Source organism: Labeo rohita, chromosome 12, assembly GCF_022985175.1.
Source record: "Labeo rohita strain BAU-BD-2019 chromosome 12, IGBB_LRoh.1.0, whole genome shotgun sequence".
Taxonomy (NCBI): domain Eukaryota; kingdom Metazoa; phylum Chordata; class Actinopteri; order Cypriniformes; family Cyprinidae; genus Labeo; species Labeo rohita.
The window spans coordinates 24,271,239-24,559,596 of NC_066880.1; the positions used below are offsets into that span (position 1 = coordinate 24,271,239).

Genomic DNA, 288,358 nt, shown 5'->3' on the forward strand with positions numbered 1-288,358 from the left:
AACTTGCCTCAACAATGCTAATATGTTTTGAGTTCTCTTTTAAGAGCTGTTGCTAAGTAGCTAGATATTATAGAAATGCAAAAAATGTACTTTCAAAAAACAAATTGAAAAAACAAATTGAAAAAACAGCAACACAACTGAAACCTTCAAGGCCCAGAAATGTAGTAAGAACATCATTAAAATAGTCCATGTGACATCAGTGATTCAACCATAATGTTGTGAAGCTACTAGAATGCCTTCTGTGCGCAAAGAAAACAAAAATGATTTTATTCAACAATAATGCAATGTCAATCCTGTTACCGTTTTTAAAATGTAAATTGAAACAATTATTTCTTACATTTAATATTAACAATATCTACATGTAAAATATTTTCAAAGTGTGCAATATGTGATTTTGTGAACTTGACTATTAGCTAGCAATTAGCAAATTAGTTCGAAATCGTCAAACCTGTTACTTTTTGAGTAACAGGTTTTGAAGTGGGTAACAGGGATGACATTGATTAGGTTTGACCCTGTTTTTAAAGATCGTCTGTGTAAAGTTGAAACAATTGTATGCTTTCATCAATATTACATTAAAAAAGTAAATTAAATATTATTTTGAATAACTTAAATAGCATTTATGCTGGTAAGGGTAAGGTTTTTGGCCTGTCCCTTATTATGATTTTTCTTTTTTAGCAGGACTTTTAATTTGCTAAATGAAGGCAAAATAATCTAAAATCACATTTGCATATTGTTCTAATTATAGTCTCATTGTTAAGCAGTGTTTTTGCCATAAGTATGCATTTTTTTCTATAAAATATAAATCATTGTATTAGTATCCCCTGATTTCATGTCAGCCCTGTTACCCTCATCAAAAAAAACCCATCTAAAATAATGTACATTCAAGTGAAATAATTTCTAGGATGTTACATCACCTCTCAACCAGGATTCCAACACTTAAAACACAAGCATGTTTCTCTCACTCCTCTATAATGTTCTATTTTTTGATGATTTATGAGGCTTAACGGAGATCATGCATTTTCAATCCTGTTACCATTTTTAAAATGTACATTTAAACAATTAATTCTTACATTTAATATAAACAATATCTACATGTGTAATATTTTTTAAGGTGTGCAATATGTGCTTTTGTGAACTTGACTATTAGCAAACTTTTTTTGAAATTGTCAAACCTGTTACTCTCAACCTGTTACTTTTTAGAGTAACAGGTTTTAACATATGGGTAACAGGCAGACATTGATTATATTTGACACTGTTTTTAAGGACTGTCTGTGTAAAGTTCAAATGTTTTAAAGGTCACCCTTGGTATATTATTGAGCTAGTAACGCTTGTGTTGGTAACAGGGTTGACCAAAATACCAAAACATTAGGTAGAAAAATACTCATAAAATAAGAAAATGCATAGCCTGAGATGGCACAATACAATTTATTGTCATTTTAAGCTGTCTTCATTTTATGGATATTTATGAAGTATTGATTAAAAATTTGATTGTTGACTTTTTTCCAAGTGGGAAAGGCACAGATTTCATGGAATGACCCTCTTATAGCTTCACAAAATGAACCACTGATGTCACATGGACTGTTTTAAAAATGTCCTTACTACCTTTCTGGGCCTTGAATGTGTCAGTTGCACTGATGTCTATGCAGGGTGAGAAAGCTCTCAGATTTTAACAAAAATATATTAATTTGTGTTCCAAAGATGAATGCTCTTACAGGTTTGGAATGCCATGAGGGTGAGTAATTAATGACAGAATTTTTGACATTCTGGTTATATGTCTCATGATGCCACTTCAAGTATAGAGATTTTATACTTTATTGCTCATCAGGCAAAAATCACAAACTTTGAGATAAACCCAAACCCAAAATAGACTTCTTTGTATCTTTTCTCTACTCATGTCTCGGTTAAATTTTCAAAGAGAAATAGCTAAAAAAGTGGGATAAATAGAAGAATGGCTCTGTATGAAAAGAGTGTCGTTTACGGCACTTGGCACAGGACCGTCTGAAGAGGTACCTGCTAAGTGCCGTCATTAAGCTGGAGTCAAAGTGTCTACAGGACTTGCATTGTGCACCAGGGCCCTTGTTTCCTGTCAGACCTGGAGATGTGAATTGTCCTGGGGCCCTTCAGGTTGAACCGGGGCTGGGGGTAGAGATGGGACAGAAGGACACAAAGGAACAAGAGAGGTGACGGTCCGAGTCTAGTCATCCGGTCTGTCCCCTCCCACCCGGCCCTCTCTTATCTTGTTTTGTGACTGGCATTAGGTCTACAGTAGCAAGCCGCGAAGCCGCATTTCACACTTTCAGTTAGGGATGTATTATGTCGCGTGACACCTCAACTGCTTGTGAAAAGCGGAGCCACATTATCAGGACAGGTCCCTGTTTCTTTGAACTGAAGCCCCCCACCCCGCTGAGTTAGTTTGCATTTTATGTCTGCGTCAAAGCAGTCTGATACGTGGCGACGTCGTAATGACGCTCTGAACGTGGTGTGAGACGCCGTCCTCAGATCTTCAGGAGCCTCGGGGACTATTTAGGTGGTGCAATCAAAGACGCTGTCCTCCATAAATCGGCTTTCATACTCAACTTTATAGGCCCTGATTTGTCAGAACGAGGAGTGAAAGGAGCCGTGGTCAGGGGTTAACTACAGTCCAACTTGGGGAAGTGATACAGAGGCACAGTTTCAGACAGCTCACATATGTATGTGATTGCATTACTCTCATTCAGACCGCAGCCCATACATCATCTCGGCTTTATTGTTTGACTGGCACCTCTTTGAACTCTGAATAACAGCGGGTCACGGACCAGAAAGGTTTGGTCGTCATATTTGATCTTACCTGATCTCAAATGAAATGGGCTCATTACACATGCATTCATTTTTATAGCTACATTCTGAGTCACATGGTCTATATGCAGTGTTCACACTATGAATAAGGTTTTTTTTATTTATTTGAAATGCATTTTTAAACACAGGAAACATGTAATGCAGGTTGAGTATGATAGTTGTGAAAAAAATAAAAATAATAATATTACTTAAATATTTTCATACACTGTGTAAAACATCCATGTCAATATATAAATAATAAATAAATACTGAAATAATAAATTGAAATATATAATATATATTTTATGTAAATTCACATGGATGTATAATATGCAGTATATGTAATTTATATATATATATATACATATAAATAGTATTAAAAGTATTATAAATGATTAATATAATTGAATTAAAAAAATCAATAAACATATTAATGTTATATTAACATTATATAAATCATATAAAATTATATATTTAATATATATAGATTTTTTTAAACTATACTTTCAACCAAATAAATAAAAAAATTAACAGACTTTAATTTACTGTATATTATACATCCATGTGAACTTATATAAATATATATATATATATATATATATATATACATTTTATTATTTGTTATATATTAAATACATTGAAAGTATTTAATTATTAGAAATTATTCATATAATTGCACTAAATATAAATTAGCATACTTTCATATACATGATATTATACATTCATTTGAAATCATATATTATTATATATTTAAATTATATATATATATATATATATATATATATACTTTTTTTCCAAACAAATTAATAAAAAAGTTATTAACAGACTTTAATTTACTATAATTCATTAGAATTTATATAAACTATAATAAATAGTTACTTAAATGTAATTATATAAACCTATAAATATGCATTAAATATTAAAGCACTATAAATTATTAACATAATTTGCAAATAAAAAATAAATTAACATTCTTTATCCATGCGTGTTTATATAAAATATATATTATAAAATATATATATATTTTTATATATATTATTATTCTGAAAACCCATACATTTAGTGATAAATGCCTGTTGCAGTGTTTATTATGACAATAAATGTATGTTATAATATGTATATTATTTATTTTCTTATTTACCATTCCTGAGGTGAATTCTTTCGGATAAACCCCCTTTTCACCACTTTTATTTAGCCAAATTTTAGATTCTTGTGAGGTCTACTTTTCAGAGCACTATCATGATTGGATTATTCCCCAGAACTGCACGGCCACAAAGCAGTTCTAAGTTTGTTGCCATCACTACAGTTTAGTATTTCTCCATGTGCTCATAACAACAGCTTTGACTTTTTCTAAGCAATTTCTGCACCGATACCATCAACAAACAGAAGTGCAAAAACAATACTTGTTTCAAACAGATTTCCTGAAGACTGAACCAGTCTGCCATTGGTCAACAAACAGATAGTCCCTCCCCAAACTGAAATTATTGGTGAATGGGTTGCAATGATGCCTAAAGCTGCAATCAAAACATTTTTTTTCTCTGTATTGTGACATACATCTGAGTATATTGGATTTTTTTTATTGAAGAAACAACTTGTGAATAGGTAGTGGTCACTGTATATTAAAACGGGACAGCAGACAGTACCTAAAAAATAAAAAAAATTACACACTTCTTCTTTAATTAGTGACATAAGGATACAGTTTAGATAAACTTGTGGCCTAATGTGCAGTACATTTTCAGTAATCTAACAGTTCATTATCCATTGTTGTCACTTGCATATTGTCTCGGCGCATGTTTAATGATCCTTTCAGGCTGGCACACGTCTGTCCAGCACCAGTCTGAGATGCTTTCACAAACACATTGCTTCAATACTTCCATTAGCTTCTTCTTTTCACGTGTCCTCCCACCCCCGTGTGCTTGCTGGTGCATTTATCATCCATTTTCACTTTTGTTGAGGCCATGCATCAAATGATCAATCATAGCAGAGTGTTTTCCTTAGCATCGGCCATCTTTCATTGTCACCATCAAAGGACTGTCTCGTCTCCTTTGTGGGAGTGAGAAAGAAAGAGAGGGGGTTAAAGGACAGGAGCGCCAAGTCTCATCCTTAGACCGCACCGTCACCGAAGCCGAGGTGTACGGTCGGTAGCAGCGAAATATCACTCTCTGTTCTTGGTGTGGGCGCTTGGATTTTCACCGGCCTGCCCTCCGATTCACCTTGAGCTGTTGCCGAGACCTCCATCCCTCTCCATCTGTCACCAGCAGAGAAGCTCTGTTTTACTGCGGCTGGAACCGCGAACAGCAGATCTGGGTTCAGCCAAGATTCACCAGGAATGCGTTTTAACCACACACACTGCATGTGACCCTCTCACACTTATGAGCTTTTATTTATAGACTAGTCAATCAGAGAGAGAGAGAGTTCAGGGGTTTATAACATTGATGGTGAGCACTGGAACAGTCCCACTCTGTGGTAGATCAGCCATCATGCCATTACAGCTGACCTCTGGAGCTTTTACCGTGTGTACCGTGTGTGTTTCAGAAACTACATAATTATGGATGCTTAGCAGATCTGCTTCAACCAAACCTTTTTCTTTCAGTGTCTCAATGGAAAACTGTATTGACAGTGAAGGTTTTAAATAATTTGAAATGTGGTAGAAAAAATTTTGGGGAAAAAAATCTCATTTTGAATGTTCTGATTTGATATACACTGCCGTTCAAAAGTTTGTGATTAGTAAGATTTTCAGTGTTTTTAAAGAAGTTTCTTATGCTCAACAAGGCTGCATTTATGTCATCAGAAATACAGAAAAAATGTAATATTTTCTGTTTTAATTTTCTATTTTAATATACATTAAAATCAAATTTATTCCTGTGATCAAAGCTGAATTTTCAGCATCATTACTCCAGTCTTCAGTGTCACATGATCCTTCAGATATCATTCTAATATGCTGATTTATCAGTGCTGGAATCTTTGATACTTTTTTCTCAGGATTCTTTGATGAATGAAAAGTTAAAAATAGAATAAAGAGAATTTTTGTAACAATATTCACTACTGTTTAAAAGTTCGGGGTCAGTCTTTCTTTTTTTTTAAAGATATTAATACTTTTATTTAGCAAGGATGTGTTAAATTGATAGAAGGTGATAGCAAATAATTTTATTGTTGGAAAAGATTTATATTTTGAATAAATGCTGTTCTTTTTAACTTTTTATTCATCAAAGAATCCTGAAAAATATATCACAGGTTCCAAAAAAATAATAAGCAGCACAACTGTTGCCAGCATTGATAATTCTAATAATAAATAAGCATTTTAGAATGGTTTCTTAAGACTGGAATAATGGCTGATAACAGTTCAGCTTTGCATCACAGGAATAAATAATATTTTAAAGTACATTAAAATAGAACACATTATTTTATATTGTAATAACATTTTCCAATATTACTGTTATTTTCTGTATATTTGATCAAATAAATGCAGCCTTGATGAGCATAAAAGAAATAAAAAAACATTAAAGTTCTTACTGATCCCAAACTTTTGAACATCAGTGTATATATATATGTATATATATATATATATATATATATATCATGTATTAAAACAAGATGTGTTATTTTTACTTAATAAAAAATCACTAAATAAAAACAAACAAAAAAAATAGTATTGTAATATTTCTGTACTGTATAAATAAAGAGTATTTCTAATAATAATAATAATTTTATTTTTACATTACAAGTTTAAAATGACAGTACTAATATTTATGGCCATCTTAATTTCCACTAAGCCATATCACAATTTTGGTTAAAATGTCATTGTAGAGTGTTTATTGTTACATCATTGTGTTTATTATTTATGCATAACAACCATAATAAACCGTATAAATTTAAAAATGCTCCTGATTAAAATGTCCCAGATATGAACAGTATGTGCACGTTTTATATTATTCAGGAATTCTTCATTCACAGCTCAAGTGCATAATTATGAAATGAATAATAGTGCAAAGTTGTAAGTGGAAAACTCATTCTAGATGATAAACAAGTTGCTGAATTGCAACTGAAAGAGCAAACTGATATGGAACACTGCAGAAACACTTATCTATAAAATCATATAATCTTAAAATCACTTGACTATAAAATCATATAACCTATATACAGAGATCACTGAGCACTAGTATAAGTCTGTAGTGAATTATAAGTACTAATGCTGTATTTCATTTATTTAGTAGAAGTATTTTGTTTTTGTTTAGGCTACATCTATGTTATGTATCTGACCTGAATGTGCAATATGCCATAATTACGAATGCCCAAGTTTCACAGATAAAGTTTAAAGTAGTTCTCAATAATGTTGCATGTAATTTTCATCAAATAATTTGATGAAAAAAAGTTTGGAGTTTTCTGACTTTTGTTTTTGGGAAATTTCCTCTGAAACTCAAAGGAACACACATGTGAGAATACTAGGATCTTTAATCTCCCCACTGAGAGAGACAACTGAGATATTAAAAAGACTCAATTTGTGGCAATACACCTATCATGCTCTCATAATCTGAAAGAATGTGAGTCCAAGAATGTATTTTGTGTTAAAGTGTCTGTATATTATTTCCAAGAGACCCGTAAATGTTTTTGAGACGGCTTAAATAGGTTATCTTCTGAGAATCAGCTGTTATCTGCAATTGCTTTGTTTTTTACCTTTCAAAGAGAGGCATTTCCCTGACCCAAGTCGAGCCAGTCAAGCGGCAATGACTGCACCTCAGTGTCAAAGCTAATTGGTAGCTGATCAAAATAAAGGCTTGAATGGGAGTTGTCTCTGCACCCAGAATTACCCTGAACTGTGGGTGAACCCAGCGCTCCCATCAAAGAGTTCACTGGAATTGTCCATGTGCCTGAAATCATCTCACGCCGACCTCAAATTAAACAGGGAAGTGCAACTGCCCGTTCAGCAAAGGAGATGAGGAGATGATTGCATGAGGGATTGTAAAATCTGCCTTAATGGTGCTGTGATTAACAGTTCTTTAAAGAGAGCTAAGTCCAAAAGACAGCTGACGTGAGAGTCGAATAAAAGACTGTCTTGACATTGCGAACATGCAATGGTGTATCCTAGGGCTGGGCGATAATTATCGCGATATAATTTTCCGAACACAAATGACTCTGTGATTCAAACTAGTTTACAGCTGTGTGCAACGAGACAGTCAGAAGGCTTTTCAATCTACACATCGCCATCATTTACCATGGATGTACTGTAGTAACACTCACTGCACCATGGTATTGTGGCAGCAATGTGGGATATTCACACTGAATTTTATCACAGGAGCAATGGTATATAATTATAGTATGTATGGATTTGTGATTAAGCTTTAGCATGTGTGCATTTGTATGAAAAACAACTGTTTTTTATACAAATAGGCTACCTATAAAACCATGTAGTTATATTTTTACCATGGTATTGTGGTACCATTATGTGTGGTTTATCATGATTTAAAATGTGTGCTTGCTACTATAGGAGACCAATGCTTAACTTTAAAAAAAAAAAACAGATGTTACTGATTAATAATGAACAAAAAATTGACCTCTGCATCCTCAAACTACTATCAAATGTGCATTTCTAAGAGACAAAATTGATATTATTATTATTATTATTATCAGACAACTCAAACCTGTTTCTTGATTTGATACAATACAACTCATTAGAACCTGCAGAAATATTTTTTTTCTATTTAGATATTTATTTTGTTATGGAAAATTAATGGTCTGGTTTCTACAACTCTCACTTTGGAGCAAAAATCTGACTTTAAACTTGAAAGAAATAAAGATTTGACATTTATCGTGATATTTATCAATATCGACTGATATGAAAACAATTACTGTGTATCCACAAAAATAGTGTATCCACAAAAATATTTATTCAGAAATGCAAACTGACACAGTTATGAACACAAAAATAAAGTGCTACTTCACTTGTGTGAGTTTTTTATACAATATTTGTGAAAATATTGCCTCGATCTGTGTAGGATTACATCATCAGTTACAGCCACATACAGGTACTTTAAAAGCAGCACCATCTGCGTCCTTTGTTTTTAAACACGAATGATGAGGTGTTGATTTCAGTTGGCTGACTGGGAGCCAACAGGAAACTGAGGAGTCATAGATAATAGATCACAAATTCTACTGTAATGAATTTCATAAGTCTGAACTGGGACATACTGAGCTTATTGTGACAAATGTATCTTTGGTTCCTGCTATAAAGTATACTGTGGAAAAAAGTCACAAAGTCAGCAACAAATATTGCAGTCAACTTTTTAGTGCTTTATGTTAAGGCAGCTGTCACTTACTATTGCTCATAGACCCAAATTCCACCTGGCATTCAGATGCATTTTCAATTTCATTACAAATGGTCAGTATCTGTGAAATACTGTCTAGTGCAAATCGTTCAAAAGTAATATAATCGGATTGGATCAAATCTTGAAAATGGGTTGCTCAAAAGACAAAAAGAAAAAAAAATCCAGTCTTGGTTTTGATCTGGATCAAATTGTCAGGGGCCAGTTGTTTAAAAGTAATCTGATTGGATTTTGGCCATCGGATTGGATCAAATCCTGAAAATGGGTTGTTAAAACATAAAAAAAGTATTCTGAATTCAGATCACAAAATCCAATCTTGGTTTTAATCTGGATTAAATCTTCAGTTTGTGTTGTTCAAAATGTTTTAGTAAAATTGGGATACTTTTGATTAAAAAAAAAAAAAGGATTATTCTGATCCCAACAGAAGGGTGTATTTCAGGAACAAAAATGTAATAAACTTTAAAACTGTTCCAAAAAACATTTTAACATGTAATATATCCCCAAATTTTCAAACAGCTGTCAATATCAATTAAAAATATTATATTTAATTTAAAGTTTTTTTTTTTTTTAAGCTGTTCAAAAAGTTTAAACTGGAGCATTTGGAAACCCTATGTTTTCCTATCCAGGATCAGGTAACCTGTCTTACTTTTGTGCCGGTTTTTCAAAGCAAAATTGGATTGGTTCACCCTGATCCAGTTTTACACTTTTTCAGATTTCCAAATCTGGATTACCGGTGCTCCTAAAGGGACATGGTGATAGGGGAAAAAATGCCAACGTTTTACACTCTACACTTTAAAAAATGCAAATGCATAGTTTTCAGTTTACAAAACACAGTTGTCCCAACTAGTCAAACACAAATGTCTGAACAAAGAATTTCATACTGTTGAAATGTCCTCTTAGTCTTGTAAGATGTTTTACAAACAAAGACAATGTTGTCTATTTTAGACTAAGTTATCCATTAAGGTTTCTATAACAATTCACTGTTTGTCATTTGTAAATAATCGAATTATTGTTTCATTTGCTGTTACAAGACTTTTTCTTTTTCTAGCAACATAAGACAATCAGCATTGCATGAACAAATTTATGTTGGCTAAACAAAGTTTCTTTACTGAGAAAAACTAAAAAACTATTGTTGAGAGAATTCAAAAGTCTTACTGCATCAAGTTGCCTTACTTTTTAAGTTTTCCCAACTATTAATTTTTACAGTGTAATTTTGCATTGTATTTACACAAATAACTACTTCTGACTGGTCCATCTCTGATGATTGTGCCAATGTAGTTTACAATCAGTGAAAAAAACCCTTTAAATTACACTTAAATTAAATATAATATTTTTGTTCAATATTCGAGCTGTTTGGGCATTTGGGGATATATTACATGTTACAAATGTTGTATTTTTTGGACCAGATTTAAAAGTTTTATTACATTTTTGCTCCTGAAATCCACCCTTCTGCTGGGATCAGAATAATCCAGTTTTTTTTTTAAATCAAAAGTACCCCAATCTTACTAAAAGCCTTTGAACAACACAAACTGAGGATTTGATCCAGATCAAATGATATGATCCAAGATTTTGTGATCTAATCCAAATTCAGATCCTTTTTTCTTTTGAACAACCTATTTTCAAGATTTGATCCAAGATTTGGCCAAAACTTGGGTCTATCTGAATCACTGTGACCCAATCCAATTTTGCAGAAAAATAAGATGGATTACCTGATCCTGGATAGCAAAACATAGGATTTCCAAATCCAGAGAATTCTGATCCAGATTAATCTTTTTGAACAACTGGCCCTATAATGATAACCCCACTGTGGTGACCTCTCACGTGAGTAATTAAAAAAGAGTGAGAAGGATTATATTAAAATACTTTAAGACTTTTTAAAACTTAATACTTTTGGATATTTTGTTGTTTTTGTATATATATATATATAGAGAGAGAGAGAGAGAGAAAAAAAAATTTTAGTTTTTTAAAATTGTCTATGATGTTTTCATTTCATTTTTAATTAATTTAGTATAACTTGAAGGAGAAGTCCACTTCCAAAACAAAGATTCACATATAATGTACTCACCTACTTGTCATCCAAGATGACCGATCGTTTTGCTAGATAAGACCCTTTGTCCTCAGCTGGGATAGTTTGAAGCCGCATTTAAACTGTATTTTGGAAGTTCAAAATCGGGGCACCATATCAGTCCATTATAACGAGAAAAAAAATGTTTTCCTCAAAAAAAAAACCCATAATTTCTTTACATCTAAAGAAAGAAAATAAATGCATTACCATTTCCACATGGTATTAAAAAATATTACAAAGGCATCACCTTTGTTCACTTCTGTTGAGACGCTCCCCTCTTATTTCACGTCACGTTCATGAGAGCAACAAGTGTGGTGCATAAATACTATTGCAATTAGTATTGTAATTGCTATTACTGTTGAATGAACGCATGTAAGACAGTTAATAAATGAGAGGGAAAAGAAGCTATTAAAAGGGTAAGGAGGGCAAATGCGCTTTCCCACCGTAGTCTGCATGTTTTGGGACAATGCAGTGAAATTTGAATCATTTGTTTTAGTTCACATCCTAAAATGAACACATGCTAAGTGAGTGGCAATGAATAGGCGGCGTTTCACTGCTAATTAAAACAGACATTAATGGCCACTATAACAGTTCAAATGGCATCGTAACGATTTTGTAGGAATTGTAATCAGACACTAGAAAGAATACCCATTAAAAGTTCTCTGAGCCAATGGGATTAATAGAATATCCCGTTTCTCACAACAACAGGCATTTCCTCTACTGACTACTCCGATATGTGTTTGCAGTGTTTTGATCACAAAAGTCCTTTTTTTCTAACTTTTTTTTAAACACTAACCGCTTGTGATTGGATCACCGAAAACTTATCTTAATAACACCTGGAATCAGAACACATACTTAGGATTTGTGACTGAACAAATTTTAAAGTCATCTCATCCTAGTCTTACTTCTAACATTAGAACACAATACCTAAAATCATGCAATCTGTGAGCTTTTAGTTTTCTAAGAACCCGATCTTATGACATTTGCTTGGCAGAACATAAAAACCAAACCTTATTGAAAAACAACTAGGATATCATTCACGCTGAGGTGAAATATGGACAAACCCAGCTGTTGTTTTGACCCAGCCATTGGGTCAAATATTGCTTAATAATGTTTCTTATATTATTATATATTATAAAGTATTCCTTGTTTAAAATGAATCCAAATAGTTTGGAAATTAACATTAATTAATATGTTCAATAAATGAACATTTATTAATAAGTTGAATAAATAATAATTAAATAATAAACATTTTTAAAATTGCAATTAATAAATGTTCACCTTTTAATTATTGCTGATGCCTCCAGTAATTATGTGTCTGATTTTAAATCAACAACCTATTTTGGCTTTATTTTAAGGCAGCCATATAGGCATTTTCAAACAATAATTGAGCTAAACCAAAACAGAATGTTGGGTTTAACATTTAACCCAACTGCTGGATCAAAACAACCCAGTCGTTGGGTCTGTCCATATTTCACCCAGCATTTTTTAAAGTGTAAGTTGAAGGTGGGCTCTTTTGACTTCCAGTAAGCAAGCACCTAGCAATGGCTGAAAATGTCCTAGAAGACACCCAGAACTTATTAACTATAGCGACACTGTACAAATCACCCAGAACACCCTAGCATTGTGGTTTACTTGGTTGCTACATAATACTAATACTAATGTTCTCATCTGAACAATTAAAAAAATTGTTCTTGCACCTGCAGCAGCGGGGCAAAACGCCACCTGCCAAATAGGCGACATGCAGAGCAGTTGTCTGGCTGCCTCTCTCTCTGCGCAACTGTCCTGGCAGATCTCTTTCGTGAGCCCCGGCAGATGCTTAGCCAGGGAGATAAGGGCCCAGCGGCGTTTGAGACGCGCTGACAGGATGCTCCATTACACGGTGTAATTACAACCAGAAGCGGCACCAAGTGTGAAAGCGACTGATAACATCAGGTCAACCAGTGAGCTGGGAGTTCAGCGGGAGGTGGAGGGGAAAGATGCATCCCTGACGTGTTATGTTTCCATGGCCCTCAATTCTGAGAGCGCATGCCTGACAACCCGCTTTCACACCTCCTCGTGTGTCCAGCAGTGCTGTTGACTCTAACTGTGCTGACACACTAAATAGGTACGTGCAAAAGAATATTCCAATATTAATCAGAATTTGATCATATTCTGATTATGCAAGAATTGCATGTTACATTAACCAGATTGTCACAATTAACCTGTAAAAACAAATTAGAAAACAGAATAAAATAGATAAGACCGAAATCACCTTAATCAGAATATGTTCAATGTATTGATAAACATTTAAAACAAATGTAATTCGTAAACATTTTCCAAACATCAAATAAAACAACCCACTCTCACACCTCTCAGTGATTCCAGCATTGCTGTTGACACTAACAGTACCGACACGCTGAACTGTATGTGCAAAAGAATATTCCAATATAAATCAGAATTTGTTCATATTTTGATTATGTAAGAATTGTATGTTACATTAACCAGATTGTCACAATTAACCTGTAAAACAAATTAGACATCAGAATAAAATAGATACAACTGAAATCACCTCATTCAGCATATGTTCAATGTATTGATGAGCTTTTAAAACACATGTAATTCGTAAACATTTTCCAAATATCAAATAATGATGTGTTTTACAGGGACTTGCACTCAAGCGCTCTACATTACAGGTGTAATACTACCAGGTGAGCTACTGAGCAAGTTTGCTTCATCAGAAAAGTCATACATTTGAAGGTGATTATGGGATGCAAACAACAAAATGCATTAGTTTAAAAATCATGCAATGCTAATATTGTGCAAGGAACTGTGTGAACGTTTTTAATTGATAATCTGCCAGGGTGATCATAATTTGTGTGAAAACGAATAAATGTTTTTGGCCTTGTACTGCCTCTAGTGTCCATTTCAGCTGGAAAATGCTGTAAATTGTTTAACTGTTTTTTTTTAGCTTTGCAAAAAAGTAAGAATAGAAGCACCATGATTTAATTCAGCATAGGCTCACAGGAAATATGTGCCTCTATATACATTTCTGCAAAACTGAAAAAAAAATACCTATATGTACGAATCACTGCAGTTACCAGTTAAAATGAACACTAGAGGCAGTAAACTTTAATAAGTTTTATTCCTTTTAATCCCAAATGTTTGATTAATAAAGACAAATTTTCAGAATTACTTGCAGAATATTATGTTATGACTTCAAAACAATTTTAACATCCTGCACAATTTGAAAACTGATACATCTGAATGTTGTTGTCACATACAGCTTCATATGCATGAGTTTTCTAACTTAGGTAGGTTTGTTCGGTCACTCACACGATATGGCGTTGCACTTGAGTGATGTGGAGCTCCAGTACAAACCCTGTGAAACTATGGCTTAACAAAACAGCTCAAATATGCATAAGGAAGTGAAAATAGCACAGCTGCATCAACAAATGTCAACACCCGCAATACGTACCTGAAGCAGCGTAATAAAAGTGAAGCAATAAGTGCCAGTACCAACACAATAAAAACATGCCACCACCACCGAACGCATGTTTTGGTGCCACTCTCTGGACATTTCATTTTGAAACTGCCGTGAAATGTACAGGTAAGTAAGAAATGTATATAAAGGCATGCATTTTCATGAGTCTGGGTTGATTTAATCAATGAGCTTAAGATGATTCCAGAATAGAACAGCAAGGACAAATGTGCACATTTATGCACATAATATTTGTATTATTCTGATTGCTGCATAGGACTATAGCAATATTCTGATAGAACATAATCAGAATATGGGCCTTAAAGGAACACTCCCCTAGAGTTAAACAGTTGAGTTTTACTGTTTTCGAATCCATTCAGCCGATTTCCGGGTCTGGCGGTAGCACTTTTAGCATAGCTTAGCATAGATCATTGAATCCGATTAGACCGTTAGCATCTCGCTCAAAAATGACCAAAGAGTTTTGATATTTTTCCTATTTAACTTGACTCTTCTGTAGTTACATTGTGTACTAAGACTGACGGAAAAAGAAAAGTTGCAATTTCCTAGGCAGATATGGCTAGGAACTATACCAGGGGTGGCAAACGTCAGTCCTGGAGAGCCGCAGCCCTGCAGAGTTTTGCTTCAACCCTAATCAATCACACCTGAACAAGCTAATCAAGGGTTACTAGAAAGTTACAGGCAGGCGAGTTTTAATTAGGGTTGGAGCTAAACTCTGCAGGGCTGCGGCTCTCCAGGACTAGAGTTCGCCACCACCGAACTATACTCTCATTCCGGCGAAATAATGAAGGAACTTTGCTGCCGTACCATGGGTACAGGCGCAATGACATTACGCAGCACCTGAAAGTGCCCGGCACTAAGTTTGTATAGATGCACAGTTGCAGCCGGCAGAGTTGACGGCTGTGTAATATCATTGTGCCTGCTGCACCCATGGTACGGCAGCAAAGTTCCTTGATTATTACCCCGAAATGAGAGTATAGTTCCTAGCCATATCGACCTAGAAAATTTTCATATTTTTGTCCATCTTTGTACATGATGTAACTACAGAAAAGAGTTTTAAATAGGAAAAATATCGAAACTCTTTGGTCAATTTTGGGCGAGATGCTAACGGTCTAATCGGATTCAATGATCTATGCTAAGCTATGCTAAAAGTGCTACTGCCAGACCCGGAGATCAGCTGAATGGATTCGAAAACGGTAAAACTCAACTGTTTATCTCTAGGGGGAGTTGGAAAATGAGCCTATTGTTTAAAAAAGTGGAGTGTTCCTTTAATAGGAAATGTGCTCTCAAGACATGAGCACTTTCTGTACCGCAGTGTATAGATGTGAGAAAACACACCACAGGTGAAGCAGCACAGCGTCACAAGGTCGGCGAGGGGACAACCACAGGAAAGCTCTCATAAACTCAAACACAGAGGGCAGCAGTATTGCCCTCTCTCTCTCTGTCCTCGACTTACCCTCACCCCCCCTCCAACCCCGGCCTGGCGACACGTGCTGATTCCACAATCAGATTTGTCCGTTTTATTTTGAGGTCCTGACCCCGCCGCCTTTGGGAATGTGAACTTTTCTTGTTTATTGGTGGCCATCAGGCCAAGAACAGCTGTGTGTGTGTGTGCACGTGTGTTAGAAAGAGGGAATGAGAAAGGGAAGTGTGCAAAATGCCTCCATTTGGCTAGACGTGGATTGCTCCCGTTAAGTAACAAAACCAGTCCAGATTTCACGCTTGCCGCGGGACGTGTAGCATCCTACAATTTGCCACCTTCTCAGCATCTAAAACGCTGGGTTTATAATCATTTGAATGGCTGGAATGAATCCCAGAGAAAATAATGAATCAGGAATCAAGGGTATGCTTGGATCCTTCACCTGTGCTCAGGCCTGCAGGGATATTAGTTAGGCTACTGCTGCTGGGCTGCTTGTATGGAGAATGGGCAAGGCGGAGCAGCGGTTTGCAGGAGCTGAGGAGGTACACCGTCTCCTGTCGCCAGGCTGGATTTATGATGCTTCCTCTTACTTTGAAGGGCAGCTCTGTTTGCTTAGTCCCCGCTAACTACTTTGCATGGCCTGCCCCAGTGCATGTTCATTCACAATAACGCTCCAGTGCCGCCAACCCCCAGGAATAAGGCTGACGTGCTTGAAAAAAGCATCACTGGTCCTTCACTTGTTTGTTTTTAATCTCCATAATTTTAAATGCTTTAAGGCAAATCCTTACAAAACCCATCAGGAATAAGTCCAGGTCATACTTCATGCCAAAAACTAAATATGAAAATATATTTTGCATAAAGAAAATGATGGTTGAAAATGATGGGTTTTTTTTTAATTTCATGACAGTTTACTCCCTAAAATGATCACTACTGAAATGTCATTACAATGATTTAATTTGACCAAAAATGTAGATGTTATTTATTATATTACTAGTGCTGTCAAATTGATTAATCACGATTAATCGCATCCAATATTTTAATTTTTATCCAATATTTAGTTTGTGTTTACATATGTGCATGTGCTGTGTACACACATACAAGTATATATTTAAGAAGTAAATATAATATATATTTATATATAATATAAATCATATATAAATATGAATATGTATATGTGTAAATATTTATTAAATATATACATGTACGTTTGTGCATTTATATATACATATAAATATACATAGCACATGCACATATATTATTTAAACACAAACTCTTATTTTGGATGTGATTAATCACGATTAATCAATTTGACAGCATTATGTATTACATATTTAGATTTTTAATTATAATTTTTTTTAATTATAACTTTAATTTGAACTTATTTAAAATTCTAAATAACTGCACAATATTCATGTTTTACCTTTGCATTGTCAACACTGAATTGCATTCAATGTTTTAAAATGACTTCTTACATGTACGGTAATAAAAGATATGAAGTGTGTGTGTGTGTGTGTGTGTGTGTGCACAAATATAAATATGACAAGCACATGATTTAATGAGACAAATTTTTTTGTGCCAGTGAAACTAATATTGCACAAATAAAAGGGTTTGAATGAAAATCTGAAGTCACAACACATCCTGACTGTTCACAGCACTGACATATTCACCCCAAACAAATAAGTGCAAAACCAGGGGGTGACAATAACAGTAAATCTGATAATGCGGAGCCAACTAATGGAGGTTCAAAGCGAGGGAATGGGAGAATGGAAGGATAGATCGTGCCATCTGCACCTCTCCACGGCACAACACACTCTGTCTACAGCAGCAACAGGAAATCTCTGCAAAGTTCAGCCATGGGTCAGTGTAGACATCGCTCCTCCCCTCCGCCCTCCCTCCACCACACACACACACACACACACACACACACACACACACATCCACCTGAGCGGCCTTTGAGGGGTCATGAGGATTAGCGACGGGGCGGGGGCAGGGGAAAAGGGACACAACTACCATATAATTCAAACAATTAAGGAAACATTTAGTTAATGGTGCAGTGTGTGTTAAGAGTGCGACTGACCTTTTCCTGAACCCATTTATGAACTTCTGTTTTGGTGTGCGTGGATGAGCGTCACACGGACGTGCAATCGCCCGCAGAGAACAGATAGCTGGAAACTTTTGCCACATATTGTTTGTCTTATGTAACCGCGAGGCACACATCTTCCACCTCAGATAACCGCTGATGGGAGGTAAACTAATGTCAGCTTGCTGAACACTCTTTGCTGATATGCCAGCAAAGCTGCCAACAATCACTAATGTCTCTCTTGTGTGATATTAGTAATCGTGGAGCGGTTTAGTGTGCAGACCCATGCTGGGGGGTTATGATTATGACTGAACTGGGATGCACGATTCCTGCTCTTATCTCTATAGAGCAGCACTGTATGATTCCATAGCAGAACATGAAGAGCCAGCAGGGGCTGCCTGACCTCTCTCTAATTGTGGAGTCAAATCCTGGTCAAACCCTGAGGGACAGCCGTGACGGAGGAGGCCGGCCTGACTCCATACATGTGTTTGGAGACGTGATTAAGCATTCCAAGAATGTGGTATGAAAATAAGCAGCTTTGATTGAAAACAAACAAACAAACAAAAGATTATTCACGTAATCTGACTCAGGCTCAGCCAGGACGTTCGGTCACATGGTAAACATTCATGTGTCTTTAATAGCGTCAAGAAGCTGTGAATATGAGCACTTTTTTATAGAGTGCTGCAGGACATATTTTGGTAGGCCGAAACCTAGAAAGAGTCAGAATTTTAGTACTTCCGATTCCATCATCTGGGTTTTGATTTCAAGATGTTTTCACAATTTATAAAATACATCAGTTATACACCCTTGCAATTTTTAAAGCTTTTACTTGTTCTGAAAAAGGCAGTTGCTAACAAGTGGCTAAATGGGACTATGGAGGTTTTCTGGGACATTTATGAACCTAGACCACAAAACCAGTCAAAGGTTCAATTTTGTGAAACTGAGATTTATACATAAACTGAAAGCTTATAAATAAGCTTTCCATTGATGTATGGTTTGTTAGGATAGGATAATATCTGGAAACTGAGGGTGCAAAAAAAAAAAAAAATCAAAATATTGAGAAAACTGCCTTTTAATTTGTCCAAATGAAGTTCTTAGCAATGCATATTACTAATCAAAAATTAAGTTTTGATATATTTACAGCAGGAAATTTACAAAATATCTTCATGGAACATGATCTTTACTTAATATCCCCATGATTTTTGGCATAAAAGAAAAATCAATCATTTCGACCCATACAAAGTATTTTTGGCTATTGCTACAGATATATCCGCGCTACTTAAGACTGGTATTGTGGTCCAGGGTCTCATTTAAATGTCATCATGTTGAACAGGTAAACTCATCTAATCATCAGTCCACTTTTACAGCCTCATTATGTTCATAATAACTCCTTCGCAAACTATTCTAACCCAAATTTTCAGAGAAAATGTTTTAAATAAAGTTGCTGGAAGCTTAATGATGGTGACATTTAAATCAAGTGATGTAGTCTGTTAATTGCAAACGTTTAGCTTTTTACTTCATTCGTGTTTAGGCTTCAAAATTGATAGTAGCTGTATTCATTTGTGATGATTACGATGAACAAAACGAACACAAATCAGACTTTTATTGGTCACACAGCTTATTTTCTGCAATAATACCAAAGAAAATGGAAAAACCCTCTTGGGGTTTAATCAAGGTGATGCTATTTTCCAGTTTGGCCTAGAGAAATACATACTGCAGCACTCTGTTGGCCCTACAAGGGAGATCACAACATCGTTGCAAATCCACTGAACACAAAAGATGATTTAAAAACATTTAGTCAGTAGCCATATGAGTCTTCTATAGTCATGTGACTGAAATTTCAGCTGTTAATCAGTGAAAATCTCTTTTTTAGTTCTAAGGAAGGACACGGGAGCAGTGTTGCCAAGTCTTGGGCTACTTTAACACTGTTGCTGCAGGTTGTTTTTCATGTCTGCAGGTTAAAGCAACCCCAATAATGTGATATTTAGCCCCTGGAATGTGAATTTTACCACCAAAAAAAGTGTATTTTACCCCCCCAGAACACTATTTTTACCAGTGGACCCCTCTCAAAACTCGATTGGGCTAGTTTTGAGTAGCAATTGGGTGGGTTTTGTTGTAAAAATCCTGGCAACCCTGCACAAGAGAACCACCTTTTTCTTCAATGTGGAATTATTAGCTTATGGTTTATGGTTTATTAGCTGCTATAGGGAAATAGCAAGAATAATAATAACAACGTGCAGTAAATGGTTTGCACTACAAACCAAGCAGCAAAACAAGATTTTTTGTACAGCTTAAAATAGCTGGACGTGAATGAGACCGGAAGCCACACCCATAAAATTTACAAATGGCTGCGCCCACTCTTACAGGAAGAAAAAGGTGAATAGACGTCAAAAAAAAAATCTATCTGCATACGGGGTATTTGAACATTTAAAAACATCAGTGGGATTCAAAAGCTGCAAAAGCTTCAAAAACTCTCCTTTTGTGTTTCACAGACGTAAGAAAGTCATATTTACATTAGAACGACTTGAGGGTCAGTAAATGTTGACCAAACGTACATTTTTGGGGGCTAAGCAGCCCTCTCACTGAGGCAAGCACATTAAATACGTACTGTTATAGCTCCCCCCTAGTGGACATCTAATACAGTGCAAATCTCGCTGTAAATATATTGAGTAACGGACAACATTTGACTCTTGTAGAGCAACTGTAAACTGATGACAAGCATGGCCAACAGAGCTGGGTAGTAATCAGATTCACATAGACTAGTTATTAGTCAGGTGGCGACAGGAATTGATCTACAAAAAGTATTTCAGGTTTAAGAAGTGTGTCAACATTGCATCAACTACTGATGAACACACATTATTTTTTTAAATGATCACTCAGTAAGTTATTTAACCATGTATTATTATGTATTATTAAAAGGCTTTTGTCTTTCAAACTCATTCAAATGTACAAATTCTCGTTATTTCTTATTTGCAGACATTCTCAAACGTTTTGTCATCTGAACTTCTTTCACCTAATATATTTACTTTGAAGGGGTGGTCAATCAGCAGCTCTGTGAAAGACAATATCTCCCTTTGCATTGAACTTTGAGCATCGTAACTTTGCAGATGTTGCTCAAACAGCAACATTACACACTAACTAAAGTTAAAAAAAAGTGAAATTATAATCAATTAGCCCTTTAAGTACCCCTGAGGTTTTAAAATAAATGTTTTAATAATAGTATCACATTTGCACAGTTCTCTTACATTAATGGTCATATGGCTTGCAGATAAACGTAAAATATTTAATCTTTTTTTTAAAGTGTTTATATATACAGTCATGTGAAAAAGTTAGGACACCCTATTGAATTCCATGGTTTTCCGTATCAGGACATCATTAAAAAAAACTGGTTCTTGGCTGGTCTTGAAATTTTGAAAATAATACCTCAGATGAACAACAACACATGACAAATTGCACCGTGTCATTATGTACTGAACAAAAATAAAGCCAAAATGGAAAAGCCATGTGTGACAAAGTTAGGACACCCTTACTGTTGACATTGGAATTAAGAGGGTAAATAACAGTTAAGCACTGCTAATCAAATACCGTTGATTAACTGATTATCAGCAAGTCTGAGCACCTCTATAAAAGCATAAGCTTTGGCAGTTTTTTGGGTGTGTGTTAACACAATGCCAAGGAGGTAAGACATCAGCAATCATTTTAGAGAAACAATTGTTGCTGCCATCAATCTGAGAGGAGTAATACGGCCATTTCCAAAGAATTTGAAGTTTATTCACAAGAGGAAGACATTTAAAACAGACACCTCTCCTTCCAGGAGTGGACGTCCCAGAAAATTCACCTCAAGATCAGACCGTGTAAAGCTCAGAGAAATGGCGGACAACCCCAAGAACTACACCTCAGACTCTACAGGCCTCAGTTAACATGTTAAATGATAAAGTTCATGACAATACCATTAGAAAAATATGGGACAAAAATGGTATGTTTGGAAGGCTTGGCAGTTTAGGTCTGCAAAGTTGCATCTGAACAAAACACAAGTCTTCTAGAATAATGTCCTTTGAACAGACGAGACCGAAGTGGAGACGTTTGGCCATAATGCACATCGCCAAGTTTGGTGAAAACCTAAAGAGCATATCAGCACAAAAAACCTCATACAAAAAAGACAAGCATGCTGGAGGAGGGCTGATCATTTTGGGCTTGTTTTGTAGCCACAGGACCTGGGCACCTCACAGTCATTGAGTTGGCCATGAGCTCCTCTGTATATCAAAGTATTCTAGAGTCAAATGCGAGGGCATCTGTCCGACATCTAAAGTTGGGCCAAAATTGGGTCATGCAACAGGACAATGATCTCAAGCACACCAGCAAATCTACAACAGAATGGCTGAAAAGAATCAAGGTTGCAATAGCCCAGTCCAAGTCCAGAGCTCATCCTGACTCAAATGCTGTGGTGAGAGCTGTGCATAAGCAAATGTCCACAAACCTCAATAAACTGGAACAACGTTGAAAAGAAGAGTGGTCCAAATTCCTCCAGAACAATGTGAGAGACTGATAAAGTCACACAGAAAATGAATGCTTCAAATTATTGCTGCTAAAAGTGGATCTGCAGGCAACTGACTCATAGGATGTCCTAACTTTGTCACACATGGCCTTTCTCTCTTGGCTGTATTTTTGTTAAATAAATAATGACACTGTATGATATGTCATATGATGATGTTTATCTGAGGATTAATTTTCCAAATTTTAAGACCTGCCATTTTTTATTATGTCCTGATACAGAAAACCATGAAATTCAATAGGGTGTCCTAAATTTTTCACATGACTGTATATGTATATATGCATATATAATATTTTATTTAATTTTACATTTTTATAAATTAAATACTTGACTTTTATTAAACTCAGAAACCTCAGTTTGGAAAACTCTGATGTAATATAATGTTTAATGCACTTAATGTTTTTAATTACAGTGAAAGGAATCTTCTCACTCCTTGTATTTTATGTCATTATGGTACAAGATTATCCTGTTTAAATCAATGCGATAGGTTAAAAGTAATCTCATTACATTACCTAAAATGTGTAAATGTAATGGATTATGTTACTCTGACTACAATTTTTGTCATGTAATTTAAAATCAGTAACAAATTACAATTTGTAAGTAATCTACCCAGTTTCTGGTGGCCAATAAGGTCAAAATATCCCAAATAACTGCACTAAATTTGCTCCTGGTGCTCTTGACTGCTCTTTACTTAACTGTAGTTAGCCATAATGATTTATATTAATTTTTTAAGAGCATCACTTTTTAGACAAAACTCACTACTCCCTCAGCATTCTCTAAACGCATCTTTAGTATTTATCACTTTAACTCTCAATTTAAATATCTAAATTCAATAAAACTTGGTAGTTAGGGCCTAGTTTTCATAAATTGCATAAACGGTATATTTTTATTTATTAAATGCCACGTCTTAGCATTTTGCAACAGTTTTATTTGTTTCTTTACTAACTGAAATTGAGAAAAATCACATGAGTCAATTATACTTTGTTAATTAAAATTAGTTAATAATTACTGATAATTATGTAGCATGTCTAACAGCTTTCACAAATCTACAAAAATACACTTTTGTGCCTAAAGCTTTGAAAAAGCACTATTGGTGGAAAGTTTTAAACATCCCTTAACAAAGTCTGTCCTCTAGTGGACGATGCGTGTATTAACATTCTTCAGATCTCGTAGGTAAGCAAGCTTAAGTCTCAAAGAGTGTTTTAAGCTTACCCTTTAAAATCTGATTATTGTATTTTATTTATTAGCCTAAATCAGAGTCTGAATTCTTAGGAACTTAAAGCATTAAGTACATGAGTGCTCCTAGATGAAAGAAATGTTAGAAGATTATACTTTAATGATGTGTGTCTGAAGGGAGTTTCAGACATCTTCACTCCTCTGCTGTCTCACGCTGAGTGAAACTCAAAGCGCAGGTTCTGCGTTGGATCGCAAGACGCTTCATTAAATCGTGAGAACTCTTTGCACAAAAACAGCCCAACATCTGTCCTAAAGTAACGCCAGTGCTCGAGGATGTATGAGTCAAATGTCTCCACACACCTACTCGATTATAATTACACTGTAGTGATGTCATCAATCAGCATTATCTAAAGCAAATGTGTGTTTTTTAAATTAATCGACAACATGAGGTCATGGATGTCAAAATATACACATATTGTAATTCTAAAAGAAATTGCTCAAACTGACAATTTGAATTTGAATTCATATTCATTCAACTGCCTATACCCAGAATAAATCATATTTGGTTATATAACAGAGTATAAAACAATAACAAATAATTGCATTACAACATTCCGACTTTATTCTTATTATTGCATTCATTTTGAATGACACATTCAGCCACACCACAGCACAGAATTACCTGCACACAGACACACACACAGCAGAGATGTTACATGAGTGTGGACTTTCTCCCAGATAAAGAACATTCTGCATGAAGACCAGAAGTGAAGGATTTAAATCGAGGATTTAAAGAATGTGCAAAAGGGGTTTCCTTTAAACCCACGTACCATCAATAATAAAGAAAACAACAGCTGACTTTTGTTTTTTTTAACATTTGAAAATTGTATTATAAACATTAACAAAACACTGCCCTTTGTTCTCTTTGGTATTTTCTCTATTACTGATAAGACACACTTTTGGTCTGATGCTGACGAATCATTTTCAAGTTTTTAAGAATCAGAATTCTTACCTAAACTACAATTGTAAAAACTATTTAAAACATCACCTAAAAGGCAGCAAAAGTATGAAAACAGAAATATAAAACCCACATCCAAAGAGGACACACTTCAAAAAACAAATACTGAAGCCAAAGACATCTGAATGTCAAATTCAGACTAATAAAGCCATGCGGTACACATACACCCATCAGTCAAACCCCATCCGTTTCATAAACTACTCTAACTCATGACACTCACTGTATGTACACACTTGCTGGTAGAAGTAATAAATATATCTGCTGGTATATCAGTGAAAAAAGTTGAAAGTCCAAAGCCCTTATGGAAAGAGAAGAATATGAACACACTGGTTGTCTGATAAAGTGGACACATCTTCCCACGCATCAGTAGTCAGCTTAGTTATCCACGCTGGAGTAAGTCATGGCATTGAGTGCTGGTCTTTTCCTCCCTTTGATCTTCAGAGATCCATATCGTGGCTGTGACCAATGAATGGCAAGCATTAGTTATCAGTTATCATAATTAAACTCATGCACAGAGCAAGTCAAGAGGGTAGCGTAATCAATTATAACCTCAAAATAATATGATTTGAATTGCAACAACTAAATTATAAAAATGGCACAGCAAACTTCCATCAGCAACAAAACAATGCTTTTAAATAATGCATGTTCCTACAATGCATAACTTACATTTTACAGTATACTCTTGCTTGTAAATTGTTTCATATTCATGTAAATATTGCAAATATAAGTGAGATGCTACTAAACTTTAAATGTTACATGAATAATGCACCCAAAAAGAACAAAAACTATTTGGAAAAGCATTACACCACTTGCTCACCAATGGATCCTCTGCACTTAATGGGTGCCATCAGAATGAGAGTCCAAACAGCTAATAAAAACACCACAAGGCATTTTAACTTTAAATTGTCACTAAATGAAGTCCATAATCTATAATAATGCTTTCTTTAGTTATGGACTTGTATTTTAGCCAGAAGCAACAGTTTGAAGTTAAAGGAGAAGTCAACTTCCAAAACAAAGATTCACATATAATGTACTCACCCCCTTGTCATCTAGGATGTTCATGTCTTTCTTTCTTCAGTCGTAAAGAAATTATGTTTTTTGAGGAAAACATTTCAGCTTTTTCCTCCATATAATGGACTGATATGGTGCCCCGATTTTAAACTTCCAAAATGCAGTTTAAATGCGGTTTCAAACGATCCCAAATGTGGTTACAAACAAACCCAAGCCGAGAAAGAAGGGTCTTATCTAGAGCAATGATCGGTTATTTTCATAAAAAAAAATAAAATTTAAATACTTTTTAATCTCAAATGCTCGTCTTGCCTTTCTCTCCCTGAACTCCCTGTGTATTCTGGCTCAAGACAGTTAGGGTATATCGAAACACTCCAAACGTATTTTCTCCCTCAACTTCAAAAATCATTTCAAAATCATCCTACATCGCTGCAGAAGTACCGACCCAGTCTTTGCAAAGTGAACATGCAAAGAAGATCAAACATCCTTAACAATAAAGGTAAAACAGCAATATAGGATGATTTTTAAGTTGAGGGAGAACATGTGATGGGAGTTTTTCGACATACTCTAACTGTCATGAACCGGAAAAAAGTCCAGGCAGAGTAAGACAAGACGAATGTTTGACATTAAAAAGTATATAAACTCTATTATTTTTATGAAAATAACCGGTCGCTGCACTAGATAAGACCCTTCTGTCTCGGGGGATCGTTTACAACCACATTTGGGATCGTTTGAAGCTGCATTTAAACTGCATTTTGGAAGTTCAAAATCGGGGCACCATATCAGTCCATTATATGGACAAAAATCCTGAAATGTTTTCCTCAAAAAACAATTTCTTCACGACTGAAGAAATAAAAACATTAACATGTTGGATGACAAGGGGGTGAGTACATTATATGCGAATCTTTGTTTTGGAAGTGGACTGCTCCTTCAAAAACTTCTTAGTGATGAAACTGTTTATTACAAACATGCAGCTTTTCCCTCTACAAGATGTTAATTGATGGACTGGAGTTACATGTGGATTATTGTGACGTTTTTATCAGCAGTTTGGACTCTCATTCTGACGGCACCCATTCACTGCAAAGGATCTGTAAGGTGAGCAAGTGATGCAATGCTAAATTTCTCCAAAACTGTCCTGATGAACAAACATACTCATCTACATCTTGGATGGCCTGAGGACATTTTCAACAATTTTTTGGGTGAACTATTTCTTTAAATGTAGGTTTTAAGCTGAAATGCTACATGTAGGACAGTATTTTTAGTATTTTTTATACACTAACTGTAATGCAATTTTAATGACATAATTGTCCTTTACATTTACAGAAAATTGCAATGAGTTGCTATGTTCTGTTTTTATTTTTGTTAGTATATCTGACCCTGGATCACAAAATCAGTCATAAGGGTACATTTTTTGAAACTGAGATTTATACATCACCTGAAAGCTTAAAGAATAAGCTTTTCATTGATGTATAGGACAATACTTGGCTGAGATACAACTATATGAATATCTGGAATCTGAAAATTTAGAAAATCGCCTTTAAAGTTCCAAATGAAATTCTTAGCAATGCATATTAATAATCCAAAACTAAGTTTTGATATATTTACGAAATATCTTCATGGAACATGATCTTTACTTAATATCCTCATGATTTTTGGCATAAACGAAAAATCGATAATTTTGGCTATTGCTACAAATATACCCATGCTACTTTGGTTTTGTGGTCCAGGGTCACATATGTAGTTTCTATTCATAAAATAATGATCAAAACCTGCTGCATAAAAAAGAAAACTGTGAACCTATTTTTTTAAATAAAATAAAGTAAATTAAAAGTGGCTTTTAAAAATCTTATGCTAAAAAATGCTATTTGTATGTGTAATCTAATGTTTATTAAATTAGTGAGTTTTGAAAGAACAAAATAGAGATGTGCTATTAGGTTTTGTTGGACTTACATCTTTGCGCAGTTTTGAGCGGGTGATTTTTACGGTTTGAGACCGCCTGAGCCCATGATGAGACACGGCTTCATCTTCAGAGTATACAGGTTTACCGTCATCATCACTCCCGTCATCGTCATCACGATAATACTCTACAAAACAAAGAAGTTGAGAGTTAAGAAAATAAGATGTTGATCAGATAGAACAGCAGGCATGATCGAGATCAGATTATGCTGGATAGGAAAACTTTTAAAAGGATAGCTTACCCAAAAATGAAAATTCTGTTATTAATTACTCACCCTCATGTCGTTCCAAACCTGTAAGACCTTTGTCTTTGGAACATAAATTAAGATATTTCTGATGAAATCTGAGAGCTCCATAGACAGCAAGGGTCCTACCATGTTTAAGGTCCAGAAAGGTACCAAGAACATTGACAAAATAGTTAATGTGACATCAGTGGTTCAACCGTAATTTTATGAAGCTACGAGGACCCTTGTTGTCTATGGAGGGTCAGAGAGCTCTCGGATTTAAAAAAAAAAAATATATATCATAATTTGTGCTCCAAAGACAAACAAAGGTCAGGTTTGGAACGACATCAAGGTGAGTAATTAATGACATTTTCATTTTTAGGTGTACTCTCCCTTTATGGACACAGATGAACACGTGACAAATGAATCTGTGACAAAATATGACTGGATGTCAACAGGAAGAAGCAATTTAAGCCTATTTATTTTACTATTTATCTATCCAGCTGTGCACGATTATTTGTTTACCATTTATTTTCCCATCCACGGCCTTATCAGAACTCATTTTTGGGTTGAGTTGAGAATCACCAATCCAGTTTATCGTAAAGGGTGGGAATGTGATTTCAGCCGTGGAGAAAGGGCAAGTGGGGGAAGAGAGAAAGAGAAAGAGCAGCTGCCGGGTTCAGGCCGCTCCTGGCACCATCACCTCTGGGCTCCCCGGGTAGCGCTGGGAGCTAGGCAGAGCCAGGCTGTGCCACGACGCCTAACGGCAATCCAGCCAGAGCAGACTCACCACACACTCCATCACCCAAAAGACAGGCCATAACAAGACCATACTGCACTGCATAGAACTGTAGGAGTGTGCAGTTCTCCATTCCACCATAAGGGGGCAGAAGAAACACAGAAAAATCGATGATCCTGAAAAGCTTTCCTTTGTTTGTTTCCACACCCACCGCTGTTTTCAATTACTGAAATATAACAACTTCCTTGGGATTTAGAAAAGTATGCGATTAATTTTCCAGAACTATTCTAGTTCTGTTAAGACCTTGTGCAAGCTAAGCAGAAAGAGCTTTGAAAGAGGACAAATACAAAGACGCAGCAGACAGGTCTTTGTTATTTTCTGCAGCTCTGATGGCGAGTCCAACACACAACCTGGAGAGATATAACTCTCTCTCACACACACAGACAGTACATATATTAAAAATATATCAAGACATGTTTTCCAACTCAAGCGTCAACAGCACCACACGCATGCGTCGTGGTTTTCTTTGCTCACAAAAATTAAGGTTGAACCACTGATGTCACATGGATTTTTAAATGATGTCCTTACTACCTTTCTGGGCCTTGAACGTGGTAGTTGTGTTGCTGTCTATGCAGGGTCAGAGAGCTCTCGGATTTCATCAAAAATACCTTAGTTTGTATTTCGAAGATGAACAAAGGTCTGACAGGTTTGAGGGTGAGTACTTAATGACAATTTTCATTTTTGGGTAAAATATCCCTTTAAAGGGCAAATAATAAGCACTAGGAAATTGCCAGTGAAACTATTGTAAACATATGCATTCATATACGAGTTATATTTCAGGGCTCTACAGTGTGACTGAAAACTACTGCGTGCGACTATGAAAAAATATTTAGAAGCACCAGTGCGACTGACCCGATCAGCATATTTGTGTTTGCGCTGAGGGGAGCTTCAAAGGTTTTTATGTGTTTTTGCAACACTGAGTAAAGTATCACAGACATATCTCACAAATTCCTATCATAAACAAATTGTAACACTTTGTTTCTCTCTTTACATAAATAAAGAGAGAGTGTAAATAAGAGATTCATCGTGCATTGTGAGAGCTTCGATGATTACAATGGAACTTTGTGAGATCGCAATGAACTAAGATGTGTGACAGCTTTTAATGATTTTAAGGGAGTTTGTAAATGAGATATTGATTTAATACAACAGTTAAATAAACAAGAAGTTAATATTAAGTAAATCACATTGTCGGACTATAACACTATTGCCTGATTTTGCTCTATTTCTTCTTCATAAATAGTTTGAAACAAAAGACAACTGAGCCGCAGCACACTTCATAAAGACTTGCTTTATTCCTGAATGAATCAGTCTTTCGAATGAATCAAACGAATTAATGATTTAGTAATTAAATCAGTGAATTGCCGCCACCTACAGTCAGTTTCATTTTTAAAATATCTTTTCAGTTATTTAAATCATTTAATATTTCTATATTCAAAATTTTATATTTAAAACATTAATCTCAACATGAATTTATGAATTTGATTGCACTCATGCCACCTCTGAGCCTCATTAAACATGAAAATACACCTACAAGCCACTTCTGTGTTCTTTTGGTAACTTATTCTACTTGTTCTTATTCTGTTGTTTTAATTAAAAAAAATTTAAAAAGCTTACAAAATATATATATTTTCTAAAACATCTGACATAAAAGATGACATTTAACAATGTTAGAAAAATGCCACAGTACAAAGGTATAAACAAAATTCCCCTGTAAATCACGTTAAGGAGTCAAATATCACCTCGTAATGGAAAGGTTAATTTTTGATCAGATTTTTGATTATTGATTAGAAGGTGCTTTTAATTTTTTTAAGTATGGAGCATAAGTGCTCCTAAAAAGAAAACTAAGCGTAGAGCTCTGTATTCTCTAATATCAGTGTGAACATGATTGACAGGAGAGCCTAAAAAAAATATATACAGGTATGTTTTATGTCATGCCTGTCATTCAAAGCTGACCTCTGCTCGTTTAGAAAAAGCAAAACCCCAAATTAAAGCACAAGCGTATAAATAACACACTTGAGCCTCTCTCTTTATAGGCTACCTCCCATTTTAAAATTCAAACCGCAATTAGCAGCTCGTTTGATCAGTCGGGATCTTTCACCCTGGCTTTGAGCCTCTGAAAAGGAATGCCATTTTGGAGGAGCTGGCTTTCTGATGGCTTCATTGCAGACGAGATGAAAATGACCTGGATGCCAGCGGAATTTCAAACACGGCGGACGCATTAGCATACCGAGATAGAAGCACATTAGGTATTCCGCTCAGAGCCTCCCTGAGCTGTTTTTTCCTCTTCTTCATCTTCTCACAAAGCAGCACTAGACCTTTCATGCTAGGAACGTGCCGCTATTACTTATTACCCTGTCGTGCTTGAGACAAATACCGAATCCATTCCATTTGCTCCAAAACCAGTTAACACGGCAGTGATTTCCAGAAGCGTGTGAGATTTAGTTGAGATATCATTATGAAAGCTTGATGGCTTTACTTGCGCTACTGAACATCTTTACAGACAATTTCCCGCTAGCTGTGTCACACAAAAGCTGCGTTTGAAACCTCAAAAATGCTCAAATCAAAGCACATCCGAATTCAATGTTTGCGTAACATCCTGTCTACTACGATGGTTTCATCTGGTTTATGAGGACAGCGTGTGGCTATATGCCACAATCGTGTGCGGCAGATGGTGGAAAGAATAAACATGGCGTCTGGTAAAACAGTCGGAAGATATCCATTTCATAACTGTCTATTGTTTTCATCTTATTGATACTAAAAAAACAAGCATTGCCGATTAAATATTTGCATGATCACCTCTTCTGAAACCAAGTCGCTTCTGTCTGTTAAGGCAGAGCAAGGCATCTGTCTTTTGTTGTGGACACAGCTTAGAAACACCAGTGTGAAAGGAAACAAAGGATGGCGTGTTAATAATTAATCTGAGAGGTAAGACGTACCAGCTCCGTCGGGCTGGTCCATGATGGCTCTTCTAGCTGGGTTGGAGCTGTATGATGAATACGCATCATCTTGAGAGATCTGGGTAAGGTCGTGCATGCTGAAGCTCCTAAGCTTCTCTGTGATGGCACCTTGACCCTGTAGAGACAAAACAGCACAGAGTTAGGATAAACAAGTCAGTGCTGACGACACACAGAACAGCTTTAACAGAGCATAACAAGACATCCACGATGACATCATTACAACATGGAAGTATGTATGAATGAACGCTGATAAGATTTGGGCTCTGTTCCAAGTGACCTGTTACCTAGTGAGCTGCCCTGTTGTCAACTGAACAAACAGCACTCCTCACTTTTAGTTTGTTTATCTAAAAAGGGCTTGCATTAGCATGTCAGCAGTGAAATCAAATTTGAAGCCTATGTTATTTTTAAAGGGATAGTTCACCCAAAAACAAAAATTCTGTCATTAATTACTCACCCTCATGTCGTTCTAAATCTGTTAAAGCTTTGTTCATTATCAGAACACAATAGTGCATGTAAGAACAGTGGTTCAACCGTAATGTTATGAATAGGGCTGGGCGATATGGGCAAAAAAATTATAACCATATTTTTTTTCATATCAGTCGATATCGATAATTATCACGATAAATGTCAAATCTTTATTTTTTTCAAGTTTAAAGTCAGATTTTTGCTCCAAAGTGAAAGTTGTAGAAACCAGACCATTAATTTTCCTTAACAAAATATCTAAATAGAAAAATGTATTTCTGCATGTTCTAATGAGTTATATTGTTTCAAATCAAGAAACAGGTTTGGATTGTCTGATAATAATAATAATAATAATAATAATAATAATAATAATAATAATAACAACAACAATGATAATATCACTTTCTGTCTCTTAGAAATGCACATTTGATAGTAGCTTGAGGATGCAGAGGTAAATTTGTTCATTATTAATCAGTAACATCTGTAAAAATTGTAGCAACCTCAGTTTTATATGGTTAAATTTATTGACCCAGTTTTTAGTTTTTTTAATTAAGCATTGGTCTCCCATAGTAGCAAGCATACATTTTAAATTATGATAAACACAGTTAAAACCACACATAATGGTACCTCAATACCATGGTAAAAATATAACTACGTGGTTTTATAGGTAGCCTATTTGTATGAAAAACGGAAGTCTAAAAACATTCAGTATAAATGCACAAATGCTATAGCTTAAATCACAAATACATACATACTATAATTATATGCTATTACTCCTGTAATAAAATTCAATGTGAATATCCCACATTGCTGCCACAATACCATGGTGCAGTGAGTGTTACTACAGTAAATCCATAGTAAATGATGGCGATGTGTAGATTGAAAAGCCTTCTGTCTCGCTGCACACAGCTTTAAACTAGTCTGAATCACAGAGTCATTTGTGTTCATCGCCAAATTCAAGTGTTTCACACTGGATCTCACAGCGCTGTTTAGTGCTTGTGTGATGGAGCCGTTCACATACCGCGCCTTTTGCACGCTCAAGTTCGTTATTTCAAATGTAGACGTGCGGCAGCTGCACTCATAACAGAAGCGATAGGCATACGGTGCGACGCACTCTGCGATAATAAACGCGATAATAAACGCATCTTCTCTAGTGAGCGCGCACTTATATCAAACACTTATCGAACACTTCATATTGTTTTATCAAGGAAAATTATATTGCGATAATTATCGTTAACAAATTATCGCCCAGCCCTAGTTATGAAGCTACCAGAAAACTTTTTGTGTGCAAAGAAAAAAAAAAAAAAAAAAAAAAGACTTTATTCAAGAATTTATATGGGACTTTCACTCATAGTGGGGTCAATTTTGCCAATTGTTGATGACATAAGATGGTTGATTTAAGATCTGAGGGTGGTATGAAACACCTTTCAGTATCTGTGGAAAGTGCTTTTTTAGCACCCAGTGAAACTGAAAAAAAAATAAATAAAAAATATTGTGCTCATGTGACCACACTATGCTAGAATTATGCCTTAAAATGTCGCTTACATATGCAGCGCACTTGGTTTTGGAAGAGAGCTTAACTGAACAAAGAACATGAGACAAAAAAATAAAAACATTTGGACAGGGACATTTTAGGCTTCATAACATGAATGTTTTAAACTGATGCAATGATACTATTAGTGCTTAACACCATGTTTGAGTCTGCAAAAATATAGAAAAACAATGAAATAAATGGAAAGAAAGGAAAGCATGAGCTAAAAGCTGTTAAAATGATGCTTTTCCACATGCCGTAGACACTCTATAACATTACCTGCACTGGAAAGAGCAGGGCTGCAGTATTCCTGTATGTCAGTACAAGGTAACAAAAAAAAAAGATCATTGCCAAAGAGAGGATTTCACAAACAAAACCAAAACAACATGCCAGAAAGAGGGTAAAAGCAAAGACGGGAAAAAATATGGCAACGTTCAATAATAAAGATTGACACAAGCCTTTTACAAGCTCATTGGCTCCACTTTAGAGAGGTTTTTCAATAACAGCATCTTTTCAGAGAGAGTCTAGGCAGGACGGTGGCCAAATAAAAACTGTTGAGCAGCCTTGTGTTCTGCTTCTGATTAGGATATCAGCATGATTACATTTACTACTGCACTTATACTAATGGCCTTGGGTTGGTTTCACAAAGGAACAGTGACCTTTGCTTGCAAATGAAAGTCATTAGTGTGTCATTTATTGCTGGTGTTGCAGGTTTTTGCCAGTGCACTTGTGCTCTTTGTCGCACAGGGAATAGGGGCAGGAAAAGAGGTTAAGGTGTCATTTGCAACCTGTTTATTCGTTCTGTTTGTCTATCTTCAACATACAAACACACTTGCCTTAACAGCAGCAGACACAGCAGCAGTTGCAGCAATGGTCAGACCCTGCTTGCCGAAGTTCACCATGGTCTCATAACTTCGCTCTTTCGCCTGGACTATGTAGTCATCGATTTCCTTCAAGAACATTACAGCAAGATTGAACACTTTCTAGTCACCAAGCACATAACCAAACAATGAAATATGCAAATTATGGTATTGCAAATGAGTAAAAGAAGAACTAGATCAGTTGCTCTTAACTGGTGGTCTGTTCTCATAGGGTTGCAGAACAGCAGGGAAAAACAAACAATGCTAATTGCAAATACTAATTTAAAAAGGAGGAGCACAAGCCCTCCACGTGTTTCATAGCTAACAAAGTCTGTGCAAACAATGCATAAACTCCTAGAGAAAGATATTAGTAGAATATTTGCTCAAATGAAGTGTAGATTCACCCTTTCTTTGGAGGTCAGCAGAGGATGAAGGGCTTTTCTGTAGATGAGACTAGCTCCTCTTGTGTAAGGAGACAGAAGCCAGATCACAAATGCAATCTTGATCTCGTAATAGAGGGGAAACCTTCAGATCAGAGGGGAGAAAGAGCGATATGAGGGACCCACGTTACATCTGATTAATCAGCTAACATAATTACACTCATTAAAGCTGTATTCCAACAAATTAATTTGTGCTACTCTAAATTAAAACAGCAACTTCGTTTCATTAAACCCTGATTGCTTCCCCGCATTCCTTGGTCTAGGGAAACAACAACAAGATCTTAAATGAAACGGCTTGCTTCTTTAGCCTGACATGAATCACTTGTAATCAGGTAAATGCGTTACGGGTGTGAAGGAACACTCAAGCTTCAGACTCACCAGGCTATGGTTAGATCTGTGACAGTCTCCACTACTGTAAACAGGGCAAAAACAATCCAATACATCATCCATCGCACCTGAAAAAGGAACAAAACAAATGTGATTTTTACGGAGGAATGCATAACACACACATTCATGGCTAATAGCTCTTTAGCAAAGACTCTGTAGGCATATTTCTACATATTTCAAGAACCAAGGCCAATGAAAAAGTGGGCAGGAACTGTTGCTCTTTATGACAGAGTGATGATCAGCTGTTCAGTTGAGGTACAAGAATAAGCTGTCTCAGCCTCTAACAGTTTGACGGCAATTACAACAAACAAAAAAAAAAAACCTCAAATTGGATAATATATGTGTGTGTACTGTGTGTAATTATTATGTATATACAAATACACACAAATTAAAATGTATATATTTTAGAGAAATATGTTATGAATGTACAAAATATTTTTATTTATATATAATATAAGTTATATAAAAATTATAATACATATACTTGCGAATATTTCTTAAATATATACATGAATGTGTTTGTATTTATATATACACAATTATTATACACAGTACATACATATATTACGCAAACTCAAACTTTTATTTTGTATGCGATTAATCATTTGACAGCCCTAGTCCACAAGTAAAAATAATAGCTGACTTTATTAAAATTAGCCCGTTCAAAAGTTTACATACACTTGATTCTTTACCTGAATAAACCACACCTATGTTTTTGGTTTAGTAATAGTTGTTCATGAGTCCCTTGTTTGTCCTGAACAGTTAAACTGGCTGCTGTTCTTCAGAAAAATATTTCAGGTCCCACAAATTCTTTGGTTTTCTTCAGCATTTCCGTGTATTTGAACCCTTTCCAACAATGACTGTATGATTTTGAGATCCATCTTTTCACAACTGAGGGGCTCAAATGCAACTATTACAAAAGGTTCAAACACTCACTGATGCTTCAGAAGGAAACACAATGCATTAAGAGCCAGGAGTGTAAACATTTGAACAGAATGAGAATGTGTACAATTTCTTATTTTGCCTAAATATCATATTTTTTCATTTAGTGCTGCCCTTCAGAAGCTCTTTATCTTTGCCATTCATGATCCCCAGGAGACAAAATACGTTAAATTTACCCTGATCTTCAAATTCAAAAAGCTTTGACCCCCCTGGCTCTTAATGCACTCTCTTTTCGAGAGTCAATGAGTGTTTGAAACTTCTGTAATATGAGCCCCTAAGATGTCCTCAGTGTGAAAAGATGGATCTCAAAGTCATACATCATTGTTGGAAAGGGTTCAAATACACATAAATGCTGACAAACCACAGAATTTGTGGGACCTGAAGGATTTTTCTGAAGAACAGCAGGCAGTTTAACTGTTCCCTCAAAACAAGGGACTCATGAACATCACAAAAAAAAAAAAAAAAAAAAAAAGTGCAAGTAATCCAGCGTATATAAACTTTTGACTGGGTAATTTTTATAAATTCAACTATTATTTTCTCTTGTGGACTATATGTAATTTATTCTGTATGGTCCCTCTTATTTTGATTAAATAATTAACATTTTGCAGATTATGCAAGGTATATGTAAACTTTGCACTTTTTGCAAGCGTTACTTTTAACGCACTACTGATCACCTACTGCCAACGGCAGTAGATGTGCCACACTCCGTCGTAAAACAGCTGGTACCACGCTAAAGAAAATTAAAATAAAATCCATGCATTTTTTTCTGTTCGGTAGAGACAGCGCCTAATCTTTCGGCACATAGTGGCTTGCTAACACAAATCCAAGTGCACCTCTTTTCCTAGGAGGAGACGGAAACACAGTCGAGTGTAACAAAAAATCATTATGGCCGTGACATTAATTTCCATCGTGGCTCTCTGTGTGTCTCTCTCTGCAGCAGGACCTGTTTGGTATGCTCTACCTCTCCTCTGCTCTCAACCACAGCGAGCTTTCAGCCAGCTTCTTAGCATTTCAATTTCAAACGCCCGTGCAGACAGTCATGTGATCCCCAGCCTTGAGCTGCAGCTCTCGGAGGTATTAGGTGATATTTTCAGCCTCACTGAACAAAGTCAAATGAATCCATGCAGAGGCAGCATTACCAGCCTGACAGGAGGCGTCAGATTTAATTGGTGTCCTCCCAATGAACCTTCAGCTGTCTGAGAGAGATCAATGCGTTGCATCAGCCGCAGGAAAGCTGCCGCTCCGTGACAAACCGTCAATCGAAATCCACCAGCGGTGATCTTTTCTCGTAGCGTGGAACGCTTTGGTTGCTGACTGCATCGATATGAGAAATCTAATCAGATGTAGAATCCTTCCTCACGTAATCCTTCAGACAATCCTATTTATTACAAGTCTGCAATTACCTGGCTTCAATTAGACAAGTATGTGAGATGTAAGCAGAATTTCCACCGCTTTGTTCTATCTCCTTTAAAGAACTGATTTGAAGGCGATTCAAGAATGGGCCGGCACCCAAGACAAGCATGCCTTTCCTGTTCAGTGCTGTGTGTGGATAAGTAGTTGTGTAGCCTGGATTTCCAACGGAAAGAAAACCCTTTGAAGTATCCTGATCATGAATGGACGTATTCCTTTCCTGCTCCACGTGTGTACCGTGGAGAGGTTTCTTTGTTCAACGTTTCTAACTGAGCAGTGACACATATGAGCTGACCCACTCTGTTTATCTACTTTATCTACAAACAAGAGTTGTAGGCACTGTACAGAATTGCTCCAAGTAAAAAAAAACCACAGTGCGGTTTCTAAGAGCATCTAGTCTCTATGCTAGTAAACACAAGCTTTGTCAGGCTGCCTTTAAACTTTATTTTAAGTCCAACATAAACCAGCAACTCCAGTCCACTGGCCCTATAAAAAGGCCTGCAACACAAAGCATCATTTGTCCAGTCCTATTTTGAAAATGGTTTGAAAGTGGTTTTTCAATTACCCGTCTGCACTCAAAGGCAAACACAGAAATGGTTATGACATGTTTTTTAAAAAGCAGCTTTTGTGGTCGATTGAGCTTTCTTCTTTTTTCCAAGGGTTTGCTCTGACTTTCCACTCAAACATTCAACATTCTAGCAAAGCACATAAACATCCGTGATGTTGGGTTGCCAGTGTATGTCCTCCTGAGCTCTCACTACTGCTGTTACATTGTAATGCATCTCTATACAGCTCAAATATATCATGGGCTTGACAAAAAGGTTGGCCTGAAGGTTGGCTTCAGAGCAATTCAGGTAAGTATATATTAAATATTAGGGCTAGGAACAAAAATAGATTTACCTAACTATCACTTTTTTATTCCTTAATGAACAAAAAAACTACAGGTAAAGTCAAAAGCAGAATCCTTGCAGAATCTGCAAAATTAACCAAAATAATTATTTAGTACTGACCTGAATAAGATATTTCACATAAAAGACGTTTACATATAGTCCACAAGAGAAAACAATAGTTGAATTTATACAAAAAAAAAAAAAAGTGATAGTTGTTCAGTTGAGTCCCTTGTTTGTCCTGAACAGTTGAACTGCCAGCTGTTCTTCAAAAAAATCCTTCAGGTCCCACTAATTCTTTGGTTTTTCAGCATTTTTGTGCATTTGAACCCTTTTCAACAATGACTGTATGATTTTGAGATCATCTTTTCACACCGAGGACAACTGAGGGACTCAAATGCAACTATTACAGAAGGTTCAAACACTCACTGATGCTCCAGAAGGAAAATTTCCATTTAGTACTGCCCTTCAGAAGCTACAGATGATACTTACATGTTCCTGAAACCAGTTAAAGTTAAATTTACCATAATCTTCAGTTTCAAAAAGTTAATTTTTTGAAAAGGTAATTTTTAAAAATTCAACTATTATTTTCTCTTGTGGACTACATGTAAACGTCTTTTATGTGAAATATTTTATTCAGGTCAGTACGAAATAATAATAATAAAAAAAAAAAACATGCATTTTGTATGATCCCTCTTATTTTGGTAAAATAATCTAGCAGATTCTGGAAGGCATGTAAACTTTTGTCCTTAACTGTATTTTTTAAATTCCAAAATCAACATTAATTCATATAAATTTGATTTCTTTTCCAGACTCCACAAACTACATTGCAATCATTTCCCAAAATGATTCCCAAACAGAGAAACACTGAAAACGGAGAACAGACACACCAGCAGAAAAACAAAATACTGTAGCAAACAGAGCAGCTAACTGTTCAAGATGTGCAAAATATTGAATTAGGGGGTTTATATGAATGCACAGGGGTTGGACAATGAAACTGAAACACTGGCCAATATAGCGTGGGAAGTTTTATGGCTATATTTGTGCAGCCTGGTGGCCAATCTTCACTGACTTCACTGCACATTCCACCAGTAAGAGCAGAGTGTGAAGGTTGACTATGTGCACTCAACAGTTCAAATATTTTACCCTGAAGTTGGTGCAGTGTATCAGGATCATAATGCATCAATACACACAGCAAGACAGTGACAGAGTGGTTTGATGAACATCTCCACTGGCCTGCTCAGCCACCAGATCTGAATATTACTGAGCCACTTCGGGGTGTTTTGGAGGAGCGAGTCAGTAAAACGTTTTCCTACATCAGCATCAAGTAGTGACCTAGCCACTGTTCTGCAAGACGAATGGCTCAAAATCCCTCTGGCTACTGTGCAGGACTTGATGAAATGACGCTGTATTGGCCGCAAAAGGAGGCCCAACACCACACTAATTGTGGTCTAAAACCAGGTGTTTCAGGGTGTTTTCACACCTGTCTCATTTAATTCGGTTGAATCGCACTAGAGTTCGTTTTCCCTCTTTGTGCGGTTCGTTTGGGCAGGTGTGAATGTAGCAATCGCACTCGAGTGCGCACCAAAAACGGACCAAAGAAGCTTTCAAACGAACACTGGAGCGGTTCGGTTGTAGTGAGAAGGCAATCCGATCCAATGGACCTACGAACCAGGCTTTATCACACTGTATAATGCGTTATTTTTGCTTCAAATTTTTAAATTATACAATCTAATTTACAATTTAAATGAGAAACAGTTCATGCTACATGCCTGCATCATGATTAAATTGAAGTGGTAAGCTCCAATTTGAAATGCATGCATAGTTCTGCCTGTATAGCATATAAACATCTTGTTCATGTACTCATTTTTATTCTTTCTTGTCTCTTGCTTAAAAAAATTACATAAAAAATAAAAAATCTAGATGTCTAAGGCAGTGTGCAAAATCTGTCATATATTGTCTAGCTCTGCCATGGGCATGCGTATTTTGCGCACTCCCTTTCAAGACAGTTAGGGTATGTCGAAAAACTCCCATCTCATTTTCTCCTCCAACTCCAAAATCATCCTACATCGCTGTTTTACCTTTTTTTGGCAAAGGCTGACCTTCTTTGCATGTTCACTTTGTGAACACTGGGTCGGTATTTCTGCAGCGATGTAGGATGATTTTGAAGTTGGAGGAGAAAATTAGATGGGAGTTTTTCGACATACCCTAACTGTACATGCAGAGCTAGACAGGACAAGCATTTGAGGTTAAGAAGTATACACATTTTAGTTTTTTAAGAAAATGGCTGAATGTTTCACTAGATAAGACCCTTATTCCTCGGCTGGGATCATTTAGAGCCCTTTGAAGCTGCATTGAAACTGCATTTTGGAGGTTCAAACTCGAACTTCAAAGTTGACTTAAAACTATATGGAGATATTCCTGAAATGTTTTCCTCAAAAAAATAATTTCTTTACGACTGAAGAAAGAAAGACATAAAACGTCTTGGATGACAACTGGGGGGGTACATTATCTGTAAATTTTTGTTCTGGAAGTTAACTACTCCTTTAATGCTCGGAAAATCATTACTGTTGATGCCCTGTGTATATTGATTTAGTGATATTTATATATGCTTACTGACCACAATTAATGTAAAACAAACAGAACACCTTTGTTGATACACCACTGTTGGCTGCAGGCTGTTACAGCAATGTTAAGAAGAAAATGTACTTATTCTTTACTGCTTCATTTTGGAAATTGGGATTTGGTTTGGTTTAATTAAAGTGTGCATTCTGCAAGAAAACAGAACATAATATAGCTGAGTGTGGTATTAACAAATCCACAAAAGTTCATGGTGTATTTTCTAAACTTTCCGAAATACTGTGATAAATGACACATAAAACAGTCCTGTTTAAGAGAGGTAGCACTTCCGTAGCTTTTACAAGTTAAGAAAAGGGAATGCATTTCACAGTAGAAGTAGCTCAATTCACTGCAATGCAGCACTGATACAAACAGACTCTAAGGTTACTCTGGTACTGAAATACCACCAGTATAACCACTAAAGAAACCTAAAATTAGCCATCTGAAGTAGACAAAGGCATGACAGCCAAGTAAGAGGAATGTTTAAAGGGATAGTTAACCACAAAATAAAACGTATAAATAAAAACACACTATTTTAATTTTAAAATTAAAAACCATTCCAACCATTTCACAAGAACAAAGGGAATGTTGACAGAAGATTACGGTTTGGCCTCAATGGGGCAAAACCACATTCTGCATATTTTTCGTTCATTATATCCTGCTTTGCAGGTTCACCACAAAGTTGCGTAAAGGTGTCACTGACTATAAAAGACACTGATTCTGGCTGGACCTGAAATAGCATTTCAGCGTAACACCTGCACTGATCTTTTTCCTGAGGATGTAGGATTGGCTCTCACAGGGCGGGTCCTTTACAACAAGTAAGTGCAGAAAGAACGTGTCACCTGATCCAGACACACAAGCCAACACACACTCCCTCCCAACACGCCCGAACATGCACTGAAACAACAATCTGCTGGGCTGCTCACATCTTATTTAAAGGAGTGCTGTGACTTAGCAGCTAAAAATCTGGGCAAGTAACCCAAAAGTTGTAGAAGTGTTGATTAATGATAACAACTGAGCAATTGAGCAGGACACTTAGCCTCAGGTTATTTGAGAGTGGACTGAGCCTGTAACAATCAAACTGTAAGCTGGTCTGGAAAACCAAAAGCCTGCTAAATGAAAAACAACCAAAATGCATGAATGTTTATACTTACATATTCTTTAACATTTTTGGTTTTCACTGCTTTGTAGGAGTAGTACGCTGGGTACAGATTTCCAAAAACCAGCCTGTGTAAAGAAACAGAGGGTAAAACAAATAAATAAAAGGAACATAACTGTAACTCTCTGGATATTCTTCAAAAGCAGGACGATTAATGGATACTCCCATCTGTGTGTCTAGCTCTATTAAAAGCCACTCACTTCCTCCGTCTGATTGTGTTTACAAGGTAAACAATGATTTCCTTTTCTTCCGTTCCGAAAGAAAAAATAAAGAACACTGAGGGAACAAAAATGCAGGAGACACCTAATGTAAAACATGCCCTAATAGAGTCCATGTGGACTGCAGTCCATATAGAGAACAGGGCTGTTAAAAAACTAGCACTAGCTCTTTTGGGTTGAAGACCAAAGCACTACACCATATCAAGGACAAAAATAGATCTTAATGTTATTTTATACAACAAATTTATGAAGCATTACAATGATGCATCTCCTTGACACATCAACAAAAAATCTATCGCAACTGTACGATTACCAACATTGTTCAAAATATCTTCTTTTGTGTTCAACATAAGAAATAAAAACTCATACAGGTTTGTAAAAAAGTGGAGGGTGAGTAAAAGATGACGGAATATAATTTTTGGGTGAATTACCCTTTGAATGGTTTAACAGATCAGTATACAGAAACTTTGAACAATGACCTAATTGGAAAATTATTCAGTTTAATTATCCAGTTGAAGGTGGAAATGACGTCATACTGATATGTTCGTTTCAGCGAATCGTTAAAGGGGTCATGACATGAGAAATCAAATTTGCCTTGATCTTTGAGCATATAAGAGGTCTTTGTACCATTAAAACACCCTGCAAGTTTCATAGCTTAAAACATCCTTCTCATTATAAACAAAGCATTTGTTTAATCAAGCTGCAAAAACGGCTCATTTGAGATGACATCAACTGGGTACAAACATTCGCATAAACACTGCCTCCAGAGCAAGATATTGACGAATAGTCATCTTTTTACCATAGGCCCCGCCCACTGGCATACAGTCGTTTAACGGCTGACATGCTGAATTGCGTGTGTCATGGAAAAAGCAAATGTAAATTGCAATTACTGCCGCTATCTTGTCTACACTGGAAACAGTATACAGATGCGCATTCCCTTTCTGACACAGTTCATGCAATTCAGTTTGTCGTCAATAGGACAAATGGAGTGAAAGAACGTTCGCTTTGACGTGGTTTAAACAGCTCGTTCGCGTCTTTGTACAGGTATCAGAAGGATCCCAGAGTAAAGTGGATAGCTTATATTTAATGCCATCCCGGATCGTGTTTGAGGATTGATTGGAGCATTTTGTTTGGTAAAGGAGGCACAGTGTCATGGAGAGTTCACAAAGAAATATTTGTTGAAAGATGAAGCTCTACTAGATCTGACTACAGCTGCATCACAAATGGTAAGTAAATTATTTCACAATGCTTTGTCTGGATATGACTGTTGTCAAAATACTTGCAATGGTGAGGGGGCGTTGATACTGTTTCCCATGCAATGACAATAGCCAATCATAACGTTGGCTGATTATTGACAAGCTTTAAAGGACATGTCCCTTAAAACAGCTCGTTTTAGACAGAGGGTGAGAATTAGGGTTGAAAATAATCATTTTTTCCACATATTTGTTCTTTTTGTGCAATAAAACCTGAGAATGACCTTATACTAGCCAATGAACTGGCAGATGGGCCCAGTGCCAACCCTTCATCTGGAGCCTGTGGCTCTCACACGAGCCCCATTTATTATGTTCCGCTAGACTAAATATGTTAGGAAACTAGCAGAAGATACTAGAACCGACCGATGATAGTGATCCTTCTCCTTGTGCAAGACTTCCACTGGCACAGAGCAATTAGTGCACAATCAGAGCCTGTGCCTGTGGCCCAAACAGCATGTGATAACAGACAAAAGCTTCTGCTAGCATTGGTTTTGACATGCCACGCAGACTTTTCCAAGGTTTCACAGGCAGGAACTAGCCTTGATGTTTCCCAGATGATAATACTGCTCTCTGCAACCAGTGTTTCACTTTCATACTAAGGTTGTGCCTTGAAAAATGGCTTTTCCCCGAGGGCTAAAAGAGCCATTCAAAGTAGCTTTTTGGTGTACTGTCTCGGGTTGAAACGTTACCTCTGCACTGGGATGATTTAGAGGTATGGTGTCTCTGCAGGCAGACAGACAGGCTTCTTGACTCAGCAGTGCAGCTAAATTTGGGGACAGTTTGTATCGTTTCCTCTGCCAATTATAGACACTGTGTGACCCAGAAATTCAGCCTACTCCAATATCAGCCTGAAAACTTGGCTCCAGTGCAGTTTTGAAAAAACACAATCTTTTAAGACAGCAACGAAATTGTAATTTCTTTCTATTTCTTCAACTATGACCATCTGTTTGGACACTGGACAGGCTTGTGTTATTTTCCTTTACTCAGCATCAGTCTATAGGTTTAATACAGGGCTGCAACCTCTAATCGATAATGAAAATACATTAGCACACTATGCGTGAAAAACATGTATATTAATTTCTGGATTTTCACCCAATTAACCTAAAAAGTTGACAGGTTAATCGATTGTCTAATGACAACAGTTCCAACACCTAAAGGGAAAAGGGCACTTATGCACCCAAAAATACACAAGAATCCTAACATTTGTGTAGTGGATGTGCACAGCACACATGTTCACAAAGTTCTCCCTGTTGCATGGTCCTCATCCAAAGATCCACCTTGGCAGCAGTTTATTTTCCTGTTGCCATAGAAACAGCAGAGGCACCAGGCTGTAACAATGGTGTTCGGCTCCACACATCTCTCAACCCCTCCCCCCTCCGCTCTCCCTCGAGCACTGTAATTTACAGATCTGTTCCTCGCATTCATGTGGCTCTGTGTGCCTAATAACCAGTATTTTTCTTTCATTGGACGATTGTTTTAATCAGCAGCAAATGAGGAAATTCACCTACAACGGTGCTCAGTAATTTACGAAGAGCTGGCTAGACTGACAGCAGACACTGGACAACAATTTTCCCACAATTCAGTCCTAGTCTGTGAACATGAAGAAACCTCAAATAAACAGACAGCGATTCTCTGTGTTCTAAACAAGCGGCATGTATTCAGAGGCAAGACATTCATCTGTCTACACTGAAAGAGAAAAGGCCATGTGACGTCACAATCAGCCAATCAGAATGCTGTGGAGTGGGATTTTCAACCTATGAAATATCACTGTGGTTGACAGAAACCAAGAGACTGAATAATTGGGGCAAAACCTCAAAAACCTTCACTTTCAACTTTGACTTCAATGAATCTCTTAAGAAAATTTTTTTTTCAATGCACTGTGTATAAAAGAACCACCCAATCTGTCTGATTGACAAAACAAATAAAACGCTGTGAAAAATGATAAACTGTAAACTGAATTGTAAAAAACCTGTTCTCCCACTATATACAGTGTAAAACAAAATCTGTAAAATTTAAGGTAAAAAAAAAAAAACCCTGGCAACTGTGGTTGCAGAATTTTACTGTTAAAAATACAGTAGCAACATTTTGTGTTTTACGGATTTAACTTTAAATGTACATTTAAAACAGTAATTTCTTTAACTGATATAATGTTAATATACCAACCTATGGAAGTACTGAAATCTTTGTAATACATGGATAACAGGTGGTGATAAGAAAGTTACATGATGAATCAAAGCCCATCACAAGCAGCTTTTAAATAACACACACAAAATTGAAATAATGCAATAAACATTCATTTAACAACATTAGATGTAACATACAATGCTGATGTACGCAATTGACAAGAAAAAAAAAAAAAAACTAAGAAGAATTTTTTAGTTATTTCAATGAAAAAACATCAAATGTGAAATGTAACGTAGGGAATTCTGGGAATGTCAATTTATGGTTCCAATTTATGTGCACTTCCAATGTAATGTCCAATACAGTTTTTGACCGTATATAGTAGGGGAACTTAACATTAACAAATTAATAGGTTTTTACTGTAGCATTTTTACAGTCTTTTAGCATTAAAATCATGCCCATTTTTTTTTTTACAGTGTACAGTCAAAAACCATAATAGATTTAACAAGCCTTTTTACAATACAATATTATTAATGTATTTTTTTTGTCTTTGAATGTGAGAAATAAAAAGTAGTTTTATAATTTACAGTAAAAAAACAAACTAATCATGAGTTAATAACATTTTCTTGTTACTGTCAATTTAAATTTAATCTGTAAAGGTTCTGTGAAACTTAAAATTGCACTACCATATTTTTACTGTGAATCTCTCTCTCTCTCTTTTTTTTTTTTTTAACAGTTTCCCTTGTTGCATTTTCATGTAATTACTTTCGGCGTATGTTATCAGGGATAATACTAATAATGAAAGTGTTACTGAAACAAAAACTAAAGTAGTCATTTATCAAAGTATAAAATGAATACATCACTATCATAAAAAAGCATGCCAAAAATAATCAAATAATACTAGACAACTAAAACTAGACTGAAACAGCTCAAAAATACAGAACAAAAATGGGGAAATTTTCAAAATCATAGCCAATGGCATTAGTTTGAGTGCTTAAGTGACTTGTGAGGAATTATTATACATTAAATGTATGGTTTTATAAATGAAACAACTGTCCTTTAAAATAGTCTACGTCACTATTACTCAACCAAGCAAAACATGTCGTTCTGTGTTATCACCAACATGCCAACAGTTCTGCACATCTTTAGATATCAGTAATGTAAGTTACTGCCGACTCATTTGTCATTCAGTTTACATGCAAACCCACTATATTTCTCAGAACAGACTATAAAAACATGTCCGGTGCCATGAATAATTAATAAGTATGCAGGAGAGAATATATAAAAGAATAATCTCTCAAAAACATTTCTTTACCAGTATGGAAAAAAAGCTGATCAGAGCGTTTTGTCAGACTTATTTTATATATAATATAAAATAATGCCCTTTTTACCCAACATAGAGAATTTTACAAAGGTCAGTCTTTCACATTTGAATACTTTAATTTGATATTTTATTTTTATTTCAAAAAAAAAAAAAAAAAAAACTGGTTGCAAATTAAAAGAAAAGACGAATTAAAAACTGAACCTGTCTGACAATATGTATTACTTAAGTTAAAAACAAAAGCACATTATAAAAAATATTAAAGTTAATGTAAACATAAAATGAATTATTAACACGCCAAGCTATTGCTTGGCAACCATTACCTAAACTCTGCTTTGTGCTGTATCTAACAAACACCCCTTAATAACAGGTTCTGCACCTTCTTCATTTGCTTGAGACACATCCCGCTCTACCTGTTAAGAGGTTTCTATCGTTACAGGGTATATACTGTCAGAACGCCTAGCCCTAACAGTGTGCAATAAAGCCATAAACTCTGTTAAACTTGTTGGTTTAGCAATCAGTTCGCTGGAAGGCTTTGATTCCCCTCACTGTCTGCCTGAGGCCTCTCCTCCCACAACAGAACCTGCACGGCCCCTATGAAACACAAATAAATGTGCTGCACATCAGTCTTTCATTGTTTTCGCAACAAGGAGTTGGTCTTCCTCCAGTGGGCCCCCGAAGGAAACGGGACCTGCACTGAGTGGTCTTGAAAGTATTTTTGTGAAGCGGGGTATCACTCTCAGGGTGTGCAGCTGAAAAAATAAAACCATCAGACGGGCCTTGACACTCAGGTTTAGGTCAACTTTGAGTTTCCTGCTAAGGAACGGAAAAGGAGTGCTCACTCTGATGATGCCGTGGATTGGCTATTACTTGGAGCCAGATGCTGAGAGCCTTCAAAACCACATATGGTTCAGCTCTCAAGACTAAATGTGCAAAAGTCTGACAAGGTGTTCAGCCTTTAGGTCTTTGAACTGTATTGTATTCCAACAAATTTTGAAAAGAAAATGTAAAAGATGTAGCCTCTGCAGTTTGCATACTGTAATGGAATAAAACGTGTCACGTTCTAGTCCACTAATTTGACTGAACAAGGACGTTTCAATAGGGCTGATATTTAACAACTGATTCTGCTTTAGATTCATAACCATTTTCAATAGGTGGAGCAAAAAATAAAAAGTTGAAAAATTAAATAAATGGCCATATTGTTAAAGATGTCAGTGACTTTATTTGTTTGTATGTCCTTATTTTATTACTGATTTTAAAGTGTTTGAAATGTATATTAGGCTACATTAGGTTATTGCTGTGGTATCAAAATTAGTGAAATGAAATAAAATTTCACATAATATGTGACCCTGGACCACAAAACCAGTCTTAAGCAGGATCGGTATATTTGTAGTAATAGCCAAAAATACACTGAATGGATCAAAATGATTGATTTTTCTTTTATGCCAAAAATCATTAGGATATCAAGTACACATAATGTTCCATGAAATTATTTTGTAAATTTCCTACTGAAAATATATCAAAACTTAATTACTGATTAGTAATATGCATTTCTAAGAACTTCATTTGAACAAGATTAAAGGTGATTTTCTCAATATTTATATTTTTTGCACCCTCAGATTCCAGATTTTCAAACGGTTGTATCTCTGTCAAATATTGTCCTATCCTAACAATATCATACACCAATGGAATGCTTATTTATTTAGCTTTCAGATGACGTTTAAATCTCAATTAAAAAAAAAAAAAAAAAAAAAAAAAAATTTTGCTGTGATAACCTTATTTATGAGAACAAATAAATTAGTTTACTCATTTATTAGCTACTTTTTTGTGCTGGGGCCAGTGTAATTTTTGGAAGAACAAGTAAAAATTTTAACCTCTAGCCCGACTGGGTTAGTAGAAAAAAATCATTTGTGTTAAGCCCTGTTATTACATCTTCATAAAATCATCAAAAGCAACTAAAATTAGCAATCAGAAAACCAGCCCTGTAGTTGATACATAAACACCGCCATGACCCCGACCAAACAAAATGAGGACAAACCTGTTCTCACAGACCAGCTTATAAAGCTAACAAAGTTAGACATTTCTATATTTCATTTTCAACGTTAACATTTAACTGCTTTTAACACTATACAGCTAACTTGAAATCTTAGGGTCATTCTATACATAGATAGTGCTTTAAATCTTCAAACAAAAAACGTCCACGCAGCATATAAGCCCACAGCAGCATCTGTGATCTTGATTTCTCATCATCTTGCCATAAGCGTAGTTATTGTCCTATATTTGAACTTCTACATGGTATATGTTGTAAAATCCTAACCACGGAATTATAACCCTAAACTAGCAAGGTGGACAGTAATTGATGCTTGCTGGTTCCTATGACTGACTATGTCTCTTCTTAACTGCTCGCCAGTGACTTTTGAACGCTGTAAGGCGACCACGTTGCAAAATGTGTCTTGCCCACAAAATAAACCAAAATGATAATCTTCCTTCTGTTTGCAAATGAGCTACCAAACAAAAACAGACACATCATCATTCATTCAAATCTTTCCAACCCTAAAGCCAAATGCGTTCTATTTGTAGTAGAGATCAACTGACTGAGGTTTGATACTGATCATTTTTCATTAATTAATATGATTTTCTGTTTCATTTCTACTTAAGTTACGATACAACAGAATATGATGGCGCAATGAACATGACATAGAACAATAATTATTATTAATTAAATTGATTATTATTATTAATCATGTCATAATGATTTTTTTTATCTAAATGGGTGCAAATATTAATTATGATTACTATTATTGATTACATGATACTTTTATCATCAATTAATGATGATGATGATCACTCATGTCATTATACTTGTGCAAAACTAAAAGGGTGCAAGTGTATTGTACTTTGGTTTAGTGTACAACTAACTTATGTTTAAAGGCTACACACTTAAGAACTAATGGATAATATATATAAATATATTATATATATATATATATATATATATATATATATACACATGCAAACATTGCATAACATGTTACCTAACCTCCAAACACTGCTGTTTCCTGTTGAACAGCATTGTTAGGTCTTTATGGACTTACCAATTTAATTTTGATTCCATGCAGTGACAGACATGATATAAAAGCGCTAAAGTACGGATGAAGTTAAAAACTGTAAACATGTAGTGTAATTTATATGAGAAGATATATAACTGAAATAAGTTTGATGTTAGACGTTCGTTTTGATTCCCTGGGGTGAAATATTTCTTTCTGTACGTGTTCAGGTCTCTCCCTCTCCCTTATGTAGTAAGTTCAGAGAGATGAGTCAGAACCTTATGACAGCTCCACCTAACCCAAAAGCCCCAATAAAACCTTTGTACAAGTTGTCAACACAAAAACATCTAATTGACACGTCCACTGCCATATTAATAATTCCACTACTGGCAGAAAAACCTCTAACACAGCAATACTACCTTGTTGGCAAACGGGACACAGCATATGAAAACACTAGCTTGCTGCTTCTGGTTTTTATTTTCCAAATAACATGGATACTTCCCACATGTCATGTTTACAAAAGTAAAGCGCTTTGATTAAACAATCTGAACAGATATGGGGTTGAGAAGATCATAAATCTACAATGTGCAGTCTTCGGTATTGATGCTAATAGGCTAACCAGTAAAATAAAGAGCTAATGTAACCCGAGCTTAAAAAAATAAACTACATATATGGAAGAAATGGAGATTAAACTCACACGACAGATCTTGATATTATCCAGGACACCATATTTTCCTCAGGATTGAGCCGAGCAGAGAGAGATGCTAGCTAAGCTAGCTTTACTTCAACTTCAGTGTTCAACTTCAGACGAGAACAAACATTAACGGTCTCCTGAGAGCCTCCGCTCGCTCATTACGCAGTATTACACACAAACATCTCGTATAAAACTAACTATGGAGTTAATATGAGTTAAAATAATGGCACTCTTGTTGTGCCCATCTTCTTCGTGCTCTCGCCCAAACCGATGCCGTTTCTGTAAAAGGTGCGCTTGCACGTTGACGTCAGAAATAATTTGATTCAAGGGCCCGCTTTTCCTGTTACGTGATTGGCTAATGTGATTTATTTACATGAAACTCGGGCGTTGGTTGGCTAGATGGAATGTTTGTTAAGTGACGTCGTTTCGAAGAAGCAAACATTACACTCTCAACGCATTCGATGCTGATTCGTGGAGAGTCTCCGGGAAGAGGTACAAACCAATCAAACATTAAAACGTTGAAAATAAAAACTCCTAATAGATTATCTTGTTGCCATTGTGTTACAAAAACAAACTGAGGAAATGTTATGTGTTCCTTTGCTGTTTTTTAAACAAATTTAGCTTTTAAACACGTAGATTCAAGATTTTTTCTGAAATATTATTTCCTTTACCATATTATATAAATATAGATAGACAGACAGGTAAGGTTCAAAGCCCGTTAAGGTTTATTAACACAGCAAATGGATGAACAACATAAAAACAAAGTACAATTATAAATTATACATTTTTTATCATAGAACTAGCTACTTACATAATTTCTACTGTATATAGTAGGCTGTCTTAAAAATGTAATTTTAAATTCCACCTTAAGAACAGATTTGAACCTTGGACCAAACCTGTTCAAATGTAAGCCTGTACCACAAAACTATAAGTGTCATAAGGGGCAATTTTTTGAAACTGACATTTATACCTAATCTGAAATCTGAATAAATAAGCTTTCCATTGATGTATGGTTTGTTAGGTTATAATATTTATAAAAAATATATGAAATATTGAAAACATTGGCTTTAAAGTTGTCGAAATGAAGCTCTTAGTAATGCATGTTACTTATCGAATTTTTTTGATATATTTATGGTAGGAAATGTACAAAATATTTTCATGTAACATGACCTTTACTTAATATCCTAGTGATTTTTGGCATAAAAGAAAAATCGATCATTTTGACACATACAATGTATGGTTGGCTATTGCTACAAATATGTGACCCTGGACCACAAAACCAGTCTTAAGTCGCTGGGGTATATTTTTAGCAATAGCCAAAAATACATTGTATGGGTCAAAATTATAGATTTTTCTTTTATGCCAAAAATCATTAGGAAATTAAGTAAAGATCATGTTCCATGGAGATATTTTGTAAATTTCCTACTGTAAATTTATAAAAACTTAATTTTTGATTAGTAATATGCATTGCAAAGAACTTAATTTGGACAACTTTAAAGGCGATTTTCTCAATATTTTGATTTTTTTGCACCCTCAGATTCCATATACTGAAATAGTTGTATCTCGGCCAAATATTGTTCTATCCTAACAAACCATATATCAATGGAGAGCTTATTTATTCAGCTTTCAGATGATGTATTAAGCTCAGTTTTGGAAAATTGACACTTATGACTGGTTTTGTGGTCCATGGTCACATATACCCGTGCTACTTATGACTGGTTTTGTGGTCCAGGGTAACAAATATATTATGTAAAGCGTAACTGAAAATGTTCTTTTTAGACTATAGTGGGGAAATGCAAATAATTCTTGAATTACAGTTGTAAGAAACTGTAATTTCCCTTATTTATATTTCCCTTTTTCATATTAAGCAATACATGTGCTATTATTACAACAATATATCTGTTGTGAATACATGATAGCAATCTCTCTCTTTCAGAGGAAGGATGGTGGTTATGCTTTCTAACTGATTGAAATAGTACATCAAGCATAGCCATCCTGGGTAGTGGAAAACATCCGGCAACAGATGACATCTGTGAATTGTGGTCTCTCTAGATAATCTTGTTGAAACTCATGAATATTCCTATAAGAGAGCTATTCTGTGTCTTGCAGCTTCATGTAATTAAACATCTGAGGTGTTAAGCATCTAATTTTCTCTTTGTGTACTAAGTACATATTGGGGTAATATAATGGCACTTGGCAGAAGGTAATTATTTCTTTCAACTATATCCTTTCTTTCATCTGTAATATGTTTAATGTTCACATAATAATACGTCTCTGTTACAGTGAAGCTCTATTATACAATAAAATTCAACTATGTAGTCATAGTACATACTGTAATGACATATTACATACACACTGCAAGTGAAGAAAGAGAACAATGAAATACTGTTGTGTGTATTTTGTGGTATTCTCTCCATTGTTGCTTATAATCACTGATGTTCAAGAAGCTGTAAATTGGAATCATGTTGCATTTGACATTTTAGTCAGGCACAGATTAGCCATCCTGCTTTCAGCAGTGTGTCTGCAGGACCAACAATCTCAGCAGCACTCTATGATTTGTGATTCTATCAGCCATGAGATATCTGTCTCCATCTTCTGCTCTGACCTTAAGGTGACACAGACTGATTGTATCCAGTGGATATGCTTCCCATATATCAGCGCTCCTCTTGTGCTCATCAACGAACAGCCCACAGGTCAGCTACTGGAGTAGCTATACACTCGCAAAAGCGTGAAACACAATTGGACACAAGGTAAAAAGATTTTTATCTGTATGGTTGTATGGCAGAATGGGAAGAAATAACATTATTATGCTGTGTATTTTTATAGAATTATTAATATGAAAAAAAAAACAAAAAAAAAAAAAACTATATATATATATATATATATATATAATTTACGATTTATTTTATAGACATAATTTATATTTATATATTTATATGTAGTTTATTATTTTATTAATTTATAATTTACAGAAGTACAATGATTGTCTCATACATAGAAAAATAAAAAATGATAGATGATAGATAGGTAGATCAATATAGATAGATTTATTAATTATTGTTTTATTTCTACTTACAACAGTCTGAATATGATGATGCAATGAACATATATATAGAATAATAATTATTATTAAATATAAAATGTGAATATTCATGATTTTAATTAATTATTCATGTAACTATAAAAAAAATCTAAATGGGTGAACATATTAATTATTGTTCCATTAAAAAAAATACAACAATGATTTTGATATACAATAATAGTTATTAATTATGCAATAGTTTTATTATTAATTAGTGATGATTATTACTCATGTCATTACTCAATCTAAATAGGTGCAAATGCATTGTACTTTGGTTTAGGCTATAATTAACCAACTGTTATAGAAATAAAATTATTATAATTGTTTTATGTTCTTCATTCCTGCGTTGCGTGTTAATGAACCAAAATACAACAACAACAACTAAGCACTACTTTCCTCACACTGGCGTATAGTGTGAAAGCAGCTAGTCTCCCATTGAGAATCTGTCTGGCGGACGTAGAAATTTCCCTGCTGCGGTTTTGCAAGGACTTGTGAGTTGTGTGGCGTAGGGATACCAGTTTTACGTTCGCAGTGATCCGGTCCAGTGTTCAGTTTCACGGAGCGCGAGAGCGACCATTCGCGGGTGGAGGCTGAGAGAAATTTAAATCCCCCGGGTTGCGGTCGACACGCAAAAAGGCGAAAAAAATCACGGTTTCTTCTTTCTTTTTGTTCAGAACGCAGTTCGACGGTGTAAATGTGCGGTCGGTAGGGTGCAAGTGTTGAAGTTTTCGAGGGTTTTCGCCATGGTGGTCGGGAAGCGGTTCCTGTGCGTGAGCGGAGAGGAGCCGCTGGAGCCCGCTCACATCGCGAGCTGGTCATGGCGAGCCGGAGTCATCCGAGCCGTCACTCACCGCGACCACGACAATCCCGAACTGACGGTAAGACAACGGCAAACATGCTGAGAAAAATACATTTCACGAGCCGGAGGTCTCAGCGAGGATATGGCATTTTGAAATAGCCTGTTAAGCGTCAGCTTATTCTAGGTTTTATCGCTTGGTACATGGAAACAGGTTTGGAAGTCAGTCAGGCAATGGAGTCGTGTAGTGGAGTTCTATTTGGATCCCAGTCAACATTGGTGGATTGTAAACGTTAGTTGTCAGCTTGTGACTTTTGTGCTTTTTGCAATCCGATTCAGAATTGTGCTCTTTCCATGTAACATTTTGTTGAACGTTGACAATTGGCATGTAACGAGATCTGAGATCGAATCATAATGTTAAATGAAAATGTTTTGCTTTAAGGTTTTCTCACTGAAATATCTAAAATCCTAATTATAGTATTTTTCCCTGTCAGGCGTAAGCTTGTTTGCTGCTTTGTTTTCCTTAGACCTCAGCGTAGTCATGATAGTACATTCTGCGATCTAGTATTTTGCAAACAGATGGACCAAATGTAACACATCTGTGTAAATGGTCAGGGCCATAAAACAATTCTGACCTATTTTCATTCATGAATGCATAGTAAATAATTCAGGCCCCCGGTGATGATGTTTATAGATCATTTAGAGTTTTTATTTTGGCCTTGGTAAAAACGTTATTACATAAACATACATTTTACCAGCCCCCTCATAAAAATGTTGTTGTGTTTGTTATTAAAAATCTTTAGACTTCTTTCTAATATTTGCTTTTTAATTACATTTTAATTGAAAGATATTTTAAATGATTGTGATTCTGTTTTTATACATTTAACAATTTTAATGTAATAAGCAATTTCAAATGTTGTATTTTATGTGCCTCAAAAACCTCCCCACTGATCTATAAATCCTAAATTATAAAATATTATTTGAATCAAATGAAAAAATACATACAATCCTGATTATTTAAAAATTTTAAATTAAGCTTATAAAGTAGACAGTATTTAAAATATAACCTTTGCGGTAATTCTTATCCATTTGAAGCAAATCTAGCTTTGTCTTTGATCAGTAAGACAGCTCTCATGCGGTGGAGATGAATGGAGCGGCTCCTGTCATTGTGTGTATAGAGTAAGTGTGTACAGTATGCTAGCCGTTTGTTTTCAGGGCTGTGTCCTGAGGTCACCAACTGTACCGCTGCTAATCAGCACACAGAACTTTCCGCACTCAATAGCTGCCCTGCAGCTGAAAGTTCAAACTGTAAATGCTTTTGTTTTCTTTGCCTTTTTTGAAAAGTAAGAATTAAGCTTGTAGTCTGGTTGGGCTCATGAATGTTGCAGGAAATGAAAACAGAATATGGAAACATGGAAACGTGGTCATTTAAAAAAAAGTTGCTTTATTTTACTTAATTTATAGTCCAAGTCTGAAGTGGGTATTTTAAAAAGCGTTTTACATTATAGTGTTTACTTGAAATAGCACACGTTTATACAACCCTGTATGCACAGTATATATTTAGTGTGCATAAACAAGTATTTTCAGTGGCCTAAAATCACATCGTTTAGTTGTGAAATTCTTCAGGCTTTTTTCCCATGACATCGCATCGCTATGATTTGCCACTATTATTATTAGATGACAGAGTTGATGATGGAAAAGTCTCTGATTGCAAAAAAATACCAATGCAGCTTTCATTTACAGCCCTCAATCACATTGGCAACAACTGGCTGTAAAGAGCTGGAAGTGGCCATGTGATTTGTGGCTTAAGAAAACAGCTCGTAACATGAGACCGGTGGTCGTTCACCGCCCTCCCCCACTGCAGCACAGCATAAAGGCCGCTATGTTCAGCCGTTCCCCTGAACCAGAGTTAACCTACAGAGAGATTGCTCTTTGTTCAGTCTGACTGACACTATAACCCTGCACTGTTTTCCTTTGACAGTGAGCCTCCGTTTCCATATCTTCTCTAAGAAGATGTATTAAGCACTCTTCCTTTGTGCACCTTTACTCTGGAAATGACAACAGTTCTGTTTGAGCCCAAGCAATGACACATTTCCTATCTTAATTGTCAGTGGATTAGACTTACATAATATAAAGAGCCCATCTTGTAATCTTTCGCGGTTGTAAAATAGTGGTTCGTAATGAGAGATATGACACTTATCGCTGGGAGAGGTTTATGGCTGACAGGCCTCGAGTTTAAACATTAAAGGTGGATGGGAGCGTTAACCTGAATGCAGAGCATTCTAGCGTGTTCCCTTTTGGGGCGGATTGCGACAGTAGTTTGTCAGGAGTGTTGAAGGACGCCGCATAAGTGAATGCAATGAGGTGGAAAAACATTGAACTTTTGTACTCTATTATTGAGTTAGATATATGCCGTCTCACTGTTGTGCATTCCTCGTCTGGGTTCTTGTGAAAAGTAACAGCCTTTCGTTGAACGCTAGATTTTAAAGACTGAACCCTGTAGTAGAGTAGACAGTCCATGGCTATAAAAATATCTACATATTTGGTGAAATTGCATCCAGAAATGACATATTTCACTTTTAGTCTAATTATTAAGGCCAAGTTGATAGCATTGTGGGATACGGTATTATTTGCAGTGCGCTTTGGTTGAATACTATATGTTTGTGAGCCACATAAGTGCATAGAAAAAAATGCAAAATATACACCGTATGCGTACTGTACTGTGTGTTACATGCTTTTGTAATCAGTGTATTATTCCAAACCAAATGTGCATCTTGATCACTTTTCACTTCAGTGTGCTTACAAATAAATCCTAATCTAATCATGACAAACTATATATCGTTGGAAAGGTCTAAGACTCCGAAATATATATTTTACCACTGTTTTGTGTTAAAAATTATGTAGGAAAAGTAATAGATTAATTTATGACAAGAGTGCACCTCAAAAATTTACATCATAACAGGAGTTCTGACCTTTGTCACAAAAAGACTTTCTTTGTTGCCTTTTTCCCTGTCAGGCTTTAGATATAATAAGAAATTATATATCAGTTGAAAACTTAAAATCTCAAAATTCATCCTTTGAAAACCATTTTAAAATCAGACATTGCATTTCCATCGAAAAATCTACATTAAAATCATATTACAAAATGATTTTGTTTATTAATTTATAAAAATTAAGGTTTCAGTATTTATTTTTCACATCAGTGTTCAAAAATGGGAGTGACAGTTAAAGGGTTAAACCTATGGATTTAAATGTTAAACCTTTACATTTTCAAATTTTTCTACTGACAAAACCTTTACACTTTCTTCTATGTTAGCTCTGTAATGAAGATCAAAAAATGTCACACTGCTTTTAGCCTGCAGTGTGTGACGCACGTGCTCTTCCCAGAATCTGCCTGTTTAACCTGGACTGACCCCTGTCCTGTACCAGCCAGACCTCTCTGGAAAAATCTACCCTCCATTCAAACGTTACTGAGCTCCTCTGTTGCGAGAACAATTACATGATGATGTTTACTCAACACCATTTCATTGTTGTAGCAATACTATTCACTATGTTTTTTTGTTTTTTTTTTGTTTCTCTGCCTCAGTATTTTCTATTGTTTGTTGCATACAGTCTTGTGATGACTTCCTTGATCATGAAGTTTGTCACTTCATACAATATAGTCCTATGGTTGTTGTTTTTTTTAGCATACAGATGAAGTGACATCTCAGTTCTGTGATTGGACTGTATCCCATAGCAACAACGGCCCAGCGGTGTGAATCACTGTGCAGGTTTGCGCTTAACTCTTTAAATGCGGAAACGGACAGATTTTATTATCTGCAGTGTATGCAATGTGTACATGTCATTTGATGTGACAGTAATGGGAACAGTTGTGTTCCAAATGATGCACTATGTACTCTTAACATCTAGTTTATGTATTTTATAAGGTTATGTTGCCATTCGGAATTGGAGTCTGATAGCCTTTCTGCTGCAAAAGAAAAGCTGTGACCGTTGAGTGCATTTTTGATTAATTAAGTGCATCATCCGAGTATTTAAAGTGCATTTTTTTTTTCATGTAAGTGCACTACTCGCACTATTTATACTAAAAAATGTGCAAGAATAGTGTAAAAATATGCAAATTGGCACACATGATGTGTTATACCAGAGTCAAGTGTTTCATAATATTTGCACAAATAGTTGAATTTTGGTAGAAAACTAAATCAGTTAATTATTCTAATAGCAAATATGGTGCTTTGTCATCACAGGCATGCTTTTGATGCCAAAAAATCAGCCAAGGTGGTGGACATATAATTCATCCAATACAAAATTGTATCAATAAAAATAGTTCAATTGAATTACAATAGACTATTGTACCAATATTTGTGTACTATTTGTATGTTTATGCATGCTTAGAGTATTGTGATATTGGCTTATCACAAGTGCATTTAATGACCCTATCAGTCACTTGTGCGGTTCCACTTCAGTTAGGATGCTGCCCATGTAGGAAGCAGACAGTAAGGTGGCTCTCTAGGTTTTGGAACAGCACCTATGTCTTGCTGTGAAATGGCTGCACTACAAAACGGTTGAGTGCATATTTGAGCATTTAATTGAGGTAAACGTACGCAGGTGAAATCATTTAGGATATCAGAACAGTCACACATCAAAGTGCATTTATTGGAGCTGCGCTGGCTGACCTCTCTCTCTGTGAACGGACACATTAGCGGCGGAGGTCTGAATAGCTCTAGGGTGATGCAATGAGTAAGTAGTGTCGTATATCCTGTTATGCTCGGCAGTGACACACACAAAGCCTATTCCACTATTTCTGAATCTCACTCACATTAGAAAGCAGGGAAATTTATTTCCTTTGCTCAATTTGTGTGGGGCTTCCTGTAATTTCCAACGCACTGGAAGTGTTAATGTTGGTTTCTGAGTCTTTTTAGCTCGAGCTAAGACAGCAAATGGTCAGAAATGAAACACAAACAAGGATTTCTGTAGGCGGGAATGGTCGACTGAGCCAACGCAGGCTTCCAGCCCTATCTCCTTGTGCTGATCCTTCTCTGCTTTTGTTGAATGTGCTCTTAAGCGAAACCAGATGTCTGCCGTTTAGACTGTACTGTATATTCGTTTTCAGCGCATACTTTCACAAATCAAATAAATGGACTGTTACTCTAAGGGGTTGGCTTTTTTTAGCACTTCCATCTGAGGTGGCAGTCATGCTATTTGACAAGCCTACTGGAATGTGCTCTTAATTAAATTTGTTTCAAACAAGTGAACTCTTGTTGGTAACCCGACTGCGGCACGGTCGATTCCGGCGTGAGTGATTTGCTTTGAGAAATACTGTCCCATTTCCGGATGGCAATATTAGAGACCAATATCTAAACTTCTCTTTTCGAATGGTCACATATGTTATTGCCCAATGATGCATGTGGAAGTGCTGCTTGAACACAGGAAAGCAGAAGACAGAGAAAGTGGCGCAATGCAGAAAGAGTGTTTGCTCAGACCTTTATGGGCACATGCTTTGTACCTAAATCCAGCTTAGGATGAAAATATACATCTGAGTTTAAGTGTTTGTTTTGTCTTGATTCTTAACGTCATAATTCTTGTGGCAGCTTGGCAAGATCTGAAGGAGGTTGCTGAGAGCCCACATTTATTTAGTTTTGTTGTGCCTGGGGCTAAAAAGCAACACCCACAAGCTGGAGGCGGCATTGTGCAGCATGACACACCTTTAAAGAGAGGCCCAGTGGGAGGTGTGTACACGCCTGGAGCCGCGACAGCCTCTGAGAGACACACACACACACACACACACACACACACATATATCTGCACATACCTTTGGCATGTAGGGCACAGCATGTGGCTGCTGCTCTTTAGATTTAGTGAAAATCTCCAGGGAAATTTGAGTGCAATTACAGCGAGCAAAGGATCGTCCAGGAACAATGCTGAAATCTGGTCTATTCATCATGTGGTGGAACTGTGTCTGCTGCTCTCGAGAAACCTTTGATGCAAACATGTGCCAGTTTTTACATTTTTGAGCCCAGCATTGTTCTTTGTAGTGGCTGAATATCCCACAATGAATTACATCTGGGCTGTGTGACAGTGTATGTCGTGCAGCGATAGAGATGTATCAGCTGGTAGAGGATGCAGTTATTATTAAGAGGTGTTATATGAATATATGTTACTTATATGAATGTAAAATCTAAATGTGTTCACTTGTGATTTGATCACACAAAACATGTTAATGCCCAGAACATGCAGTCAGAGACTGCAAATCTGGTCCATCCAATCAGAATTGAGTGTGTGGACTGTCTGTTTTATAATTTTAGCTATTTTAGTTCTAAATCTGCGTTTGCACTGATGCCAGATTCATTCATTTCTTATGAATTAAATCTTTTGCATTCATATACATTCAAGTTATTAAGAGAAAGACAAAAGTTGATTTGTAGCATGTCATTTGCTAGAGCATCCAAAATATGCACTGTCATCTAGTTATTAAACTATTATATTATATATAGCATAGGAATAATATAAAATTGGGCTACTCAGACATATGAAATTGTGTTTATACTGCCCACATTCTTCTGTAAAAATGTAAAAATGCTGGTATAATTTCTAAGAAACATCTAATGAAATATTGTATATTTCAATGATTGTTTCATCAAGAACATTTCAAAGATTGCTTTTCCACATTTGTATAACTTGCACAAGTTCATTAAAGTTCATTATGTCTGTTTCCGAAGAAGCAGTAGACATGATGCAATGAGAATTATCAGTCACATCCAGTTTGACAACATATAAGTGCAAGTCAAGTTTCACATGTCTTTTTGTTGGTTGTCCAATGGGTTGTGGGTTGTCTTGCCTAGAGGGGATTACTGAGTGCATAAAATCAGTGTCCTTTAAATGAAGGGCAAGGTTCCTTCTGTAGTGTGAAACACTATTCTTTGTTTGGAAGCTCTATGGGCTTCATTGATTGGTTCCATACAGTGGAAACCTGACCTTTAGCAGATGTTTGAGGTCCTGCCACGACTCAGCATGATCCCCAATCTAGACAGCTTTCTCCTTGTTATGTCGACCAAGCTCATCTCTGACAAGATACAAAAAATTAAACCATTGACGTATTTGCATGAGGCAGTCATTCACTCACCACAAGGTTCAGAGGTGGTGATCTTTAATGATCATGGCTGATGACCTGAATACAGCTCTGATGTTCTCAGAGAAATCCTACGTTTGATTGAAATGATGCCAGATCCTAGATGGTTTGCTTTAGCATGTTGCATATGAATGGAGGAAAGATGTATGGAGGTTCTCTGCTTAATAAAATGTGCCCTACAGTGAGCACTAATTATGTTCTGAATAGTACACTAACATAATACTCTTAAAATAATACTATAATACAAATTGTACTCTAATAGACAATTGTGAGCCATACTGTATATCTCGATTAAAGCCTACTGTTTCTAAATATATGGTAGGCAGTACTGAGTATATTAATGTAGCCTGACTGTTGTGGCTCTCTTTTAAAGTAAGTAAATGTAAACCTAGTATGCTCTAGTGCTAAAATTTGAACACACCCAGATAATTAATTGCTTTGTTTCCTTAACTCCATCTCTGCATGCAAATGCCCCCTTTTATTTGTGATTAGGAATTAAAACCATCTTGAGGGTGAAAATAAGCTGTAATAATTGGGTTAAATCTGGTGATATGGGCTACAGTGTGATTAAAGGAAGCTTTTCAAATACACAAAGCATTTGGCCCCTTAAGCCTAGCAAGAGGACCACTTCCACTGGGCAAAGATGCTTACAACACAATAACTTAGTATTAAATCTAATTAGGCTAAATTAATGCTTCATCAAAGGGGAAATAATGCTGAGGGAATTCACATGTGGATTTCTTATTAAGTTCCCAGCTCATGTTAAACGGGTGCTGACGTTTGCTGTGCCGCTTTAGCAGCCTGTGCTAGTGTTTCACCGCAGTGGCAAATTTCACACATTTCAGGGGTACCATGAACCCGTCCTGTGACCGCAAATGAATCTGGAGTCATTACAAAGGCAGTAGATCAACTTGCGCAAAGAATGAAGGGCTGTTTGCGCTTCACCTTCTTTAGAGTGATCAAGTCTGATCGTTTGTCATTTGCATGGCAGATTACATAAATGATGTGCCACAGGAATATCACCATCTGGATTATGGGTTCTCTTCTCGCACCAAATGAGTCATATCTGCGGATTATTTTGTTTTCTCTTGGATTTTCTCTGTGCATGTCGCGGATGAGCCGCCACATAACGGCACAAAGCAGAGACCGCAGAGATAAGGATTTGCCGTCTTTCTTCAAGCTCCTTGCATCTCTGTTTCATAACCCGAAATTCATTTTCATTCTCTGTGCGGATCTTGTTTGCCGAGGAAAGCAGATAATCAAACAGACTTGCTTATGACGTGCCATTTGGAAGTCTGGCAGCATGAGCAGAGAGTCAGTGTGCAGGATGTTGTGAATTTGATGTGAGCGCAGCTCCCTAAAGGCCGGCTTAATGGGATGGGAGCAGACACGGCTGCCCTGTAGAGGGATTTAGGAATGAACAGTGTGAGCACTGTTTTCCTCAAGCTTGCTTCATCCCAGCTCGGCTGCAGAACCGCAGGAAAGCACCGGGCCTTTGTGTGTGTGTGTATGTGTGTGTGTGTGTATGTGTATGCGAGCATGTGTGTGCATGCAGGAAAACGGTCTGGATGCGTTCGCATACCCGCTGCTGGAATTTTCTTTCCTGCAGGTGGTTGTTGGCAGTAGGGCACTCCATGTCAGGCATGAAGGAAAAGAAAGGAATGCTGTGAAAATTTGGAATGAAAAATGGGGCCCATTGTTCCATGGGTAATAAGACATGTTTTGTACTGTGCTCTATTGTCAGCTACTAGAGACTTTGAAGAACAGGAAAATGGGAACGTTTAGTGAGAAAAATAGAGCCCTTAAGAAACTGAACATCTGAGAGTGGGATTTGTGCTCTTAAATATTAGACAAAACAAAATCCCTCAGGCAAGTTATGTGCTAAAGAAGCAGCATCAGTCTTTGATAGTCAGTTGTTATGTAATTCATTGTCAGCGTAGGTCTAGTCCTACACAGGTGATGAATCGTGTCTCTTTAAATGGAGAATAAATTCACTTATCCGAGACAAAGTAAATGACTGACGTGCTGCTATCGCTTTAAACCTCAAGGCAGCGCTTTTTATTTTCTGATACAAATGATATTGGTCATAGTCAAATGAGATAAATGAGTCATTCACCTGTCCTTTACTATGTTTTCTGGGTTTCTGTGTTGTGTTATGTTAAATAGGACTCCTCTGTTACATGCTACGCCAAGGATTTCGCTTCAGGAAAAGCATGTAACATTCCTGCGGTGCTGAATCTCAAATCTCAAAATCCTCCTGGATTGGGATGTATCTCCACCGGAAAGCTCTCAAGAATGAGATTATTTACTGTTGGTGATAAATTCAGTATGTTTAATTTAATAACAGTTCATTTTGAAGGATACATTCAGTAGGAAAAAGTTTACACATTAAGTCATAAATTGTTTTTGAGAAGAGCCATTTGTTTGATGTGTACACACATTAAAGGTACAGTTCACCAAAAAATTAAAATTTTGTCATTTATTTCTGTCCCTCGCTTTCTGAGTTTTCTGACCCTGCATAGACAGCAACACAACTTCCATATTTGAGGCCCAGAAAGGTAGTAAGGACATTGTTAAAATAGTCCATGTGATATTAGTGGTTCAACCTTAATTTGAAAATGAAGCTACGAAAATAATTGTTGTGCACAAAGAAAATACAAATAACGACTTTGTTTAAAAATTGGTCCGTCAGTCTTCAGCGCTGTTTCTTAAGTTTTGTTTGCACATATTATATTTATACAATATCTATACAATATTTCACTAAATATGTTGTACAAAACTGTCATAATACTGTCACTACTCACCCCTGAAAAGTATGGTTATATCTATTAGTTACATTTTTTTTTTTTAACCTATTCAACTGTAGTGTGTGTGTACCCTTAATTATTGTGTAGGCCACTCTCTAAAACTCGTGTCAGAGTAATTAATGTGAAACTCAGAGACGATAATGATGATCCACATCGATAGAAGGCAGTGCAGTGTTTACGAATAACAGTGATGCTAACGTAAGCTGAAAACTACTGAATGCACCTTTAAATAACACTTTGTATTGCTGAAGCCATGCACAACCTTTTATTCGTTCCATGTTGGGAGATATCCTGCAGAAATCTATTGTCTTTGGGACTGGTTGTGAATTATTTTCTTGGGTTGCGTGTAGCAGCGGGATGGAATTTCTTTAGACCAGGGTTGACATCCTGCCTGAGTGCCTCATCTGGAACTTTGTTTGCTTTTGCACTACCCAGTCCTCTGCTGGCCGCTCCCCTGGGGGCCTGAAACCGGGGGCCTGCTCAGAGCATGTCAGAGTGCGGTTTCATCCGAGCGTAGGCGCCACGCTGAAAAGGCCCGTTGTGCTGCGGCCTTACGTTGGAACGCAGACAGTGGCGAGTCCCGTGCTCTCGTTAAACGCTCACATCCTTGAGAAAATGGCGGGAGACCATGCTCAACTAGCAGTCAGCATTCTTTTTTTTTTTTCTCTACACTGCCGTCACAGACTTATATATATTGCTATATATAAAAGCAGAAGACATGGTAAATTATGTATTTTTTCTTTACAAGGTTGTGTCCTGTAAATGTGTGGGACTTGGCGGTAATTTAAGGGTGCTATGGGGAGACATCTCTGAGTTCACACACAGAGGCAGGAGGTCTCGGCAGTCTCGCTCCGGCCGTAGCTCAAGCTTCCCAGGGGGCCCCTGTTCCGCCCACACTCTTCCCACCTCTTTTTGGCGCTGCTGGCCCTCAGGGGTCTTCATCTGTGGCTTTTGTTTTTCTTGAATGCATATATAGCACTTTTTGAAGTCCTTCCTCCAGATGTGGTCGTGGTTTGTAATCATGCACTGATAAAGTCTCACTTTGCATTTGAAACGGAGTTCTGTGCCATTTAAACCGGTAATGATCTTCTAAAATACTGTTTAATGCCTCTGTGTTGGATTATGTGAACGCTGCCGCCTGCAGTTTTCACCTGAGCTGAACTCCACCACAGTCACTGTCACAACTTTAATATACTAGTCTCAGCCCAGACGTCATGCCCACGGGCCGCCCACAGTTGCTTCTCCGACTGTTTGATGCATGTGTGTACAAAACTGGAAAGCGCTTGTGAAAATCACAAGCTCCTATCATATTGCTTGACTGCTCTGCAGCTGCTGGAAGTCGCTGTGAATGGGTTTATATCAGTCTGCTAGTACACAAAATCATATTTAAAAGCTTCTGAGAATTTCTGAGAGCTTAAAAACTGGAAGTGAAAACATTTGTGAAGTTTGTGACTAGATATCTGCAAGCAGAAGTGTTTGTTTTGAAATATCTGAATCAGAAATAAAGAAATGAAATATCTGATCAGAAATATCTGATTTCTAAAGTTTTACATGGAGCTGTTACACCGTAATCTGAATGATTTCTTCGTCCAGTGATGTTTCTCAGAGCAACCTGACCGTAAAAGACAAGCAACAGTGTTCACTTTTCATGTCAGTCAGATGATCTCTTCCTGCCTAAAGACGTGGTCACGCTTATTTAGGGCTGCAACAATTCCTTGATTCTGTTCAAATATTTGATTAAAAAAAATCCTCGGTTGCATTTTACCCGTGTCGAGTAATCTGCAAAATAAAGAAAGTGGCACATTCCACATACTAAACCCATTAAAAATTTTAGTAACGCATAATGCTATTAAGAATTCACAAACGCTACGATACAATTAAATAAATATATGCGATGCAGGTTTAATGTATGCGCTTTAATTATTTGCATGCGTGTAGGTTACGTACGTGCATCTCAGAGCGGCTCCGTTCATAGTAAATGATGCTACACGAACTAATACCATTTACATGTGTGGAGCATCTCAAACTCCATCTCTGCATGTTGTTGAGAGTTTGGGTTGAATATAACATTCATCTGGGAACGTGCGTTGTTTCATCAGATTTGAAAGGTAAATCATTTATAAACCTACGCAAACACAAAAGACTACATCTTTCTCAATATGCTAACTGTTCATCGCGAATTCAAAATAAATGTTTAAACCCTCACTATAAGTTTACATGTTTTGATGTTCACTTTAGAGGTCTGCGCGGGACTGTTTTTTTTAGTCCCGCTCCCGCCCGCTCCCGCGAAGTTTTATTCCGCACTCACCCGCTCCTGCTATATATTCACTCTTTGTTCACCCGCTGCCCGCTTAGAATAATTTTCTTCCCGACCCGACCGTTCCCGCTAAGTTTTTATCTGTTTCCAGAATCTCACATTCAAACCGAAAGAGAGAGATAACAAAAAAAATTGTAGGTTGTACAACAATTTATTTAATTTTTATTCTTCTTGTCGAGATGCTGTTAATACGGAAAATGTGTTGCAGAAAAAAAAATGTAGAAAAACATGTACAAATTGTAGCATATTTATTATTTTTATTCAAAATACAAATATGACATTTTTTGTCAACACAGTAGCTTAGGAAAAGTGTAGCTGAAAACAAAAATTACATCTGCCATTAAAAATTATAAGCAAAAGAACAAATTTGTTGGCTTGTAGCCATTACGAAATTAAATCACTTTTAACCTAACAATTTAATGAAAAAATGTCCCGACGTCGATTTCAAGGTCTCTCCTACAAAAGAAAATATATAAATACAGCAATAATAACTAGTAATAAATTAAATGATATTTCAAAATTGTAAGCCATTAATGAAATTAACGAAAACCTTTACTTACTTGCAAAATCACCTTTTCCAAATTATTTTAAATTCATTTAAATTTAAATTAATTATTTTAGTTATTTGCGTGCAGCGCGTGCATAACAGTCATGAGCACAGGCCGTACAGGTGCTCGATAAAATGAGTAAAGCGCAGATATGCTGTTCAGAAAGGACGTCGGGAACGGCATATTATTAGACCGCCCGCTCCTGTCCAAATTACACCAGAGTTACCGACCGCTACCGCGTTTTGTTTGTAAATTTATTCCCGCGTAGCAAAAAATCTGGTCGGGTCCCGCGGGTCCCGCGGGAGAGCCGCGGGAATGCAGACCTCTAGTTCACTTATTCAAGAAATTACAGTGGCTGTAGATCTTCTATAATAAAGAAATGGCCAAATATTAAAGATTAAGTGGACATTTGGATTAAATGTTGTTGAGTCAATATTAAACAAGGATTAGATCGCACAGTAGTGTAAAAACAATCGTCAGGCTGTTGGCGACCCTTGCAGGCATTAGTTATAATGCATATTGTACATTAGCTCTGTTGTTTATAATGCATTATGTATTTTAACAGTTTTGTTCAGTAAAAGCATATGATTACTTGCTTTTGATACTTCATTTGAACTAATTATTATTGCCTTATTGCTATTATATATGTATATTAATTAATTTTCAAGGCTATTGTTCACTTAGGTCTATTCTTATGACTGCAAAATAAATTATAATTATTTGATTACTCGATTAATTGTCAGAATAATCTACAGATTACTCGATTACCAAAATAATCATTAGTGACAGCCCTACACTTATTGTTGTTCAGCAAAATTGTGAAATTGTGAAATGTTGATATCCAGTCATTTAAATAGGAATCCACCCAATCGGGAGTTTTGCGTCAGGGTTAAAAAGTTTCCCATGCAGATTTAGCTTGTTCAAATTGGTTGTGCAAATTCGCCACACTGACCAACAGGAAGCTCTTTGTGACCCTAAAAATGTCACAGATTTATTACTAATTTGGCTTGACCTTAGGGATTGCCCATTGGTCAAAGTCGAGCTGCCTTTGCATGTTTTTTTTCCGTAGTGTGTTTTGCGGCGTTAGTTGGACCCCATCGGTGGCTTTTTGGACGATTGAGTGTGTTGACTCCTGCTCATTCCCATTGATCAATCGTTGTTTAAATAAATGACAAAATATTCGATTAATTGTCAACTGATCGTCAGTTAATCATTGGCATCCCTAATAGGCAGTTATTTCCTCTCACACAGGTGCAGAATGTATGGTACATCCTAGCTGGCTGTCTTTGTGTGTGTTCAAGTGGCAACCTTTTAGCCTAGACACTAGCGATGTGAGGCAGCAATGCTTTGATATGGGTTTGGTTTGTCCTGGCCTTTAAGTGGGTATTTGTGAATGAGCAAGTGGACCAGACTTAATGCTGATAGTCAAAAATCTGGCCCTACATAATTTTATTCTCCAAACACAATGGAAAGTCGGTTTCTGTCATGCTGGTGAAATGCATGAATGTTCACTTGCGGTTTTGGCCGTGTCCTCATGGAATGTGATAATGGAATGTGAGTTTCTTGGGCTGTACTCATTTGCAGTGCTTTGCTGGAAAATCCCATCTGTGAGAATCAGGCCAGGCCTGAGATAAATGCAGTGACAGAAGGCATCTTAATACCAGACAGAGCCTGGACTACAGCCACCTGGGCTCTTTATATATACCCCATGTATCTGTGCGAGACGCAGCAACTGCTCAAGTAACTGTAAGATGCAAACGCTCTGACATGTCAATTGTGAAATGCAGAGCTCGTAATAGGTTACATTAACTTCAAATGTTAAGGGCTGTTTTGGATTGGACCCAAACATTCTTAGCTGATAGAGTCATTGTTACTGACTCCAAACACCTCTTTATCACCAAGCAGCTAAAGCCACTGTAATTACAGGTGTGTAAGTGAGTGAAAATAACACGACAAGCCCGTACAGCAATCATGTTGCAGTTTAACATAATGGGGCCTGATCAAATGCGGGAATTTAGTTATATGACTAGGCTAGCTTTTGTTTATTAAAGAGAGAGCGAGAGAGACAGAGAGGCCAAGAGGAAAAAGAGTGGAAATGAAGTTTCCATTCCGTGGTGCAGTTGTTTGCCTTCGCTGCAATTTGGCGGGAGTCCTGTGGCCAGACGTCTGTCTTCCATTAGGAGGCTGAAATACCCCGCTGTGTTTCTACTCTTGGCATCAGGATGTATACATCATCTTCAGCATTTTGAAATTGCTTGGCTGGTGTTTGCCTGTTTATTGAGTAACATGTCTGCAAGCAATTGACGCAGCTTTCGGTGAGTGTTTTCAATTAAAAATTCAAATGCTGTCCTGCATGGGGTCACAGGCTATTTTCATGACTTTGCATTTTTGGACTTTTCGGTAGTTTGCATTCTGCTGTTATGATGTTTATCTTGGGATATCGCCTGCATCCTGTTGCCAACAGTAGGCAACAGATGATAAACATAGTTAAGTGTGCAGGAATAAACTGGCCTGCGTAGTCTTAAGTTTACCTTAAGTGTTCTGTGAACCCTACACTTCATGTTACTTATTGACTAAATACAGTTTAAGGGTTGCTTTGCCACTGTTTCAGTTGGTCCAGACAGTGAATATCACATTTAAACTGCTTCAAGGTGCTACATAACCCAAATATTATTGTTATTATTATACTACAGGAGTAATTTGCCCCAAAATGAAAATTTACTCACCCTCGGGCCAGTTTGTTTCTTCAGTGAAACAGATTTGGAAAAATTTAGCATTATGTCACTTGCTGTGCCTTCAAAAACAAACTGACAAAAGCATCACAATAATCCACAAGTAATCCACACGACTCCAGTCCATCAATTAACGTCTTGTGAAGTGAAACGCTGTGTGTTTGAAAGAAATGAATCCATTATTATGCTGTTTGTAACGTCAAACTGCTGCTAACCAGCTAAAATACCAGTACTCTATCCATATTATTGCCTTTTTCCCAGGGTGAGTTCATTTCTAGCATATTTTCATTTTTGGGCGAGCTGTTTCTTTTAATATTTGAGCTGTATTTGGAATGCTGTGGGACATTATAGGCATATTTATATTCAGCTGGTGCGTGTGGTTAGCTTTCTTTTTCTTTCATAACAGCTAAATGCGGTCTATGTGCGTCCAAACATACTGCCACATATTGATTTGTTCTGTTCAGTAAGACTATGCATGATGCACTTAATATCATTAACTTGAATGATTAGCAAAAGCAGGCGTCTAACATGCTCTAGAGTCTGCAGCTCTTTGGTTAAACAGCTGAAATTCATTTAGCTTGATTTACGCAGTCGGCCCCTCAGAATGTGAGCTGCTTGTTGAGAAATATAGTGGCCTCTCGACAGGAAACACAGACAATGCCAGTAATGATTGTGAAAAATGGAAAGGTTTTTTTTTCCATGATGTCAAGCCCCAGCCCTGAAATGAACTAAAATAGTTTGTTGATATGTGTGTGTGTGCACATGTGGTCCCAGTAATCATGTTTCTGGTTTCAGGGTTCACCCGACCTGCTCGACAAGCACATGCATGTGTCATAAAGTTGCACTGCCTGTAATTTTGAGAAAATATTACAACTGTCCATCCAGCAGGCCCTTTCCTGTATCACATCCTGTTTTCTATGGTAACCACAAGAACATAGCAGAAGCTCGGCACCCTACGGCAGGAAAAAGTGAGAGAAAGGAAAAGAACCAGAGAGCATGTGAACTGGGTTGAGTTTGTGGAGATTTATGTGATAGCTTCAGGAATTCACATTTCTGCACACAGCTGAAAGACATTAAGGCCATGTTGAACCTGAGCCCTGTTTCAGATCCCCTCCCTCCATGCACCCAGATAAAGGTCACCCAATGTCCCGTCATCAACAAACACAGAACTGTGAGCAGTGCATGATTATGACCAAAATCAGTCGATTATTTCCCATGACTGTTTCGATGAATAGATTTGACATTAAAATGCAGAGCGCTGAGGTTCAGCGTGAGCTCATTGACAGTCCATGTGTGAGTTCTGCACTCTCACAAACACTCTTGTTATAATCAACAAAACTGTCTTCACTGGAAAAAAATCTTTCATTTATACTCTGTCTACACCTTGTTGATTATAAAGGAAGCATTGTAGTTGTCACTTGCAGTGTATACTAGGTATTACACAGTCTGCATTGCATGATACCTGGCGAATTCATAGGTGGTTCCATCTAGAGTTAAATATAAAATACTTGTTTGCAGATTGTTGCAGTTTTGATTATTTTTTAAATTATTTTTAATGAAATTATTGCAATGTGTTCTTGGGTTTGGCTTCAGCATGAGCATGCATATGCTCATGAGTTCACACCGGTTTGGTTTGATTACAACAGACTCAGTTTAGTTAGTTTCGTTCTTTTGAATAAATGTGAACACGCCATCTGAACCATACTAAATAAGCAGACAGAGATGAGATATGCCCTCTTTTCAGCCTGCTTCCAGACAAACTCTGCTGTGGAAAGCAACTCAGACCAAAAGACATCTAAACAAACCAAAAATAGGATGTGATGGTGAATCATACCTGGTTCTTCTGAGCTATACTACCCATTACAATTAGGTACAGGCGTTAGGTCCATCGAAAGTCGTAATTAAAACTATCCAGTCAGGTTGCTACTATATACTTATGCCTTTTGTTTTGTAACTTTATGGATGGTTTTAAAAATGACAGTGTAAAAACTACACAAACCAGGACTAAATCTAAATTTACTTTTTTGGTCCAGACCAAAAAAACCCCCAAGACTACCGAATGAGTGTGAACACACTCTTAGAAGGCAGCATGATGTTGCTGTTGATCTTTTGGAGCAGCCTTGGTGTCAGGAGCCTGCCTATGATGCCAAAACTGCTGTCTAGGTAGGCAGCTCGATGGGTATTGCAACAGAGCTGTAATTCAATTTCAGATTTGTAATGATTGTGTAGGAGGAGAGAGAGAACAATGATATTGCACAGGGTCTGTCACAGTCTTCCCTCGCTGTCTTACTGAAGATAACTTCCCAATTATGCCGAGACGTGAAGAGCAAACAGTACTTTGAGTTTTATAATGTGCATATTTAAAATTATGAAGTAATACAGACATATTCAAATGTTGTTATGTATCTTGTAGGCTTTTGTGTTTAGGTTTTTTTTTATATGCATCACCTTTATTTCTATAATGCATTCTATTTTTATCGTTATTTATTTATTTTTACAATAATGTTAGAGCTTTTTTATTTTCTGTACTTTAAATCAAAGCATTTTCTGGTGAGCTGAACAATATCAAACTGTTTTTGCATCATTTTTGGGTGTTGTTGTTATTGGGTCTCTAGTGGGCAGACATACAGAGTTTCATTATGTTTGACTACAGCATGTTTGAAAAGGGACTTCTGCAGTGACATTTCCCTGTCCTTCTGAGGCAGCATGTGCTAATTCACAGACATTTTTGTTGTTTGTTGTCTGTTTTTCCGTCTGGCGTGTCGTGAGGAAAAAAGAAGGCAGTGGTGTGTTGTGCAGAGCGCACATGTGGTACTAATGCTCAGCTAAATGCTGCTGCTGTGGACAGATGGCCGTCTCGTTCCATTCCTCTTTTTTCCTTCTATCATACTCTCTCTTTGAATGACACCACTGATCACTGCAATATCATTGTTGTACCAAAGCAGAACAAAATAGCTCAGTGTTAACAAGCCTGTATTAGGTCACTCTTCGTTTGTATGTGTGCTTGCATGTGTTCATGCATAACTGCTAGATGTGGTTAGATAACTGTTTGAATACCCAATTATGAAGGAATGCAGCTGACCTGCTTTCCTTGGTGTCGAATAAGGACTGCGTGTCTTCTGCTTACAAGGGACTGGCCACAGCTGATAGCATTCCCAAATGACATTCCGGCATCTTACATGTCAAAACATTGGGAACTAGGGCTGGGCGGTATGACAGCATATACCGTGCAGTGGTCAAAATGTGTCAGCCTGTAGAGGTTTTGCTGTTCTGTTTATACTGTGGTAGGTATATTTGCACAGCTATAATTAGGCAGGACTGCTTCACGTTATTTACACATGACAGAGAAGAAACAACATGAAGTAATATGAAAATATAGAGCAGGACGAGTCCCTTTTCTAATTATATAGGATTCAACTTATGTGTGGTTATGCGTATATTTATTCTGGCTATTTTTCAGCTGTTTCTGTGGTTTGTCTAATCAGAAGTTAAAAAATTTCTTAAGATAAATCCAAATTTTGGTGTCATCAACTCATCAAGAAAAACACCTAGCAGACTGTCGAAAGCATGTGCTATTTTCATTGCGACTGGCTTGATCTGAGTCACGTTTTGGCACGTGTTTTAAAGATTTCTTTTTAAAGAGCATGTTGATTAATTTGCCTTTCATCTTTTTTTTCCCCACATATGACATTTATATGTGCCGAATATTGCGGAAATCATTTTGTAATTCTAAAATTAAAGATTAGTTAATGAATATTAAATTCAGCATAATCAAGACTCAATCAAGATTCAAATTCTTCTTAAATTTTGTCTCTAGAACAATGTTAAGAAAAAAAGATTAGTTTTAAGTTAGAAAATGAGCAGAACATATCAGTTAAGAAGAATTTAATTATTAAGAAAGTTTTGCAGATCTGGACCCTAAACTTGGGGTTTGTGTCCATATTCCAAATAATTAAAGAAAATAATCAAATGATTTTGAATCATTAATTGAAGTATTTGGAGTATTTCATTATTATGTGTGAGAAAGTTTTACAGTGTTATTCCACAGTATGACAGAGATCATCTGTTGCATCTGTTTAGAGAAACAAACTTAAACAACCCAACCTTGGTTATTTGGCAACCCAGCGCTGGGTAAATATTGGACGGAACACATGCTGGGTTATTTTTTTACCTAGCTGGTTGGGTTAAATGTTTTTACCCAACATGCTGGGTTGTTTTATTTATGTCAGCTATTGTTAAAAAATGATTATATTGCTTAAAATAAAATAGGCTGGGAATTTAAAATCACACACAGAATTATAGAGGCAACATGCATTATCAAAAGATGAACATTTATTAATAAGCGAGAACACCCATGGACAAAAATTAAATTTATTTGGGTGAATACAGCATAGTTTACAATATTACATACATTTGAACTCGTTTAACAAGCATTTTAGAAATAAAAAATGTAACTTATTATATATATATATATAAAAAACAATATAACTTACAGCACAATAAAGGCTTTGCAAATTAAATAAAATGTATACAAACCTTTATTTCGATAAAGAAGTGCACCAAATCAGCGGTGCTAAGATCCGCTCTCCTGTGGAGGACACAAAAAGCCCACACACTGACTGTAACTCAGCACCTGGGTTGTTTTGTTGGAGACAGGGTAGAAAAAAATGACCCAGCATTAAAAATGACCCAGCAGCTTAGTTACAGAAAAACTATGCAGCACCTGGGTAAACAAAAACAAAAACAAAAACAAAAAACAATAAAATGACTCAACAAGCTGAACCCAGCATTTGGGTTAAAAAAAATGACCCAGAATGCAGAAAAGGTACCCAGCAGCTGGGTAAAAATATTAAAAACAACCTAATACAATGAACCCAGACTGAACCCATCATTTTTTAGTGTAGCCTACTCTCAGACTCAGAGCATAATTGAATCTAAAGTAACTTTTGGCAAGAGGCACGTTATGGTTATGAATATGTGTTCATTTTCATGAGGAATTTTCAGAATTGGTAAATGTCATACAAGATCCATACATTTCAACAAGAATGCCTGTCATGATTGCCCACGGCGCCTGTTAACTTTCCCACAGAATGATAATGTTTGTTCAGGGTTTTCCATGCAATTGACCAAGCGATGGAAGGCAACCTTATCACAAGATTAACCTCAAAGCAGATGTTTTTTTCCCCTCTATAATCCAGCCGTACACCGGTTTCAATGGTCTTATTGAAACGTCCAGTTAATCAGGTAATCTGAAACAGACCCACTGCTGTGTTTTTCCTCAAGTGGAAGGCCGTGATCTCGCTCGGACTGAATCTCACCCCTTTGTGCTTGTTTCCGTCCTCAATAACTCAGACCGGCGTCTTTGAAGAGCTAACAACTACTCCATATCTACTCCAGAGCTCTCGAATCCAGATTATCATTGTTCTCACGTCACCTCTTGTAATTCGCCAGGCCTCTGCAGTTGTGTTCGGCTCCCATCAGCTGTGCTGTAATACAGCCTGGTCTCTCATGGGCGCTCTGAATTATTGATCACAGGCTATAAGACTGAGAAATAGAAGGATGAACTAATCCCGCTGCCCCGTGCCAAAATTAAACAGCGCTTGCTATAGAAACATCTGGTCCTGTGCTTTGCATTCTGACAGATGTAGTAAGGGTGGCGTTTTATGACCTTGTATTTAGGCAAACATCTCTCCTTCTGCTTAGCCGTCCCCATCTTTTATAGGTGGCACACTCAATTTTATCAGCAGATGTTCAAACAGCAGAGGAGAGAGAGAGAATGCTTGCTTTGCTTTCTTATATGTTCAAACATCACACCCATTGAAGCTCTGCATAGAGTTGTTTTTCTCAGTCAACTTCTTTTGACTTGGCTGAAGTTGTGCAATATCTAAAATCTCCAGTGAGTATTTGGAAACTTCTGGAAGGTTAAGTAGAGTCTCAGGGCCACATTAGCACAATAAGGTTGTAACAGTACTGTAGAGTGTGTAACAATACTTTCGGAAGTAAGAATTGATTTTCTTTATAGGGAACTTTGATTTTGAACTTATTAACCTTTTAAAGACGCTTGTAGTGATCTCCAAGATTGTTAATCTATGGACTATGCTTTTATTAAAGCCATCTTTGAATATAGTGCAGTTAACAGACATTTGGCAATTCAGAGATTCCATTTTGATAGGGTCAAAATCTAACCTTGTCAATAGATTTTCGTGGACTTTCGGATACATTTTGGGTTCTGAGTAAATGTTGTGTAAAGCAAGTGTTCAGTTGGATTCAGTTTACATTTTTCATTTAACGTAGATCTCATTAAATAATTATACCGGCCATCAGCCACTTTGATCTTGATGTCAGTGTCTGCATTGGCCACTAAAAAAACCCATATCAGTCGACTACTAATTAGAATCTTTTGTTAGGCCTGACAGTGATTTAATAAGCTGTTTATGCCTTTCTTCGATGCAAATGGCTCGCTGTATTGATAGTCTTGTGTAATCAAAACACATCTTGATCATCTGTGGTTGGGCAGATTCCACCCATACAAGCAGCGCTCTGGCTATTATATTTATCTGGTCTGTGAGTAAAGGCTTATGTGAATAAATCAACATCATTAGTCTGGCTGCTTTGTTTGCTTGCTCACAGGGGCTGTGCGTGATGATCAGTCAATACTACGCTGGAGCTGGCATGCTAGCTGCAAACCCACATAACCTACAAATTACAAAAGCCTTGCAGGAGGGATGCGATTGGAGCGGGCATGTTTATCCCTGCCTATTGGAAAAACCATCTTGTAGAACAGCTAGCTTGTTGTTCAAAATGAAATGTAGGGTCTCTTTCAACACAGAAGACCATGAGTTGAGCATGTTGCATTCAGGCGAAGCAAATAGACAGTTTTAAGATTCATTATCAAAAATGCTGATCATGTTATTTCAGCCTTCTATACCACCACACACATTATTATCTGTCTGTTAGGGTTCATCAAGGTCTGTTTTTACACTGGTGTCTTGTGCTGGGCCTCATGTAATGTGATGCTAATGGGTGCCGGGTAACAAGAGTGATGTCAGCTGTCCTTCACAGTCTTCACGGGGGCCGTTGTCTTTCAATTCAGCCTGATGAGGTGGAGGATGAACATTGAGCCATTTGCAATAATGAGATGAACCTTTGAGCCAGTGCATTGTCCATTATTTATGAACGCCGCCATCCTGAGCAGAACCACTGGGCCTGATCTGTGCGCTTGACTGCTTCCTGACATCACATGCAACGAACAACTCCAAACTTTAAAAGCACAAGGCCATTTGTTCTCACTGCTTTCATGTTTCCATCCTTTTGTGCTCTTGCTTGAACTGCCGTATCTTGGCTCTCGGTTAACGCCTCCTCTCTTGTGTTATAGCAACTCTACACCCGTCTCCATGTGGAGACTTGAGCTCTTGGCATTGGGTGTAATTAACACGACCTGTACGGCAACCCAGGAAACTTGTTGTGCTCGACTCAAGGCGAAGTTGTTCAAGTTTAAGTTTCACAGCCATAACACAGGAATCTGTTTTCCCAGGCTAGGAAGAGGGGGAGGAGGTGGAGGTTCTTTTTTAATTCTTCAGTGAGGTGCTGCTTTCAAGTGTGTGCACAGGCATGGTGAGACAGCAGTGTGGCAGCCAGGGGGCTGGGTGCGGGAAAACAGGCCGGCCACTCCCTCCACTTGTACCAGCCTGTTCCATAATGAAGCAGCGCTGTCAGGGGATCATCTTTCTTCAGCCCCGGTTTGAAAGCCAAACATTGGAAGGCGCCTGAAAAATGTGCCGGGCGCTTAAAGAAACACTAACCTAATACGCTCCTTCAGCGAGCACATGTGTAATGAGAAACAGAGGATGTCTTTGTTCATGCACCATGTGGAAAATCATTGCCTCTCCCCCCTCTATGTGTAGTGTGTTTGTGTGTGTGTGTGTTTTTTTTTTTTTTTTTTTTTTTTTTTTTTTTTTTAGAGCCATTCTTTTTCTGTAACTTAAACAGTAGATCATGGCACTAGCAACACCAAGGTCATGGGTTCGATTCACGGGAAATGCAGCTTATAAAAAATGTATACTTTGAATGCATTAAGTCGCTACCGAAGCGTCTACCAAATACATAAATGTTTTTTGACTCAGGAAGGTCAGAATGGAAGATGACATTGTGTTTTTTTTGTTTTTTATTATTATATCTTGTAAAATCCATATGTCTGCTGTGTGTGATGTGCTGTAGAAGGCTTTCATGGGCTGATGTTTGGGAATTCTTGTCCGGAGAGTCAGAGGCACCTCATCAACACCCATTCCATTGCGCTCACGCATGACTGGACAGGTCGAACTCACTCAGGGTTGTGCAGAAGAGACGTCTGTTCATATGAGAGAGAGAGGACTTGTTGTAAAAACACCTGCATTTGTGTGCGCTAGGGGTCAAGGTTATTAGGAAAGGGTGATGGCAGCTTTGCTTGAGTTGTGAGTGGCCATCATAAACAGGCGCCACTTCATCCATTGCCAGGCCGTGATTAATAACCTGCCAAGTACTGCCTTAAATCATACCCCTCAACCAACCTGCCTGCAGATTTCAAATAGTGGCATAAATTTGGAAAATGCTAAAAATCAGAACATATTTCATACTTAAATGAAATCAAAATAGAAGTTTTTTGGCTTTTAGTATAAATATGTTCTATAAGCTAGTGTGCTCCAAAACAATGACAAAATTCGTATTTGGAAGATATAAACGTTCAAAATTTACAGCCTGTAACTTCCACCAATATGGATCAATGATTTCGTTGACATCATCCTGCATTTCAGCTTCTCATCAAGCTTTCTGTCCAATCAAATGCTCTCTATCCGAAGAGTCCCGCCCCCTACACTATAAATAGACGCTGAAGCTGCGGCTGAAATCGATCACTTGTTCATTGAATTGGTATTTTCTGTTCGGTGAATGACACTATATAGGGAAGGGGTCACCAAACTTATTCCTAGAGGGCCGGTGTCCTGCAGAGTTTACCTCCAACTTTCCTCAACACACCTGCCTGGAAGTTTCAAGTATACCTAGTAAGACTTTGATTAGCTGGTTCAGGTGTGTTTGATTTAGGGTTGGAGCTAAATTCTGCAGGGACACCGGCCCTCCAGGACCGGGTCTGGTGACCCCTGATGTAGGGGATGGGGAATGATTCAGACAATGTAAATATGCTTTCCGTTGGGGCGAATGTAGTCTGGTTTCGCACTGTCATGCGAACCGCTGCAGCGCGCACAGTCTGTTTCGTTTAGAGACACGATAACACGGAACAGATCATATGTGCGATCCGTATCTAGACAGAATGTTATATTTTATAGCACTATGGATGAGATTGTGGCTATGATATGCTGACAAATGCAGCCTTATGAGCTCAACGGCTCTGGCCCAAGCTGTGATATAAACTAAACGCTATTGGCTATTTTAAAAAAGGGGCTGGGACTGCTTGATATGTCACGCCCTGTCTTCCTGTTTCAGTTACGTCAAAGCATAGAATAACGCTACGTGTTTCAAAGCACTTCAGTCCACAGTTATGTGGACCAGGATTTTAGACTTTTGGGTTTTTTTTTATTTTGCTTTAGAAACAGAAACCATGAAATCAGCAGCATGTCTTGTATGATGTTGTTGACAGTCAAATTATCATGGAATAGACGTGATTTATTGTTTAACTTTAATATCGCACCTGGTTGGGACACACTGTTAATGTTCCACATGTGTTCTGCACATATACTCCAGATGGATCTTAGAAATTTTCAATTTTCCGACATTTGGCTGCTTTGATGCCTTTAATTTATGGAAGCATTTTATGAAATGGAGTTGGGGTTATGATCAGCTTTGATGTATTGTACAGCAGCGTTTTACCTCAGTGAAGGTAAACAGACTGCTTCTGCGGGGTGTGTGTCCTGGCGCTGCACTGCTAAATGGTGATTAGTAAATAGTGGTGATCACACAAGTCTCGCCTAGATAACAGCAGTCATTTCCTCCTAGTAAATGCTCTCTCTCTCTAGGTCCTTCCAGTCAGCCGACTGCTGAGATATTTTTGTATGTCAGGAACCTGATGTTCTGTTGTTTGTTTTGTACTATTATGCAATGCCCTGTTGCCAGATCTGCAGCCTAATGGCACAACTGTTTTGTGTTTTAATTGAATTGTGGGCTTATATTTAGAAATGTGTGGTGAAACAGTAAGACGGTGATAAATGCATGTCTAACTGTATTGCTTTGTCTTTGCTGGTTACACGCAACAACAAGCATAAAGTGCTAATCATGTCTGATTCCTTAATCAGTCACTTTTAGGAGTTGGAATGCTTTAATGAATCATTCAAAACGATTCATAAACAACTCTGAATCAGACCTAGAAATTATCGGTCTGAGTAGGTGAGCAGTTTCTCTGAATTGGTCAGAGTGATTACTGAAACAAAAATAAAACGTGTTAAAATGCATCTGTCATACCAATTCAAATTCCACCTCATACATTGAAAAGAAGCCAATTCTTAAATTGTGAATTTTTTTTTCTACAGACTTGGTAAGAAACAGTATCTGGTTTCTGACAGGTTCTTCCTGAAGAGCTGCCTAAATGGGTGTATGGGAAGGGCCCATGAATAATGTAATCTAGTACAGCTGAGTACTGCCTGTGCCATTCTTAAGCTTGCTTGACTGGATTCCAGTGAATTATTTGTATGTTGCATCCTTATGCATAATGCACATGCTTTTGTATCGAAATATAGTTTTGGATATAGCTTTTGGTCATAGTTTTTGGACAAAGAATGTTTGAATGTTACGAATGTCACATTGAACCTCTCAAAGATCTCAAATTATCTTTATTTAACAACAGAAAGCAAGACTGTTGCCTTGTGAGGGCATGTATGTGTACAGCAGACAGACCGTAATGAGATGAACTTGTGTGGCCAGTTAGTTTACATTTGGCTCTTATCAGTTGGTCAGAATAATGGCCACCTTCCTGTGGAGTGAGCGCTAACTAACTCGCTCTCTTTGATCTAGAGGAAGTTGACTATGAATTACATGTAGTCCACAACCTGTTTTGAAGGGGCAGTTTTACATTAAGAATGATCTTTTTGTCTTGTTGCCAAAACAAAACAAAAGCATCCTGGCTTGGAGGACGACAATATTTACCCATGCTATGTTGTGAGCGTCCTAGATTTCAGCAACATCTCATCTGGATATACAGGCGGCTATTTTTAGAACACTTTGTTCATGGAATAAAGGACATATCAAACCAATGAACAGTGTCTGTGCTGAGCTGTTTTGTTTTGCTGACAGATGATGTAAATGTGTAAATAATGCAATATTTAAACAAAAGACCTGTGCTCTGCAGACAGGCTCCAGAATTTACATTTTATCACCTGTCGTTGTTGGTACATTAAGAATTTACTGGCATAAATATTTATGGTGACACTTCAATTTTTAGGGACCAATTCTTACTATTAACTAATTGCTTATTAGCATGAATATTAGTATCATGTTAGATGTTTATTAGTACTTACAAAGCACATATTAATGCTGTTTTTTCTATGACCACACCTGAACTGAACAGCTAAATAGTTAGTTAGTAGTGAGAATTGGTCCCCAAACTAAAATGTTTCTTACTGGCCCTGCAGCTGTTTTGTATTATTAGTCACATTATTATACATATATTTTGTTCCCATGATAATAGAATTTATTAACTGATTCATTTTCTTGCATATTTCACTGACAGTATCACATTGCCAATGAAATGAGCCAGTTTCTTGGTGAACCATAAAAGAGTGTCATTGTTTCTCATACTGGTGACTTACTGTGAGCTATTTTCTATATTTGTCTCACCACATGTAATTTTAATAAAAAATAAAAAAGTGTGCGCACTTGTATATCTGATTAAATCACATAACGTTATACTCATCTGCTAAATTGATCACCATCAGGGTGCAAAGTAATGTCACTCAGTGAATATAAAAACACAACAACAGAGATGTCAAGAAAAATACATTGATCATTGGATTTGATTCATACTGGGTTCCAGAAAACATTTTGTACAGATCTCAAAATAATTTGTAAAAAATACATTTTCAGAGATTAATGGACTGTTGTACAGTGATGTACTATTGTAGTCTTTCTTATTCAACATTTTGTTCCTTAATTACTGTGGCTATGTCTGACAAACAATGCCGCTCTCACGCTACACATCATGTTCTCACGCAGTGAAAAATATATTGCGGAGCAAAGAGGAAACTGACAACGTGTCGACATACGAGACAGAGCTTATACTTATGCAGAGCTTATACTTTTTCATGCTTTTGGTATAAAACAAGGTCTCAGCTTTAAAATGATGTCATTTTTAAGAAATTCAAACAATAAACACTGTTTTGTGACTCTTTAATCTGCCACGACTGATCACTGTATTGCCTTATTAGATCAATTGACAAGTGAATCAATCGTCTTTTCTTCTTTACTTCAAGCATGAAAAAAAACATGAATGAACATCAGAATGTATTTTATTTAAACCACGTAAAGATGTCAGTACACATCATTTTTCAAGTTTAAGTCTACTGAAGTTAATGTACTCTCCTGTCTGATTTGTTTGTCTAACAGAATGGCTGATTCGCCGTTATGATTGAACAGATCGCCTGTCAATCAAGCTGCTTGTGAACGGTCAATTTCTGTGTGAAAATTGTTTCAGAGTAAATTCTACACCAGTTTTTGTCATTGTAGCCCTAGCTCAGTGTAACCCTACCAAATCTAATAATTTTTATGTGAAGACATTTGCATATCTTGGTTTGTTTTATTCTGTGTCGCAGTGTTAGAAAAAAACAGTTAAACTCAATTCAAACCATGTTGTATTTCAGTTACAGGCGAGTCATTTTGGGCTCTGTCTTCTGCTTTTCTGAAATTATGTGGATTTTTTTTGCTTGTTGTTTACACTGTAGCCCAGATATTCTTTGTACATGTTTGGGATCTACATTAGATTATGCAAGACTTGCATGAAAGCAGTTTTACCCCACTGTAATGAATCAAGGCTTACATCAGTGGAATCAAGGGAATCGGTGAGATTTTATAATAACAGAAGCTCCTTTGCACCCTGTCTTGAGCTTCAAAGCTACAGAATCAAGGGTGTTTCTTTGGAGATCTTCCCTTGAGGTTTACCAACTCTAACAACACAACTCATGGCTGTGTTTCTCTCTCTCTCTCACTCAGTTTTTTGAGATTGGCTGCCACGTCTGACCTTGATGCTAAATGGATGCTTCTTGAAACTGTCGCAAAGCATTTCTTCAGTCTGTGTGCCAGACATGTCATCCAGAAATGCTTTTACCACCACTTTTCTGAATCTCCTGCAAATATGTTAAAAACATGTTTGCTTTAGAATCACTACGTCATTTTTTTTCCTGATGACCTCTGTGTCCTTAAATATCTCAAATGGAATTTCTGCGTTTCTTTAAAGAGCTTCATTTAAGATGCTTTTTTTTGTGACATTGTGTGTCTAGGAGTCTAAAACATGTTTGCTTTAGAATCACTACGTCATTTTTTTTCCTGATGACCTCTGTCTCCTTAAATATCTCAAATGGAATTTCTGCATTTCTTTAAGGAGCTTCATTTAAGATGCTTTTTTTGTGACATTGTGTGTCTAGGAGTTCTCTCAGTAGTGAAGTGCCAGGAGGCTGGGCCAAATGGTGTAAAAAAAATCCTTCTCTCAGTACCGTCTTCTCATCGATTTTTATTATCAGGATGAATAGCGTGCTGCAGCCCTCATTACAAGACAGTCAAATGCACTCAACTTCCTCTGTGTCATTACAGATGTATCTCTAATTTCTCAGCCCTGGCCTACTGACTCGTCTGTCACTATAGACATATGCTAACTCAGAGTGAAATGGATTATGTTAATGAAATGCTTTGAGATATCTTTAGCTCCTTTGCTGCCCTCCATCATAATTGAAATACACTGGAGTGTTTTGTCTTCATGTCCACCAGTGACGTTGGCGCTGTGAATCCAGCCTTTCACAGTAATGATTTAGAAGACTTGATAGATAGCAAATCGGTTTTAACATTGTCGCATTGAAATAAAACAGAAATGCATTATAAGTTAACATTTCTCAACTTTTGGTTTACTTTCACAAACACTTGCAGTTTTCCTGTCGTCATGTCCTGTTATGCAGTGTAAAGTAAGTGTGTAGTCGGCATAAAGCATCAAACTTGAGTTTTTATTTTGATTATTTTTTGCTTTATTTTATATCCTAGAAGCTGTCTTTAAACTTCTATAGCTAGCTTTCTTATGCGGAACACAAATTATGATATTTTTTATTTTATTTTATTTCCAAGGACGGTTAGAGGCGTCCAGTAATGTTTTGAACCATACTGACTTTTATTCTCTGAATCAGTTGAAAGGTTCTTTAAAAGATCATCTTTTATGTTCTACAGAAGAAAGTCATACTGCAATGGAACAACATGAATTAATAAATGATGACAAATTTAAATTTTAACTCATTAAATGCACTTTTCATTCATTTACCTCATGCTTTTATCCTAGTTTAAGTGAAGAGTACTGTAACACAACAATTCATCTCAGGTACACAGTAAAATTATTACTGTTACGTAACGTTTTGTCTGTTAGGGTTATATCTATTGTCAAATCTTGCATTCTTCCACCATTATAACCCTTAACTCTCAAAATTAGCTGTATTGTTTATCAGCGGTTGCTTGTTAATGGCTGATATTGGAGAGCGGTGTGTGTAGAGGCCCGTGGATCAGTTTCATACAGGATGTGGTGTCATTATTAACGTAACAAGACCTGTGCTTTAAAGCCTATTGGCTGTGGCTGGCTGATCTGCACTAGTTTATATGCAGCGCCGGTGTACAGCAGAGCGACTTACCCGCCGCCAATCTCGCCAGCACTGTTGCCGCCAAGCAGGAAATGCTCAGACACAATGGGTCTGCACTGCAGCCCAAACAAACACCAGCAATCGCCAGAAACAACCGTATTCTATTTCTCACTGTGCTTATTCCACGTTTCATAGATCTGTTCATGTGGATCGGAGTCGCATGATAAATTTTATCCGTGTTCTCCTCATAATTGAGAACAACGGCAAGCTGTTCCCCACTAAGCAGTAAAGCACTCCGTACCTCCTGTGGCGTGACGTACCTGTCATTTGTATGCGCCACGTGTACACCAGAAACCTGCGTCCCAGTGTAGTTGCCATGCACACGACATGCTAACCTGCCTAACACGTTTGGAAACGGTCACTGTTCAGACAGCGGTCGCGATTGAAGCAACAAATGAATGACCTTCGCCAGCTTGCAAAGGGAAGCTGGTCTCATTAATTGTTTTAATTGTTTGTTAAATGATGGCTGTGTTGGGACCAAAGGCAAAGCGGTATGGTCTTGCTCTTTTATTCAGCTTTAATGGCGCTGGCAGCTGCAGTCACGTTGAGAGCACAGATGTGTGTATGTGTGTGTGAGAGAGAGAGACAGAGTTAATTGGTGTGTCTCATCGCCAGGCAAGAGGAGGAGTGCCTTTTGGGAATGACACGGCTCCAGAGGTGCAGCGAAAAAGTATTTAATTGGATTCAGCAGAAATTCTTCTGTCTTTTTATTTCTCTCTCTCTCTCCCCCTCTGATACACACATCGACTCTATCGACTCTAACAAACCCTATTAAATTTTGCTCATTAATTTTCACATATAGTTTGCTGTAGCAGTCTGAAAACTGGAAATCTGACTTTTTAAATGACTTGTCTTAAAGATGAGTCCTGTCCATCCTGGAGATCCTCATTAAGTAGTGAATGATTGACAGTCTATAGACACATACACACTGCTGTTACCCTGTAACAGGGTTGTAACTTTCTTGAGTGTTTAATTCTGATCTGTGCACACAGAGTTTGGTGATTTACTAGAGTGATAACTCCATTTTATAGCTGAATTTACTCCCCAGAACTTAATACAATACCAGAAAGTTAGAAAATTAATACTTTTATTTAGCAAGGATGCTTTACATTGACCAAAAGTGATGCTGAAGACATTTATAATGCAAAAGATTTCTATAAATGCTGTTCCTCGGAACTTTCTATTCATCAAAGAAACCTGAAAAAAAATCCACTCAGCTGTTTTCAACATAATAATAATAATAATGATAATAAGTGTGTGTTTTTTTTTTTAGCAGAAAATCAGAATATTAGAATGATTTAGAATGACAGGAATACATGCCATTTTAAAATATATTTAAATTGAAAATAGTTACTTTAGTAAAAATATTTCAAAATTTTACTGTTTTTGCTGTACTTTGGATAAAATAAATGCAGGCTTGGTGGTGAGCAGAAGAGAATTCTTTAAAAAACATTAAAAAGCTCACTATTCAAAAACTGGTAGTTTGACTGGTAGTGTACATTTTGTTTAGGTTTACTGTATTTGGCATAAACGAATGCTGTGTTTACACCATGCTGTAATTACTGTAACAATTATACAACAACTGTTTAATAGACAAAACCGCAATGCAAGTAGTCATTTCATAGCAGAAACTACTGAAACTATTGAACTGTTTTAATTAATTTCTGGGAAAAATCTGAGTTATTGGGAGTTATGATCATTTCAAGCAATGTATTAAAATGGCATGTAGGCTTTAAATATCTATTTTTATTTAAAAAAAAAAAATTGTACTGTCCTCATATCTCAGTAATGAGGGTCTAAATAGGTTTTTCTCTCCGTTTTATTATTCTTTTTTTCACAAATTTTTCAATGCATTTTTAAATGGTTATGTTATCAACCCTACAAACAAAACACAAACTTCATCTTCAACAGCAAAACCTTATATATAACTTCTCTCCACTTGCAAGAGTTAGTTTGGTCTAAAATAGTAACCACCAAACTATTGGTATCCTTGTTTCTTGTTTACAGTTATGATACGCCTAGATGGTGCTATCACTATCGCCATGACAACCATCACACAATCAGGGTAGTAGGAGTGCTTCTTTATTCCTTACAAAAAGGATTCATTCCCACAAACTCGCAAATTCAAACACTTTTGTAGTGTATATATACTCTATTATATATGTGAGATTTTGGACCAGTCTGTTAGCATGTTTTCCAAATGTTCTGCATATGAAGCTCGTCTTTTCTGTCTTCAGAGGGACGTTGCCTGCTTGCATGATTTGTTGTAATCTCTGATTTATATGAAGACTCTTAAGCTCAGCGGAATGTCTCAAAAAGGAGCTCTTCATGTTGACAGCCTGCTTATGCTTCTGTTTAGTGCCAATATTTCTCAATCCTGTTAGTGAGGATTGAGAAATAGTCTGTTTTAATGTGGCTGTCCGTTTGACACATTCTGATATTATAGTCTTCCAGCGTTTGCAGAAGCTGTGGCAATAAAATGACTAATGATATGGCCGATTAGAGGTTGTAATGTGAGATGCGTTTCAAAGTCCTTTTGATATGTTCTCAATATTATGATGGGCCACTTTAATCTGGTTTTAGTGTCAAACTGGCTGTCAGACCATATTTCTGTTTTGTTGCAGCAGTGGACCTCCCTGATGTAAACACACACACACACACACACACACACACACACACACAGAGTAACACACGTACTCGCTTTTGGCCGCAGATTGACGGCATTGTTTTTAATATAGCCGCTGAGCGGGCGGTCGGAGCTCAGTACAAACAGACCTCTGTGTGTGTGTGTGTGTGTGTGTGTGTGTGTGCAGGTGCCCTTCCCTGTCACTTGCTCTCCTCTGACCACCCACAGACCAGCCCACACATACACAAAGTCACAGAGCTTTACTTTCAATAGCACCCCGGATGCCGTTCCTATGAACGTGATCAATTTGACAATCATTCTAACTACATTTTTACTTTTAGTATAAGGCAATATGAAAAGTGCTGGGGTGTTTGCATTGGTAGGTGGCTGCTAAGGTGTTCTGACTGTTTTTAGTGTGTTACTGTGTGGTTTGGGTGTCAAAAGAGTCCACTATCAAGTCTTGAAGAGTCCCTTCTTCTGTATAGGTGGCATCTTTTTCACCAGTTTTATTGTAAACAATTGCAAGTCTGATTGCTAGTATCTGAACACCTCTTAATAACATTCCACCTGATTTGAATAATTCATGTGTGTAGTACAAACATGCAATACAGTCTGAGCAGTAGTAATAGTTGTCCTTTGCATAACAGATGCCACTAATTATAGATTAACCTGTAGTTATGAGTGTTTTGTTGCAATATTATGAGCCGTAATTACTGAACGTGGCTGCCTCTCCGGAAGTAAAAACCCATTCATAAGCCGTATTCGGATGGTAATTGTTTCGCATGTGAATGTCTGTAAAATTAAATTTACATGCACTTCAGAGATAAATTCAGTGATTTATTCAAAGTGGAGAAGCCAGTTCTGTGATCCTACGAGACGCACGCTAACATGGCCAGTTACTGTATGGTGTTCGGCAGTGGTCAAAAAGGATTTCAGCAGCAAATTTTGAATTGATTTCTTGTAAACTCAGAGATGTGGATTCAGATGGCAATTAAATTACCACACAACCTTGGTGTTCGTCAAGAAAAAGTAGGTAATTCGATTAGGGATTTTTACTCGGGTGGTGGGAGGAAAAAACGGCATTCTGGATTTGGATGGCAATAAAATCACCGTCTACCCCCTGTAAATGTTGAAAATCGCTTATGTCCCCATGAAAAACAATTACAGTATGAATCAGGGTATAGTTTTTTAACGAAACTTCTTAACCATTAAAGACAGACTTTCTGTGAGTTTTGAGGTTGTTAATCGATTGTAAATACTTTTGTTGAATCCATCAGCCTGCATTATTTCAACTTATTTTTTAAAAATTGCTGGTGTAAAACTACGTCACCCATTATTCTTCAGAGAAATATTGACCAATCAGAGAATCACAACAAACATTAGTGAACAAAGAACACTTTAGCGCCCACCCAGTCACTCAATACCATGAAGCATTGCAAATTATGCAGTCAGTTTCCCTACTTAAATATTTTAATTGTATTGTAGTTTCTCTACAATATATGTAATTAACATTGTTAAATCAGTTATTTTGTTTTTCACCATTGTTTGTAATCCAATTATGTTATCTGCAGTGCTTCATGAAATTCTTTTTTTTCTCTCATTAAAGCCATTAAGTACACAGGCTTGAACCTTTTGTCTTTTTGTCTGATTTTTAAATACATGTTTTGCATCATATGATAGTATATAATGTTGTGATTTACTTTGTAGCTGGTTGGTTTGATTCATGGCTTATAACACTTAAACAGTGATAGTTATACAATGTAAACAATTTTTAAAATCGCTATTAGAAAATGAAATGGAAAAATACAAAACCGACGCCACGGAAGAAGTGGGCAGGCACTAATGCGATATTAAACATAAAATTAACTTCGTGAAGAACTGATTTTGGATGGTTTGCAAATGTTTCTTGCTTCTTGCATATCTCTCGCTCTCTGGTTTCTTCTTTTATGACAAAGGTGCATTTTGGTGGTGTGATGAAGATGTTGTTTTGCAGCTCAGTCAGCTTGAGTAAATCAGATTAAATAAACACAAGCGTGTATGGGGGTATAGGGGTTAATCAGTGCTGAGGTCATCAGAGGGAGATGGGAATGGATGGCTTTATTAGGGGCCTGTGGAAATCCCCTTTCTTTAGCTGGAGCACAGCACATGAGCACTGCTTTCTCTCACGCCTGCTCATGTGAGTTGCATTAGTGTGCCGACACACACAGTCACACATTCCTTCAGTTTCCAACACTCACAAATACTCCCCCTCCACTCCATTCTTTCTCTGTTCATGTCCATCCGCTCCTGTTCTCTTGCTTTCTTTCTCATTTATTCTTGGGAAAGGATATGTAGGAAACAGAGCCTGTTCAGTCTGAGCTCTCACACCTGGAGCCATAAATAGAGCACAACCGGGAACGCCCACTTGTTTTAGTGGCCTTGGTTCTGGAAGTCTTTTTTTTTTCTCATTTGTTTTCTCAGTATGGAACCAATAAGCAACTTTAAAGCAAGACAAAGGAAGAAAGAAGGATGGATATGCAATCTGTAATCAATTACAATGTTCCAAAGCTGTATTATTTTATTTCTGATATGTTAAAATATTTTAAAGAATGTTGGTAATCAGATGTTTTTGGTGATTATTTGACACTTTATTGTATAGATCAATAAACACTGAGACATTTCTCAAAATATGTTCTGCAGAAGAATACTTTAGAACATGAGGGTGAGTGAATAATTACAGAATTTTCATTTTCAGATGTCTTTAACTATTCTTGTTCTAATGTGAGAGAATGAACCCTAGTAAAAAGTAATATATTTAAAATACATTTATTTCATACTTAGTTCAAATCTATTAACATATTTACTGACATATCGCTCGAAACATAATAATAATAAATAATAATAAAAAATATTATAATTAAAGTTTATTTGGATTGCTACTTGTGCACAATGCACATTTCTTAATATTAAGCCTAAATGTGTTTGATTTCAAAATTGTTGAGGGTTGTATGATCTGTGAATAATATTGGTTAAATGCAAGATATTTAAAGTGTATCTGAAGTATACTTGCAATAGTTCCACTTTAGCACAATCAAATATCCTTCAGTATATCCTTAGTTGGACTTCAGCACTACTTTCAGCACTAAAGTGCATTAAGTATAAAATTAGTTGGTCCAGTTTTAACACCTTAAGTATACTACTTTAGTATACCAAAAGTACAGTTGCATTTTTTTATTAAGCATATAAATATGTAAATGTGTTTGTAGTATACTTCGCATGAAATAAATATTTCAGATACATTTTAGTATATTTATTTTTCACTAGGGAGCTATTCATGCATCCCATAAAGCATTGCAAATAACCACAATGACTATTCAATTGTTGACTAGAGGTAGTTGATATGATCAAAATCCTATTTCACATTAACAGTATATATCACAATATGGTTATTTTTGTTGTTTTGTTTTATCTTTGCTATTAAAAAGAAGATAAGTCAAATTTTTGATTACGATCAGTGGCATATACAATACTATACTAGGCTGTTATCACTTTAAGACCTAATAAATGGATGCAGCGCCTATGCCGAGTCTTGCCGAGACAGACATTTTGACATAATTTTGTGTAGATTACTATACAAAACTGTACAAAAGCTATGAAAGAGCACTGAATGAAAGCAGCAATCTGCTGAGCTGAAGATTTTGTTTCTATGGTAACAGTGACTGCTCTAATTGGTGAATCTCTCTTCAGGATTATGGGTAATGTAGTCTTTTTTTACAGGGATATTGGTTTGTTTTTAAACAGAAATTAAAGGAGAAGTCCACTTCCAAAACAAAGATTCACATATAATGTACTCACCCCCTTGTCATCCAAGATATTCATGTATTTCTTTCTTTAGTCGTAAAGAAATTGTTTTTTTGAGGAAAACATTTCAGCATTTTTCTTCATATAATGTACTGATATGGTGCCCTGATTTTGAACTTCCAAAATGCAATTTAAATGCGGCTTTAAATAATCCCAAATGTGGTTGTAAGTGATCCCAGCTGTGAAAGAAGTGTCTTACCTAGCAAAATGATGGGTTATTTTCATAAAAATAATACAGTTTATATAATTTTTTATGTCAAATGCTCATCTTGTCTTACTCTGCTTGGACTGTTTTTTTCCGGTTCATGACAGTTAGGGTATGTCGAACAACTCCCATCTTATGTTCTCCCTCAACTTCAAAATTGTCCTATATCGCTGTTTTACCTTTTTGATCTTTTTTGCATGTTTACTTTGTAAAGACTGGGTCGGTATTTCTGCAGTGATGTAGGATGACTTTGAAATGATTTTTGAAGTTGAGGGGGAAAATATGGTTTGAGTTTTTCGACAAACCCTAACTGTCTTGAGCCAGAATACACGGAGTTCAACAAGAGCAAGGCAAGACGAGCATTTGAGAATAAAAAGTATTTAAATTGTATTTTTTTAAATGAAAATAACCGATTGTTTCACTAAGGTTTATAGGTTGCTATGGTTTACAACCGCATTTGAGATCGTTTAAAGTCGCCTTTAAACTGTATTTTGGAAGTTCAAAATCGGAGCAGCATATCAGTCCATTATATAAAGAAAAATGCATCACATAATTTCTTTAAGACTGAAGAAAAAAAGATCACATAATTTCTTTAAGACTGAAGGTCACATTATATGTGAATCTTTGTTTTGGAAGTGGACATAATACTGCTTTGAGTTTTAATGAGTGTTTGATTATTTAAGGCTGAAGTCCAGTTTGACTTGTGCTATTGCTTGTACTGTGGTTTAGTAAACTACACAAACACTTGTTGAGGAGCGATGTTTTATTACTTTTCTAAGTAAATCTTTTTGCAATTTTTGCTCAGTGGATGACAAATTCCTCACATTGTGCTATCTACATTTTTAAAATTTCTTTTGGTGCTCCGCTTTATGGTATATTGCCTTCCCTCTTATGGTGTCTCACCACATACTCTCGCTTTTCAGTGAGGAAAATCTTACAGAGTGCTTACAAAGACAAAGAAAGAAAATCGTTAGTCTGTGTCTTTAGTGGCCTTTTGTTCCTCGTCTCCGTCTGTCTTTGTACTCAAGGTGCTGTTAATCTCAGCTGATGTCAAAGCACGTGCTCTAGTGAGAGTGTGACATGCTTTTCTCTTATGTAAGTGCAGCATTATCTCCGTAGTATCAGCGAGACAGTGAGAATGTGTCTCATGACGGCTGTGTTTGCTGCGGTCCGGGAACTCTGAGCTCTATGGCTGATAGATAAGCCCAATAGACTTGACCTACTTTTATTTGTTTATTTTGGGACGCTCCCTGTTTCTCTGGTCACTGTTTGTCTACAATGAGACATGTTGTTTCGGGTGACATGTGGGACAGTGTCCTTTGCTGTTTCATGTAGTGTTTGTTTTTATTGCATGGGCTCGGTTCATCAGATGAAAGATCATTTGGATAGCTTGTTACACAATAATAATGTTTTATAGATGGGAGGCCTGAGATCATTTATTCTGTGTGAAAGTGACATCTGGACACTGAGTTCTTTGTTAATTTATTTTGTTTATTTACACTTCTCAACCAAATCTCACTGGTTGAGCAACATTTGAAGCAAATATAACCAGTATTATTGCAATACAAGGCTTGGCAGCTTTAAAAAGCTAAAAGTAAATAACATTTTATTTAAAGAGAGTATTATTGTGGTTTTTATTTTTCCACATTTTTCTGCAATTAGTTTGCAGTTTCAGTCATCAAGAAAAAAAAATGCACACCATTTATTGTCTAAATGCATGTTTTCTTTTTGAATGATTTATCCATGCATGCTTCTTTTTACATTTTTGGACTTTCTATTAAAAGTCAACTTGATGATCTGGTGAAATGACAACGTTTTGGTGACATATTGGATTTCCCCATTCATTTAGCTTTTTGTAAACTGCATCCGTTTCTTACAGTTGACTGCAAGCTCGCATTCAGATCTGCTTTCATTCAGTCAACAATCAATGGCTATAACACTGTTGTTTTTTTTTTTTTTTTTGGTTAATCCTTTACACTTGGATGTACATCACAACACGAAGAATAGATGTAATGCGGCTTCCATTACATCAGGACAGTTTTTGGTGTTTTATCAAAATGTATATATATATTTTTTTCAGATGTATTTATATGTACATTTAACGTTTGGAAAACCACATGAAAACAATGGTGGTAAAACAATAGTTATATTTGCATAGTGAATTGGAATTGACCGTTTGAATTTGATCTGAATTGGCAATTTCTACTCCCAGACTTAACTAAAACTACAGTGCGATTCTTTTGCTGCTTTGCTTTGTGGGAATGCTAATCTGTATGGAACATTGATGTCATTTAGCATCTTTATGTTGTGATTTTTCACCCCTTTGTTCAAAGTTCTTTTTTTCGCTTTCATGTATTACACATAAATGTCATCATACCGTTGTGTGTTTCGTCTTCTGAAGGACATCTGACAGCATCTGCCCCACACTGTCTCTTCAGCAGCTGAGCTCAGCAGCACCGCAGTGTTGACCAGTCTCTGTTTTCATGTGGGAGGAAGAAAGCGTGTGTGAGGTGGGGCTTTAGCGGAAAGGTGGTAAACAAAGGCATTGTTTTCATCTGGAGAAAGTACGGAGCGTGCTCTCGCTGCAGATGTTCCCTCGGGTCACGGCAGAGCGCCGTTTTCTTAATACTCTCTCCACACATAGCTGTGTTTGTTGTTATTTTTGTTGCGCTCGGTCTTTGTCAGCGGGTTTGTAGACAGGAAGTACAGTGAGTTGAGGTTTGTTAGATAAAATCTTACAGCTGAAGAGATTTGTGTGTGATGTGGTTTCACCGTGGAGTCTGAATAGAGCACGCAGCTCGTAAACTGTTCGGTTCCTGGTTTGCATGCTAATACGCCAGATGGGAATTAATATGGTGAAATTATGTATGCATGTCCTGTTTACATCTTGAGCTGTTTTAGTTTAGGAAAAAAACCCTAAAATGAAACCAGAAGAATCTGTTACTCTTAAAAGGGCTCTCATGTGGTTAGCAGTCTTGCACAACAAGCAGTTTTCTTTAAGCTTTCTTTTGTTAGCTCAGATGCTAACACATGTTCATGTCCAAGTCCCTACCAGTGATTGTTTAACGATACAGTAAATGCCTTTTCTTTCAGTAGAGTCTTGTATCAGTTATGTAGATGTGGCCATTAAAGATATTAAAGACCTCATGGCAAGGTTTGGCAAGTGCAGTTTTCTGCTCTGTGTTGATGTGCTTCTTATTGATTTTTAAAATATATGTAGCCAGTAAGCCTTAATTTACATTTCAGTTATGGACCTTGATATGGTAATTTCTATTGCTAATGATCAGTGTAGGTGGTATTTAGGGAAGTATAAAACATATATTTGAGTCCCTGAGTTCCAGATGAATTATCAGTGCATTTTGGTTTGTATGGAAGACTTGGAAGAGAAAGACTGTAATTGTTTAAATTAAACAAATTGTTTCATTTTGATATCGTAGAATCTACATTGTGGATTAACACTTAAGATCACAATGTAGACTGTGTTTATGCTGAGAAAAAATATAATATCATATAAATAACACTGTAAAAATGACTGATTTTAACTGCTAAATTGTAAAAATGGGCTATTTTATGGTAGTATACCATTTTTGGAAATGGAGAAAGATAGGGGTGGGAGAAAAAATAGATTCTCCGATGCATTGCGATTCTCTCTTCAATGATTCTGAATGGTTTTTATTTTTCTGGATTCCATTTTTTTGCCTTTTTAATTTTTGAACAAACTTTTAATTGTTAGATTAAAAAATATTAAGAAAAAAAACCTAATTAATTGAAATCATGAAACTTACACAATTTATAACAGCAGTTTATTGAAAGTTTAACAAAAATGAAATTAAGGCCCTGTAAAATACATTTTATTTTTTTCTCAAATTTAGCTTTATTTTTTACCAAATTCAGTTTTTTTCCATTAATTTCCATTAATAAATGTCTAATTGATATAAAGAAAAAAAAGTATTTATTTATTTCAGAAATACTGTGGTGTGTGTTTACCCTTTTTTTGGTAAATACATTCTGGTAAATAATTTTTCTGGTAAATATTCCTTAAAATATAATGTTTTATTGTTAGGAGTACTACCATTACATTAAGCATTAAGTAATATATTTTTTGTCACAGTTTCTTCACGTTAAACCAAACTTTTATTTTGACGGGTTGCTGGGAAGCCCTTCAAGTTTCTGTTTGTATATGATATGACAATATCTCTCAAAAAAAATTTTCTCAAAAGAAATGGTAAAATGCTCATGAAGTGACTCCCAGAGCAGTTTTAGAGATTATGTATTCATGTACTCTGAAAACAACGCTAGTGTCATGGACGCTTCAAAATGTGTGTTGTAAATGAAACCGCACGTCTGCGCCATTCATTCACACAAAGAAGCAGAACACGCAGGATTTATATTTAAATAGTGTTTTTGCAGCGTAATATTTACAGTAGTATGTATGATGTTTTGACTTAAGTGTACTGACCTACTTTTAATTTATTCATCCAAAATTAGGGAAAATTCCATGACATTAAACGTTACACAGTAAATTCCATATTTATGGAATTATGGACTGGACTCTGCGATTCCACCTTTTCCGCATTGCGGAAGTCATAGGGCCCTAATCGTTAAACCAATTGCAAATTTGAGAAGTTGTGTTGTGAATGTAAACAGGCGGGACAAAAAAAATAAAAAGGATGCAGTCAAAAGGTCTGATCTGTGCATTAAGCCCTGCAGTGTAAATAAAGCCATACTCTTCTCGACAAATGCTGTCCATAATATTTAGGGCTGTTCAATAGCATTGAGCCCCAAGGCTGGATCGCTGATGCCGTATGATGAAACGGCAGCGTAAACAAGAAACTGTCCTGTCGCTTTCCCCTGGGCTCTGAGGAACACAGGATTCTGTCTGGCCCATGAGAGCGTGTGCGTGCATAAAAGTGACAGATGTAGAAAAGACGTGGCGGTCCATGACAGGCAGGGGAAATGAGGACACTGTGATATCCGCAGCAGCGCAGGTTTGCTCAACATGTACGTTGTTATTTTTTACCTCTTTTATGTTTAAAAGGATCAACACCGGGGGACGGTCCCCACAGGCTATAGTTTGAGTGACATTAACATCTCATTTCATCATCTCTTTCGCTTCGTATTGTTCTCTGCTCACCGCAAGGATGCCGCGTACAAGACGAAAGCTGCCGGTGTTTCTGCACTCCACGCCGCAAAAGAAGCTTTCCTCCGTGTTAATCTGATAAAAGAAAAAAACCCCTGAAAACATTACTAAATCCGCCTCTCTCCAGCACACTCTCTCTCCTTTAATAATTTGAAAGGCAGATTTTTGGTTTTGTGAGGTTAGCGATCAGCGTGGCGTCTGAGCCCGCGGTGATTGGACTGCAACGGTCTGGGCCCAGCCAGTCAGGGAAGTCCTGCTGCTGTTAGTGAGGGGCAGATTTTCCAGCGTACTCACTAACGCGGCAGAGTGAATGATAATCACTCTACTGTCTGAAGCGGCAGGGAGGACGTGCAGACGTGCTTTTAGAAGTCATTTATTGATGAAAGCATCTTTCTGTGAGCTCCTGGAAATGTCACTGGGCTTGTTATGAGCTTGTTTTTCACATCTTTGTTCTTCTGCCTGTATTCTTACCTAATCTACACATTGACATATTATAAAAAGCACAGGTTATTCTTCATGTAAAATAATTTGTCTTCAGTCTCAAAAAAGTGCATTTCTAAGGTTGTTAGAATTAGTCAATTCTCTTAAACAGATAGTATACCCAAAAATGATAATTTAGTCATTTTAATGTCATTTTAACCCAAGTCTTCTGAAGAAACACAATAACTTTTTAAGATAAACAGATTCAATATAGGCTTATATTCACATATAAACACAGACGTGGAGCACATCAAATATAGTGAACAAAAGTTCAGCCATACTTGCTAGATGCACAAGAACAAAATCTAATTCTAAATTTCTAATGTTGTTAGAATTAATCAATTCTCTTAAATAGATAGTATACCCAAAAATAATTAAATTGGTCATTTTAATGTTGTTCTAAATCCATAAGGCGACTTCTGTAAAACATATCCACATTTTAACCCAAGTCTTCTGAAGAAACACAATAACTTTCTATGATAAACCTATTCAAATTAGGCTTTTATTCAGATATAACCAGAAATATACGCGGAGCACATCAAATATAGTGAAAAAAAAAAAAAAGTTCAGCCGTACTTGCTTGACACACAAGAACAAACCTGACTTGGTTTTTTACAACCCTTCATTGGTTTTTGCACATCATCAAGTACTTTTGAGCTTCTGTTTACCATATTTGATGAGCGCTATGTGTGTGCATTGGTTAGCCATAATTAAATATGTTCATCATATAAAACACTTTGATCAAACTGTTGATTAATGTAGATAAGTTTTATAAGACATCAACGTTTTGTAGTGCTGTCAAACGATTAATCGCATGCAAAATAAAAGTTTTTGTTTACATGTGTGTGTACTGTGTATATTTATTATGTATAAAAAAGTACACACACACATACTGTATATATTTTGAAAGTATTTACATGTATATATTAATTTTCATAGAATTTATATTATATATAAATGTTTTTCTTAAATATATACGTATATGTGTGTACTTGTATACATAAATACACAGTACACACTCATACATTATGTAAACAAAATTTTTTATTTTGGATGCGATTAATCGTTTGACAGCACTAGTGAAATGGACTGAAATCTCAGGTTTCATGAAAAAATAAAAAATGTGCTTTAAACCTATGTTTAAATTTAAATGTTGTGACTCTTATGGGTCTCATAACTTTCTACCTGCTATGAATATTTGAAAGTACAAATAAGATATGAAAGCTGTAGCAGGGAAAGGATTTTTAGTGTGAAAAGAACAGTGTCAACATCTGGCTTCGTGTGTCTTTCTAAAGTGTTCCTCAAGAGCGTGAATATATGAAATACAGTTGTCATTTTTAGCTGAGCTACCCTTTTAAAGTGTCCCATGTGATGTGTTGATTCTCATGCACAAGGTGAATCAGTGACAGTCGACTGTTGGACAGGGTCACTTGAGTTCAGTTCTTTTATAATCCACTCGGTCCGCTCTGCTCTCTGATGAGTCCAGTAAATTCACTGACCCACAGCGAGTCCAGCAGTTCGCCACGTTCCCCAGGCGTTCAGAGCAGACATTGTCCTTTTGAAAGAAAGCCAGAATGGAGAGAAAGATAAAGACTGAGCGTTCTGGCCTATGTGCTGTTAGTTGCATAGCAACCAGCTCTTACATATCGTAATGTCTGCACATTCGTTGTTTTTTTGGGGTTGTTTTTGGTATGCCTGTGAGCAGTCGCCTTAGAGATCCATGCGTGCGCTTCAGCATGTTCAGTTTATTCTTCAATCTAGGACAATGACTTTTCCTCCGGGTTGGTTTTAAGGTGCTCGATTGTCTGATGACTCTGTATAATCGGCTGGTTTAGGGTCATGCCCTTCTGATGTCATCGGACACATTGCGTAGCAATAAATGGACAGTAAAAACAAAGGATGTATATCATAATTTCAGGATTCCTGGGGTCCATTAAATGTCTTAAATTCAGTTTAATCACATTTAAGGTAAAAAAAAATGTTGTCTTAAATTTGGGGCCAGAAAAACAGTAATTGCAATACAGACAAATATGATTTATTAAACTTCAAAAGGCAGTTATTTAATTTAATAAAAGTAAGTGCTGCATGCTTTAAAAATCAAGATGTGCTGTTGTTTTGCGTTCCTCAGGCTTGCGGTTTCAATGCAGTTTGCAATCAATGAATTCCATTAGCTTAATGTTAAGGATGAAAGTATGGACAGTGGTTGTAAAATGCTACTTATTGCATTCATCCTCTGCAACATTATGAAATTACGTCATTTTAGATTTCAGACAAAAAAATTGTAATCAAAAATAAATAGTGTTATACAAAATATATTTGTGTGGGGAAAATGTTATTACCTATTCACATTTATTTCATCTGCTGCTAAACCTAAACCTGCTATATTTTTTTTGAGGTATGCCTTTTAAATCTCTCTATTGCAAAGAAGTGGCATACATCACATAAAGTGCTTTTTAAACAGACTTTTAATCATGGGGTGCGATGAATCACATGCTTAAAAGCTGTTTGTTGATTCTCATGCTCAGCAGACAGAAAATTGAACATGCACTGATTGTCATGACAACCCGAGTTTCAGGTGGCTCTGATACATGTGCTGCATATTTCAGTACAATGTTCTGTCCACATCCACAGAGGAAAACAGATGTTCCAAGTATTAATAGAACTGAATGTTGGAAAAAATTCAGTTCTGATAATTTTTTTCAATTTTAAAGCCTAGTGCAGCACTTCAGCATGGCATATAACCTTTCACTGTAAAAAAAACCTATGGATTTTGCGTGTGTTTGAGATCATCTTTCACACATTAGCATTAGAAGTGGTTGTTTCTGAAGCTACAGATCTTGAACTTCTTTTATGCTGACAGTAACTGTTAGACCCCTCTCAAATACACTGCGTCTGTCATCTCCTTTTAAGCACTGCCACAAAAAACCCCCCTCATAAATACATACAACTAGTCCTGAGCTGCGTTTCCAAAAAGCACCGTAAGATTAAGTACATCGTAGACCCATTGAAACCAATGGAGCTACAATCAACTTAAGCTTACGATGCTTTTAGGAAACGCAGCCCTGATCTATCCCTACTCCTAAAGCAAGTCTGTATTTTCCAGATCTGTGATTATATTCCAGAGCAGCTTATATAATGCAATTAACAGCAAGCATGTAAAACATGCACAAAGTGCACCCATTTGCTTTTGTATTGAATGAGAGAAGTATATGAGCCAGTTTTGCTTGAAACAAATTTGCTTAGGCTATAATAAATTTAGTTTATAATGAATGCCACTATAATTTGTGACCCTGGACTACAAAACCAGCTTTAGGGGGCAATTTTTTTTTTTAAATTGAGATTTATTAAATAAATAGGCTTTCTATTGATTTATGGTTTGCTAAGATAGGACAATATTTGGCTGATGTACAACTATTTGAAAATCTGGAATCTGAGGGTGTTAAAAAAAAAACAAAATATTGAGAAAATTGCCTTTGAAGTAGTCTAAGTAAAGTTCTTAGCAGTGCATATTATTAATCAGAAATTAAGTTTTGATACATTTTCGGTAGGAAATTTACAAAATTATGGAACATTATCTGTACTTAATATCCTAATGATTTTTGGCATAAAAGAAAAAACGATCATTTTAACCCATACAGTGTATTGTTGGTTATTGCTACAAATATGCCCGTGCTACTTATGACAGGTTTTGTGGTCCAGGGTCACTTTTATGTTTATTTTGTACTTACATTTTTCATTCCTGTTCTGTTCTGTTCTGAATAAGGTTAAAGTTAAAGATTTTTTTTGTGGAGTGAGTGTTTGTTAACATTTTATTTTCCAGTGTTTTACATTATGACTGAACGTAATAATAGAACTGGACTTATCTGTGTGTTTTCTCTCAGTGATGTAGTTTTGACCCAATGTGCCTTTTGTAGTCAGGTGCAACTTATTTGCCGAAAATACAGTCGATTTATTCACCAGGGGTTTGCTTGTGCTCCACAGCACTCTCAACGACGCCGATGGCCAGATTCCAGCACTTGTTTAGCAACAAGGAATTTTGCTGCCTCGTATTTTCCATTTTCGGGCATTTCCATAGTCTTACATAAACCGGTCAAATCCTGGACGTGCCTGGCCCAGTCTAACTGCTTTTCCAGACCCTAATCTAGTTGTGCAGGGTTCAACAACCAGGCAGGCAGCTCTCATCTCCCCGAGCGTCTGACTGAACGCAGTTATATAACACCCCTGCTGCCTGCATGATTTTGGAGTCAGTACAAGCCTCATCCCTTATGCATGGCCAGGCAGACCAGAGCTGACCCTCTAACTGTTCCCATTAAAAGCATTCCCTCTCTCACTCTCTCCCTCGTCTTGCTCTGTCTGTGTTGTCTGTGAGCTTTGCATACTGAGTTAACCCTCCGTTATCCCTGCTCTGCTGTGTACAGCTGGCACCGAATCCATAATCAGATTAAATGTGGAGCCTGACCTCCGATCGGTTCTGTAGGCCATGGCACAGGCACGTGTGGTGGCTTCCTCCATCTGGATACGAGACGGGGAGGTGTCATCTGTGTTCTGCGTTTCCAGACCCTTCCTGCTTTTGTTCTGCTTGTTATCTCGGGTTAACCCATCCTGCTTGCATGGGAATTTTAATGAGTGTATTGCTTTGGTTTGCCATCGTATGTGTTTTGATCAGTGTATATATAGTGTGTGTGCACCTCCTCGAACTTCTCTTGTAAACAGCAAATCATTAGTTTTGCAGAGATAAGTAAGCTGGGTAAACCGGATCCCAGGTCAAATCTGATTCCGCATCAGATTTTCACTGTGGTTATCCTTGGGCTTTCAGCTTTACACTACCCCTTTTTATGTGCAGTGAAACAGATGGGGTGGAACGTAAAAAAGCTCTGGCATCTTGCAGGATTTGTTGCACCACAGAGATGGTGAAATCATGTGTTTGTCAGCCTAAAACTATTCACTTCCTGGAATTGAAATGAAAGAATAGTTACTTATGATCATGTCATCCTATATTATCATGACCCTGACCAGATTGAGAATTGTTTCCTCTGAAATGTCATTTGTGCTTCTGTATATATTCAAACATGCTGTGTGTTCAATAGTGTTTGCTTTCATGGACGTCAAATCTCGTTTTGAATATTTCAGAAATAGGATATAGATGATTAGCGAAGAACAATAAATCTAATGAATTTGAACTCTAGTTTCTCTGTTCAAGTAATATTGTGAAACTGTATAGTCTGTTTATTTTGGCATAAGAGCATCAGTGCACATGTAACCGCCGAGAGATGGAACAGGAATTTATGGAGACAGGACAGAACAACCTGCCCAGATCTACTTTCTGCTACACAAACATTCACACACACACACAATTTTAGCATGACATGATGAGGTTTGTAGTGCTAGTCTAGTCTTGCATGCAGGAAGGTTTGATTTGTTCTTTAATCTTGTGCAAGTGGCTTCCTTTTCGTTCAGGTTGGTAATCAATCTGAGCAGCTCAGTCGCTGTTATGAGGCGGCTTCCACCCTGCTGAAGGGGCAGAACTGTACCATCTGTCTGTGTACTGTACTTCTGTCCAGAAGCCTCCCCATCCTCCCTCTGCTTATTTCAGACGGATTTTTCCATTTATCCTGCTGCATCCCTTTAGCTTGTCTTTGGCTTATGCCTGATATTGTATAATGAATATTTATTTGCAAATAAAATATAAATATGTAAATAGACTATAATGGCAGTTTAGTAGAAATAATGATGCCTCAGATCAATAAATAACCATTTAAGATGTTTCAAAGCTGTTTTTTTTTTTTTTTTTTTTGCTATATCGCCATATCAGCTTTGAATCTGATCTTGTGTTTTTGTGTGTTCATGCATTGCTAGTAGGGAAATTGTGATTTATATATTACTATATTATTACTACTAGTAGTAGTATTAAACAAATTAGAAATATTTTTATAATAAGAGTGTTTAAGAGAAGTAATAACAATTTTGCTTTAAAGTGCAACACTAAAATTACAATACTAATATATAAGGCTAAATTTATGGCTTTTTTTTTTGTCTTAATTTTTTCATTTTCAGACATTAAGCCATTGCTGAAACTTCTATTTTCTTAACAACAGCCAGTTTATAATCACATCTCATTGAAAATATGGGAAGATGGTTAGTGCGCGTTGCATTCCCACATGCACATAATATCTGATCCAAACTCATAGTACATGCATAGATAACTTTGTTTAGCTGCGTTTACTGCGAACTGAAACAAGCTCAGAAGCTCTGAGGTTCTGGAAACTCTGGATCATGAGCTGTGTGTGTTTTACTCTGAAACATAGGCCTGTCGCAATAATCAATATGTCGATATATATCACACAATATATGTACATGATCTCAATAATTTTTGGTGACGCAATATAATGCCTATTATATGTTTTTTGCCTTCCACTTGCGCCGGTGTCTTTTGCAGCTTCTTGTACATAATGTGGTGTAGTCATGAGGTGCTAGTTTAAATTTTAAATATGCTTCTACAAAAAAAGTTTCATTTGTAGATATGGCCTTGTTTGGGGATCTGTGCCTTTGTGCATACAGACATTTGACTGCTAAGTAGTGATTGTGTTTTTCAGCAATAGTGTGCAGCCTTAATTTACTAAGTAACGAAGATCGGGGAAAAATCTGTAGATTAAATAATCTCCATGTCCAAGTTCTTTGTGCATTTTTCTTTTTTCTACTTGTTACTTTAGACTTTTTGTTAGAAAATGTTTATTTGCTATCTATTTAAGTTTTTTAAGCTATCTCATATTTTGATACTTCACTTATTAAGTAATTAAAAGTTTGCTGTCATTTGAAAGTGTGTAGGCCTTCTTGCATTATTATGTTATGATTATATATTCAGTGGCATAAAATGGTCTTAAAATGACATGTTATCGCTTATCGCAATTATTTCTGGGGCAATATATTGCACAACAAAAAGTTGTTATCGTGACAGGCCTACTGAAACACACACTGCATGATTTTTTTTAAATTAAATTGCAGCCTTTTTTGATTTGATACTTGTGCTAACCACTCATATTGTGATTTTGTTTTTATTGCAATGAAATGTGCAGCCCTAATTACTGAAGTACTATTTGTGGCAGTGATGTATGCCAGCCTCTCTCCAATACCATAACCTCAGGCCTACAGGTCACTGCCTGAATAACCAGCATGAGAAGTAACTGTGCCTTACACACACACACACACACACACACACACACACACACTCATTCTGGCCCTCTGCCCCATGTCAATTTTTAATGAGAGTGAATTTTTCATCTAGCCAGCAGCGGAGACTCAACCGAGAGGGTGGGTTCAGCAGAAACACAATATGAAGTTAATGTTTCATTCTAAGACAGAGAGAGGCCGAATGAGGGAAGCCGTCCTCCACGATCCCTGCTGTGAAGGGGATTATGGAAGGGAGGGGTCAGCAGGACGGGGGGAGGGGAGAGCAGAAGCCGTCGGTCACGTGTGTCACTAGAGGAATGAAGGCTGGACTTTACATGCCTACACACACACACGCACACACACACATGGAGGTGGTGTCTCAAAATGTAGTAAGCTGACTACTTACCATTTTTGGGCATCACAGACTGTTGCAAATGTTTATATCGGTCATTTTGGAGGTAGAGAGAACAGTTGGTTTTAATTAAATTGCATGCATTGATAAATCATGCACAATAACATGTGTGACTTCTAATAAGTTACAGAACTCTTAGACAATGTTTAAGTTACAGATTCTTAAAAATGTGGCGAAAGGTGGTTTTCGGAGTGATGCCATAGAAGAACCATTTTGGCTTTATTTTGACTATAGCTAACCTTTTGTGGAACATTTCCTTGGATGTTAAAGGTTCTTAGAACCGTAGATGCCAATAGAGAACCTTTATTTTTTGGAGGGTAGAACATCTGTCATTTTATGTTCTGATCCAGATGTGCAGATACTGAGGTGGGGATGTCTGTTGTTTCTGTTAATGTGGGTGTTACGAAAGGTCATGTGCTGTGCTCTGCAATGATGTGTACATCACATGAGGTCATATGAGCACCCAAAATGCTAAAAATGGTGGAAAAGAAAAGATAGGATGGGAATATACATTACACAGTACCCAGAAAACTGTCTAAAATGTCAAAATTCATAATGAATGCAGCAGTCAGCAGATTTGCACAACGATTATCATGTAGTAATGGTATTCTGAAAAAAATCCAAATAATTTGAGATTTGTTGTGTTAATACAATACCCCTGCTGGATTTTTTAATCCAGACAGGATTGGCTTCAGACTGTCTGAGCGATAATGGATATTGTGAATGTTCCTTTTTGAAATTTTAAATTACTTTTTTTGTTATCTACCACTTAAAAAACATTAAGAATTGAATGACACTGTAAAACAAAATATTCTTGTATCCCAAAGTTAATTTCTTTTTCAAGCTACAGTACACTACCAGTCAAATATTTTTGAACAGTAAGATTTTTTATGTTTTTTTTTTTTTTTTTTTAAAAGAAGTCTCTTCTGGTCACTAAGCCTGCATTTATTTGTTCCAAAGTACAGCAAAAACAGTAAAAGTTTGAAATATTTTTACTATTTAAAATACCTGTTCTCTATTTGAAAACATTTTAAAACATGCTAAATGAAAGTATTAATTTCTGTAATTTCTTTCCCCCAAAAAAGAAAAATTATACTGACTCCAAGCTTTTGAATGGTATAGTGTATAAAGTTACAAAAGCTTTTTATTTCATATAAATGCTAATCTTTGGATCTTTCTGTTCATCAAATAATCCTGAAAAAATTGAGTAATGATGCTGCAAATTTAGCTTTGATCACAAGAATAAATTACATTTCAAAATATATTCAAATAGAAAACAGTTAATTTAAATAGTAAAAATATTTAAAAACTGTATTGTTTTTGCTGTACTTTGCATCAAATAAACAGATGCTTGATGAGCAGAAGAGACTGTTCAGAAACTTGACTGGCAGTGTATACTATTTCAAACTGTAACATAATAATTTTATTATTCACTTTTAATATTGAAAATCAAAGATTTTAGCCTTTGATTGATAATTTGTAATTTATTGTAGACAAATATTTATTTTCAAATGATCAGACTGTGATTTGGATTATAACAGATTAAAAATTTGTTAGACTTGCATAGAAGGAGGACATCTGACTTGGGACCAGTAAATGGATGTTTACACCAAGAATGATAGCTATAACTACGAAAACTTTTTTTCTCTTTATGACTATAAAAGTGTCAGACAACAAAACTACAGCACATGCTAATAATAAGCAAAAAGCGATTGTGTGTTGGTTTTGATGCTAATGTAGTTATTGTTCTAGTTATCATTCTTGGTGTGAAATGGTCCTTTAAAATAGCACAGTGCCAAGCTGCTCGTGCACGTGCAAGTTCTATTCACTGTGTTTTGATGTTAAATTGTTTTATTTTCATTCTTTCATTGGTCATTGGGTTACTCTAGGGACAACATCCCTACAAAACAGCCCTGTGAGATTATTGTTGATAGGGGTAATGAAATAGGATGTTGCTTCAAGCAGTGCTTTTTACTTTAGCTTAGCCTGCTTATGACAGGGGGGTCCAGATGTGAAATTTGTCCTGACAGGTCTGTTCTTCACTCCTTCCCCTCCAAACACACTCATTAGAGCCTCACAACCCCAGTCATGGTGAGAAAACCACAAGAGGCAGAGTCAGTGAATCATTTCTGGTATGAATCCACATTATGAAACCCGCTCCTGTTACTGCACGTTGCTCAGCACTGGGGTTGTGCAATGTGTTCTCGGCTGACTCACTCATGCTGATGATTCCCACAGCTCTCAGCACTAGATCTGTGCGTTTCAAATCATTAGCTGGGCGCTTTCTGTACACGCTTTAAAAGCGTTGTGTGCAGGATTGTATTAGTCAACAGATGGACGTTGTCCAGCCGAGGAACAGTTTTTCCAGTTGGAGTACAGGTTCAAAAATAGTGCCAAACCCTCAGTGCGGCTTGTTTTTTGGAAACCAGTTCTCCAGCCTATCACGCTACGCCCGTCCTTACGCACACACACGGTGAAAGAGGAGACTTTGACAGGCCAGAAACATGCTGTCGTTACGACACGCTGCATATGTTGAAAACATCCAGCAGCTCAAACACATGTTCTCCCTCTTGTCTCAGTGCCTCACAAACACACAAACGTCCTGCGCACTCCACTTTGAATCACATGGCTGTGGGTTGTTTCACAGTTGAGGACAGCAGCAGGATCGAGACGTGGTTTTAGCACCGTGACTGTGAGGGAAGGCTGGACATTCAGTGGGTCTGCAGTGGCCAGGTCTGTCCATGAAATCAAATCCAAAATGAGGTCATTTAAGGCCACTGAAGTTTTATGGCTGTGAAATTACACTGAAAGTTATTGAACTCTTTTCTGAAACAGTAAGTTGTTTTTTGACAGATGCTTTTATTAAAACACAAACAGGAAACAAGAGTTCCCAAGCTGAACTCTCTTTATTCAAATATTTACTAAAAATACCCCTTGAGATTTAAAGTTAATATTTCAATAATTGAATGACACATTCACATACTCATGGTTATCTGATGTTGGTTAATGGCAAGTCAAAGGCTTAATAGTTAATAAGTTAATAGATAAAAAAATATCATTTTTTTTAGTAATTGTTTAATTTAGATTTTTTTTATAGCTAGATTTTAAATTCAATCACATTACTTTTACAATGGAGTTTTAGAAACCCAATCAAATTGAATCACAATTATTGTGAGTTTATTATGATGTCTTAATTATAAAAATGAAAACCCTGTCAGCACATGCAGGCCATGCCACCCACGTCGTGTTCTCACTCTGTGAAAAATACATTACGGAGCAAAGAGGACACTAGCATTGCGCCGACAGACAAGACCGAGTAGGTTGCTTTTTTGAAAGTCTTTTCAGACTGTGTTGATTTTATTTTATTTATTTATTTTTAAAGAAATTCAAACAATAAATACCATTTTATGGCTCTTTAATGTGTTGTGACAGATCGCTGTAGCGCCTCAGTTTATCTCTCCCTCTTTACTAGTTATAGTACAAAATAAACATGAATGAACATCAGAAGGTATCTTGTTTCAACCACAGAAAGACAGTACACACCATTTTTCAAGTTCAAGTCCACTGATGTTAATCTGCTCTCCTGTCTAGTTTGTTTGTCGGACAAAATGGCAGATTTAGTGTTATGATTGGTCAGATTGGTCAAATTATCACAGCATGTATACATTACAAGTATCGCATAGCGTGTTCACTACTAGTCAAAAGTTTAATTAAAAATTATAAATGTTTTTTAACAAAGTTTCTTCTGCTCACCAAGCCTTCATTTGTTTGATCCAAAATACAGCAAAATAAGTAATATTGTGAAATCTTTTTACTATTTAAAATTTAAATTTGAATATATTTTAAAATGTAATTTATTCCTGTGATTAAAGCTAAATTTTCAGCATCATTACTCCAGTCTTCAGTGTCACATGATCCTTCAGAAATCATTCTAATATGCTAAATTTGCTGTTCAAGAAACATTTTTATTATCATTATTATCAATATTTAAAACAGTTTTTTTTCAGGATTCTTTGAATTGAAAGCTTGGAGTGAGTATTTTTTATTTTTTATTTTTTTGAAAGAAATTATAGCAATTAATACTTTTATTTAGCAAGGATGTTTTAAATTGATCAAAAGTGATGATAAAGATTTCTATTTCAGATAAATGCTGTTCTTCTGAACTTTCTATTCATCAAAGAAACCTGAAAAAAATCTACTCAGCTGTTTTCAACATAATAATAATAATAATAATAATAATAATAATAAATGTTTTTGAACAGCAAATCAGAATATTAGAATGATTTCTGAAGGATCATGTGACTGGAGTAATAATGCTAAAAATCTAGCTTTAAAATCGCAGGAATAAATTATATTTTAAAATATATTCATATTTGAAAACAAACATTTTAAAAAAGTAAATATTATAGAATTTTACTGTTTTTTTTGTTTTTTTTTTTCAGTACTTTTGGATCAAATAAATGCAAGTTTGGTGATCAGAAAAGACTTCATTAAAAACATTAAATCTTACTGTTCAAAAATTTTGGACTGGTAGTATCACAATAATAGTGTGGCGTGGCATGTTTATTTGTTTTATTTTACGTTCAGTATAATTATTTAATTAGGTTTTTATCAATTCACAAACCCTTGCAGTTCCCGTTTGATGTCCCGTGTGGGGAAACTCTGCACTACACTAATGGAAACATCAGTCTGGTCTATCCTCGTAAAAACAGTTGGTTATGTCTTCGTAAATTTCACTGCTTACTATAATTTTGTGTTGTAACAGCTTTATCAGAATACAAGGTAACATGGGTCAAAAACCATGGAAAAAATAAAACCTAAGTAAAAATCTAAACCACTGGACAATAGTAAAATAATTAGCGTTCAGTCTTGCATACAACTCTCCGCTTGTGTAATATGTCATGCAAATTGTCTGGTAAATATTGATTGAGCTTCAGAATGTCAGCAGCAAACAACCTCAGTTAAAATTGTATGGCAATTACAGCATGGTGTACAAAGCTTGGCCTGGCACAACACTTGCCCGGGGCGAATGCCGGATCTTGATGCTTCACTCATTAAAGTTCAGTGCAGTGGGTAACTTTGATGTGAATCATGTGAAAGTCCTTAATGTTACATATCAGTGCTGTTCCCACACCGCTTATATGCTTGCATGCCTTATACACCATGTGGTTAATGTGTGCTGTACAGGATGAGTGTTCAGAGTGTAACCCCTTCTCTTTGCTCTTTCTGCAGGTGTATGTTGAGTTTGACGACCTGGAGTGGGATAAGCGCGAGTGGGTCAAGGTGTACGAAGACTTCCAGATCTTTCTGCTGGAACATCAGCTGGTTTGGGCCAAAAGGAAGGAGGGTGCCCAGCTGCAGGGAACAAAAGCCAAGCAGATCCAGTGGCCAGCTCTGGTGAGTCATTCCTCCCAAGATCTTTGAGTCGGAGATGCGCTGTGCGTTGAGCTGCAGCTGTGGAGTATTTGAAGTGGAACAATAGCTCTGTGGAGGCAATACGACGGGATCCTTTATGTTGCTGGGATGATTTGGGGTTTGGATGTCTCTCAGATCAATGGCTCACGTCTGACAATAAGATCATTATTTGTTTAGAAGGCTTGCTGAAAAGACGGAAAATAACAGAGGGTTTGACGTCCCTTAAAAGAGATGGAAAGGCAGTGAGCGAGAGATTGTAAATGTTTCACGGCTCTGACTGTTTTGATTATGTAACGTGAGCAGCAGCACAGCGCCATCTGGGCCAGGCACACACGATAAAAGAGTTCAAAGAGAAATCCTAGTATGGCACACGGGACGGTTGTCATAGCGCCCACACATGCACAGGCCGTCGACCCAGCGTGTGTCACGGTGCACTTATCCACACTGAGAACTCGTGAGCGGCCCGTAAGCCCCTTGCTGAGCAACCTGGAAGTTTTTCATATGCATGACGTTTAGGCTTGTGTGATTTATTTTTGTTCCTATTGTGGTTTAACCACATAGATGTCTATTCTATTCCAGTACTGTGTTCTTTAAATGGATTCTACTTCAGCTAAGCTATAAGGTACAAGAGGTTGTGTTATATTGTGAATATAGTGTAAGCTAAAGGACATTGTTTGGCCAGCAGCCAGCAGCATGACTGTATTCGCAATACAGTTGAAGTGGTAACTTCATAATAACAAGTGAAACACATGCAATCTAGGGTTACTAGCTGGCCTGCACAAATGCTGTGCAGGGATATACACTACAAACATGTGCATTCATTTAGATTTTTTTTTATGTTTTTAAAAGACATTTCTTGTGCTTGCATAGGCTGAATTTATTTGATTATTAAAAACCGTAATATTGTGAAAAATGGTTGAAAATTAAAAGCACTGTTTTATATTTGAATAGATTTGAATAGATTTTAAATAGAATCTATTGTTGTAATGGAAAAGCTGAATTTTTAGCAGTTATTACTCCAATATGTAGTGGCACATGGTCCTCAAGAAAGTTCAAAAAATATTTCGAAAACAGTTGCAGCTGCCTAATTTTTATTTTTTTTTGTGGAAACTGTGATACACTACCATTTAAAAATCTGGTGTAAAAAAGATCAAAAGTGGCAGAAGAGACATTTATATTGTATCAAAAGATTTCTATTTCAAATAAATTGCTGTCCTTTTTCATTTTCTATTCTTCAAAGAATCCTGCCAAAAAACATAAAAAATGAAATAATCAGAAAATCATGCCAACGTATGTTTTTACATTACTTTATTAAAATAAATTGAGCCTTTTGTATGAAATTCAGCTTGATTTTGAAGTCTGTTTAATGTAATTTAAATTGAAATGACTTGTCCAACCAAGTTGATTATTATTAAAAAACTTATACTGAACTTGTTTTTAAGATGAAGTAGGTGAAAGTATTAGTGTATCACAATTTCCAAAAAAATATTAAGCAGTCAAAAAAAGTTTTCATCATTGATGATAAGAACCATTTTTTAAAATTGAGCACCAGTGATAAATGATAATTACTGAGGAGCAAATCAGCATATCAGAATGATTTCTGAAGGATCATGTGAAACTGAAGACTGGAGTAATGATGCTGAAAATTCAGCTATGCCATCATTGAAATAAATTGCATTTTAAAATATACCAAAATATATTGAAAAACTTTTATTTTTGCATTTAATTTGATAGGACAGTAAGTATTGGTATGGGACTGGGAGAAGTCCACAAGCCGGGATTCTAACTCGGGACACTTGTGGTGCAACGGCGCTATATGTCTGCGCGCTGTTTATGATGCTGTCGACACCAAAATAAAAAGTTATTTTAAATTGTAACATTTTTTGATAATGAGATTTTGTGTTTTCAATCAAATAAATGCAGCCTTAATAAGCATAAGAGTCTTCTTTTAAAAACATTGGACTGGTACTGTAAACAGTGTCTAGGTAACCTAGCTCTTATCATATTGTTTAGCACGACTGGAACAGCATGTTTACTAATCTGCCCCCAGGAGTGTAATTATCTGTTGTCTTTGGATAGACTAGTCAAAATTTGTGATTCTACTTTTGTTTTCTGAGTAATTCAGATAATGATGATTAGAGAGATAATGATGGAGTCAGTGGACTGTGGTCTGGTTTGTTGACAATGCCTGATGTTCTGAAAAAACATGCAGTGTCATTGTAAATTATAGAATTGTCCATGCTTTTTTGTGTTGCTTTTTAAAACCAGGAACTATTTTTCATTGATTCTTCCTCCGTTCTTTACACTTTACACTTTTCTGACTCTGATGGATTTTTACAGTTGTCAAAACAGCTTAATAACAACCTAATTACTTCACTCAACGCCTGACCAAACAGCAATTTACCCACAAGCCTCGCTTGATTGTGTTGTTCTCTGGTCTTCTTTGAAAGCTGTTATTTCGCCATCGTCTTTCCCTCTTTCAAGTTTCCTGTGTCCCTCGCTTGCACACAATTGCCTTCACAGCTCCATTATTTATGGCTGCCATTGGAGGAGAGTTTACTGCCACCAGATCCCCTTACTCAGCACTGCCTCTCTCTCTTTCTGTTTTTGCAGCACACTTTGGCCTTTCTCTGTAGGTCTGTTGATGTATGTGCCCCCAACCTGAGCTAGCTGATTGTTTTCTCCTGTGTTCAGATTGGAGCACTGGATCTTTTTTCAGTGTTTCCTGCCCATCTTTGGATTGTGTAGCTATTCCTAGTTCAAACATGCAGCGTAGTCCCATTTGTGAACGATTTGTGGTTCTTCAACCAAATCATTTTCAAACTCATGAATTGTTATTTTGAAGCGGCTGTTTTGAACAACCAGTTGTCTGTTTGAGATGAGTTCACATTGCGACAGATGTGGTGCAGCTTGTTTGCAACCGTCAATCTTGCTGTCTGATTATCAACGATGACTGTGGATGTTCGTTCCTCCACAACCACAGCTCCTCCTGCAGATGCTCCGCAAGGCCGTCATGCATTTACGGCACCCTGTAAATGTCCGTTGTCCAAAGCTATATTTTACGCATCCACGCTGATGTGGCCAACTCTCTGATGGCTTAATTGTGTTTAGCCCTGCTTGACCTGTAGCCTCAAGGGTGATCTTTTACTGCTGATAAATGCACAGACCCCTGCCCCGCTGTCTTGTTTAGTGAAAGCTGTCTGCGTTCATTGTGTACGAGGGATGAAATCACTCCGCGGAAGGAACAATGCTGTGGATTATAATCTTCAAACCCATTATTTTCATCAGCCCACATGAGTGACTTTAATAAACAGTTTGGGTACAATGTTTTGGCTTGATTATTATGATGTGAAAAGAGTGTGTTAGAGGCCTTGCAGAAGCAAAACCCTTTTCTTCCCTTTGTATTTTCTGCTGTTGGACAGTAAAGCGTAGACATATGAGTTCTCCCAATAATCTTAACTGTAAATGCTGATTAAAACACAAAGGTTTGGTAGTTCAGACGGTGAAATGGATGTTTTATAAGTCACATGTTGTTATTTTTAGTCTTTTTGTGATGGGATTCTTGCCGAACAGCTGTTGCACTGATAACACGTAGTGATTGGTTTAGTGTTTCTCATGTGGCACAGCAACAGACCAGCAAACATCCAGAGAATGTACAATATGTGTTGAATGCTGATTTCTGTATAAAAAAAGTGTTTGGCACAAGAAACAGAATTCTTGTGATGTGCATGTTTTTCAACCTTTTGATTTGAATAAGACTATGAACAAGCACAAATAATTCTTAGCAGTAATTGATCGTATATTGTTTAAGTTTGATTTCAACTTAAAATTTCACCTTAATTAAAATCTGGTATCAGGTAAAATGCGAACATGTTACAGTGGGGTCTTGAATTTTGAAAAAAAAAAAAAAAAAAAATGAAAATGAATTTACTTATTATGAAGTGCTCATTTTTATTTTACAATAATAAATGTATAAGATGAAGAAGAAGAAATATAGCTGCAAGCAAGCAATCATTGGGGTTCAAGCACTTTAAGGCATTTAAGCACATATGAAAAATTAAGCAAGCTTGTAACCACCTAAACCAATGAAGTTTGGACAAGCCCCTTTTCTAAACAATTATAGCTTCCCGTTATAGCTTGCCAAAGGATACATTTCAACATTTATTTCATAATTATTGGCCTAGAGAGTCCAGAGAATTGTACTGCAGTGTTTTTTTTCTAAATTGAGCGAGAAACCTAGAACTACTTCGTTCGGTTTTTTACATCTTAATCATTTAACAAATGATTTGAGTGACAGCAGTGGTTCTAGAAGAAAAAGTTGTCCGGAATGAGGAGTTCTATCGTATGATACAAATATTTTGCGTATGTGCAAAAAACCGTGCTGTGTACGTCGTTTGCGGCCTTAAAAATGTGATATTACACCCAGTGGCCGATTTCTTTAAATTTCTCCCCCCCTCAGGCTGATTGTGGCAAGCTTTGATCATGTTGTAGGCGGTGTGAGTACTACTATCTCTTCAAGTTTCAAGTCTCTATGACTTATGGTTTGGTCTGCACTATCAGTTTTACATGGGGATCACTGATCCATGACCATTCTAGCAATTACAATAGGGATTCAGCGCTATGCACTTGAACCCCTAATAATAGTTTCCTTCCAGGGATCCAAAAAAGGTCCAAAATCCTGTAGGCAACATGGCTAGAAATTAATCTTGCTGTCCAAAACCACAGCGTTTTCTGTTTGTCTAGTTCCTCTCTGTATTTCTGTGGTGCTGCTGGTTAAAGATGCTTCACTTCTTGTGACCTTTGCTTCTGGTTGCTTTCTGACGCGCTATAAAAATAAGCCTGAGGGGAAAAAAAAACACTCTCTCTCCTGCTCTAGTATCGTATGTCTGTCTGTCTGTGTCATATGATGTTTTCAGGACACTGAGTTTGCCAGCACTGTCAGATTGTATATTAGCAATGCGGTGGGCGAAGTGTCATCCATGTGTCTTTTGTGCAGAGAAGAGGTATGGACTCGTGGTACATTGAGATGGAGCAGTACACAGATGATCTTTCACTGCCAGCAGCACAGCTGGCTGCTTAATGGCAGCAATCATAGACAGCAGCGTATACAGGGATGGCCTGGGGCGGCTCTTTCCTGCCTGCACTGAAAGGACTGTCTCTGTGAGTAATGAAGCCCGGCTGATGGGTGGGTGTGGGACATGACTTCACCAAAACCCCCCTCTGCACATTTGGCTTTGATTTGCATCGGTGCTCGCTTGCCATTCGGGTTTCTTAGTCGGCTCCTAAACCTAAACAACTCTAGAGTCATGGGAAAATGAGTCTGTCAACCCATATGCTGTAAACTAAGAAGACATTTGATTGTTGTTGTCCTTTTTATTTCTTTTCTTCACACTGCTGTCATAATTGCATACAGTGTTATCAGTAATACAGTAATATACTGGATTCCCATGCTTAAGGAATAGAAGTGCTAACAGCAACATACAGTATAAACCATTAAGGTTGTGCATACGTATGTCATACGTTTGTCAGTGATGTGGAACTTCCTCCCGAAAATGTTGTGACCCCTAAAATGAAATAACTGTATTTAGCTCTCTAAGCAGGACTAACAAGCATATTTTGCTGCTGTATGTATCTAAATGTATAGCGTGTGGTTAAAATTGTGTCCATTTAAAATGTCAGCAGAGTGAAATCTAAACTTCTGGACTGTCTCGGTCCAAAAAAAAAAAAAAACCAAAACATTATTGCTGAACTCTGTACAATGACTCTTCAATGAGACTCCTATTTAAAAAGAACAACACAGGAAAAAAAGCCCTGTCTGTCGCCCCAAGGGCTGCTTCCTGTCATAATACTACTGTTTCTCTCTTTGTCGTCTTTCTTGTGATGCCAGAGGAAGCACCCCCGCATCAACAGCAGCTGTGTGGCAGGAAGTGAGACCTCTGTGGCTTACCTGTGTGTTATCTCTGCTCTCATATGTGTGCATGTATGTCGTATAATGTGTCATTCTGAGGGCACGTTGCATAACGCTCGCGTCTTTTATCGGACCTGCTGGTAGTGACTGCAGGAAGGATATTAATGAGAGGATTCAGGCCTGCATCTTCACAGTGGGAGGTGCAGTTTTGCGGTGGGTCTCTAAAACATCTTCTCCCATTAGGGTTTATTTATAGAGAGACTTCCGTTTACACAAACCAGACTTGCTTGAAGCCCTTTAGACAGTTCATCCAGCGGTAGTCTATGGGCCTCTTCATCCAGGACATGTTTTTTGTGTTTTAGCTAGACGGAGCATGACTGAATGCAGCAGGGACTACAAAAAGTGTTTTTAGAAGTTAAACTAATTGAGATTAAGCAGTTGAGATTTGCTACAGTATATAGCACTATATGGTTATGTATAAAGTTGGAAATACTTATATATTTCAAATGTGCTGCTGAGGCCCATTGTGTTTTCACACAGTCTGCTCAGGGTAACTAGTCTAGTGCTTTAATATGATTGACAGAAATGTGTTGTGTGTGGGAATAAGCAGTGTAAAGGTCACAGATAATATTGTTTACATACCGTACAGTCCACAGGACATGAAGGGATGAACTTTTGTAACACTGATAGTACTAGATAAGCGTGAAGTGCACGTGACACTAGTGTTTTCAGCCTCTGTCGCCTATAATATATGAGTAGATGAACACAAACATAATTATTAAGCATTTTACTGTTTCATTTGAGAAGAACTATCGTTATAATATCATATACAATAGGGATGGGATAATAAATCGTTGCAACGTGAATCATCGATTTAAGATTTTACGAACACATTGCGATTCTTTCTCAAATTGATTCTGAGCTTAGTTTTGAACAGCAGATGGCACTGCTTGCTTTAGAAACAGCCGTGCTCTGCTTGTTTCCAAATCCTTACACACACTTGAACCTAAAATAATAATTTATACAATTTGAAAAGGTTGAAGCGAATGTCAAGGGTGTTCACAGTGGGCTGTGTTTACAATTATCTCGCGTCATAAAAGCATTCTGAGCAGAGGTGTAATTACATGACTCAGTCAAACGCACAAGTTCTCTTTAGCACTCTTCTTCATGAGCATTTGAGTGTGCGGATAAACTAGATTAGAGCGCTGTTAAAATCTAAGCTCAGAATCGATTCCAAAGAGAATGGCGATGCATTCGGAAGATCTCAGAATCGATCCACGAATCGATTTATTGTCCTGTCCCTAATATATAAACAGAAATTTAAAGGTCTTCACAGCAACCTGTCAAAATAAAAGTTTGGTTTAACCAGTTTAAGAAACTGTGACAGAAATATATTACTTAATGTAATAATAGTACTGCTACTGCTAATAAAATTATTATTACAAAATTATTTTAAATATTTACCAGAAAAATGTAAATATACAACAGGGTAAAAAAATAAATAAAAAAACGATCAACTAATCATAAAATAAAATCAACTAATTGGAGATGTTTTTGATTATTAAATCAAATGGAGTCCAGAAAATTAGTGGAAAACACAGAATTTGGTAAAAAAAATAAGAAATAAAACTGAATTTGTGCAAAGAAAAAAAAAGTATTTCATAGGGCCTTAAAAATAAATAATTAATAAAATTGTTGTTAAATGTAATAATTGTAATTGTAAAATTATTGTGATTTCATTTAATTTGACGTTTTTTTATTTATACTTTTTTAATTTAACCATTAAAACAGAGTCTAGAAAAATGGGAAATGTGAGAAAAAAAAAAAAAAACGAAATCGAGAAAAATTAAAACAGAAAAAAACTGAATTTGGAAAAAAAATCAAATGGAATTTGGGAAAAACTAAAATGGATTTCGCTGGGCCCTAGATTTAGTAAAGCTAAAAATGGAGTGATAAAAAAGGAACAAATATAGTACAAATACAAAACGCATAATATGAAGCGGTTTCACAACCTCTCAATAAATGAAAACAGAAAAAAAATGTAAGATGTAGTCACAATGTCCTGTATACAGAATTAAAAAGTTTTATTGACCAACAATTGTTGAAACGCTGTAAGAAAAATAATGTACTCTAAATAGAATTGAATAGAATAGATGCTTTTGTTTGTTTTTGCTGTATGTACATCTCTGCAAAAATACAGGGGACTGTGTGAAATTAGTGCATGTCCATATATGTAATTTATGATACTAATTGTACCACAGTTCAGTATTCAGCATAAAATTAATGCACACCATACAGCACAATTCAAGATATTAAAAAATATTCATCATTGTGCAAACTGTGAGACAGTACAGACAGATTATAGATGGCTAGACAAGGACACGGGAGGCCTATTCATCCTTTAGTCAATATTTAACGTACAGAGATGCCATGCATTTGTAGAACTGTAATATTTTAAATAGCCATGTTTATTGTAAGTTTACTCAACATAAAATACATATTTAATAATTCAACAATACTGTTTTATTTGCTTAGCTAGTGCAACTCCATTTTAACAAGTACATCCTCCCTCTCTTCTTTCTGTTTTGTAGCGCGGCGGACAGTGCACTAGGCTTTAGGGCAGAGCTTTTTCTCTTCTTTTGCTCCATCTAAGTGCTGACAGCAGTGTGCAGCTGTGACTGACTTCCAGAACAGGGATAGCAAAGTTCAGTACTTCCACCAACTGTGCTGAAGAGAACGTACAGTTACACAGCTCTATGAAACATAAATACATGGGAAAATAGCCTGCCACAACATGACATAAATCATCTCTTCCATGTTACTCACTTTTCGTGAGTAAGGAGGCGTGAAAGCTTGCTGAAATTTAAAATAATGCTCCTAATGCAGGTTAATAATCATGGACAAAGAAAGTTGTGAAATATTAGATAATATATGACAAATTGATAAAATTTCATAAATGCTGAAGCAATCAGAGATAATTGTTCTTGTAGCTTTTGATTGATTGCGTCTCATCATGTAGTGTTTTTATGTTCAGTGTGAACAGATAAATTGCTTGTTGCTGAATTCTTATCATATTGCGGGGACACAGTGTAATGCTACCAGAAACGCAGCTTGTGAAAGTGAACCACACAGTAACATTATAGTTAAGAGATCACGTTAGCATCACTACAGATGCAACAGATATGCAGCTCAAGACGGAGTGTGTTGAAGTCTTCAGACTATGATTGCAAACACCTGCGCTATAGAAGGTCACCGACTGACAGACGTACATAGCAGGGCTTTTGCTTTCTCTGCCTGTCCCTGCTGCTTATTCAGTCTCTCGGGCACATGTGCCGTACACACGCCTCTGCTAAGCCCCACAAGCTCGTCTCTGCTGGAGTCCTTTTATGAAAAAGAGACTTTCTTATTAATGTCACACGCTTCAAATCTGTGCGACGCGCTCTCAGCGCGGAGGGAAACGGGAAGAGAGGATTATCAGCCGAGAAAGACGTAGCCGGTGACAGACGAGCTGGGGAAATAAATACGCACCTGCTCGAAAACGGGCCGCGTCGCACTGCTGCGACCCAAAAAATGCTTGCATGTGCCGCCTCACGTGTCCTACCCAAAAAAAGACAATTCTGTCATCATTTACTCACCCTCATGTTGTTGCAAACTGGCTTTCAGATTTGTTTCTTTTGTTCCGATACAAAGGAAATGAATGGTGAACAGGACTTTCAGTCTGCAAATATGATGACAAATGCATTATAAAAGAATTGTAAAGTACACTGTAAAAAAAGATTCTTTGTTGGAAAAGGAAAATAATATTTATGTCATTATACTTCAAAATGTCTTTTTTTTCCAATTTTACTTGCTGCTGCTGCTTTGTAAATAATTGTAAAATTTACTAGCAATTTTTGTTCACTGTAGTCGATATGACCTCTACTTGTGTGTGAGGGACAGACCAAAAATATTTAATTTGCTGATAATATTCTCTGCCACTGTAGCTGACATTAACATCCTTTTTTTATTGTATGGAAGAGAGCGGCATGATCAGTTTGCCAGGTTTTTTTTTTTTTGTGCCCTAGAACAAATAAAATCAAACTGGTTTCGAACAACATGATGTTAAAATACAGTACTGGCCATAAGTTTTTGAACAGTAAGATTTGTAATGTTTTTTTTTTTTCTCTTCTGCTCACCAAGTGTGCATTTATTTAATCAGAATCAGAATACAGCAAAAGCTGTAATATTGTGAAATATTTTACTATTTAAAATAACTGCTTTCTATTTGGATATACTTTAAAATGTAATTTATTCCTGTGATCGAACTACATTTTCAGCATCATTACTCCAGTCTTCAGTGTCACATGATCCTTCAGAAAATGTTCTAACATGCTGATTTGCTTTTCAAGAAACATTTTTTATTATTCTTATTATCAATATTTAAAACAGTTGAGTACTTTTTTTAGGATTCTTTGATGAATAGAAAGATACAAAGATCAGCATTTATCTGAAATAAAGAGCTTTGCAACATTATACACTATATCAAAAGCTTAAAGTCAGGTTCTTTTTTTTGGCAAAGAAATTATAGAAATTAATACTTTTATTTAGCAAGGATGTTTTAAATTGATCAAAAGTGTTCTATTCATCAAAGAAAGCTGCTTCAACAAAATAATATTAATTGTTTTTTGAGCAGCAAATCAGAATATTAGAATGATTTCTGAAGGATCATGTGACTGAAGTAATAATGCAAAAAATTCAGCTTTGAAATTACATTTTAAAATGCATTCAGATAGAAAACAGTTGTTTTAAATGGTAAAAATATTTCAAAATTGTACTGTTTTTGCTGTACTTTGGATCAAATACATGTAGGTTTGGAGAGCAGAAGAGACGTCTTTGATAAAACATGAAAAAATCTTACTATTCAAAAAATTTTGACTGGTAGTGTTGATGAAAAAATGTAAGAAATGGCAGAAATGTATTTTATAGGTGAATTTGTTATTTGTTATTACTGCTGTTTATTATGAGTGCTTTGGTTAGGCCTCATAGTGAGGTCTAACTGTTTGAGTCAATTGTTTTTGGTTTTCATTAAGATAAAGAATAGCACATTAGAAGCTTATCAGCTGAGTTTGCAGTGTTACCTGAGATTGTCGGCTTTGCTATTTCTACGCGGGCAGGCGGTCAGGTGATAAGCATGTTCTTAAGTAAGTTCAGTGGTACGCAGGTGTTTAGGTCAGCATTAGACCAAGGCCACTCTGCACTATTGTGGCACCCTATTATGCAAGTGCAAGCTAGTGATGTCACCAGCGATATTACATCACAGCTTCCGTGTTCTTTCATCTAACGAAGTTGGACTTTGTCGTCCAGACACATGTCTGCTGAATACACGGCACAGGTCACTTCAGAGTTACAGATGTCTCCTGCAAATGCAACAAATTAGCGCTGTGCTCTACCACCATGCTGGGATCAAGAAATAAGAGAGGCCGTGGTGTGAATTTGGTGCATCTATGAGTCAGGATACTGCAGGATCAGGTGAGTCAGTTTAAGAAATACAGAAAATACGTGTGAATTATTAATGTGACACTTCACAAATGTAGTGTAGGACTTTCTTTAATCATCAAGGAATCTAATAGTGTGGTCTAAGTGTTTTGGAGGTAATGGAGAAAGTAGTTACATTCTGATGACGGATTATAAATACAAACCATGTTTTTTTCTTTGCAACATGCTCAAAAGGTCAGAAACATCTATTAAAAAAGTAAATAGGAAAGTAAATATGGTCAATTTTGAATTCTGTTGACTTTAAAAGCTCGCTCTTGCTCTTGGCATAGATTTACCGAGATCTGAATAAAGTTAAGGTAAAGTAAACAGCTAAAGACCAGTGAGTGCTGCAGCTGCATGTTAGCCTGTAAACAACACTGCTTTCTGGGTTAGGGGTCGTTTATTTTGTCTTTCTGCCAGATATTACATCACACAATCTGAAGCTGCTGGATCTATGGGCCGACTGACCCGATGAAGGTCAAGTCCTCCCCCTGTTCATTCGATCAGACTGCAGTGCACCCAGACCACTGCGTCTCCAATCTAAAGACATGAATTAATACTGCCGGCCCGTGTTCAGAGAGGGAGAGAGAGTGAGAGCAGAGTGCCCGTCTTATAATAAATGTAATGCACGCTTGCCCTTCCTCTTTCTTTACAGATTTCTTTTTGGCCGCTTGCCTCCAGCTTCAGAAAAATGTTATTTGGCAGGCTGTTCTGTCCTCATTCTGAGCCTTTCATGTTAGAGCTGAGCTGCTTTGAAAGAGAGAGAGAGTGGAAAAACAAGCTGAAATCAATGAGACTTTTAAATTAAAGGGCTTATTTCGGTAGAAAATAGTGTGTTGCGATTATCTCCTGTCTTATTTTGGTTTTAATGTGTGGAATAAAGTGTTTTCTTTTCTGGGTTTCTTAATACAGTATTTAAAGTCAACTTGAAATCAAAATGGACTTTATTTGTGCTCTTATTACACGTTCCTGCTCCTTTTGTGTACAATTCATCAGTGCATGTTATTCCTGAGAAAACAGTGTTTGTGTTTGTAGTCTTTCATCAATATTTCATCTGCCACTGAAAGTCTTTCTTTAGCCTCTGCCGTCACCTAGCTACTGGCTAATGTTACCCAATAGTCAAATACCTTTTTAGGCATTTGTTTTAACAAACCCACATAAGGTCTGGCTCCATTCTGGTATGTAATGCCTGATTTCTGATGGATAAAATCAAGTCTTGACTTTTCATTTGTCACTTTTTGCTCTTAAACGCTTGTAGGCTTTGCCTTAAGTGTACTTAGTTTTCTTTGCCTCAGTGTATCATGAAACTGCATTCACAATCCATTTCTGTAATTTCAGTGAAACAGGATAGTCAAATAAAAAACATAATTTCATCCATCAGAAACTGATTGAATCGTGGCCATTTTATGTTAGAATCAATATTCAGCGAATTGGCTGAAACTGTTTTAATATCTATACTGTAATGTACTTCAGGTAAAGACAGTGGAAAGGTTGTTTATGAAAACACAAGTTGAGTATTAAGAAAGTCAAGAAGCTGAATTTCTATTTCATATTTGATTCGTTTCTATTAAAATATCTTCTCTTCAGCTTTAGATTCTGTTGTCTTATGCAACAGCAGATGCACAGAAAATCTAAAATGCTTTGAGAACACAGAACAGATGTTTTCATCTGCCTGAAGAATTTTATTTCTGTGCAGAGATGGTGCCCTGAAAATATCTTGTTCTCAGAATGCACTCACTGCGGTAGCTGTGTATTATTTATAGCTTTACTTTTCGTTTTTTCCGTGTGACCTCATTTTCGGCGGGAGGAGGTTGGGGATGATGGGTTTGACAGCAACCGCAGCACGAGAGAGAGAGAGGGAGAGCGGTACAGACACAGCCTTTTCTTCAGCCAATAGGAGAAAAACAGGATTGAATGCATGGCCTGGCTTCTGTCGTTTTTGTAAAACCCTGTTAACACCAGAGTTAGTCACCTATAGCCAGATGTGACTAACATTGCGAAGTCTGGTCCTCCTATAAAGCGCCATAGATGGTTAGAATAACTTGTAAACACAATTGTGTTTCCATGCACCAGACAATTGGATTATAGCTTTCCTGATGAAGAAATGCTGTCCGGTTTTGTGACATAAGCATCATATAATCATTGAGCAGACTGTTCATGCTCGTGCCATCACAGGAGACTAGTCTAGAGTACTTGCGTGTAAACACTGAAAATATGGCTTTTTGATTGTACTTAATATTTTTGAGGTAGTTGGTTTTCAGAAAATAATTTTTGTTTCTGAGTTAATTATGTTACACCTCAATTATGTTGAGCAGAATCCAATATATGCAAGTCTGTGTTTTTGAGTAAATGGAAACCTGACCTGTGAAAACCTTCTTTTATGTTGTACATTTGCTTATCACTGTTATTGCTTATCACTGCACTGGCATTAGCAGAGCTATTGCTCACTGAGGGAAGCAACATATATTACAGTCTTAATACAGCCATGCACAACCCAACCATAAGCTCTACTTTTCAACACAATGATAACCATAAAAACCTCAGCATAAGTGGAAACTCTGATGTCAAACATAACTGAACTCTAAACATTAACAGGGCTTTCCTTCTACTCACAAACATAAAATAACACTTGATTTCAACATTTACCACCCTGATTCTGCCAAGAGCAAAGGCAAAAATGTAATGCAGCAAACTTAGAATGCTCCTGTGCTTGTTTCGTGCTAGTTTGTGCCATAGATAACTTGATGTATAAACTGTATAGTGTTAGAATGAGAGTGAATGAGGTCACAGCTTGCCAAGAATAGAAATGAGCGTTTTGAAATATTCATGCTATAAACTGCTCTCAGTCTGAGACTAGAGAAACAGGCCGTTGTTTGGGACAGCATTTCCCTCAGGAAGTTTGTTCGTCTGTGATTGTACACTCAGCGAAACCCTATCAGCACCGAAGCACTGCTGATAATAAAACTGTCATTTGCATATTCCAGCTGGCTTTGATTTTAAAGCCACAGCCCTTTCTCTCTGGTGCCGAAATACCTCTCTTCCCTTAAATCCAATGTTATAAGTGGGATTTTGATTAATTTGCAAAGGAATTTTTGAAGCTTAATTGCTTTAAAAATCCAGCTATCGATGAAATGAGCTGTTAATTGTTTGAATATTTCGTAGGCGTTCCTCCAAGGGCTCTTTGACAATAGTTGATGATATAATTATCCATCATAGTTTGTGGAGAGATTGTCCGTAGCCGGAGGCTCTCAGAAGATCAAGCTCTCCACCCAAGACGTTCACACTGTGTGAAAGATCGGAGCAGAAACCTTTATACTAGTTCTTCTCTACAGTCTTACTTACTTACGCAATCTTACTTTACATAAAATAAATGGCTACAAGCAGCAGAGAAGGTGAAGTGAATTTAAAAATCCTCAAGATGGGTGACTCACAGAACGGTTAGTTTGCTACTTTTAAAAGCTGTGCGGTTTAAATCCTAGAAGTTCCGGACACCCCTCTTCACATTAGAGCCGTCCATAACGCTTCAGTGGTTCTCACAAAGGCGCCGCTATTTTTACAAGCCCAGCTTGAAAGAACACACACAAATTGATATCATGAGGCAAGGCGACCACAATCTCCCTTTTATCTGTCCAATCCCTGAGAGCAACAAGTGGGCCTGTTGACAGGGAAACAAAGGGACAACTGTCGGGCCCAGTGTCTTCCTCACAGCTCCAGAACAGAGCTGCTGTTACCTTTAGAGAGTTGTTCCCTGAATACTCTGCTTTGTCATCCATCTGCTATGATGTATACACATATTGCAATGAAATTATTCTTGCAGCCACATAAAATTGCTAACATAACACACAAATGTACACTATCAGTCAAGTTTTTGAACAGTAAGTTTTTTTTATTTTTAAAGAAGTCTCTTCTGCTCACCAAAGCCTGCATTTATTTGATCCAAAGTACAGCAAAAACAATCATATTTTAAAATATATTTACTATTTAAAATGACTGTCTTCTATTTTAATATATTTTAAAATGTAATTTATTCCTGTGATTTTAAAGCTGAATTTCTAGCATCATTCCTCCAGTCACTTGATCCTTCAGAAATCACTCTAATATTCTATATTATTTTTTATGAATAGAAAGTTCAGAAGAACAGCATTTATTCAAAATAGAAATCTTTTGTAACATTATAAATGTCTTTATCATCACTTTTGATCAATTTAAAGCATCATTGCTAAATAAAAGTATTGCTTTCTATAATTTCTTTCCAAAAAAAAAAAAAACTGACTCCAGGCTTTTGAATGGTATAGTGTAGCTTTTTATTTCCGATAAATGCTGATCTTTTCTATTAATCAAAGAATCCTGAAAAAAATACTTAACTGTTTTAAATATTGATAATAATAATAAATGTGTCTTGAACAGCAAATCAGCGTATTAGAATGATTTCTGATGGATCATGTGACACTGAAAATTTAGCTTAAAGTTATTTGAAATTTTTCACAATATTACTGTTTTTGCTGTACTTTGGATCAAATAAATGCAGGTTTGGTTTTTTAAAGAGAATTCTCTTAATTCTCATTAAAAATCTTACTGTTCAAAAACTTTTGACTCATAGTGTATTTTAACTTGAAGGAATAGTTCGTCCAAAAATATGAATCCTGTCATCATATTACATCAAATGTCACATATTTCTACTAGCATAATTTGGAAATGGATAGTCACTGACAGTCAAAATGTGCCACCAGAGAAACGCTGTTTTAGATTTGCAACTTATGGCATCTTATGAGTGAATATCATGTTAAACACATTTATTTTTGAACAGTGCCATTCATTTCTTTGTGTAAAACTTTTTAATGAGGAGCAAATCTCTAAGGCCAATCAACAGATGTGGAGCATGTGAATTGTGTAATAAGTCACTGGAGTGTCACAGCAGCACCGAGTGTGTAAATAGTGTTTTTGTGTCTTATTTTAGAAGCAGTGCACAGTGACAGACTGAGATGGCTCATTGGCTGTTATTTGTGCCTGTATCTTCTCAGCAACCACATGAAAGCAATTTAGTGTGTGTACTTTACATTTAGTGACTGTTTGTCTCACCGTTGAAAAGCTCCTTAAAAACCAAAGCTCCCAAAACAGACTCTTGCTGTGAAGTGCTGTGTTGATTATGTAACACTCGTATTCATACACATGCACTCCATCACAAATTTGATGTTGCAGAAGTGAACGTTCTCAGTGCCTCTTAAGTCATGCTATATGATTATTAGACCATGCTTTTGCTCATATTTGGATTCTGTTGGCTACGAGTGGATTAATTGATGTTGACTCGTGCTTGTCTGTTAGTTTAGTGTGTTTTGCAATGTGCTTGTATACTGCTGATCAAGATCGACACACTCAACAAAGAGAAAGAGATTTGTTTGGGTGTCATTAGAACAAACAAGGCCTGAAATATAGAAGTGTTGTCTTTCAGGTGAAGTATTGTTGTGTTTATATTATTGTATTGTAGTATTATATTACAGAACCCAGGCTTTTCATCTCATTACATTAAAATCACACTGCTTGCTCACAGCTTGAGTAACAATGCAAGAAAAACTGGTATATTGGCGTATGGACAAATGTACTATAATATGACATCAGCAAATTTGGGATCAGATGTTTCATACACAGATGATGCAATGTTTTCAGGACTCTGTTGTGGACATTCATGGCATGTATTGTGCTGAGATGGTCATTTGGCTGTGGTGACGTTTATGTGATGTGTGTTGTGATTTGCAATTCTTGTGAAAGAGAGAGAGAGACAGGAGGAAAACAAAGGCCTATTGAGAGTCAGATGAATGTCAGATGAATCTCACAAACCAGCCAAAGCTTCCAGTGCTACCATTCACAGATCAGCTCTCCTTCTTGAGTCTCTCAAAGACAGCAGACGACACACGGATTGCATGTGCTGCTATATGATTGAGAAAGGAAGTACAAGCGAAAGCCCCAGGTTTATTTGGGAGTACACTATGGATCAGATTTTTTATTGCACATTTACACCAAGATAGAGAACATACCAACCATCATTACATGCTTATTAAAACAAAAACAAGAAAAAATATAGCTGCAAGCAGCGAATACCAAGGTTCATACGCTTTAAGGCATTTAAGTACATATAAAAAAAAAAATTACATATTATTTTTCAAGCCTGTAACAATCTAAATCAATGTTTTAAAAATGTTAAAAATTTCTGTTACATTCAGGTCATTAACCATAGAAAAATTATATTTTTTTAACGTTTAAGAGTAGGGCTGGGTATCGAGTTCAATACTTTCTAGGTACACCAGTGGTGCGCTCCGCTGTGTGTGCGCTTTGGTCGACGCAGCACCAGACCGTCCTTGTGCAGCGCATCCGAAAGCATACGAAGCAGTCTGCTCGCTATAGCTCTCTTGATCCTGCGCAGAGCCTCGACAAAGTCGAACACACCTGCTATTTTACACCGATTACATTGTGGCTCACACAGTGAGGCTTTAGCGTGAATGCATTAACGTGCAACCCCCTTAGATATAAAACTACGTTTACACTGGTGCATTTTTGTTTAAAAAATTAAAACAATCCTCATCCATACTGCCATTTTAGAAAAGATATCTGTCCATACTACACGACCGAAAGTGTGCGTTACGTGATCGTTCATGAACACTGTAGCATGATGCTACATAAGACAATAAATAAGATTTATATTCCGCTTTTACTCAAAACTCATTTTAAACCACCAGCGAGTGTTTGTAATAACTTCCGTTTGCCATTGATGGTGTGTTGGCCATGTAATGTTGTTGAAATATGTTATGTCCTCAGAGTCAGAACAGACGGTTGTGGCAGTTTGGGCCAAGACTGTGCGTAACAGTTTTCACGTCGATAGGCCAAATGGTTGTTTTTTCCCTTATAGCGCCACCAAATGGCCAAGCTCTGTGACTTTTTTCATATGACTTCAGATTCAGCTCTTACATATGTGTTGAGAGTTTAGCGACGATATCTCATTCCGTTAAAAAGTTACAGTCGTTTTAGCAAAGGCGGCCCTTTGCCATGGAATTGACTTATGAACAAAGATGTAAAAGGAGGAACAGAAGACTCAAAAATCTTAAAGGGATAGTTTACCCAAAAATGAAAATTCTGTCATTAATTACACACCCTCATGTCATTCCAAAACTGTATGACCTTAGTTTATCTTTGGAACACAAATTAAGATATTTTTGATGAAATCCGAGAGCTTTCTGACTCTGCATAGACAGCAATGTAACTGAAATGTTCTCAGGTTTTGGAATTTTCATTTTTAGGTAAACTATCACTTTAAACTGAAATCTCTTTTGTAAAAATTCATTTACTGCATATACCCTAGATCAGATTTGCTTTGCTATTAAAATGTGGTGCTGTTCAGCATCTATGGAATGATAGTTTGCAAATATAGCCTAGAATCTAACAGACATTTGATTTCACATGGTCTTTCAGGCTACCTATAGCTGTTTGTTGGCTGCTTACCCACTCTGCTTCCTGTCTGCCATGTTAATTAGAGGCAGTGGCAGATGGAGCCTGACTGCTGATGGGGGAATCCTGGGTCAAACACTAAACAACCCCTGTGGCCATCTTCTGTACTAAAACAAGTGTTTGAGATATCACTAATAAACCACTAAAGGAACCACTGAAGATTGTAGATTATATTTATGCCACCTGAAATCATTTGTGTTAACATTTTTAATTTAAAAAAGCAGAGAGGTTAGATAAATCAAGAGAGTGAAGCTCCATATCACTCAACACTTCAGCCAGTGAAATGCTGCCGAGGCCTCTGTCAGGACATCTGAAGACAGGTTTGCTGTGTCGTCTCTTGGGCAGCTGGTCGACAGATTAACAGGCTTGAAGTCCCTGCAGTAAAGGGGATATTCCTGGAGCGTTCACCCGTCAGTCCCCAAACCTGATCCATACTGCGTTGAAGATTACGCTCTCTTATTGATCTGGGAATTATATGAGCCTGCTGATTAAAATCTTCACTGGTGAAATTCTTCCTCCTTGGCACACGGCACTTTTCTGGGCTGATGCATAATTGGCACCGTATTTCATCTTCATGACCTTAAAAGCAGGAGATAAGGTGGCGTTCGCTGAGGTTTATGCCAGAGCATTTGCCGGAACGTTAATTGCATGAATGCGATCACAGCTGCCGAGCTGCTACCTGACCCTATCGGAGCGGAGCAATTTGAATGGTTAAAGTTATTATGCAAAACAGGCAGAACAGAAGAGGAACGCTCGATTAAATGAAATGTCACAGTGTCTGGAGCTTCCGTTTTGCATTTGAGAAAATGGGAAAAAGTTGTTACCAAAACCATAAAGCCTAGATTGATGTTTTGTTCTTCTCTCTGCAATGTGTGTGTGTGCATCATTCAAAAGTTTGGGGTCAGTACATTTTTAAAAAGAAAAGGCAATGTTGAGGCTTATTCTTTTTCAGAATTCTTTAATGAGCACAGTTTATTTGAAAAAGCATTTTCACAAAATGATTGTGACTTCAGATCAAGTTAGTGCATGGAATAAAAGTCTTACTATAATTTCACACACATACATTTCTTTCAACAAAAAGCCCATGTAGCATTAGGGAATGTACAGTGCAAGCATGCCATTGGCTGAAAAATCCGATGACTTGACTTATGATGTTATTAAAGTCTCATTCAGAAGGTGTGATGTGAATCATCAACATTTCTAAATCTGGTTCTTTGAGTGTATTAACTCATGCCATGCGTATCTGTGTAACCTGTTAAATCGCTTCAGTTCTGCTGGCTAAAGCACATGCTCAGGTCTGCCTCACAAACGTCACATTATTTCAAAGACAAGCTAGTTTCTGTTGACGTGATGATGACGGGAAATTCCTGTTACTGGTTAAACTAAATGAGCTTCACATATTTTTACCAGTCACACCAAACCTGTGCTGTTACCTTTACGAGTTTTACCTGCTTTTTGGTTCACCTCATTCCTTGAGTCTGTTATGGCTGTTTCTTTCAAAAGTCATTTATTCTTTAGAAATCAAGGAATCGTGATTTTGAACAGAAATATTACCAAACATTAGAATTAGACAGTTTGACAATGTCAGTGAGAACAGTATAGAGAAAAGAATGACTGACTGCTTAACATGATTAACTGCTCACGTGTGACGCGCTCGTATTGCAAGACACCATTTACACAGAATGCACTTTTTACAAAAGATTTGTCTGTTTTTACAGAAGATTTATAGTTAATAATAGTCTACTAGTCATTCAGTCATTTTGAATTTGAATTACCTTGACTTTTGAGGTTTTTTTAAAGCACTTTCCTCGTATTATTTCTGAACATATAATATGTTCAAGTCTGTACAAGATATAGTTGTAGTTTATGCATCTTTTCTGCGAAGATATTTAAGTGATTTGTTTAACATTTACATTATGTTGACAACTTCATGTGTGGTGCACTGGAAATAGAATTTTCTTTAACTAGAGGGTTAAAAAAAAGCAAAAGTTACTTGATTCATTTTGTAGTTATATTTTTAAGTTGACTAGTTAAAAATTGTAAAAAAAAACAAAAACAAAAAAAAAGGAACGGTAAAACGGTCGAAAAAAAAAATCCATCAAACTGTTCGTTTCAGTAATATTTTGGCTCATTTGTACTTTTCAGCTGCAAAAAAGTTTCAGCATCATTTACTTTCACATTTAAATCCAGACCATATTGTACTTTTCAAAAAAAGGACTTTAACAATCATTAATTAACAATCATTAATTTATCTACATGAGAATACGTGTCAAAGTCTGACATGGAAGAGAAGAAATTGTTGAATAAAGTCGTTATTTTTGTTTCCTTTGCACACAAAAAGTATTCTCATGGCTTCATAACAATACGGTTAAACCACTGATGTCACATGGACTATTTTAACGATGTCCTTACTACCTTTCTGAGCCAGAACAAAGGTCTTACGGGTTTGGAATGACATGAGGGTGAGTGATTAATGACAGAATTTTATTTTTTAGGTGAACTATCTTTTTAATTTAGATTTTCATTTGGGTATGCAGATGGAATCAGCCATTTATTACTGTACCTGACACTGTGCGATGCTTTCGGTTGAATTCTAGTACTTGACATCACATAACTCATACTCCCAGTTTGAATGCTGTAATTTTTTAACATATATGTGATACTGTATGTGAATCTAGCATAATGTTTGCTGAACGTAATGATTTGAAAGTAGTTTGACCAACAGCATGCAGGGATTTATACATTGTACCTAATCAACCAATTGTGGCATGTTAAATATCAAAGCAATGCAACTGTGCATACCTATAATGTATGAGGACTGTGGAGCACATCAGTAGTAAAACAAAGCCAAAAAAAAGGTAATTTTAGGCAATTTAGAATTCTTCGCGGACCCTTTTTTTAAGGTAAAAAAGAATTCCCCAGATTTCCCCAAAAAGAATCACACATTGTGAATAAGAACTAACAGTCTGGGAGAATGTAATGCATTTACTAATAAAAGACTTCTGGGAAATCACAGCAGCATGTCTGTAATTTTTTTTAAAGCGATGCTGTGTTTGACTGCACGCTGGCAGCGTACTGAGAGAAGGAATGAGCGCGAGACGTGGGATTGGGTTTCTGCGCGTGAAAATGGTCTTTGATCATGGTGGAGCGCTTTGGGTCTTTTGAGCATGACAGCTCGGGTGCCAAGAACACACTGCGGCATAGACACTCTGGACTCCAGCAGGCTTTTATCATGCTGTCTGAGAGAGAGGGAACACTCACGCACCCATACTCATTTCCTGCCACTTCCTGCTTTTCAACACAGGCGGCTTCAAATGTCACGCTGTTATCTTCACTGGCTCTTCATTTCTGATGTGTGTGCGTGCCTTGTTCTGTTTATGTAGCACATGTCTGTCCTTGTGCTGTTTATAATGACTTAAAATTGCATTTGTTGTGCGTTTATGGTTCTTATTATATGGATAGTTCTGCTACAAATGGCATTTCTGTAATCATTTCCTTAACCTGATATTGTTCCAAACCTATATGACTTGGAACACAAAACAATAGATGTTTTGATAATGAAGATATTTTGAGAATGTGTTTTTTGTCCATGAGAGTGGAAGTCAGTGGTTACGCAAACTGTTTAGTTACCAACAAAACCTTTATTTTCCATAGAGGAAATACATAAGAATGTGTGAATGAGAGTATTATAATTTTTGAGTGAACTTTTCATTGCAGTTCTATTTGATCTACTGGTGAAAAGTGTGTGTTTGATATTGTTGGTTGTGATTGTGTATATTTAAGTATTCTAATTATGTGGCTTTTGGAGGATCCTACTATTACTTTTCTAAGAGACTGGACTTAAGATTGTTGTCTGGCAGAACATAAAAGGAGCTAAAAAGAAAGAAAAGTTGTTATAGTGTCAGAAAAAATTGACTTTTTTGCTTTAGAATATTGTGCACTGATGAATCGTGCAAAAAAGAGCTGATATATTTACTAAGAAAGCAAACAGGATCATTTTTGTCTCTATAAATGGACATTGTTGTCTTTAAAAGCTGATATCTTTATTATCTAGATCTTAATCATTGTGTCTGTATATGTAGGGCAAACAAAGCTGTGTTATTTTCTCACAGTTCCTGTCTTCGCTACAGGAGACTGGACATGGTGTCCTGCCCTTGAGGTGGGCACGGCCACTGGAGTGTAAGAAAGCCCACCCTCGCTTCTCTGTCTGTGTCCTGATCGCTCCAGTGGGCACACACACACACACTTCTCTTTAATCCTCTACTGTATTACACACCATGTCTGAGCCAAGGACATCCTACCTGCGAGCCAAACGCCTGTCCCTTCATTTTAATTTATGTGGATTATTGTGTCCTCTCTGCAAGTGCGTCCGGTGACTAATGGGTTTCAGCAGGCTTGTATTTCAGCCCAGCATGGCCGTTTGAATGCAGAGCTGCTGAGAAAAGTCGCCAGGACCCGCGAGGAGGGAATGTGTCCATGGCCTTGCTTACTCAAGCTTTATATGCTTTTTAAAGGGACAGTTCACCCAGAAATGAAAAATGACATGTGCTCGACCTTGTGTCATTCCAAACCAGTATTTGACTTTCGGTGGAACACAAAATAAGACACTTTGCTGAATTTCCTGGCTGAATGGGGATAGATGCCAAATAAACTGCAACACAGTATTCCATGTTAGTTGTGCTATATTTCAAGTCTTCTGTCATACTGTATTTTTGTGTAAGGAGCAGGCTGAAACTTATCGAATCTCATTTACATGCATGAATTCAAATATAGACCTTATGTAGCTCCATTCCTTTTCAGTGCTACACTCAATGGCCCTTTTCACACAGTAATACTAGTAAATAGCTGTAAAATTACCAGAATGACGTACTGGTAAATACAAAAATGTGCTGTTCACACAGGAAGCGGCGTTCCATATTTTTACCGGTAAAGCACCATTCACGGGTTGTTTTTCTCAACTCTTCTTCAAAAACTTCTCCCATTACCGCTATATTTACCCGCTACAATGCGATTGGGCTAGTTTTGAGAAGCAATTGCATGGAATTTGTTGTGAAAATCTGGCAACACTGTTCGTATCGTTCTTTGCACATGCAGATCAGTTCAGAACCATGATCTGTTCACACTGAAAATCTGATATTGGCCGCATTTAAAACTGTGAGCAGCTATACAAAAAAAATCAGATCTGAGCAAAAATCAGAAATTGAGCACTAATGGTGTGTTCACACCAAACGCAAATTTAATTATTCACGCAAGTAGTTTACATACAAAGTCAATGCAAAGACGTGAACAGAGGCAAATTTGTGCCGGAAGACTTCAGTTCGCGCCTCTGTAAAACCAGACACTTCAGTGTTTGGCTTTCCGGCATATTTGGGACTTCTACAACAGTTACACAACAGCGATCGTAGTTATCTCCACCATGGTTGATCGTGTGATGTTGTTATTCACGCAAGTGATGTGAAAAACATCCCAGAAGTAATTTAGAGCGAGTGACGCGATGCGCAAATTCGCTTTGTCTTTGGTGTGAACACATAAGGCTCACATTGTGAATATAGGAGGGCAAGAAATTCAGCAAATAACGACTTAAATTTCAGATTTCTTCCAATGAAACTATTGGATGACTTCAGAAGATGTGATATACCACTTATGGGTAACATGAGTTGATTTTTATTTTTTTTTTAGTTCAGTTCATTTCTATTGTATGGCCAAAAAAAAAAGGTCATGACTTTCAAAAAAAGCCAGGGCTTTCAATGAAAGATCTGCTTTTGTATTCCTTAGAAAGCCATACTGTTTTGGAACGACATGAAGGTGAATAAAAGATGACAACATTTCCATTTTTAAACAGATAGTTCACCCAAAAATGAAAATTCTGTAATTTGTTTTACATCATGTACATCATGAACCTTATTGGTTCCCACACATCATGCATACATCTCTGAGCTTCTGTGTTTACCAAACTTAATGTTGTCTATGTATATGTGGTAGAAACCTCTCAGGATTCATTAAAAATATCTTCATTTGTGTTTCAAAAAAAAAAAAAAAGTCTTATGGGTTTGGAATGACATGAGGATGACTAAAGATGACAGTATTTAAATTTTTGGGTAAACTATCCCTTTAACTCTGTGTGTATGTGGGTGTGTGTGGTGTGTGTGTGTGTGTGTGCACACACCAATGGCCTGCTCATCAGGGTGAGTCATACTGTGGGGCGGCTCTGCCACCTGTGATGGTGGGAGATTAGTTACACTGTACATAGCAACGCCCTTTTCATGGTTTACACTCGCCTCCATGGCACCCCCCCCCCACCCTCTCTTTTCCTCTCTCACTCTCTCTTTCTCTCAGATTCTTTCATTTCACTCTCTGCCGTGCCACACTGATTTGCTCACCACAAAAACAGCCACTGAAAAACTGCGCAACAGCAAACCAAAAAAGCCATGACGAGGGGGAAAATACAATAGCAGCCTGTGCGAGCTTGTTCTTTCAGTACGTGGCTCTCAGGAGCTTCCTGATCGCTGCAGTGGCGGAGCGCCGTGTGTGTGTATGTGTGTAACCGCTTGTGTAATCGGGCTCTGGAGGAAGCAAGCAGCCTGACCCAGTTCCAGACTCAGGCAGGCCGAGAGACATCGCTCAGCGGACGGATCGGACTTGTTCTCTGGCACCGCTAATGACAGTCTGACGCTCGGATACCGAGAGACGAGCAGAAGAGGGAGCGAGTGAGCGAACAAACGGTCCGCCTCACTTTTTTGTCCTCCTCGCCCTGTTTCTTTGAGCTCTGCGGCAGCGGAGGCTTTTCTCTCATTCTGTGTTTCCTGTCAGCCACATAAAATGTCTGACATGTGGCCAGAGTCTAAGAAGGGAAGGTTTCTTTTCAAAGCACGCCTCTTTTTTTTAAAGACCACGAGACGCCTTTGAGAGAAACTTGCGCTTGTTTGTTTTGCTTTTCTTCCTCTTTATCTCTCGCTCATCTGCATCCCACTCGAGTTTCTTTAACTTGAGCGGCGTGTGTCCGCTGCCTGGGCTCCACCTTTGGTTTGGGTCTCTCCTCAAGTCCAGCGAAGAGGTAAACAATGTCTTGTTTTCCATTAATATGCCATGCTTTACAAGTTTGAGATTGTACAACCTAAAGACGTAGATGTCTCATGTTGAGCAGGTTGAATGAGGGCGGGTTGGACTGTTCATGTCTTCGTCTAACAGGATGTTTGTCAACCATCTGCTTGTGTGGTGCAGTCAATCGTGTTATTGTGTCTGCAGCTACAGGGCGCTAACTTAACTGGTTGGCAAAAGCCACAAGCGCACAAAAAACTATCGAGGACGGACCCGAGCATATCTTTGGCCGGCGGAACTGAGATTTCAAGTTGCAGGGGATTTTTCCTGGTTGTACGCTTATTAAATCAGTGGCGCGGATGACATGTGAGCAGCCCAGACAGACTGTGGGTGTCGGACAGAACTGCAGCTGTGTGGAAAGCCCCCGCTTATTTGAGACAGGGATGGACGATGTGCCTGTTTTTGGGTGGGTGTTGGAACAGGGGTCGTCTGGTGTTGGTTAGGGTGATAGCAGGCAGAGGTGTCTTGTGTTTTGACAGGCCTGTCCGTTCATTCCAGAAATGTAAGCTGATTATATCGTCCTGTTCTCTCTCTCAGGAGCAAAGTCTGGAGGGGCATTTAATCTGCTTGATCCACTGAGAAGTGTACTGCCTGAAACGGTATATGCATGTGTGTGTTTGAGGGAGGAAGGGCAGGGTTGCACTATGACCCATTTTGCAAACAGCTCCTTCAATGCAGCACTGTGCATAGTGCGGCTGTTTCTAATTATGCCTCTCGTATCCAAGAGAGAGAGAACGAGGACGAGAGACAGTCTTGTTGCAGAACAGTCATTTTAGAAGCATAGTTAACTGAAAAATGAAAATGGTCACCGTTTACTTGACATTACTTTGTGCCAGACCTGTGTGTCTTTGTTTCTTCTGTGGAACACAAAAGGCAGTGTTTTAAGGAATATCCTGAGGGCTCTTTTCCGTACAAGGAGTGTAGAGGGAGGCTGTCAAGCCACAAGTAGGACAAAATGCACCAGGAAAGTGCCCCACACAACTTTAATTTCAGGCTGTTCCTACATAAAGGTAACAGGAGACTTGGGCCTGTTGCAGAGCAGTCATTGTAAAGGGATAGTTTATCCAAAAACGAACCTGGTCATTTATTCGGCAACATTTTGTTCTAAACCTCTAAAATGTTTTGAGAAATCTACGGAGTGCTCTTACAATGGAAGTAGACAGAGAATGTCAGGCCACAAGTATGGCAAAATGCACCAAAAAGCGATATGTTCCTACTATGGGCTGGCCCCTAATAGTCGACTAACAGTTAGTCGACGAGAAGAGGCTGGATTGACCAAAATTGTATTAGCCGCTTAGTCGCAGATTTTTTTTTTTTTTTTTTAAATCCACAGGAAGTGGCGAAGTCGCGCTGTCACAGATCTTTAACATCTGGTCTATGTGGTAATACATCAGACAGGACATCCAGACGCTCACCTATCATTCAACAACCTCAAATATGGCTTTTCATCTGAAACATGTATGTAGTAGCAACTTTCTTGGCCGCTCAATCTAGAAAAATGTGCGCTATTGAAGTGTCTGTGCGAAGTGAGGAAGTGCTCACTGCATGACAGATGGAGGCACCGGTGTGGTCACTTGCTCTTAAATTTTTCTGTCCTTTTTGTCCATACAGATGAAAGTAATGCATCTTTTGAATCTGTAAAGACTATGTTTATTTGTGTGCACTCAGATTAACAACAAAGTGTTGCGCTTTTGTAAAATAATTAAAGCAAACAGCATGCGCTTTCTGCTGTTTGGGTCTCTGTGAACTTGAGCGTGAAACTCCCTGAACCCCTGCCTTACAGACATGAAAAATATATTTAAAGAGAGTGAAATGTCTAGGTTTAAATGTTCCAAATTAAACAGAAAACCAATAATCTCATACTGTGTACTCAGTGTGAATCATACAGGCTCATCAACTACTGCGGAGATGACAAATCAGTGTCGTCGACTTCATCTTTTAAGCCGAAAACATAGAAAATGCTAGTTTATCAATAAATTATTAAAATGTTAATGCAGTCCCCTTGCTGTTTTTCCCTGACACATTCAGAATTATTATATCTGCCGGTGCGCTCTGGCAAGACTTTTTTGCATGCGCTTGAGCGCTTATTAGGTTATTTAGGCAATTAAAGGCTCATTATAATGATTTATATGGTTTATTAATAAACGTACAATTAATAATCGACTAATGCTTAAAATAAATGACTCTTACTAGTCGACCAGAAAAATCTTTAGTCGAGGGCAGCCGTAGTTTCTACAAAGGATTACATATGGCTTCAGAAGATATCATAACTAGTTTTATGATGATTTAACACTTTCCTACAAAGTTGCATTAGCTAGTGCAAGTTAATTCATGAACTAACAATGAGCAATACATTTGTTTGAAAATGTATTCATCTTTGTTAGTGTTAGTTGATAAAAATACAATTTAGTTCAGTTTAGTTTAACATTGTTCAAATCAAAACCAAAAATCATATCTATTTGGATCAATATGAGCATGAGTAAATGATGACACAGTTTTTATTTTTTGAATGAATTACTCCTGTTTCCTGTCTTATATTTGTTTTGATCAGGTTGCTGTTGTTTAGATCAGTTGAAAGGATTAAAGTGTGTCTACGCTGTTATCGGATGTAATAAGGGAATGTTGGTTGGCTTTCAGTTGCTGTGTGTGTGTGAAGTGGGATGTGTCAGGGGAAAGTGGGAAAGTACCGTTCCTCCTGTTGGGATGTGTTTTTCTCTGCAGTGTGTGGTGGTTTCTCATGAGTCTGGCTTTTCTCAGGACTGCAGAGGGAATGTGCCTCTTTCTTTGGAGCAGGACACACACATACTGCCAGCTTTGTGCCTCTACTTAGAAACACAGTAGACAGGAAGTGGCCATTGAACTAAAGTTGCTCGTTACAGCAGGCTTGGCCGGGTGTCCTAACCTTCTGCTCAGTTTCACTGTTTTATGGGGATGAAGTTCTGCGGTGAGGTTATAAATCTTGTGTACTGCAAAATTACTTGGAATACGGCTCGCTTAGTGTCTCTGGGTATGTTCGCAATGTCATACTGCAGTAGTACTCTTAACAGCATGTATTCTTAGAGTATTCAGGTATTCATTTAAATATGTATGCATGGAATACCAAAATGTGTCTTCCATTTCCAGTCTGACAAATGTGACCCTGGATCACAAAACCTGTCATAAGGGTCAGGTTTTTGAAATTGAGATTTATACATCATCTGATCATTTTGACCCATACAATGTATTTTTGGCTACTGTTACAAATATACCCATGCTACTTAAGAATGGTTTTGTGGTCCAGGGTCACAAATAAAGCAGAAGTGTTGTTCAGACAATCATGCTGAATCATGTTAATGTCAATACACATTAACTTTGAATGCCACATAGTAAAATGAACTTGCTGCATCTTGTGACACTTTTAGCAGGCATAGACATAGACACGGCACACTTGCAGTGCATTTTGAACATAGCCTGAGAGCTGAATTAGTAACAGTTGTGATTGAGACATCCTAAGGGTAAACTAGCCCCCTCTCCGAGTGTTTATGGAACATTGGATATGGCGTCTTCCTCCACAGCAGAGCTCTGCTGGAGAAACAACAACACTGTCTGCGAGCTATATGATGCAACATGTCTAGATCAGTGTCAATGTGTTCATCTCAAACTTACAGTGTAGGCAGCTTAGTCATCGATAATGGAAGCATTCTACAGCTCTCAGAGCAGATGAGGGGTTACTGACACCTCAGGACATGACTGACACCTAATTTCATGAAAGGTCTCAGTTCTCAGTATGATGTCATTACGCTGGGTTGCCCAAATGTTACCAACAAGCCACAATGGGTGTTTCATGCAAGCTCAGGCCTGCTCATATGCAAATTGGGAATGTAATGCTATTTGTGGTTGTAACGGTATCTTGAAGAGTGCATGTGGTGAGTTAAGTGGTCTAGCAAGTAACTACTGTCTGCTCTGACTGTTTGTGCATTTGCTGTTAAAATTGGCAGTGCATTTGCTTACACTTTATTTTAAGGTGATGTTGTTACAGTGGAATTACACAAATAAGTACAGGCTAATATTAACTACGTGGTTGTTTACTTATAATTGTTACTATGTAACTGGATAACTACATCAACCTAAAGTATTACTGTGTATTTTGTATGCAAAATAGTTTTTTAGTAGGCATACAATCGTTGGCAGTATAAATAAGATCCTGCAGTAAGCAGCACACCTGTAGCGCCTTTTAAACATACAGTTGGGGTAAAAAGTTTGCATCCCCCTTTCAGAATGATTAAAAATGTGATCCACAGCTGTGTTTTTTTTTCTTTAGTAATAGTTGTTCATGAGTCCCTTGTTTGTCCTGAACAGCTGAACTGCCTGCAGGGTAAAAACTTTTTGAATTTGAACATCAGGGTAAATTTAACTTATTTTGTCTTGTGGGAAACATGTAACTATTTTCTGTAGTCTCTGAAGGGCAGTACTAAGTGAAAAAAATATGATATTTAGGCAAAATAAAAAAAAATTGTACACATCTCCATTCTGTTCAAAAGTTTTCACCCCTGGCTCTTAATTCATGGTTTTTCCTTCTGGAGCATCAATGAGCACATCTTTTAAGTGAAATATCTTATTCAGGTCAGTACTAAATAAACAATAACATGCATTTTATATGATAATGATTCTGAAAGGGGGATGCAAACTTTTGACCTCAACCGTATAAGAATTAATAACAGTTGTTACTAATTTGTGATGTTATTTGTGCTCATAACAGTATAGTGAAGAGTGTGTAAGGCGATTTAAGCAGGAGTACACTGAAAAAAAGATGTTGTAAGATTCATTTTAAAAATTACATTTTGCTCACAAATAATTACAAAGAAATAGTAAGTAACATTAAATTGAACATGAAATTTGAACACTGAAAAAAAAAAAAAATTACAGTGTGTCTGTTTTTGCAGTTATGAGAAATTTGTAGCCGATCAGTCTGAGTGCATGTGCAAAAGAGACAACATAAAGATGTATTTATACATTCAAAGAAAGACCAAGCGTCTGTCCAACGCTGTTAAAGACTGCTTCGCTGCGAGATTCTGCACGCGAATGTGTAAGCGCAGTCTGCGTTCCTCCGTGACCTTCATCAGATAGTGTCATCCCAGAGCACCCCAGCCTCCAGCACACTTGGCTATGCATGAACCCCCTCACGGTTCCGCCGCACATTCCAGTGCACTCAGCCTTATCAAATATTTATAGCTGAATTACGGCCCGCTGCGCAGCACCCGGCTGAGGACTGTGTTTTGGAGTTGCTTTGTCTGCACACAGCCCGCCTGTGCTTTCTCTGAAAGAGCTCCTCCTTTCATTGGCCTCTTTTTGTTCTTGCAGAGGGAATGAGATACATGTGTTGTGCATTTCCGTGTGTGGCTGTATCGTGGATCCACTCAGGTGTATTCTGTATTCTGGAGACGAGCAGCAATTATTGTGCTGTCTGTTTGGCAGCGTGATTGTGATGAGAGGTAACTCCCTAATGACAAGTGGCAGATGTGACCCAGTTGCAGTTGCTCAAGGAAGTGCTTCTGTGTCTCTCTGCTCGTCTGTGTTTGTGTGTGAAGGTGTCACAGGGGTGATATCTCGTTTCTGATGAAATTCTCTGGCCGTAAACTGCAAAACGCTGCAGTGGTGTCAAATGCTTAATTTTGCATAATTGTTTAATTTCGCCAATAGACCGATTGCTATCAAAGGTCGGCCAGGTTTTAAATTAAGGAATCATTGAGTAAAACATCATCAGCTGCACCTGCAGTGCTGCTCAGAGGACTATGTATTTTCCTCTCTTTTGTCTGTTTTTATGCATCTCCTCACAGCTGCATCAAGTGTGCATTTTCCTCAGCTCTGTGTTATGTGAATGTTTTTATTAGAACAACAGACTGGTTTTCCTTTAAGAGACGGGGATCTGATGTTGCTATATTTATCTGTCCTAGAAACGGCTCGTGTGACTGTAGCCTTGATTCAACTCCCTATACGCAGAAGAGGAACTACACGACAGCAATGTCTGATAAATTAATGCTGCTTCTAGTAAATAATAAGCACACAGATTTACAAAATTAGATTGAGATGCTCTTTGTTAGATGTCTCTGCACTGTTGAATGTCACAGTTGTCATTCATATCAACCGCAATATTTCTGTGGCTTTTAAAGCAAGATGCATTATAAGCATGTGAAAGTTTTAAGAAATAAATCACTCTAGGCCACGCTGTTATGAATGACGCAGTGGTGCGACTGCAACCCCTTGAGCCATATCTGATTAATTATAACAGCTATGTGTAAAGCAGGGTATCGGCAGCTACACAGTACAACATGCAGTAAGTTTGCATGCGCTATTTTTCGTCAGTCAAAAATTTTGTTTACATACCCTAAACATTGCAATCTCATTCACATATTCATTTAATGTACACATGCATTACGTATGTGACCATGAACCACAAAAATAGTCATAAGGGTCAGTTTTCTGAAACTGAGATTTATACATCATCTGAAAGCTTAATAAATTTTCCATTGATGTATGGATTATTAGGATAATATTTGGCAGAGATACAACTATTTGAAAATCTGGAATCTGAGGGTGCAAAAATATCAAAATATTGAGAAATCGCCTTTAAAGTTGTCCAAATGAAGTCCTTAGCAATGCATATTACTAATCAAAAACGTTTTGATATATTAACAGTAGGGAATTTACAAAATATCTTCATGGAACATGATATTTACTTAGTATCCTCATGATTTTTGGCTTAAAAGAAAAATTTAAAATTTTGACCCATACAGTGTTTTGTTGGCTGTTGCTACAAATATACCCATGCTACTTATGACTGGTTTTGTGGTCCAGGGTCGCATGTGAAGGAGTTCTTTTTATCATGATTAGAGTAGTCAGATTCAAAGGTTTGCATTGCTAATTCAATCAGCTGGAAATTTCATTTGGATCAATTTCAGTCGGATTGATTGAGGTGTTTACATGAAGGCTTTCAGTCCGATTGAGTCATCAATCTGATTATAAACAGATTACTGGTTTGCATATAAATGTAACCAGTGTCATGCATATACCATGATTCAACTGTTGGTTCAGAATCCTTTTTTTTCCATGTGGAGTCTCATAGAAATGCACGTTTTAATTAATCTGTAGGAAATTGTTGTTTTGCACACAAATAAATTAAATATTGATGCAAATTTCTAAATTACTGATGCAACCCATATTGACACAGCCATAGCATTGAGTGCCTTACTGCGTTGTTAAAATGATTTATGAATAATTGTTTATATAAAGCAACATTTTATGCGTTTCAGTAAGCAAATGCATGATGTACCATCGTTCAGCTAAAAGATATATTCCCTTGACCTGTGCAGTTACATAAACAAATTCACTTTCTAATTGTTACTACTGTATAACGTGTATTTTAACATCTTAAAGTGTTGGATTAACTAATCAGCATCCAGAACTGAACCTATGTGTAGTAAATCTTTCAGTAGGAAAAATTTTAATAGTAGGTCAGTTCTCTATATAGAATTCAAATTCAGTAGCAGCTCACTTGACTGCTTGTGAGGCTGATGAAAGGTTTATTTTAGAAGTGTAAATCCACAGCTAGTCTTTCCCCTGCTGCTGCAGGATCAGGTTCAGTGAGAGACATGCAGGCAGAAAGACAGTCAGTACAGATCAGATCGTCTGAGCTCACATCTCAACAATCAGAGTTATTCAGCTAGACTGCACTTTCACAGAGATCTGTGGTTAGACGCTTACACTGTTTACTGGTCTAAAACTCTTCCTGTTGGTCAGTGTGGTTACGTTTCACTTTCAAGGGCTGTTTTAGAGGCATCCAGACATGGGCATGTCTATCTGACCTCTGTTGATAGAAATAGAAATGGTAGGTTGTGCAGCCAAAAGTCCAGCATGGATCACATGCACGCTTTTTTTTTTTAAATTTTTTTACAGTGAACAATGATTGCATCAGCAACAAAAAGTCTCAAAACATTCACTTTGAGAATGCAGTCTAAAATGTGACAGACTTTTTATTTTTTGTACATAAATACAGTCTTAACTTCTTAATGACCCCCTTGTAGGAATTATGGGAATGTCGTAAATGAGAAACTAAAATGACATTTAAATCCATAAGCCCCTGGTACATAGTATTTAGAGTAGCACAGCACATTTGTAGATGTGTTTTTCACTACTAGCAGACATGAAGAGTAGATTGTGATGGTGATCATGTGCTCCAGTCCCATGACTGCCGTGTCTGCGTGTAGTATGAAGCCTTCTTTCCTTCCAGTGACCAGATGGCATGCCATTTTCACTCACGCACACACATACTAAGTTCAGCTGCAGTTTTGTACTCTACTGTGAGGCCGGGCTTGTAATGAATCCAATTACTGTCCACTCAGTCCAGCTCTTGTGTAGTCATACTAGTGCCAATTTAACCTTCTGATTCAATTAGAGTCTCAGAAAAGACCTCTGATCTAAGGTGAAGCTGCAGATGTTTACTGTGCCGTGTGAATGTACTCTCAGAGCCCAAACTGTGTTTGGTTCACACAGGCACGTGGTCATAAATGCATCTATTGCTTGAGTGGGATTGCGTCCTTTTATTCAAAGTCCTAAATTCAGATTTAATAAAATTTAAGGTTATAAAAGTCTCAAATATCTTAGATGGTATAACAAGTTTTAATTAGTGATTCGACCTGATTGTATGCTGAATACAACACATTTCTGTCAAGCAATTGCATATGATGTACTGTTGATACATTTTGACATTAAATTCACAGTAAACTCGGCATAACTGTATGTTTATTATTGCAGAATCCAGTATCAGTCAGCCTCTATATTTATACATTAGTGCAAAACCCAATTTCAGTACACATGTTGCTATCTAATTAAACATATATTTATAAAGTATTTTATATTAAAAGTATTTTAAACTTGCATTTAATCAATTTTGCAGTTGAATGTGAGCCCCAACCTGTTTAATTAAGTAAAAGAATGTGAGATATAGGATTTATTTATTTATTATGGACATATGGTATTCATTTTGAAAAGGGCTTAAAGTCTTCAATTGGATTTTTAAAGTTTTGCAGATACCCTTTTAATTGGTTTACTGGCAGGACGAAGAGCTACTGTATCAGGAAAACAAATGGGTTTTACTTGCTTGAAATTGTTTGTTTAACTTTGGGTTTACATAATCACTGGTTATCTTGGTTCACCCTGTTCCTACGTTACCTGGGTTAGCAATTAATTCTGAGTACTCAGATTTCAAGAACTCACTTTTTCTTTTTCTGCAGATGTGCAAAGTTGCGGTAATAACATTTTTTGAATCACCAAAAAAAAAGAAAAGAAAATGGAAACCCGTAGGTGTGCTTTCTATCACGGTTCCTCATTTTTTTAGCGGTTCCCTGAAACTAAACACAGTATATGAAGGTTTCTGTGACTGTATAAATCATGTGCATATTCAGTGAAGTTTGCACTTAGGGAGTGTATGGTTGGTGGCATGTCGGTAAACAGTTTTCTGTTGTATTCTAGCAAATTAACAGCAGTAACCCTCAGTGTATACAGTGCTGACCCCCATTCAAAATAGTGTGAAATGTTATTTCACCCAGCATAAAATTCAGTGTGACTGCCCTTAATAGTCAGTCACATGGAGTGTGTTTGCATGTGTTCATGTGCTGTTTAGCTTCGATGGATGTGAAAAGCGACGCATCAAACTTATTTGCGTTCCATTTGAGCTGTCAAGCATGATGCACTTATTTGACGCCCAGATCATTGACTAAACAGAGTGTTTTCTCTTCCTACAGTCGTTCAAGCCTCTGGTAGGGAAGACGGTGTTTGGGTCCATCACAGCCATCGAGTTCTTCTCTGACAGACACCTGGACTTCCTGACGGATGAAGGAGCCTGTCAGCCCTATCAGGTGAGAGTCTCTCGGTCTCATTTGCTTTGCATGCTCTCTCACGTATCTCTAGACTGTGTTTACACTAAGCTAAAAGGTGAACTGTCTTGGACGTGGCCTTGTTCTTTTACAAATTTTGCCTTCCAAGATTCAAGACCCTCAAATACCCTTGGTAGCATTCTCCTGCTATCTGAGTATTTTCCCTCCAGGTTCAACTAATGGGTCCTGTTGGATGGATGTGTATACAAGCTGGTCAGCTTCATGAGTTTGTCTCTGTGGTCGCTGCTCGCTTCATGCTCAGTGCGCTAATAAGGACAACAAACAGCCTCTTCTATTGTTCTGTGCAAAGCTACTCTCATAAACAGCTTAATTAATCTAGCTTAGATAAAACACACAGTGGCAGAGAGAGAGGCTCTGAAAACAAACACACATGACAGATGGGAGGAGATGCTCTCCACTGCTGGATTCATATTCACGACATGTTTTATCCCCAGTGTTGCGGGCTCACCTCCATCCTGCACGACGGATAATGAAAAGCCATCTGCCAGCAAATTATCGACCGCTCTCTCCCCCTGAACCCAAACCTGGGCGTAGCATGTGGGGAAATTGTGATAAATGTAAAAGCGGGTTCTTGTTTTGTGTATGCTTTTCTTGCATCGGAACGCCTGTGTTCACACTTCCGTAGGTGATGTGGACTGATCGAGATTAGATCTATGGGGTTGCTTGTGGTTAATTTCTGCAGGAAGTACAAAAAAAGAAAATGAATGCTGATGGGTTTTTGGTTTGCTAAAAAGTGTAGCTTCTGGTGTATTATTTTTTCATGACAAACTGACAAAATCTTTGTAATATTACTAGTTATTGTCAACCAACATGTTAATTATTTTACCAAAATAAGAGGGATCATACAAAATGCATGTTATTTTTTATTTAGCACTGACCTGAATAAGATACTTCACGTTAAATATGTTTACATATAGTCCACAAGAGAAAATAATAGTTGAATTTATAAAAAGCACCATGTTCAAAAGTTTACATACACTTGATTCTTAATACTGTGTTCTTACCTGAATGATACACAGCTGTGTCTTTTTGTTTAGTGATAGACCCTTGTTGTTCTTTAGAAAAGTTTTTCAGGTCCCGCAAATTCTTTGGTTTTTCAGCATTTTTGTGTATTTGAACCCTTTCCAACAATGACTGTATGATTTTGAGATCTGTCTTTTCACACTGAGGACAACTGAGGGACTCATATGCAGCTATTACAGAAGGTTTAAATGCTCACTGATCCTTCAGAAGGAAAACAATGCATTAAGGGGTGTACACTTTTGAACAGAATGATGTGTACATTTTTCTTATTTTTCCTAAATATCATATAATTTTATTTAGTACTGCCCTTCAAAAGCTACAGAAGATACGTACATGTTCACCAGAAGACAAAGCAAGTAAAATTCACCCTGATCTTCAAATTCAAAAAGTTTTCACCCCCGTTTCGTAATGCATTATGTTTCCTTCTGGAGCATCAGTGAGTGTTTGAACCTTCTGTAATAGTTGCATGTGAGTCCCTCAGTTGTCCTCAGTGTGAAAAGATGGATCTCAAAATCATGCAGTCATTGTTGGAAAGGGTTCAAAGACACAAAAATGCTGAAAAACCAAAGAATTTGTGGGACTTTTTGTGGGATTTTTCTGAAGAACAGCAGGCAGTTTAGCTGTTCAGGACAAACAAGGGACCCATGAACAACTATCATAAAAACAAACAAAAAAAACAACAACGGCTGTTAAGCATTCACCTAACAGTGCAGAATCTAGCGTGTGTAAACTTTTGAACACGGTCATTTTTATAAATTCAGCTATTATTTTCTCTTGTGAACTACATGTAAACATCTTTTATGTGAAATATCTTATTCAGGCCAATACTAAATAAAAAATAACATGCATTTTGTATATATTATCCCTCTTATTTTGGCAAAATAATTAACATTTAGCAGATTCTGCAAGGTGTGTGTAAACGTTTGACTTAAGCTGAATTAATAACTAGGGGTGCTATAACATGCATTAATATAGATTGTCAGCTTCTCCGGTCAGTTTTTCTGATGTTTGTAATGCTGTTGGTTGACAGCTGTCTCATAAATGCTATTTTTGTGGCGCATATGTGTTTTGCCATCCATGTTGAGTATTTCATATCAATCGCTTATGAGATTCCTTTGTAATTAGGTTGGTACTTTAAAGCTTATGCAGACATTTGACCACAGTGCAGCTTAATACAGAACATGAGTGTGTTTCACTCCCAGGTGAAAGTGAGGGTACAGGAGAGTACAGACTTAAACGTTTGCACACCGCAGCATGTCAAGAGGAAGCAGGCAGGTATTTCTTCGTCTCTACAGCGCCACTCACAGCCAAAAGGAGTATCCCTCAATCCCTGCGTCTGTGACTCTCACGGGACCCTGACACATTCCAGCACATCATCACGTTGTGAAAACAAAAATCCCGCCCCCTTTGCAAAAATCCAAAGTCTGACCTCCGAAGTGCTTGGGAACTTGTTTGCTTGCTGGAGTGTGATGAGCTGGCTTGCTCACATCCTGTCTTGGCCTCTTTTCTCCTTCACGGATTTTTTCCACAGCGCAGCCCGATCCAGGGATGGATGGATGGATGGATGGAGGAGGGGCTGGAGCCCAGGAATCTGTTTGGCATAATCGCAACAATTGAGGCTCTGTGTGCGAGGCCAGCCGGCGAGAGTGAGAGAGAAACCGAAAACAGGAGTGCTGTTATGGTGTGCATTACTGGAAGAGACGTCTACACGCTTGTGACTTACACTCATTATTCTCTGTAGGCTACATTACTTGGGTCTGGGCATGCATTTGCATCCATTTATCCTTGAGTGGGATAGAAGAGGAGGAATTCGACCTCTGACCTCAGTGTGGCCACGTAGAGGACTTGGTGTAACAATGAAACATGCTCTTGTTTACTGTCATGGCTGTTAAGGTACATTCACACTGACAGCCATTAAATCGCTGGAGGTCTCCAGTAGCTCAATCCAAGTTTATCAGTACTAGATGGATTCTCTGGACATTTATCCACATTTTTAACATCATAATGTTATAGTATTAAAGGATAATATTTAGTTGTTGACCAGGATGGATTTTTTGATGCCTGATGCAGATTGTCACTGGAGCAGTACCCTTAAAAGGACAAGTTTTTTTTTACTTATTTATTTATTTATTTATTTTTTTTTACCCCTAATAGGTACATATTAGCAGTGATGGGAATAACGGCACTATAAATAAACGTCGTTACTAACAGTATTATTTTTTTTTGTAACGAGTAATCAAACAAATTACTGTTTCCTCCGTTACAATGCTGTTATCGTTACTGATAATGAAATGCGGCAATACTAACTTATTAGTTATTTTTCAGTTCATCTGAATTGATGCGCAGTGTACCTGTATTAATAAACCGTAGACTCACACACATGCAAATAATCATCGTCTCACACACGCAAAGAAAGATACGGAGTGAAAGAGTCTTATATATCATGCACAATTGACGCGCCTTATGTAAACAATGTTCTTCGTAGTATTTTCCTGTTAAAATAACAGAGTTCCTTCGAAATTCTTCAGCTTTTAAGAACTGCCGGTTTCTCCAGTAGTAGGTGGAACTAATGCGCAAACGGCTATCTCATTGGCTGGCACTCACCTGTTATCGTCCCTGTTTTGATTTCAGCAAATCAGTTCGAGCGAACGCAGACAGCGTGATTAATATTCATGAACCCAGCAGCTCATTATTCCTTAGTGCATTTTTATTGTTTTTTTTTTTTTTATAGAAATACTAAATGACAAACAATATCTTAAGCACCACCACCAGTCCTAAGTTCAGTCAACATGACAAATATGCATTCATCCATGGTTATTCTGACTGATGCTATAAGTACTTTCATATATTTAAAAAAAAAAACTATAGATATTTAATATTAGTCTGGTGAATAAACAAAACAAAAAAATCACTAGCCAGTGGAGATTCTATTGCCAAGGTGTCCGTACAAGATGGATAGGTGTCTCACATTGTCCCACAGCAACATTAAAATACATTCTAGTAGATTAGTGTACAATGTTTTATAATAATAATTTATTCTATTTAGTATCCATTTCATTCATTTAACATATTTAATATTGGGGACATCCAAGTTATTCGACATATTTGAGCATTTTTTTTTTTAAGTAACACAATAGTTACTTTCCCTGGTAATTTGTTACTTTTATAATGATGTAACTCTATTTGTGAGAAGTAACTATAACCAATTACTTTTTTTAAAGTAACATGCCCAACACTTCATATTAGTACCTTTTTACCCCTAATAGGTACATATTAGTACCTCAAGGGTATGTATTACTACTAATATGTACCTATTAGGGGTAAAAAAAAAAAGGTACAAAGATGTCTTTTTAATGGTACTGCTCCAGTGACAAGCTGTTCTGGCCCCTTTTTTCCCTCTTCTCTCTGTGTGGGATTGTTTTTACCCCCTGCATATGAAGCATGCATAGATTCCTGTGATTTTTCTTCTCCACTGCACATCACAATATCCCACCACCCCATAATGCTCTAACATTTGTGTGAAATTGCATTCATGGGTGCTATTCAACAAAAAAGAGCATACATCACACTGGCGTACTCTGTTTTAATGAAGAACCATATATCACACACATACACATGCCTCAGCCACCCTCCCCCATACGCTTACACACTTTCACACACAGTCAGCTACCGTTTTAGCATGCGTATTTATACACAAGGCTGCATGGTTTAATCCACAACGTATAGAATTACTCACTGTAACTGCGCTTAATAAATTCCCCTCAACAACACACCGCTTGAAATGACACAAACCCATAAGAAAGACACAATCAGCACACACACACTTGTATTACCCCAGCAACAAGCTTTTTTCACACACGTCACGTACGTAGTATTGCCATAGCAACAGGAGCGCACACGTCGTCTGCTTCTCAACAAAAGCTTTTACGTGCCGCTGGGCTGTTTCTGCAGTCGTTTTTTGCGTTTTCCCACCGCCGCGGCGGTTAATTGCGCTGATATTTACGCCAATGTTATGAGACGTCAGCATTAATGCTATAATAGCGTTATTATGGTATCTTTCTTCATGTCATTCCAGCTTTCTGCACTATGAATCATCCTCTGTATGCGTCATCTCTGTGAAAAGCATTTGTAGAGCGCTGGAAGGAACATCCTGTCTCTGTGCGCCCGTTCGCTGTTTACACCTCTGACTGATGCAAGTATTGTGTCAGCTCCCCACGCTGCCCAGTGCCATGGCAACACTCCGCCTGCATGTTCCCTTTCCCATCTCCCATCCGAACAACATACTTTTTTAAACATCGGTCCATCCTCACATGTACCTACAGATGTGCAGTATCATTATCTTTAGAAAATCATGTTTGTGATTTCAAGCAGCGTCCTTTGTGCCAGACGGACTAATGAGGTGCATGCCTTGAACATTTCACAAAGTACCTATTAGTGTACTCCTTTTCTTGTCCTGAAACAGTATTTCTGGAAGTAAAATTTGAAATGTACCAGTGAAAGGAAAGTTTGTGCAGCTACAAGGGCCTATGTATTAGTATGATATGATTGTTTGAAATTTTTAATAGACTAGGCCTTTTTTTAAGACATGGTTCTGTAAATTTGGCCTGTCTCACCTTGACACGTGCTCCGGACTCGGGTCGTGAATCTTCAGAGGACAGGACGACATTAATGCAGGAGAGGGACAGATCAGGAACACGTCTGCCCTTTATGTGCACAAAGACAGAGGAAAAGAGCGACAGAGAGAGACAAGTGAAGGAAGCAGAGGAATGCTAATAGGAGCACTCAGTCATGTGGAGCGGGACGGTAATGGGACTTCATTCATTCTTAATGAACACATTGTTAATTTCACTGACGTACAGTAACAGCCTGAGCTGCACCCTCGATGATGACTAGACTAGATATTGATTTGAATTTGGCACATTAGAGACCGTTTTTTATAACGTCACATGCGTCTTCATTTCAAAGCTGCTTTTCTGACAACGTAGGAGTTTTATTTTCATGTGGTTTTATTGATTGCTTGTGGTTATTTGTGGTTAAGTTGAATCTAAACGCGTTTCCTGCAGCAAATTGTTTTGGTGAAAGTGAAAACGTATTGAATAAATTTGATGTTTATTACACAGTATTGTGGCCCACGATTTTGGACCAATAGAATTTTACTTTGAGCAGAGCTACGGATGCATGATACTGGATTTTTGCAGATATCCGATATGCTGATGTTTTTCAACTCATTTTGGCCGATAGCCGATGCCGATACCGCTATATTTCCTTTTGTTTGGAAAGAGCACCAAGTCTCTCCTGTGCAGAAATTATAAGCAAATTATTTTTAATTTTGGTAACTTTTTAACAAGAACTTATTTGTTAGAATTAAATTAACAATACTGAAGTTCTTTTATAATGACAGTACATTGAAGCTTTAAAAATAACTATAAATAAACTAAATATAAATTGCTGCATTTTTTTTCTTAGAAAGATGCAGTAGTAACCTGCAGTAATTCTCAGATTAAATGCAGCGATCCAAAACAGTGAATCGAATCATCATTCAGACAAAACTTTGCTTCAGCAACTGCTGACGTGATGTAACTGGTAGCACATCCTGAGCACATGTGAGTTACTTCTCTTGTCGGCAAGACGTACTGGCATATTTTTTTCATATCGGGCCGATGCCAGTATTCACATTTAAAGCCATTATCAGCCAATTCTGATATCGGTCCAATAATATTGTGCATGCCGTTGCAGAAAGGAACAAAAAAGGTTCTGTTAAGGTTGTTAAGGACAAAGAGAAAATCAATTTAGATGGAAAAGATTGTGTCTGGTTTAGGACAGTGCAAATGTATCACTGGAAACTTGGTGTAATGCCATATGTACTGTACACTGCAATCAAGTTACACAATGTTAACATTAAATTTGAATTGTTGGTATGTCTTATATTAGTCATGGCAAATGATCACAGGCTTGATTGTTATCATTCATGCAGAATGCTTTTCAGTCTTTATATAAAGCACTATCCAGCAGCTGACATTGGTTATCCAGCTATAGCTGTCAGAAGTAATTGCACAATAGGAGGAAACATTTTATAGTTGTATTTGTACCACCTATGTCTCCATGTGAAATCTCAGTCTCATCCGATCTGCATCAGCTCGTCAACAAACACAGATGGTGCGCAGATATGTTTTCTGGACCTAATTAGGAACCACAGTGTCATTTTACGGGCAGCACCCTATAGCACGTTCTTACGGATCTGCACAGCACCGAACCGTGGTGAAAAGCGCTATTTATTCAGTGGCAGACACACTTCTTAGGCTTACTCCTTTCTAGGACAGCAAATATGAATGAAGCATGTCACATGGACAATCTGAACAAGATGTCTCTGAAACGTGAGCCAGGGAACAGTACGGAACACTTCTGAGCAGCTGTTGGACGGCGAGAGGCTGTTTTTCGGGAACACTGAGACGGGCTAGAGAAAGAGTGCAAACGCCACGCCCAGCCTTGTTCCCAGGCTCCAGGCCGCTGGACGGAGAGCAAGAAAGGGGAAGGAAGCTGTTTTTATCTGGGTCAGAGTTTGGATCTGGAAGCACTTTCCTATTCCCCCAGTGCCGAGCACCACCCTGCTTTCGCAGTGTCTTCCACCGCAGCGCCATGTGGAAAATCCTGGAACATATTGCTGTTAAAGTGATGGATGGCAGCCCGGTGCAGAATGAGGTGGGGGATGGAAAGAAAAGTGCATCTGCTCCGTCCTTCACGAGGGTGTGTGTGCAGAGGAGGAGAAGATGAGATTACAGCTGAAGTCCTGCTGAAGGTGCTCGACCAGACTGTAGGAATGAGATCATGTCTCTCTCTGCGATTTAAATTTCATTGTCCCTATTCACAACATTCGTCATTTGTTTGATGGTGAGCAGCTTTGCATCCCAGGAAGCGTGTGTTGCTCTGATAGGATGCATTTGGATATAGAATATTGCTTCTCTTTCTGTCGTTGAGTGGAGGACCTTTAGGGAAATAGCACTGCTGTTCTTAGACACCACCAAGAGAAAAAGTGCCCTGTTTAACTTGCAGGCTAGTAAATAAATCACGTATCCTGCAATACTCTTGTTTTAAAATAGAAACTGGAATAGAGGTGTGTGTATATGTATGTATGTGAGTAATGCGATGGTTGTTACTAGGGAAAAAGGAGGGTATGACAGTGTACTTTACACTGGACATGCAATACTGTCTTTTTACGACAAACCACAGCACCTCTCAATTCCCAAACCGAATGTAATCTCGATCAGATGCAAAGATGTTACCTTATTGGCTTATTTTTGCTTGTTTCACTTCTAAATAGTGTATCTGATCTGACATTTGTTATGAGCAATGGTACAAATACAACAGTACATTAAAAAGCAGTCAGGGATATGACATTACAACCCTGAGCATGTTAACATTTGGCCACCAATATTTACATATCTTTACCTACTAGTATTGACATGGCCTGATGAACTTTGGGACTGTGTATCTTATACTGGTACACTAAAAAATTTGCCAGTCATTTACGTATAGAACTCTTAAGCTGATGATACATGGGGCAAGTTTTTGAGCAATTTTGCCAGGCAACTTTTTTGAGCAATGTTGTTTGGGCTCATAGGACTCATAAAATTTTGCTGAAATTATGCTAATATGACCGTACCTATAGGGTCAGAGATGGAGAGGGAAAATGCTGATGAAGAAACATATGACAAGAAATGTTAACTAAAATAAATGGACTAGAAATAAAATTCTACTCATTGGTTGAATATGGCTCCATTGAAGTACCTGCGTTTCTGGTCTGAGATGTGTTGTCATTCAACCCTGTTCAGCAATCACATGGCTGCAGTGTGGGCTTTTGTTTACACTGTGTGTATATGTGTGTGTGTGTGTGTGTCAGCAGCGGGGTATTTCCAGGGCTCAGTTCATGTGTTCATCAGGCCTGCTGTGTGATTGTGTAAATAACTGGAGCTCCTGTCAGCCCCTCCGCCCTCTCTCCACTCCTCATCACCATCAACAATTAATGGAAGTGCAGGGCGGATATCCCTCTCACCCTGCCAGACCCTGACACACACACACACACACACACACACACACACACACACACACACACACATACACACATACACATCTGCTTGACTGCTGGGCTCCTGCGAAGCGGAAATGTAGGGTTGCCGTGCATGAGGAGGTGTGAGAGCTTTCCTGTGCTTGTTTCAGATTCTGTGGGTCACTGGCCTTCATCAGATTGTTCAGATCTCTCTGTGACTGGAAACATTTTAGTGCTGATTGCAAAGCCTATCGCTGTTGCTTATGCTAAGGCTTAGGGGTTTGTTTAGACCACTAACCTGACATATAACGCTTTGTGGCATATCTTGCCCTGCACCGTTTGTGCTACAAACCTCAACACCTCAAATCAGGAAGTTTGCTGAGGAGTGGTTGTCATTGTGAGACTTCAGATTAACCTCAAACTGACTTACAACTGATCTGAAGAGAGATTTGTTTTTACTATTTGTTCTCATAATGCATAATGCAGATTTCTTAGGTAAAATATGTACGTTGGGAGTAGCATTGCTCACACAAAGGTCACTTTCAAACCAAGCAGCTTTATGCTGGTTAACTTGGAGAATTTACCATTTTTTTCACCCTTTTCAAATTCCAGGTTGGTTGGATGTGGGGTTTATTATTACCTCCAACACTGATATGACTTCGCATTGTGCTCTTGTAATTTTGGAATTTTATGCAAATGTTTTATTTTCTTGTTTGTTTCCTGCAGGATGAGGTGGACAGTTTAAGTCCTGTTTTTAGGGACTATCCACATCTCCATGAAGAAGTGAAAGCGTGGGTGAAAGACCAAAAAGTTCAGGAAATTTTTATGCAAGGTAAGGTGGTCACATTTAGTTTTTCTAAATCTTATGGATTTTAGATGACACAGCATTGTAATTTGAGCCCACCTTCCTGCTTTTTGTGTTGAAAAGTCAGCATTAACTTAACCTTTTATGTGCTTAAAATGACCTCAGGTTATGCCATTTAAGATTAAATGGTGATTCACCTACGAAAATGTTGTCATTGTCAGCTGTAATGCTAATGTTCACGTAAATAATGGTAATAATGGTTATGGCAATAATGGGAAATAATGATAGATTTATAGGATTAGTTTACTTCCAGAATAAAAATTTCACCCCCATGTCATCCAAGAAGTTCATGTCTTAATTTAGTTGAAAAGCTAGGTTTTTGAGAAAAACATTCCAGGATTTTTCTCTATATAGTTCTTTATGTCGAATGTCCAAATTGCAGTTTCAGTGCAGTTTCAAGGGCTCTACACGATCCCAGTCAAGGAACAAGGGTCTTGCCTAGCATTTAGTCATTTTCTAAAAAAAAAAAAAAAAAAAGCATATACTTTTTAACCACAAATGCTCATCTTGCACTAGCTTGCAATGCGCAGCTTGACGCATTACGTAATCATGTTGGAAACACTATACGCAGTTAGCTATTTTTCTGTGTACTTCAGTTCAAAACGTTAGAGTTGGGTGAAAACTCCATCTCTATTTCTCCTCCAAATTTAAAATCGTCCGACATTGTTGTTTTACCATATTTTGTAAATGGTGTTTGACTTTTTTGCACATTTGCTTTGTAAACATGTCCCGCATGTAATGGTCCCAGTAATGGTGACCTTTCCTACATGATGTAATGTGTGAGGTTTGGCTGGTGCAAGATGAGCATTTGTGGTTAAAAAGTATATGCTTTTTTATTTTTTTTTTTTTTTTTGTTTTTTTTTTTAAATGACCTAATGTTTCACTAAATAACACCCTTATCCCGTGTAGAGATCGTGTAGACACCTGCACAGAAACTGCAGTTTGGACATTCAACCCGTTGTGTCCCATTAAAGTCCACTATATGGAGTATTTTTTAAGAACCTTAATTTCTTTTCAGCTAAAGAAAGAAATACACGAATTTCATCTGGAAGTGAACTAATCCTTTAAAAAAGAAAAGTTACCATTGTGATGTCGGCTTGACACTCAGTCTCCATTTCCTGGTCAGAGTGTTTAAGGACCAGAGTAGTTTTTCCCAAACTGACTGCCAACACACATTCAGTTCCAGCTCCTTTCTGGTACAGAATGCCCAATTTCTAGGATCCAAAACAGAAACATCCCTTCTTTTTCTCTTGGAAATGTGTGACTGTACGGAAGTGAAAAGAGTGCTGAAAAAAACCCCCAAAAGAACAGCAACAAAACCTCATGTGGTTTGTAAAAATGGCAGACCACTCGCTGTACCTGGCTGGTTTAGGCAGAGGGTGTTGTTGAGGTCTTGGCATAAGCTGTTGTTTACAAAGTCCATAACAAAATTCCAGGCCCACAATTAGTGATAATTGTTGAACTTGGCAGTTGACAAGGGCAGAATGGAAAGTATCTCAAAGCCAAAGGTTTTGGTGGGGAAACAGAGAACAAAAAGGAAAAAAAAATAAACCGTCTGTGGTTTTATGCAGACGTCGCCCCTTGGTTTATGTGCATGTGCAAACGTGTGTGAAGGAGATGCATTTTGGGTTGTTGTAGGCACAAGGACAGTGAAGGGTTAGCTGTTCTAGCAGGGCATATGAGCACTGTGTTCAGGAGTAATTAATGGGAATGACCTGCCCTGCACTAATGAGCTCCAGTCAGTTTGGACACCTGCCAGCGTTTGCTGCGGCTAACAGCATATCACAGATACAAGGACTGATGTGTCATTCCCTGAGGTAAAGTTCACCCAGAATGAACAAAAAGAGAGCTTTGCAGAATGCTTACATTGTGTGCTCACACAGTAGACGGTGACCAAGTACTAAGAGCTGTAAAAAGAAAAAAAGCACTCCATATTACTCCTACTCTTTCTTTCTTTTTTTCTCAATCCATTTTTCTTTTTCCTGACAACCATCCATCCATCCATCTTTATTTCTTGCCATCCATTCATTTATCCATCCATTTTTCTTTCATTCCCTCCATCCATTTTTCTTTCTTTCCCCCCATCATCCATTCACCTCTCATCTTTCTTTCCGTCCATCGTTTTGCTTTTCATTCATCATCCTTCTTACTTTCATCCATCCATTTGTCTTTTTTCTTTCCCTCATCCAGCCTTCTCTTTACTGCCGTCCATCCATCCATCTTTCTATATTTTTGCCCTCCATTGATTAATCAATCCATTTTTCTTTTTCTTTCCCTCCTTCCATCCATTTTTTTCTTTCTTTCCCTCCATGCATCAATCCATCCACCTCTCATCTTTCTTTCCATCCATCTTTTTCCTTTCCATTCATCCATCCTTCTTACTGCCGTCCATCCATCCTTCTCTTTACTGCCATCCATCCATCATCCATCTATCTTTCTATATTTTTGCCCTCCATTCATCAATCTATTTTTCTTTTTCTTTCCCTCCTTCCATCCATTTTTCTTTTTCCTAACACCCATCCATCCATCCATCCATCCATCCATCCATCATCCATCTTTCTTTACTGCCATCCATCCATCATCAAGAAAGGTTTACTATCTATTCATTTTTCTTTACTTCTTGCATTTGTTCATCTATCCATCTGTTTTTCTTTCTTTCCTTCCATCTATCCACAACTCATCTTTCTCTCCATCATCCTTCTTACTTTCATCCATCCATTTGTATTTCTTTTCCTCCATCCATCCTTCTTTCTTTAGTCATCCGTCGTTCTATATTTCTTGCCCTCCATTCTTCAATCAATATATTTTTCTTTCTTTCCCTCCATCATCATACATTTTTCTTTTTCCTGACATCCATCCATCATCCATCTTTTTCATCTCTTTTCCTCCACCTATCTGTTCACCCATCATCTTTCTTTCTGTCTTTATCTTTTTTCCTTTCTATCCATCCATCCTTCTTACTTTCATCCATCCATTTCTGTTTTTCTTTTTTCTGCATCCATTTTCTTTTTCTCCCTTTATCCATCCATCTTTCTTTTTTCTTGCCATCCATTCATCAATCTATCCTCTTTTTCTTTCTTTTCCTCCATTTATCCATTATCCTTCCACTATCCATCCATCCATTTTTCTTTCATTCTCACTATTTATTTTTCTTTCCATTCATCCATTTTTCTTTCTTTCCCTCCATATAAATAAGTTGAAAAGTAATGAAAAGCATCATGAAAAGTTTGATATGCCATACTGAAGTTAAGGCACTCTTAGCCTGTTATTAATGCTGTGTATGGTTTTATTGGATGTGAGTTTTTGATAGTGTTTCTGGTTCTTGATATCTTCAGGTCCCTATTCTTTGAATGGCTACCGTGTACGAGTTTACAGACAAGACTCAGCCACCCAGTGGTTCACGGGGATCATCACCCACCACGATCTCTTCAGCCGCACTATGGTTGTCATGAATGACCAGGTATCTGAGACCTTTTATACACAAGTTAAAAAAATTTTTGTACAAATCCACGGTATTATTGTTAATAAAAATGTATTTATCATAAAACTGAAAATTAATGTGTTGATTTGTAATGATTTTACTGCAGGCCTTTTGTGGTTCATTTGTTTAAAACAACAAAAATCATTCTGTCTCTGTGTACAGGTACTAGAGCCTCAGAACGTTGACCCCTCCATGGTACAGATGACCTTTCTGGATGATGTGGTCCATTCTTTATTAAAAGGAGAGAACATAGGTATCACTTCACGACGCAGGTCTCGCTCTAGCCAGAACAGCAACACTGCCCATGTGAGTGTAACCTACCAGAGCACACACATATCTCACAAACCTATATGTGCTTTTGTTGCTAGACGATCAGCGCACCTGCCTTCCTGGATCAACTTTGTGTTCAATGTTATATGGCAACTTGTATTTCTGTCTTCTGTGAATGTCTGTCCCACTGTCTGTGCTTATTATCGGATGTGGTGTCTGTAGCTAGCTTTGAAGTAAAGTTCCTATGTGCTTTTTTACAACCTTTTTAAGAAACTTAGAGCCTTGTAGAAAAACATATCATTGCTCCCTTCTTCATCATTAACAAGACTTCTCTGTTCCACCTTGTTTTTGTTTGTTTTCTTCTCTTTTTCCCTGTTTTAAACATTAATTGGGGATATGCAAGCAGACCACAGGAGGGAGACCAAGCGGCTCTACAGGGATCTCTCAGGTACCGGGCCGCACCTCCCTCTCTCCATAGATTTAGAGCTGCTTTTATGCCACCTGCATATCCCTGTCTATTAGAATTATTTAGCATTAATTTATTACTAAGTACTACTAGTTTTACTACTAGTGCTGATTTTCCAATAAATGCTTACCCCGATTACAGTTTCACGCACTGTGCTTGCATGGATTGAATAGATAAAATATTTTTGAGATACATGGTTGGAAAGCTTTTTTAAGAGCCATAGGAACTCTTCTTTAAGCCTAGCTCTGTGACCAGTTTTTTTACAGACGTGTGTAGTGCAGTTGTTGCTGGCAAGGAACTGTTTTTTTTTTTTAAATCCATTATAAGCCCTCTCATGCTTGTGTTTGCTGTTTGCACGCCCTTTTGTGTTTTTTATTTTTCAGGGTCATTACACGCGTGCCCAGGCCAATAGCCCCAGACCCGTGATGAATTCCTCTGGCTCCACCCCCAAACAGGCCTCTCAGGCTCAGCAGCAGCAGCATCAGCAACAATCCCAGCATGCTCAGCAGCAGGTATCTCAGCAACACCAGCAGCAGCAGTCCTCACCAGGTCAACAGCGCGGCTCACGATCTTCACGTCGGAAAGGCTCTGACAGCAGCGTTCCAGATGATGAAAAGATCAAAGATGAAAAATCGGACAGCGGAGGAAAAGGTAAAACACTGATCGATGTGAGACAGTTATGTTGTAGATGTAAATATGTTAATGGTGCTTTTACTTGAAGTACAGTTGAGATCAAAAATTTACATACACCTTGCAGAATCTGCAAAAATTAGTTATTTTACCAAAATATGAGGTTACATATAATCCACCAGAGAAAATAATAATTGAATTTATAATAATGACCCTGTTCAAAAGTTTACATACACTTAATTCTTAAAACTTTGTTGTTACCTGAGTGATCCACAGCTGTTTTTTTTTTTAATTTAGTGATAGTTGTTGTCCTGAACAGTTAAACTGCTTGCTGTTCTTCAGAAAAATCCTTCAGGTCCCACAAATTCTTTTTTTTCAGCATTTTTGTGTATTTGAACCCTTTCCAACAATGCCTGTATGATTTTGAGATCCATCTTTTCACACTGAGCACAACTGAGGGACTCACATGCAACTATTACAGAAGATTCAAATGCTCACTGACGCTACAGACGGAAACACGATGCGTTAAGAGCCGGGGGTGAAAACTTTTTTGAATTTGAAGTTTAGGGTAACGTATCTTCTGTAGCTTCTGAAGGGCAGTACTAAAGGGAACTAAATATGGTATTTAGGCAAAATAAGAAAAATGTACACATCTTCATTCTGTTCAAAAGTTTACAACCCTGGCTCTTAATGCATCTCTTAATGTGAGTGTTTGAAAATTTTGTAATAGTCGCATATGAGTCCCTCAGTTGTTCTTGTGTAAAAACGTGCATATCAAAATCATACAGTCATTGTCGGAGAGGGTTTAAATTTGCAAAAATGCTGAAAAGGATTTTTCTGAAGAACAGCAGACAGTTTAATTGTTGAGGACAAACAAAGGACTCATGAACAACTATCACTAAACAAACAAACAAAAAAACAACAACAGCTGTTGATCATTCAAGTAACAACACAGTATTAAGAATCAAGTGTATGTAAATTTTTCGACAGGGTAATTTTTATAAATTCAACTATCATTTTCTCTTGTGGACTATATGTAAACATCTTTTATGTGAAATATCTTATTCAGGTCTGTACTACATAAAAATATTATTGACCTTAACTGTATGCATGTGTGTTTCTAACACGGAAGGTTGCCAGGTAGGTCTGTCAGTTTTTTTCGAAACATGGGAAATATAGCATATTTTCATATTACTTGTGTCAAATGTTTTCATAAATAATGCTTCAAGGACTAAAGGTCTGTGACTGAATTGTTTTGATTCAGTCATGTTTTAAATTTGATGGGAAATGAAGCAGTAATTGTAGCACCCCACTCTGATGAATTAAAACATAATGAATCTCTTCTAGATTGATTGTATTTCCCCCTATTATGGCTTTCATGTTATACAGAGGCTATTATGTTTGGCACGGTCTAGTGCTGTATATTTAAGTTGACGAAACCTTCTACTGGAAAGGTTCCGTGCTAGCTTTTTGGCTGGATGGCCGTCTGGTAAAAGATCATTTAGATCCTTCCATCATAATTCCTGCAGTCAGGGTGTTGGGTCTTTGAGAGATGAGTTGAGTGCAGCCACTGCAGTAAAATGGACATTTTAAGTGTGCATAAATTCTAGCAGAGTCCCATCCATCACACTTCTAATGCAGCACTTAAGATTCAATCAGCCTTTAACCTAAGTACGAAATGACATCATCCTGATCCGTACTTTAATAATCAATTGGATTGAGTTTCTTGTGCACTCAGCGTGCATGGAATTGTTTGCTGGTGGCATGTTTTGCGTCTGTGTTGAAAATTCTTCCTGACAGAGTTGGTTTCTTTTTCTTTCTAGATGCTTCTAAAAACAAAAGCAAGCAGACAAACAAGAGGAGGAAAGCAGATGAGGAGGACAAAAAGAGCGGTCTCAAGCGGCTCAAAACAGAGACGTCTGACCTCTCTGAAAGCAGCGACTCTGAGAACTCTAATAAGCGGAGCATAGACTCCTCATCGGAGCACAGTTCAGAGAATGAGCTCAAATGCAAGAGCACTTCAAAAGGTCCAGAGGAGGAGGAGAAGTCCCAGGGATCCAAGCCTATGGACGAGTTGAGTGTAATCAACAGGCTATCTCCCTGGGATGAGATGCAGGATAAAAGCAGTAAGCCGGTGGCCGTGGAGGTGGCTCAGCTGGCAGAGAGCGAGCGGTCAGGAGATAGGAGATCTCCGCTTCCTCCTCCGGCCTCCTGTACGCAAAACCAAGCCTCTGGACCGACAGAGGTCCAAAGCTGCATTGTCGAGATGAAAAGCACTGTGAAAACCCTCCCCAAGGACCATTATGGCACAGGAGCACCTCGGACACACACGCCCAAGTGCGTGATTGATATCACAGAGGATGCGACCACGCAGCCGTGTTCCAGAGAGAACTCTGAGGCCGTATCGGCCCTGCTGGCATCACAGAAGTGTGATGCTTACGTCTCCGAATCCAGACATTTGGTGCTAAACACTTCCCACTCAGAGTGCAGGAGGCCGGATGGCGAACAGCAGCAGAATGCTCGCAGCATAGGCGGGAAAATCGAACTCGCCCACTCTGAGGTCATAAGGCCGGTGACATCAGTGAGTGAGTCAGCAGCCCTGGGCGAGAGAGGGAAGCTCCAGCAGCAGTACACATCTATGGTTATTAAAAATGCCTCATTAACTGAGGAAATTAGGAAAACCCATAAACTCAGTCCTTCCCCTGACTTGCCCAAACCTAAGTCCAACTCATCCCCTGATATTCTCAAGCCCAAGTGCAATCCTTCACCTGACATCATAAAGTCAAAAACCCACAGCGTTCATGAATCCTCCAAGCCTAAACCAAATACATCTCCCGAGGTGTCCAAACATAAACCGCGGCACCCTGAAAACCCACCTACGACAGGCCGCTTGCCGCTCAAACCCGAGCCAGAAGTACTCCGCTCCAGTTTTAAGCCCGTGCCAGCCCGCGGAGGGCCATCCGAATCAACAAAAAGCCCGCTTGTTGTTGACAAAAATGAGCATTTTACGGTTTACCGTGACCCTGCATTGGTGCGTCCTGAATCGGATAGTAACCACGTGGCTTACCTGCACCCACACCTGCATCCACTACATGGTTCTTCTCATGCTACGTGTCTCACGCCCAGCTCGCACCACCCGTCCCATCTTCTCCCTTCTTCCTCCATGAGCCACTCTGTGCACCACCCACACCTTCTGCCCACCGTACTGCCCACAATTCCACCAGCCTCTCTTCTGGGCAGCCATGCCCGGTTGGACTCCCCTGGACTCGGGCACTTGGCTTTGGCCCACCACCATTCCCACCAGCAGCAGCAGTTCCTCCAGCAACAGCCACCCCCATCCCTGCTGGCCCAGACGCATGGAGGTGCCTCGTATAACCAGCTCGGCCTCTACCCCATCATCTGGCAATACCCAAACGGTACCCACTCCTACCCACCTGGGTACAAGTGGGTACACCCGGAAAATGCTGTCAATTCAGACTCCAGCATACGGAGGGTATGTGTGTGTATAACCGGTCCGTTTACTAGCCCTGGTTGTTATAATTTATACAGATATATAATTGAAATGTACATTGTTCAAATGGGGTTATTGTGAGAAGATCCCTTAGAGGAGGGACAGATACTCGACCTCTGTCTTGCTTCTGACATCATGCTGACATCTTGCTGCTGTATCATGTCTGGACACAACTCCAAGCCTTTAATGTTCACTGTAATTCACTCAAACTAATTTAAGAAACTATCGACAGCATCAGTGGCATGAAGGGTTTGTTAGCACTGAAAATAATACAGTAGTTGTGCTGAAGACTTCCTGCATTTCTGTAAACCTGGAGAATTCCAAGATAAAATAACTCAACTGGAATCACTTTTTCATACTGTCCATTATAAGCATATGTTAGAGAGTCTGGAAATATCACAGAATGAGAGACGGTCATTCCTATGCACAGTTTGTGTGCAGTGACTTGTTAAGAGAATTGTGTGTTGCCCTTAGTGCATTATGACCTTCTGTTTGTTTGTGTGTGTGCCATACAGAACACTTCCAGCCCCTGGCTGCACCACTCCACCCCTGTAACCTCAGCAGACAGCATGGGGATTTTGAGCCATGTCCCGGGCAGACCAGCCAGCGCAGATCCTCATCGACCCATCAAGATCAGCTCGCACTCCAGCCCGCCGCTCTCCAAAACCCCTGGAGAACTCCACAAAGAGTGAGCACGTGCACACTTGTGTCTGTCTCTGTCTGTCATTAACACACATGGTTAATCCATTCCCACAGTCCTGCAGTGCCTGGAACTGCAGCTAGCTGTTAAATACCTTGTGACCTGAGGTGGAACAAATGCCATGTGATAGAAGCACTGTACGCTCATTCGGTGACTGTGCGCATAATTAAACTATTCTATTATAGCACGCTGAATGCCTGTACTCATTGAACCACCCCCAGTGCAGTTACCTAATATCTGAGAAGGAACATACTGTAGCACTAACTTTAGAACAAATATTGGTCCAGCATTTCTGTAACTATTGAACAAAATATTTTAAGATACGCAGGTACATCTAAACATCACCAGTTTAGAATCACCAGTTTAGAATGAATTATATGGCAAGAATCAATCATGCTGACAGATTTTTTTTTTTATATATATCGTTTCTTTAGAGATCAGGAGAAGAATGTGTTTGTGGACCCTATGCGTAGCGTGGCCAATGTCCACCTGAAGCAAGAGCCGGACCGAAGCAGGACGCCTACCAATAAGGAGCTGCACCGTCTCTACATGGAGTCCCCCCACAGCAAGCAGCAACTACCACCACGCATGCCTCAGGAGGGGCCGGACCGTACCAGCAAGTATAAGGAAGAAAACCGCCGCATCCTTCTAGAGAGCATCGAAATGGCCCCCTTCACCGCCAAGATCCGTGCTGGAGAGGCAGAGCGCGAGTCCTACTCCAGGATTTCATCCCAGCCCAAAAGCCACGAGAAAGAGGCGGAGCACTCTGTGGCTGATCTGTACAAGTACAAACAATCTGTATCTCAGTCCCTCCCTCAAACCAACTACTTCACCACGCTGTCAAATAGTGTTGTAAATGAGCCACCACGACTTTTCCAATCCAAAGATCTCAATCCATACTTTGACAAGGCACCCGCAGCCTCTAGCCCCTTGTCCTTGGGCTCATACAACTCTAGTCACACCAAGTCTTTGTCCAAGCCTCCTCCTCTCATTAAGCACCAGCCGGAGGGAGAGGGACTGGTGGGCAAGATCACCGAACAGCTCAGTCAACAAGCACCCATGCACTCACTCAGTACCTCAGTGGTGACGGTCAGTGAACGCTGCAGCCCGGCTATCTCTCCCTCCAGTCAGCCCAAGGGCATGCCAGCCTTGCGTAGAGCGCCGGTTTTTCACCCGCCCACCCAGCAGGCACTTGACCGCAAGGAGGGGGCCTACGGACGCCTTTCCCCACCTACGCTCACCCCCATCCAGCCCGTCAGCTCAGCGGGGAAGGTGTCAGAACAGCAGAAACCGCCCACCCTGCTCCCAGAGCTCAGGGATGAGAAAAGCGGAGCCGAGCCGGGCTCGGCCGAATCCTGCCGGCCTGGCGGGGAAGCAAAGAGCCACGAGAAAGTGGCCTGGCATTCAGAGAATAGCCAAGGGAAGCCACAGGCAGCCATGGCATCTGTTATTGTCCGCCCTTCTACTTGCATAAAATACGACGGCTCGCCAGGTCCCAAGACGGCACCCAAAGAGCAACTTGGTAGCAGATTGTTTGCTGGCCGCACTCAGGCAGACTGCCTGAAAGTGGCAGAGAGTAGGGAATCTGGGAGAATCATCCTACCAAACACGAATTTGGAGGATCCCAGTGATCAGTACAACAAAAACCTGATTAGAGCGTCACCGGGTGTCATTCCCAGCTCAGTAGCAGTTGTGGCCAATTCTGTGTGCAATACTAGGACTAATGAAGCCATTGCCGCTGCCAGCGGCACGTTTAGCACGCAGAGCCACAATGGAGCAGATCTGTCGTTCTCCATCTCTGGCACTAGCAGTAGTAGCAGACTGGAAAGCTCTGCTTCCAAAAGCCGCACTCCCACTGTTGTTGACTCGCAGGAGGGAGGTTCGAGAACCACCTCCCCTAGCGCACTGCCTCAGACCGGCTCTGCCGGCCCCACACAGGCCTACTCAAGGAACTTCGTTCACCTGAAGAAGGCCAAAGCAGCTCTGGCTGCGGCTCAGTCTCGTGGCTCCAGTAGTGCCTCAGAAAGTGAAAGTGGTAGCGTCAGATCCTCTCAGGACTCACCCACCATCGCCCAGGATAATTCCACGCCCTGCAATCCTGCCAGCAAAACCAGCCCAGTGCCCAATGGACAGCCAGCGCAGGTGTGCCAGTCGAATTATCACAAGCTCAAGAAAGCCTGGCTCACGCGACACTCGGAGGAGGACAAAAACACAAACAAATCTGAAAAAGGCGGGAATGCCATTTCTGAGCTAATTAAACCATGCTCCGTCAACCTGATCGCCCCCGCATCTAGTGATGTGGATCTGGGCAAGGACAGCAAAGGACAAGAGGACAAGCTGTCCCAGGAGGACAGAAAGACTCGTCGTACCCCCAAGCGCCCGTACGAATCGGGCTCTGAGAGCGGTGATGACTCAGACTCTAGCGAGAGTAAGCTGGAACAAAGGACTAAAAGGCAACCCAAGCCCACTTACAAAAAGAAACAGAACGACATGCAGAAAAGGAAGGGAGACAATGAGAAGGAGGAGGACGAGGTGAAGCCAAATGGTATTTTCCGGAGTGCCAAGGAAAAGACCAAACTGAAGCTGGCCAGTACCAGTAAGTGCATCCCAGTCTACATCAAAAAAGGTCTTTTTTTATGGAACAGACTCCATGTCTTGATTTAAAAAAAAAAAAAAAAAATGCTAGTGGTGATTCATGTAGTCAGTAGACCTCCACAATCCAGTCCATTTTTACCATCCAATTAATTACGGATGAATAAAATCAAGTACTTATTGAATATTTAGTTTCACTCGGATTAAACAGAGTAAACATTTCACAAGTAAAATGGGTTGTGAATGGCTGTTTCATGTTGAACTCTGGGGTTATTGGAAGGTTTTCAGTGTGTGAGAAAGAGAGTGAGGTGTGTTTGGTGAACATCTGGACGGCAGCTGTGCAAATTGCTTCTACTAGAATGCTCACATTTATGTGGAAAACATCTCCAAGAGCACTTGGGCTTTTATTAGCACTTTCTGATGATTGCTGTGTAGCAAAATGGTGCCTCTTTGTAATTGCATAGCTTCTAAAGCTGTAGGTCACTGTAACAGTACAGTAGGTCACAACTGTCAGGTTTCATAAATGTTGTGATTGCTTGTGGTTACAACATAAACATTAACTCTTCAAAGCCTGCACATGTCTCCCATCATCCACGCCTAGTGATAGACTGATATATCTGGGTCAGGCTGATACTTATTATTCAGTTAAAGTTTAATAAATGTGGAGTTTTTATGCAATGGATGAAGTAATGGTGTGTAATCTGTGTTTATAGATGGCATTCCCCGGTCAGTACTGAAGGACTGGAGGAAGGTAAAGAAGCTAAAGCAGACGGGTGAATCCTTCTTGCAAGACGACTCGTGCTCTGAAATTGGGCCCAACTTACAGAAGTGCAGGGAATGCCGCTCCGTCCGCACCAAGAAAGGAGAGGAGCCTACACATTCACCCGTCTTCTGCCGCTTCTACCACTTTCGCCGGTGAGTATAAAGCAAGAAACATGTTTGCATGCACTCTTCAGGCTACAGGATAATAGATTATCCTTAAGCTGTCATTTTGAAGTTATCCTAGTTAACCTGTAGCTATCCCACAATTAATTGTAGTCCCATTACATCACAAATTAATGTAGAGTGATGTTTCCAGTCAAGCTTGGGAGTTGTATAAAAATAGTTGCTAGGCACTGGTGGTTGTCTTTTTCTTTTCATTTAAAATTGAATATTCTATGGAACCAGTTTGACGTTGACTCAAGGAATGTGCAAATATTAAACACTTCTGCTTTTCCTGCCCTGTCTTGTGTCTACACTTTTCTCCTCTCTCTCATTAAATTGTTACAGGATTGCTCTTAGGGAAGGAAATAAACTCTAATTGCACATTCTTTCTCCTTCTCATCTCCAGCCTCTCATACAGTAAGAACGGAGTGATCCGGATTGATGGCTTCTCCTCTCCTGATCAATTTGATGAAGAGGCGCTCAGTCTCTGGGCACCAGAGGGTTATGAAGAAAACAACCTGGACATGGAGACCTCCAAATACATCCTTAGCTACATTGGAGACAAATTCTGTCAACTGGTTATGACGGAGAATACAGCAACTACATGGATGAAGAAAGATGGTGAGCTGCACTTGCTCAAATAGAATTTGTTTTGTGTGTCATACATGATCTCCTAAAACATTGTTACTAGTGTAACATTATATTTACAGCAGTCTGAAAAGAGAGCGAGAAAGGAAAATAAAAAAAAGTGAGTGAGCTCTGTGAATGTCTGTTTCATCCTTCTCCTGTTTGCTTTGCTCTGCAGCCAAAATCGCCTGGAAGAGAGCAGTGCGCGGGGTGAGAGAGAGCTGCGACGCATGTGAAGCCACATTGTTTAACATTCACTGGGTCTGCCAAAAATGTGGATTTGTGGTGTGTTTGGACTGTTACAAGGCCAAGGAGAGGAAAAGCTCCAAAGGTCAGTCGTCATTTTCATATTCACCTTTGAACACTGACTGTGCTTGTACACTCTTTCTGTTGATATGCGGTAGGCTCAAAACCCTTAACAGAACTGGAGAAATGCCCCAGATATTTAAAGTGTGAGGGAAAATGTGTAGCCAAATCTTTTGGTTTGTTTATACATTTTACATTTTTTAAATCAGTAGTGTCCCACAGCTGTCAGATTTTGTTGTTCTTTGTCTCAGAAGTGAGTGTTGTGGAATGTGAAGCTATTCTTTGAAAAAACAAAACAAACAAACAAAAAAAAAAAACACACTCTGATAATCACTTATCACAAGTTTGTTTCCACAACTGAATTAAAAAAAAAAAAAAAAAGGTAATTGCAACTTTTTATTTCACAATTCTGACTTTTTTCTCGCAATTGCAAGTTTACATCTCATTTTTCTTAGAATTGTGAGATATAAATTTGCAGTTGCGTATTATAAAATATAATATAAAAGATATATGCAGTTATGAGTTTTAATTAGTTTATTTAGTTTTGCATGATAGAAACTTGCAATTACGAATCATAAAGTCAGTTATAAAGTCAGTAAACACGCAATTCTGAGAAATAGTCAAAATTCTGAGAAAAACGTCAGAATTGCGAGATATAAACTTGTCTCGCCATTCTTTCAAAACTCTTTTATAACTCAGTTGAAAGTTAAGTCAGAATTGTGAGATATAAACTTGCAATTCTGAGAACATAGTCTTTTTTTCCCCAAAAATTGATGAAGATACAAGTTAAAAAGTAACAAAAATATCATAAAAACAAAAAAGTTTAATAAATTTCTAAATGCTATGCAGGAGCCTGTATTATTTTAGTATTATTGAGAGACTAATATAGTTTATATATTTTGAGCAATATTTTATTTTTGTATTTTTGTTTATTTAAATTTTGTTTCAAATTTTATAATAACCCTAGAAGAAATAAGTGTATAGTTTTCTGTTTGTGTGCTGTAAGACGTGACAGTTTTTCTAAGACTGTGTAGCTCAGTTGTCCCCAGGGTTTGAAATGTGTCACTCTCTCTGTGTCTTCCTCTTCTGTGTTCTCCTCATTTAAGTCTCCCCTTCCTGCAGCAGCTCTTCCTGTCATCTTCAGGCTTGAATTCTGCCGCAGGGCATTAAAAAACCCTTCAGCTTTAGAAATGTTGTTTCTGCTGAATCACATCTGTGTGTCTTTTCTTGCAACACTCAAAGCTTCTTATTTAGTTTGAAGCATAAACACCACGACTCCTCTATGGGAAAACGGGCCAGTGACAGTGCCCTTCACTGTGTGTGTTGTCACTCTCAGCCTCTGTGAGTAATCCACCTTTTTTTATTTTGCAGATAAAGAGCTGTATGCCTGGTTGAAGTGTGTCAAGGGACAGCCTCATGATCACAAGCACCTGATGCCGACCCAGATCATTCCAGGAAATGGTACGGAAAGAGACAATTTCATTCTGGAATGATCCCAGATTGCTTGTAGTTACGCCTTTGGCTGGAGGTAGAGAAAGAGATGACTGTTTCTTTTAACTTGTTTGTTTTGTCTGTGTTTTAGTTCTAACGGACTTGGTGAATGCTATGCACATGCTCAGGGAGAAGTACAGCATTAAATCACACTGCTCATGTGCTTGGAAACAGAACACCCTCTACAACAAGCTGCCGTCCACCAATGGCGTCTCCCAGGTATGTGAGAGTGTCATTGAGCAGACCTTTGTCATGGTAGATGACATTTATTAATTTTACACAAAGTAAACAAGCTGTGAGGGATGTACGATTGTGGTACTCTGTTAAATGTTTGATATGAGTACATTGCAAAGATTATTTTCCTCCATAGTGTTTTTGTCTTATTTTCCAGTACAAATATCTAAAGATTCTTAAATCAAATCTTGTTGTAAGCCTCCCCTACCCATGACGTGGAAAAAATATGTGACCCTGGACCACAAAACCAGTCATGAGGGTCAATTTTTATTTAATGGAGATTTATACATCATAAATAATAAGCTTTCCATTGATGTATAGTTTGTCATAATAGGACAATATTTGACCGAGATACAATTATTTGAAAATCTGGAAAATAAGGGTGCAAAAAAAATCAAAATACTGAGAAAATCGCCTTTAAAATTGTTCAGATTAAGTTCTTAGCAATGCATATTACTACAGTAGAAAATGTACAAAATATCTTCATGAAACATTATCTTTACTTAACAACCTAATGGTTTTTGGCATAAAGGAAAAATCGATAATTTTGACGCATGTTCGCATATTGCTACAAATATACCTACAAATATAGATTTTAAGAATTAGATTATCGATAATTATAATTAAGTATATGATGCTACTAATAAAGAATTTGCTCCTTTGTTTTAGTTAAATAGTCACCACAAATTAAGAGTTTGTTCCATTGTTTCAGTAAATCATGGCCATGTTAACTAATTTGTTCCCTTGTTTTAATTAAATCAAAAGAAGCAGTACGTTGTGGAAATTAATTCTTAATTCATGGCAGTGACTTCACTAAAACAAGGGAATGAACATAAAATTGTGGGAAGAAATTAATAGATGTAAATAATAATCATTTACATCTATTCATTTCATGGATTGGTGTCGGACTTAAAAATGGAAATCTGCTTTGGCAATTTCTGTAAAATGTTTCATCCTGACCAGAGTGAAAAAAGTAATGGATTCCATGTGATAAAACTGTATGTTTGTTATTTCAACCCAGTTCTGTTCAATAGCTTGTACTGTTGATTGTTCAGCCAGCAAAACTTCAATACATCTTGACGACAAAACAGAAAAAGAGCCCTGATTCAAGTCCTTGAGACATATTTTCCCATTGAACAAACTGTACATCTCTCCTTTTCAGTCACATTTCCATTCACATGAAATAAAATAGGGCTTTAGCCACGACTGGAGTGTGCATGTTCTCACTGTAAACACATACTCTCGCACTCTCTCAATCATACACAGAATTTCACATTCTGTTCTCTGGGCTGGAATGTTGAATACAGTCCTGCTTCATCTCTTAACCACTAAAAGTCCACAATATTTACCCTCACTCTCCTCAAACTGCTGAACTGTCTCTGACACACTTACTTTTCACAGGTGTTACAAAACGTGCTCAATCACAGCAACAAGATCTCTCTGTGTAAGCCCGAGGGCGGCCAGCAGAACTCCACTCTGAAGGTAGAGGCCAACGGAGGGAGCAGTCCAGCCAGTGACACCAGCACTGACAGCAAGTTTACCCCACCCGAGTCCCAATCGCCTCTGCACTTCCTGGCCGATTTGGCTGAGCAGAAATCCCGCGAGGAAAAAAAGGGTGGGTACAGAAACAATAAAACTTAAGGTACGCTTGAAGTTATTGGTAGCCAGGGGCCGGAGGTCTGCCAGCTGCCCCCGTGTTTTTCCTTTCTCTGCAGGCGTGTGCGTGCTTGACAGGCCGCCAGCATTCCACAATCCTCACATTTAGCGGTGTACGTTACAGGCCTTCTCAGTTGTGAGCTCCCACAGTCTAAAGAGTTCACCTAACCACATGTTTATCCAGTTCTTCAGCTGCTCTCACATGCCGAACGCGCCGCTCTCTCCAAATGAACTGCACTTAAAAGACCATCAGCCCTGTGGTCGCTGGCACACGTTCAGTTCAGTTTGTTGCCCGGTGTGGTGTATAGACTTCTCTTCATTTAGCAGCGGCGCTTAAATTGCGCTTTTTGATAAGTCTGCGTTTCGGTTGTTTCAAAACATCTCTTTACATACAATAATAGATTATATAGTTCATGCCATGGCATGTTGTAAGGTGCTTTGCTAAAGTATTTCAAGCAGTTTTTAGTACATTGCAGTTACTTGGTAGTTACTGGGTTGTTCTGGGAACTTGCAAAAAGCCCAATCTCAAGTCTCAAGGATATATTGTTCTCCAGAAGTGGGATTTTTAACCCCATTTTATTCTCCGCCAAAATGAAAATCGTCAGAAAACTTGGAAATGTAATAATGTGCGGGGTTACTCAAATCCGGCCCTGAAGAGTTTAGCTCCAATCCAAATCAAAGACACCTGAGCAAGCTAGTCAAGGTCTTCAGAGTTTTTTTTTTAACTGATCATAGTCCACTGAAGTGCTTTGAAACATGCAGTGTTATTCTATGTTGATATAATTTTAACTGAACCAGTTATATAGCCAATAGCGTTTTGTTTATATCACAGCTTGAGCCGTTGAGCTTGGTAAAATCCCACTTGACACGGTATGACAGCCACAATCTCATCCATATCGCTATAAAATAAAAAAAATTTTAGAATTCAAATGTGTCATATGTTTTGTGGTCAGCACCAACTTGCGCGTATCTGTTCTGTGTTATATTGTCTTGTTATTGTGGCGATTTGTGTGACATCACACATAACCAAACTTCATTCGCCCCAATGGAATGCATATTTACACTGTGTGAATTGTTCCCTATCCCCCTATATAGTGCACTACGTGCCATTCCCCATGCAGAAAATGTGAATTTTGTGAACAAGTGACCGATTTCGGCCGCAACTTTAGCGTCTATTTATGGTGTAGGGCGTGGGACTCTTCAGATTCTAAAGAGCATTTGATTGGACAGAAAGTTTGATGAGAAGCTAAAGTGCAGGATGATGTCATCAAAATCGTTGATCCATATTGGCAGTTAGAGACTGTTTTGAATGCTTATATCTTCTAAAAGAATTTAGTTATTGTTTTGGAGCACACTAACTTATAGATAACCTTAAGGCTAACATATTTATACTAAAACCCCAAAAAATGCTTTTTTGAATTTTTTTTTTTCCCATGGTGATTTCATGGGGACTTTAAACTGCTGTTTAAAAAGCATTTTAGAAATCTTACTGTGAATATTTTATCTGTATATGTTCCTTCTCTTTTTTGACCTTGTAATTTTTATTCAAAATGTCATAACCAAACTTGCATTTATCTCCCTCACTTTTGAGTGCCGTCCACATCTTAAAATCCAATCAGCAATGCATAGAACCATGTTTGCCCTTCATTTTTTTTTCGATAATCTGTTGCACTCAAATGCACATCACAATATGGAAGAAAAGATCTATCGCTACCTCTGTTTTATCATGACTTTAAAATTTCTCTATCATTTCCCACTAAACATTATGGAAATGTATCATATAATGGAAATAAACTCTAATCTTTCTTTTACTTTTCAATTTCATGTGTATTAAAAACGATTGACACCTGAGGTTTTGAACAGCCTGTACTTCTCTCCTGCAGAAAATAAGGAGTCAGTTGTAGGGAAGATAAAGGAGGAGAAGGATCAGTCAGATGCTTTGGAGTCTCTGCACAGTAAAGCATCATCCCTGGAGCAGGGATCAACTCTACGAGACCTCCTCACCACCACCGCAGGCAAGCTGCGCCTGGGCTCCACTGATGCCGGCATCGCTTTCGCTCCTGTGTACTCCACTGCCTCGCAGGTCAGAAAACCAACACCTACTGATCACACTCAAACAGAGACTAAACTAGCATACAGAGATGGCAACATGTATATACAACCAATGAAAAGTTTGCACATACTTAACTTTAAAAAGCTTTTGATCTAAAGGTTTATTCTTGAAATTATTTTTGTAGATAAAAATAGTAATTATAGTCAAGTTGGTGTTTCCATACTTTTGATTGGTAGACAGTATCATTTTAAAAAAAAAACTAATGTAAACATCATAGAAATTAGTCATTGTCACATGGATGGCAGTTTACAAAAATAAGGCCATGCTAGCATAAAGATCAAAGAAGTCCGGTCTCTATATTTCCTTTCCAGTGGAGGTCCGGACAGTACTTTTTTTGGAACAGTAATAAATAGTCAAATGATCAAAATTCTCTTAAAGATAAGGATATTGTCTTTGAGAGTCCAATTGGATATGTTAAGGTAAGATCAGATGTTTCCTCAGGCTATTGTTTTTACATTTATAGACACATGTGTATGACAGAAAAGACATGATATTAAGGGTTCAGGTTACCATAAACTACCCGTAGTGCTTGTGGTGTATACAGCAAACTCTTTTGATGTTCTACTCACTTTAAACTTTAGAACAGTAAAATTGTGCGTTGTCATGTATCGTGGTCTGGTTGGAACCAAGCTGGGACCGCAGTCCACTATTTGAAGGACCCCTGTGACATAGAGCCCTTATTACTTTAAAGAAAAAATGTTTGTTGTCCTAAAATAACATAGGGCTTCATTTGTGGTCTTCCTACCACAGATTGTCAAGAGTGGCCGCAGCATGCCCAACATCCTGGATGACATCATTGCCTCTGTGGTGGAAAACAAGATCCCAGCGGGCCGTGGCACCAAGCTCAACCTGAAGCACGAGCCTCTGGAGGAGCCCAAAGCTGAGAGAAAGAAAGCAGTGGAAGAACCGCCCAAACTATATGCTGACATCCCGCACTGCTGGCTCTACGAGCGCAGGCTGCTCTGGCTCAAAGACCACCGCAACAGCAACAACTGGAAACTCTTCAGGGAATGCTGGAGACAAGGACAGGTCTGTGAAACAAACCCACTAAATAGTGAATCTTACATTACTTTCTGTTCTGCTGGAGCTGTGGTTATTTCAAAGCCAATATTACTTTAGCTTAGAATGTTTCTTGGTCCTGTTTTTCCCTTTACCCATCTTAAAGGAGAAGTATGCTCCAGAATAAAAAATTCCTGATAATTTACACCCCCCCATATCATCCAACAGTCTTTCTTTCTTCAGTTGCAAAGAAATTATGGTTTTTGAGGAAAACATTCCAGGATTTTTATACTTTTTAACCAAAAATGCTTGGCTTGTTCTAGCTCTTCGATTTAGAATATTAATTATAAAATACGAAATCATGTTGGAAAAATTGATAAAAATGTTAGGTTAGGGTGAAAAACTCAGTCAAAATTTGTGTAGAGCCCTTTGAAGATGCATTGAAACCGCAGTTTGGACCTTCAACCCATTGACCACTATATGGAGAAAAATCCTGGAATGTTTTCCTTAAAAAACTTAATTTCTTTGCGACTGAACAAAGAAATATATAAACATCTTGGATGACTTGGGAGTGAGTAAATTATCTGGAAATTTTTATTCTGGAAGTGAACTTCTCCTTTAATATACCTGTCTATAAAACTGGCAAAAATCTCAATTCCCAATTGTCATTAGAGCCCTATCCAGAAATGTCACTGATATCCTTGCAGTCAGGATAATCCTAATAATCCTGTGTACTGATTAGATGTTGTGCTGTAAATAATCATTATCCATCTACACCTGTTCCATTTCCCTGACATGCATGTGTTTTTTTTGTTTTTTTTTTTTTTTTTTTTCTTTTTCCCCCCCTCTCTCCCCTATATAAATTAAGGGTGTGAATTGGCACTGGTTTCATGATTCAATTCGATTACGATTGTCATGTAAACGATTCGCTTCAGTTCGAAGTCATGATGCATCACGATTATATAAAATTTATTTTGTGCATTTTTATTAAATTATATAAGCAGGCTACTTTTTAAAATAATTACAAATTAATAAAAAAACAAAACAGTTGTTAAGAATTAAACCAAGTAAATACAGCTTCAAAACATACAAGCAAATGTAAAGTAATAATGGGGGAAACAGAAAATTACAACTGAAAAAAAGTACTTCAAGTATCTGAGAGTGCTTTAAGTATCTGAAAGTTTACAGATAATCATGGTTATGTTTTTTTTTTTTTTTTTTTTTTTTTTTTTTCCTCAGCATTATTGCCGTTTGATTATTACTGATGAGATCATAGACAGTGGCAGCTTTAATAGGCTGCATTCACACTAATGTACAGATCTATTTTGACATATCAAATGTTTTTTCCTGTTCTGAAAACAAAACTGACCGTTTACATCAATTTCGTATCATAAAAGTATTCGGAGATGCAAGTGCATTTAACCGCAGCTGCGAGCTTCAGGACAAACAAACACAAAGCACACTTTAAAGTCTGTCAGTACATGAGCTTTGTGCATCTAATACATACTGATACGCACATGCTTGGCATGCATATAATATGCAATTTTTGCGTGCATATGGTATGCAGTTTTGCCGTATAGTATGCAGTTTTGCATCTACCCCACACCTCTAATTCTAACCATTGTGTATCATACTGTATGCACGCCAAAGTCAATTTCTGCGTATTAATAGTACGCCAAATAAAAACAGAAACTCGTGGTACTGACGCCCACTTTCATGAGGTCGCGTTGTCCAAATGGTACAAATAAAAGCATATCTAAGGTAAAAGACTGAAATAATGGTGGGTGGAAGCTCACACTGTCAAGCAATGCACACGTGTCTCACAGCGCATATTCTGTGCAATGAAGCCCGGCATGATTGTCTCTAACGCCTTAAGTGCCATATGCGGGAAAAAACATGCTCAGATCAGAGCTTGGCTTTTTCCTGCATTAAGCTTGGTTTTTCCAAAATGTGCCCAGATCTTATAAATATAAATTATATATGATTATAAATACATTATATAACATTTGGTAAATGTTGCAAAATGTGAGTTAATGCAATCTCTGCCTCAGCTGGCTAGTGTCTTCTCTCTGCCTCAGCAGACAGCTTTTGTGTGGTTCATCTGTCACATCAGTCTGCATTACATGTGCAGTGGGTGTCCAGAGAGAACGGCGCCATACATTAGTCCATTTATGCAGCATGCACTTCACGTAGGCCATTATAGGCTTTAAGTGCTTTGATTCTTTCATAGGTAGCACCTCTTCATATGCTACTCTAATGCAGGACATTTCATCTAAGCATATAGATCCTTTACAGTGAAATCTGATTTTCGCTAATGGACAGGAGGAAACAGAAGAGGTGTTAGGTTGAAATTCTCAAGCATGCGGCCTTTTTCTCTAGTCTGAAGCAGAGGAGAGTCTCTGGGTGTATTCGAAATCGACCCCTGTACCCATTACACCACTAATATTGTCCTCTTGAAAGTTCAAATGAAAACAAACGAGTGAATTCGGACACTGATTGTGCCAGATGAGCCATAGATGCCATCTTCTGGTAAAATGCGTTAATGTATTCACCGCGACCCTTACAGTGCAGTTGAGCGTTGGCCTTTTGAGTGTGGCTTTACACTCATTTTTGCAATGCATTATGAGATTAAATAAGTGCACTCAATAATGTCCCCTATGGTTTCAGACACCACTTCAAATGGCTGTATAGTGCACTAGAAAAGGGTATCGAGGCATTTTTGGACAGCCTCTGTCTCTTCCTGTTCCAGAATGACATTTATTGACTTGTGTGCAGTGGACCATGAATTTACAGCTCTACAGGAAGTAAACTGACATCATAAAATGTGGCTCTCCCAACACATTGGTTTTCTTCCAAAACCTAGTAAGCTGCCTAGTAAGGCTTCCAATGCAACGGCTGTTCCAAAGGGTGGTTACTGTTATTATGCTGCTTTTTAAAATTTCACACAGAGAACACATAATACATTTCAGCACTTTTGCAGAAACTAGTTTATAATACACTCACAGATTTAGGCTTTTCAACAAAACTTAATTATTACTTTTAGTCTTTAGAGTAATCCATCTTGCAATTTCTGTTTTAACCAGACTTCATATTTTTTCCACTGTTCAAAAAGCAAGTCTTAGTAGTGGTTGTGATCTCAGCTGTCATTAAAAGGCCATTTCCTGTGTGGTGTATTTTGCAGCCGGTGCTGGTCTCTGGGGTGCACAAGAAGCTCAACGCTAGCTTGTGGAAGGCTGAGTCCTTCAACCAGGAGTTTGCTGACCACCAGGGGGATCTCTTGAATTGCAAGGATGGAGTAATGTCCAACTCAGGCGTCAAAGAATTCTGGGACGGCTTTGAAGATCTCACGAGTGAGTGCCTCTTGAAGTAAACAAATGAGCAGTTATCTTATTAATCAGCCTGTTTGTGTTTATGCTGATCATGCTTTCTTTGCAGAGCGGCCAAAGTCTAAAGATGGAGAAACCATGGTGTATCGACTGAAAGATTGGCCTTCAGGGGAAGAGTTTATGGCTTTGATGCCCTCCAGGTACCATATAAACTCGTTTATCAAGCTTACACATGTGAATGCTATTTTATGGCAACTTTAAGTATTTATTTGTGTGTTCTGATCAAGCCTAGCTCTGTTTTAGTGTTGTTTTAGCATGTGCTTCATCTCATTGTGTAGGTATGATGATCTCATGAAGAACCTGCCAATGCCTGAATATTCAGACCCCGAGGGGAACCTCAACCTGGCCTCCCATCTGCCCTCCTTCTTTGTGCGGCCGGACTTGGGCCCGCGCCTCTGCTGCGCTTACGGTACTGCAGCTCCCTCTGTCTCTCTCACACAATTTTTTTTGTTTTTGCTACGTTTTCTGCATTGTTTTAGTGTAGAAAATTAAACAAAATTATCAAAAATTATATTCAGTTACTGTAGGGATATCATGAAACCTGTCATATTTCACCCCAAAAGAAAATGTAAAAAATGTAGAAAATGATTTAAACGTGGGTTAAAAGTTAAAACATAAAAAACGGAAGCCTGTTTTGATAACACGTTGAACTGAATGATGTGTGATCTCAGGTGTGGCGGCATCTCAGGAGCAGGACTTCGGCACGGCTAACCTGCATATGGAGGTGTCTGACATCATCAGCGTTCTGGTTTACGTAGGAGTGGCCAAAGGGAATGGTGTCCTCTCCAAAACGGGTAAGCCTGAGGCCTGCTCACCATACAGCTGTCAACAGTCTGTCTGTTTACTTGGTCAGCCGTATTAGAGAAAAAGACGGAGGGAGGAAAAGCCTCCTGTTAGAGCAGAAATGTTCCATAAACCCTTGAGCTCAAAGGAAAAAAAAACACAGAACATGGTTTCCACCCTGGAAACAAAGAAATGTAAGAGATGCATCTGGAAGGAGTTTTCACTGCCAGTACATGGCCATAGCATCACTAAAAAGAGCTTTTCTCTGCACTCATGAGAATAAATATGTCAAAACATGGAGTTTCACATATGACATATTATTAGGATATTTACTAAAACCCATTTGTGACCCTGGACCACAAAACCAGTCATAAGGGTCAATTTTGCTATTGCAACTAAGATTTATACAAAATCTGAAAGCTAAATAAATAAGCTTTCCATTGGTTTGTTAGGATAGGACAATATTCTAAAATTAAGTTTTGATATATTTACAGTAGGAAATTTACAAAATATCTTCAAGGAACATGATATTTACGTAATATCCTAATGATTTTTGGCATAAAAAAAAATCAATCATTTTGACCCATTGGCTATTGCTACAAATATACTCATGCTACTTAAGACTGGTTTTGTGGTCTGGGGTCACATTTGTAGTTTTACATGACCACCGTGCGCTCTCCGTTCATCTGCAACCCTCTAATGGATGTCTGCTACTGTCGATAGATCTCTAAAAGCCATTTGGGTGTGATATTACATCTAAAGCAACATAAGTCAGTGATTTGCGAGTGATTTTTTTTTTTTACCATTATTGCACATGTTTGAGGGCCCAATGACTTTTCTCTTAGTTCATGATTTACTGGAAGAGGATGAGGGATAGGGAAATTATTTTATATTAAATTTTTACCCAGTAAAGTATCTTAGAGCATGGTAGAATGAGAAGAATGCTTATGCATTTTCCGGGTCTAGAAATCATACTTTTGTCTTCCTTATGTACTCCGGTTTTCCAAGACTGTGGGAAACTTGGTTCTTCAAAGGAAAAAAACTGTTGTTGTTGTGGTGGTGGGGGGGTTGACTAAAAATAAGAAATATCTCCTCCACATTAGGAGGAGCGACCTGAGTTCATATCATGGCTTGTGGTCCTTTCCGATTTTGTCCGTCAAATCTCCTGATTTTTAGTTGTTTTGGCCTTTTTAATGCTTGTTTTAAATCATTTTAAATGACCTTTGAAGTTTGCTGAGGCCCCCAGTGGGCCCCGTCTGCCTGGTTTAAGAACCACTGCCATAGGTAATTATTAGGGCTGCGACGATAAATCGGATCGATTCTGAGATTTGTATCGTGATTCTGAGCTTAGTTTTTAACAGATGGCACACTAATCTAGTTTTTTATCACACACTGAAATGCTCATGAAGAATTCTTGTGTGTTCGGCTGAGTCGTGTAATTGTACCTTTGCTCTGAATGCTTTATGACGTGTAAACACGGCCCCAGGGCTCTACAGTATGACCATTTCAGTCGCATTTTCGACTGAAAACCACTGCATGCGACTATAAAAAAAAATATTTAGGAGCACCAGTGCAACTGACTTGATCAGCATATTTGTGTTTGCGCTCAGGGGAGCTTCAAAGGTTTCTACGTGTTTTTACAGCGCTGAGTAATGTATCAGAGACATAGGCCCATCTCACAAATCTCACAAAAGATGAGTGACAACTTCTAATGATTTTTAAGGGAGTCTGTAAATGTGATATTGATTTAATACAGCAGTTTAATAAAAAAAGAAGTGAATATTAAGTGACTTACATTGTCTGACTATAACACTATTGAATGATTTTGCTCTATTTTGTCGTCAAAATTAGTTTAAAACATAGTCACAGCTCAGCCACTCAGTCACATTCAGTCACATTCAAACACAGCGGTGTTTCGTTTATGAATGAATGTGCATTTTTAAATGAATCTAGTGAGACAATGATTCAGTTACCCATTTATAAAGACAGTCACTTTATTCCTGAATGAATCACCTGTTCGAACGAATCGAATGATTCAGTGCCGCCAGACTTGCCGCCACCTACTGGCAGTTTTATTTTTATTTTTAAAGGATCTTTTCAGTCATTTAAGTCATTTAATATTTATATTTAACATTTTATATTTAAAACATTAATCTCAACATGAATTTATGAATTTAATTGCAGTCATGCCACCTCTGAGCCTCATTAAACGTCTGAAAATACACCTTCAAGCCACTTTTGTGTTCTTCTGTGCCACCTCTGTAGTACAAATTCATTTTGTTAATACAGATTTCATTTGATTGTAACTTATCCTTGTTCTACTTGTTCTTATTCTGTTATTTTAATTAGAATTTTTAAAAAGTTTATAAATATAATTTTGTTAAAAATTTGACATAAAAGTTGACACTTCTAAAAAGTTTTAACAAAGGTAAAAACAGAATTCCCCTGTAAATCACTTTAAGTCAAATATCACACTGATGTTGACATGTAAATGTGTTAATGCAAAATCACAGCCATCTTAACTTGCATCTTAAACTTCCAGTTGTAAGTTTATAAGTAATTTGGCAATTCTTGCTTTGTGTCTCATGCCAGCAGCTGCTCCTCCCTCTTTTCTCCTCCCTACTGCGATGGCCTTTCTATTTTTATCCGCTGTCTCATGGGCAGACATGACGAGAATATATAAAAGCCAGACTCCCACGCACACTCCTCGCCATTAATTTTTAAACATCACTCTGTCTTCAAAAGAGGACGGCGCTCCCTGGCTTTATAATAAATTAAGCTTAATCACTGCGTGATGAGTTTGCTGTGTAACTGCATGAATGTGTTTGTGCCAAACACACAGGAGTGCTCAAGAGGCTGGAGGAGGAAGATCTGGATGACAACGTGAAGAAAAGATTAAAGGACTCGAGTGAGACTCCCGGAGCCTTGTGGCACATCTACACGAGCAAAGACGGCGAGAAGATAAAAGAGTTTCTGCACAAGGTTATTTTGATTTGATTTCTCCACTGATCTTGAAATAATACAGAGGATCATTGCAGTGACGTTCACTCACTCTCTCTGAGCGGGTGTCCTCATAAAACCTCTCACTCTAGCACAAGGAAGTTTTATAGGATTAACTTCATATGTGTGCAGATTTTTAGGGCACGTGCTGTTGTTTTTTTAACTCGTGTTTGTGCGTGTTTGGACATGACAGGTGGCGAAAGAGCAGGGCGTGGAGATCCCAGCAGATCATGACCCGATCCGTGAGCCTGGCTGGTACTTGAGCCGTAAGCTGCGTCAGCGGCTGCTGGATGAATACGCCGTTCAGGGCTGGACTGTGGTGCAGTTTCTGGGTGATTCAGTCCTGATCCCTGCTGGAGCTCTGCACCAGGTCTCATTACTCTCCTTTCTCTTCTGTAGTTGCACAAATCACTGATACCACATGAACAAATAATGATGAATACTTCATTCTGGGTCATATGTTGTGGTGTTGATTATTTTAAGCAAAACCCCTCCCAACTTGATTGACTTGGAAAGCAACAAAGCTCACTGTTTTGTTTACAGTGCTTCTAAAAATTGATCAGACACTAAAGCTAGACTTCTGTTCTTGGAAAAAAAAAAATAACTTGCAATTACGAGTTATAAAGTCAGAATATAGGGATAGAAAGTCACAATTGTAAGATATAAATTCGCAGTTCTGAGGAAAAAATGTCACAATTGCGATATATAAACTTGCAATTCTTAAAAAAGTCACAATTGTGGAATATAAACTCGCAATTCTGAGGAAAAAAGGACTCAGTTGCGGAGGATGTGAAGATATAAATTCGGAATTCTGAGAAAAAAGTCACAATTACAAAGATATAAATTCACAATTCTAAGGAAAAAAAAATCTCAGTTGCATAGATATAAATTCGGAATTCTGAGGAAAAAAAGTCACAATTGCGAAGATATAAATTCGCAATTCTGAGGAAAAAAAAGTAAATTGCAACAATATAAATTTGCAATTCTGAGGGGAAAAAAAGTCACAATTATGAAGATATAAATTCCAAATTTTCAAATTCCAAGTTTTAAAATTTGGAATTTGGAGAGAAAAGTCAAAATTGTGAAGATATAAATTCAGAATTCTGAGGAAAAAAAAGTCATAATTGCAACGTTTTAAAATTTGGTATTCGGAGAGAAATGTCAAAATTGTGAAGATATATTCGGAATTCTGAAAAAAAAGTCTCAATTGCGAAGATATAAATTCAGAATTTTGAGAAAAAAGTGTCAATTACGAAGATATAAATTCGGAATTCAGAGGAAAAAGTCACAATTACAAAGATATAAATTTGAAATTCTGAGAAAAAAAGTCACAATTGTGAAGTTTTAAAATTTGGAATTCGGACAGAAAAGTCAAAATTGTGAAGATATAAATTCGGAATTTGGACAAAAACGTCACAATAAATTTGGAGTTTTGAGGAAAAAAAGTCACAATTGTGAAGATATAAATTCGCAATTCTGAGAAAAAAAGTCAAAATTGTGAAGATAAAAATTCGGAATTCTGAGGAAAAAAAGTCACAATTGCGAAGATATAAATTCGCAATTCTGAGGAAAAAAAAGTAAATTGCAACAATATAAATTTGCAATTCTGAGGGGAAAAAAGTCACAATTATGAAGATATAAATTCCAAATTTTCAAATTCCAAGTTTTAAAATTTGGAATTTGGAGAGAAAAGTCAAAATTGTGAAGATATAAATTCAGAATTCTGAGGAAAAAAAAGTCATAATTGCAACGTTTTAAAATTTGGTATTCGGAGAGAAATGTCAAAATTGTGAAGATATATTCGGAATTCTGAAAAAAAAGTCTCAATTGCGAAGATATAAATTCAGAATTTTGAGAAAAAAGTGTCAATTACGAAGATATAAATTCGGAATTCAGAGGAAAAAGTCACAATTACAAAGATATAAATTTGAAATTCTGAGAAAAAAAGTCACAATTGTGAAGTTTTAAAATTTGGAATTCGGACAGAAAAGTCAAAATTGTGAAGATATAAATTCGGAATTTGGACAAAAACGTCACAATAAATTTGGAGTTTTGAGGAAAAAAAGTCACAATTGTGAAGATATAAATTCGCAATTCTGAGAAAAAAAGTCAAAATTGTGAAGATAAAAATTCGCAATTCTGAGGAAAAAAAAGTCACAGTTGCCAGATATAAATTTGCATTTCTGAGAAAAGTCACAATTGTGAGAATTTGCAATTCTAAGAAGAAAAATTAGAACTGTGAGTTTTCTCACAATTTTCTCGCATTTGCGAGTTTATATTATGCAATACTGACTTTCTAACTCTCAACTGTGAATTTATATCATGCAATTCTGATAAAAAAGTCAGAATTGAGATAAAAAGTTGCAATTAGTTTATAGTTTTCACACACTTGAAGGAAAAGCAGAGCAAAATATGCAAGGCCAAAAAGTAAGAAAAATTGTGATGCGTGTGAATCTATTTATGCGGATAAAAAAAAAGACTACTTAAAATGCATATAAGTCTCAGTGAGCTGATATCTAAATTAGTTTTATGATCAAAGCTCTGTAGTGTTTTTTTTTTTTTTTTTTTTTTTTTTTTATTTTTTATAAAAGTTCATCAAAAACTTAATGGATCATTTTTGCTTCGGTTCAGTAATTGCTCATGTTGAAGTATTACTAATGATATACAAGTTATTCTTACATTTACTTTATAAAAAATAAGACATGTAAACCACTATCTGAAGGGAATGTTTTAACAATTATACTAAAAGGCTTTTTACTTCTAAATTGTAAACTGTCAATCAGATGACTGAAGGCATGTAGTAGATTGCAAGATCACAATCACAAGATCACAATCACATGCAAACTTCCTTTTTCTGTACTAACTGAAGTTCCAGAGCACCATCATCTTTATGATACACGTCACATCAGTGCACACTCACATTTTGTGTCCCGCATCTGTACAGGTGCAAAATCTGCATAGCTGCGTCCAGGTGATCAACGACTTTGTCTCTCCGGAGCACGTGGTGCATTCGTTCCACTTAACCCAGGAACTCAGATCCTCAAAAGAGGAAATCAACTATGAAGATAAGCTACAGGTAGAGTTCAAACTATTTTTAGATGCATGGTTAGACAATGTTTCCTTTATGGTGTTTATGCTCTAATGGCTGCATTTAAAGTGCATTTTATCTCTCTCGTCTTTTTTAAATAAAGTAAGTAAAGCAAAGTCATTTCAAAATAAGAGTCCGTGCTTTGAATTAAAAGCCTGCCGTTTGTCTCTGTCAGGTCAAGAACATCTTTTACCACTGCGTGAAGGATGCCGTGGGAACATTAAAGAGGTGCTGCGCAGAGGAAGAGGAGGAGACGAACTCATGACGCTCGTGGACACGTTCCCCCAAATATGCACACTAACGCTCACACCGCGAACCTCCAGTGCCAAGCAGAGAAAAACCACCAGTAAACTGTATTTATTTGTTACTGACACCATAGCAGTATAGCGCATCAGGATGACTGTGATCGACACGCCACACGTCTGAAGAATCTAGTGTTTGTTTGTCTGTTTGGTTTCGTTCCCCTTTTGTTCTTTCATACTGTATAGTTTCAGTGGAGAATCGTATTTATTTTTTAGGAGTCCTGCACTCTGTTCTCGATCAAATGTAAATGTGACTTGTACAGTTTGCTAACGGATTTCTGATGGCGCTCACTACTTTGGAGACTTGGAGTTACTGTGAGAGAGATCCGCCATCTCATGTCCTCATGCCATATCTTTTGAGAAAAAAGAACTGCCAAACAATTGTAAACATTGTAAAGTTCTATTATGTAAAGAAAGACTTAATGAATAACTCACGTCAGCATTTTATTAAGAAGTATTCACTGTAAAATGGAGACATTTACAAAAAAAAAAGTTGTAATTTATTTAAGACAAAAACGTCTCGTTTCTTTCTCCTTTTTATGTTCAGATTTACTATGGCGAACTTTTGAAGTTCAATGGAAAAAGCAAATCCTACTATGCTGTGTAAATATATACATATATACATTCACTGATGTATTTTTTTAAACATGGCTTGCTTCAATTTCAAATTTTAAAGTGCAAGTGTTACATGCTTTGTACATTGAAGTTCAAAGGGGTTTTACATTTTCCATTAAAATGGATTTATCAAATATCTGCCTGCCTTTTGCCTTATTGACAAATGCTCCATAGGAGATGCATGTTCTATGTTTGGGCAACACACACACACACATATATGGGCCATAATACAGAATTGTTTCACCTTTAGAGTTGGAAATGTCTTTGGCGGGGGGGAGTCTCTTTCTACAAATTTTGTATTTATGCAAATTGTATGATATCCAAGATACATTTCTAGTAATTGTGCAGTTAATTCTCATACTGTATTTTCATAATGTGTCGGAATATTTGTCCTCTCCCCAAATTTGTCACTACCAGCACACAGTAATGTATCATTTAATAAGAAGGGTTATATTGACTTAAGATATTATTTATATATCTTCCTTATAAATATTTTTTTATTTTATTAAACGTTTTCAGAGGTAAGTCAATAACAATTACAAATTTAACAGTATTTCAAGTGTGATTTATGAGATTTATTTTAAAACCAATTCATCATTGTAAACGGCAAAAAGTTCATTCTGATTTTAAATTTAAGTATTTATTAGTGTGAATTTAAGTATTTATTAGTGTATACACTGAACCAAACACTATCCATAACATCTTAGTTGATAATTCAGTATACTTTATTTTTGACAAAACATCCAATGTTTCAGTAGTAAATGCACATTTTCAGTAGTGATAGTAATGTTTTGGTAGCAACCACATCACATTACAGAATTTTAACCCACATACTAAAACACACTTAAATACTAAAAATTTACAAAACTGTACTCAAGTTTTGTTTATTTCCTCCAAATAAAGGATTATGCGTTCCCTTTTGTCACTACAGAAACAATTATGACATGTTTTGGCTGTGACTGTTACAGTAGAAATAATTTTTTTTTAGGATAATACCCATAAAATGCAAAAATATTACTGCCAAAACTTCATCAAAAATTTTGGTCATGACTGTTGCGGTAGTGACATTTTATGGGGTAACATCCAAAAGAACAAAGATGTCACCTCTGAAAGTTCACCAAATGTTTCGGTTGTGATTGTTTTTAGGTGTAATCCTATAAAATTGTCACTACCGTAACAAAGATGTCACCACCAAAACTTCATTAAATGTTGTGGTAGTGACAATTTTATAACACCCAGAAAACCCCCCAAAGATGTCTTCGCCAAATGTTTTGGCCGTGACTGTTACAGTAGTGACAATTTTATGGGATAACACCCAAAAAACAAAGATGTCACAGAAACTAGTGACAATTTTATGGGATAACACCCAAAAAACAAAGATGTCACTGCTGAAATTTCACCAAATGTTTCGGTCATGACTGTTTCGGTAGTGACAATTTTATGGGATAATACCCAAAAAAACCCCCAAAGATGTCACTACCAAAACTTCATTAAATGTTTAGGTAGTGACAATTTTATGTGATAACACCCAAAAAACAAAGATGTCACTACCGAAACTTCACCAAATGTTTTGGTCGTGACTGTTTCGACAATTTTAGATACTTTTGAACCTAGCTCAAAGATGCCAATCATGACATGGTTATCTAACACTGTTCTAACAGCTGTACACTAAAAACTAAATGTTACGGAATAACTCCCAAAAAAAGTGTTATAATTTTAATATTAATTATAGAAAAATGGTGTTCGGTAGTGACATTCTTTAAAGTTACAACTTTTTCATACTTTCGAACAAATTTACCTCAAAATTATGGGACTCATCTACTCACCATGTAACTATAAAAGAAAGTGAAACAAATAATTCCTGATCTTATGTAGAGGTGTAGTTAAAATCAGTCTCAGCCAATGGACTAAAACATACTTGGTACTGACACTTCACTTCACTTTTTTTAGAATAAAATGCAAAAAGTATTTCAATATCTTCATAAGTTGAAATGTAGGGGTTAGGGTTTCAGGACAGCCACCTCCCAATTGTAAGTGCCCACTAAATAATGATTTTATATATATTAAGCTTACTGATATTGAAAACATTATTGTGGGTTTCAAAAGATAATGAAAGGATCTTAGTAAACATGTAAGATTTCAATAATTAAATGCATTTTAAATGTGTTTTTGGGTTGTGGGACAGCAGTTTGCACCAATTATGTAGAATGGCCCATATACATCATTTTAAAATATATTCATATAATCACTCAATGTTAACCAATAGCCGAACAATCAGTAGTGCTTGTTTAGTATGTAATGCCCACTTTTCACAAGCCAATCAATGTCCTATTGATTCAGTTAAATTCTGGGTGTGCTGCCTACTTTGCCCACTTTTGAACACATGCTGTCATTCACAGATTGAACACCAGAGGAGGCTGTTGAGCTGTTGTAGGAATTTAGAAACGAAGCAACGAACACTCTTTTTGGACAAACAACTCGAAACCGATTTATGCTGCCACTTGTTAAAATCTTTAATGCTTGTCAGAACAAGTAAACTCACAAAAGAATTATACATAAAGTCTCATTTTCAATATCTTAATCATATACGTACAGCTACCGTAGAACAGCCATTCATGCATCAAAACACTTCTGTCATATGATTTTCATTGATTTTTACATCACAAAACAAAACGTAAAATAACAAAACAATCTGATGCACCCTGATTACTGTGGTAAACCAGTAATTAAACATTGAATTAAAAACAAAATAATAACAATAATAATAAAAAGAGCAAAATGTGGTTTTGGTTCCCTCTTCATGACACAAATATGAGCCACAAATTCATCTCTTCCCAAGCGCGTCTGGCACATGTCGGTAGCTTGTGATTAGTGTGAGGAGTGAACCTGGTTTATTGTTAGAGCAAGGTATGATTGTGCAATCAGTTACCTGAAAATATTAACACCGTGAATCCTCGACTGATGAGAACAGTACAAACGAAGCGTCGAAACGATTCATCCAGACTTCCCACAGGTCCAAAGAGAGGAGCCAGCGGAGCAGGAATTCAGAGAAGTGAGCGGAGATGAGAAACAACAAAACCATGAGTGATTCTGTAGCACTTGACATGATTATTGCTTATAGTTCCGAATGCACTCATGTTCAGTCTCAAAGTCCCTTACCCTGTAAATAATCCACAGCGTCTGCGTTTTACAGGTTGCTACAAATTGTCCAGAGATGACATCGTGACTGGGCTTCGTACTAACTGCAATAAGGCAAAACAAGTGCTGCAAGCTGGTTATCAGTGTACGGAAACAGAATGCATAACTAATTGCATCGAGGCCTCTTGGCTTCCTCTATGCCCTAAATCTGCGCTGTTGATAGACGACTGAAACTGCATAACCACAACGTCGACATCGATGGTGCTGATCAACAGATACTGCACAAAACCCTCACGCACACTCACTCACACACACACACACATTATGAATGTAGTTCACAGTGTCTGTGTAGGAAACAGTTTTCGATTCAAAGTGGGATTTTGCAAGATTTGCACCTGCTGATAAAAAGTTCTGCTCGACAGAATCTCCGATGTCCCTTTTCGCTCGTACTTCATCAAAAAAACGCATTAGAAATGTTCAAAAAGGCACACGTACTTCAAAAAGAGTCATCTTTCATTGTATATCCAATTGCAACGGGGCGCCGCTGAGAAGTCGTGAACCTTCACGTGGACGTGCTTCGCCGGCACGCGATGGCGATGGAAGTCTCCCTTTGGTGCGTGAGCGGTCACAGCTTCTCCCCGTCCAGCAGCTCCTGCAGCTCCTGCTGGATGTCCTCAGGAAGCTCCAGGCCGGGCAGGTCTTCCAGAGAGATCTCCTGAGTGGGCATCTCCAGCGGAGGGAGCTGCGGGATGGGAATGTCCTTGGCCTTGCGCTCCTCGGCCGTCTGCGGGAGCACCCAGAGCTCCGACCGCTCCACGAAGTCGGCGTCGGCGTAGGGTTCCTTCTTCAACCGCGCGTTCTCCGCCCGCAGCTGCTCGTTCTCCCGTTTCAGCTGCTCGTTTTCAGACACCAGCCGGTCCACCAGGTTGCGTAGGTCGTCGATGGTGGTCTGCTGCTCTTCTAGTCGGGTTTTGTCGTCTTTCTGGGCTTTGCTGCCTGTGCAGGGCTCTGAGACAGTGCCTTTGTTCTTTAGGAGGTACAGCCAGGTGTCGTACTCACGTTCAGAGGGTTGGGAGACGTCTGTGGCGGCTCCGCCCGACTGTAGGTGGCGGCGCGGCGTCTGGTCTGAAGCGGGGACGTGTTGGAGCGTTCTGGGTTTGTCCTCTCGCTTCGCTCGTTTCCACTGCTCCTCGATCAGCCTCTGCTGCTTGACGTGACTATCCCGCTGAAGCTCCAGAGACAAGCGAGCCTACATAGGAAAAAAACATTAAATACTCAATGTTATCCCTAATAAATAATGAGAAAATAAATGCAGGACCATCTAGGCGTACCTGTTCACACTCGGTGAGCTTCATGGCCTCCTTGAGAAGTTCTGTGGAGATATTACAAGTTATTTGTTACAAGTTATTGAATGCGTCATGGTGCTCTTGTCGCTGACTGTATCATCATAGCTTCATAACATTACGGTTGAACCACTGATGTCACATGGACTATTTTATCGATGTCCTTTCTACTGGGCCTTGAACGTGGTAGTTGCGTTGTTGTCTTTGCAGGGTCAGAAAGGTCTCGAATTTAATCAAAAATATCTTCATTTGTGTTCAAATGTTTTTAATCAATAAGATATAAAATGTTTTCTAAAGAATTCTTTTCTGCCTGCATTTATTTGATCCAAAGTACAGCAGATGTAGTAATATTGTGAAATATTTTTACTTTTTAAAATAACTGCTTTAAATTTGAATATAATTTCAAATGTAATTTATTCCTGTGATCAAAGCTAAACTTTGAGCATCATTACTCCAGTCTTCAATGTCACATGATCCTTCAGAAATCATTCTAATATGCTGATTTGCTGGTCAAGGAACATTTTTTATTATTATTAGCAATATATACAACATTTGAGTACATTTATTTCAGGATTCTTGATGAAAGAAAGATCCAAAGATCAGCATTAATCTGAAATAAAAAGCTTTTGTAACATTATACACTACACTATTCAAAAGCTTGGAATTATTATTTTTTTTGAGGATAGAATTTATAGAAATTAATACTTTTATTTAGTGAGGATGCTTTAAATTGATAAAAAAGACATTTATTATGTTACAAAAAAATTCTATTTCAGATAAATGATGTTCTTCTGAACTTTCTCTTTATCAAAGAAACCTGAAAAAGTTCTACTTAGCCGTTTTCAGGATAATAAATAATAATAATAATAATAATAAATGTTTTTTGAGCAGCAAATCAGTCTATTAGAATGATTTCTGAAGAACCATGTGACTGGAGTAATTATGTTAAAAATTAAGCTTTGAAGTCACAGAAAAAAAATTATATTTTAAAATAAATTCAAGTAGAAAACAGATATTTTAAATCGTAAAACCATTTCAGAGTTTTACTGCTTTTGTTGTACTTTGAATTCAATAAATGCAGGCTTGGTGAGCAGAGGAGGTGTCTTTAAAAAACATTTAAAATCTTACTCTTGAAAACTTTTGACTGGTAGTGTATTTTTTTTTTTTTCTATTTTATTAAATTAAATTAAATCTCTTTTCTGATGATGTATTCACTGACTTGAGTGCAGGACAACCTGCCACTTAGATCACAGCAATAGCAAACAATCATCCAATCAATTCCTGATGGATTTACCTTATGTAAAAAAGAGTTTGTTAATTTATTTCTGCTAAATTCCAGTTTTCAAAATGACATCTATATATGAAGAGCTCAGATGCAAAACCAGCTAAATCCATCTGACGTTTTTCTTTAAAAAGAGTTTCTTTCTGGCTACTTTGTATAGGTTTCTATGTAAGTACTGGCACTTCTGATTGGGCTGAGGCTGGAATTCAGCGAGTTTGAAGTAAAAGTATTTGATGGACATATAATATGTGTCAGGAGCATTCACTCAGTATCATTATCTCATTTTTGACCGAGATGGCGTTTAGCTGGTTTTGCATTTGAACTCTTCATATATATATATATATATTTTTTTTTAGATAAAATGCAAAACCAAAATAAAAATAAATAAAATACAGTGCATTATTTTTTTCTGCTTTAACTAGAATATTTAAATAATTAAATAACAAATAAGCTATTATTTCCCTATTTTTACAAGAAATATGAATTAATTAACTGTCCAGGCAACAACACATTTTGTTTACAACTAACAATCATGTGACCACATTCCCATGTTCGCTGGATCACAAAACTCAATAAATCACCGTCCGAATGCATGAGTTTTATCACTGATACGTCATGTAAATTTCTTTTCACAGATGTCCCCATGAGAAACATTTAGCATCTGACTCGAGCTTAAAACTGAAAAACCAACCTGCAGCTTTTCTGTGGCAGGAGATGGCATCTTCAAATTTTCCAGCAGCTAGCAAGCGGTCTGCTTTCCTGCACTGTTGATGGGCCTGAAAGAAACAACATTATTTCATTACGAGTTTGTTAACACAGCACAGATACTCATTGACAGCTCATTACCTGCTTCTACAGTATTTCCTCCGATTAACTCTAAACTAAAATTGGGAATGGAAGGACATCTAAACCAATGTGACAATGCTTCTTTTAAAATTATTTCAGCTTATGAAATTATATTGATATTTATACCAGCATAATATTATAACATAATTAACAAATGTATATATGTGTGTGTATATAATATATATGTATATACACTACCATTCAAAAGTTTGGGGTCAGTTTTTTTATTTTTATTTTTATTGTTTCTTTTTTTTTTTTTAAAGAAATTAATACTTTTATTTACCAAGGATGTATTAAGTTAATAATTAAATGTTTATTAAAAGTTAATAATAAATAATTTACATTGTTATAAAATATTTATATTTTGAATAAACACTGTACTTTTTAAACTTGTTATTCATGAAAGAATCCTGAAAAAATAAAAAATAAATAAATAAAAATAAATCACAGGTTCCAAAAAATATTTGGCAGCACAACTGTTGATATTATCCAACATTGATCATTCTAATAATAAATCCGCATATTAGAATGATTTCTGAAGGATCATGTGACACTTAAGACTGGAGTAACAGCTGATAAAAATTCAGCTTTTCATCACAGGAATAAATTCTATTTTAAAGTATGTTAAAATAAAAAAACATTATTTTATATTGTAAAAACATTTTGCAATATTACTGTTTTTTTTCTATATTTTTAATCAAATAAATGCAGTCTTGATGAGCATAAGAGACTTCTTTAAAGACTATTACAAGTCTTACTGACCCCAAACTTTTGAACGGTAGTGTATATATGTATGTATGTATGTATATATATATATATATATATATATATATATGTGTGTCAAAATTCATTAGATTAAAAAAAGGGCAAAACAAAAGCATTTTTAATAGTAAGCTAACATGTTTGAACCCCTATAATATTAGATTTAACGCTGTGTTTATTTACCATAACTTCACAGTTAAGAAATTAAACAGATGATTTTGCTCTCAATTTCAGGATTATATCACGAACAGCCAACAGTATCGTACTGTCATCAGTCATAAAACTCTACGAAATACTAAATCACACATTTCGAGTCATATGTCAGTGTGTGTTTGTTTAAAGGTGATCAGATGTCAGCAGTAAACAAACACAAATATGCAGGCTAACTAAGACTGACGTTACATTAAAATAGCACACGGTTTCTACTAAGTCTTCACATCACGGTTAAATGAATTGAAGCCCCAGCTAACCTCTTCCCAGCTTTATTTTAATTTGTTCAGAGATGAATGCGGCTAAGCTAACAGAAGCTAGTATGCTAATATGGCTTGTAAACAGACACTTACGAGATTGAGAGGACTGTCCAGCACCTCCATTCCTTCATCAACTACAGCCTCAACTACACGAGAGACTCATTGGCATATTATTGTCTTTATTCCGGGACCAGAGACTCTGGTTTCACCGGTTACTGATCCACTGTTACAACAGACGAGCAAAAACAACAACAACTTCCCCCTCTGCGACGTCACCGCCGCGTCACCTCACGGCGACGTGCGTGACGTGTCAACGCTTTTTATTTCGTCATTTATACTTAGTAAATACCGCAAAATCATATCACGTTCATAATACACGGAATGTTTTAGTTCCAGACGTGTCTGATAAGACCATTTTTAAAATCAGTTCTGGAATGCTGTGATGTTAACTCACCACTAGATGGCGCATTTGACCTACAAATTCAATACTAACCAAACCATTACCGTGTTTCTTGAACCTGGTACCATAGCAGAGAAAAGGAGTAATTTTTTGTTTTTGTTTTAGACGTACCATATTTTCTTTTTTGACGTGTGCCTAAAATATGAAGCACCTTGTAGTGTAATATATGAAATATAAGCGTAACAGTATTACTTTCTAGTGTCATTACTGTACAATGTTATGTAAATGACGTGTAAATGTACTTTAAAATAACAACATAACAGCAAAGCAACGCAGATAAACGTTTTTTTCCCCTTGTTCTTGAATATATCTTTGTCCCTATATAATGTAATACAATATAAATTAATATAACAAAATAATCTATTTATTTTAAAATACAAAGGCATTAATGACATCTCTCCGTCAATGCGTTTGTTTTTGACTCCGTATGTTTTTATTTGTTATTGTTTGTTGTAAATGTTTGTTACTGCAATAAAAAAAAAGACAAAAAAAAAAAAAAAATTAAATATGATAATTTGAAAGACTGAAATTGTATTTTCCTCTAAAATATACTCCAGTAATATTTGTTTGTTGGTTTATTTTTTATTTTTTTCAATGTGTCCACCTTTTTCTTTAACGCAGAAGTAAGCCAAGGGGTGAGACTTCCGGAAATAAGGAGAAACTGTTTGCACCACAAACCAGTGTGCTCATAATTAAGAATATACATTAAAATAATATGGTAAGACACGCCGATTTGCAATAACAAGCATCAAAAGGATTTGTTTTGTACAGCTAAAAATAGCTGGACGCAAATGAAACTGGAAGCCACACCCATAAAATGTACAAATGTCCCCGCCCACTCTTACCGGAATAAAAAGGTGAGTAGATTACTTGTACATTTTAAAAATATTACTACAGTGTAAAAATGTTGATGTAAACATTAAGTGCATTGTATTCAATTATTTATTTCAATTTTAGTACAGTAGTTGCAAACATTTAATGTAAAATGTCCCAATGTAACATTTGATATTAACACTTTGCTCAGTGTAACAATATTAAAAGCACTGAATCTATATGATCAAAGACACAGGCACTGTTAAAAGCTGTGTTTTTCTGTCCAGCAATTGGAGATTCCTTGCGCAGCATAATATTTTGTTCATTCAAAGAGTGCACTTATTAACCGACGACGTCATTGGCTCAAGTACTTTGTTTTTGTTGTCAAGTGCCACTTGCTTTATCCAAATGCTCTTCAATTACTACTAATAGAGAACAGAACTGGATCAGATACAACCTCATGAATCACAGCCTAAACACCGCCCTGCCATACACTCACAGTGCTCAAGGCCATATAAGGCTGGGTAATGCACATTTCATACAAAAACCTTTGATCAGCCTTTTGCTGCACTTTTTTGATTGATTGTTTTTACATTCAAATGATGTTACAATATATTCTGTTTATATTGCTCAAAAGCTCATGTGACTCAAGTCACATTTATTTATAAAGCGCCTTGTACAATACAGATTGTTTCAAAGCAACGTCACGGTAATAAACAGTAAAATAACAGTGCTAATATTACAAAATTTCTTCTATTTTAGTTGTAAAATTTACCAAAAATATGAAGGATCGAACAAAATGCATGTTATTTTTTATTTAGTACTAACCTGAATAAGATATTTCATATTAAAGACGTTTACATATGGTCCACAAGAGAAAATAATAACTGAATTTATAAAAATGACCCTGTTCAAAAGTTTACACACGCTTGATACTTAATACTGTGTTGTTACTTGAATGATCCACAGCTGTTTGTTTGTTTTGTGATAGTGATAGTAAAACTTTTTGAATTTGAAGATCGGGGTAAATTTAATTTACATTTGTTTTGTCTTCTGGGAAACATGTAAGTATCTTCTGTAGCTTCTGAAAGGCAGTACTAAATGAAAAAAAAAAGTGTGTAGGCAAAATAAGAAAAATGTACATATCTGCATTCCATTCAAAAGTTTACACCCCTGGCTCTTAATGCATTGTGTTTCCTTCTGGATCATCAGTGAGTGTTTGAACCTTGTGTAATAGTTGCGTACGAGTCTCTCAGTTGTCCTCAGTGTTTAAAGATGGATCTCAGAATCATACAGTCATTGTTGGAAAGGGTTCAAATACACAAAAATGCTGAAAAACCAACAAGGTTTAATTGTTTAGGACAAACAAGGGTCTCATGAACAACTATTACTAAACAAACAAATATATATATATATATAAAAAAACAGCTTTGGATCATTCGAGGTAACAACACAGTATTAAGAATCAAGTGTACGTAAACTTTTGAACAAGGTCATTTTTATGAATTCAGCTATTAATTTATCCTGTGGACTAACATCTTTTATGTGAAAAATCTTATTCAGGTCAGTACTAAATCAAAAATAACATGCATTTTGTATGATTCCTCTTATTTTGGTAAAATAATTAACATTTTGCAGATTCTGCAAGGTGTATGTAAACTTATGACCTAAACTGTAAATGCTGCCCGAGAGAAAGAAATGACATATTAAAGAGAATTCATTAAACTGAATTCTTACACAAAAAATAAAACATGTATATTTTGAATACAATGTTTGTGATTCATAACTGAAGTCACGTTGATTATAAGTGTAAATAACCCATATTTAGCAGGGGCATTGCAAAGCTCTCTCTGTGTTTTGTGTACTGTATCAGAAGGCCGTCGCTGGAACACTGTGGGTGTCCATCGAGACAACAGACTAATGTGAATCGAGTCATAACTCATTGAAAAAAAGTCTGTCCGTTCATGTACAGCAGGCCACTGGAACAGAGTTGCCTTTGTTCAGGCCTCTGAGGTGCAAAGTTAGCCTGCTTTTTTCCATCAAAGCGATCCTAACTGCCGTGTATGTGTGGGATTCATTGTGAACCTGTTTCACATGCTGCTAACTTGACATTTGTGTGACCGATCCTTTATTTAGTACATGAATGATGTCTTCTGAGCTGGATACTAGCTGTGTGAGGTTTTGAACCACCATGGCTAGGTGTTTTATGTTCAGAAGAGCATGCAATCATACTGCTTATATTTTTTCAGAAGTATGTAGTATGTGTAGTCTGTTTTGTTTGCACTTTTTCTGAATGCATAGCCTTCCCTACTATGCACCTTCTTTTTCAATGCGGGAGTAAGCTGTTTTCTGGTAATGTGTTAGACTTCTGGTTCATAAGCTGCCGTAGGGAAATAATGAGAAGAATAATGAAGTGCAGTAAACGGTAAAACTGTTTGCACTACAAACCGTTGTGTTCATAAGTAAGATAATACATTAAAACAATATGGTAAGACACACCAGTTTGCAATATCAATCAGCAAAAACAAGCTGTTTTGTACAGATAAAAATAGATGGATGCGGATGAGACCGGAAGCCAGACGCATTAAATTTGCTAATGGCCACACCCGCTCTTATGGGAAAAATAAGGTGAATACAGGCAAAACAGTATGTGAACAGAGCAGTATTTCTGAATTCACAGTATTCATAAACCAGTAGGCAAAAAGCACATGACGTACTATTTCCAGTGAGATTCTGAGATGTTGCTGGTAGGTCACATGGCAATGACATTCATATTACAAACATAAACTTTGTTTCTTTTTTTACAGTCACTTACTCAAAAGAAGTACCAAAGAATTTCAGATACATCCTGTGTATGATGCTGTCTCCCACAGTGTAATGCATTTTAGTTGACTTTCCATTTCCTGTGTGATGTACAGTATGAAACTTTTTTTAAACTACAGTTCTAAAGTTTGGAATCATTATGATTTTTTTTAAAAGGAAATTAATAAAGTCATTTATAATGTTACAAAAGATTTATATTTCAAATAAATGCTCTTCTTCGGAAATGTATATTCATCAAGGAATCCTGACCAAAAAAAAAAAAAAAAAAGTATCACGGTTATCACCCAAACCGTGTCACCCAAAAATATTAAGCAGCACTGTTTTCTGAAGGATCATGTGACAGTGAAGGCTGAAGTAATGGCTGCTAAAAAAATTTACAGAACTAAATTAACTGAAAATCTATGAAAATAAAAAACAGTTATTTTAAATTGCAAAATTGCAAATTTTAAATTAAATTGTTTTTACTGTATTTTTTTTTTATTTATCAAATAAATGCAGCATTGGTGAGCATACTTTTTTAAAAAACATAAAAACGTTTTAAAAAAAAAATCTTACCAACCCCAAACATTTGTTGCAATTCCAACAACTTTTTCTTGTCACATTGTTTGATTGGCTGATAAGTTCCTTTTTTAATGCAAAATTGAGTTAAAAAAATACAAAATAACTTTATATTTCTGGAAAGATGCTTATCTTAACTGATTGTATTGAAGTAGTGAGGTCATGCAACAACATTGCAAGATACTATTGTTTGCAATATTTATGAAATAATGCCTACTTTTAAAACTTTATTTAACTTTATTTCTATAACATTTTACTAGCTATAAGTAACTTACCATATTACTCTAGTTAAGGCTAACTCTCATTAATTTTCAGCTACATGTCAGCTAACTCTCTTTTGAGTTTTATTCGACTGTTAGATTAGCATTAGTAGAATAAGTTTACATGTACTTACAGTTACTTATAGTTTGTACACTTGTAGTTAGTACAATGCTGGGTTAAAAACAAGTCAGCGCTGGGTGAAATATGAAGAAAACCCAGCGAGTGGGTTGTTTTGACCCATAAAATATTAAATGTTTAACCCAACCTTCTGAGTTGTTTTATTTAACTTAACTATTGTTTTAAAATGACTATATTTCTTGCTTAAAATAAAACCAAAATAGGTTGGAAATTAACATGTATTAATACGTTCAATAAAGAAACATTCATTAGTAAGTTGAAAAAATAATAATTAAATAATAAGCATTTTTTAATTGCTTATTAATAAATGTTCACCTTTTGATTATTGCTGATGCCTCTAGCAATTATGTGTCTGCTATTTAATTTACAACCGATTTTGAGTTCATTTTAAGCTAGCCATATAGTAATTTTAAAGCATTTTTCAGCATATTTGTGTATTTGAACCCTTTTCAACATTGACTGTTTATGATTTTGAGATCCATCTTTTCAACTGAGTGACAACTGAGAGACTCATATGCAACTATTACAGAAGATTCAAACGCTCACTGATGCTCTAGAAGGAAACATAATGCATTAAGAGCCAGGGGGTAAAAACTTTTGTAAATTGAAGATCAGGGTAATTTTAACTTATTTTGTCTTCTCGGAAACATGTGAATATCTTCTGTAGCTTCTGAAGGGCAGTACTAAATGAAAAAATATGATATTTAGGTAAAAGTGTGGGACATTCACATTGACTCAATTGTGAAAAAAGCCCAGCAGAGGTTGTACTTTCTTCGTCAACTGTAAAAGTTCAATCTACCACAGGCACTGATGACACAGTTCTACTCCGCTGTCATTGAGTCAGTTCTGTGCTCTTCTATAACTGTCTGGTTTGGGGCAGCCAGTAAATCAGATATAAGAAGACTGCAACGGACTGTTAAGACAGCAGAAAGAATCATTGGTGTGCACCTGCCCAACCTTCAGGACTTATACATCTCCAGAGTGAAGAAACGGGCAGGAAACATCATCCAAGACCCTTCTCACCCCGGACACAGCCTGTTTGCACTTCTCCCCTCAGGCAGACGCTACAGATCCCTGAGCACTAAAACATCTAGACATAAAAACAGCTTTTTCCCAAATGCCATCTCCAGTTTAGATAAACAGATAAACATGAACATTACCTGGGTTCTACAATTCATTTCTGTATTTCTTTCTCCATTTCTAATTATTGTCTCTTTCTGTAGTATTATTATGTAAATACTCATGCACATCTCTTATTTATATAGCTGTATATAGAGAAAATAATGCACAAATCTGTACATAAATCATCTGTTCCAGATTCACACATTATTATTTATTTTTAAGTTTTTATTCTATTTGAAGGTTGTATGTATGTATGTATGTATGTATGTATGTACCAGGAGCACCTTAAAAAACCACAACAAATTCCTCGTGTGTTTGCGCACACTTGGCGAATAAAGCTAATTCTGATTCTGATTCTGATTTTGAAAATAAGAAAAATGTACACATCTTCATTCTTTTCAAAAGTTTTCACCCCCGGCTCTTAAGGCATCGTTTTCCTTCTGGAGCATCAGTGAGTGTTTGAACCTTCTGTAATAGTTGCATATGAGTCCCTCAGTTGACCTCAGTGTGAAAAGATGGATCTCAAAATCATACAGTCATTGTTGGGTTCAGATCCACAAAAATGCTGAAAAACCAAAGAATTTGTGGGACCTAAAGGATTTTTCTGAACAACAGCAGACAGTTTAATTGTTCTGGACAAACAAGAGACTTATGAACAACTATCACTAAACAAAAAAACATCATTTAGTAACAACACAGTATTAAGAATCAACTTTTGAACAGGGTTATTTTTATAAATTCACCTATTATTTTCTCTTGTGGACTATATGTAAACATTTTTTATGTGAAATATCTTATTCAGGTTAGTACTAAATAAAAAATAACATGCATTTTGTATGAAATAATTAACATTTAGCAGATTCTGCAATGTGTATGCAAATTTATGACCTCAACTGTAATTGCAAAGTTACTTATAGTTAGTAGAATGTCCAAAGTGGTCTATCAGAATAAAGTGAAATATATAGTATATACTGTACAGTATTCAGTAAGTAGTAAGCTAGTAAGCTCCATTATGTGTGTGGCAGTCCCTGCACTTCCTGTGGCTTTTCTTCTGTCAGCATGTCATGGCAGCTGACAGCTGTGAGAGAGCGTGCCCAGCGTCCACTGGAATCTGCGTGTAGGAGGATGGCCCGTCACCTCTTTCACCTGGCTGAAGTCTGGCCTGAAAAGTAATGATGAGCCAGCCAAGCTATAGAAGACCCCCGGCTACTCAGGAGGCAGAATGCAGCAGCCCACACTCTCCCGGGTCTGACTGACTGACTGCCGCTCCTTAGCCGCTCTCTTTGTCCTCGCCGCTCTCCTCTGTCCCGACACGAAGGATTCTGCTTAGAACGGGTATTCTGTCGACGAGCAGAGGCAGGTTCCTATGTGCTTTCGGAGCTGTTGTATGGGGAATCCCACATAGCCTCCTACACAGAGTGCCCTAAAAGACAGAAAGGGAATGTGATGGGGGTTTTGAAGGCCGCCCCCTTACACACAATGGGAACCCCACAGTGAGCTAATGTGCCTGACAAATATTCTTACACATGTTAAACTAGCAGACAGCTCTCACTGCTGTCAGGTGTTCAGCTTTCTCACAAGCTTCTCAAGTGGTTAAAACCGTATACAGTGGGTGAGAATCAAGTCTTGAAAAACACAAGCAATAAGGCAAAACACTAAGGTAAAAGGGTAAAAATAATAGATATTACAGTACATTAAAGGGATAGTTCACCCAAAAATAAAAATTCTGTCATTAATTACTCACCCTCATGACATTCTAAACCCGTAAGTTTAAAATTAAGATATTTTTACTGAAATCCGAGAGCTTTCTGACCCTGCACAGACAGCAATGCAGCTGACACATTTAAGGCCCAGAAAGGTAGTAAGGACATCATTAAAATAGCCTATGTGACATCAGTGGTTCAACCTTAATTAAAGCTACAAGAATGTGTCATAGTGCTATTGTGAACGCATTTTACGCATTAAGTCATTGACTAAAAGAATAAACTGTTGAATAAAATGGTTATTTTTGCACACAAATTCTCATAAAATTCATAAAAATTCAACTTCATAAAATTAAGTTTGAACCACTGACGTCACATGGACTATTTTAATGATGTCCTTACTATCTTTCTGGGCCTTGAACATGGCAGTAGCATTGCTGTCCATGCAGGGTCAGGAAGCTCTTGGATTTCATCAAAAATATCTTAATTTGTGTTCCAAAGATGAATTAAAGCTGCAAGCAGCGTTGAAACATATGAAGTTTGGTGCAGACTGAACATGGTATGTTTGAGTTAGTGTAAAGCATGACCTATCCTTTCTTCAACAGGTGGTGCTATGAGTATAACTGAATATTGGCCTTTAGGCCAGGACTCTTACTAAATGTGAATTTTGGTGCAGATTGGACATTGCATGTTTAAGTTAGTGTAAAACAAGTAATTTCCTGTTGCCAGCAGGTGGCGCTATGATTATAATGGAATATTGTCGTTTAGATGTGTTCAGGCCAGGACTCTTATCGAACTTGTGAATATCAGACATTGTATGGGTTACAACAACTTTTTCCATTGCGAAACATCGAACAGACACACTCTTTAACAAAAACTCAAGAACTTGACTGACTAAACATAATGTTGATGTCATTAAAACTCTAGGAGGAGTTCATTACAGCGTAAAACAAGTCACTTCCTGTAGCCAGCAGTTGGCGTTATGGCTATAACTGAATATGGGCATGTGTTCAGGACAGGACTCTTATTAAACATGAAGTTTGGGGCAGATTGGACATTGTGTGCCTGAATTATAACAACTTCCTTTTTCATGGTGAAACATCGAAATTTGACAGGCCACCACAGACACACCCTACAATGAAAACTCAAGATCTTCACAATTTAAAGTCACAAAGGGCTTTAGATTAGACTGACCAAATTTGGTGTTGATCTGTTTAAATCTCTAGGAGGATTTTGTTTAAATACAATGCCTGAAAATGGCAAAAACGCACAAAACTTGCACAGAAAATTCAAAATAACAGACTTCCTGCTGGGTTTTGGACTTCGCACTGGCAGACTTTTTTGTAGGTATTGGTGTGTTACCTGTGTCTACTGAATTTCGTACATGTATGTAAAATATATAGCTCGAGGGGCACTTCGATGAAATATTATAGGTGGTGCTATTAAACCTTTTTGCCACACCCACTTCTGAAACCCATATCAGATATACATTTTTACAACTTTTTGTGTGTGTGCAAAGTTTCATGAGTTTTCGAGCATTTTTAGGCCCTCAAAAATGTGATTCATTTTGAAGAAGAAGAAGAAGGAACTGAGCAATTCCAATAGGTCTTAATGAAGGTCTTGTGGATTTGAAATGACACGAGGGTGAGAACTTTCATTTTTAGGTGAACTACCCCTTTAAGACAGATGCAGTGTATTGCATGTTTTTTGAAACCTTATGTTTAAATATGCAAATTAGGCACTATGTAATTAAACATATTAAACATGACATTCAAAAGTTTGAACAGACAGGATTTTGGATGTTAGAAAATACTGTTTTTAGGAATAAAATGTCATATAAATCAGGCAAATTATACAAGAACAACAAACCCCTCAGCAAAATCCAGAATATAGTTAGAAATAAAACTGTGAAGTCTAGTGCACGTAAGTGCTGCTGAAGTGTAGATTTCTGGCTCAGTGCAGAAGAAAACTTAAAGGAATAGGCCTTTAAAGAATGTTTCAGCCACAAATGAAAATTTGCTGTTCAATAAATTTGCTGTTCATTGGAGAAATTTAGCATTACATCACTTGTTCCCCAATAGATCCTCTGCAGTGAATGGGTGCCATCAGAATGAGAGTTCAAACAGCTGATAACATTGTTTGATGCTAATGTTTTTCAGATCTGTTTCAATGAAGAAACAAACTCATCTACATCTTAGATATCCTGAGGGTGAGAAAAATTTCAGTACATTTTAATTTTTGGGTGAACTGTTTCTTAAAAGACATGTATTGTAATTGAAGTTGATCAAATGTGATAAACATTTTTTTTTCCACTATTCTGAAAGAAGACTTGTTTTTTGGAAGCAAAATATCCCAAAATCTCAACATTGATCAGTTTATGAAAAACACAGCATTCAGATAAAATGTTTTTCAGACGTTCATTGTTCATAATTCTAAGTATTAAAAAAAAAAAAACATCAGACAGCTGTGTGAAGGTGATGATGTCCAAGGTCACTGGGGTGATGGTTAATAGAGTCTGTTTGGGTGCTGACAGACAGACAGTTATAAATGACCTGACACAACTCCAATGAGCAATATTGTTATTCTTATTTTTAATAATGAAGAGCAATAATAAACAAAGTATTGTGTATTGTGAATATAGCCTTTGTAAGACACAATCCACAATACAGTATGACCTCAAGTGTTTTATTGACTTTATAACATAATAAAAACAATTAAGGACCTGACTTAAAAACACATCTATCGATATAATTTAAGCATCACACTCATGAAAGATAAATCATCAAGTTTATGATCTAGATCTGAATGTCTATTTTAGTGCCTTTTTGTTTCTACAAAACTATATTTTCTTTCCAAAGAAGGTCATAAAACCTAAATAATGGAAACATCCAGTGTTTGTCACAGCGACTCTTATTGGGCAACATAACTGACTTGTGAGTTATTTGGCAATATGAGATAATCAACCAAGATGAATCATTTAGTTCTCCTGTGTGTCACAGAGTCTGAAATTTGACAAATTGCGATTTTCACAAATCTCAACCTAGCGAATTAATAATATCATTATATTTAAATCCCGTCGTTCTAAGTTATCGCTCTTCCTTTTAGTCTGGGGAAAAATCTTCCTGTACTTAATATCACTTATAAGGTTAATGACTCCATAAACAGCTTTTTCATATTGCACTTGAAAAAGATTCATTCACAGAGCTATTGGTATTATTGCAGTCATAACTCTACCGACTGTAGCTGTTATAATGAAATATTAGAAATATGAATATGAAAATTTTCCTCAGGAATAAATCTCATTGACTGAATAGATGGATGTGTTTCGTTTAAGCTGTGTCGAAGCATTAGGAAGAGTGAAGTAAATCATCACTTTTACTCTCGGATTGAGGATATTCAGTGCTTGTGTTTGCCCCTTAAGGAAAAAATTAAGATAATCATCATTTTAAAGTTAAGTTTCGCATTGTGCATTTTTTTGCTTTGTAATGTGTCCCTATATGTAATAACCACTAACAATGTGGAACATCTCTAATAATAGAAGCAGGCAAATATATGAGAACAGTTTCCTGATACAGTTGACCTGATTTCAAGAAACGTGTCCATTTCTACATCCGGGATAGCGGTACAGTTGCAGTCAGATGAAATAACAGGCGTTAGAAACTTTGTTGTGGTTCACACTGAGCAGGATGAGGAGAAGCAGGCCAGATAAGGAGAGACAGAGAGAGAGTGAGAGAGAGAGAAAGACAGACAGACAGAGTTGCTGGTCGAGTGGGAGACAGAAGGAAATCCCCACACTAGCCGGCCTCCCACGGTCACTGCTGAGAAGTCTGCCAGTGGACCTCAGCAAAGCACAACTGATGGGATTTTCCTGATGCTGCAACAGATTACTGAATAAAATCTGCATGGCGCTGCATTGTTTGATTTTTAGTCATGCGTACCAATATTAAAAAAATGTGTTGGTTGAAGGAAAATTCTGTTAGCATGTAAAATACCAACAACAGATAGTTAAGCTTAGAATAATTGGAATATATTTTAAAATGTCATTTACTCCTGTGACATCAAAGCTGAATTTTCAGCAGCCATTACTCCAGTCTTCAGAAACCATTCTAATATGCTGATTTGTAAAAATCAGTTTTTACTGCTTAATCTAAATTTGCATATTCGAATGATTTCTGAAGGATCATGTGACACTGAAAACTGGAGTAATGATGCTAAAAATTCAGCTTTGCATCACTGGAATGCATTACATTTTAAAATATATTTAGCATTGCAATAACAATATTTTACAATATTACTGATTTTACTCTATCTGCTTGGGTGAACATAAAACTCTTTCAAAACATTAAAGGCAAAATATAATGAAAATCTGACTTTTTCCATGTTTAAGTGCTATAATCTGGTCTCCAGTCCATCTATCAACCCAGAAAACGTGAAAAAGGACCCAGCTTTTTTCTGCAAGCATGTAAAAAAAACAAGCACGTCATATGTGACGTAGAAAGGGGATCTTGCTATTATATTACCGCCCCTTAATCTGCACACTTCCACCCACAGCACCGCCTTTTTGTATTCGCAAGAGACAACAGTGTACCTGTTGTGACGTCATAGGAAAAGTGTGAGCAAAGCATGCTAAGAGTTCTGTTTTTGGCTGCACTATTTAGAGTCCCAGCCTCAGTTGAGACAAGAGAGTAGTGGATTTATTGATTTATTTACTGTATATTACACTGCTGCCACACAGATCTAATATAAACATGCAATTTCTTTCCCAGATGTTTACCTTCACACACATAACCGACTATTTTTATAACTCATGTGTGTTTTTAACACAAAATTGTTTGCATTTGACAGTTTAAATGCGATGAGACATGAAACAGAACTTAGTTTAGTACTCACATGCCGTGGGACAGCCACTTTCTGTGCACATGCTTTGTATGCAGAGTTGCCAGGATGCAACATCACCCAATTGCTAATCAAAACTAGTCAAAAACTATCCCAATACCGTTTGAAGGGAGGTTCCCTAGTACAAATTGCGTTCTGGGGTTTCTGGCAGCGTTCCCCTTGAAACATTAGCATTTCGGGGGCTAAATATCACGTTATTATGGTTGCTTCAACCCGAGAACATGAAAAACAACCTCAGAAAACCGTCACTCCCATTTTTGAACACAGACATAAAAATGCACTATCCAGACTTAGGTTTTTATAATTCATGAATGAAAACATTTTGTAATATGATTTTGATGTACATTTGTCATGGTAATGCAATGTCTGATTTTAAAATGACTTTCAAATGATGAATTTTGAGATTTTAAGTTTTGAGCTGGTATATCATTTCTTATGATATCTAAAGTGTGATAGGGAAAAAAGCAATGAAAAAAAGTTTTTGGTGACAAAGGTCAGAACTCATGTCATGATGTAGATTTTCTAAGTGGAACTCTTGACATATATCAATCTGTCACTTTTCCTACATAATTTCTAACATAAAAATATGTTCTGTTAGCAGTCTTAGACCTTTCCAACAATGTATAGTTTGTCATGATTAGATTAGGATTTATTTATAATATGGTGAAGTAAACTAATATGGTGACAGCTAAAGGGTTAAACTAATATTGCTTTAAAACACATGATTTCAGCACGATAGACATGATAATCAAAACCAAATAGATGTTTTTTGGCAGAGTATCTGAGGTAGCAGCTGTAAAAGCACAGCCCTATTCTGGAAAAGGGGGCGGGGAGCAACAGCTCATTTGCATATAAAGAGACATGCACCAAAACAGTGTGTTTATGCTTCCAATCAAAATGATGTAATAAATGATTTGTGGGGTATTTTGAGCTGATACTTCACAGACACATTCTGGGACACCTGAGACTTATATTACATCTTGTAAAAGGGCATAATAGGTCTTCTTTAAACATTTTAATTATTCTAAATTCATACACCTGTATATGCTTATATGTCATATGTGACCCTGGACCTCAAAACCTTAACCTTAATCTTAAGTGGCACAGGTATGTTTGTAGCAATAGCCAAAAATACATTGTATAGGTCAAAATGATCGATTTTTCTTTTCTGCCAAAAATCATTAGGGTATTAAGTAATGATCCATGAAGACATTTTGTGAATTTCCTACCGTAAATATCTCAAAACTTCATTTATGATTAGTAATATGCAATGCTAAGAACTTCATTTGGACAACTTTAAAGGTAATTTTCTCAATATTTTGATTTTTTGCACCCTCAGATTCTAGATTTTCAAATAGTTGTATCTAGGTCAAATATTGTCATTTCATAACAAACTTATTTACTCAGCTTTTAGATTATGTATAAATCTAATTTTCATAAAATTGACCCTTATGACTGGTTTTGTAGTCTAGGGTCACACAAATGTAGCATGAACAGTGAACACTGTAGTATTAAGTGTCAATGAAATGTTTACTGGATGTCAATATTGTTTAAAAATTAGATTCAAGCTAGATGATATTTTGTGTGTAGATATAACCTGAATTCCTTCTTTCAGTGATTTTTTTCTTTAGTCTGATCACGTAGAAAGTAGCACACTTCAAATCACAAGCCCATTCATATCTGTAGGACAAAAGTGTGAAATGCGTTACATGCCAAAGTTGATTACATAGGGTAAAGGTAATGAGCAATAGTAATAGTGATAGTGGCCTTAGCAAACACTAATAACAAAATTCATGATTCCCCTATCCCAGTGTTTTTTTTTAAATATCCCATGAGCATTTGAAACACACTATAGCTATAAAGCAAAAAAGCTTCAATTTATGTTTCACTGGCATGTTTGCCTTGCAAATGCATTAGCACGCCATTTCCATAAACATGCGAGCAAAACCGTGACCTTTGACTCGGCTGCTGGGCTGCTGTCATCTGATTCACGGGTGACAGAAGCTGCAGTGTCGGTCCTGCTCGGAAAGGGCTGTAGGCAAGTTCACTTTTAATAAGCTGCACGATTACCCTTTCCTGAGAATCCTGCATACATAAACACCTTGTATGATTTTATTAGCTGCCTCATAACGATGCTTGTGAGCTCGCGTTTCGTTTGAATAGAATTGATAGGAAACAATATCTGCCCTAAAGTACATCTAATGATGTTAGACTTGAGTGGGAGGAACTAGGGGGAAATTTAGCCACAGAAGCCTTTCATTTAGCTGTACAAGAGTGGGAGGCGAAGACATTACCAGGTCCAATCTAAAAAAAGAGAAGAGTTGCTAATGTTTGTACATCAGAGTAGGAGTAAATTAGTCAACTCTGGTCCCTGGCTGCTAATATCGGTTAAATTGAATGCCGATCAGTTGTTTTGGTTAAAAACAAGCACTGCTCAGCAGCGAGGTGTGTTTGTCGCAGAAGTTTACTGAGAAATGCTAAATGTCGGTGACTTCCGTAGACTTTCAGCAGTCTTGTGAGATTTAAAACAAAGCTGTAATATCAGTAATGAGTTAGTCTCTTCACAGGTTGTTTTCTGTGACCAGACTGGCCAAAAAAGTTAATTAATTATGTAAAACTAAATAAAAATGAATAACGTCACTGCTGGTGTTTACTCATATAAAACCTGGCACCATAGTGCTACACACACACACGTGTGACACTGGACCACAAAACCAGTCTTAAGCACAGGTACATTTGTAGCAATAGTCAAAAATAAATTACTGATTTTTTTTTTATGCCAAAAATCATTTGGATATTAAGTAAAGATCAAGTAAATTTCCTACCGTAAATATATTAAAACATATTTTTGATTAGTAATATGCATTGCTAAGACTTTAAAGGCGATTTTCTCAATATTTAGATTTTTATGCACCCTCAGATTCCAGATTTTTAAATAGTTGTAGCTCGGCCAAATATTGTTCTATCCTAACAAACATACATCAATTGACAGCTTATTTATTCTGCTTTCAGATGGTGTTTAAATCTTATTTTCAAAAAACTGACCCTTATGACTGGTTTTGTGGTCCAGGGTCACATGTCTGTATTTATTTATTTATTTTTAAAATAAACTACAGTTTTATTCCACAAGGTTGCATTGAGACAAAAGTAACACTAAAGACTTATTTATTTATGTAGTTATACAATATTTCTATGCCGTTCTTTTAAACTTGCTGAATTCAACATTGCTAATAATATGAAATGTTTCTTCAGCAGCAAATATATTATAATGATTTCTCATGTGATCATGTGACACGGAAGCATGGAATAATTACTACTGAAAATTCAGCTTTTTTGTCACAGAAATAAATACAATTTTCAAATGTACTGAAATAGAAAACAGTTATTTTAGACGGTAATAATATTTTAAATTTGTAATATTAAATATAAAGCAAGTCATATATATATATATACAGGGTGGGCCATTTATATGGATACATCACACATCAAATTTATTGGGAATTTCACAAGAAAAACAATGGTATGCTTGGTTTTAACGTTACTTTATTCTTTCATGAGTTATTTACAAGTTTCTGACCACTTATAATGTGCCACAAACAGGATGTTAATATCACCAACCATTCCCATTTTATTAAGGTGTATCCATATAAATGGCCCACCCTGTATATATATATATATATTTTTTTTTTTTTAAAATATTTTTTTATTATAATTAAAATAATATATAATAATAATAATAATGTAATATATGTAATATTTTAAAATTGTAATATTAAATAATAAAACATGTCATATATATATATATATGACGAATTTACACAAACAAGTTTTTTTGTATTTTCAAAATACATTTTTTTTAAATTATGTTATCATGTTCTATTATTTTATTGTGTTAGCTGTATTTTTTTTGTTTTGTTTTTTTGTTTTTGTTATTTTTATTTAATCAAAATAACCAACTGTCGTTTGATTAAGATTAATTGGAATGCACAATGAAAAAACATAATTTTTGAAAACTTTTAAAAACGAGTCTGTTTTTGCCACAATTGCAATATATATATATATATATATATATATATATACACCAGAAGCTTTGACAGAATTGTTTAATGTGTATATAATTTAGCATAAAATAGCATAAAAAAGGTTAAAGGCAATTAAATAAATAAGGAATTAAATAAATAAAACCAGTTAATACTGATGTTACAATGTTGACAAAACATTTTGCAGTTGTGCTTCATTCATACACACATAATTATGCATTTAAGACAGTTTTAAAGGATATCAATCTTTATTTTGTCTAATCTGCTGATTGCACATCAAAGACGGGTGAGGTTTTGTGAAATTATTTCACAAAATTAGATAAACAAGATGTCTCCACATCCAAAATTTCACATGGACTCTTTCCAGCACATCTCAGATATCAGGCCGTCTTTGATCACCAAGTTTCGTCAGCCTTATTTCCTTCACGCCGTCTCTCTTTCTCTGTAGCTCTTCAGACATATCACTTCCTCAAGGATAAATACACCAATTACTCTGCACCTGCATTTCATCATTTAGGAAAAAAAGAGAGAAAATTGTGGTATTTATTAGATTTACTGTCACTGGAGAACAAACCAAATTCCCATCATTTGCATGGAGAAATATGATGCAGCTGGGTGAGCTCATTTGAACTGTTTTAATTGGTGAGAAATGGAAGATTGAGATACAAAAACATCATTACAGGCTATGTTTCCACATCAGGGCATTACTGATTTTATTACCTCTTTTATTGCCTCGTTGTACTTGAGAGAAGGAGAATTCACCCGTTTTGGCATGTTCTTCTTAGACCTTAACTAGAAATAAGAAAGATGATGGTGAAAATCGCAACGGTAAGAAAGAAATCCAATTGTGTAGCTTAAACAGAAAACAAAGCAACTTGTGTGAAATTCCTTGAACTGTAAAAAAGAGTTTCATCCCGGGCTTCTCCATGCACGTCACCTTTGGTTTTCATTACAGACCTTGATCTTAATGCTTCCATCCACTTAGCAAACGTAAAGAATTTACCCTCGTCTAGAGCAGGATTAATGCTTTCTCGCAAGCAAAGCAGGCACAGCTCAATCACGCCACAGGAGGACTGTGGGTAATATATGAGCCGGTGCCTATTCTCATATCCCTGGCAGACAATTTAAGGTTGTAATGATCTTTCCAAATCACTGACATCTTTATAGATGTTGCAATACCGACAAAAGCAGTAATTCTATTTCGACTCAATCCAATAATCACTTTTGAACGTTAATCTATCCTGCAATAATTTTTTTTTCTCTCTAATAGCTCAGCTGTGGTAAATGTATTCGATTTCCGCGCCGCTGATGTCGGATTCATTCTCTTGGTTTTTAACCTTTATACGCTGGTTGAGATTGTAGGTTCAGGATGGGTGGGGAGTAACTTCAGCAGGGTATATTTTCAAGCTGCACTCGATCTACTGAGATTTTCACAGCAAAAGAACCATTTATTTTAAGCTTTCAAGAGATATTGTTAAGCTTAAGAAAATATTTTAAGCAAATTTATTTTGAAGCGGCAAAATTTTAAACAATGACTGTTTTTGTTCTTTGACATTTGTTAGTCATACTGAAAGGCATGTAAAAAGGCATGTGGGGAAGTTTCATATGAAAATGAAAATGTAATGTTTGTTAAAACTGCCCTCAAGTAACACCCGGTTTCAAGACATAGAAGCTGATACTGACACCTTGGTAAGTTGACATTCTGATAGGAAAGTTTGTCTTTTTAGCTATGGACACTTTTAGAAAATAAACTCCTAAACTCTCTATAAAATAAAATAGGCTTATAACATAACATAAAATTACATAATAAAATATAATATAGCTTATATCCTAAATACATGCACTTAAATAACAGTATTGCACTTTTTGTTTGCATTAATTGTTCTTGAAAGTGACACAATAAAAAAAAGCATTTTACTGAAAAGTGAATCATCTTGATTTTTCTTGTACACTGCATGTCTTATGCTTCATCTAACCGATACTGTTGTCTCCTATATATATATTTGCTCCAATATATATACAGGTGAAGTCAAAAGTTTACATACACCTTGCAGAATACACAAAATGCTAATTATTTTACCAAAATAAGAAGGATCATACAAAATGCATGTTATTTTTAATTTAGTACTGACCTGAATAAGATATTTCACATAAAAGATGTTTACATATAATCCACAGGAGAAAATAATAGTTAAATTTATAAAAATGACCCTGTTCAAAAGTTTACATACACTTGATTCTTAATACTGCGTTGTTACCTGAATAATCCACAGCTGTGTGTTTTTGTTTAGGGATAGTTGTGCATGAGCCCCTTGTTTGTCCTGAACAGTTAAACTGCCAGAAAAATCCTTCAGGTCCCACACATTCTTAGTCTTTCTTTTTTTTTTTCAGCATTTTTGTGTATTTGAATCCTTTCCAACAATGACTGTATGATTTTGAGATCCATCTTTTCACACTGAGGACAACTGAGGGACTCATATGCAACTATTACAGAAAGCTCAAATGCTCACTGATGCTTCAGAAGGAAACACAATGCATTAAGAGCCGGGGGGTGAAAACTTTTCGAATGGGAAGATCAGGGTAAATTTAACTTGTCTGTTGGAAACATGTAAGTATCTTCGGTAGCTTCTGAAGGGCAGTGCTAAATGAAAAAATATGATATTTAGAAAAAATGAAAAAAAGGTACACACCTTTCATTCTGTTCAAAAGTTTACAAACCCTGGCTATTAATGCATCGTGTTTCCTTCTGAAGCATCAATGAGCGTTTGAACCTTCTGTAATAGTTGCATATGAGTCCCTCAGTTGTCCTCAGTATGAAAAGACTATATATAAACATCTTTTATGTGAACTATCTTATTCAGGTCAGTACTAAATAAAAAATAACATGCTTTTTGTAAGATCCCTCTTTTTTGTACCATAATTAACATTTTGCAGATTCTGTAAACTTTTGACTTGTAAACTGTATATATACTGGAGCAAATCTTGGTGGAAATGACAGGCCTAATTAGTGCAAAAAATCAATACAAATCCATTTAAATAGTTTATGACTATTTCACACCTATTTCACACAGTTTAAACTATCATTATTTTAAGAGATATTTTCATTAGTTACAGCTTGATTAGAAATGACACACAATAAAATCATTCTACTGAAAAGTGATTATTTCGTTTTTTTCTGTTGATTAACATGCACAATATTTTATCTTAAAAAATAGTGAATATTGTGGAAATGACACCTCAGAATTGACCAACCTAATTTGTATAAATATGACTTAATACAAATGATTTGCAAACTAAAAAATATTTTAAAAGTTAATGATTGTTTTATACTTAAGATTATTGTAGTTTTCAGGGCAAAAAATGTTTGTGATAAAATAAAATAAAATAAAATATAAATATTTTTACTCCTGATGAAGGCTCTCACATTTCATTGAAGGCTCAACATCTCCATTTTATGCTAAAATGTCTTCATCAGCAAAAAGGTATGCAAACATACATTAGTTATACAATTTATACAGACAGTTACTAAAATAAAATAAAATAAATGCATGCTTGAAAAAGTTTCCAAGACCATTTTAAAAATGCATAATCAGTTTATTTTAATAAAAATCAACCAATAAAAGATACTGTTGACTACTTGCTTACAGGTACACTAAGTTAAAAATCAAAAATTAGAAATCATTGTGGAAATGACACCTCAGAAATGACAGACCTAATTTGTATAATACTTAATACACATTATTTTGAAACACATTTGGAAAAAGTTAAGATTTCACACAAATTTCACAAAAAAATGTTCGTTAAAATTGGAAATCCAGCAAATTCACTTTAAATACCCAATTTAAACAGACCATTACTAAAATAAAAAAAAAATAAACACTTGAAAAAGTTTCCAAGACCATTTTAAACTTGCATAATATGTTCATTTTAATAAAAATCAACTGATGAAAGTGTTGTTGTGTGCTTGGGACTCTTGTCGAAAGCCTCCCACCTTTCACTGCCGGCTCAACATCTCCGTTTCCTGCTGAAACACAGTCAATGTCTTCATCAGCAGAAATTCACTGACAAGGCGTTTGAGACAATAGCAGCGTCTCTCACCTCCCCGGCCTGGCACTGGGGGCCCGGTTTGAGACTTCCTGTCCGGGCCACAGACTTTCACTTCTACCGATAGACACAAAGTTGATGATTAGCTGACTCAGTCTGGACCGTGGCTGCAGGACATCTTGTCGTCCAATCAAGGCCTTCTCCATCATGGTCGATCTGAGCAGCCCGCTGCTTTCTCTAGTCTTTAGGGATGAAGACGAAGCACCCCGAGAGCTAATTGGACATGGCGCGTTACAAGCTGAGAACAAGCTAAGTGGAGCTAGCTGTCAGGAGAGACTGATGACTGTGAGCGAGGGGGGGACACACTTCCACTACGTAAGCACAACGTCAGTTCCTGTACCTGGTTGAACATTAACCTACAAGCCAAAGCAGGGCTGTGCCGCTATATCCTGAGCCATGCAGAGGAACAGGAAATAGATGCTTTGAATATGGAGCTCGCTTGTCAAGAGCTTGTCTGGCCTAACAAAGCCATCAGTCAGCCCCTCTTTGTCTGCCTGAGCAAAACAAGATGGCAGTGCATGTCAGAGAAAATTGCCCTGTCTGTACTTTTACTGTATTAAGGACATTCATGCGCTGAGAATCTGAGGGCGTCACAGGAAGAGCCAGGATGTTGTGTGATAAAGGAAAAATCTACAGTGCAAGAACATACACCATCCTGCTGACACCTTCAGAAATTACCAAATGAAAGTGCTGGGAAGCTCCACCATTAGATGTGGGTCAATGGCATGACGATCTTTAATAAAAGATATGCAAATACACATTAAATATGCACTTTATACAGACAAATGCGCCTTTTTATTTCAGCTTCTATTTATTGTTTGTTTGTTTGATACACTTTTATCATTACAGTGTGATTACACAAATAAGTACTGAGTAATATTAAAAATTAATTAAATATAAAATAAATATATTTATTTATATTAATGTATTAATTAAAAAATAACACATACTATATGTTAGGGTTAGGTTAAGGGTTAGTTGCATTTAATTATAATTATTACTGTAATAAGCACATTTAACTTAGCTATGTCATTAAAACAAAGTGTTGTGTGTGTGTGTGTGTGTATGTATATATAACCTCTGCTTATTAAATAACTAAATAAAGTTCTGGGAAAAAAAACCCTCTTAATTACATTATAGAAATATTACTATTTTATTTGATATATTTCTATATTTTATTTGATAATATTATATAAATATTAAATATATCTTTTTAAAATTATACATACAAGTCAACCTCTCATAAATAAATAAATAAATAAATAAATATTTTTTTGTTCATTTTTTTCTGGGGAAAAAAAACCTTAACATAAACCTTAATAATAAACTTTTAATATTTTATTTGATAATATTATATAAATATTAAATATAAAAAATATACATATAAGTCAAGCTCTGGTAAACAAACAAACAAACAAACAAATAAATAAATAAACATTTGTTTTTTCATTTATCTATTTTAACATTGACTAAGAAATTTCTGAATTACATTATAGAAATATTAATATTTCATTTGATATATTTTAATGATTTATTTGATAATATTATATAAATATTAAATATTTAAAAACTTATACATATAAGTCAACCTCTGGTAAACAAAAATAATTAAAGAAATAAATAAATATTTGTTTGTCCATTTATTTATTTATTTATTTATTTTAACGTCGACTGTCAAAATTTCTGGAAAAAACTCTTAATTACATTATAGAAATATTAATATATTATTTGACATTTTAATTTTACATATACATTAAATATTTTATAAATTATTAGGACTCACTTTATATTAAGTGTATTTAGTACTTTTAATTAACATTTTAATACAATTTAATACAATGTACTTATTGTGTACATACAGTTCATTTTTATTATACTCATATTTAGAAAAAATGCCTGCACATAATTGCATTTGTAATTAATTTCTGTAATTACATCTGTAATTACTCTGATGACCTGCTCCTACCCCTTAACCCACCATTAACCCTAACCACACCACAAACCTGTCCCTAACATAAACCAAATCCCACCTTGATAGCCAAAAAAGTGTTTTGCCAAAAAGTTAACACAATAAATACATTGTATTTTTTTCTTTGTGTGTGGGTGTGTGGTTAAAGACACCTAATATAAAGGGAGACCATATATCATTTCCTTTTGAAGAACCAGGAACAAACAGGAAGTCATACCATAAAAGGAAAATGGAAATGATATCAGCCAGAGGCCCTTCATTTCCATGACCTTAATGGTTTATTATTGTAATAAAATTGTTACCACCTAATAAAAATAATAAGGATGCAGACTTCATTATGTAACAAAAACAATGAACTCTTGTGCACAAGTCACACTACACTATATCATGGAATATAATACCGTAATAACCAATCAGCACCCAGGACAAGAATTATTCCATTCAATAAAAATGTTTTCAAAAATACACGAGAGAAACGTAAATAGAAAAGATTGTACATGCAATTTACACTAGATTTCTCTCATCTACTTCCAGATCTTTGATCCACACCTACTGAAATCCTATGCTGGAGGAGTTCATGCTGAGTTTCTAAAATAGACTGCAGGCCTACAGGTAACCAGTTTGCTCTTTTGTTCCCACTACCCACTAATGTTAATAACTACTACTATATGCAAAGTGTAAAATGCACCTCTTATGGCTCTATCTGTTCCACCAAAAGCTTCAGTTTTTACATGGTCGCCTGTTAACATATTTTGACCCGTGCCCAAAGAAATATGTTGCTTAAACGCAACTCCAAAAAATCACACTTTTTAAAGTAATGCAGCATAGTCATATGCATCACCTAGATGAAATCTTCAGACATTTTTCAGATTTTTGCACAAATTTAGGAGCAAAATCTGCTGAATACTGCTTATGAATATATATATTTTTCATTTGTAGCTGAAAACATAATTAAATATTTGAATAACAGACAGATTCTGTGCAGTACTGCTCATAAGTGTTTGCTCTCTGTTGGTATTTTTGCATATTTTCAGAATAAATCTCATCAGATATTCAACCAGAATCTATATGAATGCATAAAAGTGACTCACAATGAGCAAAAACACAATAAGATACACATTTTATGTATTTGTGACCCTGGACCATAAAAAAAACAGTCGTGTTCCATGGGTATATTTGTAGCAACAGCCAAAAACACATTGTATGAGTTATAATGATTTTTCTTTTATGCCAAAAATCATTAGGATATTAAGTAAAGATCATGGTCCATGAAGATATTTTGTAAATTTCCTTCTATAAATATATCAAAACTTAATTTTTGATTAGTATGCATTGCTAAGAACTTCATTTGGACAACTTTAAAGGTGATTTTTGCACCCTCAGATTCCAGATAAATATAAATAGTTTGAATAGTTATATTTCTGCCAGATATTGTCCTATCCTAACAAACCATATATCAGTGGAAAGTCTATTTATTCAGCTTTTAGGTTATGTATTAATCTCAATTGCAAAAAATGTATCCTTATGACTTGTTTTGTGGTCCATGGTCACGTCTATTTAAAGACCGTTATATAACGCATACATTTTCACAGAACTATATGTGAATGAATGTTCAAATGAAGAGGGAACAATAGTGACATTTGGACCTGATGGTTCATTTTTTCATTTAAAAGTCAAAAGATCATTAATTTGTTAGTAATGTGCTGTTTAACATGTATAACCATGTAATAAACACTCTATAGCATGGTTATGACCTAATCTGTCCTTAATTCCTGACAGACAACAGGCATTGGTGTCAGTTTGACAACAAAGGAGAAACGTGGCTTTTTTTGCATCTGCACCTCCCTCCCCCTACACAACCCCCCAACCCCATCCTCGTCTGCTTAATTAACAAAGATGGGTCATTAGGGGGATTGTGAATGAGGTAACCAGACCCCGGATTAAAACGAACACAAGCTGCAAAAGCGCAAGAACACCCTCATTTATACAGCTAAACTTTCCACATTATTAGCGTCATTTAAGAATAGGATAGTGGAAGCAATAAGAGTTTATAGAATTACACAAACGGGGGGAATATTCGGCTATGCTAATGAGCTGGTCTTTGGAGACGGCGCTTAATGGGGTTTCAGTAGGAGCCTTTATTACCCGCTCCGCTCCACACCGGATCCGTCCACGAGGAGTAGAGGGGAGTCCGATAGCCTCGCTGATGTGATTGTCAGTGCTGCGTCTGGGCTAAAGTGCCTTGATTCATCTCCATCCAAATGGGCAGTGACGCCACGGCTGCATCTCCATCTTCGTCTGCAGAAGAGCGAATTCCCTGGAAAATAATGAATCGCGGCTTCATTTGTAACTGTCAGAGAAAATCTCGGCTCGCCGCGGCTCTTCTTTCCGCTGATGAGCGCAAACGATCTCAAACTTCCAGAAGTTCACGGCCGTCGTGTTGTGTCAGGGCTCAGACTACTTTGCGTTGGGAAAGTTAGGTGTCTTAAACGTTTGCTAATGTCAAAACTCTCATTTATTCCCACACAAACCCGGTCTCCCTCACACCGAGCTGCCTTTCTTTTTGTTGTCTGTGTTTTTTCTCTTGTTAATGACAGGAGTCCGAGCCCTCGCCGAGGTCATCCATCTTCCGTGGACATCCACCCACTGATCGCTGCTGGCCAATCCAGACTCCGGTGACCAGCATTATGGCCGTGTCAGGGTCCGAGCCCCCCCCTCGGCCCCCCGTGATTAATCATCATTTGGAGAGCGGTGCTGGGACGCTCAGGAGAGGGGCCGGCCCCTGCAGGTGGTATCGGCTTTGGGGGAGAATGGACCTGCCACTGGGCCTTTGTTTCTTCTCCCCTGGACAACAGCGCTGCTGCTCTGACTTTACCTTACTCCCAGAGCGCCCAGAGAGACTGGCTTAGTGGGATGGTTTGGACCATAGGTAGACATTGAGTTTCATGCCAAAGCCAGAAATGTTCTCAAAGAATCCAAACACTGGCTCAAATTAGACAACAAGACAGAGCTGTATGTAATATGCTCTAAAATAATAAAGTAAGTGATACCTTTTATTTTAGTAGTGCCGCTAAATGGTGTCCTGCTTAAAATCTAAAAATGCCAAGAAGTGTCTCCAAGTGTTCTGTTGTATATTGAATGTGCACTTGTAGTGTACTTTAAATATTAAAAGTATACTTTTAAAATATTTTTTTTGCAGATAATATAAGTAAACACGGAAATTCTGTCATTATTTACTCATCCTCAATGACATTCTGTATTATTTTTATTTATTTATTTTTTTATTTTTTTGCATGCTTTTTAACGGACAGTAAAGATTGACAGGAAAGCATAGGATGGAGAGTTGGGAACAGGACTGGCAAAGGACCATGAGTCGGGACTCAAACTCGGGTCACCAGAGGTGCAGTTGCATTATATGTTAGTGCGCTAACAGCTAGGCTATTAGCATCGATGACATTTCGTTTTCTGTTGAACACAAAAGAAGATTTTGGTTACCAAACTAATTCTGGTCCCCATTGTCTTCCATAGTATTTCCCTACCATGCAAGTCAATGGGGACAAACAACTGTTTGGTTACCCACATTCTTCTTAAGAAGGATATGCACAGTATTGGAACAACCTGAGGAACTTTCATTTTTGACTAAATTATGCCTTTAAAGGATTAGTTCACTTCCAAAATGAAAAAATCTGGATAATTTACTCACCCCTATGTCATCCATGATGTTCATTTTCTTCAGTTGAAAAGAAGTTTTTGAGAAAAACTTTTAAGGATTTTTCTTCATATAGTGGTCTTCAATGGTGGCCAAAGGGTTGAAGGTCCAAATTGCAGTTTCAATGCAGCTTCAAAGGGCTCTACACAATCCCAGCCAAAGAATAAAGGTCTTATCTGGCGAAACAAACTGTCATTTAAAAAAAAAAAAAAAAAAAAGTATACACTTTTTAACCACAAATGTTCATCTTGCACTAGCTCAGTCTCACGCATTATGTAATCACACAGTTGTGACGTAGGCAGAAGTACCGACATAGTGTATACAAAGTGAACATGCAAAACAAGTCAAACGCCCTTTACAAAAAAAGATAAAACGATGTCGGGTGATTTTGAAGTTGGAGGAGAAAATGAGATGGAGGAAATACACAGACGAAGAACTAACCACGCATGACTTTTCCAACATAATTTCGCAAGATGCGCATGTGCGTCACGGAGCTAGTGCAAGATGAGCATTTGTGGTTAAAAAGTATATGAATTTTAATTTTTTTTTAGAAAATGACCAATCGTTTTGCTGGATAAGAGCCTTATTACTTGGCTGGGATCGTGTAAAGCACATTGAAGCTGCACTGAAACTACAATTTGGACCTTCAATCCACAGATCCCCATTGAAGTCTATGATATGGAGAAAAATACTGGAATGTTTTCCTCAAAAACCTTCATTTCTTTTCGACTGAAGAAAGAAAGACATGAACATCTTGGATCACATGGGGGTGAGTAAATTATCAGGAAATGTTTACTCTGGAAGTGAACTTTTAAGTGTAAAGTACACTTAAAAACTAACAATAACATTAGCATATTAATCACACAATAAATGCAAATGAAAAGTTTTACCTTAAAATACATTTTAAATCATTTTTTTAATATATTTTGTTGTGCTTTAAAGAAGTGCATTCATTTTTATGTGTTGACTAGCATATTAAAGCATATGTAAAGTACTTGATTATCATTTAATTTGTACTGTGTTATTCTATATTACATAAATAGAAATTATGTTAAAGTGTATTTTAGTTGACCGTAAATGCTTGTCAAGACAGCAATTATGAAACTACATTTTTTAAAAAGTACATTTACTTAAGTGGGTAAAAACAACACATTTAAGTTCAACTGCAAAAAAAAAAAAAAAAAAAAAAAAAAAAAAAAATTAAAATAAAATAAAATTTACAAATATAATGCATTAGTCATTTAATTGCAGATGACATGCAAATTTACACGCAAATTCTTGGCACATCACTGCTAATTTCAAAATTATTATCGTCATTTAAGAAAGGGACAGTGAAAACAATAATAGCTTATAGATACAGTCTGAATAATGGTTTATGCAAAATGCCAAGGAGTTTCTGTAAGGGGGAGGTGAAGGATTTGGGATTTTTACATTTTCTATAGACAACGTGACCAGCGCTTGCACGTGCAAAACCCTCTGCCAAGATGTTGGAGGTGGCCTGACAACTTTCCCAGTATCTGCTGAAGCCAGAAATGTCCTGTATGGTTTCTAGGGTGTTGCTAAGCTGTCTCTTAAGTGCTCAGAGTGATTCCTTAGAAGTAGGAGGTTCCTCACTCAAGTCTATGATATTCTGGTCCTGAGAAGGTTAAAGGGATAGTTCACCCAAAAATGAAAATTCTGTAATTAATTACTCACCCTCATGTCGTTCCAAACACAAATTAAGATATTTTTGATCAAATTATGCATGCACAGCAATGCAACTGATATGTTCAAGGCGTTCGAAACGTAGTAAGGACATCGGTAGAACGGTCCATGTGATATCAGTGGTTGAATAAAATTGTTATTTTTGTTTTCTTTGAGCACAAAAAGTATTCTTGTAGCTTTATAAAACGGTTGAACCATGTCACATGGACTATTTTAGTGGCGTCCTTACTACCTTTTTGGGCCTTGAACGTGGTAGTTGCACACTGTGCAAGCTATCTGTTGAGTCAACTTAAAATATTTTGTTCCCCAGCTTTCTTAAAATTTTAAGTTCAGTCAACTCAAAAAAAGTTTATTATTAACTTGAAATGTTAAGTTGTACTATGTGACAACCTAGATATTTGAGTTGATTCAACTTAAAAATTTAAGGCAGCTGGGTAACTTACCCAGCTTTTAAGTTTAACAAACCAAATTTTTTGTTAAGCCAACATAATATCTAAGTTGTCACTTAGTACAACTTAACATGTCAAGCTGACTAAACATTTTTGAGTTGAATGAACTTAAAAATTTAAGGCAGCTGGGTAACTTACCCAGCTTTTAAGTTTAACAAACCAAATTTTTTGTTAAGCCAACATAATATCTAAGTTGTCACTTAGTACAACTTAACATGTCAAGCTGACTAAACATTTTTGAGTTGAATGAACTTAAAAATTTAAGGCAGCTGGGTAACAAATTATTTTAAGTTGACTCAACAAACTGATTTTTACAGTGTGGAACTACCATTTTCAAGGCCCAAAAAAGTAGTAAGGACATCATTAAGATAGTCCATGTGACATCAGTGGCTCAACCATTTTTTATACCGACTTGAAAATTTTTTTTAAGTTGACTCAACAAATTGTGTTTTTTTTTTCCTTTTTCATTTTTTACCGTGCATTGCTGTTATGCAGGGTCAGAAAGCTCTCAGATTTCTTCAAAAACATTTTAATTTGTGCTCTTAAGATAAACAAAGGTCTTACAGGTTTGGAACGACATAAGGGTAAGTAATTAATGACAAAATTTTAATTTTTGGGTGAACTAACCCTAAACTGTATGAACAGTTGTAATAATTATACTTACTAACAGTGTATAATGTATGTATAACAACAGAATGTATAAAACAACAATAATGTATGAAAAGACATAAATTAAAGAGGTAACCAAGGAAATGATACAAAAACATGCATGTGTGTATTGGTGTATGTATCAAAGAAAAAACACATCACACACATTCAGACTAAACTAATTATGCCTTTTAACCAGACACATTCAGGATCCTGGATTCATCAGTGTCAAACATTATTTTATTTTGCACTTGTGCAAAGCTGTTGGTCCGTTGTGAAATCTCACAAACAAGTTCTTAAATAAGACGATTTCCATGATGAAGACATTACGTCCTTTTGTTGTTTTGGTGGGAAACAGTGTATTAGAAAGCGATCGCTCAGGATCACATAAATGAGCGTGCATCTAATGAATCAAAATCAACTAATTTTTCTCCCGTGACTGCTTTAGTCTATTTCTCACCATTAAACAGGGTGAACATTAAGAGGGTCTTTAATAGCTCCATTTAATAGGTGGAAGCTTTTGGTTCATAAACCTCTAATGATGCTGATGCACACAATTCATTACTGACCACATCTAGAAATGATGGATCTGCTGCATAATGGGTAAACTTTGACTGAGCTGACAAAAGGCTAAGACTCTAACAAGACTCTCCATTAGCAAAAGGCTGGCATCAAATTAAAGATTGATTTAGCAGAACCATTTGTTACCAGCGCCTGACATGCAGCTCTGTCTGTTGAGACCGCCGAAGACACAGACACCCCATCATCTCCCGCACCCCTCGCAAGCCAAGATGAACGCTTGTAATGATGCCATTTGCTTAATTTTCTGTGCTGTATACGTTCACGCAGCTCCCCACACACACCTAAAACCTTGTGTGCCTTTGTATCGCCTCACATTTTAGGTTTCAATTGCATGCTTTTGGTTTAGTTACGATGCTTGCACAATATTTTTTTATGCAGTGCTGTTGATAATGTTTTTTTTTTTCTATCTAATACAATAGTCTGAGAAGAACATATTAAATCAGATTTATTTATTTTGACTAATATTCCGTTTGTAAATGTTATGCTTTCTGTTGTTAAAGCCATAGCCATTAAAACCCATTCTTTCAAACCCATTTTTTCCTCAAGAATATCACAGGAGAAATTCATATCTGTCAAGTCCCAAAATGACAAAAAAGTAGTCCATACAATTTGTGCATTATTTTTCAAGTCTTCTGAAATAATACAATATTTTAGTGTGATGAACAGACTGTTATATTTCCTTCAATGTAATTCACAACTGCAATCTCATCCCAGGCTTTATGTGATGCCAACAACATTGGGTTCTGTGTGTTATGGAAAGTAGTGTGCTCGTTTGAATAAGCAAAACAGAGAATGAGATTAGTTTCATTGATTTCAAGAATCAATTTACTATATTAAGGGTGCTTTAAACCTACAGTCTGTTTTGTATTCTACAAACATGCCACTCACGATCATTTTCACCATAAAGCATGTGAAGTTTATCTTAAACTTTAAATTGATGGGATACCAGGGATCTTTAATGCCTGAATTTGATAATACACAGGCTCAAAGTGTTCACCCATTACACTACAGTCAGTCCCAGAGAGCAGGAAAAAGTCTTGCGTCTTCAGTCTTAAACAAAACATTAGTGTTAATGGCTGATGTTGCTAATAGGGAAGGCAAAAGTCAATGATGGACCGGGTGTAATTAGTAATAATGAAGCTTGTGTTGGGATGTGACCTGCTGCCCCAGTAGGACGGTGCTCTGAGAACGGATCGGAACAGAATCAATGTCAATATGAGACATTTTCACAGTTTGACTATGATTATTACTTTGCGGCATAACAAGACAAGCTTAATTTTAGTTCAGTTTTTAAACTCTTTTTATTTAATCTTTGCATTGCACTTATCAAGTTAACAATGACTACTTAAAGTTTATTTTTAAGTATAAAGTTGTTTTTTTTATGGGACATTCAACTATTACAGACATTTCAAACGCTCACTGATGCTCCTGAAGGAAACACGATGCATTAAGAACCAGAGGGTGAAAACTTTTGAACAAAATGAAGATGTGTACATTTTTCTTGTTTTGCCTAAATATCTTTTTTTTTTTTTTTTTAGTACTGCCCCTCAGAAGCTACAAAAGATACTTGTTTCCAGAAGACAAAATAAGTTAAATTTACCCTGATCTTCAAATTCAAAAAGTTTTCACCCCTGGATCTTAATGCATTGTGTTTCCTTCTGAAGCATCAGTGAGCGTCTGAAACTTCTATAATAGTTGCATAAGTTGCAATAGTCTCTCAGTTGACCTCAGTGTGAAACGAGGGATCTCAAAATCATACAGCCATTGTTGAGAAAGGTTCAAATACACAAAAGTGCTGAAAAACCAAAGAATTTGTGGGACTTTTTGTTGACTCACGAACAACAAAAAAACAGAACAAAAAAAATCACTAAAAAAAAAAACAGCTGTGGATCATACAGGTAACAACACAGTATTAATAATCAAGTGTATGTAAACTTTTGAACAGGGTCATTTTTATTAATTCAACTTTTAATTTCTCTTGTGGACTACATGTAAACATCTTTTATGTGAAATATCTTATTTAGATCAGTACTAAATAAAAAATAACATGCATTTTGAATGATCCCTCTTTTTTGCAGATTCTGCAAGGTAAATGTAAGATTATTGGTGTATTTTTTTTTTTTTAGGAGAAATAACATTTTAGTCTTTTAACTTCAACATTTCACTTTTAAGTCATTGTGTTACTTGCTGTTTCTTTGTCATTATTTGCAATATTTACTAGCAATTTCTGAGTGAAAATTGTTTCAAAGTAAACCCTACACCATTTTTTTCATTTTAGGTTTACGGGGAAAACCTTCATGTTTGCTTATTCATAAAAATAGTGTTAATTTTCTTGTCACATTTGCTTTCATAAGAAATCACCAGCTCATAACGCTCTGTTTTCTCATAAGATCAGATTGGATCCTGAAATAAATGGTCCCTGTTTCAATTTCAGTTATGCATCAAAGTAGGGGTCTAAAAGTATTTTAGATAATGATTCACTGTTTTGTAAGTAAATAAGGAAGACAATCATCTGATTCTCTGCATTTTAACAGATCACGCACACGTGCACGTTGCACGCATGGCTGCGTTGTCCACCCTCTAATCAAGATGTCTGAATGACACCAGAACCCACGACTCTGTCCGTCAAAGCATTTTTCAGCTCTTGCACCTCTGACTTAACATTACCATGACAATTTCAATGTCAGTGATGTAGGATACACATAAAGTCCAACCATTGTCTTGAGTTTCCTTCTTCCACTTTGTTACACCCCCATGAAACAGCGCGAGAGAGTAAGACAGCACCTCATATAACCACATGGCAGAATATAGACTATCAGTTTGAAACCAGATCAGTTTGCATGAGGAGCACCAGCTATCCCAGGAGTGTGTGAGTGTGTGTGGAGCGCTGTGTTGCTATTGGAGCGGTGTGAAGCTCTTGGAGGAGCCCACTCATATGATGGGAAGTCACAAAGAGCCACTCTCCATGCTGCACTGATAATGTGAGTATAGCATTCACCATCACCAATGTTTCCATATGTGTTTGAGCATGTGTGTGTGCGTGTGTGTGTGTGTGCACTTTAATGCACTGTAATGCTGCATGATGTTGAACCTGTGGGTGTACAGTACTTGTCTCTGTGAGCAGAGACCTTAATTTAGATAATGTGGATAATGGGAAATTAGAATACATCAAATACCAGGGCGAAACTTTTCTTTCCGGAAAGGTATTATTGCTCTCGACTGCTTCTCTGAGCAATTATGTCATCCGAGTCTTTCAAATTGACTTGATGTTATGTTGTCCTTCAAAAAATGTCAAATTAGTATAAAATGCATGTAATTACACAAATAGACTTGAGTTTAAAATTCATATTGAATGTTTTATTTTTGGAATAACTGTTTGAAATATTATAAAGTAAAAACTTTTTTTTTGAAAAAAATATTTCTGAGGATTTTTGTTGATATAAATACATTTTATTTTTAAATATTTAAAGACATTAACATCTTCCAAATATATCGCTGATACAAAGACAATGATTTTCTCTAAAGGCCGTGGATATCATGTCATTAATCCTCAGTCAGGCTCTTGTACATAAATAGAAAATGTAAACAGATTATTATTACCAAAAAAAACAGAAGAACAATTGTTAGCTCGCCAATACCACTAGCACAAACGAAAAAGTCCTTTGAAGGTGAGCATCTATAGAAAAGTAACACCTACACAAATTCACTAAGAAAAACGGCCTCCTACTCGGTAAAAAGAACAATTCATGTTGTGCGGAGTCTCCCACGGCTAGTCTTTAGATCTCAGCTGGCTCTAGAGCAGGTTTGTGTCCATTCACCCCTCTTTCGACAAACCTCATCTGAATTTTGTGGGCGTAACTTGACAGCTTGCTTTATGGTGTATTGTCATATGCCCGACCAGTTTGGAGAGACATTCCGTTCCTAGAGCGGATTTGTAAATTGTCCTGTTTTCCCTTTTTCGAATAGATAAAGTTACAGCAATGCTCCTGACCCTTTTTCTTTCTTTTTTTTCTTATTTGAGCTAACTTTGGTTACTAGGGATTACATTTTATGATGAAATGATATTTAGAGCAAAGAGATCGATAGATAGATCTGTGAAGAACCATTTATGAAATATTTTACTTCCAGAAAAGGTTCTTTATTGTGGAAAAGTGCTCTTAAATACTAACAACAAATACAGTTGAAGTCAAAAGTTTACATACACCTTGCAGAATCTGCAAAATGATACAAAATGAATGTTATTTTTTGTTTAGTACTGACCTGAATAAGATATTTCACATAAAAGACATCTACACATAGTCCACAAGAGAAAATAATAGTTGAATTTATAAAATAACCTTGTTCAAAAGTTTACATACACTTGATTATTAATATTGGGTTGTTACCTGAATGATCCACAGCTGTTTTTTTTTTTTTTTTTTTTTTTTTTTTTTTTTTAGTGAAGTTCATGAGTCATGCATTGTTCATGCGTGCTGTTCTTTAGAAAAATCCCTCAGGTCCCACAGACTCTTTGGTTTTTCAGCATTTTTCTGTAATTGAACTCTTTCCAACAATGACTGTATGATTTTGAGATTCATCTTTTCACACTGAGGACAACTGAGTGTGAAAACTATTACAGAAGGTTCAAATACTCATACTCAAACTGATGTTTTACAAGGAAAAATTATGCATTAAGAGCTGGGGGGTGAAAACTTTTAGAATTTGAAGATCAGGGTAAATTGAACTTATTTGTCTTCTGGGAAACATGTAAGTATCTTCTGTAGCTTTTGAAGGGCAGTACTAAATGAAAAAATATATGATATTTAGGAGAAATAAGAAAAATTTACACATCTTTATTCTGTTAAAAAGTTTACATCCCTGGCTCTTATGCACCCCTGCATCGTTTTGCTTTCTGGAGCATCAATGAGCGTTTGAACCTTCTGTAATATTTGCATATGAGTCCCTCAGTTGTCCTCAGTGTCAAAAGATGGATCTCAAAATCAGTCATAGAGTCGGTACAGTCATTGTTGGAAAGGGTTCAAATATATAAAATGTTGAAAAACCAAAGAATTTGTGGGACCTGAAGGATTTTTATGGAGAACAGTGGGCAAACAAGGGACTCATGAACAACTATCACTAAAAAAAAAACAAGAAAACACAGGTGTCAATCATTCAGGTAACAGCACGGTATTAAGAATTAAGCATATGTAAACTTTCGAACAGGGTGATTTTTATATATTCAACTATTGTTTTCTCTTGTGGACTATATGTAAATGTCTTTTATGTGAAATATCTTATTCAGGTCAGTACCAAAAAAAAAATAATAATAACATGCTTTTGGTATTATTTGGGTAAAGTAATTAACATTTTGAAGATTCTGCAAGGTGTATGTAAACTTTTGACTTCAACTGTAGATCTTTTAAGAACTATTCACTGAACGTTTCTTTGGGGAAACAAAAAATGGTTCTTCTATGGCATCGCTCTGAAAGCCCCATTTTGAAACCTTTATATTAACATCATATAATTTCACAGATGCATGCCTAGAAAGCGAACTGTATTACTAGTAAAGAAGAGATCCACCCTATTTACTCAATTTGTGAGTACAGTTATATCATAAAGCCTTTTGTTGTGTGCTCTGATCTCATGGACAATTTGATGAGTAATAGAGAACAATGAAACAGACCTGAAAAACAATGCAAAGGCTGATGCAGAAGGATGTCATTCTATGTATCCTCAATGTGCAGGAGTCATTTGACCCTGGGAGACCCCGAGCACATGCAAGAAAGAAAGCTCTTGAATTCAGTGGCTGCCATGTGTGGGTGTCCATTACATTGAGACCATCATTCCCAGCAGGGACAGCCAGATCCCAGCTGCCAATGGGCATTCGGCGGGCCCGGCACGCTCTGCCAAAGCGGGCCACTTCTGCACAGTGTGCAAACATTTTTGCATCTGTAGGCGTACAACAAAAGACACATGCATCTGAAGAAGTTTCCTTCTTTCGTCTGTGGGGGAGGACACAAGAATCCCTGAAAATGTGAAGCATTCAGATGCGACAGTCAGCGGCAAAGATTGTCGCTGTTCTGTGCAGACTTGAGTGCTTTTGTGTCTTTATTGAGCTGTCATACAGCCACGATTAACCACTTACAGTGGGGTTTATATCATAGCAGTTGCTGATGGTCTTACTGGTGTGGTTGAAAACCTGAAAGGATAGATACAACCAAAAAAAGCGGATCTCTTATTTCCTCACAGAGCAGTTAAAGGTTTTCAGCCCTTTGCAATTAATACAGCCAGCAGAAACAGGACCAGGTTCATTACCTCCTCATTATGGATGTTCAGGCTCCAAACCGAGACAATATTTAAAGGGCTTCCCCCATTAACAGCAACTGACACGTCCCTGTAATCAGTCTGGCTGCGGTCTGTCACATTACTCGCTGTAGTCTTTATTCACAGGGCAAGAAAAGCACCGGCGCGCCTGACAAACACGCAAAGCTGTTCGGCACTAAACGTCTGCGAGTGATAATGTAACTGTGGCGTGTTGCCGGCCCTGACTCGCTATTGAGCGTTTAGGGTGATTTGCGGGGACGCACTCCAGTCAATATCTACTGAGATGTCATTATGACGACACAACCTCTTTACTAATTGCCTGCTTGAGCGACAGCGGCGATAAAAGATTCAGAGCGGGCCGTGTGGACTAGAGGGGATCTCAGACAGGTTACGGATGCATGGGGTCCTTATTAAATCATTACCCACAAAGCCAATTAACAGCCATGAAAGTGTACGCTCAGTTTAGGCCATGACAGGCGTAGGGGCTGCCTAAAAAATAGACTTTTGGTTTTCTACATACTTCTCAGTGGTCAACAGTAGTAATTTAAAAAGGCTTCATTGTTAAAAATAAAGATTCCAAAGGGTTTTTTTCTTCTATAAAGAACCTTTTGTGCATCTGGAAGGTTCCATGGATGTTAAAGGTTCTTCATGGAACCATGGAGGCCAGTATAGAACTTTTTTTCTTAAGAGTGTTGCACACTATAGCATCTCAGTAATAGTATCCATCCACCATAGAGTCAGTGATAAGTGTATGCAGTGGCAACAGATGGCTCCATTTGTAATTCATTCAGTAATTATGACACTCTGATGGTGTTCTGAGATCACAAACTGTTCCCAAGCCATGCTTATGATGACAGCAACACCTTCTCAAAAATAACCCGAGCGTGCATGGGTGGCGATAAAAATATATGTGATTGATGGACAACAGGAAGCTTTGGGGATTTTCACTGTGCTATCAAAACTGGGGGTGTGTACTGATGTTTTCTGTGTGCGGGCTGATTTAAACACCCATTCAAGCGTCTGTCATGCTTGAAGAACAAATAATGCGAAAATAATTCTTTGGATTGCTAATGATCAGATTTTCAAAAATGAGGACAAGCTCCGACCCTGTTGGTTTTTTTATATATATATATATATTACAATTATAACTGGCATTAAACCCTCTCTGGTGTGAAGCAATAGTTAAATATAATTTTTTCTCCTTATATAATGGGGAATGCAAAACTTATTTTACAACAGTAAAAGCTGCAAATAGAGGTAACCAAATGACAGAGATTTGGGAATGTAGAATATGGAATACAGTGGACTTTATTGTTAAAGTAAGTGACAAACTTACAGTGTAAATAAGCAGGATAAAAATAAATAAATAAAAACATTACTTATGCAATGTTAGCATGACTGAAAATTGCAAATGTAAAAGATTATGATATGTGACTCTGGACTACAAAACCAGTCATAAGGGTCAATTTTTTGAAATCTGAGATTTATACATCATTGATGTTTCTATTGATGTATGGTTGGTAGGATAGTACAATATTTGGCCGAGATACAAGTATTTGAAAATTTGGAATCTGAGGATGCAAAAAAAAATTGAAATACTGAGAAAATCACCTTTAAAGTTCGCAATGCATATTACTAATCAAAAATTAAGTTTTGATATATTTATTGTAGGAAATGTACAAAACATATTCATGGAACATGATATTTCCTTAATATCCTAATGATTTTTGGCATAAAAGATAGATACATTTTGACCCATACAATGTATTCTTGGCTTTTCCTACAAATATACCCGTGGTGCTTAAGACTGGTTTTGTGGTCCAGGGTCACATATATAGTACGCTATATATAGAGAGCTCACGTATATGGAAAAGAGTGACGGCCAATTTGATTTCAAGATACTAAAATCATCATCAAAAATAACAAATGAAATACTGCTTCTTTAAAAAATTGCTATAACTTGTTTGTTTTTTAAAAAACAAAAGCCCTCCAGTTATAAAATGAACACATTGTTTTATAAAATATATATATTTTTATACTATACTTAAGGGAATAATAATGCTGATGTGGTTAGTTACATATCAGATATTAATCCTACAGAGTAAGGAAAGTTTTTTTTTCTCTTCAATAACACTTCAAAGCAGTTAGAAGTGTCAGTCTGCGGTAAAGGAACATATACTGCCCCCTGTCCATATAATATGACATAACCCACGCAGGTCGCATAAAGCCGCATCGCTACGAATATTATGTATCATTTACAGTTACAAGAAGCCTATTAAATAGGCTATTATGGCCTATATTATTTTAACAGTATTTTAAATTTCCATTTAAATTTCACTAATTTCCATAGGCCTACTTAAATCTCTCCTGACAAACAGCAGTGCACTTTCATGGTTAGACTCATTTGTAATCCCATTAGGATTTTTCATTTATTTAAATGTTTACAAAATGCAACCAGGATTATACACGTGAGGAAATCTAAACGGGTGGGGGTTAATATTTGCTTCTGAAATCTTGTTTATTTTGGAGAATTGAGGCTAAGTGTTTTATATTGAAATGGAAGCCTACTGTAAATGGTGTCAAAATGCTTTTAGACGTGCGACCATATGCACAGTCATACCGGTCGCGTTACGTGTAGGATGTCGGAAGTTCAATGGAAGAGTTTTTCCAGAGATGAACATATATGCCCTGAAAACACACATACACTGGAGCGATCATTCCAACAGTCATAACTCAGACAAAAGTCGAGTAGTGACTTGACTAGTAGCTACTAACCACTGGTGTGTGTGATTGAGACGCAGACACGGACTCCGCGCAACCGAACGCGCTAGAACAGTTTCTGTTGAAAAAAAAAAAAAGTGTAATATGTGATTTCTTCTTTTTTTCTGCTTTCATGGTATGTGGATTCAAGGCAAAAGCTAGGCGCGTAAATATAAATTTGGAAAATTCTAAAATTAATTTTAACTGAGTGATTGGCCAGTATTGGCTATCTGTTTGATGCACATATACAATTCCAAATATGTCAGTCTTCTAAAGGTCATTTTACATGTAAGGCTGATAAATAAATAGCCTACATCACGATGTTTATCCATTAGCTAAAGTATACATCATCATACAGGAAGTTCAATCACTTAAATATAAGCTGTACATTTTGGGGCATGTATTTAATAAAAAATTGATTCTGTAACAGAGTAAATTAAAATCATTGGCTCAAATTCCGACCTCAGCTCCCTCCTCCCCCGTATGTCTTACTAAGAGCAGTTTCAAAAACCCACGGGGGGAATTCACTTCTATCATCTTTTTATTTAGTCGCATCTTAAACCTCACAGCGGAAAGCATTTCTATTTGCGTATACAGGCATTTACATTTGGAAAGTTTTAGTTTCTTGCATTCACGTTTTGGAGCGAGAGGAGAGTCGAATTAATCTAAGTATCTTCAGTTGTTTAGGTCTAGGCTATAGCATGAAAAACAAAATAATAGCGGAGAACAAAATTTGCTGAGCCAGAAATTCACGTGCTGCCTTTATTCTACATGCACCATTAAAGCTTAAACATAAACCGCAGGGAGATAACAAAACAAAAATAGTTATGTAAAACAAAACAACTTCTGTTTAAAACTTTCTAGAATCGTAAATAAATCTACTTTCCAGCAACATTCTAATTATAGAACACGTGTTACTAAAAACGTTTCCCTCTTTCCAAAAACATGGGGTCTATTCAAATAGATGTAGCGCACTTTCCGACTGTGCCATTGAAGCAAAGGTAGAAATTCCGTGATTGTGTCTCTCATTTGATTGTGGTTTCTGATGCTGGTTGAGCCGCGTCTCTTTGCTCGGCAACACTCGCGAGTTTCCGATACTCAATTTCCGGAATATGCTCCATAAATGGACGAAGGGGTGTAGCTGTTTACCGGATAAAACCATTTATGGCGTGATAATGAACCGGAATTCCTGATTGAGAATGATGCGCTGTATCAAAACGGATGATTTTTTGTTACAATTTGGCTTTAATATGTTTTAACAAACGTAAAACGTTTGTTTTCTGTTATGGTTATCTAAAAATATTTTAATACAACAAGCAATATACGTTGCTCATTTTCCTCCCAGCGCATTGGTTTTCATGCACGAGAGGCTGTGCAGAGAGGATTCTCCATTGACAAGTGTTACCTCAACGCGTCACAAGCCCTGTAACCAATCAACACTACTTTTCTTTTGCCATTCAGTCCTTAAATGGTCAGTGACGTAACGGCACATTGATAGGCTCACCATAAATACATACTACCACTAGCACCTCCACAAGGATCTGTCATTCAACAACACAGAGCCGTCAGATGGCATCACAGTGAACGCTCAACTCACAGTTTACTGACAGCTTTCCACATGTAACGTTTTGAGCGAGCGTTCGCACTAGCACAAAACATTTTGTGAACATCTGAACGAGTGCTTCTTAGGACTTCACGATGACAGCTAAAACTTTGGATAAAGTCCCTGTAACTCTTGGTGGCTTCGTGCACCCTCTTTCCGAAAGCATCTACTCAGTGGACGAGATTGCAACATCACTGCCAGCCTCTGTGACTATATTTCCAAACGGTGATTTAGGAGGACATTACGAGCAGATAAACTCGGGAGGTAAGACGCGCGCAATCTCATGCTTCCATCCTCACGTGTTCTGTGTTTATACATCGCTCGCAACTGAGGGTGTTCAGTGGGAATGCAAACGTTGTTAACTTTTCAGGGGAAAAAACACGATGTGTGTTTGCCTATATATTTAAAGTGAAACCAAAGTTCGTTGACTGCTTTGTTGATGTGATAACTAGCGATGCTTTTACAGTAGACAGAGCTTGCGTGAAAGCTACGCGCTGCATCCAATAGTTGCGCGTTCCTTAAGACAGCCTTCTTTCATGTGTATCTAAACCTTGTTTTTACGTGTGCTTTTTGCAGATGGCTTGATTAGCGGGGATATGAGCACGGAGAAGCGCTCGCTCGACTTAACCTATTCCAGCAGTTTCGCGCAACCAGCTGGCCCTCGCAACCAAACTTTCACCTACATGGGAAAGTTTTCCATCGACTCCCAGTACCCAGGTAACTGGAACCCGGAGGGCGTGATCAACATCGTGAGCGCGGGGATCCTGGGCATGACCCAGCCATCCTCAGCATCCTCGTCACCTGCATCCTCAGTCTCCCCCAGCCACTTCTCCAGCACTCTGAGCTGCACCATGGCGCAGAACCAGGCGGACATGGAGCACATCTACTCTCCCCCGCCGCCCTACTCTGGATGCGGGGAGGTGTATCAAGACCCGTCCGCGTTCCTCTCCACCTCCACCTGTCCCATCTCCTATCCCCCGCCATCCTACTCCTCCCCAAAGCCAAACACGGACTCCGGGCTGTTCCCCATCATCCCGGACTACGCCGGCTTTTTCCAGCCGCCGTGCCAGAGGGACATGCAGTCGATGCCCGACCGCAAACCGTTCTCATGCCCGCTGGACTCTTTTAGAGTCCCGCCTCCTTTGACCCCCCTGAACACTATCAGGAACTTCACACTGGGGGGACCGGTCTCTGACGGACCCCGGCTACCCACAGCCTACAGCCCGCAGAATTTACCCCTCAGGCCCATCCTGCGCCCGAGGAAGTACCCCAACAGACCGAGCAAGACCCCCGTGCACGAACGGCCCTACCCCTGCCCGGCGGAGGGCTGCGACAGGCGCTTCTCCCGGTCCGACGAGCTCACCAGACACATCCGCATCCACACCGGCCACAAACCCTTCCAGTGTCGGATATGCATGAGGAACTTTAGTCGCAGCGACCACCTGACGACCCACATCCGCACGCACACCGGCGAGAAGCCCTTCGCCTGCGACTTTTGCGGGAGAAAGTTCGCGCGGAGCGACGAAAGAAAGAGACACACCAAAATCCACCTGCGACAGAAGGAGAGGAAATCATCCTCGTCGTCCTCTGGAGTGTCCAGCTCGGAGCGCGGCGTCGCCACGGGCATCTGCTCGTCCAGTTCAAGCCAGTAAACTCTCAACTGGACAGTGCAATATCCAACACTATGTAGGCAATACGATGACAATAATAATGCACCATGCGTAATATATTAAAACCTGGGTGGACTGATGAAAGTGAAATCAAACCACAGTGCCAAATGATATGGACACATTTATGGCGCGCACTTTTGAAGGTGGTGCGATGTTCGTTTTCTTTTTGCCTCAGTCGCATGCTGACTGACCAAACGCACTTTGTTTGAATATTTAGGCCAATTAATTTAATTAAAAAATAACCTTAGATAGCACGTGGGAGAACTGTGTCTTAGATAAAAGTTGGAGTGGTTACGTTAATTTAAACAGACTAATGTGTCAAGGAGGTGTCTAACATCACTATTTTCTCCCATCGTCGTGCCTTTCGTCCGTTCATCTTGTATATACACCCGGAGGCTTGAATTAAATTGTACATTATTCTTTAATATGAAAGTTTTTGAAGATATATTTTTGTACAAACCGTTTCGTGTCAAAAGTGTTGCATTTGTGCTAAAACAAGAATTGTATATTTACTCATAGCGACTTGACGTTTGTTCTGTGGTTGTTCTGACTGATCTAAATGTATTTGTTATCAAGTGACTAACGCAGGTCAATAATGTCCTACTTTGTCAACATGAAAATAATAAACAACACATGGATTGTGAACTGATGTTTGTTTAACTGATTTTCACTGTATAAAAAAAAAGGTGTAAAAGGAAAAAGTGAAGTAAACTTGTAGGGACATTCCCGTTTGGGCATCACTGAGTTCTGACTCATGGTCTCAAAAGGGCCAGCACCCACACAGTGTTGTTTACAAATGCACAAAGGGTGTGAATATTCACATTCTGTAATTTTCTATAGGGTTAGTGTAAAAGGAACAATTATTAAAACTTTCAGGTGAACAAAAAATGACTGTGATGTCACTGATTTGACACAAAAAACTCTGTTATGACCAGTCTTTACAGTGTCTATGGTGTGAAAATTGAGAAACAACACTGAAAAAATGACAAATAATTTTTGACACTGTATGAGTCTTTGTGGTTTTGTGTGAAGGAATACCGCCCCCACATTTAATGCTGGGACAACCCCATATTTACATTAGCCAATACATATATTTGGCATATACAAGTTGACAATGTCTACAATTTTAAATTGTGACTAAGTGTAGTTTGAAAAAAAGCTAAAAACTAAATAAACAACAGTTAATATTTTAAAAGAATAAAAGCAAAGTAATGAAACTGTACTACTTTACTAATATTGCAATCACATCAATGTAAAAAACCACATATGTGCTCTGTTCACAGATAGGGAGATGGATGTTATCCATTATTTATGTGGTCTTTCAGACTGACTATATCTAAATATATGCTAATATGTATTATCAATTAAACTTCACAGACAACGCAGAACGCAAACTGACTAACAGAGGACCTTAGTAATTTCTGTTCAGCTCTCATCCTATAAATAAAAACCCTGAAGGGACACAGGAAAGGACGATGTCTAACCTGCATGGTGTCTAAGAAGTTATGTAAGAATTAAATAAAGTTATTAAGGAATTATTACACAGTGTTTCCTTAGACAAGTTTCCGTTCTCAATCATTGATGATTGTCTTATAGAGTTTAGGAAAAACAAAAATCAGTTATCTTTAATTTATCGAAGGTTACAAACATCTACTTCCCCCTCCACAAATCTCAGTTGGTAAGTGGTATCTCGGAGGAGGTCTGGCGGAGTGGTTTGGAAGATGTTGATAAACAATCCATGAAAACTAGATTATGCCTCACTCCTTACTTTAAAATCCTACATAGATAACATTCTTAAAAACAAAACTGAGCAGAATTTTTCCCAGTGTGTCACCCCTTTGATAAATGCAAATCAGATTATGCTAATCTCACAGTTTTATTCTATGCCCTAAACTACTGGGATTCTGGTGTGAGGCTTTTAAGGTGTTTTCAGATATCCTTAATGTAAATGCAGAACCAGCAGTGCTCATCATACTAGGACATATTGATTTTAAATACTCTTTGAATAAAGCTAAGCACACATTCCTTCAAAAAATAGTCTGTTAACAGCCAAAAAGCTGTTATTACTGTTCTGGAAAATGATTGACTCCCCTACTGTTAGAACTATGACTTGGGGAGCTGATGTCTGTCCTATATCTGGAACAAACTAGATAACTCTTGAAAGGCAGCACTTGACCCTTTCATGTGAACCATAACTGAAGTATTGTAGTAAAGCTACCTTATTGTTTGAAGTTTAGCATTAACAGGCCAGGAATTCTGATTCTGAATTAAATCTGTTGGTTCAATAAAACTTGTTTGTCCAGAAGAAGAAGAAGAAAAAAAAAAATCATGTTATTACTTTTAGGCTGCCTCCTACGTTAACGTTACAGACATCTATTTACCAATGTGTGGGAATCATGACGCCACATTAGACATTAATATGTCTGACAACATTCACAGTGAAAGTCTGACTTTCAAAAGATTTCAGTCCAGTTTGCGACACAACCTATTTGAAATCAAAAGGATCGTTATTTTTAGTGATAACAAAACTAAGCGACGCAAATTATAAACATTAAAGATGAGAAGATAAGAATTTTTAGCTTCCCACTTTCCTCTCCAACCTTAATGTTTCTCATATGCAGTGGATAACAACAGAAGGGTAAGTCAGTAAGTAAATAACTATTTTAAAATCAATAGCAAATGCCCAATAACAGTGTTAAAAACATAAATAAATCTATAAAAAATAACTCAAAATACCTTTTATTTATCTTATATATCTATATACATCTATTTAAACTTTCTATTCATTAAAGAAACCTGAAAATCTACTCAGCTGTTTTCAACATAATAATAATAAATGTTTTTTGAGCAGCAAATCAGAATATTAGAATGATTTCTGAAGGATCATGTGACTGGAGTAATGACGCAAAAAAATCTGCTTTGAAATCACAGGAATAAATTACATTTTAAAATATATTTAAATTGAAAACAGTTATTTGAAATAGTAAAAATATTTTTGCTGAACTTTGAATCAAATAAATGCAGGCTTGGTGAGCAAGAAGAAACTTCTTCAAAAAACATTAAAAATCTTACTGTTCAAAAACACATCTTCTTTTATAGGTTTCTAAACATACTCTCATTTAAGTTAAATGTGATTATAAAATTTATATTTAAATAAGTTATTATATACATCCATTTTTATTTATTTATAAATACTTATATAAAACCTTCCAGAAGCTGGAATCAATAAATACAAACGAAACTGCTCTGACTATGAGCAATCAATAAATAAATAATAATAACATTAAAGTAAGTGAGCAACCTTGCACATGATTCACCCAAAGTGATGTTTTAATACAAGACAAAGTCAAATTGAAAAATGATTTACGAACATTTTAATTGTACTTTGACGGTAAAAATATAAACAGTACATAAGAATTAGTGTTTGTATATGATTTTTTTTTTTTTAAATAAATTAAACAAGTATTTAATATAGATATATAGTGTGCACTTATACAAGAGTAAAGGCTTTTCAAGCATGTATACATTCATTATTCACAAGCAAGGCCACAAATTGATGTAGATAGGTTTGGAATGGACATTTAAAAACATGTAGTGACGTTTGAAGCCCCAAGAAAAAAACAAACAAACTATTTTTTACGGACGGATCACGGGTCATTCCAGTGTTCGTTTCCCTATGCCGAAACTTCAGGACCGGGGTATGGCTCACCCCCGCACCAGAAATCATCCGGCTGGGGAATCTCTAAAAGCCAGGTTTCGTCTTCATCGCTCTGCTCTGACTTTTTGCCAGCAGTTTGTAAAACTTTGTAGTAGTGACAATCTCTCCCATTGTCAGGGTCATACGGTGGTGCCAGTATATCAAGAAACGCAGCTGGTCCGTCCACTGCATCAATCTCGTGAAGGTTGTCTTTGAGAGGGGTCAGGATGCAAGGGCCACTCTGATGAGAAAACTGTCCAGAGGACCTGAGCATGGCTCTCCTCACGTCATCTCTCTGGAAGGGCAACAGTGGTGGATCAAACTGCCTCTCAGTTTCACTCCCAGCTTTATCCAACTTGTCATAACACCTTATATTGACCTTGCCGTACAGGACCTTCAGCATGCCATTCATCCCAGGATGGTCATGCAGAGGGATGGAAGCTCCAGATTTCAGCAGAAACACTCCCATGCTGAAGACATCAGTCTCACAGATGTGCATGTATGTGACTGGAGGGACTGCTGAGGACTGTGGGGAGGATATGGAGACTTTCTTCGGTGGCGCAATCTTCAGATCCGCAGCCCTGATGTCGGACAGCAGGGTGACCAACTCTGCCTGCTGCTCTAAAAACGTCTTGTTATCTCCAATGGCAGAGCTAGAGCAGTTTGTGAAGGTCACATAAGCCTGGCTCGCTATCTTCTGGATCAGCGAGGTCTTGTTGTTCCTCGGCATGTTTAATAAGAGAAAGCAAACGAAACCGTGAATTGCTTCGAGCCCCGCGACGACCACAAAATAGCTATTACGCCGGACAAGACTGTCTCGAGTGAAGCATTTAAAGACGTCGAGTGTATTATTGTTGAAAGTTATGATAAAAATAACTCCATTGAGGTGCAAACATTAATTTTAGCATCTGAGTAAAATCCACAAACCCGCGTCTCCACCACCCCATTCATGGCTATCAGATCTACACGTCCGCGACTACTGCGCAAGCGCAGACACATAGGAAGCATTTGGAATTTGTAGTTCTTTTGCGCTCCTGGGTGGAAAAAAAATCCTTATAACAATTCATAAATATGCGAACAGATTAAGACAAGCTCTGTCGATATACTCTGACACTCAAATAAATCTGTTTATTTTTTGCAAACCTGAGGTTAGTTTTATTAAAAGCACAGTTTAGCTCGGCAATAGAACTACAACACCCAGCAACTCCCACACTCTTGTCCCTCTCTAGTGATTATGAGGGGTGGGAGGCCCGTTGGGCCATTCAACTCTGTCCCTTCCCCCACAACCACCCTGGACCACAACAACACATCACCACCCTACCAACATCATCATCGCATGTCATTTATTATCCACACAGGCTTGATCTCTGGAGTGAGTTTTCCATGAAACTGTGTATATGCAAGCTGTTTTTATTTTTTTAAATAAATTTGTAACTTTTTAAAAGAAATATCAAACATAAAATGTTGGCTAAATAAACAATAGTAAAATAAATAAATAAATAAATGACACAATGCATCATTACATCATCAGCCTAGCAACATCAGTGCTGAATGTGATTTATTATGCATGATTATGTATAATTAATTGAATGAAATGTTGATATAAGTGTATTATACTATACACTACCAGTCAAAAATTTCTGAACAGTAAGATAGTAAGAAGTCTCATCTGCTCACCAAGCCTGCATTTATTTGATCCAAAATACAGTAGAAGCAGTAATATTGTGAAATATTTTTACTATTTAAAATAACTGCTTTCTATTTACATATATTTTAAAATGTAATTTGTTCCTGATCAAAACTGATTCAGCATCATTACTCCAGTCTTCAGTGCCACATGATCCTTCAGAAATCATTCTATTATGCTGATTTACTGTTCAAGAAACATTTATTATTATTAATTATTATTATTAGTAATATTTAAAACAAACAGTTAAGTACATTTTTTCAGACTAGCAGTTATCTGAAATAAGAAACTTTTGTAACATTATACACTATACCATTAAAAAAAAAAAAAAAAAAAAAAAATATATATATATATATATATATATATATATGTAATAAATTAATATTTTTTTATTAATATATTAATACTTTTATTTAGCAAGGATGCTTTAATTAGATCAAAACTAATGATAAACAAATGATTTCTATTTCAGATAAATGCTATTCTTCTGAACTTTCTATTCAAAGAAACCTGAAAAAAGTCTACTATGATGTTTTGAACAGCAAATCAGAATATTAGAATGATTTCTGAAGGATCATGTGACTGGAGTAATGAAGCTAAAAATTCCCCATTGAAATCACAGGAATAAATTACATTTTAAAATATATTCAAATAGAAAACAGTTGTTTTAATTAGTAAACATATTCCAAAATTGTACTGTTTTTGCTGTTCTTTGGATCAAATAAATGCAGGGTTGGTGAGCAGAAGAGACTTCCTTTAAAACTTTTTAACTGGTAGTGTGTGTGTGTGTATATATATATTTTCTGAATATATTTTAAAATATAAGTCAGCAATAGCTACAGTCTTTAGTGTCACATGATTCTACTAAATGTTGATTTCAAGTATGCAATTTTGAGATAAAGTAATAGCCCATAGTCTGTGAGTATTATTATCAGGGTACATCCAGTTTATCTCAAACCTATACACCTTAGTAATTCAAGCTAGTTGTTCATTATTTTTTGTCAGGTTGGTGTTGATAGTGAGAGGACCGGAAGTAAGCATAGACGGAGCGCAGCATTGAGTCAGTGAAGTGCCTACTCAGGACATGTACCTTTGTGCATGTGCACCACAAAGACCATCCTCTTGAGAAATAATGAGGCCCGCTCATTTACTCAGAGAGCAAGCACATCCAAATACCACTTCCGTCTGGGTAATTCAATTAGATTCACTCTCACCGACAAGGATGTTAAGATCACACACATAAGGGGGATTGTTCCATCATCACTGTCTTAAAGGCAAGGTCTTTGATTAAATCTCAGAGAACATGGTAGTGTGTACCCTTTTGAAAAAGAAGTAAACTTCATGTGGATGAAATATGGACATACTCAGCGATTGGGCTTGGGGTAAATGTTTAACCCAGCCTTCTGGGTAGTTTTATTTAACTCAACTACTGTTTAAAAATTATTATATGGCTGGCTTAAAATGAACCCAAAATAGTTTGTAAATTAAAAATCAGAGACATAATTAATAGAAGCATTAGCAATAATCAAAGGTGAACATTTATTAATAAATATTTGTGACCCTGGACCACAAAACCAATCATAAGGTCAATTTTCTGAAATTGAGATTTATGCATAATCTCATCTAAATAAATGAGCTTTCCATTGATATATGGATTGTTAGGATAGGACAATATTTGGCTGAGATACAACTATTTGAAAAACCAAACCAAAAAAACAAAATACTGAGAAAATTGCCTTTAAAGTTGTCCAAATGAAGTTCTTAGCAATGCATATTATTAATCAAAAATTAAGTTTTGATATATTTACAGTAAAAAATAATCAAAATATCTTCATGAAACATGATTTTACTTAATATCCTAATGATTTCTGGCATTAATGAAAAATCAATACATATTGACTCACACAATGTATTTTTGGCTATTGCTAACAAATATACCCGTGCTACTTGTCCAGGGTAACATTAAAAAAAAAAAAAAGTTTATTATTTAATTATTATTTATTCAACTTAATAAATAATTACTTCAATAATAATAAATGTTAATCTCCATCCTATTTTTGGGTTCATTTTAAGCAAGAAATACAGTAATTTTTAAGCAATAGTTAAATAAAACTACCCTGAAGGCTGGGTTAAACATTTAACCCAACCATTGGGTTGTTTTTAACTCAGCATTTTTTGGAGTGTACATATACACAAAAAAATTAATCGCAAATAAATCACATCAGAAATAAAAGAAATAAAAATAATATATGTGTGTGCACGCTGTGTATATTTTTTATGTATAAATAAACACACACATACGGTATAAATTCAGAAAATATTTACATTTACTTACATCTATATATTTATATTAATATAATTTAGATTATATATAAACATATTTAATATATATACATAACATATTTTCTTAAATATATACATGCATGTGTGTGTATTTATATATACATCATAAATATACACAGTACACACACACATATATTATGTAAACAAAAACTTTTATTTTGGAAGCAATTAATTGCAATTAATCGTTGTCTAGCACTAAAAATAATGCACTTTAAAAGAATATACTTCCGTGCAAACTGAATGTAATGTTTTGGATACTTAATTGCATATTATTAAATGCAATTAGTCAAACTGAACATAACTTAAGAGTGTTTTTGTATCTTTGTGTATACTTAAGTGACCTTTTATTAAAGTGAAATAATTTTATTTGCAGGTACAATTTTTACATTTTTAAAAAATACTTGTAAGATTTTAAGTACACCACGGCTGCACCATCAATACCAATTAAGTGCACTTCTTTTTCACAGAGAAGATACTAGCATTTCTCAATCATTTTAGACCTTGAAAAATTGTTTTCACTGATATTACCATTTAACATTAACACCAATATTATTAAACTGCCCTTTGTCATTGATTCACTTGTAAAATAAAAAACACTCAATAATGTCAGTGGGAGACACATGACTTCCTTTTCCTGAAATCTGAGATTATTTGTCTCTATTATTTGTTTTATTAAATGCGACTTTTAACAAAAGCAAAGTCAATTGCACAAGCTCAGTATGAAATATTACTTCTGCATAGCAGTGGAAGATCTTTATTACATTTGGAAGATTGCATTGTTATATTATTTGATCATTGCAGATTGACAGTGAGTTCAATATTTTTGCATATTTCTGTTTTTGCATTTTGATGCAGTTTGAGAAGTAATTTGTGTTTTCTGTTCAATGGCTAGATGATGGTTAAACGAGTAATTGTGCTTCTATACTGTACATTGATTTCTCTTTGTCTGATTTTTGTTACTGTAACTTGTTTTATTTACCAACATAAATATTTAGTTAATGGTTATGTGGTTAGGACTTTGTGATTTGGGTCAAAAGGTCGAAACATTCAAGTCAATTTCAAAACTGTAACTCACCCCAAGTCGAATGAATCAACAAAGACTTCAGATATGAATTCAGCTCTTAAAGTGTATAGAGAAACCTTTCTCATGGTAGAAGGCTTACATAGTTCTCTCACAATCCCTTTACTGTTATAAATAATTCAGACGACTTGTATGTGTACATTAGCTCAGAATAAGCAAGTTTTTCCAAGGGAGATGCAATCATTCCCAGCAGCTAAAGTCCAGGGCAGATAAAGGCAACATTATTCGCCGATGCTTAAAATGTGCATGACTAACATTGCATAGAGGTCAGATAGAATGGAGTTCATGCATCTCTGGTAATTCCAGCCAAGAATCCTGAATGAGCGGAGCAGAGGACAATAAGACTTTCTAATTGCTCCGACATCTTGTGGTGAACGTCCCCATTGTTGTGCTCAATCTGCCGTCTGTTCTGTTATGATTGGTGGTACATGCATGCCTTTGTCAGTGGTGAGTCTTTTATGCCTTCACAAATGAGACTCCATTGATTTCTTGAGGATACTGAAGCACTTACTGTTTTTAGATATGCCAGCTATTCCCTCAGATCATAAAAATTCATGTTTTTGGCTCTTTGGAAAATATCTGCATGGTTAAGAGACAAAGGCCAGTGAAAATGTTGTTGTTCTTTACATGGAGAAGGATCACTCCTGTTTAATGCATTGCTTTGATTATGTGTGTATTCTGTGAATGAGGGGCTGTCATGCAGGCGGCACATGCGTAAGCGCTCTTCGTCATTGCTTTATTAAATAAGATTCCAGCTACACAGCTGATTCACCAGATCAAAAGCCGAACATGTTTTCACATGTGTGTCACATTTACACCAGCCCCAGTGTAACGCAAATTCATCACGTTGGAATCATTTGCCGTGGGTATTTTGTCTCTTGTGTCCATTTCGTACTATCCTCACTATCATCCCAAAAAAGGGGGTTTTGCTGTGATGACATAGAAGAACCATTTTGGGTTCCCTAAAAGAAACTTTCAGCGAACAGTTCTTAAAAGAACCATAAAAGAATATTTCAAAAACTCAAAGAACTTTTTGAACAATGGAAAAGTTCCTGTTCAGAGTTATCTGGCCTTTAATAAATGTTCAAAAAACGTAAACACAATTACAAGGATAATTCACTCAAAAACGAAACTTCTGTCATTAATTACTCATGTCATTCCAAATCTGTAAGACATCTTTGGAACACAAATTAAGATATTTTTGATGAAATCCGAGAGCTCTCTGACCCTCCATAGACAGCAAAGGTCCTACCATGTTCAAGGTCTAGAAAGGTACCAAAAACATCATCAAAATAGTTCATGTGACATCAGTGGTTCAAGCTACGAAAACACTTTTTGTGCACAAAAAAATAAAATAACTTTATTCATCAATACCATGATGCATATGTGTGCTTTCATCAACGTAGCTTCAAAAAAGACATGTTGTTTTACACATAGACTATTTTAACAATGACCTTACTACCTTTCTGTGCTTTGAGTGTGGTAGTTGCGTTGCTGTCTATGCAGGGTCAGAAAGCAACTTTGCAAGGACAGTCTGATGCTTCTGACTCACAGCCTGTAAGTGCGTTTTCATATATGAAGAATTTACTACTGGCCATCAAATGCGAGTTTTGAGCAGTGTAGTGTAGTGCTTGTTGTTTGTCGTTTCTACGATCACAAATGCAGACATGGTGTTATGTCTACGCGGCGTGACGCAACACAACGCATAAAAAGGGGGGTCCCTTTTTATGCGCAAATTTGTATTTTAGGGGCTAAATATGATGTTATTGGGGTCGCTTCAACCCATGGACATCAAAAACAACCCGCGGCAACAGTGTTAAAGTAGCCCCATTCCACGGAAAACCATGGACTTGGCAACACTGATGATAAGGGGAGTAACATTTTCATCACACACTTGAGGTATTCGGCCAATCACAACGCACTGAATAGTTGACCAATCAGAGCACACCATGCTTTTCAGAATGATGAGTTTTGTAAAAATCGACGTGTTTCAGAAAGAGGAGCAACAATAATGTACAGTATGTCGAAAATAATGTTTTTTGAACCTCGAACCGTGTAAACATTGCATTACACCAAATACACAAAATAACGGTCTTTTTAGCAACATCATATGACCCCTTTAATGACAGAATTTTCATTTTTGGGTGAAGTTTCCCTTTAAGATACATAGTCATGAAAGTGTACAATCTTTAAGTACACTTAAATGGCCTTTTATTTCAATTATATATTATGCGCAAGTACAATTTTTAAACATTTAATTTTAAGATTTGAAGTACACTACAATTGCACCTTTAGCACCTTAAGTGCACTTCTTTTTCACAAGGAAATACCAACATTTTTCAACATTTTAGCAGCACAGACCTTTAACAAACCAAAACAAAAACGTGTTTTAATATTAACATTTAACATTAACACTAATATTATTAAAATGACTTAATTTCCTGAAATCTGAGCCTATTTGTCTCTAAAACCTTCGAAATAATGTTCTCAAAATTTTAGCACAGTAACATAGTTCATTGTTATTGCTTGTTTCAGAACAAGTGTATTCATAATTTAATGGGAACTTTCATAACGTAGTGGGAACGTTAGCAAAATGTTATTTTTTATTGGCTGGGAAAGAACCTTCAATGTATCAGACTTCTTTAATGTAATTTCATGTGCAATTTGCATATCTGGGGCATCTGTCTGCTAAAAAATATCTATTTTATTGTCTATTTTATTATCTCAATGGCAAAGAATTTCCTCAATGACAAGGGACAGTAACTGTGTTCACTGCTGACTGATGATCAAGGTTCATTGACTCATAATGAGAAAAACAGTTTTGAATATTAAGCTGAAAAAAGTTCAACAATTTGACATTATTTATTTTTCCAAACCCCCAAAGTGTAAATTCTTCTAGCCTCCATCCAGTACTGATGCATAAGCATGACCCCTTTACAAAAACATGGGGTTTTGAGAACACACACACACACAACAGAAGAAAATCAGACATCAACCACAACCAATGCTGTCATTGTCTAAAATGGAACTATTTACAGAAGCTGTGGGTTTTGGGCAACAGGTCCTGACAATAACAGTAACACTATATATCACTAAAGTCGTTCGCTGTCTTTCACGCTTGGTCTGTGAGTTGAGACAGTTCTCAAATACACTCTGAAGTAGAAAGGATGAGGGCTGATGAGGGCTCTGCTAGACAAGATGTGAATGAACACTTGCTGGTTCACTGAGCTGATGCTTCTACAAGAGAAACTATTGGGAAAGGCTTGCTCAGAGACACAGAGGGCATTAATCGAGAGGTTAATACAGAGACCATGTGACATAAAGAAGAGTTACCTGTACACAGTTCAGTTATATGAAGACTGATAGCAGATATTTCACCCCTTACAAAAGGGTAGGGGTGAATAGAGCTGTTGTTGCGGTAATCTAGAAATTAAGACTTTTATTCAGCATTAAACTGCTCAAAAGTGACAGTAAAGACATTTATATAACGTTACAAAATATTTTAGTTTTTAAATAAATGGTGCTTTTGAACAGAATCTTAAAAAGTACCAGTTTGCACAAAAATATGAACCAGTATAATTGTTTTCAACACTAATAATAACAAAAAATGTTTTTTGACCAGAATGAGTTCTAAAGAATCATGTGAAACTGAATACTGGAGTAATGATGCTGAAAATTTAGTTCTGTTAACAGTTCTGTTAAATTGTAATTATATTTGATATAATATTTTTAATATGTACACTACCAGTCAAAAGTTTTTGAACAGTAAGATTTTTAATGTTTTTTTAAAGAAGTCTCTTATGCTCACCAAGCCTGCATTTATTTGATCCAAAATACAGCCAAAGCAGTAATTTTGTGAAATATTTTTACTATTTAAAATAACCGCTTTCTATTTGAATACATTTTTAAATGTAATTTATTCCTGTTATCGAAGCTACATTTTCAGTGACATTACTTCAGTCTTCAGTGTCACATGATTCTTCAGAAATCATTCTGATATGTTGATTTGCTGTTCAAGAAACATTTATTATTATTATTATTATTATTATTATTATTATTATTATTATTATCAATATTGAAAACAGTGATTTTTTTTCAGGGTTCTTTGATGAATAGAAAGATCCAAAGATCAGCAAGTATCTGAAATAAAAAGCTTTTGTAACATTATATACACTATACCATTCAAAAGCTTGGAGTCAGTATAATAGTCAATAGTCAATAATTATTTATTATTTTTTATTATTTATTTATTTATTTTTTTTTTTTGGCAAAGACATAGATATTAATACTTTTATTTAGCAAGGATGCTTTAAGTGATGATAAAGACATTTATAATGTTACAAAAGCTTTCTATTCTAGATAAATGCTGTTGTTCTTTCTATTCATCAAAAAAAAAAAAAAAAACTGAAAAAAATATACTTAGCTGTTTTCAACATAATAATAATAATAAATGTTTTTTGAAAAGCAAATCAGAATATCAGAATGATATGAAGAATCATGTGCATCCTTGCTAAATAAAAGTATTAATATCTATAATTTCTTTGGCAAAAAAAGAAAAATAATAATAATAATAAATGATAAATAAATAAATACTGACTGACTATCTACTGTTATACTGACTCCAAGCTTTTGAATGGTATAGTGTATATAATGTTACAAAAGCTTTTTATTTCAGATAAATGCTGATCTTTGGATCTTTCTATTCATCAAAGAACCCTGATAAAAAAAAATGTACTCCACTGTTTTCAATATTGATAATAATAATAATAATAATAATAATCATAATAAATTTTGAACAGCAAATCAGCATATTAGAATGATTTCTGAAGGATCATGTGACACTGAAGACTGGAGTAATGTTACTGAAAATTTAGTTTTGATAACAGGAATAAATTACATTTTAAAATATATTCAGTTATTTTAAATAGTAAAAATATATCACAAAATTACTGCTTTTGCTGTATTTTGGATCAAATAAATGCAGGCTTGGTGAGCAGAAGAGACTTCTTTAAAAACATTAAAAATCTTACTGTTCAAAAACTTTTGACTGGTAGTGTACTTGTTCTTGTATTTGTCTATAATGGAAATGATTTAAATTTAACTCACATAATTGTCAGTCCCAAATCTCATTTTTGTTGAACAAAGCTTCAGAGTTAATGATAATGATACATTTTAAAAAAAATGACATGATAAATCCAAAACAACCGCATTTTAGTACTTACATCAGTGGAAAATCAGGAAGGCAATTTCAAGTATATTGCTATGTGATATTAATGCATATAATAACATGATATTATTTAAAAGAGATCACTCATCTGGAGATGATAATATTATCTCCTTATTATAAATGCACTGAAGTGCTGTTCTCGGTGGATGAGTTTAAAGTGCAGCTTTCGAGACTCTCTGAGGTAGTCAAAATATAAACACACAGAATCCAAGCACCTGCGCCAGCACGTCCATAGGATATTGTCAACTACATGTTGATCCATCTGCGTTTGTTACGTCAAAGTGACGCTGCTGATTCGCTCTGCTCTGTGCTTGTTTCCACTGAGAAATATGTAGAAATGCACAGTCTCCAAACACTGTATGCAGGTGGTCACCTGATACCTCACCTGCTCTTTTTGTGACCTATAAGTAGGTCTTCAAGGTGAGTCGGCAGTCCCGCTTTCATCCGGGACTTGTTAAGAGGGTCCCAGTTGCCGTTGGGGTAGCAATGAGGCTGGGGGGTGGGTGGCCGCAGAGTCACTTACAATATCCGCCCCTGTCAGGCCTAAGAGGGTCTCCATTGCTATGCTAATTTCCCCCCTTGTCGGCAGAGACTGTCCCTGTCAAGGTGGACGGACATGCGAGGAGGGGCCAGCGGGGCAGGAAGGAGCTCTCTCTCCCCTCCAGGGGGCTTTCAAGCTTTGTGAGCGAAATGATGCACGAGACAGCCGCTCCTATAGATGCTGCGGAGAACACGACAGAGAGGGTAATTTGAGAGAAAACAGTGTCTCCGTAATGGAGACTGATGGCCTTGTCCTGTCCCCCTGTTATTGTTGAGGATCAAGATTGAAGCGGGCCCTTCGTATGAGGTACCTCATCCAGTTGGCGGTTCACGTCTGCTGGGCACGCTGCCCTCGCCAGTGGCCTTCCATCCAGAGCTCCTGGAGGTGACAGCCGCTCAGAGCCGCTGATTCCTCCATGACATTGAGAGGCATTCCTTGCATTTCCCTGCATTGTAGTCATAGGTTGGGAAAACTCTCGGGATGGAATGGAGGATGTACAGTCACATGTCAGCTCGTGAGATTCGACTTCCTCTTTCTGACAGAGCTGTCGATCCTCTGAGGGTGTGAGTGTGAGTGCGTGTGAGTGTGTGGAAAGGAATAATGGATGTTTACAAGGGAGCTGACAATGTAACGGGCCGTGCTTCGTGACTCTAATCAAAATGCTGAGGTTTTACTCTGCACGAAATATTAATAATAATAGTGGCACAAATACCTTATGAAGAAAAGGTTGCAGGGATGAATCATTTCCTGTCTTCGCTAAAGAGACGCATTAATACCGTCCTAAAAACAAGGAATTGCATGTGAACTTTTACTGGAATTAAATTCAAAAGCAGGTTTGTTCATGCGACTGGTTTGAAATCCGTCTGAACATTTGAGCAATTAGTTTATAATGCAACATCCATCTGTCAGTCTCCCTACATAAGGGTCATCATAAAACACTTTACAGTATCGGATGGTAATTGTGAGTGAATGTATACATACACACACACACACACACACACACACATATATATATATATATATATGTGTGTGTGTGTGTGTATGTATCACTGCATATTACCTAATTATTGTAAATAATTGTTATCTAATTATTGTGTTTACTGTTTCTGTAAATGTTGGTATCATATACTATATACAGTAATAACAATCTTTAAACAAGAAAATAATTTACTATATGTTTGGTGGTTTTAATAATTTTCTTTCATAATAATTGTTTATGTAATGTCCAGTCAAACATTAATGAAAAATAAACTCACTATCAGTCAAACAAAAACAGGAACAATTCCAATTTTTTTTATGTTTTTGACAGTCAGCATATTAGAATGATTTTGGAAGGATTATATATATATATATATATATATATATATATATACATAGACTGGAGTAATTGTGCTAAAAATTCAGGTCTACATCACAGGAATAAATTGAATTTTTAAAAATATTAAAATAGAAAAATAGCATATTTTAAATTGCAATAATATTTTACAATATTACAGGGCTGTCAAACGATTAATTGCGAATAATTGCATACAAAATAAAAGCTTGAGTTTGCCTAATATATATGTGTGTATTGTGTGTAATTATTATGTATATATAAATACAAACACATTCATGTATATATTTAAGAAATATTTACAAGTATATGAATTTATTATCATTTTTATATAATTTATATTATATATAAATACAAATATTTTGTACATAAATAACATATTTCTCTTAAATATATACATTAATTTGTGTGTATTTATATATACATAATAATTACACACAATACACACATATATATTAGGCAAACTCAAACTTTTATTTTGTATGTGATTAATTGCAATTAATTGTTTTGACAGCATATATATATATATATATATATTGTAAATATTAACTTTTACGACTGACATAATCCCTTTATTTGCTTCTTAAAAAAATGAAAATTTAAAAAAAAAAGAATGGACATGAAAATTAATGTGTGTTAATAATATTTTAATCTTAGATGAAATATTCATATAAACTAATCTGATTTACAGTCCAGTACAGTTAATTTCTGTCATGAGGCATTTGGAGGGCAGCTCATATGTGTTAGGAGACTAGAATTAGCCTTTTAAAGTAATGACATTTTCATGTCTTATGTCAGCTGTCATTGTGAGTTCTATCCATAGGCACACAATTACGGTTGTGAAGCCAGACTGTATTGTTTCACAACTATTTGTGCTGAGTTTTCACTTCTTTCATTTGATGTCACACAGTGCAGAAGCTCTACACACAAACATCTGTAAAAATAGTATTGTGGAACAAACATATTCTTCCTCCCCCCTCCAAGACTCAAATGAAGAGAGAGAAAGTGAGATAGATAGAGCCTATCTCACTCTAGAGGTTAGTGCAGGGGTGAAGATCTCAGTACAAAGCCTCAGGTCTGTTAGGGGAATCCACAGATCTCAAAATAAGGATATGAAACGTGTCTGCCAAAATCCTTTCTACGAAAGGTCAAAATTTGCCCTTTAAGATTTTTCACGCGCTTGCACATGTACCTAAAATTAACGGGTTGTTTATATGAAAGGTGAAGAGTAGGTGCAAAAGGATTCGAAGGAAATCAAACAAAGAAAGATTCATTTAATACATTGGAACAAACAGAGTCAACCTTTGAGAGCAGAAGTAACTGGTTAACCTTTCGCCAGGTGCTCCGATAGGGAACTGTAACACTCATCTACACACTGTTAAGTTTACTGAAAGCATTAGTGGTGTTTGTGTGTACTCATTAATGCTAATGTGTTCAGTACAGTTGCTGGAGAGTTGCTATGTGGTTATTATAGGTTATTCTACATGGTTCCTAGAGTCTACCAAGAGACATAAGAGACTTGAGAGAAATATTACCATTAAAAATTAAAAACTGGTTTAACATTTTAAATTAAGTAAAATGGAACTTAAAAGTAATAGTTCACCTAAAAATGAAGGTTGGCTGAATATTTACTCACCAAGATTTAGATGAATCTTCAACAGCAGTGAATGGGTGCCGTCAAAATAAGAGTCCAAACAGCTGACAAAAACATAACAATAATTTACAAGTATTCTATATGACTCCAGTCTATTAATCAGTGTCTTGTTAAATGAAAATTTGAGTGTTCACAATAAACAAATCTGTCATTATGACGTTGCTTCCTCTAAAATACAAGGCCTCTATCCAGAATATTGCTTTTTCTGATGAAAAAAATAATCTCGTCTGAATCAGGAGAGAAATATGCACAGACCAAGTGCCAATAGTCCAAAACAAATACTTTGGTGGATTTTGATGTGAGAGGACAACAGGGGATGGATTTTTACACTGGAGGCAGAGTTATTATGGATTATGGACTTTGGCTAGAAGTGACGGTTTAAAGTTGAAACACCTTAATGATAGATTTGTTTCTTACAAACATGAAGCTTTGCACTTAATAAGACATTGATTGATTGACTTGAGTTGTGTGGATTATTGTGATGTTTTTATCAGATGTTTGGACTGTCGTTCTGAAGGCATCGCCACAGAGGATCCACTGGTGAGCAAGTGATGTAATTTTAAAAGTAAACTAATTTTTTTCAAATCTGTTCTGATGAAAAAAACAAACTCATCTACATCTTGAATAGCTTGAGAGTGAGTAAATTTCAGCCAGTTATCATTTTTAGGCAAACTATTCCTTTAGCTGCATTTTGATTGTAAAATAATTGTAATCAAATATTGGTACTTCTTATGTCTGTAGTGTTACCACTATTTCTGCTAAGACAGACAGTAACACCACAGACAAATTAGCCTGAATGCAGACTGTTCTACATTTGAGACTGGCATTGTGGTAACAGTTCAGAAAGATTACATTTATCAAACTTCCCCCTTTTCTTAGGGGGCCGACAATCATTATGGAAATTGCACATTCTGTGGTTTTTAAGCATTGTTGTGTATTTGAACCCTTTCCAACAATGACTGTATGATTTTGAGATCCATCTTTTCACACTTAGAACAACTGAGGGACTCATATGCAACTATTACAGAAGGTTCAAACGCTCACTGATGCTCCAAAAGGAAAAACGATGCATTAAGAGCCGGGGGGTGAAAACTTTTTGAATTTGAAGATCACGGTAAATTTAACTTATTTTGTCTTCTGGGAAACATGTAAATATCTTCTGTAGCTTCTGAAGGACAGAACTAAATGAAAAAACAACAACAACAACAACAACATGATATTTAGGCAAAATGAGATAAATGTATACATTCATTCTGTTCAAAAGTTTTCACCCCCTGGCTCTTAATGCCTCGTTTTTCCTTCTGAAGCATCAGTGAGCATTTGAACCTTCTGTAATAGTTGCATATGAGTCCCTCAGTTGTCCACACTTTGAAAAGATGGATCTTAAAATCATAGTGTCATTACTGGAGAAAGTTTAAATACATGAAAATGCTGAAAACCAAAGAATTTGTGGGACCTGAAGGATTTTTCTGAAGAACAGCAGGCAGTTTAACTGTTCAGGACAAACAAGGGACTCATAAACAACTATTACTAAATAAAAAATAACATGCATTTTGTATGATCCCTCTTATTTTGGTAAAATAATTAACATTTTGCAGATTCAGCAAGGTGTATGTAACTTTTGACCTCAACTGTATGGCAGGAACTTGGAAATTTTGTTACACATGAAATCTCAGATAAATAAATACAAATATGCAAATATATTTTGATTCATTGTTTTGTTTAGCTTTTTTTTTTTTTTTTAAGTAGAGGGACACCACTTACCATCACAAATGGAAAATGTCCCATAAGTCTGATTTTTGATCTTAAAAATGCTACATGATTTGAAATCATTCATATCTTTAAGACAGAGTGAGATGAGTTGTGCTTGTGTTTGTATAAGCAACAGTAATAACAATAATTGTGTTGCCTCACAAAAGTCACCTTCATATTTTACTCAGTAATTAATTTAGAAATGTTTTCTTCTATAGCTCATAATTAAAGCATTAAAATCCCCTTCAGTTCATGAGTGTGAATTGGCCACACCTCACAGGAAGCTGAATTGGGTATTTGGAAACTACAGAAGTGTAATTCAAAGAAATTCAACACAGGTAATGCGTTCTGGGAAAAGAAGTGTTCTTGTGTCCTTGTCTACAACAGTGTTTTTATTTATTGAATTTAAAAGTTGAGATACATTAATTATGTTTCCTTACACTTAAATTCGAATTGTAGTTCTACAATCTACTTCCAACATTCAGTTCACACAGCAAGCTTGAGAAAATGCTCTCCTCACCACCTTGTAAACAGCTGAAGTTTGGACTGTCTTCACATTCATCAGGCCCGAGCACTAAGTCAGTGAGGTGGAAACCGCTTGTAGCAAGACTAACTGTCGCATCTATCTCAGGCAAAGTGACTTTCTGTGTTTCTGATGGGGTTTGGTCATTGTACTAAGATGAGTGTTCGTTCCACCTCCGACCGCTACAGTAGTGAAAGTAGCCCCATTCATCAGGCCACGGTTTCTTCAGTGTGGAGGTGGGCGCGCAGGGCAGTGGAGGCAGGCCGACTTTTTTTCCATGACAAAATGGTTTGATCCTCCCCCAAATGGGAGTTTGATATATGAGTGTTGTTTTCTCAAGTCTTCTGAGACCGTTTGTTAGCCTATTTGCTCTGTCATTGGGGATACTATATCACAATGTTGCGTTACCTAAAAACTCTTAATTCATTTTTCAAACAGGATGCAGCTGACATGTTTGACAACATTAGTCTAGGTATGACATACTTACAATACACAGTACTTCCTATGAACTACTTGCTTTACTTTGCTAGAGCAAAATTACCAGCATGAAACCCCCCTGAATTCTACCTAAAACCTTTCAAGTATCAAATTTATGACGTCAGTTTAATATGGAATTATTCTGAAATATTTCACATAGTGATTTAGGCCTGCTGTTGACGGTAGTGAACTTCCAAATAAATAAATAAATATTCACTTGTGGAAAAAGACGTGTCTAATTGTATTGAATGTGCACTTGTAGTGTTCTTCAAATGTTTAAAGTATTTAATTTAAAAAATATACTTACAGATAACATATGAACAACATGTCACATTGTATGAACAATAGTGATGGTGCTGCTTCACTTAAAGCACTAATAATAATGCAGTATAAAAGTATTTTAAGGGGCTTGTTGGCTTATGCAAGGATGAGTCATGAAAATATGTAAACCATAAATTAATCCAGAGATTCAGTCAAGGCTATATGTCCAATGCTTTGGCACGACAGCTGTGTTAAGTGACAGTGTGAGAGAATATGTTGTCCTACCCCAGACGTGTCCTCTTAGTCCACTGGGTATATGCAGGAAACGGGGCTGTTTCGTAGCGGCTGACTACTGCTGTCCCCAAGGTGATTTCTTTCCGCAGAGTTCTCAGTTTGTTTCTTTCTTAAACACTGTCATTTGTCTTACACATTTTTACTATCGGTTTTGTAGAAGACAAGCATAGGCGGCATTCTTTCTAATTTGCCTCAGAAATCTCATTAGATCTCTTGCATAACGACTGAGCTGCAATGCTAACGCTACATAATGGCAAAGCTGGTGCATTATGAAACTTTTGAAAAGATTTTTTATCTGTGAGAAACAAGGAAATTGACATGTTTTGAGGCCCAAAACCAACACACTATAAAAGTGCTTGCCATTCAAAAGTAACCAGTAAATTTGGTAAATACATAAACAACTGATTTGGAACAAATCAGCTATGGTAAGTATTACTAGCAAATCACCAAATGACCAATTCCTTTCATGTCAACAACAAAAGGGAAGCCTTTTCACCTCCTAAGGACTACTATGTTAAAAGTTCAACCCAGACTCATTGTAAAAAATGTGCCTGTGGCAACACTGCTGCAAGCAAAATGTCCAGTAAGTGGTGCTAAAAGCCTACTGAGTTATTTCGAAACAGAAGAATGTGAATCTAGCAATGTTTTGTTACGTGAATTGTTGTACATATCGCAGCAGTTCGGAAATAAACTATCTGGCGAGTGACACACACCACCTACGCTACACCCTTACCCTAAACCTAAGCGACAGTGTTAACAAACGTAAAGGTGAGATAACACATTTTCTGAAGCACCCATGTCATGTTAACTTGATTCTACAAGTCTCTCAAATTTTTTATCGAGTGTTGTGACTCACATTTCACAAGACTCATATCCAAGCGCTCCACATTTGAAAGTTACTTCTCTACCGGGTGCGCTACTGAGCAAGTTTACTATGTCAGAAAAGCATATATGGAGCTAGTTATGCATTGCAAACATCAAAATGCATTAGTTTACAAATAATGCACTGGTAACAGTGGTAATAAACATGGTAACATCCCAGATAGCACACATACATCTGCAAGATGTCTGTTAAAGATCACTTGATCTGGAAAGCATCTGCTGTGTACAAACATCTGACAGACATCTGTAAGATCTTAGTTTTACATTTATTCTAAATCATAAACATCTTAAAGACGTAATAGATGTCTATTTGACATCTAATGTATTGTATGTATCTGTATTGCAGATGAGCAAACACTAAAAAATACGTCTTTCAGATGTAAATGCAGACGTCAAATAGACATCTCCATGATGTATGTTTGCTATCAGGGTGTTTTGAGGCAAGAAACCACATGAAAATAAATCTTTATTAATCAGGAATTCTCTAACGAGTCTCAAATATGACAATACAAATATGACTAAACAAATATGACTCAAAATGTACAATTGTACATGTGAAGGCAACAGCTTATATGGCTCAGTACCTACATCAATCACTGTAAGGTCATATAACTGCAAAAGGTACATCAGCTTATCCTTAATAAAGGACTAACTCATGACACATTTCATATAAAGTGCGTATGTCTAATGGTTAGCCTCTCTGGACTTTCGTGCTCTGCGTCTCTAAGGGCGAGGGGCAGATCTGACCCTTCTGTCAGAAAGCACGCCACATCTCAGGCCATTTATTTACCCTGGCACAGTGCCTTTGTGTCAGTCCCTGCTCTGAGAGCCATTCTCTGCTATGCTTGTCTGTTTACATGGCTGTTTATTGTGGATTAGCTAGAGGAAAACAGAGGGAAACTGCTGCTCAAATAAAGCAAAAGCAATAGATCACAGAATATTATACAATGACAGTGTGCTTATTTGAAATGCTGCCAGTATGGTGGAGAAAAGTGCATGTATGTGAAGCAGAAACAAAGGTGCTTGTAACGCTGAGACATTACCTGCACCAGATGTGAACATTTATGAAACAATTATGTCATTAAAAGTATTCCACATCATGCAAAAGCTATTGAATCGAAACTGTTCACACTTTTAGTAACATTAAAAATATCAAGAACAGACGCCATGTATCATGAGCTCCACAGGAAGCTGCTTACTGTAAAACAGCCACAACACATCCAGTCTGTTTTGCTAAATGACATATTTACAACTATTTAGGCCAAGTTTAAAGCAGACAAGTAATCAGTCAGGCTCTCATTGCAGAAATACTGTAAATATAAAGCAGAAAGTGGATGTTTCCAAATAAAAAAGTTCATTTATGTCAGAGTCTATAATAACTGATGCAAATAAACAGATGTAACATGTATATTCAAATGAACCTTACATATTGTCCTAGTCAAATGCATTTTTATTTATTTAGGAAATGTAGTACCGTATGTATGTATGCAATACGTATATATAAAACGTTCTGTGAGTTTTGTGGAGGGTAACTGAGAATGAATTAAAGGTGAAATTTGCTTCCAGAACAAAAATTTACAGATAATTTACACACCCCCATGACATCCGAGATGTCTGTGTCTTTCTTTCTTCAGCCGATAAGAAATTTTGTTTCTTGAGGAGAACATTTCAGGAATTATCTCCATATAGTGGACTTCAATGGTGCCCCAAAGTTTGAACTTCTAAAATGCAGTTTAAATGCTGTCTCTAAATGATCCCAGCTGAGGAAGAAGGGTCTTACTAGCAAAACGATCCGTCTTTTTCGAAACAAATTGACAATTTTTTAACCTTAAACGCTTGTCTTGTATAGGTCTGCGTGAACTCTTTTTTCCGGGTCAGTACAGTTACGGTATGTCGAAAACTCCCATCTCGTTTTCTTCTCCAACTTCAAAATCGTCCTACATTGCTGCAGAAGTACCGACCCAGTGTTTACAAAGTGAACGTGCAAAGAGGATCAAACGCCCTTTACAAAGTAAAACAGCGATGTACTGCAGGACGATTTTGAAGCTGAAGAAGAAAACAAGATGGGAGTTTTTCAACACACCCTAACTGTACTGACCCGGATTGAGACGCGTCGCAGAGACAAGACAAGTCGAACATTTGAGGTTAAAAAGTATTTCGAAAATGACAGCGTTTTGCTAGATAAGACCTTCTTCCTCGGCTGGGATTGTTTACAGCCATTTGAAACTGTATTTAAACTGCATTTTGGAAGTTCAAACTTGGGGCACCATTGAAGTCCACTATATGGAGATAATTCCTGAAACGTTTTCCTCAAGAAACATAATTTCTTACAACTGAAGAAAGAAACACATGAACATCTTGGATGACAAAAGCGTTAGTAAATTATCTGTAAATTTTTGTTCTGGAAGTGAACCTCTCCTTTAGGAAAGTCAGGTGAGAGGAGGCAATGCTTCCACTGCGACATGCGTCACCTCTTCCGAGAATTTCGGTCCAAACGCTCTGTCAAATGACATGAGAAAACAACAAACGGTACTAATTATACACTCACAATGTGATATAATACTACCAAAAATGATAATCCTACTCTTTAACTCCATACCGAAATCCCAGATAGCCATACAATGAAAATATAAATAAATGAATAAATATAAAAATTATTTGTGACTGTAGTGTACACCGTAAATTTGAAAACGTTTAGCTTAAATGTTTGATATGAATAAACAGTGCTCATAAAGGGCTGCTGAGATAGCATTCTCAAGTGAAATGAGCTGTGATTTGGACAGCATTGGTGCGTTCAATGGACGCATTACGTCATCACTTAACAAGCCAATTACTGGTTATGATCCGCTGTGATTGGTTAATGCGAGCATCAGCCTGAATGAACGAAACACACTTAAAAAAGTAAGTAAACAACTCACACACTTTAAGATAACCGCTTTGTTACGTAAAAATAAGACTTGAAAAGGCATGAAAACATGATCTGTGGGAGTTTTTATTGAGCAATCACCTTGGTGAAATTGAAAGTAAATCTCCGTGTTTGTTACCAATATTTAGCGAGCTTTCATGACTGATGATCTGAAAAAAAAAAAAAAAAAAAAAAATAGTATTTTGGAATAAATGTAAATAAATAAATAAACAGATAAATTCTTTACTATTTTAATCTTCTTTACTAGTTATTCTTTACTATGTTTTATTTTTATACTTTTTTAAAAATAATATTTTGGATATTTTTTATCTTTATTTGGGAGGACATGAGGATTTCACAAAACCTGCAATTTGCATGATACAAGGCTTGTTCAAACACTGTAGATTTCTGCTGTTTCAGTTGCATCATATAAGGCCATATCATTATCTGGTAGTTCACATGCTTATCAAGTATGTGTCATTAAAACAGTGATATGGAAACACTGCCAGGCTACTTATCTCACAGGCTTCAGTGGGTACTTAGGACATTTTGGCAGCAGCTACATGACGAATGTTGGTCTTTTTTGCTCTGGTTTACCTCCAATTAGGCGCACTGATGCTAATTACTCAAGATCCTCTTCAGAGATGAGATGGGCTCTCTCCACGATCTGGCGAAAACTTCTCAGCATGGGACACAGTTGAAGTGTCCACTTGGCATGGAGTGCTAAAAATATGGCAATGATGGTTGTGAGAATGGTGCCAGAAGTTAGGAGGACACTTGTAAATGTAACCCACCTAAATGTTGGCTCTCAATGCACCTCACATGCTCATGAGAAGATTTTAAAGAGAATCGCTAACTATTAGTGCATCAGATATATGTATAAGAGAATTGTGAACTGGCTTTACCTTGAATAGAGAAGTTAAAATCATCATTATTTACAAACTATATAACTGGCTTAAAAAAGTAGCACAGGTTTTGAATTTTAGATGTTTATGGCTCTGGTCTAACACCTTAACATTGATCATTAGAGACACCCTGTGGACAAATGTCATTTTTCACAACAACCCTTTTAATATATAGAGCACAGCCATCAGTAACATAACATAATACGGACATGATATGATAGTTTGTGGAAGGTTATTTGTAATGTGACCAAAACATGTGTAAATGTATAAAAGCCTTTTTAAATCACACTCATATAACACACACAGAACATAAAACACATAGTAAAGTTAATGTGATTTACAGAACAATTATTAATTTTGTTCCTTCTTTCCTTTCTTGATCATTAGTGTTACTGCAATTGCCAACTTCACCAGCTGATGACTTCAGCTGGGTGAAAAGACTCTCGTCACATGCTTCCTACTCTCAGGGACAGACAATATGGACAGGACACGTGTGTGTGTTCTTGCTTTTGTGAAGGGCAGATGAGGAAAAGTAGGCCTGCTTTGTGAAAACGAATTACTCTGTTTGAAATTCCTATTACCTCACCTTTGGTGTAAAGAATTAAACCTGTAATGAAAGAGGAAATGGCTCATAATGTAAGAACAGCAAGACTATGTTGGAAAATATTAAGTGTGAGTCACATAGTGTACACCTCTACAATGATTTGGCACTTACTAATTGAGTTACTTAAGTTTTGTAATGTTTAGCTTGTTAACTTTGAGGCTAAAACATTAGTGTACTACTAAAAAAAAATCTTATAGGGAGTATTTACATTTCAAAATGTACAGTTTTCTCATCTAGAAAGGATAAATGAAACGTAATGCAGACTCCTGAACAATATTTATAAGTGCTTTCAAGGTATTTTCTACTAAAATGCTCTTTTATTAGCTTACCATACCAGCTTCAGAATAAAAACTACACTTGTCCAGCTATTGCATGAGGTCTTTAGGTTTAAACTGCAGAATGCAAAGAAGGATTCTGTCTCATTTTCACATTTACAGGTTAAAATAAATCATGAATCACCACAATGATCATTTAGCCCAAGAATAATTAATTATAGTGTGTGTGCATGAAGACTGCCCTTGCATTAGCACAGACAAAAATAAGCTTCAGCCTCATTATAGTCAAATACAGCAAATATATTATCAAAATGGATCTTCCAACAGGGAACTGTGGGTGGACAAAATGTGTGTGGACTCAAAGCTCAAAGAAAACATTTTGAAGTTGCTCGCAGTATCTGTGTCCATAGGATGACACCTAGTGGCTGTTTAAGAAATTAGAGGAAATGAGATGTTCCCCATAGCATGATCATGGCAAATGTGCATGAATGTGCTCTGTGGATGTGTCACAGCTGATTTGCTTGGTCTGTGTGTGGTCACTGAGGTCATCTTGTTATTGTAGCCGTTACATTTGATCTTGATGCTTATTCACACTGTGGTTTCTTACATCATTGGGTGACTCTTAAGACTGAGTCATATCAGACCTAAAAAAGTAAGTATTTTTGGATAAATGGCCTGAAAATCATGTCTGGGTAAAATCTTTCTTTTTAAGTAAAATGATCATAAATTAATTTAATCATCTTCTGCTCTCATCAGTGAACACTGAACATTTACGCCCTTGTGAAAAAGAAGTCTTTTTTAAATAGCACTTATTGCAGAAATAATAATCATATACATAATAATGAAATGAATGTCATGTTTTTGGTCACTCATTGCATGTTATTTACAATAACATGAAAATGTATTATAGTTTACATTTATATTAATGCAATTATATTAGAGTCCTTCCTTGACCCCTTCACATTTAATTCCATAATTATTTCTATTGTCTTTAAAATATGGTTAAATGTACTGACAAGATTCTGCTTAGAGAATCAAAGCATAATGGAGTATAAAACAATAAAAGTCTTACAGGTACATAACTAAATTAGAATTTTGCACAGGTGAATTTAAATTATGCAATGATGCAAATAGCCTTGAGCACTGAGGCATACCATATATTTGGAGAGCAGGTAATAATGACTTTATTTATAGAATACTATATTTATACTCACTGCCATAGTTAAATTGTTGCTAGGTGATTGTTTACTAGTCCACTTCAAGTCTCTATGATAATCTGGTTTCTAGATATGCACTGTATATTTCTAGATATGCATAAGTCTGTGGTATTATTATTATTATTTTTTTATCCTGTTATATTATCTGCCAGGCAGAAATGAAAAATGTTAATCCAAAAATGAAAATGTACTCACCCTCAGGCCATCCAAGTTGCAGATGAGTTTGTTTCTTCACTGGAACAGATGAAGCGGCAAACTGCACGTTTGTAAGAAAAAAAAATCATCAAGATGTTTTTTAACTTCACTGTAAAAAACAAACAAACAACAACTTAAAAAAAAAAGTAGAAGGTGTTTGTGCTGTCTTAAAATTTTAAGTTTACTCAACTCAAATATCCACATTTTCATGTAGTACAACTAAACATTTCATGTTGACTAAACTTAAAATTTTAAGGCAGCACGAACACTTACTTTTTTAAGCTGAAACAACTTTTTTTTTTTTACAGTGTTCAAACCATTACGTATGTCCTCTATCCGTAATATTGTTTTTTTCAGTGAAAAAATAATCTTGTCTGAATCAGGAGAGAAATAAACACAAATCACGCATCATTTACAAGTGGAAAAAATTAGAAACATTTTAAACAAATATAGATTTTGATGTGAGAGTACAAAAGAGAATAGATTTTTTAACCGGAGGAAAAGTTTTATGGATTGAGGACAAAATTTTTGACCAGAAGCATATAGTTAAAACATCTTAATGATGGATTTGTTTCCTAAAAAACACAGCTTTTCACTTCACAGCACATTGTTTGATGGACTGGAGTGGTGTGAATTACTTGTTGATTATTGTGATGTTTTTATCAGCTGTTTAGACTCTCATTCTGATGGCACCCATTCACTGGTGCACTGAGCAAGTGATGTAATGCTGCATTTTACCAAACCTGTTCAAATGAAGGAACAAGCTTGAAGGTAAGTACATTTTTAGCAAATTTGAATTATTTTTTAAAATTAAACTATTTCTTTACGTTGGACTGCTTAAAAAATAAAGCACCTCTCCTCAGCAAGTATAATTTAAAGTGGGTTATATTTAAAATAAATATTAATGGAATATACAGCACTTTCTGGAATCCACTCATAAAACAGCCTAAATTAGACAGTTCTCCATGTGAACTGTGTCAACGCAGTGAAATGACATTCCTGTGGCTGTCATATAAAAATCAACTTCTGCCTTTAGCTTTACTGCTTAGTGGTTAATTTACCCACAATGGGAAGCAGATCAATTCCATTAGCAGCCACAGAAAACATATCTATGAGGCAAGAAAGTTGCAACACCATCCACAAACCCAAATGCATGGGTGTTATTGTGGTAAGTAAATCACTTATTTTCAAACCGCAGTGTAAGAAAAAAATTCTGTAGAAAAATGGATAATGGCATAAAATTACCAGTGCCTTTTCCGTTAAGTTTACAAATATTTCCTACAATTCTAAAACAAAATGCAATGCAATAATTCAAAATATATCTGAGACACCTGAGACACATTCTGAAATGCCAGACCATGCTATATATACAACTAACTTCTGAGAAAACAATGAACAATGAGACTTGGGGGTATAAAGAGGCAGACACCGCACTGAAGAGGGCCATTACTGCAAGAGGCTCAGATCTAGATGTTTTCCAAGGTTCCCTCAGATGTGCTGCCAAGCCTGTATGAAAGACCACAAATAACAAACACTCTTATTACATTGTGACATTTCCAGACACTAACTCAATGGCATTTCTGTTAAGACTTCTCCATTTATTCCCCAGCTCTGCCGCGGCGCAGTTATGGCCTCTTTGTTGCCAGCATTTGGAAATCTGGATCTGTGACCCTGTGTGAGAGGTACACAACCTTTAGGAACAGACAGCAATGTACCTTACCATCTGCAAAATTCTGTGTCTTTCTCATCTCCAATCAAAGACAGGCGCTATGAAGGCAGACATTGTGGCGTACAATGTGGGAAAGCACTTCAAGTCCTGTCCTGAAGTGAGAAGCCTTGTAAAAGAGCCATGTGGTGAGTAAAAGTTCCTTCCGCTGGCTGCCAGTGCTTCACACAGGCCTGTTCATACATCTGAGCCCAACTGAAAACACACAAACACCCTCTTGGCTCACGCACACCCATCCATTCAGAAAACGACACCTTCAACATCAAAAAATACATTGCAAACATTTGTCATTTTCGAGAAGGAACGTGAGATGAAACTTAATGAATTCCACATGATCAAAATGATCCAATAAAAACCCCCAAAACTAACTAAATTAAAAAAGATGAAATGTAAAAATTGTAAATCTGTCTGTTTGTAATATAAAACACTGAGTTTATGGCCAGAAGAGGCCCAGATAAAAGGAAAATGTAATAATGAGGAATAAATGTGTTTGGTTTTTGGCTGTCTCACATTTTCCAAAGTCCAATGAACAAAGACGGTTCTCTAAAACACGTGTTAGATCCAAAATTCCAAATCCCCAAAAAAACAACTGTTATTACACTGTTGTATGTTTTTATTCAGTTTTAATGTTTTTGTTAAATTTTTATAAACAATTTTAACAATAATTGGGCCCTGTGAAATGTATAGGAAATGAGTTTTCGTTGACAAAAATTAAAGTCACAACTGCACAGATTGTAGATAAGCAGCTGTTTTAAATAGGTAACTAACACCACCTAGTGGTGCAACACATAAAACTTGAAGGCTATTCATCAGAAATATAAGTGATTTTTTTTTATTTTTTTGAACTATCTGTCATGTTCTTCATCGTTCAAAAATGGAATTTGGCTGGATCGAAAACATATAACCAGACAGTGCTGTGGACATACTATAATCAACTCCCGAACCAACTCTTAACCCGAATGATGACAACCTTCATTTGAGGATTGTGGGTAATATTTCCATTTCAAAGAAGGGTGGGGCGTGACGTTATTCATGTCTGGAGAGAAGCATGATCCATTCCTACACATTTCACAGTCTCGGATTTCCTATGTTCCATTTTAAACATGTGGGACAGTGCCTTTGTTGCAGTGGTCCTGAGCATGCGCGGACCCCCAAGGGACCTCTCTCCTGATTGGATCCATATGTCTTCCCACGTTACCCCTCTGTGAGCATGCAGCATTATGCTCATGGAAAAATTTACAATGGCAGAACATTTTTCCTGTACAGATCTCCAAATATTGGGATAGTATGGCTTGTAAGAGAAACATTACTTGCTTGACATGACTTGTAACATGTAAAGTGAAAACACTTTGAAAGGACACGGTTGAGGATTTGAGTTCAATGCGTCTTACACTTACTTACATACATACATATATATGTATATATAAACAGCAGATTAAAAACTTTTAGATAAAAAATCCAAAGATTAAAAACAATTTAATTCATAATAGTTTAATTTGCCATTTGTTGTGTTTTGCATTTTATAATAAATTTGAGAAGGTCAATCTTGCATTTCCCTGAGTGAGTCAAACAATGTATACATCCATTCTGACCTATTATGCTGTGGCATTTCCTGTAAGTGTGTGTGTGTGTGTGTGTGTGTGTGCGTGCGCGTGTTTTCTATGGGGAGAATGTTTGCACTGATTAAATTCAATTCAAAGTCTGATTTACAACAGATTTCCAGCAGACACCACAGATGATTTAGCTGTTCAAATAAAATTGTTTTATCAGTTTGGCAGGCAATAATGCTTGACATGATTATCCAACCTTTTACTGGAAGTGTTTTAGAATACACATACATAGACCTTAATTATATAAACCATTCTGCTTAATTTGTCTTCAGCTTTTTTTTTTTTTTGTTAAAAGCTGTGAAATCTTATACTTTTATAAATGACTTGTTCATATGTTTTGTTAAAATGTTTTGTTTTGTTTCATATGACTTGTTCAACAGTAGAGCCCACTAAAACTAGATGGAAAAAAATGCTAGAATGATAAAGTACTACAATGATAACCACTGATTGCTTTATATCATGTTTTGGTCAGGACAGAAATGCAAAACAACACGTCCAAGATTTTTATGCAATAGCTATGAAATCAGTTCTACTTATTATACTATGTACATTTTAACCATTACCACAAACCTGCTGAGATGTATGCACAAATGATTTGCAGGGCAAATAAAGTAGTAAATCAATCAATAAATAAACACAGATAATGTTTATTCCTGTTTAGATTTTCTTGTTTAATTTGATATATAACATGCTAAAACACCTTAATGTTATTAAAACTACTATCTATTTGATCAACAAAAAAATAATAAAACTTAAATCGTAAGTAGCCAACATCATGACTGCACAACATTCCAGTAGGTGGCAATCACACATAGAATGGGAACTGCACAAATTATCTAATATAATATATTGACAAAAATTATAAACGCAAAACTTTTGTTTTTGCCCCCATTTTTCATGAGCTGAACTCAAAGATCTAAGACTTTTTCTACGTACACAAAAGGCCTATTTCTCTCAAATATTGTTCACAAATCTGTCTAAATCTGTGTTAGTGAGCACTTCTCCTTTGCTAAGATAATCCATCCACCTCACAAGTGTGGCATATCAAGATGCTGATTAGACAGCATGATTATTGCACAGGTGTGTCTTAGGCTGGCCACAATAAAAGGCCAAAAATCAGTCAGTATCTGTTGTGACCACCATTTGCCTCACGCATTGCAACACATCTCCTTCGCATAGAGTTGATCAGGTTATTGATTGTGGCCTGTGGAATGTTGGTCCACTCCTCTTCAATGGCTGTGCGAAGTTGCTGGATATTGGCAGGAACTGGAATACGCTGTCGTATACACCGATCCAGAGCATCCCAAACATGCTCAATGGGTGACATGTCCGGTGAGTATGCTGGCCATGCAAGAACTAGGGTGTTTTCAGCTTCCAGGAATTGTGTACAGATCCTTACAACATGGGGCCATGCATTATCATGCTGCAACATGAGGTGATGGTCGTGGATGAATGGCACAACAATGGGCCTCAGGATCTCGTCACAGTATCTTTCTGCATTCAAAATGCCATCAATAAAATGCACCTGTGTTCGTTGTCCATAACATATGCCTGCCCATACCATAACCCCACTGCCGCCATGGGCCACTCACTCCACAACGTTGACATCAGCAAACCGCTCACCCACACGACGCCATACATGCTGTCAGCCATCTGCCCTGTACAGTGAAAACCGGGATTCATCCGTGAAGAGAACACCTCTCCAAAGTGCCAGACACCATCGAATGTGAGCATTTGCTCACTCAAGTTGGTTACGACGACCAGATCGAGACCCCGATGAGGACGACGAGCATGCAGATGGGCTTCCCTGAGACGGTTTCTGACAGTTTGTGCAGAAATTCTTTGGTTATGCAAACTGATTGTTGCAGCAGCTGTCCATGTGGCTGGTCTCAGACGATCTTGGAGGTGAAGATGCTGGATGTGGAGGTCTTGGGCTGGTGTGGTTACACGTGGTCTGCGGCTGTGACGCCTTTGGAGACGGCTTATGGCAGAGAAATGAACATTCAATTCACGGGCAACAGCTCTGGTGGACATTCCTGCAGTCAGCATGCCAGTTGCACACTCCCTCAAAACTTGCGACATCTGTGACATTGTGCTGTATGGTAAATCTGCACATTTTAGAGTGGCCTTTTATTGTGGCCAGCCTAAGGCACACCTGTGCAATAATCATGCTGTCTAATCAGCATCTTGATATGCCACACTTGTGAGGTGGATGGATTATCTTAGCAAAGGAGAAGTGCTCACTAACACAGATTTAGACAGATTTGTAAACAATACTTGAAAGAAATAGGCCTTTTGTGTACATAGAAAAAGTCTTAGATCTTTGAGTTAAGCTCATGAAAAATGGGGGCAAAAACAAAAGTGTTTTTTTGGTCAGTGTAGAATGTTTTCTTTAATTAAATGTAAAATGCTGAATCAGACGTTAATACAAATGAATGAATTTTGATTGATTAGAGTTATAACGCAACTGACACATTAATATATTGATAAATCAGGATTTGTTAGTGAAAATCGAATCATTCAGGAATGAAACGGCTCTGCTGTCGCTTTGTTTGGAAGTATTTTGGCGGAACAAAACGTAACTGGCAATATTGTCTCTAAATCTAAGTTACACAATATTAACTTACTGTTTACGGAACTGGTGTATAAAAGCAGTGTTACACGTGCAGTACTTAGGCCTAACGTTACGGTTTGTCTGAATTGCATCATCTGAGTGAGTTAAGCAGTTGTTTATAAATTCCTCTCGTGTTATGATTGACAGGATTAGATGAACATGTTCCACCTAACCTTTTACTACTTAGAATAGCATATATATCACTCTGTTTTGGCCTTTTCTTTTAGGGTTGTACCAGTCCACACTAGTCTCTTTAGCTGGAACCTGATCAGAAACAGTGTCTAAAGTTCACCAAAACAGCAGGATTCAAGCACTGCAGTGTACAGGAGAGGTAAGAGCAAGATGTACTTTCTGATGGTCAGGTTTTCAATATGTGTAAGACAGTAGTTATATCTTCTTTGAGTGGCCTTTGTGTTTTGTGTGCTTTTGTTGCTGGGGGAAGAATATCAGCTCAGCAAAACAAACCATGAAAGACAGTTTTAATACAGACTCACTGGAGCAGACAGCGCTAGATTATGGAGTGGCTACATACAGAGACAACTGAATACTGGAATACTTTAAAAGAATTGACTTGTATGACATTTTGCTCTATGCACTGAAAGATGAAGGCACTCAAATGCGTGGAAAACAACTGAAAAAAACGAGTTCATCTGCTTTAGATTAAATTCTACTAGACTGCAGATCTAGAATGTCCTGAAAACCTTCATAAACATCAAACGCTGGAGTCCTATTTATGAATTATTTATTTGAATAATAAACTCTTTGATATTTAATTAGGTCTGTACCACAAGTAAATAATACATAATAAATATCTAAATAATAAATAATCAGATTTCTTTGAAATAATGTGCATTATGAAATGCACTATAGAAATAAAATTTACTTGACTTAAAGTAAGCCTGGTACAAAGTAGGAAAATTGCCTAAATATACCCCCAAATTTATTTGATGTAATGAGTGAACATTTTGTACATCATAAATGCAATGTGTGTAGTAGCTCTTTGAAGAATAATTACTGTATTTTAAAATACAGTGGGAGAAAGTGGGGCTATGTAAGAAAGAGAAAGACAGGATGTGAAGGAGCAGGGTTAACGGATGTCAAGGGAATCATGATCAAAACCAAAGTTCATGTCTTCTGTTCTGTTTGACAGTACAGCACTGTTTAAAAATCAATGGCAGAGTCAGGAAAGGAAGTCAGACAATATTCAATAGTCTTTTGATCTGTGCATAGCACCGAGCCTTTTCACATAAAGAATAACACTACTAGTTAGGATCCTATGAAATCTGCTTTGGTCTCTGTGTTTGGAATTAATGTTTCAATAAAATTTTAATAATGAAAATAATGCTTGATCAGTTAAATTCCTAAAACTTTAACAATTTTTTAATTTATAAAATTTAAAAATAAAATGTGTTTTATTTTTTTCTGAAATTCTGTTGTCTGTTTTGTTTTGTTTTTCACTGATTTTGATTTAATGTGATTTTTATGTAAATCTAATGCCATCAAAAGCTATATGTTTCTTGAACATTGCTATCAGTTACAAGATGAACATCAAATTTAAATGTCCTTTTCTTGTGCTGACAAACATTTCTGACAAAATGTATTTAAAAAATATGTAAATTACATGTTGTTACATTTTAAAATCTTGTTTTATTACTTCCCAATAGTGTTGTCAAAAGTACTGACTTTGGTACCAGTCGGTATCAGTTCTTCTTAGCAGTTAATTTGACTGTTGTACTTAACTGTATTCATACTATCAACTATTGATACAGTTTCAAAATAACATCCACAGCACATTTCAAGTCATTATTATAAAGAATGCAATTATGCCTCTATTACCATTTTTTAAATGACAATGTGATGAAGCTGAGGGGTGTACTGTTTCATTTGGCAAATCTCTCTGTATCTATTGTGTGATTATAATCATCAATCTTCTTTCTCCTCAGGCAGGCAGGTTTGCAGGAATTCATGGCTCCTGTTGACTGGTGACGGATCCTGAATCAGCAGGTAAGACACACACTGATGAATGCATCTCCTAAAGCTTGTTTAATTACTCCTCACTGTACCTGAGCCTCCTCCGAGGCAGCGCCATTAATCCAGCTCTGCCTCTGAGCGTCTCCCTCTGGCCTCTTTACTCTGTCCTCCTCTGGGCTTTTCCTAATGATTCAAAACAACTCTGTAGTCAGGCTGCTCCACATAGTCAGAGCCTGCATGAAGCTACAAACCTCCGTACATTTAGCATAGAAAATGTTCTGTAGTTATACTGGAAGTCATGTTCTACTTAGGGATAGGTCACTCAAAAATGAAAATTCTGTCATTAATTACTCACCTTGATATTCCAAACCCATAAGACCTTTGCTCATCTTCAGAACACAAAGTAAGATATTTTTGATGAAATCCGAGAGCTTTCTCACCCTGAATAGACAGCAACGCAACTGACACGTTCAAGGCCCAGAAAGGTATACAGAACATCGACAAAATAGTCCATGTGACATCAGTAGTTCAACCATAATTTTATGTGTGTGTATATTTTATAATATACATTGATATAGATATAGATATTTTTAAAATCTATAAATATTTTTAAAAGGGTATACTGATTTGGAGCTCATGAAACATTTTTTACATTTTTATAGATGTTGAAAATAGTTGCTGTGCTGCTTAATATGTTTTGTGGTAAAAAAAATTTCAGGATTCTGATGAATAGAAAATTCAAAATAACTTTTTTTTTTTTTTTAAATATAGTGTTTGTAATAATGTATGTAATAATGTAATGTTTCATGGTTTGAATAATGTAGTAATGTATTGATTTCTTGAAAAAAAAAATTAATAATAAAAATTAATGGTAAATAAATGACTACTTTGGCGTATGACAAAAAAGGGAACCCGAACCTGAAAAGTGAAATGACGTAACAAAAAAATACTACCTGATCTGATGATGAAAACGTACCTGTGGGAACTTTTTGCAAGATGCAAAATACACATCAGTGAGTATATATCACTGCAGTTTCCAACAAAAATGAACACTAGAGGCGGTAAAAGGGCGAGCGCTGGACGTAACAAGCTTGCTTGGTAGCTCAGCCGGCACAGAATTGGACTTAGGATGCGGAATATGCTTGGGTCCGAATCCTGTGAAAAACATGACTCAAGATGAAAGCGCTGAAAGATGAGAGATCGAAAAACTAAAACTATAGCTAAAAGTACATTCTACATTGTGATTGTGTTTCTACATCACATTCGGTTTTGTTCAAACTATCGGGTAGGTTTAGGTGTACTGCAGATGGTACATTTTTTAAAACGCCATGGAGCATTAGAGTTATAGCGCCACTTAAAACCTACATGTGTCACATAAAACGTATCATATGTACGTTCTTCTGTTACGGGGAAAAAAACTAACACTCTTTTAGTGCCGCTGGACATTTCACATCACATATGTCACGAAATGTACATGGTGGTACGTATTTTGCATCTTGTGAAAAAGTTCCCACAGGTATGTTTTCGTCATGAGATCAGGTTGAAAAACATAGTAGTCATTAGGTGCCATGTTCTTCACAGCTGCATCTTGGAGATCTTGAATCAATTATAAAGTAATTACTCCAACACCTTCATGTGAGGTAATTAACGAGAGACCTATATTGTTGAACTCACATGGTTCAAACAGAGGTGTGACCATGTTACTATGGTTTTGGGAAAAACTAATTGGTTAGTTACATTGTTGTACGAGAAAGGCCTTCCTGAATATTGGCTCAGTTCTTTGCTGGTTTATGCTGGTCCTTGACCAGCAACATGACCAGCATAAACCAGCAAAGGACATCTTAAACCAGCACCAAAACATACCTTACCAGCATATGCTGTTTTTTTTCACCAGGGATGTTTATAGCAGTGTGGATTTATGTTGTGTCTCCTGTCAAAGAAAGAAGTGTAGATCTGGCATGTGCAGTGGTTTATAAAGATTCTGCTATTCAGAAAGTAGCAGTTTAAAGTGAGACTTTCTACATGCATACATGCTCCAACAGAGCCACATTTCAGCAGCTGGGCAGAGCAGTTAATGTTTTGACTTTGACCCAAGGTTGAAAACCGCTGGCTCGGCTCACTACAGTATATACCCATCTGTGCAGAATTGTTTCTTTTATGGGATAAATATTTTACCAGCATCAATCATGCAGCATTGCTTCGATTCAAGACTGTGTTAAAATTAAACACACGGCTTCATTTTGCCTTCCTGATATTTTTTTTTTTCTTGAAAGATGTTTTAGAATATGAATTTTAGTGATTTTGCTAGAGGGCTAATCCATTTTCACTGCTGAGACTGACTCTCGGCTGAATATCATCAATAATGCGGATGATTAACTACTGTTGCGTTAACATTACACGTCCTTAAGAAATAAGGGAAATTGAGAGCGATCATGTATCACTAATCTAATAATCTAATTAGATTATAATCAGAATATGTCAAAACAATCCCTTAAAGAACAAAAACACAGGGATTGTGGGGAATGACTCTATGGGTTATGTTTTATGAGCTCGTATTAAAATAGGCCTTAAAGGGCTTGATTATTCTGATAAACACAACATTATGATTCATATTTTAAAACAAATCACGAAGGGAGTAAGTATATGCTAATAAAAAGATTAAGAAAAGTAAATTTCAAAATCTGTTTCTCCTCGAATCCCCCATTATAAAATTAATTTTCTTTTCAGCATTTTGTGCAAAAGAGCATTTACAAAGAGGTTATTTTTTCCTTGGTCACTTTTTGACTGGTGGTTTTCCTGTGGTTGATCTGAGTCAATATTTGGAGAACTCAGACAGATTCATAAGTAGTTTCTTTTACAAGCCAAACCAGTGGAGTGAGAATGGAGTATTTCAAAAGCAGCCTCAAAACTGGTTGAATATATGATTTAATCATGTTTGAAGAGCAAGTTCAGTGCAGACCAAAATGATCTTATCCTAATATGCGGCCCATAGAGAAAGATGTTTTCTTTTTTTTTCTTTTTTTTTATTTAACTGACAACTATGGAGCTATGGTGCTTCATAAAAAGCGATTGATGTACAGTTGAAGTCGAAAGTTTACATACACTTTGCAGAATCTGCAAAATGTTAATTATTTTACCAAAATAAGAGGCATCATAAAAAATGCATGTCATTTTTTGTTTAGCACTGACCTAAACTTTGTCCTGAACAGTTAAACTGCCTGCTGTTCTTCAGAAAAATTTCTTTAGTTTTTCAGCATTTTTGTGTATTTGAACCCTTTCCAACAATGACTGTATGATTTTGAGATCCATTTTTTCACACTGAGGACAACTGAGGTACTCATATGCAACTATTACAGAAGGTTCATACACTCACTGATGCTTCAGAAGGAAACCCGATGCATGTGATTGTCTTCAGAAACGTTTTTTGTTATGCTGGTTAAACGTCTTTTCACATCCTGATAGCAATCATTAAGTTAAGTGGTCTAAATGTATTTATATGTGTTTATATATTCTGTGGAAGGCGTAGGACCAAGAAATCTTTGTCCAATCAAAACGCTTGGTTTGAACGTTTTGATTGGCTTTCCTACCTGCCTGTCAACATATGTATTTGCATACCTCTGCACACTTCTCCTCTCATGTGCATTATTAGCACCACACAGTTGTCCTATGTGGGCTGCTGAACATTTCAACTCGGTGTCATCTAGTATGTGAGCATTCATGCATTCGGGAGACATGGCTTTGGATGGCGATTTGCTGGGAGGGTGGGACGTTCGCTTTCAGTGCTATCAGGCTAAAGTTAGCATTTTCCAAGATCTCCTATTGCACCTTTAAGAGACGGGGGGTGAAAACTTTTGGAATTTGAAGATCATGGTAAATTTAACTTATTTTGTCTTCATGTAAGTATTTTCTGAAGGGTAGTACTAAATGAAAAAATATGATGTTTAAAATAAGAAAAATGTACACATCTTCATTCTGTTCAAAAGTTTACACCCCTGTGTTGTTTTTCCTTCTGGAGCATCAAAGCATCCATTGTCCATTGTGAAAAGATGGATCTCAAAGGATTTTTCTGAAGAAGGGCAGGCAGTTTAACTGTTCAGGACAAACAAGGGACTCATGAACAACTATCACTTAAGAAAAAAAAAAAAAAAAAAAAACAGCTGTGGATCATTCAGGTAACAACACAGTATTAAGAATCAAGTGTATGTAAACATTTGAACAAGGTCATTTTTATAAATTCAACTATTATTTTCCCTTGTGGGCTAAACATCTTTTATGTGAAATATCTTATTCAGGTCAGTACTAAATAAAAAATGACATGCATTTTGTCTTATTTTGGTAAAATAATTAACATTTTGCAGATTCTGCAAGGTGTATGTAAACTTTTGACCTCAACTGTACATTATGAATATGTGATTTACAAGGTTAAAAAACTGTAAAGACAACTGCGAAATGAAGCAGTGTATTGTAGTGGGCAGAACAGATGAATAGTTGGCTGTATAGTGCACAGGCCAGCAGATTACCAGAGCACAGCTGCTGAGGGTAGAGCTCACACAAACAGCTGTGCCATCAGGACATACAAACAATGAACTGCCTCCATTCTGCACGGCACTGTAGTTATTGTCCACTGGGCTGGTTAAATACTGATAAGGCAGAAATTTTAGTTTCGTGTCACTGCAATCAGAGTTAATTGTGACAAATTAAGTCATACTCTAAATGCAGAGGTATAACAGAAGCTGTGATTGGATCACGTTATTTATTCAACAGGTTTTGTCAAGGTTTGCACTGAAGCTAAATCAATTGAGAACCACTGATCCATATAATTTGTTTTAGAATTTAAATGTTTGTCATTCAACAGGCGCACACTGCTTATTTTCACATTGACTTTAAGCGATACAAAAAATACAGCATTTTCTTTGATGAATAGCAGTTGTAGCTTTTAAAAGTGTCCTCATTTGGCAGGCAGGGGGCGCTCTGCTCAAGCTCAGCGGTGCTCCTGGGAGCTGCAGAAGATATGCATCAAACTGATGATTCTTTGTTTATCAAATTTTTATTTGACGTTCTTCTATATACATTTTCTCCGTCTATGCACTACCCTTTCATTTTTTACTGGTGAGCCTCACCACGCACAAGTAATTTGTTTTATGCATGTGTACACATGCAAAGGATTTATTTTTGTTTTCATGGTTTGAAATGTGTGGACTAAAGCCTCTGTGGCACTTGTGGAGGATGGGAAACCAGCACATTCTGATTAGATTAAATGAAGCATTTCAAAAAGATTTACAAAGCGTCTGGAGTAAAGAGTAAGAACAATTATTTGTTGTAAAATTAATTTTTAACTAAAACATCAAATGTAATGTAAAACAAATGCAACTGGTTGAAATTCAGCTGTCAGCTATTTTTTTTGTGTGTGTGTGTTTTTGGTTGGGTTGGGTACAATCACACAAAAAATAAATGTATCAAGTTATTTGCAGTTCAATAGGACGTGTATATAAATGTAAATGTTCCAGTGTGGAAACAATTTGCGGTACAGCCAAGGCTTTCCACATTTTGCACCAAATGTGTATTTTAATCACAGAAACATTCAAAGGCAGGAAACAGAGATGGCGTCAGATGCCCTTTCCTTCTGAGTCAACAGGCGACTGTGTCTGAGTGAGTTCGAGAAACACTTAATGGCACTTTGCCTCACGTGGTGGTTTGGGACTTGTGGGGACCAGCACTGTTCTCATAATCAGACTTATTTTTCTTTTAACTCCCCAAGACCAAATTCTAAACTACATTCCCAAACGGAAGTTGGTCATGGCGTCATCAAACAAATGACTTTACATGTCACCATCACGATGTAGTCACGAGTAATATAATTTAGATGTAAAACGGTGTTGAGAAGTTTTTCTGGACTCCACAAAACCAAATTTCCACACAGCAGTCTGTAATTATGTTGTTGCCGTTTTCACCATATATTTAATTCAACCACTAGAGGGGGTATTAAAAGCTTGGAAAACATTTGGAGTGTATTTTATATCTTAATGAAGTGCAGTTGTTTCATGGTGAGCTTGCTCTCCTAAAACTATTTATTAGTGAGTGTTTTAAGTGGTACAAAAAGTTTTGCAGTGCCACGGTCAACTTGATGGTATTTAATCCTATGACTCTTTTGTAAGCAAAGCGCAGCTGTGGGACAAGTAAACTATTACAATGCCATCTCTTTAAAATATAAAGTTGTGAACTGGTCCACTCCTGCTATTTTAACCATGGCATGCTATATATACATATCATGTGGTAAAACAAGTGGCTTAAAATGGAGCAGTGTTTAACCTAACAGCAAGGCGGCAAAACTGCATTCCTGTAGCAGCTAAAAGATTTAGGCCAGATTTTTGAAGTCTGAACAGTCAAGTTTGAACTCTAACCTCCAATGTGCAGCTGGCTGTGACAGTGTTACACTGAAAGAGACACTTTAAGTGCTCTTGACAAACAGTCTAATTATGGGGCCGCAAAATTCCCAGTGCTCATTACAATTATAATGAACAGGGTAAACTAGAGCAGATGTGCCCTAGTACAGTGTCTTTTCAATGTGCGCTTGAGTACTGTAGGGCAGTGGGAAATTTTCTACATGGCTGCACTATATAGATAAACAGTGTTTTTTTTTTCAATAAATAAACAGTTTAAAGGATTAGTTCACTTCCAGAACAAACATTTACTGATAACGTACTCACCCCCTTTTCATCCAAGATGTTCATGTCTTTCTGTCTTCAGCTGTAAAGAAAATATGTTTCTTGAGGAAAACACTTCTATTGTGCCCCCAAATTTGAACTTCCAAAATGCAGTTTAAATGCAGCTTCAAAGGGCTCTAAACGTTCCCAGCCGAGGAATAAGGGTCTTATCTATCGGTTATTTTCTAAAAAAAATTACAATTTATATACTTTTTAACCTCAAACGCTCATCTTGTCTAGCTCTGTGAGAACTTTTTTTCATGACAGTTAGGGTACGTCTAAAAACTCCCATCTTATTTTCGCCTCCAACTTCAAAATCGTCCTACATTGCTTTGTAAGCAGCAATGTAAGACGATTTTGAAGTTGGAGAAGAAAATGAGATGGAAATTTTTAGATGTACCTTAATTGTCATGACAATAAAAAAAAGAGCTAGACAAAGATGAGCATTTGAGATTAAAAAGTATATCAATTTTAATTGAAAAATAAATAAATAAATAAATTGTTTTGCTAGATAAGACACTTCTTCCTCAGCTGGGATCGTTTAGAGCTCTTTGAAGCTGCATTTAAACTACATTTTGGAAGTTCAAATTTCGGGGCACCATAGAAGTCCATTACATGGAGAGAAATTCTGAAACATTTTACTCAAAAAACTATTTCTTCACACCTGAAGAAAGAAATACATGAACATTTTGGATGACAAGGGGGTGAGTACATTATCTGTATATTTGTGTTCTGGAAATGAACTAATCCTTTAATCCATAGTAATATCCATTATGCTACACTCCTTTCTCTTAGCCACTGGTTATGTAGGCCAGAGAAATAGGCTTAATGATTGCACTATTTAAGTCACAAGGGGAATAATGGAGAATAAGGAGAATAGTGTACATTTTTTTTCAGTGAAACACAAAATGAGATATTTTGAAGAATGTGCACACTTCTTTTTCCCCATACAATGAAAGTTTAAAGAGATGGTTCAGGCCAAACCTTAATTATGAAATACAATAGTTTTGTCGATACAGTGAAACATTAGACCTTATTTACATTGAGTACAGACCAATTTGGAGTAGATGTCACAGTTAGGTCACTTGCAGCTGTGCACACATTGTGGTGGCAGAAAAACACGGGTAACAAGTGGAGTGAAAAGGGAAAAATACACGGAGTAAGAGATAAAATGTACTGATGTGCATTTATATGTCAGAATCGGAATGCAAATAATTTTTATAGAATTGTCCTCAAAAACGCCATTTTACGCTAAACGCAGACGTTTAAACGGACAGACTATGGATAAAACCTGCTATGATTATTCTACTTTTAAAGCATAAATTTGATTTAAACAATAGGTCTACATGATATTCACATATGCAATTTATAGGCAACAAACTATATTAGCCCTACAGTTACAGAATGAAATACTATTTAAACCTATAGCATTTTACATTTATCTTTATCTTACAATTCTGTCTTTTTTTCTCACAAATGCAAGTGTATATGTTGTATTTTGGACTTTATAACTCAACAATAACTCATTTGTCCACTCTGAAGGAAAAAAAGCTAGAAGTGTGGGATATAAAATCAAAGAGAGAATGACTTGTTGAATTTTCTGATCAGAATTGTGAGTTATAATCTTGGAATTGCGAAAATAAAGTCGAAATTTTGAAATATAAACTCAAATTGACCTTTTTTAATCTTTTACTTCATGGGTTCAATAGACTGCCACTTAAAAACTGGCATTTGCTGCCACCAGATAGGCTCTGCCTACAAAAAATATCATCACTGTTTGCAACAGGTGAGCAGTGTTGGCGAAAATGACTTTTAAAATTAAAGGGTTAGTTCACTTAAAAATAATAATTAGCCCATTGTTTACTCACCCTCCAGGCATCCTAGGTGTGTCTGACTTCCTTTTAGACGAATGCAATATTAAAAATTATCCTGGCACTTCCAAGCTCTAGCATGGCAATGGACTGGTGATACATCATCCACCCAGAGCTGCTTTCGTATACAGCTGTTAGCGCAAGCTAGATTAAAGTGATCATTATGTTTTAGATATGGATATTTTTCTTACAAAAACTCATCGATTCACTATGGGAGGCCTTTATTCACCCCCCGGAGCTGTGTGAGCACTTTTTATTATGGATGGATGCACTTTATTGGACTTGTTTTGGACTGATGAAGAAAAAACACCCGCCCATTGCCATGAAAGAGCTTGAAAGATTGCATTCGTCTGAAAGAAGGAAGTCATATATACCTAGGTTGCCTGGAAGGTGAGTAAATAATGGACTAATTTTCATTTTTGGGTGAACTAACCCTTTAATGCATTCCAATATTGTGTTACTCCCTAAAAATAACTAATTACGTTACTTTTTATGGAAAGTAATGCGTTATGTTACTTTTGCGTTACTTCTAAAATCTATTGCTTGCTTGTTTCCTAAAATAAAAAGTTCTATTTTTGGCAAACATAAAAGCCCAATACACCTCAAGCTGAAGGAAAAGTAAATTCACATTTCTACAATAGAACACAGGAGAAGAACGTCTAACACTCTTAAGCAATTTAAAAAAAACTGAATCACAAATGGTGGTTTATCGAAAGTATGGTTGAACTGGATCAACAAAAGTCAGCAGCAAAGACATTAATAGTTAATAAAATGGGATTTGATACATAAAGGATATTTGTGCAGGTTTGTGTCATATTCTAAGTTTGCATTTCACTGTTTTTTGAGGAATACCGAATGTGTTTACTGACATCATGTAATATTATGTTTACAAAGTGCACATATGACCTCTGCACTTACTCCTGATTTCTCTCAACATGGCAACAGGAGAGCTGTCAGTCAGTACATGAGAAAACAAAGTATCTGTCATTACTTATTTGAAAAAGTAACTCAGATATTTTCTTGTAAATTAAAAAGTAATGCGTTACTTTACTAATTACTTGAAAAAGTAATCTGATTACTTTTAAATACATAACTCGCGTTACTCGTAATGCGTTACCCCCAACACTGATGGTGAGTAAATAATGACAGAATTTCCAATTTTTGAGTGAACTATTCTTTTAAGGTAGGTATTTGTGTTAAACTATACAGTAAAAAACATGCATGGATGAGCTGTTCTGTTAAGTTATAAAACTGTTTATTACTCATTACAAAATGTTACATAGCAACCTTGAGTGTTACTCCAAACGTCGTTGGAGTAAATACATTTCTTGAAGTTTAGTTTCTACTACTAATACATCAAAAAAAAAAAAAAAAAAAAAAAAAAAAAGAAGAAAAAGAAAAATATAATTGATTACCCCTAGCAGTACTGTGTTGCTTTTCAAATTGTCTTGGTACTTTCCCAAAATCTTTTGTGCAAAGAAATCATGCTTTTTTAATTAAAAACTCTTTTCTGGCAAGTGTTACACTTCATTTAATACAGACGCAAATTTGACTGCTGCCAGCACTTACAGACCTAAAGTTCAAACGATATCTAAAATTTTAACTGTTAGCTATCCTTAAACAGAAACTGACAGAAAAGCCTGTGTGGGCTTATCTAAGTGCTCCTAAAATGTGTTTTCCCCAAACGTAGTTTTTAATTTCAGTTGTATCTCCTGATAAAAAGTCCTCTGAGTAAGCAATCACAAGTGTACACCAGCAAATACAAAACTCACTTTCTGACACTTAAGTAGTCCTGCATTTTATCCTCTCATTGCCAAAATCACTCTTTAGCCCCGCAGTTCAGAGCAATCAGAATTTACAGTAGCGAGTGAACATGATACAAAATGCGTTCAGTTTGTGAAGGTTATGTACAAGCACCTCGGTCCTACATTTGACAAACACATTCCACATTGCTCTGGTCATCAGAAGTGAGTTTGGCTGGGTGTGAGAGGAGCTGAAGGGGAGGCCAGCAGACAGTGGTCAAAGAAGCTTGTGAAGCCTACCTCACATTGTATCACTGACGTTTAAGATTCCTTCAAGGAAAGCTTAGCTTGTTTTATTTACATGTAACCGTGTAACACACCAAACTGCAATACTCTGGTCTCTTTTTTGCGTCTTTATCAAATGTGATATCTCATTGCTTAACCCTTGTAGGATTGAAAAATAAACATAGAAAACTACCACACTGTTACAGTTTTTAAAAAATAACAACAACAACAGCAACAAAAAACATACAGTCAGGAGTAATGTGAAAAGGTCCAACATTTACCCAGGCAGCTCTCGTGTTATCGTATCATAGTGTTTCAGACAAAAGAGCTCTCAGAATGGACTGAAGTAGCACTGTTGCATTGCACTGATTTGTCACTCGACTTTCCTTTGGATGCCTCCGTGGACATCGTACCCATCTCCGCTTGGGCACCTGTGCCAAGGCAACGCGTTTTCGAACGAGCCAACTGACACTTTTTCAAACAGTGCGGTGAGAACGAGCCACAATCAGCCCAGTTGGCCCCTGTTCAAAGAAATGTGCAAATCATAAACTTGAGTGGCAAGAAGGTAAATAACAGAAAGAACTGCTCCCGTGTTAAAGCGTTTATAAAACACTGCTATTCGTTGGATACATAGTGTGACCATGCTTGATGGGATTTTTCGGGGGAGCATCAAGTCTGAGGGTGCGTCCAGCCAGGGAATATCAGACTGCACCACCTAGGAAAGTTTAGTGCTGGGGTGCACTGAAGAGAGTTGAGGGGGACTGAAAGCTGGCTGCGGGTGATGGGCCAACATGGGGTAGAGGCCAGGGTGCAGAATGTCCCCGTATGAGGTGCCCACTTGGTGCCTGTAGATGTGGGTGGGATTGGCGGCCAGGAACTGTCTTTGCATCATTAAGGAATGAATAGCGAAGGGGGGCATGAGTGGTGACAGAACAGTCTGGTTCTTCAAGTACTGCAAGGGATGGGGGTAACTTGGGGTAACATGGGAGCCCAAGCTTTCACACATGTCCTGGACCTGAGATACAAATGTCCCTGGATACAGTCCTTGCAACAGGTGGGAGTGCAAGGGGATCTTGTGGCCCTCCGATGTGTAACTGCTGATGTGCGCTGTGTGAGCAGGCTCTGCCGGCTTCATGGACTCGCCGTCAGCTTCCGGCGTCCTGGGTTTCCCTGGACCGTCTCTTTGTGTCGAGCAGTGCAAGGGTGTCACAGCCCGGATCTTCTTCTCCGACGTTCCGTTCTCCAAATCCTCAAGGGTCCTCTTTAGTGGCCGTGCAGTGCAGATATTCTGCGGGCTGCTTTTGGTGCTCAGAATGGGCCGAGCCATCTCGTCGATCTTGTAACTCAAGGTCTCTTCTCCTCGGCCGTTGTGTGCTTTCTCCAGAACCTTCGAGTGAGATTCCGACACCTTTTTAGACGTGGACACAGTCATGGGAGGAACACGACAGGCCCTGGGATGGTAATCTATGCTTGAGCTCTGACTGTTGCCTCCTTGAAAGAGAGAGGAGTTCTTAATGTCCTGTTGTATTGTGGGATGTGGGATGCCACAGAGAGAGGATGTGGAAAGAGGCAGTTTGTGCGGAGAGGACTTGGGGAGACTCAAATCTGTTGGTTGCTCCTCCGTTACCCTTTCTGCAGGAGGTCCCTTTTCTTTCTGACTTAGCCGGGCACTGTAATTCAAGCCCACATTGTCAGGATGCTGGCTAGGGGGAAAGCCCTGGGCGGTCTCACAGTCCCGGGGGTAAACGTCTCTGCTAAGATACTTGGTTATCTGCTCCTTGCTCAGGTGGTGCTCGGTTTGCCGGCTGAGATTGTGTAGGTGAGGTGAGGAATAAAAGTCACTCAGGAAGCTGGGAGCCTGGCCAGGACGAGGCATCTCAGCAGATTTTTCCATGCTGGAATGGGGGTCGGCCCTCATGAGGTACGGCTCTCTTATTGGGGTAGGCTGTGGCTGGGGTATTGGTTCTCCCTCACTACACCCATCTTTCTGAGAGCCCTCTATTGAGGACCTCCTGTCCTCACTACCCCTGGACTTGAAACTTTGAGCATGCTGGATAACTGATGGGCGTTTGATCACCATGTTTGTCTCTGCAACAGAAGGAGCCTGGGAGCTCTGCTGTCCAGAAGATGACCCGTCTGTACTACTGCTGGACAACCTCCTACTGACTAACGGAGGTGGCGGTCCATATGGGTAATTATTACGCAGTCCTGTTCCACTGACTTGGGAGAGCATCTTCTTCTTAGCTAATGGGGACATGATGCCAGGATTACCCCTAGGGTAGAGGAGTGGATTAAAATTGAAGCATGCTTCTTCTTTTTTAGGGGGCTCAGCCCTTTCAGCTGGGATTTCTGGAGATGTGAGGGGTTTCTGCTTTAGGGTGGGCAGCACCATTCCCACCTGGTTTTGGCCGTCTTTTGACCTAGACTGTTCAACGTTTGCAAGGGCACTCGGAGGCACCTTGTATTCCAGGATCCCATGCTGCCATTGTTCCGCCGTGTGAGAGTTAGGCCGAGGATGACCATGGTGCATCGGCATGGCAGCAACAGGAAACACGTCACAGTCCTCTGATTTGAGTGCCGCACAATCTTGTGGAAGTGAGGGTAACACATTGCCATTTGCATGCTCATATGTGTTATGGAGCATCGGTTGATCTTCATCCTTGATCACTAGTTGTACACCTTCATCTTCAGAAAGTGGACTCTTTGCTTCTCTGTCCTTCTGGGTTAGAGCCTGGTACTGCTGGCTATCCTGCTTCTCCAACAACTTCTCCTGGAGCTGTTCTGTGTCCTCCATTCCCTACAGACACACAGAAACATACTTAATGGCAGAATTACACAAATAAACTGGACATGCATACATTGCTTCTCATTAGTTAAGTCACATGAGGTTCCCCCAGGTAGGTGATACAATATTAAACTAAAAAAGAAATTAATACACCCTTTTTCAGGTTACTTTATTTTAAAAATACTTTTGTAAAATCCAAATAAGCTTTACAAGTCTTTATTGGGTTTTTTTGGGTAGTTTGAACTGTTTTTATGCTTTATGCAATGAACCACAAACTGTTATTGGGTAGTTGACAAATAGCCAGTAAAAATTTTTTGCTAAAAGACCATTTTTGGAAGAAGAACTGCATATTTATGTAGTATGAAATCTAGGTTTTTTTTTTTTTTTTACTGGACTGTACCATAAATTTGCCCTAAGATGTGACATAGCAAAAATTAAGGGGAAGAAAAAAACCTCTTAATAATATATAAATAGCACAAGAGAGATTTATCTTCACTGTTAAGACACTTATTTTCATACAGTGTTATTTATTTAATATGAAATTATAATTAACATCATTTTTTCCCCATGACTTGTTGGACAATTTCAAGACAAACTTTGATAACAAGACAAACTTTTCTGTTATCTGTTCAAAACTGCTGAAAATGAAACCATTTTAGATATTTGAGATAAATCTATCTCCTCTATTGCAATACTCAACTGTTTTTTTTAAAGATATTTTGAGATAAAAACAAATCTGTGGTTCTTTCATGTGTGTCACACCATAGGACATTATGTCACACTGAAGGACAGAAATGGTAGTTATTAAAGTATTTCTATTTAATTTTGAACATGTCAAATGAAAAAAAGTTTAATTTTGATACAAACAATATCAACAAGTTTTTTTTTTAAATCAAAACAAAAAAATTTTCATCAACAAAATTCTCTCATAGTCAATCAGTATGTTACATATGATTGATTTTTATGATACAGCAAAGTGTTGTTGCTATATGATTGAAACTATATTCATTCAGATGTGAATTAATTTTTTTAAACTGTACAGCTACTCTTTTTAAGGCATGATTTTGATTCTATTTACTTTCTGCATCGTTCTCTTAGGATCTCCTCCTTTCTGGAGGATCCCTGTTCATTTTCGGTCTACATTTCCGTGTCCTCTCGGAAATATCACATTTTATACTTATTTTCATGACACTTTATATCAGTACAAGTTT

At 36.8% G+C, this 288,358-nt stretch overlaps 6 protein-coding genes across 10 annotated transcripts in view; 2 read left to right on the top strand and 4 right to left on the bottom strand.

The window, feature by feature from the left end:
* Positions 1–24,504: 24,504 nt before the first annotated feature.
* On the bottom strand, positions 24,505–51,518 carry reep3b (receptor accessory protein 3b). Its single transcript, XM_051124438.1, has 8 exons — positions 51,222–51,518; positions 42,560–42,632; positions 35,539–35,615; positions 35,125–35,245; positions 34,697–34,810; positions 31,847–31,982; positions 27,882–28,015; positions 24,505–25,379 (listed from the first exon to the last, which is right to left on the bottom strand). Exons 1-8 carry the CDS (start codon positions 51,251–51,253, stop codon positions 25,299–25,301), a joined length of 768 nt encoding a protein of 255 aa, XP_050980395.1. The 5' UTR covers positions 51,254–51,518; the 3' UTR covers positions 24,505–25,298.
* A 3,332-nt stretch (positions 51,519–54,850) lies between these two features.
* On the top strand, positions 54,851–187,966 carry jmjd1cb (jumonji domain containing 1Cb). 5 transcript variants are annotated; one of them, XM_051124780.1, is made up of 27 exons: positions 54,851–55,178; positions 110,593–110,757; positions 146,572–146,685; positions 156,518–156,623; positions 159,992–160,116; positions 160,300–160,443; positions 160,811–160,855; positions 161,257–161,524; positions 163,327–164,996; positions 165,530–165,702; positions 166,149–168,310; positions 169,020–169,221; positions 169,637–169,851; positions 170,036–170,188; positions 171,535–171,624; positions 171,746–171,873; positions 173,290–173,503; positions 175,428–175,627; positions 176,408–176,686; positions 179,838–180,006; positions 180,092–180,182; positions 180,321–180,451; positions 180,714–180,836; positions 183,668–183,807; positions 184,019–184,195; positions 186,770–186,901; positions 187,089–187,966. In XM_051124780.1, exons 1-27 carry the CDS (start codon positions 55,044–55,046, stop codon positions 187,176–187,178), a joined length of 7,641 nt encoding a protein of 2,546 aa, XP_050980737.1. In that variant the 5' UTR covers positions 54,851–55,043; the 3' UTR covers positions 187,179–187,966. The 5 variants fall into 5 exon arrangements, with proteins under 5 accessions (XP_050980737.1, XP_050980738.1, XP_050980739.1 ...); XM_051124781.1 differs by having other exon boundaries at positions 160,814–160,855; XM_051124782.1 differs by lacking the exon at positions 160,811–160,855.
* Positions 187,967–190,318: 2,352 nt separating this feature from the next.
* nrbf2b (nuclear receptor binding factor 2b) lies at positions 190,319–195,982 on the bottom strand. The gene is made up of 4 exons (XM_051125100.1): positions 195,765–195,982; positions 194,285–194,369; positions 192,300–192,340; positions 190,319–192,217 (listed from the first exon to the last, which is right to left on the bottom strand). The coding sequence occupies exons 1-4, from the start codon at positions 195,792–195,794 to the stop codon at positions 191,594–191,596; spliced, it is 780 nt and encodes a 259-aa protein (XP_050981057.1). The 5' UTR covers positions 195,795–195,982; the 3' UTR covers positions 190,319–191,593.
* Positions 195,983–236,261: 40,279 nt separating this feature from the next.
* Positions 236,262–238,846, top strand: egr2b (early growth response 2b). Its single transcript, XM_051123668.1, has 2 exons — positions 236,262–236,580; positions 236,893–238,846. The coding sequence occupies exons 1-2, from the start codon at positions 236,412–236,414 to the stop codon at positions 237,966–237,968; spliced, it is 1,245 nt and encodes a 414-aa protein (XP_050979625.1). The 5' UTR covers positions 236,262–236,411; the 3' UTR covers positions 237,969–238,846.
* A 2,499-nt stretch (positions 238,847–241,345) lies between these two features.
* adoa (2-aminoethanethiol (cysteamine) dioxygenase a) lies at positions 241,346–242,648 on the bottom strand. The gene has a single exon (XM_051123632.1). The coding sequence runs from the start codon at positions 242,411–242,413 to the stop codon at positions 241,661–241,663; it is 753 nt and encodes a 250-aa protein (XP_050979589.1). The 5' UTR covers positions 242,414–242,648; the 3' UTR covers positions 241,346–241,660.
* Positions 242,649–283,602: 40,954 nt separating this feature from the next.
* Positions 283,603–288,358, bottom strand: part of arid5b (AT-rich interaction domain 5B) — a 158,726-nt gene continuing 153,970 nt past the window's right edge. The window contains exon 10 of the mRNA XM_051124509.1: positions 283,603–287,159. Within this exon, the coding sequence (XP_050980466.1) occupies positions 285,078–287,159 (2,082 nt within the window). The 3' untranslated portion in view covers positions 283,603–285,077. The remainder of the gene's footprint in view (positions 287,160–288,358) is intronic.

Coding starts and splice junctions, on each gene's coding strand:
- egr2b (XM_051123668.1), top strand. CDS start 236,412: ATGACAGCTAAAACTTTGGATAAAGTCCCTGTAACTCTTGGTGGCTTC. Junction 236,581..236,892: donor CGAGCAGATAAACTCGGGAG/GTAAGACGCGCG, acceptor TGCTTTTTGCAG/ATGGCTTGATTAGCGGGGAT.
- nrbf2b (XM_051125100.1), bottom strand. CDS start 195,794: ATGGAGGTGCTGGACAGTCCTCTCAATCTC. Junction 194,370..195,764: donor TGGACAGTCCTCTCAATCTC/GTAAGTGTCTGT, acceptor TGTTTCTTTCAG/GCCCATCAACAGTGCAGGAA. Junction 192,218..192,299: donor AGCTCACCGAGTGTGAACAG/GTACGCCTAGAT, acceptor TTTCCTATGTAG/GCTCGCTTGTCTCTGGAGCT.
- adoa (XM_051123632.1), bottom strand. CDS start 242,413: ATGCCGAGGAACAACAAGACCTCGCTGATCCAGAAGATAGCGAGCCAG.
- reep3b (XM_051124438.1), bottom strand. CDS start 51,253: ATGGTGTCCTGGATAATATCAAGATCTGTCGT. Junction 35,246..35,538: donor ACAGATCTAACCATAGCCTG/GTGAGTCTGAAG, acceptor TCTGATCTGAAG/GTTTCCCCTCTATTACGAGA. Junction 31,983..34,696: donor CTGTGTCTGCTGCTGTTAAG/GCAAGTGTGTTT, acceptor TTGTCTCTACAG/GGTCAAGGTGCCATCACAGA.
- jmjd1cb (XM_051124780.1), top strand. CDS start 55,044: ATGGTGGTCGGGAAGCGGTTCCTGTGCGTGAGCGGAGAGGAGCCGCTG. Junction 160,856..161,256: donor GCTCTACAGGGATCTCTCAG/GTACCGGGCCGC, acceptor TTTATTTTTCAG/GGTCATTACACGCGTGCCCA. Junction 171,625..171,745: donor CCAGATCATTCCAGGAAATG/GTACGGAAAGAG, acceptor TCTGTGTTTTAG/TTCTAACGGACTTGGTGAAT.